Source organism: Onychomys torridus, chromosome 7 (assembly GCF_903995425.1).
Source record: "Onychomys torridus chromosome 7, mOncTor1.1, whole genome shotgun sequence".
Taxonomy (NCBI): domain Eukaryota; kingdom Metazoa; phylum Chordata; class Mammalia; order Rodentia; family Cricetidae; genus Onychomys; species Onychomys torridus.
In genome coordinates, this window is record NC_050449.1 from 81,453,045 (window position 1) to 81,741,402 (window position 288,358).

At 41.2% G+C, this 288,358-nt stretch overlaps 4 protein-coding genes, 1 long non-coding RNA gene and 1 other non-coding gene across 13 annotated transcripts; 2 read left to right on the top strand and 4 right to left on the bottom strand.

Moving 5' to 3' along the window:
* Positions 1–9,136: 9,136 nt before the first annotated feature.
* Nt5e (5'-nucleotidase ecto) lies at positions 9,137–53,655 on the top strand. Its single transcript, XM_036192921.1, has 9 exons — positions 9,137–10,174; positions 31,930–32,152; positions 34,563–34,751; positions 44,821–45,018; positions 46,083–46,237; positions 47,761–47,866; positions 48,629–48,778; positions 50,867–51,067; positions 51,968–53,655. The coding sequence occupies exons 1-9, from the start codon at positions 9,830–9,832 to the stop codon at positions 52,129–52,131; spliced, it is 1,731 nt and encodes a 576-aa protein (XP_036048814.1). The 5' UTR covers positions 9,137–9,829; the 3' UTR covers positions 52,132–53,655.
* A 6,831-nt stretch (positions 53,656–60,486) lies between these two features.
* Positions 60,487–130,478, bottom strand: Snx14 (sorting nexin 14). 3 transcript variants are annotated; one of them, XM_036192480.1, is made up of 29 exons: positions 130,185–130,478; positions 115,997–116,117; positions 114,055–114,131; positions 113,706–113,784; positions 106,519–106,562; positions 103,908–103,995; positions 98,403–98,487; positions 94,317–94,473; positions 92,244–92,319; positions 91,452–91,496; positions 91,265–91,345; positions 90,884–90,998; positions 89,437–89,592; positions 88,168–88,292; positions 87,939–87,997; positions 86,841–86,867; positions 84,419–84,548; positions 76,766–76,967; positions 74,435–74,518; positions 73,960–74,060; positions 71,951–72,062; positions 70,005–70,045; positions 69,775–69,894; positions 66,309–66,432; positions 65,919–66,083; positions 65,659–65,754; positions 64,178–64,269; positions 63,517–63,573; positions 60,487–60,684 (listed from the first exon to the last, which is right to left on the bottom strand). In XM_036192480.1, exons 1-29 carry the CDS (start codon positions 130,403–130,405, stop codon positions 60,646–60,648), a joined length of 2,919 nt encoding a protein of 972 aa, XP_036048373.1. In that variant the 5' UTR covers positions 130,406–130,478; the 3' UTR covers positions 60,487–60,645. The 3 variants fall into 3 exon arrangements, with proteins under 3 accessions (XP_036048373.1, XP_036048372.1, XP_036048374.1); XM_036192479.1 differs by having other exon boundaries at positions 84,419–84,551; positions 130,185–130,477; XM_036192481.1 differs by lacking the exon at positions 86,841–86,867 and having other exon boundaries at positions 84,419–84,551.
* Positions 130,479–144,086: 13,608 nt separating this feature from the next.
* LOC118586892 (synaptotagmin binding cytoplasmic RNA interacting protein) lies at positions 144,087–179,162 on the bottom strand. Of its 5 annotated transcripts, none has more exons than XM_036192344.1 (12): positions 178,820–179,156; positions 177,288–177,447; positions 176,459–176,577; positions 176,225–176,332; positions 174,037–174,150; positions 173,768–173,944; positions 158,834–158,969; positions 156,784–156,989; positions 154,817–154,966; positions 154,418–154,539; positions 150,624–150,990; positions 144,087–148,627 (listed from the first exon to the last, which is right to left on the bottom strand). In XM_036192344.1, the coding sequence occupies exons 2-12, from the start codon at positions 177,433–177,435 to the stop codon at positions 148,589–148,591; spliced, it is 1,686 nt and encodes a 561-aa protein (XP_036048237.1). In that variant the 5' UTR covers positions 177,436–177,447; positions 178,820–179,156; the 3' UTR covers positions 144,087–148,588. The 5 variants fall into 5 exon arrangements, with proteins under 5 accessions (XP_036048237.1, XP_036048236.1, XP_036048238.1 ...); XM_036192343.1 differs by having other exon boundaries at positions 144,087–148,630; XM_036192345.1 differs by lacking the exon at positions 177,288–177,447 and having other exon boundaries at positions 144,087–148,630; positions 178,820–179,162.
* A 53,432-nt stretch (positions 179,163–232,594) lies between these two features.
* LOC118587393 lies at positions 232,595–233,764 on the bottom strand. The gene is made up of 5 exons (XR_004945453.1): positions 233,681–233,764; positions 233,280–233,335; positions 233,096–233,180; positions 232,901–233,001; positions 232,595–232,702 (listed from the first exon to the last, which is right to left on the bottom strand). It is a non-coding gene; the product is annotated as an uncharacterized LOC118587393 (long non-coding RNA).
* LOC118588130 lies at positions 232,777–232,848 on the bottom strand. Its single transcript, XR_004945531.1, has one exon. It is a non-coding gene; the product is annotated as a small nucleolar RNA SNORD50 (small nucleolar RNA).
* Positions 233,765–273,960: 40,196 nt separating the features above from the next.
* LOC118587848 (zinc finger protein OZF-like) lies at positions 273,961–288,138 on the top strand. Of its 2 annotated transcripts, XM_036193955.1 has the most exons (6): positions 273,961–274,205; positions 276,339–276,545; positions 277,338–277,509; positions 283,742–283,868; positions 284,104–284,196; positions 285,979–288,138. In XM_036193955.1, the coding sequence occupies exons 3-6, from the start codon at positions 277,471–277,473 to the stop codon at positions 287,049–287,051; spliced, it is 1,332 nt and encodes a 443-aa protein (XP_036049848.1). In that variant the 5' UTR covers positions 273,961–274,205; positions 276,339–276,545; positions 277,338–277,470; the 3' UTR covers positions 287,052–288,138. The 2 variants fall into 2 exon arrangements, with proteins under 2 accessions (XP_036049848.1, XP_036049847.1); XM_036193954.1 differs by lacking the exon at positions 276,339–276,545.
* The last annotated feature ends 220 nt before the right edge of the window (positions 288,139–288,358 follow it).

The window sequence follows — 288,358 nt, forward strand, 5'->3', positions numbered from 1 at the left end:
GTGAAAAAATTATATATTCCTTTAGTGAACACTATTACAGGCTTCATTATGACATTTTCTTATATACCTTGCTCTTATTCTCCTTACCACAGACAAATGCACGCATGCATGCACAAACACTACCCAACTCTGAAAACAGAGAGAGATATTTTAGCTGTTTTGAAGTTGTGTCTCACTGTAGCTGAGACTTGCTTCAAATTCAAAATCCCCCTGCCTTGGTCTTTGAGTACTGGGATAACAGGTGAATGTCATCATACCAGTTCAATCCTTTTAACTTCTAAATGCTGGAGTTTATGTGTACCTAATAAGGAAAAAACTTAGGAATCTTTTTCAGTTTTAATGTCTAAATAACAATATCTGGTAGACTTTTGAAATGTTCTGGATGTTTTTCAGGTTTTTCTTTCAAAAAAAAAAATCGAGAGAATCTGCATCAAGGGATAAGGTAGAAAAATAATCAAAAAGAATCCTGGCATCAACCCCAGGCCTCTACATGCACTTGCACACTTTTCACATATATACATGAAAAGAAAAAAAACTGACACTATGAAAACCTTCCAAAATACTAAAAAAAAATTAATAATAATAGAAGGAAATCTTCTTAATCTTATAAAGGTAAATACAAGTACCCATATAAAACATTACACTTCACAGTGAAAATAATTAATACTTCCCACCTAATCTTGAGGACAACATAATGAGACCTGCTATCAATCACTTCTAGTCAATGTATTGTAGAAGAAATAATTGCCTATCCTACATTGTTTACAGGACATAAAAAGCATAAAATAAAGAACACTGGTAAACTATGTTGAAAACAACCTGTCTTAGTCAATTGCTATAACAAAATACCAGAGACTGGTTAATTTATAAAGAACAAAATTTTATTTCTCATAATCCTGGAAGATGGAGAACCCACTCAAGGCATTGGCAGGTTTGGTATTGGATAAGGGTGCAGTCTCTGCTTCTAAGATAGTACCTATTACCCTATAGAAGAGAGGAACATACGGAAGAAGAGACTAAAAGACGAGAAGAGGGCAAAACATCCTTCATCATGCTACTTCATTCATGACAGTGGAGTTCACATGACCCGAACAATTCCTCAAGGCCTACATATCAATGCAGTTGTCATTGGCAGTTATATTGGTAACACATGCAGTTGGAGGGACATCTCCCTTCCACCACACTAACCAAAGACCAGTTCGTTGATATTTAGACAAAACATGGCTAGAGTCGAAGTTTAAAGAAAGTGGTGGTGTCTTTTAAGCCCTGGATCACACCTACTAGGTGAGTACTCTACCTCTGAGCTCCACCCACAGCCCAAATGTGGTGTTCCTTGAGAAAAGTCCATCCACATCAACTCTGCAAATCAATCCATTCACAGTACACTGTGCAGATTGCAGTTGTCAACACTTCCCGCCTTGCTGAGGAAGAAGCATCACAAGAACTGGCTAACCAATCTGCCCTGTGTGTGGCCATAGTCTAGCTAACTCATAGTTTAAGGCAAGCATCTGCTGCATTTGCACACTAGCCTTTCCCAAACGAGAATGGCTCACTTTGCCAGTAAGAGAAATGTGTTACTGTTTACACTAACAAAGAATATGTGTCCAATCATGTCATAAATGTATATCACGAGTGTTCAAAATGTTCTAATAATGGAACTTCACTCTACTTTCCTTTGTAATCAGATTCGTTTCACTTTATTCATTTAAAGCAGTATTCTGAAAGAGCTTCCTCAGACTTCATCACACTGCCAAAAGGAACATTTCATGGAAAACCTTCAAAACCTCTGAGCTGGAAGCGAGTATGGGTGCAGAAACCAGCAAAGCCCGACAGCTCACAGTTTGCCTGAGAAGGCACTTAGAACAACTGAGCCTTTGGCCACAGCAGCTGTATGCCCTCCAAAGGTTGCAGCCAGCTCAGGCAATCTCACAAGCTTCTTTGTGCTCTGAGTTTCCCATCGCAGCGTTCAGAAGACTACCTGCTGCTGCTTGTTTTAGTACAAATGACCTAATCTGTAATTAGGCCACGATTCTACCTACACTCTGGTGTTCCTAACAGGGCAAAATCCACCTTTTTTCTTTTTTTAAAATCCTTGTTGTCTTTTCATGGAAATCTGTGATCTGTTATCTAAGTTTGTCGTCTTTGGAGCTGGGGGGATTGCTTAGTGGGTAAAGTGCTTGAACACAAGAATCTGAGATCTGATCACCAGGACCCATGTTAAAGTCATCTGGGGTGACCAGCACATCATGAGGTTTCACTGGCCAGCCTGTCTAGGTTAAACAGTGAGCTCCAAGTTCAGTGAGAGACCCTGCCTCAAAAACGAAGGTAGAGAGTAATAGAAGACAATGAACATTGACCCCTGGCCTCCAGACAGGCATGCACAGGCAAGCACTCACAGGCACACACACAAATTGTATCATCTGTATTAAATTAAAGCTATACTCATTAAATTAAAACCTTTAGTTTTAACATTACATGTGTTATTCCTTAGTATGCAAATGAGACTTTGCTGAATCAGATAATAGTTTTCAAGTACAGAAAGAAGACTCAGGCAGATGCAGGAGAGTGGTAGAGAGCTTGCCTAGTGTGCATGAGGGTCTGTGTTCAATCCCCCAGTGTTAATAATTAAAACATAAATCTAAGAAATAAATCACAGGGCAAAGAGCCAGGATATGTCTATAATAGCAGCTGAGAAGTGGAAGAAAGAGGACCAAGAGTTCAAGGTTATCTTCAGCTATACAGTGAGCCTGAGGCCAACCTGGACTAACAGAACACTTGGACTCAAAAAACAAACAAACAAACAAACAAACAAACAAACAAAAATTCTAGAGCTAAAATTTTTGTGTTATTATCAATGTAATGGTTGTTGATACTATCAATTCATGATTCACTTTATTAACATTCTGTCCATTAGTTGGTTAAGTCTAACTGATCCCAATAAGCAATAAGTCAAGCTATGAGTTGTAGGTTGAGCCACTGGCCATGGAGAAATCAACCGGGAATATTTTGCTTACTTGACGTGGGAAATCTGTGACCTGCAGTCTTTCATGCACATAGCTTAACTCATCTGCAACACTCTCTGCTCTCTGAGGTTCCCTCACAGCCTCTAAAGAATACTACAGGTGAGGGTTGTGATTGTTGTCCTCAATCTGTATGCATGGCTTGGAGGGAAGACAAAGGACATTTTAAAATACTTGGCAAAAGAAAAGACCACATTAAAGTGAAATTGTGGGACCAGTCTGGGAATTTAAAGAAGAGACCGTCACTGCAGTCTGGGCCAGGACATTAATTTCCTGTTGACTTGAAGGAGAGTATAAGGCAGCCTGGGGCTTGACTTGAGGCAGGCAAGAGTAGGTTGGAGAGAAGGAAGGACTCCAGGGAGGTCCATGAAAGGTAAAGCTGGCCGGGTAGGGTGAAACTTTTAAAGGCCGGGTCAGCAAGCTTGAACTTGATATAATAAATAAACAAAGGTCATTTTAGATCTGCATGCAAACACATGGTTTGCGGATGGCATGGTTGCAGACACCTGGTAGCCCCAGGTCAGGAATTTCAGAAAGTATTATGGTGGCCTAGTTTCAAACATATAGGTGGCTGGTGAAATGGTTCATCAGTAGAGTTCTGACCAGGCAAGCATGGAAGATCTGAGTGCAGACCTCCAACATCCACATTTTAAAAGCTGTGCAGTGGTACACCTCTAATCCCAGTACTAGGGGATGGAGACAGGAGGATTCCTGGCTAGTCAGCCAACCAAATCAGCAAGCTTCAGGTTCAGCAAGAGGCTGCTCTGAAAAAATGACATGGAGAGTGACTGAGGAAGACATCTGACCTCAGTCTTTGCCCAACACACACAGGAATGTGCACACACATGGGGGCATCAGTGATGTCACATTAGTGTAATGTACCTCAAGATGTGCTGCAATGAGAAGGCATCTTCTCTTTGTGGCACTCTTGCTGAAACTGTCCTGCTTCAGTCTAATCATGAGGGAACCTTAGAAAAGCCCAAACTGAAGAAAAATATGCAAGTACCAGTACCCTTCAAAAATGTGATTTAGAGCCGGCTACATGGTTTAGTGAGTAAAGGTGCCTGCCACCAAGCCTGATGATCTGGGACCCCTATGGTAAAAAGAAAGAGCCCTCTCCTACAAGTTATCTTCCTCCATACACATACTAACTAAATGTAATTTTTAAGAACTGTTTAATGCTAAAATAACAAAAAAAACAAAGAAAGCTGAGAAAGCATCACAGGTTAGAGGAGACTAGGACATGAGCAAACTGAATTCAATCTTGGATTGCATCCTGGAACAGAACAAGGAAGCTAGAGGAATGACTATGAATCCAAATAGAAGTTAGAAGTAGAGCGTTGCATTCACATTCTACGAGCTGAGGGCTGGGGAGAAGGTTCAACCAGTGATGTTCTTGCTGCTCAGACACGAGGTCCTGAGTTCATCCTCAGTACCCACATAAGAGCCAGACATGACATCAACACACATACACACACACACACACACACACACACACACACACACACACACACACACGACTGCAGGGAGGATGGAAAGCAACTCTTTTGTTAAATGTGGAAGGTTTTGTTTGTTTTTTTTTCCTCTTTTAAAAAACAGTAAAACAAACAAAGCAAACCAAATGACAGAAGTCAGCTTCTAGAAAGTCTGAAAGGAGGGGTACAAAACCTAGCAAGGGCTACACCCCAGGGGCCGTTACAGAACTGGGTGTTTTGTTGTGCCCAGACTTTACTGTTCCTAATCTGCAGTGTCTTTTGGGCACAAGCACTGATGTTCTCTGTGCCTCAAATACCATGCCTTAAAGTAGGGTTGCCAAGGATGTCATTCCAACAAATAGAAACTGGAAAATTAGATATCTATATGCAAAACAATAAACCATGAATTTCTGCCTTGTTTCATGTTAAAAACTAGCTTAATTTTGGGTTTCATATTTAAATGTAAAATGCAAAACAATAGGACATTTAGGAGAAAACGTAAGAGAATAGTCTCCTGGCATCATTTTTGGCAATTTTTTTAAAGATTTATTTGTTTAATTAATTCATGTATTTGTACATGTGTCTGAAGGTATGTATTTACAACACATGTGTGCAGGTGACTAAAGAGGCCAGAATAAATCATCAGATCCCCTGGAAATGGAGCTACAGGTGGTTGTGAGTAACCCAAGGTGGGCACTAGGATCCCAGGTCAGGTGGAAAATCAGCAAGTACTCTTCACTGTTGAACCATCCCTCCAGCCCCTTGGCAATACTTTCTTGGATATGACACCAAAAGTACATGCAGGAATGGGGGTGGGGGTGATAAATCAGACTTCTAAACTGAAACTGTTGGAGCTGAAATGCAGCTCAGTGGTAGAGCACATGTTGAGAATATACAAGGTCCTGAGTTTAATCACCAGCACTAACAAATATAGATAGATAGATAGATAGATAGATAGATGCATGCATGCATGCATGCATTTGTACATCAACACTGTTCTGTTTCAACAATGGAAAAGCAACTTATTTGTATCATCTACAGTGTACCTGTGCCAAGCAGTGTCAGGATAGGTTGTGGAGAAGGAAGAAAATGCCTGGAAGCCATATGTGAGATGTAAAGATTATTGAAACTTTATATGAATTGTTGTGGCTGAACAAAGCAGGTAGGCAGCATCCTGTGACAAGGGGCAAGATAGAAAACTACCCTCAGAGTTCCAGCAGGCTCTATGGGCTGCAAAGTTCCTATGGTGGACAGCTGGCCTAGGGCACACTCTCACAGGCTGCCGACAGTGAGCCAGCCTTATCTTCATAGCTCTTTGATCCACCCAGCTTTCTACAGGGACAAGTGTTTTATAAGCTGGACGACTCATTCAGTGACATCACTGGCTCAGCATGCTGGGTATACATTCCATGTACACTAGCTCAGTATAGCTGACTTAGTGCACCTGCAGGAAGAATGTTCCCTTCTAGATAACACTAGTTTGCCCCAATCGCAGTGCTCATGAAAGGGAGCCAGTGGTCCTCCAGACAGTCCTTATTGAAATGTCCTAGTCTCTCTAAGTCTTATTTCATTGTTTCCTTGATTTGGTAGGAGTCTTGGGAATGAAAGGATGATGTTTCAGGGACATGCTGATGCTCCCCTTTCCTGCAGAATGATACAACAACTGAATTGGCAATAATATCTTCAAATTATGTATCTGCACACACTGCATTCCTGCAGTGCTTACAGCTTAGCTCAGTTGGTAGGGTATGGTGATATTTTATTTGTACTGAAATGTGATTTTATTTGTATGTTAATAAAGTTGCCTTGGGGTCAGAGCAAGCCGTTGCAGAAGCTGGGCGGTAGTGGTGCACACCTTTAATTCCAGCACTTGGGAGGCAGAGCTAGGCAGGATCCCTGTGTGTTCAAGGATACAGCCAGCATGGAGACACAGGCCTTTAATCTCCATACCAACCATAGAAGACCTGGAGGTCTGTACAGACAGGCAGTGTTCAGGAGGTCATGTGGTTGGGTTTACAACCAATGAGAAGGCAGAACAGAAAGTCTATAAAAAGGAAAAACACACAGAAAGTAGGCCTCTTGCGGAGAGGAAAGACAGCAGCAGCAGTGAAGGGTAAGGTTTTCAGCTCTCAGCTATTGCTGTGACCTCTTGGCTGTTAACTCTGTTTGCCTCTGTGTTTCTTATTTAATAAGATAGTTACATCTACAGTATGGTAATTGCCTGGTATACAGGACGTCCTGGGTTCAGTCCCCAGCACTGTGTAAACTGCATGGTGACACATGCTTTTAATTCTAGCACTAGAAAGATGGATGAAGAGGACTAGAGTTCAAGGTCATGAACTTGGCTATATCATGAGCTGGAGATCATCTTGAACTACAAGAAACCTTGTCAAAGAAGAAGAGAAAAAGCCTTACAGTTCAACTAAAACAGACACAAAGGACATGAACAGAATAAGGCCATCAAAACAGTTTTGTGGGCAAAGAAAGACACTTGCAAGCCTCATGACCTGAGTTTGATCACCAAGATTTACATTGTGAAGAGGGTGAATCTACCCTGAAAATTGCCTTCTCACCTCTATATGTGACACACACACACACACACACACACACACACACACACACACACACACTGAATAAATAAGTGTAATTAAAAATAATTTTTTTCAAGACAGGGTTTCTCTGTGTAGCCCTGGCTGTCCTGGAACTCGCTCTGCAGATCAGGCTGACCTTGAACTCATAGAGATCTGCCTGCCTTTGCCTCCCAAGTGCTAGGATTAAAGGTGTGTGCCACCATTGTCTGGCTGATAAATATTTTTAAGGAAATGTCTACAAGAAAGGACACAAATGGCCAAAAGCTCATAAAAAGGTACGCAACATGTAGTTGGAGAGCTTCTCTCCAGGTTCCACCAAGCCCCCGCGGTCCCACAACCCACGTATAAAATAATCATACAGACGCTTATATTATTTAAACTGCTTGGCCATTAGTTCAGGCCTACCATTGTCTAGCTCTTACTCTTATATTTAGCCCATTTCTACTTATCTATAGTTTGCAACATGGCTCCTGGCTTACCAGTGTCTTTACATGTTGCTTCTCATGGCAGTGGCTGGCAGTCTCTCCCCTCCTCAGCCTTCTACCTCCCACAATCCTCTTCTCTGCTTGTCCCGCCTTTACTTCCTGCCTGGCTACTGGCCAATCAGCATTTTATTTATACAGAGTGATATCCTCAGCAGCAACATTCCCAACCAACAGGGAAACGCAAAATAGAAACTACAACAAGATACTACACATGTCTTAAGGTAACTATCATTCAAAACAAACAAAAGAAAACGGAAAGGGTGTTTGTTGGTGAAGACGTGCAGAATCTGTTGGTTGCATATGAGGATGGGCAACATAACTTAGCCTTTTTCTAGTTGCCTGGCCTCAAAGCCATTTCATCAGCCATGGACCCGTGTCTGTTTCTCCTTTCATCTCTTATGAATAAGCTGCTATGAACGTGAGTGTTCAAATACACACCTAGAGTGAAATGTTACTTGGCTTCTGAAAGGGAGGAAAGGCTGACATGCTGCGTCTTGAAGGCATTAGATCAAGTGAAACAAACCAGTCAGAAAAAGAAAAAGGACAAAGGACACCATATAAGGCGCTTAGAATGATCAAATCCAAACAAACCGGTAATAGAATGCTGGTTGTCCAGGGAGGAGGGAGGTGCTGGGAAGAATGAAACGGAGAGTCATTTCTATTTTATTTTATTTTGTTTTATTTTATTTTATTTTACTTTACTCTTATTTTATTTTATTATTTTATTTTTGAGACAGGGCTTCACTAACACAGCCCGAGAACTCCCTATACGGCCCAGACTTCCCAAATACTGTTATTACAGGTGTTAGCCACCTTGTGGGGTGGGAGTCACTGTGTAATGACTTTAGAATACCATCTTGGGAAGATGAAAAAGTTCTGGGAAATGAATGGTGTTAAATTTCCTTAATGCCACTAAAGTGTATGCTTAGGATAGTAAGTGATAATCCATGTCACGTGTATTTATTTATACGATGTATATTTACTGCAACTGAAAAACAACGGAGTTGTGGGTGAGGTAGGGTCTTGCTATGCAGCTCAGGCTGTTCATGTACTCTCAGCTCTCCTGACTTGACCTCCTGAGTGCTAGGATCACAGGCATGTCCCAATGTGAAAGTACGAGACAGGGTTTCTCTGTGTAGCTTTGCGCCTTTCCTGGAACTCACTTTGTAGCCCAGGCTGGCCTCAAACTCAACAGAGATCCACCTGGCTCTGCTGGTTAATCCCAGCATGTACCACCACCACCAGGCTAGATATCGTCTATGTAATGTGCGGAACACACGGGAACCAAACTAATTAATTCTCTTTCCTTTCCCAAAGCCGCTGGCTTATTATTGGTTATACTTCATTCAAACGCAGGAGTTAATCCGTTAGGCGGGGAAATCGTGCAGCGATTTACATTTGATGATGACTATTTGTTAATAACAAATATGGATTCCCACTATTACTGCAAAAAAAAAAGCTTTGCACTGGCACACACACCCACGCGCGCGCACACCACATACTCAGAATCTCAAAAATTAGGACAGAGAGGGAAGAAGGCTGGAAAAGCACGGGGCAGCAGCGCCCCGCGCAGCTCCCAGGGTTTTAAACACTAGAATCCGCGTTAGCTTTCAGAGCCCGCCACGCGCCGCCTGGGTTTTAATCGCTGAGGTTTTCACTGTGGATAAATGAAAAGCTGCATCCGAAAGATTGCTTGACTTCTGAGATTCCTGATCTGAGCAACGTGGAGCGGTTGCCTCCTCAAACCTACGGAGCGTCTGGGCCCTTGCTGTGTCCTGGTCCCTCCGAGGCAACAACGAGGCAACTGCGGAGCGCTCCTCCCGGGTGAGCTCTGGACTCCTCTCTCTCCCACCCCATCTCTCTTCTTTTCTGGCAAGGAGATACAGTGCAACACATGCTGTACACTATTCTAGAGATATTGGTGCCCTCAAGAGGTGAGGATCAGCTAAGAGGCCCCTACAACTGCTACCGCCTCCGGGGACTGCGACACCCAGGCTCCCCGAGGTGCCCGCTCACCGCACGAACAACCTCCTCTCTGTTCCTACGGGCTGTGTGTGCCAGGCCAGCAGCTCCCTGGTGTCTGGGGTGCCAGGGTCGGATCGGGTGACTCCCTGAGTGCCAGCGGGAGGGCCTGGGGCTGGAGGAGGCGCGTCCGGCCCCGCCCCTCCCTATTCCGTCCCGCAACTTACTGGAGGCCTTGGTGGCCGGAGCTCGCCGGCTCCAGGCCAGTCCACCCACTCAACGCGCTCTAGCCAGCCATGGGTCCTGCGGCCTCTCCTGCGCCCAAGTGGCTGCTCCTCTCGCTGAGCGCGCTGCTGTCGCTGTGGCCGGCAACCAGAGCCTGGGAGCTCACGATCCTGCACACCAACGACGTGCACAGCCGGCTGGAGCAGACCAGCGAGGACTCCACCAAGTGCCTCAACGCCAGCCAGTGCGTGGGCGGCGTGGCGCGGCTCTACACCAAGGTGCAGCAGATCCGCAGGGAGGAACCCAACGTGCTGCTGCTGGATGCTGGCGACCAGTACCAGGGCACCATCTGGTTCACCGTTTACAAAGGTCTCGAAGTGGCACACTTCATGAACACCCTGCGCTACGATGCCATGGTAAGAAGAGGGTTCCTGGGGTAGGAGTCCCAGACTCAGAGGGAGGGGCTAGAGAACCCCCTAGTTGCCGGACACAGAAAGCACTCAGAGATGAACAAATGGAACTCAAGCCAGTGTGCCTCGTCGATGCAGACGGGCATCCCTTGGATGGTAGTCTTAAACTGATGTTATTGGAGACCCACAGTGAACTAGGCGTTAAAAGAGGGATCCTGCTCACGGGATGATTTAGCGAGGTGTACGAGCAGTAGACGTTATCGAGGGCTAGAAACCGTTCTGTCTCCTCCACATCTCCTATCAGCTCATTCATTCAAAGAACGTCTAACTCCTACTTTACTGCATGGGAAATAGGGTCAAAAAATGTATTCAGGTCACCAGCCCCCAAGGGGGTGGGGGGGCAGGTGTACACCACACCCAAAAGGCCGTCAAGTCTGAGCACAACAAACCCACTTCCTTAAGTAGATTTCTAGTGCCGCCGCTACTTTTATGCAAGTTATTTATTAGGTCTCAGTGGCCGAATCGTCTATAAAATGGAAAGAAGAATATTTACCTCGAAGCCTTGTGTGCACATAATATAATCTCCATAATTGTTAGTTCTTGCTACTCCCAGTCACTGCCACACGAGTTCGAGGAAAAAGAAATATCAGAGAGAACACAAATACAGAGAAGCTGGGATTTCAAGGGTTCAATAAAACCTGCTTGACGGTAATGATTCTAGAGGGGCCCAACTTGAGGGATTAGGGAGCTGGGGGTGCAGCTAGATTTTTAGAGTGCTTGCTTAGAATTTCATAGGCCCTGGATTGATCCGTAGCATTGCACAAACTAGGTATGTGGGGCAAGCCTAGTGGAGGCCAGGGGATCAGAAGTTCAAGGTCATCCTTGGCTACACAGAGAGGCCAGCATAGATAGAGAACATGAGCTCTGTCTCAAAAGGAAGGAGGAAAGGAGAGAGAAAGATCTTAAAATGTGAAAGTTTAGTCCTCACTTCTCAATACTCCGTTGGAAATGAGCATTGCTTGTTGAGAAGCGGCAAAGAATTAATCAAATAAACATAACTGAGATGTAAAAATCAATCGGCCCACCACTCACGTGCAACCTAGTGTACATGTCTAAAGTAAAAGATTCTACAGATTGAAGGGGAAAAATTGAGAAGAACAAGAACAAAAATATAAGAGATTTGCAAGAGAAATAACAGGGCGGATTCCCAGAACTCTGAAACCGGAGGGTAGGGAAGGGAAAGGAAGGTGCAGGCTCCCAGCTGTGTACAAGAACAGCTCAGAGGTCAGAGAAGGGAGCGTCCCCTCCCAGTTGAATGCTGGCTTACAGGTTCTAAAACAAGGGGGGTTCTAAAGGCCCCTAAACCTCCAGAGTTGATGGAGAAAGGCGGAGAGCAGCAGCAGGTGGGCCCTGGGTCTCTCCGGCCTCTTTTTCCACAGTTAGGCCTCCTTAAGGTTTTATAAGCAGTATGGCAGTGCAAACATTTACATAATTGGATTGTTAACTAGCTCACGTCTCCACTTCCCCCAGAAGGGGAGGATAAACATTGTATGAATTTGTTTTGATTTCATGTATAAACCACAACTTTGCAGCGTTGTGTAAATATTCCTTAGTGAAAATAGGCCTCTCTTTAAGACAGAAACAGCTCACTGTGAAGCTAGATGAGGCCACACCAGTGTACTACAAGTTGGAGCTCATCATCCTTGAATGTTTACAATACTTGTGTGTGGGGGTGGAGGGGGATAGAATTGCTTTTTTACAAATGTCCCTCAAAATACTTGGAGGGGGGGGGGCTAAGGAAGACCAAGCTACACTGACCGGTGTCAAGAATGGGAGGAAAGGGAATGAATGACAGAGTCCACAGCTTTCCGGGGCTGCCATCAGAATTTATCTGTGGGGTGAGCTGTGAGTGGGTTCAATACACGATTTGACCTACCTGCTTGAACCCTGGCTTTCGTAGCATGCAGCATGTGGTGGGGCTCTGCAGTCTTCCTATCTTACAGACGGTTTGCGCTGTTATTTTGCTTATATTATACCAAGCTTTGGGAGTGTATTGCTCTTCTGTTATAAATTTCCCCTGTCTCAGCCACCTGCTATGTCTTGATTCTGAGATGCTTGGAGACCCAGATCTGAGTGAACAGCTGTAGAAGGGTGTCTCCAGTTCCTTGTAAAAGGAACCCAGTTTAACCTCCAAAATTAGAGTAGGAGCCTTGGAGAGGGTTTATAACTCTCTAGACCTGCCACACTCCCAAGAGAAGAGCTTCTCTGATGGCTACAGAAGACCAGAATGAGCTTGAAGATCCCCTCGGGCCCTGCTCCTAGGCGGAAACTGGGAGAGGATGACAGAAGCAGCCAGGTGGTGTGTAGCTCTGTCTTTGTTAGTAGAAGGACTAGTGTCCCCTGAGGTATGAGAAGGAAGACATACCAAACTATTGCATAAAACAGCTCAGAGGTCAGGAAAGCACAGCACTGAATTTCTTTTTTCTTTAGAAACTAGGAGAAAGGAAGGCAGGAAAAGATTACAAGGAGGTTCCGTTGCTTGGGGATTTTCTTCTTTTCTTCCTTTTGGCCTGGTTATTTCTGAGCCTCATGTTCCTTAACTGGGAAAGAGGGGTGCTAACCTCCAGCCTGTGAGCAGCACATGGTACAATGAGAAACTGCTAACCCCTTGCACAATGAGTGTCCACTAAAGCTTAGTTCCCTATACCTTCGGTTTGGAGAACAAGAGAACATGACATCTGTCAGTTTATGGGGGATCTGACAGCCTCCCTCCATCACCTTTTATCAGCACTATTGTCTAGACTGTTTCTTTTAGGATAGTTTTCTTGTTAAGGTCTCACATAGCCTAAACTGGCCTCCAACTTGCTGTGTGGTAGAGGATGTCTCTGAAGCTCTGATCCCCCTGCCTCCACCTCCCAAATGCTGCTTCTGTGGTCTTCCTGCCTTAGTTACTTTTCTATTGTCGTGATGAAACACCATAACCAAGGCAACTTATTAAACAAAGCCTTTAATTGGGCTTACAGTTTCAGAGGGTTAGAACCCACCACGGCAGAGCAAAGAAAGGCATGGCATCAGGAACAACTGAGAACTCACATCTTGGTCCAAAAGTAGGAGGCAGACAGAGAGGGGCACACTGAGAATGATATGTGTTTTTTGAAGCTTCAAATCCCTTCACCAGCGACACACCTCCTCCAACAAGGCCACACCTCCTAATCCTTCCCAAACAGTTCCACCACCTGGGGACCAAGTGTTAAAACATAAGAGCCTATGGGTGCCATTCTTATTCAAACCACCACACTAACCTTGTTTTTATGATTTTCCCACCTCACTCTGTATGTGCAGGGCCCCTGTGTATCACGGTGCATGGTGACCTCTTTACCTCAGTCTCTGGTAGATTTGGAAATGGTCTCTAACCAATCCCCTGCCTCACAAATTCAGTTGTTCCAGATGTCTTCTGCAGGTTCCACTGTGAGGATTTCCATACTCAAGTGCAAAGTTGCTGGTCACAATGTGTGCTTGGTTCTTCCTTTGACAAAAGATTGCCAGTCAACTTCCTGAAGGCTTCATGCCTACTACTTTGCTCCTCGGCCAACATCTGAGCAGGGGATTAATCTCTGTATCTTTCTTTCTTCTTCTTTAAAGAGGTATTTTTATTTTCATATGTATGTGTGTGCAGTCACGTGTGTCCGTGCCTATGGAGGCCAGAGTGGGCACCAGATCCTCTGCAGAGATGGAGTTACTGGAAGTTGTTAGCCCCCTGATGAGAGTGCTGGGTACCAAATTCCTGTCCTCTGCAAGAGTAGCAAGTGCTCTTAACCACTGAGCCATCTCCTCCGGCCCCATCTTTGCCTATTCTTACCTCTGTCCAGCTTGTCAGTAGCTTGTGTTTTTCTAATAATTAGGTAGTTTTTTGATAAGATTGTGAATCTTCTGGGTTTCCTCTTCTCTGATGGTGTGTTTCCAGATTTTTTTCCTTTCTTTCCCATTGGATTTTCTTTGTTTTGAAGCACTCTGACTATTGATCTATGGTTGATTTTAGACATAAATTTGATGATGATGCTATGTTGTTCAACGCTGTACCTCTTAGAACAAAAATCCTTTATTTGGTGTATTTGATAATCAAAAATGCTTATGTGTCTGTCTGTTTGGCCTGTGTCTGTGTCCTTGAAAGCTTATGTAACAGTTTGTCAATTGCAAGCTCAAATCACCAAGACTCTCACTGGAAATGCAGCTGTGGCTGTCTTCCCTGACTTCTGAGATGTCAGCTTGGGAAAGTGACTGCCACTTCCTCTCCAGCCAACAGTTGCAGGAGAGGATGGAACCAGCACCTCCCAGGGGCTCATCTCTAAACATAGGAAGTCTTGAGGAACGGTTTGATGCTGTGAGGTGCTTCTGTTCTGTGAGAGGCACCGGAGCGGAGGCCTGGACCAAAGTGAAACTGAGATAAGACTCTTGAGACAGAGGCTCACAGACCTCTGAGATAAGCTCCTTTGTCATGGAGAAGCAGCTTTCCGTGGGTGTCTGTGGTCCCGTGCTGTTTAAACAGAAGGCGTTTCCAAAGTGGCAGGAAGTGTCTTTTGTTATTCCTAAGGAGCCCCTTTGATAATGGCTGAGGCTAATAGTTTAAGCTAATGGAGTTGCTTTGAAATGGAACTCTAGATAGCCACAGGGTGGAGCCCAGTGCTGAGAAGTAGCTAAAGCTTAGATTAGAGGGTTAGAGAGTTGGAATTTCTAACCTCATCCACTCACCTGCAGAGAGGTGGGGCTGGAGATTAAGCTCTGACAGGCTCCTTCTTAATGAATTTGATGAGCTCTGGGGTTGCTGAGCAAGTGGAAGTTCTGGAGGGTGGGGTGCCTGAAAGGGCAGAGGTCTCCGTTTGTCCCGTGCCCTGTGCCTTGCCCTGGACATTCCCACCATTTGGCTGTTCCAAAGTGTACCCTTCATAATAAACCAGTAATAATAACCTTTGAAGTTCCATGATTTCCTCTGAATAGTTATCCAATGTGAGGATGAGGTCACGGGAACCTCCAGTTTGGAACTGGTCTGTTAGAAGCAGGTGGCCCAAGCCTCTGGACTGGGTGCCAGCATGGGCAGTTTTGTGTGACAGAGACCTGTCACTTGTGAGAAATGGCACCAAGTCAAGGTAGGCAGTGTCAGGATTGAATTGTTGGACCCCTAGTCAGTGTTTTCAGAAAACTGGAGAACTAGTTGATACCAAAAACAAAAACCAGATAGCAATATAAGCCAAAGCTTCAGCTATGGACCTCTAAGGTGACTCGGCCAGTAGAGGTGTGCAAGCCTGGTAACCTGAATTCGGGTTGGGTTAAAAAAAAAAAAAAAAAAGGAAGAAGAAGAACTGATTCAACCCACAGGTACACGGGTGTAGAAGAGCTGATGATGAGAAGCTCTTGGCAATGCTCAACCACGGAGAGGGGTCTTTGCTCATATGCTGTGGGTGGGAATGGCTGAGAAGAGGGTCTTGTCGTAGTAATGGTTTCTGTTGCTATGAAAAACACCATGACCAAACAAAAGAGACTTAGGGGAAAAAGGGTTTATTTCATCTTCCACTTCCTGGTAACAGTCCATCCCTGAGGGATGTCAAGGCAGGAATGCAAGTAGGCCAGGAACCTGGAGGCAAGAACTGAAGCAGAAACCATGAAGACTTCTTACTGGCCTGGTAGTGCTGGCTTGCTAAGACTTTGCCTACAGGCAATCTGAATGGAAGCCTTTCCCAGTAGAGGTTCCTCTTCCCAGATAACTTGAGCTTTGGTCAAGTTGACCAAAAACAAACAATACTACCGAAGCAGGACAGATGTCTAAGAGGGCTCTCAAGTCTGGGGCATCAGGTAGCGGGCAGCTTTTGACACTAATACATGAGGCCATGGGTTCATCTGTTTAAGCTTCCTCCCCGTGTTCTTGCATTCTCTATTACTATTACAAAATAACTGAGATCGGATGCTCTATAAGGAAAAGAGGAAACATTGTCACTCGCGTGTCTGACCTCTGGGAAGTTCAAGATTAGGCTGTTCCACCTTCCTTGCTGGTGGGGACTCACTACAGGGTCCTGAGGCAATGCTAGACCTCACATGGGGAGAGGGACTCATGCAAGACGCACAGTGGTTTTTAACAAAGCCACTCTTGGAATATAAACCAGTAACCCATTCATGACCCAACACCTCCTAAAGGTCCTACTTCTTGATACCTCACAATGAAGATGAAATTTCAATATGAGTTTTGGTGGGAACAATCAAGCCACAGACGCTCTTGACAGCGGAAGCCTGCTAGTTCAAGCCCTAACATGAGACACTGAGCATGCTAGGCAAGCACCCTGCCACGAAGCCACAGCTTCAAACCACCTCCAGGTTTTATGTCACCTGTGTGAGTTTAGAAGTGGGTTCCCCATCTAAAAAGTAGGTTTAGAGGGGGGGGGGGGTCTCTTATGTGTGAGTTCTGAGCACTTCAACTCCTGCCCAGCCCTCTGTCTGTTTCTAATCTGCTGTAACTCAGTGTGTCTTTGAACTTCATTTTACACTCACAGCTAAGTTTGCTTGGTGGCTCTTATCTCTCCCTCACAGATCTCACAGACACTTGGAGATGAGGAGGGATAGCTTGAGCGCCTCCCAGGCACCATCTTTTGGCCCCTGTCTTCAAGTGAAAAAGTGTCCAGAGTGCTCTGTGGAGAGCTACTCTCCTAGCAATAGAAATGATGCTCTGGGGACAGGAGAGTCAGCAGCCTGCTTCCAGACTCGCCTTCAAGTTATTTATTCAGCCCACAGATCTTCACTGAGTGCCAGCTTCGTGCCAAGTATTAAGGGTAATATACAGGCTCTAGGGTGAAACTTGGTGCTTAGAATGTGCTCCGGTGGGCAGTGCCCATTCTGGCTCCTTTTAATCACAGAGCAGGACTGGGTTAGAGCGATTAAAGAGAGAGTAAGGGGCCAGCAAGATGGCTCAGCTGGTAAATCCCCTTGCCAAACAATCTGGGTTCAAGCACCAGGAAGATGAAGAGAACTGATTCCACAAAATGCACACACATGTACACACACACACACACACACACACACACACACACACACACACACCATATATACACGTAATGATGACAGAGAGAGAGCATTTATTTTCAAGGGCTTACTAGGCCTCTCTTATTAAGGACACTCCTAAAATGTTGGGGGGAGGGGTTTGCAAATTAGCAATGTTAGTTTTAAAAGCTTGAAAGAGTTCTAGATGACCCTGTGATCCCTCCCCAAAACTCCCACCTCGTGCTAGGAGCCAAACCTAGATAATTGTTTTATTTTGTTTTAAGAAAAACTAAAAGCAGGCTTGCACGATGGCTCAGTGGGTAGAGGTGCTTGCTCCCAAGTCTAGTGACTTGAGTTTGAGCCCTGGAACCCCAAAGGTAGAAGGACAGAGCTGACTCCTACAAGTTATCCTCTGACTCACACACGGGGTCCCACACACAGATCACAGACACAGTGAATTAAACATTCATACATCTTATTATGTATTTGTTTTGTGGTTTTGAAACAGTGTCTCTCTTGTGTAGCCCTGGCTGCCCTGGAACTCTTCACTTTGTACACCAGGCTGGCCCTGAATTCACAGAGATCCACCTGCCTCTTCCTTCAAAGTTCCGGGGTTAAAGGCTTACACAACCACGACCAGCTAAATTGTAGCCAGTTATTGCTTAGGGCCCAGACTGCAGAAGTTGTAGTAGGGGAGTCCTTGAATTAGAGAATAGGTTCGTAAGTCTCAGGTATGAGAGGAGCCCCAGCTGTGGAAGCTGTGGCCTCAGCCTCTACTTCTTTGGCCCCACTCTAGTCTAGAGTGGGGCCAGGTGTCACTGGCTCTGGGTGGCAGGAGGAGGGAGCAGGGGCAGCCTCTTGGTTCATCTCGCCCTGTCTTGGCATCTAGATTTATTGACTGAGGACTGAACCCAACACACATCCCCTTGGCAGCCTTCTCTACCTCCTCCGTGAATGCAGCTGAGTACCGTTCATGGTTCTTTGGCCTTGTTTTCACTTAGCCCCAGAAGGAGATTTTAAATGTCTCTGGATGAGCTGGAGAGAAAGCTCAGCAGTTAAGAGCATTTGTTGCTCCTGCAGAGGACCCTGGTTCCGTTCTGGGCTCCCCCATGGTGACTCACCGCCACCCATAACTCTAGTTCCAGGGAATCCAATGCTGGTTCCAGACACATGTGTGGCGGACATTAATACGTGAAAGCAAAGCACTCATGTGCATAAAATAAAATCAATTAGTTAATTAACTACAATTTCTCTAGCTGCTTCTTTTCCCTCACATAAATAATTGCTTCTGTATATAATGTGTACATTAGCTGGAGTTCTTGAGAGATAAACCTGCCTGGACCTGTTAACTCTTAGCATGACTGTGCCATGCATATTTTGCCTGTGTAAAGAGTCTGAATGGCTTTCAGATGATGTGGATAGTGTGAAATGCTGTTTGTTCTGCACTTTTTCATCCAATTATCCTTTCAACTGATGTTGACAATACAGAGAAACTGACCACACCCCAGGATCCTTTCTGCCATTCAGTGGGATGTTACCTTCACCCACCAGGGTCAACATTTCCTTGCTTGTAGCTGTGGGAGTGGAGGCTAGGCCAACACTAGACGTGGCCCGTGGTGTCAGGTATGGACCAATAGAACCAAACATGTTTTGAAAGGCTGTTGTTGAGGGTCCCTGAGTGATTGGCAGCTGAGTCCCATTATGTAATAGACCACTATGTCCCTCTAAGCCTTACATTGTAGGGCTTACTGAAGTTGTGCCACTCGCTAAATAGATATGCCTCCAATCTCTGATAAAGAGCCTTTTGACATGATTACGACTGAGTTTAATAGATTACAAAAGAGGTTCTTTTCTTCTGCATCGAGCATATTCTACTGCTCTTAAATCAGCTTTTCTTTCCTTATTTCCCTCTGACATGGTTAGGCCTCTTTTCTTCCCTTTTACAATACCTCTCCTCTTTTTGTTTTCAATTCCCCCATTTGTTTACACCATCGAGGCTATTTGCTAGTGAGCCTTTGCTCCCGAAGGTGAAGCCTGTTCTCTAATATTCTGCAGTTCCTAAGATGCATCATGTACCTGTATCTTCACACATGTGTTTCTCACGTGTTTGATGCATGGGTGGATGCATAGATGGATGGTTCATAGATAGATGGATGGAAGATACTTAGGTAGGCGGGATGACAGGCAAATGGATAGATGAATGGTGTTTGAGTGAGTGGACAGGTAGGTAGATGGATAGATGATGCATGAATGAGTGAATTGATGGATAGGTGGATGGATGGATGGATGGATGGATGGGTGATGCTCAGATGGGTGAATGAAGAGGTGGATAGATAAACATGCTGGTTCTATCCTTGCTTCCAGTCTGCCCTTCAAGCATCCATAGGACAAAGACTGTGATCTTGTTACTTGGCATTCCAGAGCCTTGGTAAAAACTAGCAAGAAGCTGAGTGATGCTCACCTCCTCCATCCGTGCAGATTGGCAGCAGTTAGGCATAGTAAAGGCCCTGCATGGCTGCTCAAGCCTCACTACCATTTCTCAGGTCTCAGCCCTAACTAGTTTTAGGAATTAGTGCTTCAGTTTCCTCTTCTGTGAAAAGAAGAAGTGACAGTACCTGTTTCATAGTACTATCAAGATAAAATGACCTAGTGTGTGAACATGCCTTTTGTGTACAACACAAAAGCATGAACCTGCTTTGTATCACACTTTGTCTTTTTTTTCTTTCTTAAATTATTCCTCATAATTTATATTTATTGATACTTCTGTATTCTTCTATGAACAAAACCAAGGCTATAAGATACCTATTGTCTGATTCATATAAAAGTAGCCTTTGGTGGGGCCAAGGTGGAACACGCCTTTAACCTCAGTACTGGGAGGTAGAGGCAGGTGGATCTCCATGAGTTCAAGGCCAGCCTGCTGGTCTACAGAGCAAGTTCCAGGACAGGCTCCAAAACAACACAGAGTAATCCTGTCTTGGAAAAAAAAAAAAAAAAAAAAAAAAAGTAGCCTTTGATAGACCAAATAGTTTACCTTAGATTTCCAATAAATATAGGCTTTTTTACAAGGTTCCATCTTCTTCTAGATTCCCATTGTGAAACCTAATAGTTTATTGGCTCACACCCCAGACAAACGGAAAACAACTCAACATTTTGCTATTGCTGTTTTGAGATAAGGTGAGCTGTGTAGCCCAACATGGACTCATATTCCAGGTGCTGGGATTACCAGTATGTACCACCATGCCCTGCTTTACATTTCTAAAAAGTATGTTCCATTCATGAACAAATGCCACAATGATATTAGCAAACACAGGAAGGTAACTTGTAAATTAAAACATAGGAAATGAAAACACAAGAACCTGGCAGTTGTCTAGAGAGAAGCTGGGAGGTTAAGCTGGAGGTAGAAAAGCAGTTGGCTGGATATCTCACCAGTTGCCTAGCAACCTGATTTCTCTCGATGTAAAACCAAGGCATCACGTACCTACTATTTACAAAGTTCATTTCACATCCTGCCTTCTGAAAAGTTTTAATGGCTCACACATCATAACAGAGTAAAATGGAGCCCATTTAAATGGAGAGGATAGGTTTTACTCCTCATTCAGTAGACATTGGCATGACTCACCTGGTATCCCTGCGGCTACAAAGACAGCTGATGTGTGAACACACAACCACAATGAGGACAAGTACCAAGAAAGATGAGCGTGAGGTCTTGTGGACATTCTAGAAGAGGGAGGTCTGCAGCGGACATGTCACCGAGGCATCCCAAATGTCTCCATGCACCTGGGGGATTTAGTGTTCCAGGGCACCTGGAAGTTTAGCAGAATGAATTATGCAGCTAAGGACATCACCAGGAGGGCAGGGAGGGTCTGCATGTTATCTGTCTTAGCGTTTCTACTGCTGTGAAGAGATACCATGACCACAGCAACTCTTATAAAGGAAAACATTTCATTGTGAGGGCTCACTTACACTTCAGAGGTTTAGTCCATTATCATCAGGGTGGGAAGCAAGGCAGTATGCAGGCAGACATGGTGCTAGAGAAGGAGCTGAGAGTTCTTACATCTTGACCCACCAGCAACAGGAAGTGGTCTGTCTCACTGGGTGTTGCTTGGGCATATATGAGACCTCAAAGCCCACCTCCACAATGATACTCTTCCTCCAATAAGACCACACCTACTCCAACAAGGCCAGACCTCCTAATAGTGCCACTCCCTTTGAGGGCCATTTTCTTTCAAACTGCCACAGTGTGCAAAGAGGCAGGAATGTTTACTTCCTTAGAAAGTAGGGAGTCTGGGGGTGAATTTAACTCAGACACAAGAGGTAGGTGGGCTATTTGGGGCACAGCTCATTCTTGTGGCCTGCAGTGCATTGATGAAGCCATAGACCTGAGCTGAAGGACTAGTTAGAAGACCCTAAAGTGGGGTCTTCTATGGAGGGTGGGGGACAGCTTGGCACTGCAGCCAGTGAGTGTGGTAGAAGTGTGCTCCAGAGGCAGAGCAGTGGCAGAAGCAGCATCACTTTGGGGCACTGGGATAGAACATGGATGTGATAGCGTGTTGTCTAGAGTCATTAGTCTTCTGGGTGTTTCCCACACTTGGTGCCACGCATGTCCTCTGGAATAGTTCTGTTATAGGGTCAGTGTTCTGCTGGAGGCTGGCAAAGCAGGGACATCCTTGGTCACTGGATAATTGGGAGCAGAGGAGGAGTGGAGGGAGGGAGCATGACCCCTGAAGTACTCCAGCTGACTACATAGTGTCTTGAGAAATAGTCCAAGTGGGGGACAGGCCTCCTCGCCACTCCTTGATCTCCTGCCTGTAATCTACTTTGCAGGACTAAAAGGGAGAAGGAGCCATTTGAACAGTTCATAAAAGTCTAAAAATTCCACCCATGGGGCTAGGGATGTAGCTCAAGCTACAGAGCACTTACGTGGCATGCAGGAAGCCCTGGGGATCCTTCCCAGCACTGCAGAAACCAAGCATGGTCACACCTGTAATCCAGTACTTGGGAGGTAGAGGCTGGAGGATCAGGAGTTCATGGTCATCCCTTATCCTTGGCTACTTGGCAAACGGAAGGACATCCTATGCTACATGAGGCTGTTAAAAAAAAAAAAAAAAAAAAAGGAAAAGGAAAAACAAAAAGTCTCCAGCCAGCAGTCAAGGCAAAGTGACCGACAACCAACAAAGCTGACCAACAGCTCCTAAGAACTGACCACAGCGATCAGACCACCTCAGGGCAGTCTGTGTATGGCTTGGGGGGATTCTTTTAGCTTGGGGGGCTATGCAGCTGCCTTTGCTTTTGCTGCTCCATTTCCTGATGAAATATTCATGTTGGGGCTGTGGCTCATTTCCCAGAGGCTTTCAAAGCAGAACTCTGCTTGGTAGCTGGACTTGGGACTGGGTTTGATGACTGTTTCTCCCCATTATAAAACAGAGAACATGATACAGGCACAGGGTTGGAGATCTCCCAAACAAGGCCACCCTGGGAAACTGAACCAATAATTATAATCTTGGAGTTTGTTTCTTTCTTTGTTTGTTGTTTGTTTGTTCGAGACAGAGTTTTACTAAGTAGCCCTGACCTGGTATGAAGACCAGGCTGGCCTCCATCTCAGACAGATCTGCCTGCTTCTGCCTCTCTAGTGCTGGGATCAAAGGCATGCACTCCCGCACTCAGCCTGGGAATTAATTTATTCATTCTTTCTTTTTCATTTTCCCCATCAGCTGTTTATTTGAGTCCTCATTCTCTAGTAGTAGATGCTCAATGAGCACTTCCTCTCTGTTAGACATATTTCATGGAGTGTGGTTTAACTATTGAATAACAAGGAGATTGCTTTGATCCATCAGTTGCAACTTGGAGATTTAGAAAATAGAAGATTTTGCTAAACTATTTCAGAGTACTGAGAGTCCTTTAATGGATAATCAGGTGACCACTGACCTCTGTGTCTCCTTCAAACTGCAGAACCTAGGCCATGCTCCCTGAGGAACAGTCTCACTGTCTCCTCCACTCGTCCATTTATTCAGTGCCGACTAGAGCGTTTGTATATGAGTGAATCACTGCTGGGCACCCCTCCTGTGGCCGCTGGTGCATGCTCAGAGCCACTGTGGGCAGCATCTGAGCATTGCTACCAACTGTGGTTCAGAGGGAAAAGTCAGAAGGATTCTGTCCTTATTTAAAATTAGGCCTCTAGCATTTGTTGCTGGCTCAAAGTGATTTTACTATTTATAAATAGATCCTATGCTCATAATTACAATCTTAGTGAAGGAATGAAAAATGACATCTCTAGTTGGTTGACAGTTGTTCCCTTCATCGCTGGGAGAGTCGGAGGCTTGGTGAGAATTCATTAGAAAGGGTTGATTCAATCCATTAATGGGCATCTGCCACAGAAAAAGGGAGGGACGTGGCACATCATATTATCTGGTATTTGTTTATACTTCAACTTGAGTAGGTACATGCTACCTCCCATTTTGTCAGTATCCAAAACTTAATAATTGAATATTGCTTGGGATTCTTTCAACATATAGTAAGTATATTGGAGATAAATATGTGAGTAAAGATGTGATAACTTCATAATTAACCTGTAGTTTTTTTTCTGCATGTGAACATTGCTTTTCCTCAGAGGAAAAGTAGTAGCCTTGGCTTATAACAGAATGTGTGAGAATTCCAAGCCAAACTGTAGGCACAAGTTTTCCATCGCCCCTAATTACAGGGTAGTTCTAATAACCAAAACAAGAAACTTGGCAGCAGAAACCTTCAAATAGTTTCATTCCTCTGTTGCTAATTCATAGGACTCTCTGAGCCATACCTACAGTCAACAGCAGCTTCTTCCTCCAAGGCCAAAGGGCTTTTGCAAGCCACCCACAGCCTGTGTAAAAACTTCATGCCTACAGAAAGCAGGAGAAACATGACAGTATTCCTCAGAGTCCATTTAGTGGCCATGGAATCCTGAGTCACAGAGGAGCTGAGTCCTCTGTTCCTAACATTTTCATTTATTTGTGACTTTAAGTGGGTAAAGAGAGCTTTCAGTTGTTGGGATGTCAAACATCCCAGGTGTCTTAGTGTTCTGTTGCTGTAAAGAGATACCATTACCATGACAACTCTTATAAAGGAAAGCATTTAAGAGGGTCTAGCTTATTGTTTCAGAGGTTTACTCCATTATCATGCAGGGAGCACTGTAGCATGCAGGCAGACATGGTGCTGGAGAAGGAGCTGACAGTTCTATATTTAGATCCACAGGCAGCAGGAAGAAGAGAGAGCCACTGGGCCTGGCTTGGGCTCTTGAAACCTCAAAGCCACCCCCCCCCACCCACACACACCCCAAGTGACACACTTCCTCTACCAAAGCCACACCTATTCCAACAAGGCCACACCTAATCTCTAATCTCCCTTCTAATCTCTCTCAAGTAATGCCACTACCTGATGACCAAGCATTCACATACATGAGCCAATGGGGGCCATTCCAGTTCAAACCACCACACCAGGCTAGATGAAGAGTGTGCAAAACGTGTTTCTGTAAGATCGTCGGTTCTTTTCCTTTTAGGTATTTTCCTCAAAAGAAGGTGGGGGAGAGGGAGGAGCTAGGACTGGACCAGTTGCTGATGTCACAACCCAGTGATTTTAGTGTTGGAAATAAAGAAAGTTATTTTGCTAGGCCCATCTCACCTAAGTTACAAAAAAAGTGCATTTGGTAAATGTGCAAAGTTGTCATGGGGCTCAGATTAATTAATGAATAAGATGAATTAATAAATGAAGCTCAATTTGACAGAAGCCTGTGGACTCTTGGACCTTGGCTGACCAGAACACTGTAATTATGGGGTGATGGAAAGTGTGGATCAAGAGCCAAGGTCATCTTGGGCTATCTTTAGTCTCAGTTAATAGCCACTTACTACCAACCTCTCTATTTGGCCATGTATCCTTCTGACTACTAGATATAAGTGTGGGAATTTATCTATTTACAAGTCTGTTCACTGTCTTAAAAAAAAAAAAAAAAAAAAAGAATGTGGTTCCAAATCATGGCAGGTTCTTGCCTAAGACAATGGTTAAACAGTCAATGGCAATGGAGCTGGAGATGTAGCTCAGTTGGTAGAATATTTATCTAACCAAAGGAAGTCCTGGATTATCTCAGCAGAACCCCATAAACTGGGCATGGCCTATAATCCAAGTGCTTCAGAAGTAGGAATCAGATAACAGCTTCAAGGTCAGCTTGTGATATAAGAGACCCTGTCTCAAAAAAAAAAAAAATATATCACATTATTAAGATTAGAATTGTCAAGTTTAGCAAGATGATAAATTCCAAGAGTTCTTATCAAGAGGATGTGAGGTTAAATAGAGAGGTTGATAGTCTGTAGCTATTAGAAGAGACTAAAAATAGCCCAAGAGGACCTTGGCTCCTGATCCACAACATTCCATCACCCCACAATCACAATGTTCTAGTCAGCCAAGGTCAAGTAGTCCACCGGCCCTTCAGTGTAGATGGGTCTTCAGAGAGCTTCCGTTTATAGATGAGAACTTCCAGAAAGGACCAAAACAAGGCAAAGGACCATCAAAGGGAAGTCTCAAATTCATATATTCCACCCAAAGCAGTCCCAAGGTAATTGGAGAAAATAAACTGTGTCCATATTGAATATGCACAGATAATCTCCTTATTAGTATTCCCCAAGCACTACAATCTAACAATGTGCTATGACATTACACAGCAGTTGTGTTGTGCAAGCCAATTTAAACAGGCTAAGGATAATTCAAAATGCATGGGAACATATGTACAAGCCATAGGGAAATGCCCATGCCATTTTCTACCAATGAGGGACTGGTTTGTCAAGGGACCTGGAAATATTTCCCCACATATACTGAGAGGTGGCTGTCGACTCCTTTCTGTCACTCCATCAATTAATGCTCAGTGTTCTTCTCTTGAACACCTCTTTCCTGAGGCATTTTCATGTTGTTACTATAAAAGATAATGATGGGAAAATAAGATCCACCCATTTAGCTCACTCCTGTACTGCCTGCTGCTGTGAGCCAGCAGTGTGGGAAATTTGGTGAGAAGCCAAGAGCTGATCAATTATGAAGTTCTCCTAACTGCAAGAGGAATAAGGCAACAGGAGAAACCCCAAGTGGGGAAGAGGAAATATGAAATATTTACAAAGGGAATTTTCTGCATGAACACTTGTAGGAAAAGTTAACTTTAAAAGGAAGAAAACAGGCACTTGTGATTCTCCTGCTTATCTGTTCACCCAGCAGTGTATCCCGCTGTGGTTCAAGGACCTGTCATCAAAGAGACTGTTCACCCAGAGGGGCAGGGGGAGAGGCCTACTGGGGCTCGTGGAGATGGCCATCTCCCTCAGACAGGGATTCTCAGAGCATCCCTCCTGGGAGAATCATTAGATGTATAAAGTGGAAAAGGGAGCAGCAAGGTCTTGCTGGGTCTGAGTATGCTCTTGCCATTCATTGTCACCAAACACAGAACCACAAGGATTGTGAGAGCCTAGGAGACTACAGACAGTTAAGAATCTATTTCCTGTCCCTCTCCCTCTCCTTCACGTTTTTCAATGTTTGCTGTTGTCCTATGGTCAGCCTAGACACAAAGGTTAGGAGCTTCCAGACCTGGCTCTGCCGCTTACAGATTATGTGACCTCCACGTCCTTTCCCTTGGCCGCATCTCAGCTGTTTTCGTCTATAAAATAAGCACAGTGATAGTAAGTATCACAGCAAAAAACCATGCTTTTTCTTGTTGTTGTTTTAAGTCCTTTTGTCTTCATTTCCTCATTGTGGCAGGCGGCAAGTGTATACAACACATGCTTGCATGTTTTAGTTACTTTCATTTTATTCATTGATTGCACTTTCAGAGGCTGCTATGATGTAGTCATGTGTTCCACATACCTAGTCGTAAACGGCAGAGCCAACCCTGTTTCCTTTCACAGAGTGCAGGGCTGGTGCAGGGAGGCGACAGTACTAGAAGTGAGGCTGAAAGAGACAACCCCAGTACACAAAGAATAGCTTTGGGGCCTGGAAGGTATGGGTGTGGTCCTACAGGCAGCTCGTGCCCCTGTGGCCGTCAAGTGGAGGGTGACACCACCTCACCTGCAGGCCAGACAGTTCACTCTGGCGGGAATACAAAGGATGGTTTAGGGAAGAGAACGGTAATGCCAAAAGCCCGGTTAGGAAGCCATGGTCTGGTCCAGAGAGAAGGACAAGGACTGCTGTAGTGAGTCAATAGCGATGGGACAGAGGGAAATGGAGCACTAAGGGTCAGGGGAGGCTCTGGGAAATGTCACCTGGGAACATGGGGTCCCTTTTAAAACAGACTCAGAAGGAAACACGAGGAAGAAACAACATTGCGGGCAAGCTGGAGATCTCAATAACTGCTGGGAGGTGGGAGCTAGAGGACAAAAACCATGCCTTCTGAGTTAAATGTCGAGAAAGCCGATGGGCATAGCAGTGGAAGACAGCTAGGCAGCTGCATGAGGCAGTGAAGGGGTAGGTAGGTGGGTATTGTCTTCAGAGATAATGAGAACGCCCGGTGTCATGGCAACTGGGTTTGGGATTTTCACTGATGTCCAAAAAATGGAGATGCTGAGTAGGGAAAGGGAGGTAGGAAGAGGGCTTAGAGGGTAAGCCCTTGACACAGATCCTTGCTCTGCAAGCATGGGGGCTGGCCAGGTTTGGTTGCATGTGCCTGTTTCCTCAGTCCTGGAGCCAGAGATAGGCAGACCCTGGGTTCAGTGGCCGACCAGCCTAGCCAAAACACTGAGTTCCTGGCTCAGTGAGAGTCCATCTCTCAAGCCAGTAAGCTGGAGAGCCATAGAGGAAGGCACCTGACCTCACCCTGCTCTGGTCTCCCCATGCATGTGCACAGACGCATGTTTGCACCACATCCCCACACCCCACCCACACACATCCTCATCAACACAGTGGAGTAGAAAGAAGGGAGAAGGGAGGAATGGAAGAAGGAAAAAGTTATACTTTCTGAGTCAGAACCCCATGCTGAGCAGGACTCAAAGGGCCAGGTAGCTTAGGAACACTCAGTCTAGCCAGGGGACAGACAACAAATGACCCCACAGGATAGCCATGGAATGTACTGGTATCACGTGACTGGTTGTCATGTTCAGACCAGGTTTTTTAGCTTTTGGTCCTCTTGTTAAAAACACTGTAATAAAGGCACACATGGGTTGTAAAATAACAAGGAGATATCGTTCAAAATTCTCCCTGAACGTTCACTTTACAGGACACAGTTTGCCTTATCCAGCATATGTCCCAAACTAGCTCAGGCTCACCTCCCAACCCTCATACCTAGATACCCGCATACCTGGAGTATGACTGAATAGAAATTGTGTGTGTTTGGTGGTGGTTAAGGAGAGAAGGAACTCAGTTCCATTGTCTGGAGAGAGGCGTACGTGCAGCTCAATGAAGACAAGGTCCTCGGTTGCTAACGAGTCGCATTGTTTGGAGAGAGGTGTGTGTACATAGTGTGTGCCAAGTGCAGTGTTGGAAGAGGGTGTGTGCACAGCACAAACCAAGTGGAGTCTCATCTCACTAAACTATTTGTTGTACTTCCCTGCCCCACTGGGAAGAGGGAGTGAGGCAAAAGAGAGCGTACCATGGCCCTTGTTAGCTTCAAGGTCACTAGCCCAGTGATTCTCAACCTGAGTCCCGGCCCTTTGACAAAGTTCCATCTCCAAAAATGTTTACATTATGATTTATAACAGTATCAAAATTACAGTTATGAAGTAAAAGCGAAGCTAATTTTGTGGTCGGGGGTCACCACAACATGAGGAACTGTATTAAAGGGTCACAGCATTAGGAAGGTGGAGAACCACAGCCCTAGCCAATGCTTCCAGGCCTTTTCTCAGACAACCCACAGAGTGAAACAGACTGAGGTGGGACTGAGGACCTTAGTACATTTAAGTACTGAGGTAGTAAAATGGCCTTGGACAGTCAAACCAAGTGTGTGACTGCCCAGGTCTGGGTTTATCCAGGAGGCCAAGAGAGTAGGAATATAGGGCTTTCTGGAGGAAGCCACTGTGATGGGGGGGGGGGGGAATATCATACTAATGATGCTTGACATCATCCCTGCTCCATCTGAAACCCTGTACACAGAGTGAATCCAGAACCTGCTGAACGTCACCTCACCAGGAGGTTCTTTCTCAATATAAACTGCTGGGAATGAGTATAAGTATTACAGCTCTGAGGGGAGAGGCTGCCCCGCTAAAGGAAGTGTTACAGCTCTGAGGGGAAAGGCTGCCCCACTAAAGGAAGTGTTACAGCTCTGACGGGAAAGGTATCCTGGCAGCTGAGAGTCACACAGCACAACAGTCTCACATAGGAGATTTACTGGGAGGGAAAAGTTCAGGAGGGTGGCTACCTCTGCTCAGGGGAGAAGCAGCAGAGAACTGAGCAGAAGGCAGGGTTTCTGGTTGGGTGAGGGGGTGAAGAGATTTCCAGGTGGAGATTTCTGTAGCAGGCTTTCTTTTGGGCCACCAACCAGCTCCCAAATCATGACACGGAAACCCATTATTAGTTATGAGTGCTAGGCCTTAGCTTAGCTCTTGTTTTAATCTGTTTGTATTTATCTACATTTTGTCTTGGGTCTTTTTACCAATTTTCTTTCTGTATGTCCTGCTTTCCTGGCTGGCTGGCAGCTGCCTGGCTTCCAGCCCTGGGTGTGACCCTCTCTTTCTCCCTCATTCTCTCCTCTCCTCTCCTCTCCTCTCCTCTCCTCTCCTCTCCTCTCCTCTCCTCTCCTCTCTTCTCTTCTCTCTCTCTCTCTCTCTCTCTCTCTCTCTCTCTCTCTCTCTCCTAGATTTCTCCTCCTACTTAATCTCTCTGCCTGCCAACCATGTCTCTCCCTCTCCTGCCTAGCTATTGGCCATCCAGCTTTTTAATTAGACCAATCAGGTGCCTTAGGCAGGCAAGGTGAAACAAATGCAACACTTCTTTTCATAATTAAACAAATGCAGCATAAACAAAAGTAACACACCTTTACATTGTTAACAAAGGCAGCATAAACAAAAGTAACACACCTTTACATTGTTAACAAAGGCAGCAGAAACAGACGTAACACACATTTGCCTAGTTAAACAAATATTCCACAACAGATTTCCAGGGTGGAAATAGGTGGGTTTTCAAGTCCTGAGCTTGGGCTTTTTACTCTGTAGGGTAGAGCTTAACCACCTGCATCTGGAGGGGCTGGGTCCAGCTCTTGTGGACCTTAGAGTATTCTGTGTATGAATCCTGGTGGTTGGAGATTCTCAGGGACAGGGTCTGACCACTCATGCACCTCAAGGTGTTTAAAACAAGGCTGTCAGTGGCAGTTGCCTATGGCTGTCTGAGAGGTTCCTTTTGGAGACCTTTACTCAAGACAAACCAGTGTGAAACAAGGCTGTAGCATATGAGGTAGAAAGTTCCACATAGATGTAAGCATGGATGTTAATAGAGAGGTGCTTAGGAGGAGAGTATACATCCTTGGTGTGGACTGCTCAAGACAGAGATGCCCTTGCCATTACAACAGCCACACATATTTTTTTTAAAGATTTATTTATTTATTTATTATGTATACAGAAGAGGGCGCCAGATCACATTACAGATGGTTGTGAGCCACCATGTGGTTGCTGGGAATTGAACTCAGGACCTCTGCAAGAGCAGTCAGTGCTCTTAACCTCTGAGCCATCTCTCCAGCCCTACACGTATTGTTTTTGATGGCTTCTGAAATTACAGCTCAAAAGATAGCTAGGGAAACTTTTCTTTTTGGGTGAATGATATCATAGGGTGGTTCTTATATGTATTGGCTAGGATTAGTGCAGACAAGGTAAAACGCTAGGTCACAAGGGCTATAAGGAACCTTAAGCTGTTTTTACTATAAACAAAGTTTTAGTCTTATTTGAGAGATTGCCAGAAAATACTTAAGAAGGGGTAAGAGCCAGCCTTCAGCACGGTTTGTTGATATTTTAACACTGCTATTTGAAGACAAGTTTTTCTCTCTATAAAAGGAATATTGTTCCTCTGTCAGCAACCTTCATGGCCGATGTTAATTGTGCTGAAATTCTTGGTTCTCAGCTGGCAGGTTCTCAGCCGGCTCCAGAGGAAGAGATTCCTTTGTCTTTCCACTTACCTGTAATATTTCCTCACTTTCTAACTTGCTCAGAGTGCAGGGGGAACTGGGGTTAACTACGGCAGGAAGCCAACACCCACTGTAACAGAGACTTCTCCCTGTCAATCCCGATTCCCCAGAAGAATTGGAGAAGTCCTTAAGAAGAGAAACTGAAAACTTGTGTAATAATGCAAGGGAAGCGATGAGGAAAGAGGGTTTGTGGGTGTCAGCATTTTACTCAGATGGTGGTACATTGAACAATTAGGTCTGACATGTGAGCTAATTGCAGAAAACATCAGGAACAAGCTGGGTAGGGCCTGATAAAGGTGGTCTGGGAAGCGGTCTGACCAGAGGATGGTGGGACAGTGGTGTCCAGCTTAATGTTTGCTGGGGGTGTTGCAAATGTGCACATTCACAGCAGCTTCACTGGATGGAGAGCCCTGGGCAGCAATACTGTACCTACCTGTGATCTGAGTGTGTCCCTGGGCCTAGCCCAAGGGCCCCAAGTCATGTTTCTGAAGGTAAGGGGAACATCAGGACATGGTGTCAAGTCTCCCAGAGCCCAACCCATTTCAGGAGCCACTGGGCTAACATGATATGTTTAAAAATATTTTTTATTAGAAAATTCAAGGTACTTAATCCTTTTTTTCTTTTCCATTTTATTTAGGCACTGGGAAACCATGAATTTGATAATGGTGTGGAAGGACTGATTGATCCCCTCCTCAAAAAGGTCAAGTTTCCAATTCTGAGTGCAAACATTAAGGCACAGGGGTCGCTAGCACCCCAGATATCCGGACTGTATTTGCCATATAAAGTTCTTTCTGTCGGTGGTGAGGTTGTTGGGATTGTTGGATATACCTCAAAAGAAACCCCCTTCCTCTCAAATCCAGGTATCTTCTACTTTCACGGTGTTCATGACTTGGAAATAGATCTGGTAAAGCGGAGTTTGGCCATGTTTTGATGGACTGTGGTATACAGAGAATGGTGCTTAGCGTTTTAAACCAAGGTGGTAGATTCTGTGTTGTTCCAAGTTACTTCTGAAGGGTGTCACCATCTCTGCTCAGTGAACTTCTTTGTTGACTGTGTTGACTAAACAGTGTCTTTGCTTAATTCATGTGTTCAAAATTTCAAGTGAAGCCTGGAACAAGCAGATCCCATAGACTTCTGGCCCCTAGTAAAACACAGCTTTTCCAGGTCTAGTGGTTGGAGCATGCACATTGATACCTAGCACATTTAATTTATTTTAGCTAGGTGGTGAAATTGTGTGTGTGCATTCTATATACTTAGTGCCCAGAGCGGAGGCATTTCTTGAAACTATTTTGTTGAACTAACCAAAGGAGAGCGTAGCAGCATTCTTTCCACACTATTTCTCCCTGCCCCCCCTCCTGCTGGGGACCTGTGTTCCTCACACTGTTCTAGGCACTAGAAACACCAACCAAGAAGTCTGTATCCCCCGTGCTCACATATTCGGTGAGAGAATAAATGAATGAGGATGTGTCAGAAAGTAGCGAGGTGAAGAAGACCGAGACCAGAGGGGAGGAGGGCCTATGTGGCGGGAGGAGGGACACACCTTACTGTTTCAGAGGAATGCCAGAGAAGGCAGACAGAAAAGAGGGCAGTGGCAGTCAGTACTAATGGTCAGCTTCATAGGAATCACCTGGGAGACAAGTCCCCGGGCACACTTGTGAAGTATTGCCTTCACTGAGGTGGGAAGATCCACCATAAAGAAGGACGGCACCATTCCCTAGGGTTGAGTCCTAGGCTGCATACAAAGAAAAGGAGGTATCTGGTTGAGCACCAACATTCCTCACTCTGCTTTCTGACTGTGAGTGTCATGACCAGCTGCCACAGCTCCTGCCACCAGGACTTCCCCAAGATGATGAAGATCAATCACTGTGATTGATCTTCCATACTTTGTGCATGTGGAGTTGGCATGTAGTCAGGACTCAAGAGTTGCATCAGGGAAGTGGAAGCCTGAGCATGGCAATGGACAAGGGATGCATCTGTAGTAGTCTGCTGATGTTTGGAAAAACTCTTGATTTTCATACTGGGCTTTGCAGATCTACATTTTGAGTGATTTTTATCAGATTTTTTTTTTTTTTTTGCATTGGGGACATTTTCATTTTAGTGCTGGTTCTTAGAAGTTAGCATGAGGGCATCTAAATCAACTGCAGGGTGCTGGATGTGACTTCAGAACAGCATATTTCTGGTCCCTTTATGACCACTGAAGCTGTAAGACCTAAGGACTTGCTAAGTTTTGGCTACAGACTGAAAGGCCCTGTTCATTTCTCAGCATAGGAATACCCAGGCTGTGCTAGCCAGAGCCTGTGGCACTCATTAGTAGCACTGAGTGGCAGAGTGAGCTCCATGAGGTATGTACCCCAGCCCAGGATGAAGCTTTGATGTAATACAGCACTCAGTTCTACTCTAAGGCTGCTACTCCCTGCCTGCAAGTGAGTAGTTATCTATCATGCTTAAGTTAGTTTTCAAGGGACAGCAAGATGACTCTGTGAGTAAGGACACTTGGCACCACACCTGATGTTCAGTCCTGGGAATCTACAAGGTAGAAGATCACTGATTCCTATAAGTTTTCCACTGATATCCACAGCATGCCATGGCATACACATCCCCAAATAAATAAATGTAAAAAACACTTTTTGAAATTGGCATTCAAAGTCTACTTGTTGACATTTTAGGTTTGAAGACAGAATATTCCAAGTTTCCAAACAAAGCAATGGAATTAAGAACAGTTGTGGACACCATACTTTTGTGCTCACTTTTTGGCATGGTTTTTTGGATGGTCTAGATTTAAAAAAGAGATAGAAGCAAACCATATCTGAGGTATCCTCATAGTATGAGATTGAGTTTATGCAAATATATCATACATGGCCCAATGAGAGCGTTCAATAGATAAAGATGTTCCCCACTTAACCTGATGTCTTGAGTTCATTCCCTAGGAACCACATAGTGAGCGAAGAGAACCAACTCTTGAAAATTGTACTATGACATATATGTGTACACAAAAATAAATGTTTAAAAATGTGTGTGTGTGTGTGTGTGTGTGTGTGTGTGTGTGTATAAAATCTACAACTTTAACCAAGCACAGCAATATTAGGTGAATCCAGCCAATGACATTGATTTAACCTTTCCCTGTTTGTCAAGGCTTTTGTACTAGATGTATTCATACATTTTGCTCTCCATAATTGGAAAGCTTTAATAAGAAATTAATATGCTTAGTGTGTTGGTGTATAAACAGTAGTGAACATTTTTAATATCCATTTTATTCATTTTCTTCCTTAGGGACAAATTTAGTTTTTGAAGATGAAATCACCGCATTGCAACCTGAAGTAGATAAACTAAAAACTCTAAATGTGAACAAAATCATTGCACTTGGACACTCTGGTTTTGAAATGGATAAACTCATTGCTCAGAAAGTGAAAGGCGTGGATATTGTGGTGGGAGGACACTCGAACACCTTTCTTTACACAGGTAATGGTTTCAATTGCATTCTGCAAACTAGGACATTTGAGTCAGTTATTTTCACTCTCTTTACCTTTGTAGCTGTTACTGTTACTATTTAGTGTGTAATATACATTGTATAATGTGTAATATGCCACATAAATGTAATTTGTATTGAATGAGGACAGGTAATCTTACTGGGAGACATTTCAAGAATTCATTCATTTCATGATTACAAGACAGTGCCTCAAGCATATAGCACACATAATAAAAAGAAAAGAATACTGATCTTCAGCCAAAGGTCAGTTATGATAGACTTTTTAAAAGGTATTTTTTTATCTTTTCAGTGATTCTTGGACCTGAACCCAGGGCTTTCTACATTCTAAGCCTCTATATCCTCAGCCTTTGATTTTCAAAGACAGGGTGTCACTATATAGCCCAGATTAGCTCCAATCTTGTGACTCTCATGCCTCTGCTTCTTGGGAGAGTGGTAGGATCATAAGCATGCACTGCTGTATCTGGTTTGGAAGTTATTATCATTGTTATCATTATTACTATTATATTAGTATTTTTAAATGCTGAATGTTATATTTGAAATCAGAAAATGAGATAGAGTACAAATTATAGAAGGAAAAGAAACATGATATTGGGTGGAAAGTCCTCATTCCTAACTCCCTTGAATGACCTTGAACAGTCAGGTCACCTGACCCCCTCTGGATGTGTTGGCTTCCTGATGAGGAGTCTATCACTGTTTTGGAGATGAAAGGCTCAGAACAGACTTACTAGTTTGGCCTCGGGTGAACATCCTCTTGGCTGCATCACAACATGGCAGAGAATCAGGAAGGGAAGTGGATATGAGCAGAAGGGTCAAGTGTGTATGGTGGCCTCCCTTTACAACCACTTCCTGTCACCAAACTAACAGTGGTGTCAAGAGAACTACATTAATCTCTTCTGAGGGTGTTGGCCCCAGTGACCTCATCACCTCACATTAGACACTTCTTGAAGGTTTCACTGTCCCTCAGTGTCACCATTGAGGACTAAGCTGCTCGCACATGAACACAAAGGGGACAAGCCACATCCAAGCCACAGCAGACTCAGGTAGGTCCTCATACTTATTTGCTCTTATTTCAGTTCTGTGCCAGCCTTGTGGATAAGACCCTTTCAGAACCTGGGGGTTTTGCAGCTCTTCTCCAAGGCGGTATCAGAAGTGTATAACTCACAGCAGGCGTAAGCTGGCTCTCCTGTCACTTCATCCTTTGCAGGTTTGGCTGGGAGCCATAGTAAAGCATGACATTTTACAGGGGGATCTAATAGGTATGTGTACAAATTTGTGCGTGCACTCTCGTACAAAGTAAACTGAAATTTCCCCAAGCAGCCGGAATAACCTGCCTCTCTGGTTGTTCCACTGTTTGTTGTTTTGTTTCATTTTATCTTGACACAGGGTCCCACGGCAGCCCTGCTGGCCTTAAACTCACTATATAACTGAAGCTACCCTTCAACTCCTGATGTGCCCAAGTACTAAAATTATAGGATATAGGCATGTCCCACCATACCTAGCTCTTGTCTTCTCTTGCCCTCTCACCCCTCCGTCTCCCTCTCCTGTTCCCTGTCTTCCTCTCCCCCCCCCCACCCCGCATTATGTTGTTTGTTTTGCTTTTATTGAGTCTCACTCATGAGTCTTACTATGTAGTGCTGACTGACACGGAACATGTTGTGTTGACTAGACTAGCCTTGACTTGAAGACTTCCCTTCCAATAGTATGACACCAAGCACTGATGTCACAGGCATGACACCATCTTGATCTATGCTACTTTATGGCTTCTGTGTGGCTGTTGACTGTGGTGCCCTGCTAACCCAAAAAGCTGGGTGGGGGTATCGTACCTATTATCCTTTTGTTCTTATAGCTCAAACTATTACCCTAGACATTGAAGTCCTGCAGCATAGGCTAAGATATCTAAGGATAACCTGTAGCTTGCTTATCTGTAACTCCTGAATAGATTGTTCCAGTCTCTTAGACGCTGACTTGAGTCTCGGTTGTTTATTCCACATTTTGTAATACATTCCCAAGATTAAACCTGCTTTCATGAAAATGTATTTTAGCTCTCTTTTGAGGACAAACTTAGCAACTAAAGGACACAATAGGAGATAAGGCCTACTTACATATTTAAACAAATTTTTTGGCAACCTTAAAAAAACAGATTTTTCAGGCTGACAAAATGACTCAGCAGATAATGGTACTTGCTGCACAAGACTAGAGACCTGAGTTTGATCCCCAGAACCCACATAATGGTGGAAGGAAAGAAACTGACTCCCAAAAGTTGTCCTCTGACCTCATATGTGCCATGGCATCCTCTCTCTCTCTCTCTCTCTCTCTCTCTCTCTCTCTCTCTCTCTCTCTCTCTCTCTCTCTCTCTCTCTCTCTCTCACACACACACACACACACACACACACACACACCACACACACACACACACACACACACACACAAAAGCTTAAGTGATTTTCTGCCAAACCATCCTATGAAGTTACCATGAAGCTAAAATAATAGTATGTTAAATATTATTTAGTAAATATATTTTTACAGCCCATGAAAATTTAGATCCTTCTGTGTTTTGAGACCAGAACTCACTGTAGCCCAGACTGGTCTGGAACTTACTCTGTAGTCCAGGCTAGATTCAAACTCATGGAAGTTCTTCTATGTTAGCCTCCCAAGTGCGGGGATTACAGGTATGAGGCACCATTCCCAGCTCAAAATTTAAAAGTGTGAGAAACTTCTCAGCATACAACACAACACGATCCAAAGGAAAATGTCCCCAGAGCACCTGAATAGCACCCTGATATTTTCTGTTCTTTTATTTAATCATTTTTGCTTGTTATTGCCCATTAAGTTAGTTCCCACCCCACCCCCATGTAGCCCAAATTCTAAAAACCTACCAGTTAAATGAAGCATGACTAACATTGCATAAGTTATCCCCAACCTCAATGGAGAAACTCAGTCCAGGTTCTTTCCACTAACCCTGGCATGGCCTGATGTCACAGTGAAGAAGAGGGGGCTTCCCAGCCAGGCTTGCAAAATGTTAGAGCTATGGGAATGTTGCCCGAGAGGCAGATGCTGTCTCTGGAGGTGTTACATCCTGAAGTCACAAAGTGGTCCATGAAAAAGGTAGGGAAATGGGTTCAAGTTGGAATCTGCAGCAGGCAGGCCAAAGACTATCCTGTCTTTGTGGGGTTTTGTTGTTGCTGTTATTGTTTTGTTTTGTTTTGTTTTGTTTTGTTTTGTTTTGTTTGTTTCGAGACAGGGTTTTCCTGTATAGCCTTGGCTGTCCTGGAACTCATTCTGTAGATCAGGCTGGCCTAGAACTCACAGAGATCCACCTGCCTCTGTCACTGAGTGCTGGTGTGTGCCGCCGCCACCCAGTGTCTTTATGATTCTTCAAGAGACTCCTCAGGAGTCCCTGTCTGCCTCCCAGTAATTGAACTGGACATTTGGTTCTTCAAGTCTGTATGGTCTTGGACAAGTGAAGACATCAGTTTCTCTCTGCAGTTCAGCAAAAAGCTCAGCACTGGGAATGTGTGACCCTCCCCCCTTATGATATACTGTCCCTACAAAGGCAACCATGCAGAGGCTATTTACTGTTCAAGATTTTAGGAAATCTTTTCTTTCTCTTTTCTTTATTATTATTATTATTATTATTATTATTATTATTATTATCATCATCATCATCATTATTATTATTTTGTAGAACTTACAATGTCCGCAGGCTACTATGGTAAACTGTGGGGCTCATACAACCTGCCCCTTCTTATCACTGTACCAATGGCTTCCCAGCACCCTCCCATATCACTGAGTGGTTAGCACCCAATTTCCTATCTCCTTCTCCACACCAGCCCCTGCCTTCATCCTGTGAGGAAGAGTGTCTGTGTGAACAATAGATTCACTACCCCAGGCTCACAGCATCTTGTTCCCATCCCCTGAATGACTGTCACCTCCGTTCCATCTCAACATCTTCACTTCTCAGACAGGCTGAGACTTGGTCATTTGCAGACAGCTTCAGAACTCCACTCTTGGACCCCAATATGCCACTCTTGGACCCCCATGTCCCAGGCTCCTCATTCGTTTGTGTATGTGTGTGTGGGGGGGTTCATTTTTGGTTTTGTTTTGGGTTTTTTGTTTTTGTTTTTGTTTTTTGTTTTTTCTTTTTGTGTTTTGTTTTGTTTTGTTTTGTTTTGTTTTGTTTTGTTTTGTTTTGTTTTGTTTTGTTTTGTTTGAGACAGGGTTTCTCTGTGTAGCTTTGGAGCCTGTCCTGGAATTCACTCTGTAGACCAGGCTGGCTTTGAACTCAGAGATCCACCTGCCTCTGCCTCCTGAGTGCTGGGATTAAAGGCATGCGTCACTGCCCAACATCTCTGTGCTCCTTTTAAAGCCAGCCTTCAGAGGTACAGAAGCCTCCAGTCTCCTGACCAGTCTGGCTGCTTTCCCATTTTTCTCCTGTTAACCTGGTTAAGTGACACGTGAGAGGCAGGGGTCCAGGATTGCTGAATGGATTCTTTTCTTTCTTTCTGTTTTGGTAATGGATTTTTGTTTTGTTTTGAGACAGTGTATCTCTGTGTAGACCAGGCTGGCCTCAAACTCACAGAGATTCACCTGCCTATGCCTCCCATGTGCTGTCATTAAAGGCAACCCAGGGTTGGTACAGCTCTTTTTAAAGATTTGATTGCTCAGGCATTTTTTTTTTTAACCTTATTTTCAGTATGATTGACTCTGGACTTAGGCACACATTCACTGAATATGAAATTCACCTTTTTCCATATATATAAAGAAGAGAAATGTTAAGAATACAGAATTAGGGGTTGGGGATTTAGCTCAGTGGTAGAGCGCTTGCCTAGCAAACGCAAGGCCTTGGGTTTGATCCTCAGCTCCACATACAAAAAAAAAAAAAAAAAAGAATACAGAATTAAAACAAATGGAGTTCACAGAATAATTACAGAACTGCTCTGTGTTCTGGACCTTGGGCAGGGATCAGAATGAGAAGGGCAGATAGAGACCTCTGTTGACAGTCCTTCAGTCAGAATGGTGTGTCCCCCCTTTAAAGATAGGGTCACAAACCTGGCTTAGAACTTGCTAAATAGCCAAGGATGACCTTGAACTTGTGGTCCTCATGCTTCTACCTCCTGAATGCTGGGTTTCCAGGCATGGACCACTATATCCAATTTTATGCAGTGCTTGGAATCAAGCCCAGGGCTTTGTGCATGTTCAGTAGACAATGTGCCAACTGTGTCACAACCCATCCTGGCAGCCACTGTTCATCTCTCCAGTACGTACCTTCAGAGCAAGGCTTTTCTCCACTCATCACCCCTCTTTGCCCAGGGTGTTTTTATGTGGCCCCAGGCATATGAATATATCAAATTGGGCGTATGTTTCAAAACTTCCTGAAAATAAATCAGAAGGAAAATTATTTTATTTTTAAAATGTATTATTGTGTGTATGTATGTGACATGTGCACTTGTGGGTATGAGCATGCATATGCCAGAGCGTATGTGTGGAGGTCAGAGAACAACTGTGGGTTCCAGGATAGAACTCAGGCTTGGAGTCCAAGCATTTTTACCCACTGATTATTTCACCATTGCAAGAAACTTATTTTAAAGTAATTCTTTGGCATGCATATAAGTTTACCATTTACTAAAGACAAAGCAAATTTAAATACTAGTGAGATGGATCTGCTTATTTTATGTAGAGATTTAAATTTTGGCTAAATATTTGATACTTCAGCATCTTCAAGGTTTTTTCAGAGTTGATCAATATTTTGATTTTATAATCATCCATCCTGAAAATGCCACTTTGCATAAATACATAGTACAGAATGGCAGAATTATGTTTAGAGCCTTTTCAGAAATTGTTGGACATTCTGACCTAACCAAGCTTAACTTAATGTTTTCAATGAAACTCAGGCCAGCAATTCAAACAGCATTTTTTTTTAATCAAATATGCTCTGATGCAATAAACTCCAAAGATGAACTAGCTTGTTACTTATGTACTAAGGAATGATGGCAGAGATATATTAAAAGTCTTTTTTTATGACAAAAATCATGTTTTCATAAGAGCAAAAAAATTGTATGTACAGTAGCAACAATGCAGATAATCTTGTCTTTCCAGAGCATCCTTAACATTTGTCCCATGTACAGGACAGAGAAACAGTCTCCAAGGAACTGTTTCCAGGCACTTGATAAGAACTGCTGACATCCAGGGTTTACTATGTGCACTGGAGAACTAGCCAAAGGGCAGCAGTGTGACCAGTGGCCTCAGCCGTGATCTCCCTGGGTATTTTTTAGGTCAGCACAGGGACCTTCCTCATTCCAGTGATCACTCACTCCTGTCCTTTTAGAAAGCCTCTGCCTGGCCCAGCTTTAGCACTTACTTCCTTTTGAGCAAAACCGCAGCATTTTGCAAGCACACAGCAGTGGTCAGTGGTCTCATTCTACGTGAGACTGCTTTTCAAGATGAGTCTCTTGAAAGCCAAGCTTTGGAAAGAATGACTGTGAATAAATGGCAGTCTGGATCCCTGGGCAGGTAGATCTGTTATCCAAGGAGAGTTGGTCAACTCCTGTGAACTCCCAGGCCCAAAGTGCCCTGAGCACTGAGGACTTCACAGGATGGATGCTCGAGCCTCCTTAGCTCTGCTGTTTGGTGGACTGGCATGCAGTCATTTTTTCCTTTCAGTGGAATGTGGATTGGGATTGTGGAATGGGCTCACTCCTCTTACAGGATCCGTTTGCTCCCTGGTTCAGTCAATACTGTCTGGCAATCTTCTTCATCTCATTGAGCCCAAGCTTTCCATAACAGGAAATGATGGTAGTGGAATTGTCATAGGGACTGATCAAGGTAAAATATGAGCAGAAGTGGGCTTAGAAATACAAGTCTAAGAGAAGTACCCCAGTTTTATATTCTGAGAATATGTCCCCTACACTCTTTATATACATGGACATGGTCTGTTTCTCTGGAGAACACTGAATTTTACTTAAAAAAAAAATGATTTCTTCCTAATAGGTACGCTGCCACCGTTCCCCCCCACACACTCCCCATGGCTATTCATAAATATATTTTCTTTAAATTTTCAGAATTTCAAAGATGGAGAATCAATAATTTTATTCTTCTTTTTCCAAATATTCTACAACACTGCTTTTATGTTGTGTAACAAATAAAAAGAACTCAGTGTATTCTGTAAACTTAACCATTAATCTTAAGCTTGAAGTACAATATTATTTTTAAATATGTTTTTACATTCTCCAACTGTATCTGATAGTTGTCCAGACCCCAGTTTGAATCATCCATTCCTTGACTGAGGACAGTACCCTGCTGAAGTCCCTTTGGACACTTCTGAGGTACTGGGAGATGCAGGGTTTACCATGTCCACATGTGTATCCCCAGCACCTCGGCCACTCAGGTGGAGTCCTGTCTTGGTTACTGGAACACAGTCTGTAGACAGTTCTTCTCATGCCAAGATGATAAGCCACATACCTAAGGAGGAAGGCGTGGCTTCATGTGGAGACAATATTTTGGTGTGGAGAGCCTTGGGCTGAAGGACTGGGGGTGTAGAACTGTGGTTGTGTTTATCTATCACACACAGGCCCTGGGTCTGCCCCCCAGTACTGCAAAAAGTCATAAACTTTTTAGGTCTTTGGCTGAATAGCATGAAATGGTGTGGGAAACTTGAAGCCCTGGATTGTTTTCCCTGCCAGTGGTTTCCTGGAGTTGCCAAACGCATGGCAACTCCAGGGGTAAAGAGGGCTCAGCCTTGGCGGAAGCAGGGATTAGCTACCAGCCCCGATATTACCTCAACCACAAAGGAAGCACTTTGCCTTTTCCTGTCCCCCTGTGTGAGATGTCCTTGACAGATCTTTTGTTCTCAGAAAAGGAACATCAAGACTTTTCTGAGCTAGAGAGTAGGTACTCCCTACCAGATGGGGGCTGGTTTTGCAGAGTGCTGCTGAGTTAATGAAGCATTTGACAAGATTGTCAGGTTCCTAACTTTCAACAATCTGTTTAAGCTATTTCCATGGAAGCAAAAAGCAAAAAGCAAGCAAGCAAACAAACAAACAAAAAAACAACGAGGCAAAAAGTCTGGCTTGCCATTCTCTTTAATTTCCAAGAAACCACGAGATGTCTGATTTCTGCAATTTGTTAGTCCCTTTTCCGCTTGGATGGGAGATTCTCTGCCACACTGTGGACATTCGGGAAATTGCAGCTTTCCAAACATTGCTCAGAAGGAAGCCTTGGCAAGGTTAAGAAGAGGCTGTTGTAAATACCTAGTCCCCACCAGTGAAGGGCAGGGTCTATCCTTGCCCAAAGGCCACAGAAGAGGAAGAGAAGGATTAGATTTAGTAGTGTCCCGCCTCCCTGGGTCTCTGCCATGTCTTCGCTCATCTACATGAACAGCGGAATGTTAACACAGGAAGCGGCTACCCCCTGCTTGTGTAATGCTGGTATTTGTAGTGCTTGTGTGTCTTCGAAGTTGACTGGGCAGAAGTAAGTTCTTCATAGCATGCCACCTTGGCTTTTCTTAGGTAAATAGAAGGGCCTGAAAGAGCTTGGAATGCAAAGGCTTTGCATGTAATTTTGTAAGTGGCCTGTGCTTACCAGCTTACCCACTGAGAATAAATAACCCACAGCAGGCTGCTCTCGGTGGAAGAGAGGACAGGTCAGTGTCTCACACCTTTGGTTTTCAGTCAACTCCCTATCACATTCCAGTATGTGCCCTTGGGTATCTGCTATGGTAGTCAGTCTTCTTGTCTGTAAAGTACAGTTAACATGACGTGCTTCATGGGAAGCTTGGAGAACTAAATGTAATTATAGTCAGAGCCTCCTCTCAGAACTGATTCATATGTGAAATAAATCGTGTACTGAAGTTCTCTGCACCTTCTGTAAACGTCTAGTAGGAGAGACTAGTCGTGTGTGTAGTGGGCAACAGAAACAAAATGGGCCAAGGGTATCAATTTCATAATCTAATTCTAAGCAGCCCAAACTATCATATCACTTCCACAGAAATTCGGTATGAATCATGAATCATGTGCTAGGGCATACCTGTAATCCCAACATTTTTGTGGGAGGCTGACACAGGAGGATTATAAAGTCAAAGCCAGATTGGAACTACACATTGCTTTTCAAAAGATGTCTCAAAAGCCAATCGAAGCAAATGAAGCACAGTATACATCAAGGAGAGGTGACGTTAACTTAAACATACAGGTCAATGAGATGGCTTAGCATGTAAAGATGCCTGCTGCCCAGCCTGAGGACCTGAGTTTGATTCCTGGGACCCACACACGTGACCTCCCCTGACAAAAATAAAAGCTTAAAAATAAATTCAATTCCTGGTAAGAAATTAAACATGGCAAGTAATGAGATGCTGGGCATCATACCTCTTCTGTGGCCACTCTGACCCTCAGGCAAACGAGGAGGCCTCTGGGTGATCAAGGCTCCCGAGTTCTTCCTGTGGCCCCCTGTGAGATAAAGGCCTGCAGAACTTTGCTGATGTAAAGGTTAGCTGGAGAGGTGTTTGTTGGTCCCTTACAAGATGAAGGCATTCTCTAGAGTTTACAGTTGTCAATGAGAACAGAGGCAGAGCTGTTCTGCTGCCGAATTCTCAGGTGTGTTTAGGAACAGCCACATTCACTCTATGATAGGTAGTGTAGTGCACACCTGTAATCCTAGCCCTGGGGAAGCAGCGGCAGGAAGGTTTTGCAGAAAAACTGAAGTCCATCCAAATGGCTTGATTAATTCATCCAGCCAGGGGGAACAGACAGAGTCTGCATGGAAGAGGGTTAATCTTAGCAGTATTGTGTTTTTGTATGACCCACATCAGATCACCAGGCACAATGCCCTAGACTTTGAAGCAGCTTAGTAAATGCCCACTGAGTGAAGAATGGCAGGATTTATATGCCAAAGGGCATTTGGAATCAGTGACAAACATCCCACAGGGGCTCTGAAGGACCAGCCATGTAGAGCAGCAGATGGCGAGTCATCAAGTTAAAACTCACTGTCATCCAGCCAGTGGCCTGCCATGTGCCAAGGCTGACTTGATCAGCTTTGCCTCTTTTATTTCAGGAAACCCACCTTCCAAAGAAGTGCCTGCTGGCAAGTACCCATTCATAGTCACCTCTGATGATGGCCGGAAGGTTCCTGTGGTCCAGGCCTATGCTTTTGGCAAATACCTAGGCTATCTGAAGGTTGAGTTTGATGACAAAGGAAATGTCATCACTTCACATGGAAACCCCATTCTTCTGAACAGCAGCATCCCCGAAGGTGAGATCTGGGGAGAGTCTAACAACTGACAAGTTATTCGACTAGGTCCTCTGTCCCCTCCTTCCTTTTGCTTTGCTTCAGGAAATGGCTGTAATACTGGTAGAGAATTTAGCTTCTCCCTTGTGCTTACTCTCTTCATTTGTAAGGAAATTTCAAATTGCCAACGCCCAAATCCTCACTTGCTTTTCCAAGTCTGCTCAGAGCACCACTGCTCCTTCTGCTTTTCAAAAGCTTAATCTGGGGAGGCAAAAGCCACTCAGCTCCTGTCTAGAGAGGAGAAGAAGACTGAACCAAAGCAATTCAAATAGGACAGAGTATTGCTCAAGACCTGGCCCATCTAACAAGAGGCAGGGACAGTGCGCTGTGGGCCTTAGCCTCTTCATTCATGAGACAAGGCATACCTCTTTGTGGTGGTGTTGTTGTTTTGGTTTCGTTCTGAGAAGAGCTTCTCCATATATAGCCCAGGCTAGAGTTATATTGTACACAGCATATCTGTCAAGAAGAACCTCTTGTTTTGAGACTCAGAATGAAAGTATCATTATGCCATCCATTTTCACACTGTATTCGTGAGCATACTGCTGTGATTTTACCAGCCCTTTTCTATTCACTATCTGCTCAGAAGGATGGGCAGGGAGGTCTCACTGTACCCAGGAGAGGCTGTGGTCACACCATAGGCTTTTCAACAGCTAGAGAGGAAACAAGCTGGGAACCAAACCCTCGGTAGATCCTCTGTACTTGCACAGCCTTTCAGTGCTCATGACACCACCATGGTGTCATCCTAGGTGGGCTGGCATGTGCTCATCCAGATGTTGAGTTGATGCTGAGATGCTCAAAAGCATCCTTGAGGTAAGAAACACCCAGGTATTAATTTCAGAAAACAAAATAAATAGTCATAAGGAATATCATAGCCAAAACCAAAACGCACAAATGTACTAATGCATACTCCCAGCAGGGAAGCCTGACAACACTTGACTTCTCTAGCATTTACCCACTAGGAGATCTGCTTTAATGACAGGCCTTTCCTCTCATGTGCACCTTTCTAATGTCCTTCCTTCCTGTCCTAGATCAAACCATCAAAGCAGACATTAACCAGTGGAGGATAAAGTTGGATAATTATTCTACCCAGGAACTGGGGAGAACAATTGTCTACCTGGATGGTTCCACTCAGTCATGCCGCTTCAGAGAATGCAACATGGGCAACCTGATCTGTGATGCTATGGTGAGCCGTCTGCAGGGGCAGAGCACCTGCATCTAGGGAGGGAAGAAAGGAAGATAGAAGATAGATGCAACAAGGACAAAGTGATGGCAGTAAAATTGGGAATTTTGGTACATTTAGTACCCAGACAGAAGCTGGAAGTGTGACTGGTTTCATACTGAACACCTTGGCGAGGAGGCAAGGAGAGACTAGAAGACAGACCATCACCATATTGCTTTACAAGGACTACAACCTTTTAAAATATGTCTTTCTTAGATGTCTAAATCTGGGGTGTTTCTTTCTGTAAGATGATCTGAAGATTGGAACCCACCCAACCCCACTGCCACTGCCAGATGATAACCCAGTCAATCAAGCACATCTGCTTGGGCCTGACTTGACAGGGCAGTTTTTCCCTGATTTGTCCTCTTGGCTCTAAAGAACATGGGCCTCATGTAACTTGCACTTCTTTCCCAAGCACAGAATGACAAGACATAGCTATGGTAAAGTGTCTGGCTAGAGCAAGATCATTCATGAAGAGCATTTTTGCAGGGCTAAATGGCCAAAGTGGCTTCATGGGGCTACGTTGAGCAAAGGTCTCTAGGCTGGACTATTGCTCTCACAGGCTCACCCATGGGGAGCCTGTCAGTGTGAGTATCCTGCTAGTGTCAGTGTCTGTGATACAACCACACTCCACAAACTCTGGCCAAGTGAGTGACAGCATGAACGCCCTCCAAGATGAGGTCCATCCAGGCTGGCTACTGAGCACTGTGGAATCAGTATGAAAACCAACCAAGCAGAAACATCTAGACAAAAATCTAGAAACACCCCAGGGTGCTACCTAACCTTTCTGTCAAAGAGGCTGAGGTAAACATAGCTTTTACTCTTTGCTTGTTTTAGAAAGCACACATTTTGAGGCAGGAGAGTTGGCTCAGAGCTTGAGAGTAAGTGGACCTGGGTTCAATTCCCAGCACCCACACAGTTGCTTACAACCATCTGTAACCCCAGTCCCAGGGGATCTGATGCCCTCTTCTGACCTCCACAGGCACACATGTGGTACACATACATACATGCAGGCAAAACACTCATGCACTTAAAATATAAAATAAACAAACCTAAAAAAATAAAAGGTTTAAGGCCATGTTTGGTGGTGCATGCCTTTAATCCCAACATTCAGGCAGGAGACGGAAGCAGGAGGATTTCTCCAAGTTTGAGGCCAGTCTGGTTTATATAGAACAAGCAAGAGCTATATAGAGAGACTGTGTCTCAAAACAAATAAACAAAAGCACACATTTTTACTTGCTGTAACTGAGTGTGTGCTTTGTAAAATATGCTTGTGCTTTTGACTGGTTGAAGGCTAATAGAAGATAGGCTAATAATCATTTTATGATTAATAATGTATACAATGAGTTTTAGTTACAGTTGGAAAACCTCTGGGAACTTGGGAGTAGGAGATGAAACTTTGTTTTGCTCAGTAGAGGTAACCAGATTCCTAGAACTGATACCAAGAAAGAAGACCCAAAGTAACTAAATGTCTGCTACTATTGTAGATTAACAACAACCTCAGACACCCAGATGAAATGTTCTGGAACCACGTATCCATGTGCATTTTAAATGGAGGTGGCATCCGGTCCCCCATTGATGAGAGGAACAACGGTATGCACCTGGGCCCACTTCCTCAGCTGTCCATGTTGTCTCTTCCCTGACTGTGCCCACAGCACCCTCCACAGCCAGCCACATACCAAACTGCTGGGCCTTTAACCTTATGTTAGCTGTGACTCAAGTGCAGTGCGTCGACAAAAGGACATATATGCCTTCTCATATGTATTCACACAGATGCTAAACCTCAGCTTGGTCTAAATCTCCCACTTGCAAAGCTATTAATTGTTGCTGTTTTATATAATGTATTGAACATTTTTACATCTAGAGAGAGAAAGACCAACTCATCAACCTCCTATGCTGGAAAGGACATCTCAAAGACACACTTTATATATTTGCAGATACACAAGGTCCTATCACACATTAAAACAAATCCACTAGGCAGATGCTTAAGGCTCTGCTGCAGCCCTCGCTGACATACTGTCGAACCCCATTGGTATAAGGCCTCAAGCTCATTTCAGATAATAGAGCAGGTGGCTAGAACACTCTGCCTGTGTAGAACTGAGCAATGTTTAACCAACTACTGAAGATCCAGCCCAAACCAGGAGATCCAAGGCTGAGAAGAGTGGACTTGGTCCTTTGCAGGCTCAACCCCCTTACCCCATGGTGGACAGCAGGGCAGAATCTTTCAGTACACTCCCTCCCCAAGTGTACTTCCCATCCCCACTTTACTCCCTCAGCCCAAGGGAGCCAGTCTCTGGGTAAGCATTTTCTTCAACTTTTTTTTTTCCTCTCCTGATTCATTTTTAACTACCTAAGGCACAATCACCTGGGAGAACCTGGCTGCTGTACTGCCCTTTGGAGGGACATTTGACCTGGTCCAAATAAAAGGTTCCACTCTGAAGAAGGCTTTTGAGCACAGCGTGCATCGCTATGGCCAGTCCACTGGGGAGTTCCTGCAAGTGGGGGGTAAGTGGCACATCCTGTAGAGCACAATGTCCAGTAATATAGGCCTTCCTGGTTGGCTCAGCTCCTTACCTCTGTGGCTGGACTTGGGTTTTCTCCCAGCCAACCCCATCTTTCAATGACTGGACTCCTGGAGTTACTGTGGATAAGTTGAGGTCAGACCCAAGCCCTTGGCAATGAGTAGTATTTGCCAACCCTAATTTGGAAATTGGAAGGGCATCCATGGGAGCTGACCTTCTGAACACTAGTCAGATCAGCTGGCATGAGGCCTTTCTATTGGAATCTTGTGGATGCAGGTTAACATTCTTAAACAAAAGCAAAAGCTCTCTCCATTATTGTTAGCTACCTGGGACTATAATAGGGTTCAAAGGAACAAAAAGTAAAAGCATAGACAGTCTACTCTAATCCTGCTGGGGGAGGGCATGTCACCAACCCCCCAGCTTGCTTTCTCTCTGACTGCAGTGAAGAATGGAAATGAATGTTCCTCAGATTGCTAAAGGCTTCTTCATTGAGGGTGGGTGGGGAGTGCTGGAGAGTAAACGCATGCTGGGCAAACATTTTCTACTTTATTTTGTGCTGTTGGGAATTGAACCTGGGGCCTCATGCATGCTGGGAAAAATGGTTTTTAGCACTGCTATGTCCCAGCTCCTATAAGATTCTGAAATGCTTTTCTTAGGGATCAATTCCACAATCCAGAGTTTTAATCCTTAAAATAGTGACATATTTTACTCCAAAATAATTTTGTGGCCTCATTTTCTCACTTTTTATTAATCTTGCTTTATTCATTTTGAGACAGGATCTTATATAGTCCAGAATGACCTCAAACTCACTATGTAGCCAAAGTTAACCCTTAACTTCTGATCCTCCTGCCTCTATCTTCTCTCAAATACTGGGATTACAGTTATGTCCTGTAGATGAACAGTCTTATTAAATATAAAACACAGAGCCAATTGCAGAGTGAAAAGCCCAAGAGGTCAGAGCAGTAGCTGAGAGCTGAAAATTAAAACTGCCTTTCTTACCCTTTGCTGTCACTGTCGTCCTTCCCCTCAGAAAGAGACCTACTTCCTGTGTGTCTGTCCTTTTTATAGACTTTCTGCCTTCTCATTGGTTGTAAACCCAACCACATGACCTCCTTGTCACTGCCTGTCTACACAGACCTCCAGGTCTCTATGGTTGGTATTGAGATTAAAGGTATGTGTGTCACCATGCTAGCTGTATCCTTGAACACACAGAGATCTGCCTAGCTTTGCCTCCCAAGTGCTGGGGTTAAAGGTGTGTGCCACCACCGCCCAGCTTCTGCTATAGCTTGCTATTAGCTCTGACCCCCAGGCAACTTTATTTATTAATATACAAATAAAACCACATTTCAGTACAAATAAAATTTCACCATAATGTCCCACTGTGCTTGGCTTCATGTTGCCTGTTTTTTGTTTTTATTTTTGACAGAATCTCAACATGTGTACTCCAGGATAGACTCAAACAATGTAGCTCAGCCTGACTTAAAATGTATGGTGATTCTCCTGCCCCTCCACAGGCTGGGAGTTCCAAGCTTCATTTTCATTTTAGTTCATAGAACTGCTTGATGGGGGTTGCTGTCTGAGAGGAGACCCTGGCTTGCTGTGTGAGGAGTAACCCTGACATGCAGCATTTTCCCAGGGCAGAGCCAAGAACCTGTGATGTTCTAGCACAGTGCTGAGTATGAGTATTTGTGAAATTTTCCAAATTAGAATGACTACATTCAGTCTTCAAAGCTGGTGCAAATACTCACTTCCCAACAATGCACAGCTCACTTTCCAAACCCAGTGAGCCATTACTGGACCAATGAGTTCAGGATTATAATCACCCTTTCCTTTCTAAGGGTCAGTTCTCCTTCAGTGGATCTCTCATATACTGGAGGCCTCAAGGATGAAGGTAACTAAGGGTAGCTACACCATTGCCAACATTCCCCTGGTTAAGTTTCACTTACACAGGAACTAAAGTAACACAAGCCTAGATCCCATTTCTATCCCAATTCTAGATTTGGTCAAAATCCCTTTCATAGGCAAAAGTCCCTTTGGGTTCAGCAAAAACATGGACTCATTTCTCTTCTAGGAATCCATGTGGTCTATGATCTTACCCGAAAACCCTGGAACAGAGTGGTACAATTAGATGTTCTTTGCACTAAGTGTCGAGTGCCCACTTATGAGCCTCTGGAAATGGATAAAGTGTATAAAGTGACACTCCCAAGCTACCTCGCCAGTGGTGGAGATGGATTCCAGATGATAAAAGATGAATTATTAAAACATGACTCTGGTAAGCACCAGTGTCTTCCTCTCCTGTTTCCAAAGGTGTTCAGCACAACAGAACTGGGCAGAGGGGGACAAGATAGGAAAGGGACCCCATGCCTTTGTTGCTGGTTCCCTCCTGCTTTGGAGGCTGCTAACAATGGTACAATACTGAGGAGTGCTGTCCCTTCCCCGCCACATGTGTTCACATCTCTCCAGCCCCAGGGAAGGCACGCTGTTTGTTAGAGGCAGGGTCTCTCTATGGAGTCATGGCTGGCCTGGAGCTTGCTATGCTGACCAGGCTGGCTTGGAACTCACAGAGATCTCCCTGCCCAAGGGATGGGATTAAAAGCATGTGCCATCACAATGGCCTGTGATTTTTTTCCTTTACAGTAAACTATTGTGTATTAACAGTGCCAGGTATTAAATACCTTCAATGAACACATCCACATGGAGTAATTTAAATAATTGTAAGACTTTTGGGGGTTGTCATGGGTTGTTATTTCTTCATAATCTTCTTTCATGGGAATGAAAGCTCCAATGTCCCATCATCAAGTATGTGAGGATAATTTTGAGCATGAGAAAGTCGCTTTTACTTCTCAACTAACTCTTGGCCCAGGTCTCCAATGCCTTTGGCTCTGGAATAGATTACAGCTGTGATGCCAGCAACCTCTTAGAAACCTTAGAGCTGAGCCAACTGCTCTCCTCCCAATTACCCAGTGCTGACGTTCACATCCGCAATACGAGAAAGCAATCAGATTCTTTGCACTTAAAATTACCAGAAAACAAAAGTCTTCTGAGGTGCTTTATCCTAGAATGAAAAGGTGTCTTCTCTTTTCAATTTCAAGGACTTTAGAGACCTTATTTCGCTTCCTAGTTCTAATAGATCCTTTTTCGAGAATTAAAATAGTGTATGTGTTTTTTCCAGGTGACCAAGATATCAGCGTGGTTTCTGAATACATCTCAAAAATGCGAGTAGTTTACCCAGCCGTTGAAGGGCGGATCAAGTTCTCTGCAGGAAGTCATTACCAGGGAAGCTTTCCTTTAGTAATTCTTTCATTTTGCACAGTGATCCTTGTTTTGTACCAATAACAGGAAGTCTCCTTGTCCTTGATGTCAAACTACATTTTTCTTCCAGTGAATTCAAATCTGCCTCTGGAGACCTGGCTTTGTAACGGCGCTTACCATCCTCAAGGCTCCTAGCACTCAGAGCACTTCGCAAGGAAGAAACTAACTAGAACATCCTTGGTCAGGGCCAGCAACTCAGTGAGCAGATAGAAAGTCTAGCGTGGGGGAAGAAAACAACTAGATGTAATTTATAAATCCACATAACGGATTTTGTTATCTTTGAGCCACAAAAATCAGTCTTCACTTTCTATTCATTTCTAACCCATCCAACAACTGATGTTTACATAGAACTTTATCATTGCCAGCTGTGGTGGCACATGCCTGTAGTCACAGCACTTGGGAGAGAGAAGAGGATGGCTGCCAAGGTCCTGGCCAGCCTGACCTATATAAAGTTTCAAGCTAGTCAGCTAGACATCAAGACTCTCACAAACAAAAGCCATTATAATTTACAAGGAAATTTCTGTAGCTAAGTGTTGGTTCTTCTGTATCATACATTAGCAGAAAGGGTTGACTTGTTCAAGGCTATACATCCCCAAATGATACATTTAAAACCTGTCTAGGTCTTTTGACCTCAAATCCAATACTCCCTCCTACACCAAGTCTCCTTTCTTCCTGCCAATGGCCCCAGATGACAAATCTCTGGTTTATTTCTGCCCACCACACACCCCTTTCTCTCGGGCTTCTGTTGTCTACCAATTTTGAAAGACTAGATCCTGGACAGGATCCTGTCTTACAATACCATGTGCCTTTGATGAGTCATCGACACACTGGCAGTCAGTCAGGGGACATCGAAGAAAGGGAAGGGAGACTATGCCCAGGACTGGTACATTATAGGAGAGAGGATGGGCATTTAGATGTGTTATATGAACACTTGCAAAAGAGCAGAGCATGATTCCAAAGCAGAACATTGGTTCTTGTTAATTATTGTGGGATTCCAAAAGCCTTGCCTCTCTCTCTCCTTCCTTCTTCCTCACATGGAGGTGTCATGAGAGAGTTGTCTAAAAGAACTGCAATTCTAAACATGCACCTGTCCTGCCCCAGATGCCAACACAGCTCTCAATCTAGTCACACTATGTACATCATGGAAAGATCCAGCATTCTGGAAGGCAAGAGTGATTGCAAGAAGTGGTGTACATAAATGTTTGAAGTCACTGAGACTCAAATCCCAAGCAACCACTGTAAGGCATACTCCAGTCCAGATATGAAAATACCAACAGGACAGTGAGCCCTAAGGGATGCCCAAGAGATACCCAGACTGATGAAATAATCTATGCCCACAGAACACCTGACAAAGGTGGTCCTGTGACCAAGTGAGCATGGTCAGCACTGCATCAATCATCAAGAAGTGGGAGCCTTCACCTTAACCACGAAACAGCAGCTAGATGATTGAACAGGGAACATGATTCCTGCTGTTTACAAATATTAAGTACTCTTGACACAAGACATTTTAAAATTTCTAATCCTAGGCCGGGCGGTGGTGGCACACGTCTTTAACCCCAGCTCTCGGGAGGCAGAGCCAGGCGGATCTCTGTGAGTTCAAGGTCAGCCCAATCTACAGAGCGAGATCCAGGACAGGCACCAAAACTACACAGAGAAACCCTGTCTCAGAAAAAACAAACAAAAAATTCCAATCCTTTTATAAAGTTTGTTGCAGAAAGCAATGCCTTCAGCTCTATGAATGTATAGACTAGTTAGAAATGTCAAAAAGCCCGTGTAAAAAGTAAAGGTGCATTTGAGGTATATTTTTATGCTTGGCCAGTAAATGAGGAGAAATCTTATTACAACATAATTTTTTAAAGAACATTTTGTAATTTTTCTAAATATATGTATATATGTATTGTGCCTCAGTGTTGGGAAATGACCCTGGACTATTTTGTAATTATAAATTCCAAACAATAAAACTGAAGATATACTCCTTTGTCTTTGGTCTTCTCTCAAACCCCCAAGACAATATAGCAAGGACAATTTTTCGTGTGGTAATAAACACTTTGTCATCTGGTAGCCCTTCTCTTCTCTCACTTCAAAATTGAGAAGAAAAAATATATGAAAGTTTTAAGCAGGAGAGAAAAGTCAATTTTTTTTTTTAAGGAAAACTGATGTCTCGACTTTTCTTCACCTAGCCTTGCTTTGCTCCTCAGTGAAAATCTACCAACCTCTAGATAAAACACTAGAGATGGGGTTATATAATCTGAGAATGCAGAATAAAGGTAGTACGGTGACCTCCTTCAGTCACCCGTGCTCTAGGGCGACAGCTTAGGGAACAGAAGCTGCTGATTTTGCTCAGCTCTCTCTTGTCTGTCCTGTTCAGAATCAGCACCAATACAAGGAAGCGAGACCAGCATTCCAGAGCTTACGTGAAAGCCAGTAAGGCATTCTAAATTTTAGTTGGAAAAATCAAACCACACTGGGTGTCGTGAGCCATACCTTTAATCCTAGCACTTGAGAAACAAAGACAGGCAGGTCTCTTTTGTAAATTTGAGGGCAGACTGGTCTAACATAGCAAGTTCCAGGCCAGCCAGTTATAAAATGAGACCCTGCCTCAAAACACGCCCCTCCAGCACACACATACACACCAAAAATTTCAAAACTCAATTCCCCCCCACTTGGTTTTCTGAGACAAGGTTTCTCTATATAACAGCCCTGGCTGTCCTAGAACTTGCTTTGTAGACCAGGCTGGCCTTGAACTCGCAGAGATCTGACTGCCTCCACCTCCCGAGTGCTGGGATTAAAGGTGTGTATGCTAGCACCACACTTGGTTTACAAACTCAATTTTTTAAATTATTTATTAGTTATTTTGTGAATGGGGGGCAGGTGTACCACAGTAAACATGTGGAGGTCAGAGGCAACTTTATGGAGTCTGTTCTCATCTTCCATCTTGTTCTAGTTTCTTTTCTGTTTCTGTGATAAAGCACTCTGACCAAAAGCAACTTAGCGGGGGAGGGGGGAGTTTATTTGGCTTTACATGTCCAGGTAAGTCTTATCATTGAGGAAAGTCAGGGCAGACATTGAAGCAGAAACCAGAGGTCCACTGCTTGCTGGCTTCCCCTCTCAGAGCCATGCTTAGCTTGCTTTCTTGTACAGCCCAGGGAATGGTACTGCCCACAGAGGGCTGGGTCCCCCCTATATCAATTAATAATCAAGTCAACACAAAACACATATACCCATAGGCCAATCTAACCTATGCAATTCCTCAACTGAGGCTCTTCTAATCTACATAATTCCTCAGCTGAGACTCATGTATCAGTTGACTGTGGGCTGTTACCAAGTTAACAAAGCTAACTAGGATACGCATTCAGGTTGCCTTTACCTTTGCTGAGCATGAGTAAGCCTAACTAACCAAGTTCAGTTTCCAAAATCCATAGTAGAAGAAAACTGATTCCTAAAGGCTGTCTTCTGACATTATTGCACACACTGTGGCACACATGTGCCCTTTTATGTGTATGTCACACATCACACAGGCACACAGTAGAAAATGAAAGTTTGGAAAATGAAATATTAGTGACTATAAAACTACCATGAGTCCACATAATTTGCAAAAGACTAGCAAATTTATCTTAAGATCATATGAGAATCTTCAACTTTTAATCAACACAGAAACAAAAAAATATAAAATGACTCTGAGCATTTGGCACAATTAACAAACACCAATGTTTGTTGGGAGTGTGTACATAAGTGTGCAGGTGCATATGTTGTGGCCAAGGAAAGATGGCAAGTATCTTCTGCTGCTCTCCTCATTTTTTGAGACAGGGTCTTTCACTGAACCCAAAGCTTACCATCTTGACTATATTGGCTGGCTATTGAGGTCCCAGGGTCCACTTGTCTCTTCCCCCTTCCCCCAATGCTAGGGATACAGGCATCTCTAGCCATGGCTGGCTTTGTACGTGGGTACTGGGGATTCAAGCTCAGGTCTTCATGTTTACATATCAAGCACTCTTACCCAGTGAGCCATCTCCTCAGTCCCCAATTCTTTCATAATGCCTTATTCTACCCCTGTGGTACTTGCTTTCTAACATTCATTTAAATATACCAGTGTGCAGAGTTGTATCTCGTATATACTTACCCTCTGTACAAAATTTAACCAATTTAATAAATATATTTACACACAGTATATAAAAACAACATCAGTCTGTTTTTAACTTCTTTGGGTTTTGTTTTAATGTATTTGCTGTTCTGCACTGAGCTTTAAGAGGCATCCAAATTTTCTTGCTCAACCTAAAATCATACTTAACATTTTTATTTCAGCTAACAAAATTTGTGTTATTTATGGTGTATAACATGATGGTTCTGAAATGTGTACCAACACTGAAATTTTGGCTGAGTCCAGCTCACCATCAATGCCTTCTCTATGCTTGTTCTTAATTTCTTAATGGCTACATTTCTACAAGAGTCCCTTTCCCTTTCCTCCTGGCATCCCTCTCTGGTATTCTCTTGTTTTCTTGATGTGCCTCTTTATTGAACCTGATTTAGAAATCTAAAAGCATGATCCTGGGCTGAAGAATTAGGCTCAGTGGTTAAGAGTACCTGCTGCTCTTGCAGAGGACCCAGGATCAATTCCCAGTGCCTACATGGTAGCTCAAAACTGTATGTGATGTAAATACCATCTTCTGGCCTCTGTGAGCATTAGGTATGCATGTGATCCACAGACATATATGCAGGCAAAACACCCATAACCATAAAAGCAATAAACAAACAATGATTATGAGTTGACGGCAAGCTAAAGTTGGCTGACATAGTCACCTACCTATAGCGATAGTTCAGTTAGAGACATACACTGTGGTCTACGCTTCTTTCACTTTGGCAGTAACTATACAAAGGGATCACCATGGGCACATTCCTGCCTCCAAATACCTTCCTGTCTACTCTACCTCAACAGCATCTTCCCATATCTTGTATCTAACACATCCTTTGGGCCTGGTACTGCTGGGTTACAAACAAGAAGCACCTGGATGTGTAGGACATAGCTCTGGGCTTAGGCTGTTCATTGCTGAGTAAAGACACAGAAAACTATATTAATTCTAAACACAGAAACTCAACCTTCTATGTGTCTAGCCATTATTCTTCCTGTTCCTAGGAGGCATTCCCACCCTTACTTTGGTAGATACTGTGCCTCTCCTGGCCCACCTACTTATAGATAGGGCAGCTAATTACAACCCCCTAGCCATAGAAGCAAACATCCAACCTACTTCTGACAACTACAGTGCCGTTCATCTTGATTCAAGTTATTGGTCCACAGAGAAGAATGTTACCCAAACCAAGACAGTAAAAGGCCTGGGTTTTTTTTATTATTATTATGTATACAGTGTTCTGCCTACATGTATGCCTGCTTGCCATAAGAGGACACCAGATCTCATTACAGGTGATTGTGAGTCACCATGTGGTTGCTGGGAATTGAACTCAGGACCTCTGGAAGAGCAGCCAGTGCTCTTAACCTCTGAGCCATCTCTCCAGCTCAACATTCTTTACATGTATGTAAATGCAAGACAAGTTTTTCCTGCCGTCCACACAGTGATTCTATAGTTTTTTTTGTAACTGTCTTCCCCCCACATGAAGGTACTTGAACAATAAACAATAGCCAACAGGACTAAAGCTGAGACAAAAACCATGTGGAGACCTTCTATGAGTTAAAGGCTGGAAAACTCACACTTAGGTCAGCTCTACTACTACCCCTCTGGGCCTGAATTACATAAAGATACACTTTGTATTCTCTCTAAACAAGACTGTCAACTTCTGTCATTGCCACTGAGAACCAAAACTGCCTCCCATTAAGAGAGAACATAAGTGGGCTTAGGAGGTAGGAGTCAAACAAGCACTTTCTATGTGAAGTAAAACCTCTCAAAGCCCTCAAGGAAAATTACACAAATTTCGTTCTCGTACTATTAAAATGAATCGTAAAAGCTAGAAGATTAACTAAATTGGTTACACAGTGCTTGGAGCTCATTCCCTTAGAGACGAAATGTCAATGTCTCATTTTGCCAGACTTTTGTGCAACTTTTAAAATCTTGGGCTGCAGAGTTGGACCAGCAGTTAAAAGCAATGACTACTCTTGCAGAGGACTAGGATTCAATTCCCAGTAACAATGTAGCTCACAAGTGCCTGAAACTCCAGTTCCAAGAGATCCAATGTCCTCTCTGCCCTTCCCAGGCACCAGGCATGCACATGGTGCACACATACATAAAATAAATCTAAAAAAAGTATTAACTAAATCTTTTCATATCTATTAGTAGATAAGTACATGAAAATATATTTGACAGTGAAAGTATAAAATCCAATGTGAAGTTCCACAGCTGCTGTTTCCTATGTCTATCCTAACTGTATACAAGTTCACTAAGCTGTTTAGTTTTTGGGTTTGGTTAATTTGGGTATGTAATTTTTTAATTTATAATATTTTTATAATAGTTTATTTAAAGAACATATTTTTTAAATTAAATCTTTTGAAATATGATGGCACATGCCTATTAATCCCAGCATTCAATAGGCTGAGGGAAGAGGATCATGAATTCAAGTCTTGGGCTATGTAGCAAGTTCTAGTCTAGCCTAGACTATATCGTGAAACTCTGTCTCAAAACATAAAATATCCAAATGAAGTCCCTGGCAGCCTCCTCAGTGGTGAGCTGTTGGGACTTGCCACCACATCCAAGCTGATGCACATTTCTGCATGCTGACTTGTGCCATAACATTCATGTTGAGGTCAGAGGAATCCTCAGTTCTCTTCTTCCACCATGTGAGTTCCAGGGATCGAACTCCAGTTGCCAGGCTCATCAGCAAGGGACTTTACCCACAGAGCAATCTTCTCAGGCCCACCTTCACTCTTCATAAGAGCATCAATCCTGTAGAAGTAGGGTCCCACCTAAATGACTCTTTTAACCTAAATTACCTCCTGAAAGGCTCTGTCTCCAAATACAGTCACTATGGGATTTGTGGTTTCAACATAGGAATTTGGGAAAGATATAATTCAGACCATAACAATTGACAGAGCACTACTTACAGAAAACGTGATACTCAAACAAAGTTAAATAAGTCATTCATATTATAAAAGGAGAAAGGAAGCCAGGTAGTGGTGGTGCACGCCTTTAATATCAGCACTCAGATGTAGAGCCAGGCAGTGAGTTCAAAGCCAGCCTAGTCTACAAAGCGAGCTCCAGAACAGATATCAAAACAACACAGAGAAACCCTGTCTCAAAAAACAAAAACAAAAAAAAACCAAACAAACAGACAATACAATTCCTTCAAGGTGTTTTGTATGTAGCATCACATTGCATGTTCATGCTAACTGTGAGTATTGTCTCATGGGTGATAATGTTAGGCCACAGAGAACTATGAAGGTAGAAGTCACACTTGGGTCTCTCTAATCTTTTTTTTTTGAGCTGAGGATCGAACCCTGGGCCTTGCGCTTGCTAGGCAAGAGCTCTACCACTGAGCTAAATCCCCACCCCTCCCCATCTGTTTTTATGTGTGTCTTAATGTATGACCTTCATGGAGAACATGTTTTAAATGTGTTGCTACGAACAGAATTACCAAAGGGAGTTATATGGTTAGAAGAATACAGTGAAGTTAATATTATCTGGGAAACCCTCTGAAAATTATAAAGCACATTATAAGATTGTCTATGAAGTGTTCTAATTTAGATACAGGTAAATCTTCAAACTGTTGAAAGCAGCATTTACTCTATATTGACATGATAAAAATATTCAATTTACAATAAAAATATAAACAGAAGTCTAATATGTCCCAGTGTTGTTAGCAGCCTAATAAATACAAATATTTATGATTTCAGATATAGTTAGTATTAACATAAATGACTGAGTGTGTCTTGCCAATTGCTGTAAAAATGTGCTGTGTTATGTATACATGAACTAGCACTGCTAGACACACAAGGAGAAACCTTGGACCTTGGCCCATGTGCTTCTGTGTCTTCACACTAAATGCAAATGCATTCAAAGCAAAAGAATACAGAGAATGTTGGTCTTACTTGTTTGCCCTCTGCTGTGAGATAATGCTTTTGTACACTGTTTTAATAAAACACTGATTGGCCAGTAGCCAGGCAGGAAGTATAGGTGGAGCCCACAGAAGAGTAGAATTCTGGGAAGAGGAAGGGCTCAGTCAGGAGTCACCAGCCAGACACAGAGGAGGCAAGATGACAAGGCAGAACTGAGGAAAGGTACCAAGCCACACGGCTAAACATAGATCCACACACATATCCAAACACACATGAACACATATGCTAGCACACACATACACACAGACTCAAAAAGCCCCTATCAATAAGTGACTTATGGTCTCATAAAATCAAGATAGTAAATATTAAACAGAAAGCCATAATACTTAATCACTTTTTATTGCTATTAAGTTTGTTAGTCTTTATTAAAACAAAAAAAAATATTATTTCAAACACTAAAGTACATGATATTTATAAAAATATACAAAGTGAAAGAAAAAGTACATTTCTATTATACTGGTATTTTATTCTATACCAAGTGTTTACATCCAGGATGTCATGGAGGTAGCTTCCTTTTGTACCTAAAAGTAAAAATAAATCCATTTAATAGATGCCAGTAGGATAGGATTCATTTTTTAATTATCTAATAGCTCTACTACAGTAATATGAATATGGTGAAGAGCCATCCAAATACTCACAATATCAACCTTCGGCCTACAGATCACTCATACACACACACACACACACACACACACACACACACACACACACACACAGAGAGAGAGTAAACCAAATACTTGCTAGCACACACAACAGATAATAGCAATACATTGTCACAGACCTGATAAAAATCTCAAAGCTAAAAGTTTTCTGGTATTAATTTCAATGTAATTAACATAAAATATCTAATGTTACCACCTTTTAAAAAATACATTTAATACTGCTAAAATTTGAAAATTTATAATCAATACATGAACAATCCAAATCTGGTTTCCCTACTCTACAGAAGTGAGTTTGTTTGTTTTAATCTAACTAAAGGGATTGTCAAAAAGTAAGGGAGCTGGAGAGATGGTTCAGCAGTTAACAACTACTGCTGTGCAATTATGAGAACTAGAGTTCCGATCCCATTAGCCAAGTCACAGGCCAAGCACTGTACTTGTAACCACAGCTCCTAAGACAGAGACAGGAGAACAGCTATGACTTCTTGACTTCCACGTGTGCATACACTCACACAGGCACAGACATACACCCCACACACACATACACACATACATAAATATATACATCTTTAAAGATACGAGATGGTTGTCCACCAGATTATAAGACCCTACTTATAAGGATGCCACACTTTGGCTATAGTACATCGAGAACTCAATCTGGAACTGACTGGGAAACTTCCTCCTTGCTGGCTAGGTTTCAAAGTTCCAAAGGGTCCTAGACAAGCTACTAGGGAAGAGAAATAGCCAACAAGTGCTGGACCTTGCATGCTACAATATGAACCTGCCAGCCAAGACATGCCCTGGGTACAAAAACAGCATGACTGTTATGGGGCTAAAACCTTTTTTCAGATTGGATTTGAGGCTGCTCCACAGCATGGAATTCATGCCTGATACTGTAAATCTGGTCAATAACCAATGGCTGGAAAAGTCATAGGCCCTAGGAGGGAGCAGAGTATTGCTGCTAAAGTCTTGTTATCAAAGCACCTTCTAAACACGTGTATTTACACCCATGGATTAGCGCTGCTCTCAGCCTTAGTCAGAGAAACGGCCTTTTGCCATGGACAGCAGTTAGTGAAGTCTTGTAACTGGTCAAAGTGTGAGGATATGTGACTGGGAGTGTTCAGCCCTAACGAGACACTTATATCAACTCCCATATCCCAACGCAAAGGAAACATCTAGGTAGAAGGAAGGGGAAGATTCCTAGAGCCTGAAGATGGGGAGCAGTGCTGTTTTGAAATGCTGGTACTCTCATGAACTCACAGTAACTGGGGGTTCCTGCACAAGATTAAGACAGTCATACATAAAGCCCTAGGTTCAATCCCTAGCATCTCAAAAAGGAAAAAAAAAAGTGGGGGTTGAACTAGAACAAGACTGCTCAGTAGTAAGAGCACTGCCTCCAAATCTAACAACCGAAATTCAACCTGATAACCCACACAGTGGAAGGAGAACCAGCCCTGAAAGTTGTCCTGTGAACTTCACACTTGCACTGTGTGGTGTGTGTATACATATTACACAGGAGTGTGCACACACACACACACACACACACACACACACACACACACATCAATTAATCAATCTATCAACACATTAAAAAAAAAAGTCAACATTTCAGGATGCATATAGGAGGGGGTGAAGAGCCCTACTCCTGAGTAACCATTGGTCGTTGATGGCTGTTAAGAGGAGTCATCCATGACAATTGTATAGCTTGGTCTGTTTGTGGGACCCCTAGCAGTGGGATTAGGACCTGTCCCTGGTATATGAGCTGGCTTTTTGGAACCTATTCCCCATGCAGGGATGCCTCAGCCCAGCCTTGATGCAGGGGAAGGAGCTTGGCCTTGCCTCAACGTGATATGCCATGCTTTGCTGACTTCCATGGGAGGACTGCCCCTTTATGAACAGAGGAGTAGTAGGTGGGGTGGGATGGAGGTGGAGGAACAGCAAGGAGGTGGGGGGGAGGGAACAGGAAGAGAGGAGGGAGGGGAAACTGTGATCGGTATGTAAAATAAATGATAAAATTTAATAAAAAAGGGGGGGAGTCATCCTTTTAATGAGTGGCCCCTGGGAGGCTGCTCATGCTCCACTGGGTGATGCCCCCACACCATGCACACATGGGCAGCACTAATTGGACTCAGTGGGTTATTTTAAAAGAAATGAAATTGGGAGAGAGATGTGTTGAGAGAGGGTCCAGAGGGAGTTAGGGGGTTAAAGGATAGAAGGCTAAAGACATGGTATATGTGTATGAAATGTTAAAAGAATAAATTTTTAAATTACATTTTTAAAAAGCTTAACATCCTCAAAATTAAATATAGTAATAACACCATGGACTACCTCCAGTTCATTTTGTGTTCTTGGATTCATAGATCCATGTTCAAAAAACAGTCAAGTCTCTGATTTATATGGCAGACGATGTTGCAGGTGATCATCTGAACAGCTAGGCCCATCTGAATTCTGCTGAGAGCACAGTAAGGGGCCCTTACCTGCTTATAACTAGGAAAAGAGGACAGCAAGGCAGAGACTGTTCAGCGTCTGCTACCCCAAATCCACTCCACATTTGGATAAGAACAATACAAAAAGCCACTTGTCTCAGGCTGTCAAATGACTGCAGTCACAATGGCTTCCTTAAAGTCTGTGTCTCTAATTAAATGTCCAAACACCACTCAGAAAAGAAGAAATAAATTACTGCTTTCCAGTTACCTTATTTAGCTCTGGAAACAGCTCCTGTATCACAATGTCCAGCAAAACGTAGGTCAGCTGCAGCGCGAAAACATGGAAGAGAATGTAAGGCGCTGGACAGTGAAAATGGCAGCACAAGATCCAGGGCCGTGGTAATTGCCAAGTGAGAGGGCAGGAGCGCAATGGCCACGTAGAGCACAAAATACACCCAACACCCACCAACAATGTTCTCCCTTAAAAGCATGGGAGAGACTTTTGTGAATAAAAACCTGACATTATTATACTTCTCCCGTATTTATGTACATTGTTTTGAACAAGTTTTAAATAAAGAAGCAGAACACTGAAATTATATTAAAATTTCAATAACATATACAGGGACTATATATATATATAAAGGTTAGCTGGTTATTCTATAACTTAAATTACCAAAATTTAAATGTTTACTTCATGTCTTAAATTTTCTATACATCCAAAATTTTCTACTAAGAAGATATATTAACTTTAACACTACATGTTGCAAAGAAAGACAGCCAGCAAAAACAGTAGACATAGATTTTCCTATCTGAACGCTTAGGTTACATAGACTTGATTTTGTACAGTGACTCATACAGTACAAATAAATAAAAGTACAATAAAGCAGACACCTTGTTGCTCAGCAAACCACACCACGCAGCCTACCTACCTGCTTGTTGAGCACTGGCTGCTGCAAGCCATCAAACAGAAGCCTGATGCTTTCGTACTTGGTTTCTTCACCAATGCACTTAACTATCAGATCTAAACAAGAAAGCCACATGTGAGACAGTTCCTAATGTCATCACTAACTGCCTCTTAAAGTAAAACGCCTCCTCTGTTCACAGGCACCATGTAAAATCTGTCAATCAGTATTTCTCAAACCAGCTTTTGCAAGAAGCTCCTAGAAACAAGTTTTATGGTCATGTCAAAAAAAATGTAGTTGTCATTAATCCTTTTGGAGGTTTACAATGCACAGGTCGTACTGCAGCATATAAATCAACTACCACTAAGTGATAAGAAGAGACTTAAAATTATACGTATTTTGGGGTTGGGGATTTAGCTCAGTGGTAGAGCGCTTGCCTAGCAAGTACAAGGCCCTGGGTTCAGTCCTCAGCTCTGAAAAAAAAATTATACATATTTTATTACACATTAGGGTAAAGCAAACCAATTTTTTTAAGATTTATTTTTATTGTATGTACGGTTTGTGTTTGTGAGATGTGCAAATGAGTGTCAGTGCCCACAAAAGCCAGAAGAGGGCATCAGAGTTTCTGGAACTGGTGTTACAGGATGTTAGTTGTAAACTACTTAATGTTCTCTGCTAGGATAGTATATTACGCCATGACTCCCCACTCCACTCCACCCCCGCCCCTCCTGCACCCTGTATCGCGCCAGGCCCCTCATCCCTGAGACAGTTTCTCTGTGTAATAGCCCTGGCTGAACAGGAACCTACTCTGTGAACCAAGCTGACCTCCAACTCAGAGAGCCACCTGCTTCTGCCTCCCGAGTGCTGGCATTAATAGTGTGAGTATAAAGTGTCCAGCTATACACTAAATTATACTCTTAACTACTGAGCCATCTCTCCAGGCCCCAAGCAAAAGAATTTAAACTGCAATGATGTTGTGCATTTGTGTATACACATACAGAAATACACAGAACAAAGTCTATAACCAGATGTGGACACCTGTAACCTCGTCATTTGGGAAGCAAAGGTAAGAAAATGAATGTAAATGAGGCCAGCCTGCTCTACACAGAAAGTTCCATAGGAAGCCAGCCACGTAACAGACCCTGTTTCAGAAAAACAAAAACCAAACAAACAAACAAAAGACCCTGATTATTGGGTGAGCAGAAATAACCTTGTCTTAAATTTTAGGGGTGAGCCAAATATGGTGGCTTAGATGTATAAATTCTAGCACTCAAAAGACTGTGAAGCAAGAGAACTGTTGTAAGTTAGAAGCCAGCCTGGGCTCCTACTTAAGAGTCTATCTCAAACAAACAAAATACTAGTGATATCAACAAAAGAACAAACTGCATTTATGAATGGGTTAACTATTTCTAAAATAAAAACTCATAATAACTACTAGATTCAATAATCACATTGCAACTTCAAAGGGATGCTGATCTATATGAAATTGAGTTATTTAAGCATTATACCTGGAATGTAATTCATCATTTCTTCAAAAGTCTGTTTTGCTCCTTTTTGCTTATCTTGGAGGGACCGAGGTTCAGTATTTTCACAAAATATAGCATCTAAAAATGAGTACAAGAAAATTATACAATTATTCTCCAATTTACACACAAGTATTTCCTAATAACAGAAATGTTAGTTAAAACAAACAAATCACCCTTCCCTTTTTTAGATCTAACTAAAATCACAAGCACAAAACCCGAAGAAAGGCGGCTCAGATGCAAACCTCGGAGCAGCGTTATGAGAGAAACCAGCCGGTGCTCCTGAAACAGCTGTTGGAGCTTACAGTGCAGGCAGTAGTCAGTGTACATTTCCAGGGTGTTCTTGAAGAGGATTCGAGTGCCCATCAAAAGGTGATGAAGCCAGTCTGGAACTTGAAAAACTACTCGTCCTGAGGAAAAGCAATTGAGAATCAACTGAGATGGTTGTTGCTCAAGATGATAAAAGGACACAAGCAACAGGGTCAGTTTTACTCACAATCACTAGTAACTTGTACATGTTCAAGGCCAATGTATCAAGTCTGTGAAAGGAGTGTCTTTCACAAAGTGGAGGCAGGGCTGTTATGTGCATTATGAGGCAGATTAATGGTGAACAACTCGGAGCATTTAGACCTTACCTACATACATCAGGTAATCATAGACTCCGTCCACAGTCATCACCTCCATGAAGTAGTTCTGATTTTGCTTTCGCTCTGCAGTCTCAGCACGGTTTGCATTATTCTTAAACAGATCATTGAAAAGCTGAGGTAAAAATTGAAATAATAAAGAGATGTATAGTTTATTACACCCACTGATAAGAATCACTAAGGGTAAAAGAACAAAAATGGCATCAAGGAAGTTTAAAATCTGTTTTCACAGTTTCACATTTGTAACCAAAGCTACAATAAAAACATATACTCCCTTCAAACTGTTACATAAGAGTATATTCACTTTTGACATAAGTTAATTCGTTATCCATAAAGAATTTCTTTTCTCTGTCTCTCTCTCTCTCTCTCTCTCTCTCTCTCTCTCTCTCTCTCTCTCTCTCTCTCTCTGTGTGTGTGTGTGTGTGTGTGTGTGTGTGTGTGTGTGTGTGTGTGTTTCCCTTTTTTGGTTGTTTGCTTTGTGGTGCTTGGATGTTCTCAACCTAGAGCTTCAAGCAAGGCAAGTGCTCTACCACTAAGCAATGTCCCTGCCCCCTCGTTTTTATTGTTAATTTTCCAGAGAGATGCAGAGACAGGACAGAGCTATGTAGCCCCAGACTGGCTCCTCCCTCGGCCTCCCAAGAGCTAGGTTTTACAGGGATGCACAACAGCCACCTCCCCTCCCTTCATGTTATGGCTGTTAGTGTTTTGCATTTGGTCTCACTCTTAGCCCGAACTGGCCTGGAATCCAGGATGTAACCCAGGCTGACTCAAACTTTTTTGTTTCGTTCTGTTTTGTTTTTCAAGACAGGGTTTCTCTGTTTAGCCCTGGCTGTCCTGGAACTTGCTCCATAGCCCAGGCTGGCCTCGAACTCACAGAGATCCGCCTTTCTCTGCCTCCCGAGTGCTGGGATTAAAGGTGTGCGCCACTGCCACCCGACTGACCTCAAACTCTTGGCAGTTCTCTTGCCTCGGCCACCTAAGATGCTCTCCTTTGTTTACATACACCCAAAGAAATGAACTAATTTGCAATGGTGTGTAAATATATTACCAACAGCTAATTTTAAACTAGTATGATTTAAAGATCACAAATTACTCATGAATATGCAGTTACAAAAATTCACCTTTATACCAAGTTCATTTGTGCACTATTATTCAAGCCCAAAACAGTTTAATCAATACAGGGGAAAACTGTTCTGAGGATCAACTTAGCTGGACAAGTACTTGTCTAGCATGCACATGTGTGGTGCATGCCTAGACTCCCAGCACTCAGGAGGTAAACGTAGAAGGAGCAGTTCAAGGTCACCTGCTGGCTACCCAGTGAAGGCAAAGCCAGCCTAGACCACATTAGATCCTACTCCAAAAAAGACAAAGCAGTCCTACTGATCAAATCTTATGACAAGCAATGACTCTGTGGGCAGTAACAATCTAATAAATGTTAGGTAATTCATTTTAACAAAGTCATTGTTTTCTTCATTTATGCAACCATCCAGCAAACATTGAGGTCTATGTTCCAGAGATCAGACAAAGAGCAGGAAGTGCAAAAGAGAACAGAAACTTAACATGTACTAGAAACAGATCAAGAAATATGCAAACTAACGTCAGGCCTGGTGGCACACGCCTTAAATGCCAGTACTTGGGAGGCAGAGGCAGTGGGATGTCTGTGAGTTCGATGCCAGCTAGAACTACACAGTGCACCCTCCCCAGGGGTGAGGAGGGATGAAGAAGAGAGAAACAGAGCAGCGGCTACCAGAGAGGAAAGTGTATTTAATTGTACCTGAAGAAGAATCTTCCCTCACCCACCTACATTTTAAGTTGAATTTTTCATTAGAAAATACAGAAAGTCTGAACAGAAAGGGAGAAAACCCAACTCCCTATAATCCTAACTACTATACTTGCTGTATATCCCTGTCTAGTGTCTGAACATATCTATCTGTAATCATTCGGATTCAAGAGAGCATTTCCTGGAGTTGCATACTTAGCTCAGTGGTGGAGTACTTTCCTAGCATGCACATTGCTGTGAGTTTGGTCTCCAGTTTAAAAAAAAAAAATCAGAAAAAAAATAACAAAAAGATAAAAAATGTTTTTTCTACTTTCTTCACTGAATTAGGTATCCATATTGTGCTTTGTGTATTTGCATTAATATAATTTATCTGCTGATAACACTCTTTAAGATAATTAATTAGGCCTATAATGCTAGTATTCATTTCTAAATTTCCCTTCTATAAGAAAAATTTAGCAGGTATCTTTACACATTATATAGGCTTTTCTGTTAATTTACTTTCTTCTATGAGGTCAAAGAGTATCAACACATGACAACCTGTTGTTATATGATACCAAAATTTCTCATCCTAAAGACTGAGCCACCAGTAAAGTAAATTTCCAGTGTGACCACGTGCCTCAACTTTGCAAATGTGCCCTCTATGTACAAAAATTCACACTCCAGTATACTGCCTCTTTCCTTATGCTTCCCCCTGGACAATGCTCTGTGATGGTGCCCATCAGAGAGCTAATATTCCAACACTCACAAGTATGCTAGAATGAAGGCCACCTAAAGGAGACGCTCGGAAAACCTCAGCTGTTTTTGAGTTTCAACATGAAGGTGTATTCCCAATGCAGGAGAGAAGTGGAGATTACCAGGCAGGTGGTATGCACTTGAACCTGTCTGCATCTGTCTCTAGGGAGCCATAACTCTCAGGAAAGGCTGACAACAACTTACAGCATGACTGAGGAGAGGAAAAAAGAGGCTCATGTTTTAATTTCTCCTCTTGAACATGTTTTTCCCTATGGTCTTTAATGGAGTTTCTACGTTCAACACAGGAGAAGATGGGGAGGGGGGGCACGTGTCTCAAGTGTTTTGTCTGAACTGTCTGCAGAAAACAGTGAACCATTATTGAAAACAATAGCAGACTTGCAGGGAACTGTTTTTTAATTCTAAAAGTAAGCAACACAACTCTTTCAAAAGTCTGGATGGCTGGGCGGTGGCGCAGGCCTTTAATCCCAGCACCCGGGAGGCAGAGCCAGGCGGATCTCTGTGAGTTCGAGGCCAGCCTGGTCTACAGAGCGAGTTCCAGGACAGCCTCCAAAACGACAGAGAAACTCTGTCTCAAAAAAACCTAAAAAGTCTGGATGGGTTTAAACAGCAGACAGATGAAAACTAAACAGGCTGCAGATGGATCAGGATAAACAGAGACACAAACAGTGGGAACGAGGGGGACAGAACATGGGAGAGCACTGGACGATGGAAACAGTGAGAATTGCATCCATGCTGAAGGGAGACAGCCAAGGGATGGAATGGCACGGCTGCAGAGAGAACAGCCGAGAATTTTTCAAAACCAGTAAGAACACCAAGACTGAAAAGTCCCAGGCCGGGGCCACCCCTCGAAGCGTCTCCTGCACCGCCCCTCCCCCATGGCTGTCTTCAGCATTACTTACTGCCTCTTTACACAATATGCAGTACCTTCTTGTTGTTTTCAGAAGTGGGGCTGAGAATAGTCAGTTCTGGTCTACTCGGTTTAGGTTTTGGGGATTCACAAGAGTTAATGAAACTCATGATGAATGGTTCCAAATGCTGACCTTTCTGTGGTGACAGAGGAGATAAGCACTTTTAATATCACAGAAGCCACTACAATTCATCAGTAATTAAGTATATCACCATCATTTATAAATATACATAAATTGGTAATTCACCTCTTTCATTAGTTTTCCAGGAACAGACTTTATAATTTTCCCTGTAATTAAAAATAAAATATTAACTTTATGAAAGTATAATATAACTGTTTAATTGTTTACATGAATATTTCACTAGGTAGTTTTAAACAGTAAATAGTCAGATAAAAAGCCTTCTGTATAAACTATTCATAATTCATCATTTCACATTTCAACAGAAATTTATAATAAAGGAGATACCCCAAACTATTTCACAGATACATTGGGATTTAAGGTAAAATTAAGTCATGAAGATGTACTAGAGATCCAAGAAGCTTACTGCTGGTAAATGCTAGTGTACATCAAGGAGATGAGAACATAATCCTCCACTTTGATGTCTACTCGACTTAATGTTCATTCATTTGCTTACTCATTCATTTACTACTTCCCTCCTGTCTCCAGTCCTTTTTGTCTTCGGTGCTGGAACCAAACCTAGAGCCTTTACATGTCAGGCAAATGGTCTACCATTAGCTTCATGCTTTGCCCAGAAAATTTTTATAAAGATGTTTCAACAGGACTGGAGAAATGGCTTAGCGGTTAAGAGAACTTAGTTGCTCTTCTGAGGACCTGAGTTTGGTTCTCAGTCCATGTTGAGCAGCTTACAGCTGCCTTTAACTTCAACTCTAGGGGATCTGATTGCCTCTTCTTGACTCCGTGGGGACCTACACACAGCATGGCATGCATACATACATACACACACACACACACACACACACACACACACACACACCCCACACACACATATACACACAAATTCAAGAAAGTTTTTAAAATGCTTTCAAAACATTTTAAACAATGATGACTATATCATATTTAAACATACACAAAAGCTAGTCAAATATATAAGAACGTTTTGAGATAGGGCTCAAACCAAGGGCCTCATGCATGTAGAACAGGCAAATCCCAATGTCACACTTCTAAGACTCATCCACACTGTTGCAAGTTGCTTCAAGCTACAGGCATTCATTTCTATAGGCTTCAACATTAAGACTCTATAGTTTGGGGCTAGAGAGATGGCTCAATGGTTAAGACCACTGGCTGTTCTTCCAGAGGACACAGGTTCAGTTCCCAACACCCACATGGAGGCTCACAAGTCTCTGTAGCTCCAGTTCCAGAGGATCCAACATCCTCACAAAGAGATACATGTAGGCAAAACACCAATGTGCATGAAATAAAATTAAATAAATTGAATACATATATATATATATATATATTTTTTTTTTTTAAAGACTCTACAGTTTATCTGTCCATTCTTTTGATAATGAACATTCGTGCTGTTTCTAGCTTGAACTATGATCACAATCTGGCTATAAACATTCTCAAACACAGATATAAGATCCTCAATAGTAAATAGATGGAAAAAAATTATATAAGTTAGAGGGCAAAAAGGCCCAGATAAGTCCTTATATCAAACATCAAAAGCTACAATATTTTTAAAGAAATTTTACTAAAGTTACTCATATGAGTGATGACTACATACATTTACATCTGCTGGAAACACTATCATTTATTTTTCTTATATGCATATCTAAGGATGGAGATATATCCTTAGAGATTTGCTGCTAGGTGATTTTGTTGCACAAACTTCAGAGTGCACTTACACAAACTTATGACAGCTATAAGTCACTAGGTGACATAATTTAAAGGCCCATTGTCATTTATGTAATCTGTCATTGAGTAAAGCATTGTAGTACAATACATAACTTTATTTAAATATACAAACAAATGAAATGATATTACTGGCTAATAGTTTTCTATGATAAAACAAGTGATTAGAAGTGACTGGTAAAATAATCAGGATAACACATCTCTAACTTCAAAAGAAGTCCTTTGGAATTCATCACATGGACATACTTTCAAAACCATTTTTCTACACTAGTCTAAAAACATTGTTCTTATATATGCTTTTTTTTTTTCAAATGACTTACCAAGATTTACATCTGGAAGTATCTTATCAAGAAACTGTGTTTCCCCACCATTAGGGGAGAGAAAGTCTGCCAGAAGTTGACTGTTACTCAGTTCCGGATGCTGCAGAAGTTTCTTCAATGAACAGAACAGAGGAGAGAAACAGATCAGAAACACAGAAGCATAATCAAAACTGGTCTAAAATGATTGTAAATGAACAAAAAGCAAGAAACTTTAAGTCACCAAAATGTATTTCCTATTTAACCAAATGACTTGTAAGATGATTATATTATCCACTGAAATAATTTACATTGCTTATGTATATATTTTTGTAAATGATTGCAGTTTTTGTGTAACACAATGTACATATACCGAGAAAAATGGGAAGTCAATTCTGAGTGGTGACTGGTAGGGAGCTGATCCTAGGAAACTAAAAAGCAAAACCTACAAACTGTATAATAAAAAGGACTAAGTAATAAAGTGAAAAGGACAATTCCCAAGCTGAGAAAGTTAAGCATAAAATCAAACAGAGTCCAACATTCTTAGAATACATTTAATTTTTTATACTAAAAGGTTTTCCTGGGTTGGGGATTTAGCTCAGTGGTAGAGTGCTTGCCTAGCAAGTGCAAGGCCCTGGGTTCGATCCTCAGCTCAAATAAACAAACAAACAAATAAATAAATAAATGGTTTTCTTTTTAAGTCTTTCGTATCAAGATCTTAATTAGCATAAAACTAATTAAAGCCCTCTCCAAAAAATAGCTATTATTTTATTGGTCATTAAATAAAATTAAAAAAAAAATACTGAGGATCAGTGGTAGAGTGCTTACCTGGCATGTGCAAGACCCTAAGTTTGATTCCCAGTATCACAAAACAACAATACAAACAGTAAATATATGATTTTTTCCCCGAGTCAGGGTCTCACTATGTAGCACTCTCTCTGGCTGTCCTGAAACTCACTATGTAGACCAGGCTAGCCTCAAACTCACCAAGATCCAACTGCCTCTGCCTCCCAAGTGCTAGCATTAAAGGTGTATACACCACCATGCCCAGCCAAAAGTTCATTTTAAAAAACACATAGAAAAAGGTATGTTGGGCTGGAGAGATGGCTCAGAGGTTAAGAGCACTAGTTACTCTTCTAGAGGTCCTGATTTCAATTCCCAGCAACCACATGGTGCCCTCTTCTGGAGTGCAGGCTGAACACTGTATATATAATATGTAAATCTTTAAAAAAAAAAAAAAAAGGAAGAAAGAGAAAGAAAGAAAGAAAGAAAGAAAGAAAGAAAGAAAGAAAGAAAGAAAGAAAAAGAAAGAGAGAGAGAGAAAGAAAGAGAGAAAGAGAGAGAAAGGAAGGGAGGAAGGAAGGAAGGAAGGAAGGAAGGAAGGAAGGAAAAAGGTATGTTTTAATTCTGTGGACAGGTATTACAGAGCAAAGCATGCATGGTGAACAAGAGACATCTGCATATCCATGTTTACTGTGACACTACTCACAATAGCCAAGTTTCAGAATCAGACCAAGATGCTTACGCATCAACAACAGGTCATGGATAAGCAAAATGTATTATGTATGCACACTACTGTTTTATTCAGTCACAAAGAACAAAGTGATGTAATTTACTAGAAAAATGAATGGAACTGGAATCATCATGTCAAACAACTAAGCAAGTCTCAGAAAGATAAACATTATTTTCTCCCATAAGATTCTAGATTTAAAAAAAGAAGATATAAAAGTGGAAGAGGGCTATTTAGGAAGAAGAAGGTAACCAGCTGGAGGGGGAGGAGGAAAAGAGAACAAAGGGTTAGGAGGGAAGTGAACATGATCTAATACACCACCCACACATGGGGAAACGGCATAATCAAACATTATGTAGTACAATGAATATATGCTAATAAAAACGTGAAGAAATAAATGAGAAATGCAGGGAAAAAGCACATGCCCATAAGAGAAGAGACACAAACCAGAGTTACTGATGTCTCGAATCCAGGCCGAGAGGTGGTGCCGCAGGACAAATGGAGCATGGGAGCTGGTGCTTACCTGCAGGTATTCCTGAAACTCCTCTCTCTTCGACTTTAGGAACTCATAGTTTTTGGGACCAATGATCCTTTTGGATGGAAGCTGTGCATCAGGAAACGTGCCTGAAATTGGTGCATAAAGTTCTTACTATTTTGGCTATTTGAAACTACTATGAAAATTCAGATTCACAACACTGCCTTGTAGAGATAGACATTACGTTTGAATGATCTTCACACAATCAGAGTTAGATAGCACTTTTTCCAATCACAAACAGTTGCTTTTAAACTTTTATCACTAAAAAAAGTTAATATGCACTGTAAAAACTTAAAGATAAGGAAAAAAAGCAGAAAACCAACATTCTTATTTTTTCAACAGAACTACATACAACTGTCAATATCAACTGGTCCACTTACTTAAAGTAAAAAAAATCTGATATAAGTCCTTTCAAGAAGGCCAATCGCAGAATTATAATGTTTTATATAAGAAAGCAACATACCATGAAATTCTGTTAGTTTTGATTCAAGCACATAAAATTCAAGGTATCTTCTATAGACAGACCAATGTTCAGGCTCATGTCCGACTGTAAGTTAAAAACAAGCCACTTTACAACCTGCTACAAAAAGTGGAACATTAATAAAACTAAAATGGGAGTATTACATCATAGTCTTTATTTTAGTTATCACATTATAATATTTCATCCCACATTTTAATTCTAAATTATCCAGAAGAAATTGATAAATTTCATTTTTTATGATATGACAAGCAAACAGACAGTTTTCAATAATAGAATCACAAAGTGGGTAGGAACTTTCAAAAGTATGCAATTACTATTTTTGTTGTTGTTTTTAATTTATTATTTATAGTGTCCTGCCTGCATGTGTCCCTGCAGGCCAGAAGGGGGCACCAGATCTCATTACAGATGGTTGTGAGCCACCATGTGGTTACTGGGAATAGAACTCAGGACCTCTGGAAGCGCAGCCAGTGCTCTTAACCTCTGAACCATCTCTCCAGCCCGCAATTACTATTTTTAAAATTTACAAAATTATTTATTTTTGTATGTTTGTCTGTATACACATGTATGCCATGCCATAGCACACATGTACAAGTCAGAGGACAATTTGTGGGAGTCCCAGAGCAGTAAATCAGGTTGCCTGGCAAGTACCTTCTTTTATCCACTGAGTCATTTCACTTGCCCACAAAACCTGAGAATTGTATTTTCCTGAGCGCACACACACACACACACACACACACACACACACACAATGTAGCAAATGATGAAAATGATATACATTTTTTCCTTCAGAGGCCATGCTTCCTAAGGACACACTGTATGGACAGCAAGGTTCTGTGGTGTTGATGACTATAGTTATTTTTAGATTATGTTTATATTTTACATTTTAATTATTAAGCCAAACTTAAAAATAGAGCACAAAAAATTGAAATGTTTGTTCAAAAAGTCAGTAACAAAAGCATTTGACCAATAAAAATGAGGCCTGAAGGAGATCAGACTCCAGGAAGGGTAATGATTTCACAGTGTACTTCCTCAGTAGGACCAACAGCAACTACCATAGAATCAGCATTGCCTCTGACCCGGATGGAGTAAGTCCTGCCTGCTACACAGTCATTTCAGGAAACATCACTGCCAGCTACTCAGAACATTCTGCTCCTCATTTTATGCTCTGTGTTCCTAAAGTAAGATTAGTTTCTGAAAATACTTTTTGAGAATTCAGTGAGGGAAATGATGAGCACTGGCCTTCACTGCTACTCAGTTAACTAGTCTGAAAACCCCTTAACTAGTCTGTCACTCGCTCACCTCACAGATGGCTCCCCCTTCCTAAGCTTTAAGTTTCTATTTGTCAGTCCCCAAATGTGCAGGACTTTGTGTTCCCTGTAGACTGGATGCCCCACCTGCTCAACAAAGGTGAGTGGTGAGACATCGTTCTGCTGTCAGTGCTGCTCGGTTCCCAGTTACAACCCACACCTGAGACAGCCAAGGAGCGAGACAGCAAAACAAGAGGACATTCGGTAAAGCTGTGTTTGATCATCCAACTCTACTTCACCTTCAACAAAAAGGGTGGGGGGGATTGAGGAAGGGGAAAACATGGTTAAAATATATGAAAAAAAAAATAAAAAATGGTTAAAGTGAAAAAGAAACGGGAAAAGGGAGTGTCGTTTGAAGTGGTATAACACTAGGGCTGGAGGGAGAGCTCAGTGCTACCGAGCTTGACAGCTGGGATCCACATGGTAGAAAGAAAACCAATGTCCACACGTGGCCTCTGTGGTGACATAGTGTACCCTAGTAAAGCCTCACATGCATTAAATTAATGTAGTACGTTGGGGTAATACTTAGTAGAGTGGCACATGCCTTAATGATAGCGAACTGAGCACAGCGCTAACGAGGACAGCAACAAAACCAGTACAAAGAGCACTGGCTGCTCTTCCGGAGGACCCAGGTTTGGTTCCCAGCACTCACCAGGTGGTTCACAAGCACCTCTAACTCCAGTTCCAGAACTCCAGATACCAGGCACATATATATAAAAACATACAGCCAAAACTCTCACACACATAAGGTAAAAATAAATAATCTTAAAAAACAAAACAAAACAGTAGAAGAACATTACATAAGATTCCTTGGGCTGTGAGGTGTAACTCAGTGTTAGCTGAATAAATTAGTTAACTGATAACAAGTAACCTAGGGAACACTAAGCTTTCGTTCGGCTTTCGTTCTGGACACTTACAGTCACACATTCAATAGTTACAAACGGGGACAAGTTTACAGTCAGTAAAGACAGACTCATGGACAATTAGGAAGGCTCAGAAATCTTACCTGCTCGTCTATCATTTCTTTCAACATCAATACAAAACACAGGAATTCTCTCCTTCTTCTCCTTCCTTTCACAGGAGGGGTCCTCAAAGAAGTCAACATACGGAATGCTGATTTTCCAGGCAGCAAGGTTTCGGGGAGTGTGAGGTGTGCTCACAGCTTCCACTGGAGAATCATCTTCTAGTACCACAATACCTTCCTCAATCTGCAGAGAGTTAGCAGGTGAACTTAATGTTCCTAACACATTCCAAACTAGAGCACATGAGATATAACTGTCAAGTCATAATATACTAAGTTTATTTTTTTAACTTAAGAAACTAGGTGATATAGAATTTCCTAAGAAAGTAAACAGTTAAACCTTTTGTTTTGTTTTGTTTTGTTTTTCAAGACAGGGTTTCTCTGTGTGGCCCTGGCTGTCCTGGAACTCACTCTGTAGCCCAGGCAGGCCTCGAATTCACAGAGATCCGCCTGCCTCTGCCTCTTGAGTGCTGGGGTTAAAAATGTGTACCAATGCCCAGCAAAAAGTTAAACTTAACAAATTACTAGCATCAACTCCATGTTTCATGATATCATCTATAGCTCAAAGTATAAAAAAATAGAGACATTTTATATTATGGAAAATAGATTTAAAAAATGAAAATATAGCCGGGCGGTGGTGGTGCACTGTAATCCCAGCACTCAGTAGGCATAGCCAGGTGGATCTCTGTGAGTTCGGTGCCAGCCTGGTCTACAGAGCTAGTCCAGGACAGGCTCCAAAGCTACAGAGAAACCCTGTCTCAAAAAAAAAAAAAAAACCAAAAAACAAAAGAAAGAAAATATAAAGAGATGGCTCAGTGGTTAAGAGAACTGACTGCTCTTCCAGAGGCCCTGGGTTCAATTCCCAGCACCCACATGGCAGCTCACAGCTGTCTATAACTCCAGTTCCAGGCGACCTGACATCCATGGCAAAACAACAATGCACATAAAAAAAATTTTTTTAAGTTCAACTTTGGTGATTAATAAAAATTATTATACTCATATTTTTCATTTTCAGAGTATAAAATGTCATAAATGGCATCACGACCATTGATGTAGTTGACACAGACAAGCTGGATCTGTTACACATGCCTTATATATGTCAACATAATCTTTCTGAACTTGGCAATATATTTCTACAATGAGTCATTAAACAGCTTTGAATAAGTAACTCCATTCCTGAAAACATTCTTACGAAAATATTTACTTCAACTATTTTTTAAACTGAAAAGGTAGTCTAAATATATTCACTGTAACAAAGAATATACAATTCAAAAGAAGATCTAAAAAGGATCTACTTCTACAGAACTAGATTTTTGTTTGTTTGGAGATTGTGTTTTTTCTGTGTGGAGAAACCCTAGCTGTCCTGGAACTGGCCTGTAGACCAGGATGACCTTGAACTCACATAGATGTACCTGACTCTGCCTCCTAAGTGCTGGGATTAAAGGCATGTGCCACCATGCCTGGTATATTTAGATTTCTTACCTCTTTGCTTCTAAAATCATAAACATCTATAATTCATTTAATATGTAAATATAAAATAATTCCTTTAAAAGATGATAGTCTATAAGCATAGTTCTTTTAAATCCTTCTGAGTCTCTGGGCACCTAGACATCTCTTAGTAACATTAAAGGAGACAATTACTATAAATAACATATTCATCTTATTTATGTGTGTTTGCTTTTTGAGACAGGGTCTCTTGCTACATAGCCAGGCTGGCCTTGAACTGAACATCATCCTGCTTCAGCTTCGAAAACTCTGAGATTTCAGGTGGGTACCATACTCAAGCAAATGTTAATAAAGTAAACTACGTAATTTTTGTTTTATTTTCAAAGATTCCCTTAGTAAGGGTGTGGGGGCTGGGCGGTGGTGGCGTATGCCTTTAATCTCAGCATTTGGGAGGCAGAGGCAGGCGGATCTCTGTGAGTTCAAGGCCATCCTGGGCTACCAAGTGAGTTCCAGGAAAGGCACAAAGCTACACAGAGAAACCCTGTCTCAAACCCCCTCCCCCCCAAAAAAGGGTGTGGGGAGTAAGGAAGACAGAAAGAAAAGGCTAGCTGAGGTTCTCTACTTAAGAAATAATAATGTTTCCTATGTTTACCTTTCCTATATGCACTTAACTGTCAACTTATTAATGGGCATATTAGGTTCCAGAAATTTATTTGTAAATTAATCCTGAACTGGAACAGAAGCATATTTTTCAGATAGTTCCAATCGTGTTAGTGTTGCTTTTTGAGACAAGGTCTCACTTCACCTCGGGCTGGCCTTGAACACATAATTCTCCTGCCTCAGACGGTCATAATCTTATATACCAGGTTTTCATCCCTGAGCCAGTTACCACAGTGATGGGACCCTATCTCTTGTATCCATAGAGCTATGAGCCCTGATGGTACTGTGCTATACAGTGTGCAAAGTGCTTCCTATACACCAAGCTTCGTTTCCAGTGCTTCGGGCAGACTGCTTCTTTAACTCTCCTAATTACACCCCATGTACAACAGATAGGATGGTCCCAATTTCACACTGTAAGGGAAAGAAATCACAATAAAATTGGGCAAACTGCCTAAACTCACATAGCAAGTAGGAACCACTGCCAAATATCATTTCAACTTTTCAAATCACACACCAGGGAGATTGGCAATTCCTAGAAAAACAATTCTCAAGTTCCCCCAGCGCCTACCTAGCACAGTATTGTGTATGGGCTGTGATACGCTCAGCAGTACAACCTGCTGGGTGTCTTCTAAACTCCAGTAGCATCGTCCTTAGTTAGCACTTGTGCTTTCTTTAGAAACAAGATGATTATGCTCACTAACAACGACCTCAAAACAACCAGGAGAGAACACTGTTTCCAAAATTAAAAATGCTGCGTGGGAGTTAGATCTACCAACTACCCTGACCTGATCATTATTCACTACATATATGGATCATATATACATATGTATTTTTTATACTCTATATCATATTATACTACATACCATATATAAAATTACCATGTATTATTCAAAATAATAGTAACAGTAACAGTAGCAAGGTCACAAAGCGAGAAAATTTAAAAATAAATAAATAAATATAAAATGAATAAATGAATGAATGAATGAATGAATAAATAAATAAATGAATGGTGAGAAAAGACTCAGGTCTATTGGTAGCTCATGTAAAGGTTAATGGACATCAAGCAGGACTGCATGTGCAAAGGCACAGAAAGGCCCAATAGCATGGTGAGCTACACACACACACACATAAGGTCCAGCATGAGGCCTGAGAGCTTACATAGGGAAGTTCCACAGTCTAATGGGAATTGAGGCGTCTGATAACACAAACACTCCTGAAGCATAGGGTTGGAAAGAGATAATGTCAGGATTGAAACAAAAGCCCAATGAAAAGATGATACAGGGCTGGGAAGATGACTCATTCCATAAACTGCTTGCCTTGCCAACAAAAGGATCAAGTTAAATCCTCAGAACAGACATGGAAAAGCTGTGTGCTGGATGTGGTGGTGTAGGCTTTTAACCCCAGCATTCAGGTGCCTGAGGCAATACCAGCCTGGCTTTACACAGTGATCCTCAGGCAAGCCAGGGCTACATAGTGAGACAGAACCTGATATACTCATCTACTTGTTTGGTTTTGGTTTTGGTTTGAAACAGGATCTCACTATGTACCCTGGAACTCACTATGTAGACTCTGGCGAGCCTCAGACACAGAGATCTGCCAGCCTCTGCTTTGCAAGTACTTGGATTAAAGGTATGTACCACTATTCCCAGCTAACAGATCCTGTTTTAAAAAAAAAAAACAAAAGCTGTGCACAGTAGTGCAGTATTCCCCTAGCAGTTCCCACACCAGGGAGGTAGACACTGGCAGGTGCTGTGGATATGGCTCTGTGTAAATAAAATTCTGATTGGCCAGTGGCCAGGCAGGAAGTATAGGCAGGACAAGAGAGAAGAGAATTCTGGGAAGTAGAAGGCTGGGGAGGGACACCGCCAGCCGCCGCCATGAGAAGCAACATGTAAAGACACTGGTAAGCCACAAGCCATGTGGCAAAGTATAGATAAGCAGAAATGGGTTAATTTAAGATAGAAGAAGTAGATAACAAGAAGCCTGCCACAGCCATACAGTTTCTAAACAATGTAAGTTTCTGTGTGCTTTCTTGGTTGGGTCTGAGTGACTGTGGGACTGGCGGGTAAGAGAGATTTGTCCTGACTGGGCCAGGCAGGAAAACTCTAACTACAAATGGCGCCCAACGTGGGGCAAGAGTTTCTACCTAAAACCTGACAAAAAAGATTCTAAGACGGAGCTAAAAACAGCTTCCTAATTGTCTCTCTCAAGTTAGCGGCAGCCTGCCGGTTTGAGCTACTATGGCGGGTTCCTGGCACGTGCTTCTGACCTGCAGTGTGGTGGGAATGAGGAGTCTACAAGCGACACTTTACTCTGCTGCATGGTGGATTTAGCCTTTGCTAGTTAAAAAAAAAAAAGTTTCTGGGCTATGCGCTGCTTTAATAGAACTGCTTCTGATAGTTGATGGTACACATGGCTCCAGACCCAGAGCTGGTGGTAAACTGTACCACCGCCATGTTGGGAAGCTGAGGTGGGCGGAGCCAGCAGCCACAGCAGCGTTTCAGTCTTACAAAGATGGATATTACACAGAGAATCTGGTTTATGTTGTCTTTGGGATTTTTAACTGCAGAAAAAGATTTGTTCGTAAAAGCTGTTGAGTTAAACAAGTATGTAAATTTTAATGGTACCTTGACTTCAAAATTTGGATATAAGGATATGTTGCTTTGGAAAAGAGTCTCTGCTTTTGTTTCCACAGAAAGCCAGAGGCTGTGGATTTGTTCCAGATTAAGATACATCAGGTTTGATCAGCCAAGACCACCTGAAAGGTCTCAGATGACACCATGGCCCAGATGATCCAACATCCAGAATGGTTTCAAGGCAACTGGCTCAGAGGTTTACCCTCATGGACTACTTCATAATCCTAAAATTTTCTTTATGTCCCCATAAGATACAGCGCCCCCCTCCAGCAGGAAGTAGTAAGAGAAACTACGCCCACATTCCCAAAATTATCAAGTTGGCTTTGGAGATGGAATTGGCTCACTCCTTCTCTAAACCCAGACATATTGCTAAAAGAAAGGGTTAAGAGATTCTTGTGTCCCAAATCAGAAGAGCCCTCTGGTGTGGGACAGAGAAAAACCAATATTTTTCTTTAAAGCAGGTTGATTATAAATGTGATCTCTTTCTAAAAAAGAAAAGGGGATATGATACAGATATAATAGGATGAAAGGATAGATTAAGGAACTTACTTCTAAAGAGCAACAACTTGTTTAAAATGTTTTACATTGGTATAGATTTTAGTCTATTGATACAAACTTAAAGTTAATTTTGTTATACTGTGTGTATATTTCTAATCATGTTTAAGGTATTATGTTTATATAGCTCATTTAAATTGTAATGGATAATTAAAAATAGATTAATAACTGGTCATCTATGATAATCATACTCATAGCCATGTTAGTTAAGTCTTCTAGGTATACACAGAGATATTTCAGATAGACGGATAATCTTCAAACCCTTCAGAGATCTACAGAATATGTCATTTAAAATGTTTTAATAACTTAAAAATTTTTCTTTTTTGCTATGACTATGAGACATGACGGCTCCTGGCAGTACCAATCTACTTCAGAGAAAATATGGGCATTGAAGAAACTGCATATGGAGCTAACTTTCATTGTGACAAAAGTCAGCCACTGGACAACAAAGTATCCTCGAATCAACTGCTGACAAACAGGACAGACAGGACATGAAACCAAGGACTACCAATTCTTGCCAAAACAAATGTGGTTGTGGCTTTAACAAAAGGCATCTTCTGAAGCCAGGACAATATGACACCATCCCTGAAGTGAGTGACCTTTGCAATCTGTAAAAGGTACCGTGCCCTTTTCTTCGAAGGCAGCTAAACAGGGAGTGGGCCAATGGCTTCTGATATACAATGGTACAACAGATGAAACAGTTATTCTTGAAGAATAACTAAGCTCACCTCTCTCAATAGTAGACTGGCGTTTAATAGAGAGATGTGGAGAAGAACAGGATGCCAAGATGAAGCCACATATACACAGCCAAAAAAAATGGACAGCTGAATTGAAAAGACATCAATAATTTCCAGAATTTAAAATCCTGAATCATGACATGACACTAATGGAATTCAGGTGTTTCTGGTACATGGACTGCTCTCACCAAAAGTGAGGTCAAACTGTTGACCTTGTATACATCTTAGTTCACAAAAGAGTCTGTCAGACACGCTAAGCCTGTAGGCTGAAGATGATGCCCCAACACTGTGGAGAAACCTTAGGTGACTGTCCAGGCTGCCAGCTGTCTCTGTCTACTCTTACAAGACTCCCAAAAAATGCTTGCATCCTTCTCCCGGTTCTCAGGTAATATTATATCATTCTGAGGTCTTTGATGTGGTTGAAGACTAGATAGTTATAATTTCCTCAGTTATGATACAAGATAAGTTAGATATAAAACCTTAGACTCACAAATATAAGATAGATAGGATATCTTCTTTAATATTGTAACTGTAATTCTTGCTAGATAATTGTTTTGTTATATGTAATTGTACTATGTAAAAGTTAAAACCTTCCTTAAAAAAAAAAAAAAAGAAAAGGGGAAGTGCTGTGGATATGGCTCTGTGTAAATAAAATTCTGATTGGCCAGTGGCCAGGCAGGAAGTATAGGCAGGACAAGAGAGAAGAGAATTCTGGAAAGTAGAAGGCTGGGGAGGGACACCGCCAGCCGCCGCCATGAGAAGCAACATGTAAAGACACTGGTAAGCCACAAGCCATGTGGCAAAGTATAGATAAGCAGAAATGGGTTAATTTAAGATAGAAGAAGTAGATAACAAGAAGCCTGCCACAGCCATACAGTTTCTAAACAATGTAAGTTTCTGTGTGCTTTCTTGGTTGGGTCTGAGTGACTGTGGGACTGGCGGGTAAGAGAGATTTGTCCTGACTGGGCCAGGCAGGAAAACTCTAACTACAGGCAGGTCCTTGGCTCTCAATGGCATGCTAGCCTAACATACTTGAGCTCCAGGCCAGTGAGAGACGCTGTCTCAATACATAAATAAATAAATAAGGCCAGCAAGATGCCTTAGTAAGTAAAGGTGCTTGCTGCTAAGCCTAGTGACCTAGTTCAATCCCCAGAGCCTACACGGTGGAAGGAGACAACTGACTCCTGCCAAGTTGTCCCCTGAATTTCACATGTACACACATTCTCTCTCAGAAAAGAAAAAAAAAAAAAAAAAAGAGGCACATCATGCCAAATGAATGGCACCTTACTTAGTCCTCTGGCCTCCACATACATGTGCACACACACACACACACAAAAGGTAGTAAACTGTTTGACTAACAGAAATGCCTAGGCTTATTTTCCTTAGTGATAACTCGGGTCTAAGAAAAAAATTGTAATGGGATGAGTACAATGAAACTACAAAACTAATTAAAAAAATTAACATTTATATATAAAGGAAGTCTGAAGGAAGAAAATAAAGAATGGGGAAAATAAGTCAGCACACCCCACACTTAATGCTACGTAAAGCACAAAACTATAGATATAGCAAGTTGAATATTTTTTAATTGAAGAATTTTCACTTACAAAGTCATCTTCACCTTCAGCCAAACCATAATTGGGCAACATGGCTCCCTCCATTGTAGTACTCTTGAACACTCCTTTAATTTTGCTACCTATTCTGCTGATTCCAAATGATTCTCCTCTTTTTTGTGTGCTTCTAAGTATTAAACAAAAATGCATCAGGTACATAGTAAATTATTGACATCTACTATACTATACACAATAGCAAATAAAAAGCAAACTAGCCTTGAAAAGGTAAATTAGAGGAAGATTAACAGTATTTGGAGTTTTCAGTCATTGATTAAGTCTCAAAATCCAGAAGCCAAAATTGTCAGAACATTTAAATTCTTTGTTTGAATGAGACAAAATTTACTAACATTTGAAATGTAGCTAATGCTAACTTCAAAACATTAACTGAACTAAAAGTTTTGAAAGAATGACAGCCCCCTAGTGGTATATAGTTCTCATTGCCACAAGAATTTTGTCAAAACATACACATGTATGAACCTGCTAAACAATTTTTTAAAAACGGTATGGCCATTTAGAATAATGATTCTCAACCTGTGGGTCGTGACCCTTTTGGAGTAGCCTATCAGATGTTTACATTATGATTCATAACAGCAGCAAAATTACACTTATGAAGTAGCAATGGAAACATTTTATGGTTGGGGGGTCACTACAACATAAGAAGTGTATTAAAGGGTTGCAGCATTAGGCAGGTTGAGAACCACTCACTGATTTAGAAGAACTGAATCACTAAAATAAGACTGCAACATAAAAATATAAAGCTATGATCTGATCATTACATTTTTTTAGATGAAACTTAATGAAAAACAATTTACCTCTACGGCAAATGCTCAACTAAATTCAATTGTATACTCAGATTCCAGAAGGAATTAGGTATAAAACAAATGTACTTAACTTCAAAGTAACACAAATAAAAAAAGGCGAGGGCTGAAGAGATGCCTCAGTGCACGGACTGCTTTTCTAGAGGTCCTGAGTTCAGTTCCCAGCAACCACATGGTGGCCCACAGCCATCTATAGTGGGATTTGATGCCCTTTTCTGGCCTGCAGGCAACATGTGGATAGAGCACTCATACCAAAAAAAATTTAAAAAAGAGGGAAAGGCTAGCAATGATGAAAAGAAAAGCAGGCATAGCTCCAGGTAGGAACTAGCTTTGCCGTAAACATGAAATACTAGTTCTACAATATTTTCAAAAGTGAATTTCCAAAAGCAGAAATAGCTAGAAAGAAAAAAGGGGGGGGAACCTAAAAGCAGCAAAAAATTATCCATTAGAGCCAAATGTCCCACGTTTCAGGAAAGCACACTATAAATTTTATCTAACTTAAAACATGCACAGTACCACAAGAGACCCAACTATAAACATGGTTAAATCTGACCATTTGTTTAGAATACTCAACTCAATGGAAGCTATTATTCTTACAAGCACAATGTACCCACTGAAATAACTCAACAATTAGAGATATAAAAGAACAATGATCAAGTTTCAAACATACAAAATGTTTACTGTGACAAGATTATTTCATGCATTGTCTTTGGAACAAACCAAACTTATCTTAAAGCTAGAAAACTATTAGTTAGTAGTGAAGAGTACTAGAAGCAAACTAGACTACTTTTCTCTAAACAAGCGTGCAGTTAAGTGTTGTAAAAAATAACAGTTTTAGGTATTGTGAGCTCGGATGACAGGACTATTGCCATAGGAAAATGTAATTGGCAACTAAAATACTAAAATTTCTAGACCCTAGGCAGGCTGTTCCAGGATCTACAGATTATAAAACAATACAGGTTTTGAACTGTGACATATTTTTAAAGGTCTAATTTGTAATTATGACTAGATCCACAGAAACATCATTATATTTATTTGGGGCAGGAAGAGAAAAAATAAAACCCACAAGTCTTTAAACCCAAATAATTACAAAAATTATTCAGCAAAATCTGCAACCCTCCTTACCCCCAAAGGGAGTCAACAACTTTGAAAAGTAAGACACTGGTAAATAAATAATAAAAGTATCTTAATAAGATTAGGCCATTTTACTTTAAAATTATGTTATTTCAAAAATATTTCTAGAACCAAAGTAGAGATCCACTTTAAAAACTTATCCTAGCCGGGCACTGGTGGTGCACACCTTTAATCCCAGCACTCAGGAGGCAGAGGCAGGCGGATCTTTATGGGTTCGAGGCCAGCCTGGTCTACAAAGCGAGATCCAGGAAAGGCGCAAAGCTACACAGAGAAACCCTGTCTCAAAAAACCAAAGAAAAAGAAAGAAAGAGAAAAACCTTATCCTAAATAATTTATATAAAGGCAGGGACAACACAGTGATTCATGTTTTTCCTTTTTAGATGCACCTAGGTTGCTTGGGGTGAACTTTCTAGATTAAAACAGATAATTTATACTGAAAAAAAAATCACATGCTCAAGACTTACCGGAAATCATCCAAACTTAGGCTACCTCTGCAATATCAGATATGTGAGATTATATGAGGAGGAGAGAGAGAAAGCCCAGATATTAAATAGGTTTCACTTTAGAATATAAAATCAAATTTAAAAAGCTTAAAAGTTATACAAGTGGATAGCATCCACCCTCGCAAAAGGACGAAATCCTATGAATAACACAATGCAGCGGAGAAAGAACAGTGCATGGCTGTTTGCATGTATGTGATCTAGATTACTAATGATCTTGAAAACAATCTGTCAGGAAATAACTCATCATTTTCTTCTCCTTAGGATCCCATTTGACACAGGAGAAAATATGTAAAGACTAAGTAGCAAACGGCAGCTCAGATTCTTTAACACAGAACGGTGTCTATGTTAGATGCACTCATACATGCTTCTTAACATATCTTTATTTAGGCTGAAGTAAAAAAGAGTGCTTTTCCAAGCATGCTGCCTCATACCTACACCTATCACCCTAGCACTGTCACAAGTCTGAGGCTAGCCTAGAATACACAGTGAGCACCTATCTCATATAAACAACAAAATGTCTGGGGGCTAAGGATGTCAGTGCTAATACTGTTGCCCAATAGTCATGATGCCCTGGATTCAATCCCAAACAAATAAACAAAACCCCACAACTTTTTAAAGAATACTTGAAGCTAAAAAGTAAACAAAACATTCCTAGAGTTATGCTTTGAGTACATAATAAAGCAGGTCGGAATTAGCTACATGCACTACAGTTTTGTTTTTAAAATTCAAGTAAACAAACCAAAAAATTAAAGACTACTTTATATACTGTAAGTCATTTAACAGCAACTTATCCAAGCCACTCTAAATTTTCAACTTAAGAATGTTGGCAAACTCTTCTACTGACTCTATTTAGGTAAATGAATCCTTAAGTATCAGAGAAGGAGTCCTCTTAAGTGTGATAGTTAACATTAAAGTCAGGTAAATATAAAGAAAAACATATTTTAAATGGCTATATCAGTATCTGTATTTTCTCGATTTCATTCAGAAAAACAGCTGATAAAGACTATAATGCTACCACAGAAGTAAAAATCAGTAGACCCCAGAGTTAAGTATGCCTACCTGTTGAACTTGGAATTGCGGGTTGGCGATTCTGCGCCTCTTAAAAGTTGCCTGAAATACTTCAGAACAATAAATACAAATTAGGATTAACTAAGCCAGTATTTGACACTGAAATATACCTGTTTACCTTACTTCATTTTGTTTTAATTTTGCTACTTAGTAACTACTTACCTAATGCTATCAGAGTCACTATGAAGTCTGTAAAGTCTCCATTGAAAGCCTGACTTACCTCGTCACTGTGGCAGAACATGGGGGTAAACACACTCTCCAAGAGGGAAAGAACATGCTCATATGCTTCAAAAAGACATCTCATGGTCTGCAGTTTCACAACATCTATGTATGGGCCTTCAGCAACTATTCAAAAACATTAATTGTAGAAATTATTTCTGAATAACAAAAATGTAATATATGCATTTAAAATTCATTAGTGAAACAAATGTACAAATTATGTTTTATAGACACATCACCAGAAGAAATCTTACCAGAATGAGAAATGGGAATAACCCACCTCCGGAGATGACAAACACTAGTTACACAAGTTGTTTTGTTTTATGAATTTTAATGACAGGTTCTACTAGACTAGACTGGAACTTGTAGTACAGGCTGTCCCAGAAGCCATGACCTTCCTGCCCCATCTCCAGCGCTAGGATTACAGACATGCACCTCCAGGCTTGCCTCAGTTATGCGAACAGTCAACACTCCTCAAAGCTTTCATCTTGTTAGTGAAATAAGTATGGAAAAACAGAATTCTTTAAACTAAGAAAGTCAATAAAAGATCTCTAGTATTTAAAGAAAAGCAGCAACTTAAGCTGCCCACGTAGCTTCCACAGCTGTTAGACTAAGTAAAGAATACACAAAGCAGTCAAGAGCACATACTGCTCTTGCACAGGACTGGAGTTCAGTTCCCAGAACCCTTGTTGGGTAGCTCACAACAACCTGTGACTCAAGTGCCAGAGGGAACTGAAGCCTCTGCCCTCCAAGGGCACCTGTGCTCATGCACACACATGTATGCACACGCACACACAACACACACACACACACACACACACACACACACACACACACACATACACACACAAATATTAAAAAGGACCAGGTGTGGTGACCTGGGCTTTTAATCCCAGCACCAGAGAAACAGGCCAACTTGGTCCATAAAGCAAATTCCAGGCTAGCCAGGGATACACAGTGAGAGAAACTTCCCTCAAATAAGTAAATGTATAAATAAATCTCTTTTAAGAATAGAAAAAATGCTGGGTGGTGGTGGCACACACCTTTAATCCCAGCACTTGGGAGGCAGAACCAGGTGGATCTCTCTGAGTTCGAAGCCACCCTGGTCTACAGAGTGAGATCTAGGACAAGCACCAAAACTACACAGAGAAATCCTGTCTCAAAAAAAAACCAACCAACCAACCAACCAAACAAACAAAGAAAAAATACATGAAGAAAACTTAGCAAACTGGAAAGATCTAGAATATCCACTCTGTCATTTTTTACTTACTTCTTTGAATCTCTTCTACAATGAAGGGATCAAATCTAATTTTGTCAATACTTTCATCCAAGCAATATGTTTTATAAATCTTCTGCAATTCCTCATGTAGAGATAGCATTTCATCATTTGATAACTCTGGTCGCAAAATTCTATCATTAAATTCCTCTAACAAATCAAAGAAAGATTAAGAAAAAAGTTACTTTAATATAAACACTTTCATGAAAACTTCATATTTTTATTCTAACTAAAAACAGCAAATGCAATCAAATTAATTAATTTAAGCTTTTAAAAAACACCTGAGAGTAGAATACTCAGATGAAAGACAAACTCAAGATTTTTATATTAATATAAAATATGTCAATGTATAAAAAGCAATACAAATTTGCAACAACAGAATAGTAAATATATTTGTAAGATTTTTCTCTAAAAAAACATTAGATTAGTTTCTTATACCAAAGATCTTTCAATATTTTAAAATCTGATGACTAAATAATAATAAATATAGAGCTTGTTGTAGAATAATCTTTTTGTACTCTATGAAGATGTGTCTTTGCCAAGGCACCTTCTGATTAGTGTAATAAAGAGCTGAGTGGCCAATAGCTAGGTAGGAAGAGGTTAGGCAGGATTTCCAGGCAGAGAGAGAGAAGGAGAGGAGATAAATCGAGGTAAAGGAGAGATGCCAGGGGACACAAAGAGGAAACAGGAGGTGCAAGATGGAACAGAGGTAAAAAGCCATGAGACAAAACATAGATTAATATAATTGGGTTAATTTAAGTCATAAGAGCTAGTGGGGGGCTGGAGAGATGGCTCAGAGGTTAAGAGCACTGCTTGCTCTTCCAAAGGTCCTGAGTTCAATTCCCCGCAACCACATGGTGGCTCACAACCATCTGTAATGAGATCTGGTACCCTCTTCTGGTCATACATGCTGTATACATAATAAATAATCTTTTTTAAAAATTTTAAAAAAAGAATAAATACATAAAATTAAAAAAAGAGCTAGTGGGACAAGCCTAAACTAAAGGCCAAGCTTTCACATAAGAAGAAGTCTCTGTGCCATTTTTTTTTTTTTTTTTTTTTTTTTTGTGAGCTGGGAGCCCAAAGAAAAATTCGTCTACAAGAGCTCATAAAGTTTCTCACAAACCCAGTGAGCTGTGATATTACAGTTTGATGTTCTGAACAGAATGAGAACAAAGCAGTACTGATGTGGCCTGTTAGTGTGATCTCTACACATATCACTATGTTAGATTTTTGGTCATTCTCTTCTGCTATAGGATTTGACCGCAGCCAAAGATAAGATCATGCCCCACCTAGAAAGGAACAGACACCTGAGAGAATTCAGTCACTCTTAGAATATCTAGCAAGTGAAACGTAGGCTGGGGACATCAGATCTGCCCTAAATAACCAGAGCATTAGCAAGCATGAAAAAGACAGCAGTAAAAGGCAAATGAAGCCTCACCAACAGTCAGACAAAACTGCAGGACGTGCACGGCTCCCTCTTGTTTCAGAAAGTTCATAAACCGAAATAAAAGATCTTGTTGTTCTCTGATTTGCTTCAATTCCAACTTCAGCACCTTGCCACAATATGGGAGGAAGAGTAAGTTAAAGATACATAAATATATTTTAAAACTTTTATCTTAAAAATGTTAGTGCTCAGCTGGGCAGTGGTGGTGCACGCCTTTAATCCCAGCACTCGGGAGGCAGAGCCAGGCGGATCTCTGTGAGTTTGAGGCCAGCCTGGGCTACAAAGTGAGTTCCGGGAAAGGCACAAAGCTACACAGAGAAACCCTGTCTCGAAAAACAAAAAAATAAAATAAATGTTAGTGCTGAAAATACTCACAGATGGTTTTTTATTTCTAGGTTCTGCAAATTTCTGCAAGAATGGAACCAAAGGAGAAGCTGGTTCAGTCGCTTTTTCAGGCTTTGAAGAAACAGAATTATCAGCTCAGTAAAATCCACACTGGAGTTGGCACACCACAGTCAAAATTTAATGCAGTTACGAGTGTTGCAATATGTTCAATACTCACAGGACTGTCATCTATGAAGATGATAAGCAAGTGATTGACAGTATCCTAATAAAAAGCAATAAACACAGGTCAAAATAATTACATTGTTGCCGGGCAGTGGTGACGCACACCTTTAATCCCAGCACTCGGGAGGCAGAACCAGGCGGATCTCTGTGAGTTCGAGGCCAGCCTGGGCTACAGAGTGAGATCCAGGAAAGGCGCAAAGCTACACAGAGAAACCCTGTCTCAAAAAACAAAAAAATAAAAAAATAAATAAAATAATTACATTGTCAAGTTCTGCCAAGAATTCTCAGAACTTTCACATTATCAAGTTCACTAGAAAAATAAACAGCACAGGCTAAACTTCTACACATATATATTGCAGAGGAACCCCTAAAGAACTATAATAAGAAATTCTTAACTGTCTAAACATGAGCAAAGAGCAATATGCTTTGCCATTTAAGTTATACCTGTTTTTCAAAAATCAAACTGAGCCTAAGTCAGAATTGTTGAAGTATCCATCAATGAATAAATGAGCAAAATTCGACACATTACATGTAATGGATTATTATTGAGAACTGAAAAAGAAAAGAATTCTAAAACAATTGCCAAGGACTCAAGGGGGAATAAGGAATTATTGTTTGTGGGTATAGAATTTATGGGGTTTTGGTTTTGTTAAGACCAAAGTTTTGGAAAGTGATGTTGACAGCTGCCCTAATAAGCACATATTTCATAACAATGCACTGTACACATAAAATAGTTAAAAAGTAATTCAAGTATATTTATCATTAAAGTAAAAATTTTTAATCTTACTGGATCAGCGAGGAAATCCAAAGAAGGAAGAAATACAGAACCAGATAGAATCTCTCTTATAAGTAATGTCAGGGACCTGGAAATAGAAATAATTCTGTATTTAGTGATTTGCATTAGTTCCTCATCTTCAAGCACCTATGAACTATAACTAAAGACCCTATTAAAGTGGAATTATGGGGTTGGACATGGTGGCCCATGCCTTTCATCCTAGCATTGGGAAGGCAGAGGCAATCAGATCTCTGAGTTCAAACTAGCCCGATCTGTACAGTGACTTCCAGGCTAGCTACAGGGCTATACTGTGAAACCCTGTCTCAAATAAAAGGATGAAGCTAAGAATGTGGAAGGGGGCTTGTCTGACAGGATTCCTCAGTATCCTCCCCCACCCACCAACCAATCAACCAAAAATATCAGATTAAAATTCAAAAGGACAAGAATGGGTCATCAGATTCTGCATTTTCAGCAAGTGCCAGGTGGTGTTTGTGCTGCAGATTTGTTAAAAGTAACTATTATTTAAAAGAAATAAGTACTTTCTTACAAGAAGGACTGGGGAGACATCAGAACACTGTTCCTTCAAGAATCTTTAATATATTTATAAATTCATGTTTACAGGATGGAGACGTAGTTGAGAGCTGACTAGAATGTACAAGGTCCTGGATTTGATCTCCAACAACACACAGCACAAAATTGTTTATGAGCAGTATGTTCAACAGTATGCTCCCTAGGACTGAGAATATTGTTTTTAAAGATTTATTTATTATGTATACAGAAGAGGGCACCAGATCTCATTACAGATGGTTGTGAGCCACCATGTGGTTGCTGGGAATTGAACTCAGGACCTCTGGAAGAGCAGTCGGTGCTCTTAACCTCTGAGCTATCTCTCCAGCCCGAGAATATTTTCATTAGTAATACAAATTAAGACTCAAGATTTCTTTAAGAAGGAGGAGCTTAGTATGATGCACAGCATGCATTTTCAAGTTTGTACCCTCTCCTTCAGCTTCAGGAACCTACAGTGCTGAGATTACAGGGGCTAAAGAAAGCTTAATCAAAGTATTAAAATACTCTACCAACATGTACTTATATACATCATTTAATGAATACATATTTTCAAGTCTACCACTGAGCTGGGCCAGGTGGCATATACCTATAGTCCTAACACTGGGAGGCAAAGCAGGCAAGGAACACTCCATAGTGTGGTTCTGTCTCAATAGATTGAAAGAAACAGAAAGGGGGTGGAACAGAATAGAGGGAAGGAGGGGACGAAAGAATAAGCCACAGTTTTCCCCTCTAAGAACCATCAGGCAGCACTCGAGAGGCAGAGGCAGTCTGATCTCTGTGAGTTCGAGGCCAGCCTGGTCTACAGAGCGAGTTCCAGGACAGCCAGGACAACACAAAGAAACTCTGACTCAAAAAACAAAAACAAAACAAAAAAAGAACTCTCAAGGTAAGGGCAATGAGGTAATTTATGGGGAAAATCTAAATATACTTCTACCAGAAGAGGAGAGAATGGAGGACAGGACACCTAGTTATTCTTTCCAGCCGGACAGCTTAAAACCCAAACTTAGCTGCAGAGTCTGTCAAAGTGCTTCTGACTGTAAGAATCATAGTGTGCATATCTTTTAAAAGAAACATAAAGGGGCTGGGGATTTAGCTCAGTGGCAGAGCACTTGCCTAGCAAGCACAAGGCCCTGGGTTCGGTCCTCAGCTCCAGTTGGGGAAAAAAAAAGAAACATCAAGAAAATAAAGCAGAAGGATTTCAAATAAAATTAATATTACTTGTACTTATCTTTGATTTCTAAAAATCAGTTTTTAATAACAAATTCTAAGGCCACACAACACACTTCAAATACTCAGCACCTAAACTGGCATTTTAAAATTTGACCAATTATTCTCAAGTGAAAAACTATTCATATCATAAATTCATACCAAGTTTTAGTGAAGTCCTATTATAATAAAACATAGCAATATATACATATAACATGTTAATGTATATGTATACATATATATGTGTGTGTGTATACACACACACACACACACACACAAATACTACTATGATATTTTCTAGTGCATTTATACCTGCAGTCAGTTGCTTTAGGAGGCAAAATATAAGGAAAAAGTAACTCAGTAAGTTTTCTTAAATACTGTAATTCATCTCTTCGACTTCTCAAAGCCACATGAAGCTCTGGACCATATTCTTCTAATGCAGCTTGTTGTAAATACTCCGTGTTTTTTACTGTAAATAACAATAAAAACTATTGAATGAGTTAGCATATATTAAATTACTTCATTTCTATTAGCATACAGAACATCTAACCTCGTTCCTCTCCTAGCCCTGCTCTCTGAATAGAAAGGGGAAATTTTTCAGAAATAGGGCATAAAGGGAGATTTTCTCCTCTGCTGTGAACTTACTTACTGTGGTGGTTGAAATAGGAATCCACCCCGACAGGTTCAGTTTCCAAGGCTTGGTCAATAGGGAGTGGCACTACTTGGCAGGGACTAGGAGGAAGTGTGTCACTGGGAGTAGGCTTTGCTCGAATTTCTAAATGGTCTTTTTAATAAAAAAAATCCCAGAGCCAGATATTGGGGCAAATGCTGAGAGATCAGAGAGACAAAGGAGCAAGTCACCTTTCACCTCTAGGACTCCTCAGACTGAACAGCTCCAGCCGAAAGAACTGCTAGCTGAAAGAGACACTTCTGCCGGAAAGGCTTTAGTTCCTGTCTCCTCAGCCTTACATACCTTTCTCCACCCTGCCATCACGTCCTGGGATGAAAGGCGTGTGTGCTTCCCAGTACTGGGATTAAAGGCATGTGCTACCACTGTCTGGCTCTGTTTCTGTCCTAGACTGAATCAATCTCATGTAATTCAGGGTGGCTTTGAACACACAGAGATTCAGACGGATCTCTGCCTCCTGAGTACTAGGATTAAAGGTGTGTGCCACCACTGCCTGGCATCTATGTTTAATCTAGTGGCTTGTTCTGATCTCTGATCTCCAGACAAATTTTATTAGTGTACACAATATATCACCACAGTGGACCTTGTGGTTTCAAATGCTAAAGCCAGGCCCACAGTCTCTTCCTGCGGCCTGCCCATCCAGATGTAAAACTCTCAGTTACCTCCCCAGCACCACGTCTGTCTGTGTGCCACCATGCTTCCTGCCATGACAATAATGGAACTGTAAGCCAGCCCCAATTAAATGCTTTCCTTTATAAGAATTGTATTGCCCAGGTGATGTTGGTGCACGCCTTTAATCCCAACACTCGGGAGGCAGAGACAGGGGATCTCTGTGAGTTCGAGGCCAGCCTGGGCTACAGAGTGAGTTCCAGGAAAGGCACCAAGCTACACAGAGAAACCCTGTCTGGAAGGGAAAAAAAACAAACAAACAAAAACAAAACAAAACAAAACAAAAAACCACTGACTAAGACACTTACTTTGCAATAAATTAATTTTCTGAGTCTATTTCCCTGAACAAATAACAGCTCATGATTTCTACATAATATACTAGCAAGTGACTTAATTGGGGGAAACTGTAGAAAACGTGTTCCAGTACATACAAGAGTTTAATTTTCAACTATCTTGTTCATTTTCTGTGACAAGAAAAATTATCAAATTCAAAATTCTTTGCTGCTTTTATATCAATATCATCCAGATAGCCACTAAGAGTGTGGGAGAAAGTGGCTTCTTCAGGAGGTTTTGAATTTTTAACCAGATCACAGGATATAAGAGGTATAATTGAATAACCAAAAGAAATGAGTTATCACACCTTTGAAAAGACAAAGGAGAGCCTTAACTACTTGTTGCTAATAAAGAAATCAGCCTGACACAGATGTGTGATTCCAACTATATGACACTATCAAAAAGTCAAGCCTAGGTCAGGTGGCCATGGTGCACGCCTTTAATCCCAGCACTTGGGAGGCAGAGCCAGGTGGATCTCTGAGAGTTCGAGACCAGCCTGTTCTACAGAGTGAGATCCAGGACAGCCACCAAAACTACACAGAGAAACCCTGTCTTGAAGAAAAAACAAACAAACAAACAAAAAAGTCAAGCCTATTGATATTTTTTCCTATCCCTCCTCTGACAGTAAAGTTTTTTTTTTTCTTTAAAAAACTGCAACAAAGATGTTCCCACTTGTGTATTTTTTGCCAGTGACAAGCAAGGGTTTTGATGTACTTTTTAAGTCAGGCATGGTGTATCCACAGTACACGGGAGGTAAAGGCAAGAGAATCAGAAGTCAACAGCCTTGGTTACATATCAAGTTCAAAGCCTGAGCTATAGGAGACCCTATCTCAAAATAAACCAACTAAATAAATAAATTAGTAGGTTATATAGATGTAAAATCTTCTACACTCATTTATTTTAAGAATTTTTTTATTTTATTTTATTTTTTTTTTATTTTTTTATTTTTTTTGGGGGGGGGGCTGAGGATCGAACCCAGGGCCTTGCACTTGCTAGGCAAGCACTTGTACCACTGAGCTAAATCCCCAACCTCAAGAATGTTTTAAAGTTAAAATTATTTTTACTTATGTGCCTGGTACCCACAAAGGCCAGAAGAGTGCGCTGAATGCCCTGGGACTGAAGTTATAGATGGCCATGTGTACCATGTGGGTGCTTAGGATTGAACCTGATTTCTCTGGAAGAGCTGCCTATGTTCTTAACCACTGAGCCACCTCTCCTGGTAAAATTCTTTTTAAAAAAAAATTATTTTTATTATTTTTGGTTTTTGAGACAGAGTTTCTCTGTGTAACAGCTCTGGCTGTTCTGGAGTTGGTTTTGTAGACCAGGCTGGCTTCAACTCACAGAGATCCACCTACCTCTGCCTCCCAAGCGCTGGGATTAAAGGCATGCGCCACCACACCTGGCTATTCTGTATGTGTTCATGAATATACACACATGAATGTGGGTGCCTGCAGAGTCCAGAAGAGGACCTTGGAGTCCCTGGGACTAAATTACAGGTGGTAAGCCTCCTGACATGGGTACTGAGAACTTAACTTGGGTCCTCCAAAGAAAAGATAGGTGCTCTTACTTACTCAGCCACCTCTCCAGGCCAAAGGTACAATTCTTTTTGTTGTTGTTTTGAGACAGTGTCTCACTATGTAGCCCTGGCTGCCTATGTAAACCGGACTGGCTTCACACTCACAGAGATTCTCCCTGCCACTACCTTCTGAATGCTAGAATTAAAAGTGTTCACCACCATACATAGCTCCCAACGGTAAAATTCTTACGTGATGTAAAAACACACAACAATTTTAAATAGTAAACTAATAGTTTTATTTAATTTAATCTCAACTCTAATTGCAGCACAATTCCCCAAAATGTGCACTAGCTCTATCAATTGAGATGATGAGGGATGGAAAAATGGCTCCATGTTCAGATAAGGTTGCACTTAAAGCTGTTTCTCCACTGCAGGAGCTCTTGCTTACAGAGAATTTTTACAAGTGAATACAAATAGCAATACCAAAAACTATGACCACAGTATCTGTTTTTATATAGTCACCTATGCAGAATGGCATAATGCCTTTCAGAAAGCACTGACGAAGAATACCAAATATGGAAAAAATTCAGTTTCACACAGAAGCAAACTGTTAAAGGGGACATTTTAAACTTGATTTTAGAGCAAGAAAAGTCCTTACTTAAGATTTCCTTCATTCAATCAGAAGACACTTATTTAACACAGGCTTGGTGTAAACCACATCAGCAAAAGGCCTACAGATGCCAGAGCAGAGTTGCTTTAAAAGGGAGGGGGGGGGGGGGGGGGGCATGGACTGGAAAGATGGCTCAGAGGTTAAGAGCACTGGCTGCTCTTCCAGAGGACCCAGGTTCAATTCCCAGCACCCACATGGCAGCTCATAGCTGTCTATAACTCCGGTCGCAGGGATCTGACACCTTCACACCAATACACATAAAATAAATTAACATATATGGAGAAACAAACATGATACATGGTAGTCATATGTAGGATGAGCTAGAACAGTCTGAAACTGCAAAAGTTACAGACCCAGGAAAGAGACATGAGCAATAAGAGCAGACCATCATTCAAAGTGGGGTTTTTTAGGCCATTCTTAAAGCGTCTGTGAAGAGCGGTAGTAAGGTGCCAGTCTCACATACTTTTAAATGGAAGCTGATGCATAAACAAAATCACTCAAACTACCACAGAGCTGGATTACCTTTCTGTCTCGCTTTAACAATCACTTCTATATGTTTCATTGCCGCTTTTAATAGTTTCTTGGTTATAATAGATGGAATATCCACCTAGAAAAATAAACAAAACAAAATAAAATTTAAAAATAATTACTACGTTGAAATGGCAAGAACACTTTATTTATAATATTAGAACAAAGCTGAAAAGGGCTAGATCTAAGAAGTGTAAAGTGGGATATAATTTATAACAGAGATTGCACATTTCAAAACTGCTCTCACCACAAAAAAAAAAAAAAAGGAAAAGAAAAGTTAAGTATCTGAGATTGTGGACATGTTAAATAGCTATCTTACTTATTCCACACTATACTGACATACCCTAACATCATTAGTATCACAAAATACATATATTTTAAACTTTGTATTTAAAATAAAAATGTAAACACTAGGAGACACAGATTTGAGTGGACATTTCTTCAAAGAAGAGATGCCCAGCATCCCTGGCATCGGGGACATGCAAACCAGTCACAAAGCACCATTCACTCACCCAGGCTAGATAAGCAGAAACAGTGATAAAGAGGGTGTGGTGGACATGCCAGCTATCCCAGCAGGGAGAGGCTAAGAGCTGCAAGTCTAAGGCCAACCTGGAACATCTAGGGAGAACCTGCCTTAAAGAGAGTGCAAACCACAAAAGAGAGTGAGAATGCTTTTGACAAGGCCGTGGAAGGGGCATGTTCACACACAGGCATGGCAATGCAAATGTGCAGCCACTTCGGAAAACAACGGATGAAACAAAGAGCTTCTATCTCATCTCACCAAGCAATTCATTTGACTCTTAAACACAGACTCCAGACAAATGAAAACACAACTACTAAATACAAATCTTCATGAGACTTAAGTTGAAAATAACCCAATATCCAACCATGGAAATGATGAATACATTATGAAACTGAAGTGCAGATATAGGCTACAAAATGACAACACAAATGGATCTAGACAACATCATACCAAGAGAATGAAATCAGTCACAAAAAGCCATGTATCAAATGATTCTATTTTTGCTGGTCAGTTGTGGCACATGCCTTTAACCCCAGCACTTGGGAGGCAGAGCCAGGCAGATCTCTGTGAGTTCGAGGCCAGCCTGGTCTACAGAGTGAGATCCAGGACAGGCTCCAAAACTACACAAAGAAACCCTGTCTCAAAAAAAAAAAAACAAAACAAAACAAAGGTTCTGTTTTCACCAAATATCCATAGAGACATCGAGACAGGGAGCAAAATGACTGCTGGCGAGGTGAGCAGAGGGGAGATTATGGCGAATAGGTACACAGCCTCTTTTCAGATAACAAACTTATTCTGAAATTGATTATATGAGTGACATATGCAGAACTCTGAACAGGCTGTGAAAAGCCACTGAATTCTAAGCTTTAAATGGATGAATTGCATGTTATATATCAATAAAATTGTTATAAAAATAGAGTACAGTGGTTAGTGCACATCTATAATCCCAGCACTACAGAGGCTGAGGCAGGAGGACTAACATACACATCCATTCTACTAACTAATGACTATTAACTAATTCATCTGAAGAACAATTTATTTAAATGATGTATCATCAACCATCTGATCTGTCTACCTCTCTACTTTCCTCCCTCTCTGCAAGTGTGTGTGTGTGTGTGTGTGTGTGTGTGTGTGTGTGTGTGTGTGTACATGTGGAAGCAAGAAGCTCTACCATTTTTGGCTAGGCTGGCTGGCCAATAAAAACAAGGATCTCCTGCCCCACCCAAGCAGTGACCTTACAGGCATATACAACTAGTTTCTATGTGGGTGTCAGAAATTGGAATCCAGGTCCTCATGCTCATGCAGCAAAAATTTTACTCACTGAGCCACCTTCTCAGCCCAATCATCCAGTTTTCTCAATGAATAGTTTTCCACACTTAGTCTATAATGAAACAGTTGCCCCAGAACTAATTTTCAAAACACATGATTAAAATCTATTGACTTTGTTTAATCATTAATATTTTAGACATGATGACTGCATAATCCCAGCACTGGGGAGAATGAGGCAGGAGGATCTCAAATTTAAAACACAAAATAAAGATCACACACAAACACACACACACACACACACACACACACACACACACACACACACACAGAGAGAGAGAAAACTAAGTAGAAAGACCAAAGAAAGCATCCACACACCACTACAACCAGTACTAACAGTGGTGGGATAGTGTTATATCCTTAAACAGGTTTAATTTGTGAGTTTCATCCCCTGCCAATGGAAAATGCCACACATGCTATTTCCCAGCATCTTCCATTTGCTATTTCCACTTGTAAATAAACATTACTCTAGAAAGTGTTTTTTCACGACTGTGTAGTTAGTTGTATTACAGTTACCCAATAATCAATCATTAAATACCAGTTTTTCATTTTTGTTTTCCTTATTTTAAAGCTTACAAATACTCCTTAAACTACAATAAATCTTTTACTGTGAGTTTTATATACATCTTGGCATATGTCATAAACATGCAATTTAGAAGCCAGGCACGGTGGTGCACACCTTTTATCACAGCACTTTGGAGACAGAGGCAAAAGGCTCTCGATGAAGCTGAGGCAAGCCTGGTCTACAAAGCAAGTTCCAGGCCAACCAGACCTACATAGTGAAACTTGCCTCAAAATAAATAAATAAATAAAATTTAATGTGACTATAAAGATATATTTTCCTCCTTTTTATTTTTAAGTTAAGATATAGTTACATTATTTCCTTCTTTAATTCCCTCCCTCTGATCTCTCCTGTGCCTCCGTACCACCCCAGAAACCAGAGTTTCTTTTTTTCTGTTATTGTCACACATATAAAAATGCATATATATATATATATATATATATATATATATATATATACATACATACACACACACACAACCTGCTCAGTCCTATACTGTGTGTCTACAGATATAGATACAGATAGATAAATATGATTTCAGGCTAACCACTTAGTACTGGATAATCATTTAGGGGATCATCCCTGGGGAAGACTATTTATCCTCCCTATCCCTTAATTGCCTGTGTTCTTTGTCTGTGGCTGGGGGCCATGAGATACCCTTCCATCTTAGCATGTCTCTCGGTAGCATACTTCTTCAGGTCTTGTTTCAGCAGCCATCTGGTTGAGTTATCACAGATAAAGCCCCCTTGTCATTTCTAAGAGACATAATCACACAGCACATGCCCTGGTCCCCTGGCTCTACAATCTTTCTGTGCCTTCTTCCACAACGCTCCCTAAGCCTTAGGTGCAGGAGTTGTGTTGTAGATAGATCAATAGTAATATTTTAACTTGCAAATCTAAATGTATGTCTTTTAATTAAACAAAATAGGATATGGTATCACAGGTCTACAACTCCAGCATGCTAGGGTCTGAGTCAGGAGGATTGCTGAAAGATTAAGGCAGGTCTGGGCTACACACTCAAAACCTTGTTTAAAAAACAAAACAGGCCAGGCGATAGTGATGCACACCTTTATTCCCAGCACTAGGGAGGCAGAGGCAGGCCGATCTCTGTGAGTTTGAGGACACTCTCGTCTACAGAGTTAGTTCCATGACAACCAGGGCTACATAGAAAAACCCTGTCTCAAAAAAACAAAACAAAACAAAACAAAACAAAAAATGGTAACAAAAACCCAGACGTCTCAAAAGATTACCCCAGCCAGGCATGGTGGCACATACCTATAATCCTAATATTTGGAAGGCAAAGGCAGAAGGATCTTAAGTCTAAGGCCAACCTGGGTTACATGTAAGTTCAAAGCCAGCCTGAATGCCAGAACAAGACCCTGTCTCAAAAAATAAACGACTGGGGAATAGATCCCCAATGGCAAAGTAAATCTAGCATGAGCAAGGCCTTGTGTTCAATCTCTAGCACTAACAAGTACGTGCATTATTTTAATACTAAACTTCCCTCAAGTAAGGACACATCAATTTGTGCATATGTGGAATTCAACTTTTACTCATTTCTTCTTTTAGTAACTTTACCTATTACCCAGAGTATACAAACAACAAACAAGTGATTTTTCAAAAACATTCTGTCCAACTCTTATCATTTTACTATTCCAAACTTTTCATCAATTCAATATTAACTTTCTTTTGAGAATTTCATACACACATACATACACACACACACACATACATACATACATACATACACTGTATTTGTATCCTTCTCTCCCTCTTCCAACTCCTGATTATCCCCAACTACACCCTCACACTCACAACCCTCTTCTGTATTTACTTGTGAGTGTGTGTGTGTGTGTACACATGCATACACAACCTATGGAGTCTAATTAGTGTTGCCCCTTTTTGCATGTGTTTAGGGATGACCCCTTAGGATTGGTGTCTGGACCCTGAGGAGGAAAAAAAAGAAGGAAAAAGGAGAAGGGGAGGAGGAGAAAGATCAAAGAAGAAGAAGAAGAAGAAGAAGAAGAAGAAGAAGAAGAAGAAGAAGAAGAAGAAGAAGAAGAAGAAGAAGAAGAAGGGGAGGAGGAGGAGGAGGAAGAAGAAGAAAGAAGGAAGAGGAGGAGGAGGAAGAGGAAGGGGAGGAAAAGCAGGAGGAGGAGGAGGAAGAAGAGGAGGAAGAGGAGGATGAGGAAGAAGAGGAGGAGGAGGAGGAAGAGGAGGAGGAAGAGGAGGAAGAGGAGGAGGAGGAGGAGGAAGAGGAGGAGGAGAAAGAGGAGGAGGAGGAGGAGGAAGAGGAAGGGGAGGGGAGGAGGAGCTGGTTCTCCCCCACCTCAGCAGCCACTGACTGTGTATAACTCTTCATCTAGGGGTGGGGCCTTGTGAAATGTTCCGCCATCCATGTTGTCATGGATGTCAATTAGAAGGCATGCCAATTTGAATTTCCACTTGCTTTGCCTATTTCCCCACAATCAGAATTAGTGGATATTGATCTCCTTTTTCATCTTTCCAATTTGGCAGGTAAAAGAACAGTACAGTACCTCATTGTAACTTGTATTTGATGTGTAACAACATATTTTCAATTGTTCGCTAGCCATTTTATATTTTTCTTTTGTAAACTCACTGAATCAAATGGATATAGAAACAATTAACATGGTTAAACTTTATTTTGTTAATTAATAGTATATATTTACATTCTATACACTGTTTCTATGTTTAATCCTAGTGAATTGACAAAGCAGTAGAGAAGTACTGTTTATAGCCAACAAACTATATATACACATATATGCAAAACCTAAATAGACAAAATATCACTCAAAAATATTTTAGAAGGTAGATCATAATCACTGCAATTCACATAAATTTATTTAAATAAAACATAACACTGTTTTCTACAGTTGTCTTTTCATTTTAAATTCCACAAATCAAGAAAACCAAGTATCAAAGGAAGCAAAACCGACCAAGGGACCAATAGTGATTAATCAACTTTTAATCTAAGAAATGAAAAATGAAGAACAAATATGCATACTATAGGAGAAAAAATAAGACTGTCATGATAATATCCCAAATTTCTCATTACAATCATATATACCTTGTGAATTCTTCGTACTAAGACAGATGCAAAAAATCGTAAGGTGATTCTCAGTTCATCAACAAAGGATTCATCATCTGTCACATCCCTTCAATTAAGGAGAAAAGCAAAAATTCAGAAGTTCTGAGAAATACAGTTTCATCTTGTTGAAACCAAGAAAATAATTTTCCTTTTTTAAAAAAACTTATTTATGCTATTTTCTCTTTTTACTTACAAATAATATATTTTGTTGAAGAACAGAGAAAATGGATAAAAAAGAAAACAAATCACTCATGATTTTAGTGCCAAATCCTAATCACTATTAACTATTTCCTAGTATATGTGCATACAAGAGCCTTTTGCAAAGACTAAGACCACTTTCTAAACATCACCAAATAAACTTTAAAGAAAACAAAACTATCAATGATGAAGAAATAATAAGATACAAAATTTTAAGTTAGTTTATATTTATAAAGTAGTGTAATTCTCAAAAAGAGGGCGGTGCTCAAAGAAAACTAAACTGAAAATTCACTTTTAGGCAAAGACTCAACCATTGTGCTACATCCCTACCCTGCAAACATACTTAAACTGAAATGTTTACAAATTTCACAGGAAGAGGTATTTTACATTGTCCTGAAATCTTTTTTTTTTTTTTTCTTTCTCTGAGACAAGATTTCTCTACATAGCCCCTGCTGTCCTGGAACTCACTATATATACCAGGCTGGCCTTGAACTCAGAGATCTCCCTACCTCTGCCTTCCGAGTGCTGTGATTGAAGTCATGCACCACTACACCCAGCTAATTTTCCTGAAATTTTAACATCCTTACAGGAAGTACAGCACATTTTTTAAAAAGATTTATTTATTCATTATGTATACTCTCATTACAGATGGTTGTGAGCCACCATGTGGTTGCTGGGAATTGAACTCAGGACCTCTGGAAGAGCAGTCAGTGCTCTTAACCTCTGAGCCACCTCTCCAGCCCCTTCCTTTTTTAACCAAAGACAAGAAAGACTGATGAGAATAATGGCCAGATCCTGAACTTGAAGATGGAGCTGTGACACTCTAAGCAGACTATGACAGGCAAATGTGTCAACCATGCCTCCTACTGCCAACTCAGAGGAACTATTATAACATTACTATATGTGCTTTAGAAATACAACCAGATTTTATGTTGGAAAAGTCTCAATTTGGCAATGAAAGAAAGGAGATTTAGAAAGTCTTAAGAAAAGATTCAGTTTACAAAAGGTTTCATCAGTACCGCTGTTTAAATGACAAATACTCCACATTAAAAACATAATCAAATATGAAAAAAAAATTATAGAGCTGGTGAGGCCACTCAGTAGGTGAGGATACAAGCCACTGGAGCCCACCTGGGGGGTAGGAAGAGAGAAGCAACCCAGGCAGGCTGTCTTCTGACCTCTACACTGTATGTGGAGCACATACATGAATAAGCAAGTATGAAAAAAATTGCACACATTTTTCAGAAAAAATATAGCATATAAACTGTTGTATTATATTAGTCTTAACACAAACTTATGGATGAACTTAAATAGTAGGATGTTTTTAATTAGAAAATACAAAAAAACTGAATCAATGCAAAAGTAAGGTATATCATTAGACTGTCAGATTCACATGTTCAAATAAAATAAACACACAATGCTTACTTAAAGAAACATGCCTCTATCAAATGACATTAAATTGGATGCTTGACTCTAAATTAAAATCTCATTTTTCTTTTTATAGCACTATAATGTTTTCTATGTCCTGCAAGGAACAGCATTCATGTACCTTGCATGCACTTAAAAACAAAGTTTCTTGGGGTGTGGGGAACACAATTTTTTCAGATAATCTATTAAAATGATCTTTCAATTTGTGTGTGTGTGTGTGTGTGTGTGCGCACACATGTACATAGAGACCAGAGGTCAACCCTGGCCATTCCTCAGGCATCATCCACCTTACTAGGACCTAGAACTCACCAAGCCTAAGCTAGGATGTCTGACAATTAAGTCCCAGTGATCACCAGTGATCCTCTGGTCTCTGCCTGCTCAGCACTGGAATTACCAACATTCATGAACCACACCCAGCTTTTTACCTGTGTACTGGGGATAAAACTCAGGGTCCCATACTTGCATGGCAAGTACTTTACCAACTAAGTTATCTCCCCAGCCCCTGTAAAAATTGTAGAAGAAAATTTTATTGTTGTTTGTTGCACAGAGGATTTCCTTACATAGGCCAAGTGGGCCTCAAACTTGTAATTCTCCTGCCTCCCAAGTTCTATGATTAAAGGCTTGCTTCACTATGCCCAGCTCATCAATGATTCTTAATTGGAGCCAATTAAATCTTCCAGGTATTACTGGGTCATTTCTGAAGAACTTTATGGTAGTCAGATTGAAAGAGAGTGTACTACCAGCATTTAATGGGAAACAGGTCAGGAATAGATCAGAGACACCTCTAACTATCCAACAACACAGTGTAGCTCTCCACAATAAAGATTTGGCCTTAACTGTCACTGCCATATCCTGGCTTACACAGAAAATACATCATTAATATGCTTAGTTCAATGTTATTGGCCATATTAGGGGCAGGGGAGAGGGAGTGGGGGTGGAGCTTTTATGGAAAAAAAAGACATACCTGTACCAAGGATAAACAAAGTTTTCCAACACTAATTCAAGAACCTGCACAAGAAAATTTTAAAGAAAAATAATTAACTATAGGGAAATAAACCTCAATACTAAATGATATATATTAGCAACAACCAATTTTATTATATCAAATATCTCCCCTTTTGGGGGAAGGGAGGAGTTCAAGACAGAGTTTCTTTGCATAGCCTTGGCTGTCCTGGATTTAGCTCTGTATACTAAGCTGGCCTTGAATGCAGATACCCATCTACCTCTGCCTCCTAAGTGCTGGGAGTAAAGGCTTGTGCCACTGCCCAGCTGAGAAAACTTCATGACAATATATTTATGTCAACTTTACATGGTTGTGAGGCTCAATAAGAACTGAAGGGAAAAAAAAAACTTGAAATTACATAATCCAGAGAAGTTTCTATTAGAATGGCACACATATATCGAATATCTCCATAATCAAAAGTGTTTCAACAAGGACCATCAAGATGGCTCAGCAGGTGAAAGTACTTACTTGGGTAAGTATGGTGGCATGAATTTGATTCCTAGAATCCATGAAAAGGTGGAAGGAGAGAACTGATTCCAGAAAATTGTCCTAATATATATACATACACCATGCATGCAAACCCCACACACACACATCATGCACATAATACACACAATAATAAATTTTTAATTTTTTCAATGAATTGTTTCTGACTGGTTTCACTAAACAAAAACCAAAACTGATCAACCAAAAAAAGTAGTACATAAGATTTACACAGAGAATCAAAATCAGGTGTCCCTGATTTTCTCTGAAGGGATAATAGTGACTGAAGGGCATGAAGGGAAATTCTGGGACACTCCTAATGTTTTATTTCTTGCTCTGATGATACTTACATGGATGCACTCACTTTCTGAAAACTTTAGCTGTATACTTAAAACCAGTATATAAGGTAACAGATCAAAAGACCCCTAAGTTCAGTTAAATATTCCATTTCTTGGGTCTGAGTGGTGCTGCATGTTGTAACTTTAACAAGGAGTTGAAGCATTGTGCAGTAACTTACAAAAGCAAGAGAGAAGAGGAGCGATGTATGTTCGCTAGTTTTATGCCAACTAGAAACAGCCTAGAGACATTACGATTGTGGGGGCTGCAGAGTTCAAGGCTAGCCTAGTCTACATAGTGAGTTCCAGGACAGCCAGGGCTACAGAGGATTTCTCTGTGGGCTAGGGCTACACAGAGAAACCCTGTCTCAAAACACTAGGAAAGTGGGGGAGGGAGAGAAGAGAAGGAAAGGAAGGAACAAGAAGAGAGGAGAAGAGAAGAGACGAGACGAGAGGAGACGAGAAAAGAGAGATTGAAAAACAAATGCTTCGATAAGATCAGGCTGCAGACAAGCCTGTAGGGCATTTTCTTAATTAGTGATTGATGAGGAAGGGCCTAGCCCACTGTGGGTGGTGCCATCCCTGGGCGGGTGGGCCTGGGTTCTATAAGAAAGCAGGCTGAGCAAGTTAGGGGCAGCAAGTCAGGAAGCAGCACCCCTTCATGGCCTCGGCATCAGCTCCTGCCTCCAGGTTCCTGCCCTATTTGAGTTCCTGTCCTAACTTCCTTTGGTGATGAATAGTGATATAGAAGTAAGTATAAGCCAAATAAACCTTTCTCCCCAACTTGCTTTTAATCATGTTGTTTCATCACAGCAATAGTAACCCTGACTAAGACACAATGTATCTTTAAAATACATTGCCAGCCAGGAGGTGGTGGCTCACACCTTTAATCACAACACTTGGGAGGCAGAGGCAAGCAGATCTCTATGAATTTGAGGCCAGTCTGGTCTACAGAATGAGTTCTAGGATAGCCAAGGCTTCACAGAGAAACCTTGTTTCAAAGAAAAATATATAGATAAATAAATAGATAAATAGATAAATAGATAAATAAATAAATAAATAAATAAATAAATAAATAAATAAATAGAAGTTTTGCCGTTTCCTTTGCTGGCATCAGTAACCAAAGATGTCCATTTCTAAGCAGTAAGGCTAAAATCATTTGGTTTTTTTTTTTTTTTTCAATTACCCAAACTAAACATTAATTATACTGGGGGGGGGGGCACTAAACTCTCAGCTCTCTTCTATGGCTCCATTGCTTGAATTGTTTCCCAGCAACTGACTCCCAACTAGTCCCTCTGCTTCCAAGCTTGCTACCCTCTAGCCTCCAGATGTACCAGCCATCTAAAACATATTCACCACACACTTCCCTATGAAACCCTCAACAGATTATACCAAACCAAAATACCTGAAAAGCAAAAGGGCTGTGCTAATTCTGGAGAGCCTGCATGCCAGCAACCACAGCCACTTACTTCCTGTTCACTTCCTGCTACACCCTTAGTCACATCTAAAGCTCTAGTCACACAATTTGAAAATCATTAGCTTCCAAATTCAAATAATCTGAAGCCTTCTGATTTCTTTTTCTTGGAGACAGGGTCTCTCTCTATATTCCTGGAACTCACTAAGGAGATCACAGAAATATGTCTGCCCCTGCCTCCCAAGTGCTAGGATTAAAGGTATACACCACCATGCCCAGCATGATTTCCTACAGCTATATAAAAATACTGGATAAGAACTAAACTGGACCTGACTTATTTCTTATGTGTGTGTTGTGGAATATTATTTTAAGATGTGTTATATTTGTTTATGCTGTGGAACATTTGTTTAATAAAATGATTCAAAGATGTGTTTCATTCTTTTATGTTGCATTTGTTTAACTCTGTGAAGCTGTGTTACTTTGCCTGTCTACAACACCTGATTGGTCTAATAAAGAGCTGAACGGCCAACAGCAAGACAGAAGAAAGGATAGGCAGGGCTGGCAGGAAGACAGAATGAATAGAAGAAGAACAAGAGAGACAGGATCGAGGAGCAAGAAAAAGGAAGAGATCATCAGGGGCCAGCCATCCAGCTACACAGCAAGCCATGGAGTGGAAGTAAAGAAAAGTATACTGAATAGAGAAAGATAAAAGTCCAGAGGCAAAGGTAGATGGGATAACTTAAGAAATGCTGGCTTGAAATAAGCCAGGCGAAGGCCGGGCATTCACAAGAAAGTCTAAGCCTCTGTGTGAATATCTGTTTGGAAGCTGGGTGGTGGGCCTTCCAAAGAGCAAAGAGCCAAAGAGTAAAACCACACCAACTACATGTGTGTCTGTGTGCATGGAGGCTAGAGATCATCCTCAGCACCTTCCACTATCAACTCCAACCTCCCTCTCTCTCTCCCTTCTCCTCCTCTCCCCCGCCCCAACTGGTGACTTGTGCATGCCAGGTAAGCACTCCACCATTGAGTGATATGCCCCACCCTCCACCTTATTTTTGGAGTCAGGGTGTCTTACTGAACTTAAGAGTTTGCTGTTCCAGCTAGACTGGTGAGACAACCAGCTCCAAGGGCTGTCTATCTCCACACAAGTACAATGCTGGGGTAACGAGCACTGGTGGGAAGCTTGGGAATTTCAACGCTGATCCTCACACTTACTTGGCAAGCACTTCCCCAACACACCACTCCCACATCTACATTTTTAACCAAGTTTTACTGATAATGAACCTTGAAAATTCTATTAAATCTAACTTCCAATTTACCTTGAAAATATCAATAGTACCCATTCCATAAGCTATGTGTAGATTGCACATACAAAAAAATGTGTGTTCTTAACGAAGAGCCTAATGTAGGATAAGTATATCCATAACTGGCAGCTACTGAAATACGTCTGCACTGCTCCCACCCCTCACATTTTCCCCTCCACCTGTCCAACCTCTTCCTCTCAGGAAGTCCACCTGAAGGAGCCCACCCCGCCTCATCAGCCTGACAACTGTCCTGCCCTCCTCCCACTGCACCTCTACATCTGTGTACTTCCCCTTCTGCACTAGTCCTGCTTTCTACACCCTCTTCTCCCATGACTACTGCGTGCAGGCCACACTTGAATCACCTGTCCATATGTCTACCTCCAACTCTAATCGGAAGTTCTAGCAAAGAAGGACCAATTGCACCTCATTTCTCTTTTCACCCCTAAGGCCTGTTACCCCAGTTCCTGTCTCTATCAAGAGTGTAAGATCATTTTAAACATGGGAGCTAGTACCAATACTGTGAGCCATACTAATACACTTTCTGTTGCTGTGGTAAAACACAGACCAAAACGGACTTGGGGAAGAAGTGCGTTTATTTCATCTTACACTTACAGTTCAACAAGAAGGAAGCCAAGGCAGGAACCTGGAGGCAGGAACTAAAGCAAAGGCCATGAAGAATTCTTGCTTACTGGCTTGCTCTCCATGGTTTGCAAAGTCTGCTTTCTTATACAACCTGGAACCACCTGCCCAGGGGTAGCAGCACATACTGTATGCTGGGCCCTCCTCCCACATCAATCATCAGTCAAGAAAATGACCCACAGGTCAGTCTGATGTAGGTAAATTCTCAAGTGAGGATGACTCTAGTTTCTGTCAAGCTGACAAAACCCCCCAGCACAACAGACATAGGGTTAAGAGCTTTCCCTAATTTTTTTTCATTTTTGTAATGAGTGAAGTGTCTAAATTCTCTAGTAGCCATGTTTTTCAAAATGTAAAAAGAAATAGATGAAAGCAGTTGTAAAAAGCAATAGATAAAATTGTTTTATTTAACCTAATATAGCAAAAACTATTATCATTTTAACATTTAATCAATAGCTGGGCGATGATGGCACACACCTTTAATCCCAGGACTTGGGAGACAGAGGCAGGCATATCTCTGTGAGTTCAAGGCCAGCCTGGTCTACAGAGCTAGTTCCAGGACAGCTAGGGCTGTTACACAGAGAAACCCTGTCTTGGAAAAAAAAAATGTTTTTTAATCCATATAACACACACATTTAACATTTTTTTCTAAGCCTTCAAAATCTAGTATGTGTATACACACACACACACACACACACACACACACACACACGTATATGTGTGTGTGTGTATGTATGCATGTATTTATGTATAGCACATCTTAGATTGTACTAGAACACGTCAGGCATTTACTGATGCTACATGTCGTCATGAATGCCACACTGACAGCACAATAAATATCCCCCCAATGCTAGAGATGGAACCCAGGCTCTTGCACATGGTATACAGGCATACTACCACTGAATTCCATTCCCAGCTCTGGACTGCACAGTTTTAAATCAACAAATCAAAGAAACAGAAAAAGTCTAAGAAGCAACAAAAATGAAAAATGCCAAGTATTTACACTGCATGCAGCTTACATTTAGACAACACATACAAACTGAGATAAAGCAGGGTTCAGCTGCCTGGTGCTATTCTTGAACTAATTAGCATCCAATGTAATTCAGTATATAGCTATCATCTATCGTTGGTCAACTGCCTATGTGACTCCAAATCAGTTGCTGAAAAAGTGAGATACTCCACACTCCCTATCTTTAAGGACTTGCAAAGAAAAGGTACGTCTTTCCAAACAAATAAATAAACATGAAAGAAAAGCAAAGTGAAAACTTTGTGACTAGAATAGGATACAAACTTTCAAGAGAGCACTACACTACAGTGTTGACACTGGGGCCATACTTTATTAAGACACATGCTTAAGAGTTCAGTGTTCCTTTGTGAATGGTTATTTCCCTACCATAAAGACACCCGCTCTTACAGTAGTAGTTTCCTTGACTGAAATGTTTATATAAATTTGATATAAGTGTAATTTGGAATAGCTTAATATTCAAGGTGCTTACTTCATGATCATTATCCAACCAACTCACTAGGTGATATACATTAAGATGTGGTTGTGGTTTTTTGTTTGTTTTCATTGCTATTGGTTATTTTTTTGTTTTTTGTTTGTTTAAGACAGGCTCTGTACTTACTCGGTAGCCCAGGCTGGCCTCAAACTCAATCCCACTGCTTTAATCTCCCAAGTGCTGAAATTATAGGAATGAAACACCATGCCTTTTTCTTTGTTTTGTTTTGTTTTTGTTTTTGTTTTTTGAGACAGGGTTTCTCTCTATAGCCTTGGCTGTCCTGAAACTCCTATAGACCAGGCTGCCTTTGAACTCAGAGATCCACCTGCCTCTGCCTCCCACGTGCTGGGATTAAAGGCGTGTGCCACCACTGCCCAGCAAAAAATTTTTTCACCATGCCTGACTTAATAAGGTGTATCAAGGTTAGATTTTCTGATAAAAGTATCCGGAAACTTTCTCTATTGGTAGTCAATAGTTTTTATTTGGATATATAGTCATGCACCAAATAATATTTCAGCCAACACAGATGGCATATTTAACAGTGGTCTCATAAGACTATAAAAGTTCCCACCTCCTGGGAGTTGGGAGTATCATAGCTGCTACAGCACATGCCTGCTAGTATGTTCATAGCAATTCAGGTATAAACAAAACTACTGTGCTGCCAGTTATAATCTATGGCACATACAATTATGCATAGTATATAACACTTGATAGTAAGCATATTACTGGTTTATGAATTTATTATGTTATTCATACTTTTTAATCTATGGCATAATATACTTTATAGTATATGTTTATATAGTTTTATATTTATATCTGTGCTACTTAATTTTAACTGTCAACTTCACATAACCCAGAATCACTGGAGAGTCTCAAATAGGAATTATTTAGATCAGGTTGGCCTACTGGTATATATATAATGAATGTCTTAATGGTTAACTGGTGTAGGAAGATCCAGGCCACTATGGACAGCACCATTCCCTGGTCAGGGGCTCCTGAATAGTCTAAGAGGAAATAGCTAGGTGGAAGCAAGCGTGCAAGTATCCACATGTCTACATCCTGCCCTGACTTTCTCACAACAATGGACTAGAACATGAAACTGTAAGCCAAATAAACCCTTTCCTCCCCAAGCTGTTTTTGTCATGATGGTTTATCACAGCAACAGAAATTAAATTAGAATAATATTGTACTTTTTATTTTAAAGTTTACTCCTATTTATTAAAATTTTTAAAAAAGAATTTTCTGTAAAACAAGAAATATGCCATGTTAGTCCAGGAGCAGCTTCAAACACCTCATGTTTGCAGAACCCTTGACAGCCTCAAGAAGCCCTGTGCATTGACTGAAGTTACCATCTAAGTTTGTCCAAGCACACTTTGTGATGCTCTCACGGGGACAAAACTGCCTATGATTTTCAGAACACGGTCCCATCCTAAAATAATACATGCTCATATTTGGCCATGTTAATTAAATTACTTACCTCTGAGAGAGATGCATCCACCTTGGAAGAAACTTTCAGGTCTAGCCAGGGTTGGTAGTTTTCAAGTAGCAAGGAAGGTCTGAAGTAAATCAAACAACTAAATCACTTATAATAAAATAATAACTTGTAATAAAAAGATCAACAAATAAAAGCATTTAACTTGGGGGCCAGCAAGGTGGCTCAGCATTAGATAAAAGCACTTTCCCTAGAAGCTCAATTACTTGAGCTTGATTCTCAGAACCCAGATAAAGGTGGAATGAGAAGACCAACCCCACAAATTGTAATCCAACCTTCAAACATACAGCATGCCCCCCCACACACACTACAACTTAAAAAAAGTTTAACTTACCTATGTCGTTTACATTTTACTTTACCACAAACAGCACAGCTATGACCTTGCGGAAATAACTCTTGAAGTCCTAATTGCTAAAAAAGGAAAGAAAAAGAGAAACTGGTCTTTAGTTTCCATAAGATCTCTTTTACGAAGAATCAATTTTCATGAGAGCATTCAAAGGATTTTTTTTGGTTTGGTGCTCCAAAACTAAAGCTATTACTTGTAATAAGTACCTGCTAAATTAACTGCTAGTGGACACAAAATACCTTATGAACTGTTTTACCATTCCTAAGCTGGGCCTGGGGTGTATGAACAACTCAGTGGTTAAACTGTAGAGAATTTTCCAGCATATACAATGGCACAGGTTCAATGCCTATCACCAGAAAGGTAAGAGTGGGAACCAAAAATAAAGGTTCCCTTAGCAGGCATGGTAGTACATGCCTATAATTCAAACTCTCAGGAGACCAAGAACCTAGAATTTAAGGCCCATGAGACCCTGTCTTTAACAATAAATAAACAAACAAATAAGTAAATCTATCTTTGTGTCTTCAATTGCAAAAAAATATAAGAAACTAAACATTATTCTCCATTTCTCCCAAAGCTTGGCTTCAATGAGGGGGAAGACATGTGATAAATCCTAAGGGCCATGACCAAATATGGCCCAGACTTCTGTGTTCCCCCTACATAGAAATACCACAAACCTACAATGAGGGACTGTATCAATTTAAAGAACCATAATCCATGTTCAAAGAGAACCCTCAGGGGCTCGGAGCACAGCTCTGAAGGGCAGCACTTGAATAGTAGGTGCAAAGCCCCATGCTTTCTCTTCATTGGTGAGGGGGAAAAGGACAGAATTTTAAAAGTCAGAATTTTGCTTTACAGAGGACAGAATTAATATACTACTACCACTATTAAATTTCAGAAATACAAATTATTTTGGCTAAGCAAATTGCCTAATTATTTTTTGTTTTCTATTATACACATAATCATTTAAGAGATTTACAGGGTTGGAGGGTTGGGGTGAGCTCAATGCTAGAACATTTGCTTAGGCACAAGGCTCTGAGTTCAATCCTCAGCCTGTGAGAACACACACACACACACACACACAGAGACAGAGACAGAGACAGAAAGAATAAGAATTAATAGGGCTGGATTATTATTGAACCCAAAATTCCTTAAATGTCTGTGCTTCAGAACTATCTGAAAAGCTTTTAACAACACTATTTACAGGGCAGTAGCCTAGAACTTTTTCATCAAAATCTGGGGGAAAGGCCCAACAATCCAGATTGTTAATGATGTCCAAGGAGGGTCTCTTGTACAACCAGCTTTGAAAACCTCTGTTCTAAGCTAATCGGCCTTGTGGTTACCATGTACCCAGGGGACAAACTGACAATGTGAACTGCAACTTTCTGAAGATGGCATTTCTTTTACAGTCGTTATTAGAACTGTAAGCCTTATAACTATGACTAAAGACGCAGCTCAGTGGGGATTACATGAAAGGGCCTGAGTTCAATTTTCAGCTCCAAAAAAATAAAATCAACTTAAAATAAGTATCTATGCATTTATACATGCACATATATATACATAACACTCATTTTAAACATTTTCTATGGACTTCATGTGTTCCATTATAAAATAATAACAGGTAGATTTTTGAAAATCATTGCTTTAAGACTAAACAGCATACAGCTACATAAACTGACTTCTAAAATTAAAAATCACAAGGCTGGAGAAGGGGTTCAGCAGTAAGTACGCCTGCTGTTCTTCCTGAGGACCAGAGTTCAGTTCTCAGCATCCACATTGAGTAACTCACAACTGCTTGTGACTCCAGCTCCAGGGACTCTAACAATCACTTCTGACCTCCAGGAGTACTCACGCTTGTGATATATGCTCACACAGACATACCATGTACCCACATAAATTTTTAAAAATTTAACTTAAAAAAACACAATTTTACCTTAGGTTTGTATTTTATTGTGAAGAATATATTTGGTAAGAGAGAATCGGGTCCTAATGAACAGTAGAATGTCACAACTCCAGCAACAAATGACCAGAAGATCATTAAAATATGAAGATACCTTAGAAATAAATAAAAATGATCAGGACCAAAAAAATGTATAACGTTAAAAGCTATTCCTTTATTGATCTACCATATATTTATTAAGTACCTATTCATCAAAATCAATTTTAAGTTTTCCAATCAGTTGACTTTCTGTAATATATTTGTTAGATATAATATAAAAAATACAATATATATTATCAAATATCCAATTTCATTTAAGTATAGGAGGAGGTTAAGTTCAACATTTCATAGTTTCATTTCTATTTGTTAAGTTTAAGTAGTCTGAATTCATTCTTCCAAAATACCTTCTATTCTCACATTCCACCAAAATTATGATCATTAAAATTAATTTTTCCAAGTGCCTACTTTGTGTTAGACAGTGTTGGGCTCTGGGGATATAACAGAGTGCATCACTACCATAGTCTCTAGTAACACAGAGATCAGTCTGGCAGTGAAAGTTGAATAAATGAGCTTGGTATTATGAAACAGAACTCAAATGCTATAGAAAAACTTAGGAGTAGATAAGGGAAAACCAACAGAGGAAGGTAGGGAAAGGAATGAGGGACTGGGAGAGACAGGGGAATTCAAACTTGACAGCGCAGCATGGCTATGGTCTGCACACAGTTTCCACGAAGTAGAGGTTTAGGACACTTGTTTTTTCATCAGAGGACCCAGGTGCTGTAGGATATCATTCTGTATGCTGTGAATATGTGTTGCTCTGATTAGTTGATAAATAAAACGCTGATTGGCCAGTAGTCCGGCAGGAAGTATAGGCAGGGTAAGCAGACAAGAAAAAGGCTGGGAAGAGGAAGGGAGAGTCAGGAGTCGCCAGACAGACACAGAGGAAGCAAGATGACAAGGCAGAACTGAGAAAAAGTGCCAAGCCACACAGCTAAACATAGATAAGAATTATGGGTTAATTTAAGTATAAGAGCTAGTCAATGATAAGCCTGAGCTAATGGCCAAGCAGTTATAATTGGGGGATGCAAATGGGAAAGATTTTCCCAACTGCTGGCCAGCTAGGACACAGGAAAACTTCCACTACACACAGGTTTGAGTCTAAGCAGCCAAGGGTGGCTTACAACCATCTGTAACTCCAGTTCCAGGGGATCTGATGCCCTCTTCTGGCCTCCACAGGCACCAGACACACAGGTCAAACACTCATATACAAAGAAAAATGAGTAGATCTAAAATAATTTTTTAAATGGCCCTAAGAGGAGCCTGAAGAGGCAAGAAACCAGATTAGTTATTGCGTCACATAATATACCATATTAAGGTGTCTCAAAACAGGCATGCTCAGCATGACCTTGCAGATACCAATCCCCTCACAAAGTTCAAACTTCAGTGACCACAGTGCACTTATTAATTGTAAGTAACTGCATAAATCATAAGCTTTACTGTTAACTCTTCAGTCCAAAAACCATAAAATAAATAACAGATATACAGGTGAGCAATCACATCACTTCTGTTGGTAACTGATTGCTCACATACAACAGCAAAACATGCAGTGTGTTACCTCCTTGTTCCCAATGATAACCTTGTATGACATTTTATAAAAATGGATAATTTCACAAGGAAACTGACTCACAAGCATGAAAGTGGAGTAAGGAAATGAGCAGCAATCGTGCTAGAAGTGAAATTCAGACCAAAGAAAATGCAATTACAAATGAAGTAGGTCCTTGTGGGATTGGATACTGCTCCTGCTAAAGACTCTAGATAAGCAGGACTGAGGATGTGGGTCAGCTGGTAGAGTGCTTGCCTGACATGCAGGAAACCCTGGGTTTGCTCCTAACATAAACCAGGCATGCCTCTGATCCCAACATCTGGGAGATGGAAGTCTGCTTTGGCCAGCCTGGGCTCAAATGGTGACAGGAATATTAGCAACAAAGGGTGAAAACATCTCAAAGTGATTTTGGCAAAAAAAAAAAATCTTTACATTTAATTGGGAAATATTTTATGACAGTGAGTGAAAAACTGAATGAAATCAATCCACATTTAGAAGCTTGGCCATTAGACACAGAGAAGATATCCCATATACTAAATTCAAATTACTCTATTTACATTTTTTGCAAAGAAATAAATAAGAGTGTGAACTATGGGGGCTGGAGAGATGGCTCAGCAGTTAAGAGCACTGGCTGTTCTTCCTGAGGTCCTGAGTTCAATTCCCAGCAACCACGTGGTGGCTCACAACCATCTGTAATGAAATCTGGTGCCCTCTTCTGGCCTGCAGAAAGAACACTGTATACATAATAAATAAATCTTAAAAAAAAAAAAAAAAAAAAAAACCACAGTGGTTGGGGATTTACCTCAGTGGTAGAGTGCTTGCCTAGCAAGCACAAGGCCCTGGGTTCGATCCTCAGATCAAAAAACAAAAACAAAGGAAGGAAAGAAAGAAATTTTTTTTTAAAAAAAGTGTGAACTATGTGAACTAGAAACTAGTACCCTAAAACTAGGGTACAATCAGCTTGGCCATTAGACACAGAGAAGATATTCCATATACTGAATTCAAATTACTGTTACACTTTTTTTTTTTTTTTTGCAAAAAAATAAATAAGAAGGTGAACTAGGGGCTGGAGAGATGATAGCTCAGAGGTTAAGAGGACCGACTGCTCTTCCAGAGGTCCTGAGTTCAATTCCTAGCAACCACATGGTGGCTCACAACCATCTGTAATGAGATCTGGTGCCCTCTTCTGTATACATAATAAATAAATAAATCTTAAAAAAAAAAAGGTGAACTATGTGAGAGAAACTAGTACCCTAAACTAGGGTACAATCAGTTTTCCCCCTCTCAAGCAATGCTCTTATAACTGACAGCTACGTATCTTCAAAAAAAAAAATGGCAGCGAGAGAGAATGAAGTCACATTTCAGGGAGAACCCAAGAGAGTAAACGAAGAGATTTGTTGTTTGGTTTGGTTTGGTTTGTGAACAGGGTTTGACTCTGTAGTGCTGGCTGACCTAGAACTTACTATGTAGACCCTGTCTCCCAAGTACTGAATTAAACATATGCCCCACCACACCTACCACAAGATGGTGTTAGTAGTATATGCTCAATATCGTTCCGTGTTTCTCTGAGGCCTAGTTAAACAGTACTCTGTTATTTAGTATTCTCTTGGCCAAACATAGGACAAACTGGGTTTTTATTAGCTCTTATCAAAAGTCCTAAGTGGCCTGGCAGATTGCTCAGGAGGCAAAGGTGCTTGCTTGCCTCCTAATGGTGTAAGCATGATGACCTAATTTGATCCCTGAAAATCACACAAAGGTGGAAAGAGAGACCCAATTTCACAAAGTTGTCCTCCGACCTCCACACAGGTGCTATGAGCTCCCATACACATCTATATATCTGACACATACACACACACAGAAATAATAAATTAAATCAAAACTACACAGTAAAGATGAAGGGCAACTGCAAATACACGGGACAAGAAAAAAGAAAATATGAGGAGAGCACAAGCAAGTCCTAAGTGACGCTAAGGACGTGATCGACAATCTTATGCAAAGAGGGAAGCAAAGTGACAGCATCACACTGAGCCCACGCTGGCTGCAACACAGAGATCGGCCTTGTCTGGGAACACACTGGCTGATGGGAAAGCCGCTGCAATCATCTAGGAGAGGAGATAAGGACCCTCACCAGAGAACACACAGAGAGAAAAGGAGCTGATTCTTTTGACAAACAGAAGAAAAATGTAAAAGATTCAAGTAGCCGGTTAGGTCTGAACAAAAAGAAAAGCCTTCAAGAAACAAATCAGTCTTTGGACTGGCCAAGTTTCGGGTGTCTTAGCAGGTGCCACAGAAAAATGGCCTACAAATGGCTATATATGGTAACTCTTTACAGAGAATATTAGTTAAAAACAAAGGATTAGAAATTAGAAAAAAAAAACAAACCACTAATGTCACAGGAATATATGATGTGACCCAGTAAGAAAAGGAAGAGTTTAAAAAATACAGAGAGGGGTTGGGGATTTAGCTCAGTGGTAGAGCGCTTGCCTAGCAAGCGCAAGGCCCTGGGTTCAGTCCTCAGCTCTGGAAAAAAAAAATAAATACAGAGAGGAAGCCTTTAAACCCAGCAATTGGGAGGCAGAGGCAGACAGATCTCTGTGAGTTCGAGGCCAGCCTGGTCGACAGAGCGAGTTCCAGGACTAGCTCCAAAACTACACAGAGAAACCCTGTCTTTAAAAAAAGAAAATACAGAGGTGTCTGGAGAGAGGTCTTAGCAGTATACCATCTTTGCAGAGACCCGAGTTCCATTCCCAGCAGCTCACTACCTGGCTCTAATCTGTCTGTAACATCAGCTCCAGGGGATCCAACACCCTCTTCTGGTATCCTTGGCTATGATGTGTGTGATGTACATAAACTCACACAGGCATATAGACATACATGTTAAAATAATACTTTTTAATTTTTAACTAAGTATGGAGAAATAGCTCAGCGTAAGCCAACAAGCTTCCTTCGAGACAGAGTTTCTCTGTGTAGCCCTGGCTGTCCCGGAACTTGTTCTGTAAACCAGTCTGACCTCAAACTCACAGAGCTCAGACTGCCTCTGCCTCCCAAGTTCTGGGATTAAAAGTGTGCACTGGGTTGGGGATTTAGCTCAGTGGCAGAGTGCTTGCCTAGCAAGCGCAAGGCCCTGGGTTCAATCCTCAGCTTAAAAAAAAAAAAAAAAAAGAAGAAGTGTTGCATAGATTGTTGATCATTTCCAATTCCTCCATGGTTTCTGCTTCAAGGTCCGGCTTGAGTTCCTCCCCTGCCGTCCCTCAATAATGGACTGTAAGCTGTAAGCTGAAATAAACCCTTTCCCCCGAGTTTGCGTTTGATTTTTATCACAGCAGTGAGGAGACCAGCACAGCCTCCCTGACTCAAGATTCGGAGTGTGTCAAGTGAAGACTGGAAGCTGCTGAAGCAGACTAGCTGAAGTAGCAGGGAAGACTCCAAACTAAACTGTACAGACAGCAGAAGAGGACAGTGGAGAGGAGTCAGGACACCGGGACTGACTGAATGAGGAACGCACACTAGTCAACAGTACAACTCTTCATTTTACTTATTTATTTAAAAACAGAGTCTTAGTCCAGAGGTGGTGGTGCACACTTTTTTTTTTTTTTTTTTTTTTTGAGCAAGCACTCTGCCACTGAGCTAAATCCCCAACCTGGTGCACACTTTTAATCCCAGAACTTGGAAGGCAGAGGCAGTCTGAGCTCTGTGAGTTTGAGGTCGGACTGATCTACAGAACAAGTTCCAGGACAGCCAGGGCTACACAGAGAAACCCTGTCTCGAAAAACCAAAAAGTCTTGCTACAGAGCCTAGAATGGAAAGCCCAGGCTGGCCTTCAACCTGTAGACCTCCAGCCCCAACCTCCTGAGTGCTACCACCACAAGATAATTGAGTCTAGGAGTACTTTCTAGTGACAGCAAGGTCCACTGTATGGTCATACAAATGGGAGGCTGAAGAGTAGCACTGAGGTCACCTCGTCTGATAGCAGAATTTAAAACAGAAGCCAGTCTTGTATAAATGAGTCCAGCTGTCCTCAAGGAGAAAACAGATGGCAGGTAAGCTCAGAGACTTGTGCTTCCTTGATAGAGTAAGCAGTACCAGCCTTGTCTTCCCATCACAAAGAACCATGAAAGTAGTTGAAAGACATGTGGCAACTATTTCTCAGCACTGCAGGGCTGGGACCCATGAGAGAAGGGACGCATCTTGCTGGGCTTCATGTGCATCCAGATTCTTCCCACATATCTTTCCACTTGCAAAAGTGGAAATTGTGAGGCCCGGAGCTCAGAATTTGAGGGATGCAGCAGCTAAGACGGAAAAAAAAATGTGGAAATGCTAGTATCTTATTTATAGACAACGTCCAAGACCACCTGACTGCCATGCTCTGAATTCTACACCTGAGAAACATCCACTCTGTGCCTATTACTAACAGTGCTCTCGTCCCCTGGTAAAAGGAGCCCGTTGCCAAGCCTGACTACGTGAGTTAGATCTCTGGAACTCACACAGTGAAGGAGAGAACTGTCTCCCAAAAACTATCCTTCCCGTGTGTGTGTGTGTGTGTGTGTGTGTGTGTGTGTGTGTGTGTGTGTGTGTACAGTGTGTACAATAAATGAGTGAAAGTTCTCACTCAGTAATTAAACATCAACACCCACCCCTCAGAAAACCACTATGGCTCCAGTGTTTACAAAATGTCTCTGAAGCCTTTCCAGATCATGCTTCACCTTCCTAAACTGTTTCCTTTATTCAAACTTCCCATGGAACTAAAGAAGTATACTCTACATCTAAACAAAAAAAAAAAAAAATTAAGTAAATCTTACATTTGTAAGTAGCAACTATACCCATTTCCCCAAAATCATTCCAACCATGTATAATCCAAAATTCAGAAATTTAAGATTAATGAATAATTATAGCATTATATATATATATATATATATATATATATATATATATTAGCATTCCCAAGTGATATCGATGAAGTGTTCACATCATATATCAACCTCATTTCTGTAATAAATTATATAAACAGTAAGAAATTAATCACTGAGAAATAAGCACCATTAATAGTCTCATGTCTCTTCAGGTTATCAAATGTAATTTGGTACCTAATTTTAAAAAAAAAGTAATTATTTTAGTGTGCTTTTGAGGGCTGCAGAAATGGCTCAGTGATTAAGAGCACTGGATGCTCTTCCAGAAGACCCAGGGCCCACACGGCAGCTCATAATTGTCTGTAACTCCAGTTCCAAGGTAACCGACACCCTCATGCAGTCAAAACACTAATGCACATAAACAAAAATGAAAAATAGGATGCCTTTGAGTTCTAAATTACAACTTAAGAACTGTAGAACCCACTACTAGTTACATGCCTGTGGTCTTGGTTACCTGGAAGGCTGAGGCAAAAGGAGGAGTTTGGAGCTAGCTTGGAATACAGTAAAAGCCCCGTCTCTTAAAATAAAAAAATTTTAAAAAATCCTGTAGCAGGAAGTTCCCAGCCTGAGCTACATAGAGAGTTCAAGGTCAGTTTGGCCTACCTTGCCTGAGGCCCTGCCAAAAAAAAAAAAAAAAGACAGCCTATACTTAGAATGATAGTAAACTCTACATTCATTAGTACTAGCTATAACTGAAATCAACTAGAACAAAGACATTAAGATGAAACTTTCTAGCCTTAACGTATTAAACCAGAAATGTATAGCTTTAAAAAAAATCAAGCTGGTGCTTCCAACCCAGGGATGATCTGGCTGCCCAGCAGCATCCGGCAGTGTACAGACAATTTCACTGTAGCACCTTCTGAGAAGAACCCGGCACAGCACTATTGTCTTCAAGAAGCTAGAAAAATACCCACGAAGCACAGGAAAGCCCCCAACAACAAGGAATTATCTGACTCAAAACAAGCTAAGCATTCCAAATGCTAGGGGATCAAAAGAAAGTCCAAGTACACAGCAAGGAAACTGGAAAGAACAAGAAACAATAGGAAGGTCAACAACAGCAAGCAAACTTGACAAATACAAGCTGATTCTTAGAAAAAAGAATAAAATAAACCAACCACTAAAGAAGTCTATTTACAATCACTAGAAAATCAGTTTTACTTTTTGTGGTTGTTTTTGAGACACGGTTCTTCTGGGTATCCCTGACTGTCCTGGAACTCACTCTGTAGCCCAGGCAGGCCTCCAACTCAGAGATCCACCTGCCTCTGCCTCCCCAGTGCTGGGACTATGCACCTGCCACCACCACCTGGGAAAAAGTTTTTCTTTTTCAGACTTAATTCACTTTATTTTTCCTGTATAAAAACTCTTTTGTGGTGGCCAGAGCTGGAGCCTGGGTCCTCTGAACAGAGACTCTGGTGTGGGTTTTCACAAGATGGTCAGTAAATTCCTGATAAGGAGACTTAGTGAACACAGTCTCTTTCTAGAGGCTGCAGGTCTTAAAGATGGCATCAAAGGTGGCCTTGGCAAAGTTGCCCAGGGTGGCAGTGAAGCCCCTGGCTGATGTGTAGCAGTCATCAATACCGGCCATCATCAGTAGCTACTTGGGCACAGGAGCAGAGACAATGCCAGTGCCACTGGGGACAGGATGAGACACACCAACACAGAGCCACAGAGGCCCTGTTTTTATTGTAGTTCCTAAGGCTGGAATGTTTGTTTATACACATGGAGGGATGCCAGGGGAGGGTGTCAGGTGTTCTCCTCTATCACATCCTACCTTATTTCCTTTAGACAGGGGCTCTCCCTTAACTTGAAGCTCTCCATTTTGGGGTTTTGGGTTTGGGTTTTTGGTTCTTTTTGGCTAGGCTAGTAGCCCCAGCCATCCTCTTGTGTCAGTTTACCTCAGTGCTAGGGTTATGGGCATGGGACTAAGCCTGGCTTATTAGAGGAGTCAGGCTCTAAACTGATGATCCCCACATATGCATAACGAGCACTCAACCACTGAGTTATCTCTATAGCTTCTCTAGTGCCCTGTTGCATTTTCTTAATCAAAGAATTTCTAGAGATTTAAGTGTGTGCATGCATATGCATGACAACGTGAATGAGGATATGTACACATGTATGTAAAAGTGCCCATAGCGGCCAGAAAAAGATGTCAGATCTCGTGGAGCTAGAATTCCAGGGGTTTGTGAGCTGTCCAGTTTTTGATCCTCATAATAGAGCAGCAAGTGCTACTAACAGCAGAGTCATCTTACCAGCTTTCCTCTACGGTTGAGAGGACTGCCTCATCTGCCACTACTCACAGGTCCTTTCTGCGCCTCATCCAACCTCTCCACCCAGTCAGTTCTTCCACATCCTTCTCCAGGGTCTAGCCTGGTCCTTTCTGCGCCTCATCCAACCTCTCCACCCAGTCAGTTCTTTCACATCCTCTCCAGGGTCTAGCCTGGTCCTTTCTGCACCTCATCCAACCTCTCCACCCAGTCAGTTCTTCCACATCCTTCTCCAGGGTCTAGCCTGTACTTTCTGCACCTCATCCAACCTCTCCACTCAACCAGTTCTTCCACATTCTTCTCTAGGGTCTAGCCTGGTCCTTTCTGAACCTTATCCAACCTCTTCACCCAGCCAGATCTCCCACAACCTTCCCTGGGGTCTAGACCTTTGCATCTGCTGACTCTCCTGATCCATGCATCATCCCCAACCTGCCAGTTCTAGCCCTGGTCATACATCAGTCCTCTGGCCTTGTCTGGTCACCCTTGTAGGCTTGACAACAAAATACTTTTAGCTGAAGAGAGGAATGAGCACAGGAGAGAGACTATAAAAACAAAAAATACAAAGGCACAAAAATTTTAAAATACAAAGTATCACTGAGAACACAAACACCACCACCAAACATAACAGGATGAGTACAGTAACACACACTTTTCCATAATAACTTTAAATATCGATGATTTCCATTACCCAGTAAAAAGACACAGGCTAAGCCGGGCGGTGGTAGCAAACAGCTTTAATCCCAGCACTCGGGAGGCAGAGCCAGGTGGATCTCTGTGAGTTCGAGGCCAGCCTGGGCTACCAAGTGAGTTCCAGGAAAGGTGCAAAGCTACACAGAGAAACCCTGTCTCAAAAAAAAAAAAAAAAAAAAAAAAAGACACAGGCTGATTGAATGGCTCAAGAAACAAAATCTACCTATTGTCTACAAGAAATCCATTTTAGCTTCAACAATAAACACCTCACAGAGTAAAAGAATAGACAACAGTAGCCCAAATCAGAGCAGAAACCAATGAAATATAAACAAAGAAAACAATATAAAGAATCAACAAATCTAAGACCTGGTTCTTTGAGAAAATGAACAAGATTGACAAATTGCCCAAAAGAAAGAATGAGAGGACCCAAGCTGACAGAATCAGAAATAAAAGAGTAAAACATTGTAACAGACACCAAAGAAATTTAGAATATTATAAGGAAATATTTTCAAAATATGTATTCTATTAAGCTGGAAACCCGAAAAGAAATTGAAGAATTTCTAAATTAAGCCAAATCACAAAATTTAAACCAAGACGTCAACAAACCTAAAAAGACCGATAACAAATGATGTGATTACAATAGGAGTAAAAAGCCTTGCAGATTAAAAAATAAATAAATTCCAGAACCAGATGGATTCACAGAATTCTACCAGACTTCCAGAAGCCAGTCCTTCTTAAATTATTCAAAAACAACAAAAACAGAAGGACCACTTCCAAATTCCTTCTACAAAGTCACTAATTACTCTAATACCCAAACCAGGTAAAGACAGAGAAAAAAAACCTGCTCAATAATATGCTTGCAAACAGAATACAGACATACATCAAAAAGATTATACACCATAACCAATTTAGTTTTTTTCCCTGAAATGCCAGTAATGGTTCAACACATGCAAATCAATGAATGAAATAAACCACATAGATGGACAAAAATCACATGATCATCTCAACAGACACAGAAAAAGCCTTTGACAAAATTCAACATGCCTTCACGATAAAAGTCCTGGAAGATGTAGGGCTAGAGGGAACATACCCCAACACAGTAAAAGCTATAAAGGGGAAGCCCATCATCCTAAATGGAGAAAAGCTTCAAGCAAGCCCACTACAGTCAGGAAGAAGACAAGGATGTCATTATCCCTGTACCTTTTCAACAGTGTGTTCAAGTGCTAGCTGCAGCAGGAAGGCAAGAGAAGGAAATTAAAGGGACACCAATAGGGGAAGAAGAAAGACATCAAACTATCCCTATTTGCAATTGACATGATACTACACATTAGAGATCCCTGAGTTTCTACTGAAGGGCTTCTATGAACAAATCCGTCAATGTGGCAGGACACAGAATCAGCTTGCAGAAATCAACAGCTTTTCTGTACACTAAGAAGAAACCTACAAAGAAGATCACAGACACACTCCCATTCACAACAGCCTCAAAATAAAATGCCTAGGAATAAACCTAACTAAGGAAGGGAAGGACCCCTATGATGAAAATTAAACTCTGAAGAAAGAGATAGAGAAAGGCATTAGAAAATGGAAAGAAGGGTTGGGGATTTAGCTCAGTGGTAGAGCACTTGCCTAGCAAGTGCAAGGCCCTGGGTTCGATCCTCAGCTCCAAAAAGAAAAAAAAGAAAGAAAACAAAATGGAAAGATATCCCATGCTCATGGATTGATAAAATTAATATTGTGAAAATGGCCATTCTATCAAAAGTTATTTACAGATCAAATGCAATCTCAATCAAAATCTCCTTCTCATTCTTCACAGAAACAGAAAAAAAAAAAAACTATCCTAAAATTCTTATGGAACCGCAAAAGACAAACCAAAATAATCCTGAGCAAAAAAAAAAAAAAAAAAAAAAAAGAATGTGGGAGGGATTACAGTTACACATCTTAAGTTATCTTACAGTCACAATAACAAAAACAATATGGGACTGGTACAAAGACAGACAAATAGACCAAGAGAACAAATCAAAGACACAAACCTGAGTTCATGCAACTTCAGTCATTTAATATTTTACAAAGATACCAAAAATAAACTGCAGAAAAGAAAGCATTTTCAACAAATGGTGCTGAGAAAACTGGATGTCCAAATGCAGGAGAATAAAATTAGACCTATATCTAGCACCTTCCAAAAAAAATTAATTCCACATGGATAAAGAACTTAAACCTGAAACCCTACAGGATATAGGTATAGAAAAGAACTTTCTCAATAGGTCTTCATTTGCCCAAGAGGTGAAGGCCAACAATTGGTGAGTGGAACTTAAAAACTAAAAAGCTTCTACCCAGCTAAGAAACAATCAGCTGGGTAAGGAAGACGCCCCAAGTGTGGGAGAGAATCTTTGCCAGATATAATCTGACTGGGGATTAATATCCAAAATACATAAAGAACTCACAAAAAATAAACAACCCATCCAAAAATGGACCTGAGACCTGAACAGAGAATTCTCAAAAAAAAAAAAAAAAAAAGGCAAAAATGACTAAGAAATATCACAAAAAAAATGTTCAACATCCTTAGCGATTAGGAAAATGCAAACCCAAACAACTTTGAGATTTCATCTTAACCAGCCAGAATGGCCAAGACCAGCAAAACAGCTGACAACAAATGCTGCTGAGGCTGTGGGGAAAGGGACCTTCATCCATTGCTGGTGGGACTGCAAACTGGTGCAGCCAGGAGAGAGGAGTGTGGAGAAGTCTCAAAAAGCTAGAAGGAAAGGCGGCGGTGGTGCACACCTTTAACCCCAGCACTCAGGAGGCAGAGGCAGGCGGATCTCTGTGAGTTTGAGGCCAGCCTGGTCTACAGAGTGAGTTCTAAGACAGCCAGGGCTACCCAGAGAAAATCTGTCTAAAACAACAACAACAACAAAATCTTAGAGTAAATGAGCCTAGTGGGGCCTATTGGCAGAAGGGACCAGGTTTTCTCATAATGACATTCCAAGGACAACTTAAGCATACATAGCATATATGTTTATGTCTGTCTGTCTGTCTCTCTTTCTCTCTCTCACACACAGCAGTAAACATCTTAAAGAAAATTTATAAAAAAAAGTACATTATTCCCTCTGTTCTGTACCCTCCCTAATACTTTTCCTGAAAGAGGCTCTCTAACCATTTATTTAAAGACAGCATGTGGAGGCTGGAGAAATAGTCTATGGTTAAGTATACAGGCTGCTCTTTCAGAGAATGAGGGGTCCATTCCAATACCCACATTCTCTAGCTTCAGTTCCAGGAGACCCTTTGTGCAAACATAGCTGCAGGTAAAACACCATTTACATAGAATAATAAAATAAACAGACAGCACTGTGATATTTAAAGTTACTTTACTGATTCAACAAAAACAAGTGGGAAAAGAGTATGCAAAAACAATTTCACTCATAAACATAAAATAAAAATATTTGATGAGATAAAAATGTATGTGTACTTTCTCCCTTTGTTACATAATACAAATTCATGGTACAGATCCCATGTCACATACACCACACAGCATTTTATGATTTAGCAACATTTAACATTAGATACGACGATGTCCTAAGTTGATGACCTCAGAATGCTGGTTCAATATGCTCTCAGCTAATGACTGTCCCACCTTTGAGAGGAATGACATTTAAGTTCCTGCTGAAGAAAGTTGAGGACAGAACTTAAATCCTGTGGTTTGCATTTGGTTCACTTAAGCCTGTTAGTCTAGCTTGGAGTGCCTTTCAGTGAATGGCAGGAATTAATTCTTACTGTTTAAACCATCTCACTTCTTCCACAGTCCAACAAACACCTCACCATCACAGCCCAGGCACTTTTTAAAAAAAGACATAGTTAATCACTACTTAAGTCTACTTTCTTGAGCCCCAAATCAACAAGCAAAGCCACCATGAAAACAAAACAAACACTGCTGTCACAGTCGCGGGGAATGGTTAGCCTTGGTGAAAACACTAAGTTAGATCCCTTGTGTATGCTTTCCACTGTTATGCTTGCTGATGAAGTACTTCGAAAACAAAATGGACTGCTCGAAGCATCAGAGGAAACTACATGATGTTCTTAAGTATACATCTTTTCTACTATCCCCTGCACGGATACTACTTCTGGAAACAGCAAAACTAAGGAAATCTACAAGCTTCAGGGGCGGGACCTGACCTCAAAATTTCAATTTAATCATTTTAACTTTTCAGAATATTTCAGCTCTTAAAAAGAGAGAGAGAAACGGGAATATTGTAGATATGTGGTGGGTATTATTTCGCTTTCTGATTTCGGATCAAAAATCTTTAAAACAGACGAAACTGTGGCAACCAAGGTGTGTGCCCGCGAGCGTGTGTATATACTACCGCAAGAGAGAAGGGTTCCGCCTGGGACTGCGGCTGCCACAGGACTTTAAACCCTCCCTCCTCTGGTGACTGACTGAATCGCCTTTTACTCGAACTGGGGTGGCTATACATATTTTGGTTGTGAAAAATAGACGATAAAGGCCCAGCTTTTGAGAACTGGTCAGAAAAGAAAGGTTCAGCGCTAGGTAACCTCGGAGGATGCCCGGCCCACGGGCAGCCGGCCAACCGGCATATCCGGGCGCGACCTCGGCCGTCCCTCCCGAGGCCACTGTGCTGAGTGGGCTCTCGCCCGCTGTCAGCAGCCTGCAGCCCAGCACAGCCCGCGGGCTCCCGAGCGGCCTCCGCGGGGCCAACGGCGGGTACCTGTTGAGGAGCAGCGAGGCGGCGCTGAGGCACAGCAGCAGGAAGCAGAACAGCGGGTACTGGCGGCAGATTTCGCGCCCCACGTCCAGCCGCAGCCGCTGCTTTAGCCTCCCCGCGATCGACCGCATCCAAGACCCCATCTCGGTCCACGCAGCGGAGGACGTGCCGCCCTCAGAGGCCGAGGGGGAGGACACCCCCACCGCCCGGCGGCGGACCCACATAGCCACCCACCACCCAGCTTCGCCTGCAGCCACAGCCGCACCAGGCCCCGCCCCGAGACCCTCGCCGCGCGTGCGCAGCCACCGCCCCCAACACACGCAAGGCCGTAGTAGGTCCACTGCCGCCACCCTGCGGGAGGACTAGGGAGTGCACAGACGGAGACATGCTGGCCCGGACACCCACTGGCTTATCCGGAAGTCCCGGGAAACCTAGACCGTCAAGACTGGCCGGATTACGGAAGAGTGGAGGAAGGTTACCTAGGCACAGCACCCAAGTGCGGCTCCCGAAGCCCTCTGGGAAGTGTAGTCCGTACAGCGTATCCTGCCGCCCCACCCTTTCGATTTTTGTAGCCACGCCTAAGGGAAAGGTGCGAAGGACGCCTTGGAGTACGCTTTTTATAAACTAGGGATTATGACAGTGGAGAGAGAAACAGCCCACCTGGCCGCCACCCACTGTAGAACACCAACGTCTTAGCCATGTCACTACCAAGGTGGACCAGAGTCCCCTCGCCAGGCGGGCTTAGTCACAAAACCGTGTAGGATGGAAGCAGGTTGGCAAACTAGGTACTCCCTTTTAGAATCTCATCCTAAATTTTAATGTTCGTATTCTGTAGTAGCTAAGAATCCAAGCACCGGGTGAAGCATTTAAATTTAACTTATACATTATCCTCATAGCGTAGATGTTCTCGTTTCAACTATGGTATAGCCACACTGCTGGAACAAACAAAATCCTGCTCCGGATCGCTTCAATTTCATGCTATCCTAACACTGGCAAGTGCCATCATGTGACCTGTCATCTCTCATCCCTAGAATATTAACTCTCCAAGGCAGGGAAACAAACTCCTTATACGATTTTTAAGAGTGTGCAGCTTCATCAATATTTCCTCAACATTCTGAAAAGGTGGGTCATCCTTACTAACTTGTTTCCTTTTCAGCAAGCACCATCCTTTCTTCCCATTATTGCTAAGCATTAAAATTTCATTGATATCCTTGTTCTTAAAATTTACACGTTTTCCTATCCTCTTCAGAATTAACTTTGATATGACTTATGGGCCAAAGTTAACATTTGCAGTGATAAAATATGCCTGTCACCATTAACTACTCTTTAAATATTATAAACTCATGCAAACCTTAAAACTTGTTTCAAGGCAATACTTAACATTAATTTCACTTTTTTAACTTTACACTATAACTCCATACAGCATGGTAAATCACTGTAATCCTAGCATTTCAGGCCAGCCTAGAATATATAGCAAACACCCTATCTCAAATCAAAAGACCACACAGTCCAACGGTGGAGTGTTTGCTACCTATGTGAAAGGTCTATTCTCCAGTACTGCAAACTATTCCTCTTTTTTATAGAAACACACTAGGGTTAATACCAAAATAGAAAACCATTTAGAAAGGTTATGTTGAATTAATCTTCATTTATCCTTCAAGTGCTTAATGTGAATCTAAGTAGTTTTAACTGGTTAGTCACTTATCTGGTAAGATCATTGCTGGGAAATATCTGGTAAAAATGTTTGCTTCCAAGGCTTATTCTGAAGTTAACTTTACCAAAAGCCAGAATGTACTTTCAAAATGTTCTGTTTCTGTTCAAATTAGACAACTTACCAACAAATTTTGTCTTTCTAGTTTCTTTGTAGGAGCAATTAGAATGAACTAGGTTATTTTTTCTATATTGGTTTTAAATTAGAAAACAGTGAAATTTCTCCATAAGAGTATTTTTGGCTGTAATAAGGATTGAACTTTGTCTCAAACATGGTTATCAGTGCACAACTAAGCTAAATACCCTACCTGATTCTTTAAAATCCACGAATAAAAACAAGAGGATACAAACTTCATCTAAGAAAATTAACCTTTATTAAATGCTTCTTCAGTCTTAAAAGTGTACTACTATTTTAAATAATGGATTTAATGAAGTGTGAAGATTAAACTGGGTGAAAAGTGCTTATTAAACATCTTTATACATTAATACAAGGAATTTGTTTTGGATTTCAGATCATGAAAATTAAAGCCTAATCCACTGGTCTAGATGAAATCTCTAGAGAAGTTTGCTTCCCTTCCCCCCTCCCCAATCTAGGCAGTCTATTTTGGTGGTCTCTGACCCCATGACTATTGAACACATGAAACATGTACTGTAGGTATAAAATATAAAGCAAAACCAGAACGTTTTTAATCCCAAAATTTAGAGCTTGAATAGTTTGAAAGTTTCTTTTTATTGGGAGAAAATTCCTAATATGTCCTGGACTATTATTACCATAGGCAGTGCAAGGCCACTACAATGTTAAGATTTTTGCAACATTGTCTCACACTGTAGCTTGGCTGGTCTTGAACGCTTGACAATCACCCTGCCTCAGCCTCAAGTGCTAGGATTACATGCTTTAAGCCACAAGGCTCAGCAAATGTGAATTTTTTTTTTTTATAAATAGTGCAACTGTGTACTAGAGGTGTGTTTAGAAACTAAGATAATCCATCTAAAGGCCCATAGACATCAAACTTCAATAGTATGTCCATTATTTTAACGAATATTTATTGAATAGCAAGTAAGTGTAAGGCACTGTGCTAGATGTGGTGGAAGATACAATGAGTTAATAGTTGAGTTTCTGACCTCCAAAGGCTTACAATCTAGTGAGGGAGACAAGTCACACAAAGATGTAATGTATAACACAGGGCAGATTTAAAGGCTATAATAGTTTTTTTCCCCCTAAACAACAGGTAATGGGGCAATTTTTAATGGGTCAGGGTCTGGAAAAGCCTCTGGGAAGATACTTGCACAAACAGCAATTATGTTTATTCTCACTTAAATTTCATAAGTAATTAATCACTAGACAAAGTTAAATGTAATACCTAATGTTTCCACTTAATTTAAACCTGATTTCTCTCATCCTCCCAGTATATCCTATAGTGTATAGGAATCTGAGGTAGTACTAAGTCTCAGTTTACATTATACTTTTTTTTCTTTTCTGGAGCTGAGGATCGAACCCCGGCCTTGCGCTTGCTAGGCAAGCTCTCTACCACTGAGCTAAATCCCCAACCCCAACATGTACTTTTTTAAAGACAGCGTCCAGCCTTGAACACCCAGCAATTTTCCTGCCTCAGCCTCCTAGGGTTGGAATTAGACAAGAGACACAATGTGTACTTAATCCTGATGCTAAATGAAAAACACATTTTAACATAGTTCCACCAGGTGCACAAATTGGGCACATGAGGAAGAGAAGGATAATAGCATACTCTGTCCCTAGAAGCCAGTCCCTCCCATCAGGAGTTACGTTTATTTAAAAGTCCCCTCCCTACTCAGTCTTAAATCATTAAAAGTATTTTTACTCATTCTTTACAATTTAACTTTATTCTCAATATCGTCTTTCTCCCTGAAACCTATCACTAGATATCAACATCTGAATATAAAAAATCTATACAAAAAAATGTACATTTCAAGTCCTTAAAAAAAAACAACTAAAATGAAGATTAATTCACTCATGAGAAATATTTTTTAGAGTTCTGAGGTGTTACTTTCAGGCAGGTGGTGGCGGCACATGTCTTTAATCCCAGCACTTGGGAGGCAGAGGGAAGCAAGAAGATGAGTTCAGGACACGCTGATCACAGGACAGCCAGGGTTACACAGCTAAACTGTCTCAAACCCCACCACCACCAAAAAGTGTTACTTTCATATTCAACATTTTTGTGGTATTGAGGTAAACCTCCACTAGGAAGAAACCAAGAGCTACAACCTTACAGAATCAGTGGCTCAAGTACAGATATTCCCTGGGTAAATTAACCTACCACCACCAAAACTCTATGCCCATCTAGGGTTAGCACCAGAAAAGTTAAATTTTATTTCACATTTGTTGATTTATTTCTACCTTATGACAAGCTAGATTCTAAAATGTTATGCAATTAAGTGTGATTCATAACTTTAGAAAATGTAACTGCCTGGCAATGGAAAACATATCGACTCACCTACTTAAAAAAATACTAGGTTGGAAAAGGCACTTATAATCTATTCTCACTAACTTGTGACAAGACTAACAATGTATATTTGTCTTATTTCTTAAACAATTAAAATACTCTATAGTAACAAGTGTCATAAAAAATGTTTACTGTATTACTTCAGATGCTTAAATGTCTACATAAGCTATCTTTGCAGTTTAAATATTTAACACAAAATATTCCAGAAGTTTTTAACAGTTCTTACCCTATCAGTATTTCATAACTGAAAGCACTTTGAGCCCAGTGTGATGGTACTGTGTAATTCCAGTGTTCAGGAGGCAGAGGACTGCCCCAAGTTTGAGGACTTTGTGGTGTACATAGTGCTTCCTTAGACCAGCTATGACACTGGGCAAACCAACCCAAAGGGGGCAGCAGGAACAAAGCACTTTGACATGGGACTTATAGTCAATCACTCAATTAGGCTTTTGGTACCAAATGTGGTGGTTCACAGCAGGAATCCCAACACTTGGAAGAAGCAAGAGCTTGATGACATCCAGGTTACACAATAAGCTCCAGCCTAAACTGGGCCAGTGTTCTTGACACAAAAACAACAAAAAATGGTGAATTTTTCTAAAATTAGTATTTTAATTATAGTTCTACTAGTAAAAACTTAAATGATTTAAATTTTACCTTTCCTTTAAAAAAAAATGGATGTCTATTATAGTTAGAAGAAATCCAACATAGAATATCCAAACTTAAATTTTGAATAAACTTATTTTGGAAATTTTTGTTGAAAAATATTTACTGGAAAACTTAAAAATGCAGTTACTATTTAGATGTGTGCTTCTTTAAATCACATGCACACAAGACTATGAAGATCCTAATTTTTAGTGTAATCAGTCTCACAGCCCACACTCAAGAAAATTAGCTCTACGGATTTTCCATGTGCTTGGATAACAGATCAGTTACTTCTATTGTAGTTTTGTGCAAGTGCACACACCAAATAAATACATGATCAACTTCTATTTCTTGAGGCTAAATAGCTAAGCTGCCTTAACAATGCATACAGAAACAATGAGGCTATCAGCCATGGAGCCATTCTGTGGGGATTCATTACTTCAACTTGAGAACTGTATTGCCACCATCCCTAACAGACCCTTTCAAACACTAGGTCCTCAAGATGTTGAAACCACAATCGACTTAAACTTATTTAAAATTATTTAAGTGTATGGTCATGGGCAAATTCCAGTTGTTGCCTGTTTTGTTTTGTTTTACTTTCCCTATGTAAAGAAATCATGGAAAACTAGGGAAATTCATGTAATTACCCATGGAACTGCTAGAAATTCATTTTGAAAGGTATCAGTAACAATTTAACTGGTTCTGAAAATTCAGGTAAAATTCTGCCACAAAAATTTTAAAACTATGACTTTCCTCTCAGATACCTTTAGGTTTACAAAGTGTTTCTTTTTCCCCCTCAAAATAGACAGCATACATAACACACATGAAAAACCCACTTAATTGTCCAAGAAAGCAATGGCAGATTCTCAACTTATGTTCACAGTTTTGATATGCTTGTAAGATTTTTGTCTGAAGAAGGTAAGTGTGGCACAACTCTGAAACATGAAAAACATTAATGTAGGGGGCTGGAGAGGTGGTTCAACACTGGCTGCTCTTCCAGAGGACAAAGATTAGATTCCAAACACATGTGGAAACTCAAAACCATCTGTAGCTCCAGTTCTAGAGCATAGGGCATGTCACCCTCTTCGGGCCTCCTCAGACATAGCATGCACATATCGGACAGACATACATGCAGGAAAAACTATAAATACACAAAAAATTTTAATGTTATCCAAAAGCAGATAGTTGATACACTGATGACTAGTAAGCTGGAGTCTACTTAAAAAGTTTGCAGTTTCCATTAAGCGGCCTGCATTTAATATCAAAGTGTTATTTATTGTCTAAAATTGTGTTTTTTTATTCTCCTTAGAAATTTAAATTATGTCACTCCAGCCAAATGTTTAAGAATATTGTATGACTGGGCGTGGTGATATAATAAAAGTACTCTGATATGTAGAAACAACTATGAGCAGATTTACACATAATGCAGAAATCAAACAAGCCTTGAACTAAAATAGGGAAGATAAAATAGGGAAAAGACAATAACAAGTGTGATAAGAGGCTAGAAGACTATTAAGTGCTAGGTGGGTGGGTTTTTATTTTTCTTTTTGGCTTTTTTGAGACAAGGTATCTGTGTAGTTTTGGTGCCTGTCCTGGATCTTGTTCTGTAGACCAGGCTAGCCTCGAACTAAAGAGATCCTCCTGGCTCTGCCCCTCCCACACCACCAGGCTAGGGGATGAGGGGGAGTATGTGGGAGTGGCTCAAGACTGATTTCAGTAACAAGAAAACACTACGAAGGCTAAAAAGCTTTAACAAACACCAAGTTTTGTATAAGGATGAGAACATCCTGTTAATAGCTACTAAAAAAAAAGTGAGAAGAAACCACACTTAAATGTCCATCATTCTAATACTAAAAAACTCAGTAGAAACAGGTATAACTAAAATTATTAAGTATAACTTTCAATAGAAATTGTTTATTCTGTGTGAGGAGTGTAGTTACTGATACTTTGGGGACAGAGCATGTTAACTTGAGTTTTTATTTAACCTATATTTATTAAGAAACATCCTAATTACCAATAAAATAGTTGGTCCAGGTGTGATAGCATATGTATTTAGTCCCAGCAGAAAGGACGTCAAATCTCTAGTGAATTCCAGCACAGCCTGGTCTAAATGGAGGGATCCAGACCAAGCAGGGATAGTGAGACTTGGTCTCAAAGAGAAAATGAAATGAGAGGTTCAGCCTAAATTTTCAGATCAGGCTCAATAAATTATCACCATTGTTTTGTTTGTTTGCTTTTCGAGACAGGGTTTCTCTGTGTAGCTTTGCACCTTTCCTGGAACTCACTTTGTAGACCAGGCTGGCCTCGAACTCAGAGACCCGCCTGCCTCTGCCTCCCAAGTGCTGATACTTGTAATAAACATATCCTAGAAATAAAAATACACAACTTCTACAAGAATATTAGTTGGCATTTACATGACTTAAGTCAACTCGAACTCAAACATTATCACAGCAATTTAGAAAATTTAGGAGTAACAGTAATGCTCTATGGCTTGATCACTTTTCTTTAAAATGGACTCAACATTAGCTTCCTTACTGAAAAACTCTTTCCCTGAAGAGCAACTAAGGAACAGCAAGATAATGTACTTGAAATGTTCATGATGGTTAATGGATAGCCTCACACACGGACAAAAAAGAATAAAGAAAGATCAGGCAGGAATAGTATGATCAAAATGCAAGAAGCTACGTCATAGAACATGGAACAATGCACTATCAATATAACATCATATTGTCTTCAGCAGGCATGAAAACGAGAGTTTGGAAATTAAGCATGTAACTATACATAGCTGCTTCTACCAGTTCCCATGACTAAAAGGTTTTACTGATTTCACCTAAAAATACTAAACTTGGTGGGAATTATTTAATTCATTGGAACCATGACTGTTTAGAAACAGCAAAGTACTTTGCTTTAGCAACCTGTATCTTGTCAGTTTGTGAGAAATGAACATATACAACAAATCAGTTGCCAGAATGAGAATCCCTGTGAATATAAACATACCAGTCCAAGTGTCAGAAATCCAACAGTTTTAATTTGAATGCCTAGGTTTCCTCTTTAGTTTCCTGTTATATGTACACATAGACTGAGCTAATTGAGCTTTGTGGAAGGACGAGAAAGTTCTATTAGCATTGAGAAATAACTGAGATTTTTATATTCAAAAATCTTAATTGAGTAAAATAAAGATCAATATTTAGTATAAGCCTAACTTAATGATCTGGAAGTCCCAAGAATGACCAAAAAAATGTCCATACTTAAAGAAAAAAATAAGGGATTACTCTTTAACCAGTTTAAGAACAGTATAAAGAAATATATTCCAGGGTTGGGGATTTAGCTCAGTGGCAGAGCGCTCGCCTAGCAAGCACAAGGCCCTGGGTTCGATCCTCAGCTCAAAACAAAAAAAAAAAAAAAAAAAAAGAAATATATTCCAGAGAAGACAAAAGAGCACTCATCAAATCCCAGTATCAAATCTGAAAGCAACCTGCAGCAATAAAAAAAAAAAAACTGAATCCTTATTATCTAGTAAAATATGAAAGCTGCAAGATGTAATAGAAAAAACAACTCAGTGGTTTTGTTTTGTTTTTCCGAGACAGGGTTTCTCTATGTAGCTTTGCGCCTTTCCTGGAACTCATTTTGTAGACCAGGCTGGCTCCTCCTGCCTCTGCCTCCTGAGTGCTAGGATTAAAGGTGTGCACCACCACGGCCCAGCCCAGTGGGTTTCTTAAACATTGCGAAACCCTATGCTAAAATGTTGTTAGGAACCTTTGGTCTTATTTCTAGACACTTCAAAATAATCTGCTTTTCTCAGTGAAGCATCAATTTGTGTAATAAAATGTCCTTTCAGATATATTTAAACGTTCTTTTCCATGTACCCCAGGTTAACACTCCTGGTGCAAATCAGGCTGGCCACCCAATCCATCTGCCTCTGCATTCACCACCATGCCCAGTTCTCCCTAGTGCTAACTATAAAGTGATTGTAAGATGTGATATCTTAATAAATCTAGTAATATTTCCCATGATGTACTCTACTAGACATTTCCATTTTTTAATTCAGCGTTTAAACTTAACGACACTGAAAAAGATTTTCTCCTGCAAAAGTTGAAGAACTGAAGCTCCTCCATACTCTGTACTTACTGACAAGGGAGGCAATAGGCAAGGGCTCTTGGCTTGAAAAAGTAGAGAGAAAACTGGGGTGAGAGTTGGAAGACCACTTTTAGGGTCTGACCAATCTCAAAGTGAATACTGTATAAGAAGTGTTCAAGACTCCCACCATTCAATGTTATTCTTGTCTGCTCCTAATGTGAAAATAAAACCTGAATGGTCCTTATTTTTTTTCTCTCAGAGGATTTGCAGTTGGCTATCCCAAACGCATTAACAAACTTTATCAAAATTTCTTTCATAAACACAAATAAGGAACCACCAAAGAAAAGAGAAAACAGAAGCATAAAATTAACCAGGTGGACCCTTTTCAACGTACTGGATATTGTAAGCTCAAAATTCTCCCACTGAATATTAACCAATGGTTGAGTCCAGAAGTCCACAGCTGAGTATACTCTACCAATTACACATCTGTAGAAATTGCAAGGTGGTGACCTCACAAGAGAAGGGACCCACCACAAGTCATGAGTCTTGATCAGTAGTGAATTAGAGCCTGTAAACAGCTACTGTGGTCTGATTTAAGACAGTGAGGCCCTTCTTAAAATTTAAAATATAAGACTGATCTAAGCAGTGCACTTGAAATCCACATCTGCCTCTAGATTACCTTACTTTCAGAATACCTGTGTCTTGATCTTCATGCTTAAAAACTGAATAAAAATATTTTAATAAATTCAAATCTACTATAAAAAATTTTAAAAAATACAATTTAAAAAAATACAGACAAGGCATAGTGGCACTGAATTTTAATTCTAGCAATTAGGAGGGAGACAGGAAGATCTGAGTTTTCAACCAGTCTGGTCTATATATAGTTCTTGACCAGCCTATCTCTCAAAAGTAAATATCTCTGTGTGTAAAAATTCTCAGTAACAAACTCAACACTTGATGTTGAAAACAAAATAAGCCAACTGAGGGAGTCAAGACTATTCCATAAAGAAGAGTAAGTTATGACCTATACAGGAATCCTGAAGGTGGTTGTGGAGTCTGAATGAAACTGCTTAAATAAAATTAAACTTATCAAAGGATCTTTGAAGTTCTGAGAAAGAAATGATTCCCAACTATCAAACAAGAGCAAAGTGTAATAGTTACCTCCCACTATGAATAAATGTTTAAAGGTCATGAAGCATTTTCTCCAAGTACAACCTGAAAACAGATTCAAATGGAACTGAAGCACAAGCTATGGAACTTGGCAATACAGTAAAAAAAAATAAAAACTATAAAAAACAATTGTCACAATGTATTAGGAAAATGAGTAATGAGAAGCCACCAAGGTTATCTTAAAAAAGGTTAACTAGAAACTCAAGAGAAGGGGGAAAAAAATCAAGTCGTATCTCTATAGTAACTGCAATGTCATCTACCTAGACAAATGGTGATACATTAAGGGAATTCATTTTGTTCTCCAAAGGGCCCATTTTGGCATAGAACTATACATTATATACTATACTGTTTTGGCTATCTTCAGTCTACTAACAAGGTAAAACCAAAAAAGTAATTACAAGATGAAGGCAAAGCAAAGGATTCTGTGCTGTTTACTTATTTTAGGCCATAGTTTAGCTTTTGTGTCCCACTATATCCTCCAGGATGGTATCATGTCAATTCAATCCTGTCTCAGCCTGAGTGCTGACATTACAGATGTATAAATTTTAAACTCGGAACAAGTTTTTTCTAGCAATAACGATAACCACATACCTAGCATGAGCCAAATTCTTCAAAAAAGGAAAATACTGCTTAGACATAGTAATTAAAAGATTTAAAAAAATAAAATAAGGGCTGCTTTCTCTTCCAAAGGTCCTGAGTTCAATTCCCAGCAACCACATGGTGGCTCACAACCATCTATAATGAGATCTGGCACCCTCTTCTGGCCGGCAAGGATACGTATAGACAGACACTATACATAATAAATAAATAAATCTTTAAAAAAAATTTTTTTTAAATAAAATAAAGCCAGGCATGGTGATGTACATCTTTAATCCCAGCACGTAGAGGAGACAGAAGCAGGTGGATCTGATTTTTAAGGCCAGCCTGGCCCACAGGTGAGTTCTAGGGCAGACAGAGCTACAGAGAAACTTTGTCCTAAAAACAAAAACAAAGAGGTTAAACGTTACTACTAGAACTGCAGGAGCTCGGAATGCGCTGGAATATAGAATTCCTATCCTGTGCTGCTTAAGTTCTTTCCAATAAGTTTTAAGTTGTTATCAGTGGGAATGGGTGCAGAGTGCAGACTTCATATATGTAAGGTCATGAATTCCACTTTCAGTACCAAAGGAAATAGTACTATTCAAGATAAACTCTTAATTATAAACACAATAAACATGAATACCATCTTTACTCAAAACTAAAGCCTTTTTTTAATGATCTAACTTTTATTTCCTATCACTTGGTAGATTAAAAGGCTATTCATGTAGATGTACCTATTTTCTTACCAAGCTATATTTAAAAGCATAGAAGTGTAGATACTATTAAAATCAGTAATTTCCAAACTTTAATTAGCCTAACGGCTATGTACATGTACTGTGACTAAAAACCGTCATCTCAATCTTTAAGTACCACTACTTCATAAATAAACATGAAGAATTTTCTGTAGCATAATGCACTGAAACTAGACATTATCATGAAGGAAAATTGACAGAATCGACTTTCAGAGGGTCACTGCTAAGGACAACTTTTAAGCATCCTTTTCCCCTCCAATTTCAAATTAGGAAAATATAGTGACTTTCACACAAGTATTTGAAAATCTATAAAAGACATAAAGCATTTAAGTCATACTGCATCTGGTCCTACAACTGAAGGCAAAGCTACTCATAATTTTTGTAGTCATACTGACAATTTAAACATGGAACTTCATAACCTTAATTTCTATCTAGGATGGCAGCATCATGTTAGCATTTAAAAGGATTTTAAGTGAATTAAACAGTACAGCAAATTCCCTGACTATCTACAGAGGGAAAAGCACTCAAGACTGTTTTTGAGCTGCCTGCATAACACTCAGATGTCCTGCCCTCAAGGGGCTTCCATTCTAATAGAAGGCAAAAATAAAATAAAATAAACATGATCATAATAGGCAACTTAAGCAAACTGATGAAAACAGTAAGCCATACAAACTGAACAATCATAATATCTTCTCTCTACAGCCTTTACTTGATGCTCCTAAATTCTAAATGGATTTTCAGAAACCCAATAGGTCCGTTAGAACTTGTATAATTTTATAAAAATAAATGCTGTCAGAAGGCATGGTAAAGTCTAAAGGAATTGCATTTGCCCTTAATAATACTGAAGCATTCTCAAGAAATAATTTTTTACTAACATGTGAGTACTATTTCAAGAAGAAAAAAAGTAAAGTGAACTCTATTACCCAAAACTACACTATACATACACGTTGACTGTAGAAGAGAAGTGCAATATACAAACATATACATGAACTTTCCTGAATTGATTAGCTTTTGTTCTCTTACGTTTTTGTCCCGAGGGACATTCAAAATAAGTGAGAACAAGTCATGTATGCCTTTTTCTAATTCATCATGGCATATTAAATAATTTCAAGCAATTACAGGTGGAGCTCCTACCTCTTCAAGCTTCTCCCTCAATCTCCTGTGTAGCTGGGATTATAAGATGCACTACCAGGTACGGCTGACTATTCTATAGCCAATATAAATTCTGATACTCTCTTTAGGTTTTAAATGATATATATGCCTTCAGGTTTGGCAAACTTGCCCTTCAAATAGTACAATACCAGTATTTCATAAATATCATGACTACTCAAATTTCATCTCATTTTAAAGTTACCACCATCAAATATCCCCAACACAAAGGAATGGAAAAAATTCTGTGAGATGCCATGTAGAATCTAATTTTCCCATAAATCTAATTTTACTGTTAGGAAGTCTTATTTGACTCAGCAATCTGTAGTAACGGCCTGTCTACCCAAATCCTTTTGACTTCTTTCCCTGAAAAAGCAAAATCTGATATAACTTTTCTCCAAGTTGAAATTTCACAATCCTTTCAGAAGAATAGTTTAAGGAAATCACAATACATAAAAATTACATGTAACCTTTGTAATTCTCAAATCAGAAATCAAGTTTAAATTGTAATAATAAACTAAGTCATTTAAGCCTGTAAAAAGCAACTTCTGTAGTGACCCTGTTTTTCTCACAACTAAATTTATTACACCAGAAATACACTTGAAGACAATCTCTAAATGGCTTCCGAAGTGATTTACCAGGACTTCCCCAATCATGTCTTGAAATATTCTCATTAATAAATACCAACTTGGGTAGCTACAGCATTTAAATCAAGTAGCAAAGTTATTAATGTATTTCAAACCACCCCTATCTCCTTCCTAGCCCCCACATCTAACTAGCCTGGAACCGGGAGCCAGGAAACCCGGAATATACTTACAAGTCCTGTACGAGGCCACTGACTTTAATATGCAATGGAGCAGAGTTCATTCACATAAACTCATTTGTAGTAATCTAAATGCAAATTTTATCAAGAGATCATTTTCTTCTTCCCCTCTCCTGAATTATTTGGTACTTCAATCTCATTTTCCAATCTTCAAAGAAATTTTATTTGCCAGAAATAAAACTGGAGAATAGAAGAACACTACATGGTGAAGCATGTTCCCAAAACAAATTATCATGGAGTTCATGAATCTATTGGCATGTATGTGACCAAGTATTTCCAAAATTTAAAATTAAACGAAGACCAGCCCAAATTATTTATTCTATACATCTCCTCCCACTTATGTGGCTTGCAATTAGAGGTATTTAGGGAATTTGTTTCTACCATTTCCTAGTTACTTTGAATGTATGCATGATCAAAAGGCGATAGAGCTCTAAAGATTCCAAGTGTCTACTAAAAAGCTGTTGAGTGAAAAATGATGAAATGGAGAACAATCACAATAACTCTTGGACTCCTGGAGATCCTAAGACATGCTACAAAAATAGGTCTTTATTCTTAGGAAAATATAGTCAGAGCTAGCTTCCTTATGCTATACATAAAATCTTAACATCAGAGGCAGTACAGATAGTACAGATAGTTTTTGAACTGATCTCCAAACAAGCACAAACCCACTACGTTGGGAAAAAAAACAGGTAATTTGAGGTTTTTGGCGAAAGACAGTACTTCACACATCTAATCCAAATCAAAAAGCCTGCAGACAGCTTTCAGTGAGACGAAAAGAATGAAATAAATATAAATTCTATGGATAAATAAATGTAAAAGAATTTAAATAAGCTAAAATCTAATTTTTTAATTAAAATACTCAGGTACAAGCTTTTGTTTCTCAATGTCAGACTTCTAAATGTTTACCAGACTACTGTGAATATTACAAACTTAATCTTTGACCCAGAGTAATACTGATTTGCGTTTGCAAAAAAGGTTGTCCAACTGAATGCTTCTGGTCCTGAAAAACATTTTAGGTACATTATTGAAGGCAGACTGTGGTGTTGTTTTATGTTTTAAGAACTTTTAAAAAGCGATAGACTCCAAAAGTCCATCTATACATTGGCTCAGTTTTTAAAAAATGCCTGTGTGAGCCTTGGTTCATAATTAGCATCTTTAGTGGCATGCCCTATTGAGTGGTAAGATTACTAAGTAAATACTACACAGTAAAAATCATCCCAAGAAGTCTGTTCCATGTATTGTTAAAGTAAGTTGTTTATTTGTTAACTTTATACCCACCGATTTCCTGTTTATGTTATGGGTAAGTGGGGAGAAAACAGTCTTGGAGGGTATTATTGGAGTTTTTAAGAACCTGAGCAATCATTTACTCTCAGATCGGCTACCGTTTTTCATGCATGAAGCCCTTCTGTATTTTAATTAGTGACTACATCATAACATGATGTATTTGCTGTTTCTGACCAAGTAATTTCAAAAAAGCTGTACTAATTTTCCCTTGTGGTTTGATGTTCATCCTAATACTAAATACATCTTTTCAAATATCTTATATACAATTATATAGCCCAGATCTCCCCATCAATCCATTTGTGTCATTCCTAATCTGTCATGAGAAAACGTTTATACTTTTGTTTAGTCAGATTTGCATCAAGTAGTAAAAGTTCTGCAGTAATCCGTAAGTTTCTCATGATGCTGTTAAGTGCCATCGTGAACATATTCCTTTTGTGCAATTCAATTCTCCATTTTTAACATGTGATTCAATTCCAAGGACTAAAAATCTTGCACAAAAAGCATGCTTGGGAAGAATATAATTAATACAACTTTCTCACAAACTAACTTCCTAAAAACTGATAAGCTAAATTTATGAACACTTTTGATTGCCAAGTAGTCTGCAGAAACAAAATCTTGCGTCTGTTTTGGTTAGGTAACTTTTCAACAATCAAAATTCTTTTTTATAAACTTTTTACCTCAAGGAAGGGACTATTAAAACCCTTTCCTTGACAATATATACAAAACTTGCCATCTGTCCATTCTTTGAAGCTGTCAAAGCCAAGAACCCATAAACAAATCACAAACGCAATAACCTACATTAGTTTAACATTCCCCCTTTTTAACATGTTGACATTTTTACTAAAGGATTAGTTATTTTCGCATTTCCATTTCTCATATCCCATTGACATTCCATATAAATTGCATTATTGCTTTATAGGCCACACAACATTCAAAATTATGTTTATATGCATTGCCTGTTTTTTCTTGATTTCTGATAAGAGTTTGTTACTGATTTTACTACAGAAAATTGAAGTTTGAAAATACCACGGTTAGTAATCTTCTCAGAACTTAATTGTTCACATCACTAATCACTACATGCATATTTAGCTCTGATTATATTGCTCAAAAACTGCACCCATTATCAGAACAGTGCAAATGATATTTAATTTTAAAGTAATTATAATGGCTTAAATTCAAAGTCATAAAAATGAACACTGTCAAGTATTTTCACTTGAGTTTGCATTTCATCACCACTGTTTACAATTACCCTTAAGTATAATCATCAATTCTTCACAATTTCTTTTTAATCAGTTTTCCCTCCCATGTCCCCAAACTAAAATAGCCAAGTCTTAGAAATCCATAGAGCTTAATACTCCAATGTTTTCTTAAAGAACACATTTGTGAACCCACAAAAGTGTTCATCTTTCAACTTTGTCAATGCAGTAAAGTCAAACATCCTGTTCTAGCTTCCCAACAAATAAATCCAGGAATTAACTAAAAGACCTTGACAGTGTCCGTTAAAAATGGTATGACAGTTAAGCGCCAATAGGCATGGCAATGACCTCTTAGATGGGATCATTTTACTCCTTGGACCTGGGAAGTGCCAGCACCAAGGATTACACTGAGATTCTATTTTGCTGAAGGCTACATAATATTGACCCACTTTCCACGACCTAGTGTACTTACTATGTTAGAATGAAATGTACATGTTTTGTGTAGCCCTCAAACTTACGATTTGAGAGATGTACTTTTTAAAAAGCACAGGGTAATATATAAAATCAGTGGAAGAAAGTTTCATTAAGCACCAGGAACAAATTTTTGTCACCCCATACTCATTTTGTAGGTAAGTTTCAACAACCGGCAAGGCACATTTACATATATTCCAATGAATACTTATTGACAAATTTTAAATTACACTCTATGCCCCAGCTATCCCAGTAACTGACATACAACATACTAAAATGGTTTATTAAGGTAACAAAAAAATAAAGAAAAAAAAACCAATTAATGGGAAACATACAGGCTATTGGCAACCACTATTCTAGAATTATGTAAGTACAAATGAACATACTGAAATGTGTGCAATTCTAAGTTTTTAAACCAGAAGATTTTGCTATACTAACACACATTTATATTAATGACACATAAAAAAAATAAAAACTTTATTACAAAAATAAGTTACACTCGCCTCCAGCTTACAGTATAAAACAATTTTATTTGCAGGAATGCAAAAATGATTGTTTGCCATGAGCATTTTGAACATATGACATGTCTAATTTTCTTGTTAAATTTGCATTTACTGGGGAACTGGTGTGTATAAAACCTTAATTAGGTATAAGCTCTGATCTTCATCGTGGTGCCTATTGGGTATGTGATATAACTGCAGTATCCCTTTGGGGAAGGGGAGAAGGTATTTCTTACACCAAGTCCTATTTAAACTATCATTTTACTTTTGACTTTAAGCTATCAACTTAGGACTTGGCAAAAAATTTTTTGAGGGTGATTCAATAGAGGATGCTTCACCACTGAACACTCACTGTCATCAAGGTGCTTTAGAAAATTAAAAACATAGCACAAATGATTGTACTCTACTCTACAAGTTATCATGACCTGCATAAGAAATGGAAAGCTGATTCACATTTTTATAGTGATCAGCAGTAACAAATGCACTAATGAAACATACCTTTTACCTAAAAAGCTAAACTACAGCCATATACTAATTTCTATGATTTATGAAAAAACTTCAAAATATCCAAATGTCAGGCTTTGCTGTACAATTGTCAGTTTTAGTCTGACTTTTTATAAAGGGACACTGCAGTATTTAGTACAAGTTCGGATGCACTTTTTTGAACATCTGATGTCTTACAAAAGTAACATCTTGCTAAACTATTATACATCCAAATAACTACAATATCTGAAGAAGCAAGGCTGCTTTTTCAGCCACAAAATACGACAAAAGCAAGGCCTGTTATGATGGTCATGAGGAAGTCTTACAAGCCTCTGAAACTAAAGGCAACTAAGAATGTTACATTTGGTTTATTAAAATCTTACCCTCATATCATATTTAACAAGCCTTGCTTTTATCTACAAAGATTTTCTATGTACAGTACAGACAGGGTATAGTTCAATCCTCTGCTACTGAGGTAGTTAACCAACCCTTTAAAAAAGGTTCTGAAAAGAACCACTATCTGGAATGCCTGACTAACCAGCTCTGATGATTACACCTGAAACTGCATCTGAACACAATTCAAAAGTGATTACTATAAAAAAGATATAGACAATCATGATTAACCTTGGTGAGCAGAAATAAAATTTAAGGGTACCAACAGTGGCATTCATCTATATCACTGCAATAAAATTTAAATGCACAAATTCAAGAGAATATTTCAGAATACCACTGCTGAGATCCTTAATTAAAAAAAGAGGGGAAAAATCTACTTAGAGCAGATTTTTTAAAGAGAAGAACTTTATTCTTTATTAAGATACCATGCTAGAAGTTATGAAGGATTTTTGTTGGAACACATTTGGAAAATAGAGTAGCTTTAGTTTAATAACTTGCACTGCAGAGAAAATTGTTAAAGAAATTCATATCAAAGTCCAAGTATTAGTTCAATGTCCCGTATTTGATTCCATGATCTTCATAGGAAGGTCTTCTGCAATAGAATATGCTCCTATACAGCCGAGATATTTAAGGTTGCTTGATTTTCCTTACCATTACTCCACTGCAAGCTTCTGGTGTAATCCCACATAGCAAGTCAGTCTTCATTGTAACAGGTCAGGACCGGCCTCGACCCCTTTTCCCTGCTAGCCAGGTAACAAAAGGAATCAGTTAGATAAATCATTTTAAATTAATTATGTGTATATACATAATGATAACATTAAAAGTAAGAAAGCTTTATATAATACCCTATCTTATATAATCTCTATCCAACAAGTTAGTGCCTGTAGAATAACTGGATTTCCTTTTGCTTGGTTTTTTCACTTGCTTTCAGTTGAATCTTGAGTTTGCTTTGGGGGACAGGTATTTTGAAAACCCCACTTTTTTTCCACAAACTGATTTTATTTAAAACTAATTTTAAAAATACTAAGGAAAAACCTAACAACTTAACACTTTAAGGGACTTGTCCCAATAAATTTATAAGTATTCCCATTTGAGACATGGAATAATCAAAGAAAACATCTGAGATTTGTTTACCTAGTAATTCAGAATTCATTAGTTTACATTTTTTTTTTAAAAAAAAAGCACACTCCTATGTGTCTGTCTCACTTGGACTGTCAAATATAAATTTCTGAATTTTGGGAGAATTGCAGGTTCACTTTGGACCTTACATCTATCCCCACCACTACACAAAAAAGAAAAAGAAAAAACACTTTAATTTTTCCCATCATTGCTATTATTGACCATGTAATGAGAATAAATCTCAAATACAAATGGCAATAGCCATTAAATTTTTGATATAAACTAATTTGTGAAGTAAATTTAAGCTTTCAATATTGACTAATTAAAATGTCCTTTTCATTTTAATTGGAGGGAAGCACAATGAATTAAAGAAAATTCAACTCATAAACACTCACATTATTCCCAACATCACAATAGTGTTTCTTTGCTGTCCCATGCTGCACAAAAATAATCAAGAGGGGCAATATACTAAATTGAGTTTTACACTATTAGGATAAACTTCAAACAACTAAAGTGTTAAGTGTATCCCACAACTCTTTGAGACTACCTGTAATTGTCCTTGTTATAGTTTATCATAAAGTTAAGAGCTATAAAAATACTTACCAACTTAAACTTACTACACATGCTAATTATAAATTTTGGCTGAGAACATGAGTCTGTTGTGTAACAGCACTTTAAACCAGAAGCAGAGAACTGCAACAAATCAGGGTTGTGTAATATGCAGACATATTCCACACAAGGCTTTACAAGGCACAAACCCCTTTAATTGGCCTTGACATGCTATACAATTTGAACCAAATTTGCAGAAAATTTTGTGAAAAACGAATTGTAAACACAGTTTTAGTAAGTATACATTTAGATGTGAATTTTTTATTGAAATTAACAACAGCATAAAGAATACAAGTAGCCAAATGGTTTTGAAAACCCAATTAGGTCAAAGTTCTAAATTAAAAATAGCAGTTGTGTACCAATTTACCTTATTCTAGCAATTTAAGTTGGTAACATACAAATAGTTGTTCTGATACAAGATATTAAAGACATACTTGGTTTTTAATCAACTACCTTTTCAAGACACCAAATCTAAACGCTACCCAGAAACATTGTATATACTACAGCCAATGAGCCAAATTCTCAAGCAGGAATGCAAACTCATTAACTATTTTCCTCTTATCTAAGAATACCTTTATTGGAAAAAAATTAAAAGTAAAAATGAATCAGTTTGCCAGAAGCAGTTAGAAGTGTGGCTTTGTTCGTGTCCAAGCGGATTGTTAAAATATATACATAAAGGGAAAATCTTGCCAGATGTCTCAAATTATAACGGCACCTGTTCAGATTTAGGGCCAGTTTCTAGTCAATCTATCAGTCTCCAATTTTACAGGTGCCCTATTGTTTCTATTTCCACTGTTGCCCAAAAGTATCCTGATAGAACTCCTGGTTTTCAGCTTTGTAACCATAGTTACCAGAATGATCACCACCTTGGAGCGGTTGCTGAGCAATGGGTTGGGAGCCCCAGTTCTGATTATTGGTCTGGCGCCGCTTGGAATCTGGCTGGTTGTACCCATCAGCTTTGCGCTTTCCTCCTACATTTCCACCGCGGCCACCCCTTGCACCACGTACCCCGCGGCCTCTTTGTTGTTGGGCACCTCCTCTCGCACCTCGAACGCCTCTTGCTGATCCAGGGCCTCCTCTCTGTGAATAACCGGCTCTACCACGGGGAGGAGCAGCCCCACGACCTCTGGATGGAGCAGCACCCCTTGCTCCTCTACCACCCCTTCCTCTAGCTCCAACTTGAAAATCTTCATAACCATAGTATGGATCTTCATATCCACCACGATAGTTATGGTAATCATAGCCATAATAATCATAATAATCTTCATATCCATAATAATCTGGAGGATATCCATAGCCACCTCTACCTCCACGCCCTCGACCTCTTGATGGGGGGGGCATATGAGGTGGACCATAATAGTAGTAATCATCATACCTATTAAAAAGAAAAAAAAAAACACACAAAGATTAGAGTATAAATCAAATTAGTGATTAGTGCAGGCATTTGTAGCAATCAAAGTCAGATTTTGTTTTTGGTGTTTTTTCTGAGACAGGGTTTCTCTGTGTAGCTTTGCGCCTTTCCGGGATCTCGCTCTGTAGACCAGGCTGGCCTCAAACACACAAAGATCCGCCAGCCTCTGCCTCCCGAGTGCTGGGATTAAAAGCATGCGCCATCAACACGGCAAATATTCTTATTCTAGCATAATGATTAGTATTTCTGACTTAAGGAAGAACACACGACAACAAGCTAATGTATGCAATGATTCTCATCAGAAATAATGGTTCCGTTTCAACTCCTACCATTGGGTACATTTGGTAATGTCTAAGGACATTAATGGGTGCTACTGCTATCTAGAAAAGGCTAGGGACGTTGTTAGATGTCTTACATTAAAAAATTAGAAAACCTGCCAGGCGGTGGTGGCGCATGCCTTTAATCCCAGCACTCGGGAGGCAGAGGCAGGTGGATCTCTGTGAGTTCCAGGCCAGCTTGATCTACAAAGCAAGTTCCAGGAAAGTCGCAAAGGTACAGAGAAACCCTGTCTCAAAAAAACAAAAACAAAAAACAAAAAAAAAAAAAACAAGAAAATTAGAAAACCTAAAATGTTACTCACATAAAAGACAGAGAAGCCATAGTGATAGTGTACGTAGTTAAGAATAGAAATTATAATTTATTGTTTTTACTTTATGTACATTGGTGTTGTTTGTAGGCATGTCTCTATGAGGGCATCAGATCCCCTGAAACAGGAGTTACAGACAGCTGTGAGCTGCCATGTGGGTACTGAGAATTAAAACTGGTTCCTCTCTAATAGTAGCCAATGCTCTTAACCATCAAGCCATCTCTCCAGCCCCAAGCATAGAAACTCTGGGGCCAGAAACACTGCCTTAGTTCAATGCCTTCTCTATACTAATTACTGTGTAACTGGTCTTAGGCAAGTTGATATCTGTGCCTCAAGAATTTCCTCAAACTGAGTAAAAGATTCGGATGCAATGTGGATTTTCAAATACATGTTATTGCATTTATCAAGTTACAAATACAACTTCTCTCATCTCAACCTACAATAAATTGTGATACTTATATCTGATATTAATAATCTCTAATGGTCTAAAAGAAATGTGAGCTGGGCGGCTGTAGAGCACGACTTTAATCCCAGCACTCGAGGCAGAGCCAGGCAGATCTCTGTTAGTTCAAGGCCAGCCTGGTTTCCAAAGTGAGTTCCAGGAAAGGCACAAAACTACACAGAGAAACCCTGTCTCAGGGAAAAAAAATGTGAAAAAAATCATTATTTTTATTTCGTACAGAATATCCAATAGTTTGAGTATTAAGACTATGAAAATTTTTCTTCATTTATACTCCCACCATCAAAACTATTCAGTGTACTTCTTTAGTTCTTCAAAAAAAAAAAAAAAATGGATCACAATAACTGTCACATAAGGTATCTGAAAATTTCAATTTGACCACAACTTACTTAGTTGACGTTTGAGATTTAAGGGCCAGAACTTAACATTCTCCAACTGAACATTTAACTATGTAAACTAGAATGTGGTCACTTTTTTGACTATAAAGTAACAGGTTCTTTTGCAACTCACAGAAAATTGTCCTAAAATACAATTAACTAGGGCATGGTGGCGCACACCTTTAATCCCAGCACTCAGGTGGCAGAGGCAGGCAGGGCTCTGTGAGTTCAAGGCCAGTCTGGTCTACAGAGCAAGTTCCAGGACAGCCAGGGTTGTTACACAGAGAAACCCTGTCTCGAATAAATATTGATTTTATGTTAAACAGCAATTACCTGTGTTCCTCCCTAACAATTTGTAAAGTGTTATCTTTCAGTTCTTAGACTCAACAGTTTCCCTGACTTTTGGTTGTGTGTACATCATGGGAGTGCATGATCCAGTGCACATAACAAAACCAGAGGCTAAGGGATGGGGATTTAACTCAGTGGTAGAGTGCTTTCCTAGCAAGCACAAGGCCATGGGTTCGATCCTCAGCTCCAAAACAACAACAAAAACAGAGGCTAACTTCTGGTGCTCTCCTACTACAGACTGTCCTAGAAATTGAACCAAGTCTCCAAGCTTGATGGTTAACAACAGAGCCATCTTCACTAGCACCTCCCACTTTTCCTTCTTCTTTATTTAAAAAAGAAAAAAAAAAGTTTTTGTTTACTGTGGGTTTGTGCATACACAAGCATGAGTACAACTAGGATGGGCTGTTTCCCTCATCATTTGGTTTCAAGAAAATGGAACTCATGTCAACAGGTTTCTTTACCCACTGAACAATTTTGTGGGCCCCTCTATTTCCTTAATATGCACACCTACAGAGAAACCCTTTCTTGGAAAAAAATACACACACACACACACACACACACACACACACACCCCTCCTTGAAAAGCCTCTACAAGTGTCTCCAATTAATACAATTCATCACATCTAAGACTTTCTTTTTTATTTCTGTATATGTGTATATATGCACAAATGTACATGAACACAAGTATCCAGAGAGGCATCAGAATTACCTACAGCTAGAGTTATGGGAAATACCAATTGCTTGTTTTAAGATACCAGATGTGGATGTTAGGAATTCAACTCTGCCCCACTAGCACTGCAGCAAACACCTTTGACTGCTAAGCCATCCCTTCAGCACCCCTAACTTGTTTAATATTTTATTTTACTATCTATACTCAATTCAGAGTCTATTCATCGTCCTATGAAATCTTTGAGTGGTATTTTTTAAAAATGAATCTTCGTATCTCTCTTTGGTGCAAAGGTAACAACCTAATAAAAGACTTAATATTCTATACCTTTCCAAGAAGAAATTCTCAACTAGTTTTGGTGGCACACACCTTTAATCCCAACACTTATGGGAGAAGCAAGTAGAGCTCTCCAAGTTCGAGGCCAGCCAGGCTAGTAAGTGCTACTCTACTCAGTAAGATGTGGCCTCAAAAAAAAAAATCAGGATGGGGAATACCATCCTTTTACAAAAATATTGCCAGGGTTGGGGACTTAGCTCAGTGTTAGAGCACTTGCCTAGCAAGCACAAGGCCCTGGGTTCAATCATCAGCTCCAAAAAAAAAAAAAAAATTTCAGTCATATAGATGACTAATATGCATGGTCCTTTCAAAAAATATTACAGCAACATTAAAGTCTGACTTTCCCTTACTCAAATACAGGATATTAAGAATTATCCCAAATATGGTCAACAGCAAGACCTTAGTAAACAATTAGATCCTTGCCATTTCTGTTATACAAAGTTCTCAATTCAAGTTGTTTTTAAAAGGTAGTTCATAAATTTGATGTTTCACTAACACAAATTATACCAAAATTATATGCATACAATTTTTCTTTAAAGTATTCATCTTTTACTCACATTTGATTCTTTGCTGCTTGCCTCTGAGCTTTTCTTTCTTTCCTTTTCTGATCTGGTGGCTTAGCAAAAACAATTTCAATATTTTCTCCCTCCAAGTCTTTACCATTCATTTCTTCCATAGCCTTTAAAAAGTAATACAACGATCAATATGCAAGAAGGCTTTCAAGTAATTTTACTTTAAAACTTACAAAACATTTACATTAGCTCGGAAAGCCTCAATTAGATAAAACATGGTTGGGCTTTAACTAAAGATCTTACACTTCACTATTTCTACTTAAGAAATTGGGTGAGACCAATAAAGGTTTGCTTGAGTGAATTTCATAACCTGAACTTTGCCTCCAATTTATAAAGCATGCTGATTGCAAGACTAACAACATTGAATTTCTACCACTTGTTTACCTTGACAGCACCATCTCGCTCATCAAAATGAATGAAAGCATAATCTTTTAGCTTCTTCACTCGTTCCAGTTTCCCAAACTGACTAAATGACTTTTCTAAAATTTCTTCCGTTACAGTATTGGCAAGGTTGCGTACAAACAGCACTTTTACCTGAAATAAAAAGGCAAATTCCCTAAATATTTCCAATAAGTTCAATTTCTGAAAGCAATTACCCCACCATATAAAGCTACCTTGAATTACAACAACCAGTAGAATATAAGATATATAGTTTCCAACTTCACTCATAAATACTAAGGAGTGAAATTGCTGGTCAAGTGAAGGGGGAAAACAAACAGCTAATTACCAAAACAAGTTTTACCATGAAAACTGTGCTTATCAGTTATTAGCAAACAAGAAAGCTAGCTGAAGTATAAAACTATACACCTTTAATGCCAGAACTAGGAAAGCAGAGACAGGAGGATCTCTGAGTTCAAGGCCAGACTGGTCTACAAATTGAGTTCCAAGACATCCAGCTGTTACAGAGAAATCGTCTTGCACCAAAAAAAGGAGGAAAAAAAATTCCAGCAAACAAAAACACTACATACATATCCCTTACAAAACTAAACATATATTCTTACTTAATGATCCTGTTATTATTCCTTGCTATTTATCCAAGAGCTCAATTTTTTGTTTGTTTGTTTGTTTGTTTCAGAGATGGTTTCTCTGTAGCTTTGAAGCCTGTCCTGGACTAGCTCTGTAGACCAGGCTGGCACCGAACTCAGAGATCCACCTGCCTCTGCCTCCCGAGTGCTGGGATTACATGCGTGTGCCACCACCGCCCGGCTCAAGAGTTGAAATTTTATGTTCATACAAAAACCCACATCCAGATGCTTCTAACAGCCTTAACTCCCCCAAATAAGAAAGAATCAAGATATCCCTCAGAATACAAATGGACAAACAAAGCAAAATTTTTAGCTATATAAGCCAGGCACTGGTGTGGTACATGTCTTTAATCATAGCACTTAGGAGGCAAAGGCAGGGGACTCTAAGGGAGTCCCAGGATAGCCAGGACTACACAGAGAAACCCTATCACAGAGCCAGGAGTAGATGTTGCTATAGTCATAAAGCCAAAAAAGAGGGCACTTAAAATTGTATCACCACCAAGTGGTGGTGTCAAACGCTATTAATCCCAGCACTTGGGAGGCAGAGGCAGGCAGATCTCTGTGAGTTCAAGGCCAGCCTGGTCTACACAGTGAGATCCAGGACAAGCTCCAAAACTACGAAGAGAAGAAACCCTGTCTCAAAAAACCAAAAAAAGTTACCACCACACTGAGAAGTTTATATCAATCACAACACTCTGAAATGGTGAAAGAGACAAGGGGCTGTCAAGGTTTGAGGGGTAATCAGACAAAGCACAGGATTTTTCAGAGTAGTAATACAATTTCTAGGATACTATAACGGTGACAATATATTGTAATCTGAATCTCTACTCTCCCTCAAAGACCTATGCATTAAATAAAGGCCTGGTCTAAAAACTGTGTGGTGTTTTGGGAAGTTTGTGGAACCTTTAGAAGGTAAGCCTACTGGTGTGCCCATGAAAGTGTAGTAGACTCAAGGGCTGGAGAGATGGGTCAGAGGCTAAAGCATTGGCTGCTCTTCCACGGGTCCTGAGTTCAATCCCCAGGAACCATATGGTGGCTCACAACCATCAATGATGAGATCTGGTGCCCACTTCTGACATGTAGGCATATATGCCGGCAGAAAACTATATACATAATAATTTTTTTAATTAACAAGGTGCTAAGCGTCTATAAAAATTTCCATTTTCACTTTCCATGCACTCCCATTTCTTAGTGTATAACTCTAATCACTTAGTATACTTTTTGCCTTCAAAAACATCATTTAAAAAAAAACGCATGAAATTCATTTAGTACGTTTTCCCTCATCCTATTACCCCAATAAAAATTGTTCTATTTCACTATATTTACCTTTGCCATAACTTCAGGATCAGGATCTTCTATGGGATCAGCCCATTCAACAGTTCCAACGTTTCCCCAGACTTTGACTTTACCACTCATTAACCTACGCCTTGCCTGGGCAGCTGTTTTGTGATCTTCATATTCAAGGAAGCAAAAGCCTCTGTTTTTTTTCTTGTCATCCGGTTGGTGATATAAAATGACATCTGTGAGACCCTCTGAAATTAAGCAAACATTCCAGAAGTCAGTTAACTGGCAAAAATTTTTAGCAGCAAAGCTTTGTCTTACTAAGATAATATTTAAATTTAAAAAATGAGAAATAATCTTATTTTCTAAGCTAGACACTTTTTACAAAGAACAATTATTTTGAAAAGGACCAAAAGTCAGCTGGTAGTGGGACAGGCCTTTAATACCCACGCTCGGAAGGCAGAGGCAGGTGGATCTCTGTGACTTCAAGTCCAGCCTGGACTACAGAGCGTTATCCTGTCTTCAAAAAACAAACAAACCTCTCTCTCAAAGATCCCAATAAATTTCCAATTCAACCCTGCCCTAGTATTCTAAGTCCAGAAAACACAATGAAAGTAAAGTATTTTTTTAACTAGCCCCAAGGACCATTTTGATTCCACTAAATGTATGAGAGGGGGAAAAAAAATCTTCATATTAGAAAAATGCTGTATCACCTTGTCAAAGGTGGTTAGACTAATTCACTGCATTAAACTTCTATTTACAAGGGAGTGGTCACGTGTACAAGAACCCAGGTCTTCAGCCTAGGTAATAGCCCTTACTTTTTGTGTAGTTGAGATAAGGTGTCACTATTTTGCAAGACCTAAAATTCATTTAAATGGCATCTTTTTCTGCTCTCAAATATGCACGGTATTACTTCAAAGGAAAACAGTAATATGCAAATGCTCAACACTTTTCTGTTTATAAAGACTGTAACAGAATAAATTGCTGAACATTACAGGCAGATGAACAATTAAAAAAATTATACCATGTTAACAATTTATCTGCTTATAACCATTTGCTTCTTTAACAAGGGGAAAAAGCCTCATTAATATGTTAAGATTTAAAAACTAACAGCTAGCTGTGCAGTGGCGGTGCACCCCTTTAATCCCAGCACTTGGGAGGCAGAGCCAGGTGAATCTCTGTAAGCCTGGTCTACAGAGCGAGTTCCAGGAATGGCTCCAAAGCTACACAGAGAAACCCCGTCTCAAAAAAGCAAAAAAAAAAAAAAAAAATCAAACAAAAAAAACTAACAGCATAAATATGGAAATAAATACAAGGAAGGGATGTACTGTACACAGACTGAACTCAAATTGCAGCAGTGTTACCATGTTTAGTTTTGTCTTACTGTTTTTAAGGCAAGGTCTCGTGGTGCACAGACTGGCCTCAAGTTCACTATGTTGAACTTCCTCTTTCCTCCTGCCAAGCACTGAAATGACAGGTGTGTTTGTACCACCAACACCAGGCTTTATGTAGTTATAGAAATCAAAGCTAAGGCTTTGTGAATGCTAGGTAAACTCTATCCTCAGCCCTAAATATTCCTAAATTAGCTTAACTGCCAGGAAATTTTCCCTAAACCTCTCTTGTTTTCTTTACATTTATTTATGTGTATGGATGCTTGCATTTGTCTGTGTTTGTTGCCCAGAGGCCAGAAAAGGGTGTCAAGTCACCTAAAACTGATGTTTCAGAACCACCAAGTGTTTGCTGGGAATTTAACTCTGGGCTTCTGAAAGAGCAGCCAATGCTCTTAACTGGCAAGTCATCTATCTCTCCAACTCAATGTTTGCTTATTCCCCCACCACAGACCCAGACACACACATTTCTTTGTATCCCTAACTGTCCTAGAACTCAAGGGATCACCTGCCTTTGCCTCTTGAGTGCTGGCATGATCACCATGCAGCTTATCTTAGTAACAAGGTTACCAAACTCATAAAGCTTAAGCAAAAATTCTTGGTGAACAAATACAGAATTTATCCTGTTTAGAACAATACTTGGCACCCAAGTATTTTCTCTTCATTACTGATAAAGTTGTACCTCCTGCCAATTAAATCCAACTTACCTGTCACTTTACTAAATTCTTCAAGAATCTGTTCCTTGGTTTTACTCTTAGGAATAGAGCCCACAAAAAGCCTATTGTTGGCAACTGAGATGCAGACACCAATGTGCTTTCCGGAACGAATTTCATGATTATTATACTGAAAGAGGAAAAATGTATACAACATTTTAAAATTATTTTTATCATTATAGAATATTTTCAATTGTATGCAAAGGTAAAACTATTTGTTTCCAAAAACTTTAGTACTTTTTATCAAGTGTTTTCAGTTTTTAAAAAAGCTTCCGTTCTTTTATAGGGGGAAAGCATATTTTAAAAAAGTGAATTATTAGGGGTGTAAAGAGAAAAAGACACAAGGTGGAGTGAAAAAAAAAAACCCAGGAGTGGACATGATTAAATTACATTATATGAATATAAGGAGATGACATAATAAAGTTTCTTTTTTCAATTAATATCAATAGTATAAAAATTTTAGCATAATTCCCATTTTAGAAGGAATGACAATCTAAGATTTCACACACATACACCCAAAAAAAAGGCTAACGATTTTAATGTCAATTCATTTTTGAATCCTTTAAGTGAAAAAAAACCTTGAAATTAAGTGACAATTATCTTAATCTCTAAAATCACTCTTCCATCCAGGTGTTCAAAAATCATGGAAATTTCATTCAAGATTATCAAGTTTCCTGCCTCCAAAGTAACCATAACATACATAAATATACTTTTCTCATTCCCACATCCTCCTGCAACAAGTTTCAATAAAGAATATAAAAATGTAATAAAAAATTTTTTCAGGTCCAAAAAAGATCTTTTTATTCTAAATTTAACCTTACTCTTTCCCCTCCATTTCATTCTCGCCAAATATACAATTAAAAAAAAAGGAAAAAGACTAGTTTTTTTTCTTTAAAAAAAAAAAAAGGGCAGATTGCCAACTATAAAACTACAATAAAGAGTAGATGTAATATTCAAGTAACCATATCCTATAGAATGCTGAAATATGGAAGAGCACTTCAAAATACAATCTTATCAAGTGACAATATAGCAATCTCACTATTTACAAAGTTTTGTTTTGTCTTTTTGTTTGTTTGTTTTTTAGGTCAGGGTCTCTCTGTGTATCCCTAGCTATCCTGGAACTCCCTCTGTAGACCATGCTGGCCTCAAACTGCTGAGATTAAAGGCTTGCCCCATCATAGCTGGGCCAAACTTAAATCTTAAAAGTTGTCAGGTAACAAGGAATTTTATGAATTGCAGTTCAAACTTTAAATTCAATTTTTTATGTTAATAACAATGATAAAGACAGGAATTATTCTTGATGAACCAATCCCACCTATACTTGACTCCTGATCTACTTTGTCACAAATGGTATTATAAAAAACCAAGATGAGTTCTAGTCTTGCAAGACAGGTGTTATCTGCTATTTATAGGACATAGATAATTCTGGGAGGTGACTCCTACTCCTCATCACCTTGTTCATCTCCAGATAAAGTTCACATACTTTATCTACAGTTCAGAACAGTTTAATGGCTTCATTTTTGATCAAGCCAATTAAAGATTAATTCTCAATATTCATACCAAACACATGACTTTTAATTTGCAATTTTTGCCTATTTTCATCTCAGAGCTGGAGATATGTCTCAGTATTTCAAAGCACTTGTTACTCTTCAGAGGGCACAGGTTAGATTCCCAGAACCCACACAATGTCTCCCACCCATTTGTAACTCCAGTTCCAGAGACTCCCATGCCCTCTCCTGGACTTTGCAGGTGCCAGTTAACATACATGGCAGACACACATAGTTCAGATAAACAAGTAGGCAAAAACACCCATAAACACACATAAAAACTAGTGTTGAAATTTAAAAGAAAAAAAGAAAAAAAAGAAAGTCTCAGTTTACCATGCCAGTGAGATACATCAAATATATACTAAAACTCCTCACTTATTTTCATTTCTCTCCACAATACCTACATAGCTTCTAAGAAACATAATTTTTGAACCTCTGAGCCTCAGAAATTTTTTCCAGGCAGTAGTGATCCAAACTTCCAGGACAGCCAGAGAAAGCCTATCTCGAGTTTCTAGAGGAAAGGAGGGAAAAAAAGTTTTCCTGAAACTTTCACCAGCTAATAAGCTCATCCAATAAACTGAGCTCATACAAACACTCTTGATCCACAAGACCTATAATGCTCAACAAAAGCACTCTTTCATGATGACATCCCCCTATAGTACTCACTAGAAATAATTCTGGCACCCAGGAGACATCTGATGTTATTGGTTGCCACATAATGAAAGGGACAATTGGGAGGCAGGAATATCACTCTTGGTATAGATGGATAGGAGGTCATACATTCTATTCTAACACAGTATACCCAAATTTATTAGTTAACAAGAGGCTGACAAATCTTATCATATATTTTATTTCTTCATATAGCATTTACATTTTTATCTACATCTTATCCTTTAGACAAAAAAAAAAAAAAAAACAAAAAACTCTCATTTTTGTTTTTTTCCTCTGAGACATAGTTTCTGTGCAACTCTGGCTATCCTGGAACACACTCTGTACAAAAGCCTCCTATAAACTTAAAAACAGGAAAAAAAATGTTTTCTGAAAACAATGATGCAGTGGTTGAATCTATTATTGCAGGGGACTCTGAGTAAGAAGTACATTACAGCATCTAATTTTCCAAATAGATAATCTAAATTGCATTTTACCATGTAGCCTCCTACCCAATATTCACATAATTTAGCATTAAGTAGCCAGCCTTAATATTAACAAATGCTTTCATTTGGTCATTTAGTCTGTTTAACATTAAAGAATTGATCAAAACAAAATACCAGGAATAAAATGAAAATTACAAACTATTTAAACATAGACAGATACAAGTTATGGCAAGGTTAACAGAAACTTTTGATTCATATTCTCATTCATATTTTCTCTCTCCATTTAAATCGTCTAGACAAAAGAAGGTATTTACTTAAAATACTTAGGCCAAATATGATGACATGCCTTTACTTCCAGAACTCCAGAGGCAAGGCAGGTGAACTCTATTTAGTTTTGAGGCCAGTGTGGTCTACATAGTGAGCTCCAGGCCAGCCAGGGCTACATAGTGAGACCCTGTATCAAGAGCAAAGCAAAGAGAAAAAGAACTAACTTTAAAAATATCTTGGCAAAAGTGTCTTGGTTATACCAACAATTACTATTGAAAGCAAACATAATCCTAAGGGGAGGGGGGGGAGGAAACTAGGAAAAGCAAGACAAAAAAAAGAAATTCCATAAAGGCAACAGTAATTAGAAATTCTAAGGACTAGGCATCATGGCACATGTCTAATTCCAGCACTCAAGAAGCAGAACAGGTAGATCTCTCTGAGTTGTGAGTCAGCCTGGTCTACAAAGTAAGTTCCAGGACAGCCAAGGCTATGATTATGTCTCCAAAAGGAAAAAAAACAAAAAAACAAAAAAACTTTAACCTGCCTATCTGTAAAGTAGAAAGCACTTCTTCAGTCACAAATATTACAACACTACTTCTAAGTAGTGAATATTTCTACTAATTATTATCTACAGAAAAACCAGGTCCTCCCTTCTAAACCATCATCATCTGCCTGGATCAACACAGGGTAAAATGAAAGGTTTGAAGTTTAGAGGGATTTAAATAAAATAAATAAAATTGTAACCTTTTCACCAATATTTGAATAAACAAAAAGCTGAGTGCAGTAATGCACACCTGTAATCCTAGCCCTTGGAAGGCTGAGGCCAGACACCAGCATGGGCTATATATATGGACAGACTACAAAGGGAAGAAAGGAGGGGAGGAGACAAGGGGAGAGGTTAGAGAATACCTATCTCATTTCCTGCTGAACTGAGTCAAAGGGAAAGAGTACATACAAACAACCTGATTTTTATGAGAAGTTCTAATTTAATATGATAGGCCCTAACTTTTGAAACATGTCCCTCAGGCAGTTAGGGTTTTTCAGCACAGCATGATGGTATGAAGGATGAACGAAATGTGAAGCATTTCATATTTAGCAAAATGGGTTTACAAAAAGGTTTTAAAAATCCAGCTTTCTGGCCCAATGTCAGTGAGGTGACCAAGAATAAAATATAGATGAAATCTGACCACTAATCAGTGTGAGGAGATGGCTCAGGGGGCAAAGCGCTTGTCATAAGGCCCCATACCATGAGTTCCCATACCCAGAACCCATGTAAAGTCAACACAGTAGCATTGTAATACCGTAATACCAGCACATCCTATAGAGATGGAAGGAAGAGACAGAAGAAGAATCCCCAGAAAATTACTGGCCAGCTAGCAAACAAAGATACCCTGTTCTCAAGGAAGAAGAGGACTAACCAACACCTAAGGTTGTGCTCTGACCACTCTATGAGCACTGTGGCACATGAGCACCTGTGCATGTATACAGACCCATATACTCTCACTCTCTGTCTATAATGAGCCTGTACACACTATTCTCTCACTCATATAATTAAGACAAAGCACTCTAATAACCATTTGCGCATACTCTTTCACTCACACATAAGACAAAACACACACAAATTAGCAATCTCATATTCGAATTGTAATCCAGAAGTGATTACTGTCATAATTCTTCTCAAAGCCACTACATATTATAAGCCTGTTCTTTTATTTTAAAACATTTAAAACCTTTCCTTAAAAATTCTACAGTGAAGCCAGGCGGTGGTAGCACACACCTTTAATCCCAGCACTAGGGAGGCAGAGCCAGGTGGATCTCTGCGAATTCAAGGCCAGTGTGGTCTACAAATTGAGATCCAAGCATCAAAACTACACAGAGAAACCCTGTCTCAAAAAAACCAAAAAATATAAAATTTTTAAAAATTTAAAAAAAAACCTATTTCCTTACTAGAAAGACAACTCTTCATATTCCTACACAAAATGCTCAGGACTTAAGTTGTTCTATCATTCTATTCCAATAATGGCAAGCAAAACTACCTACCTCCAAGAAGCCAGCACTCTCAAGTATCCCTTCAAAGTGTCATCTACAATATAATATTGGTAAATACAGACTGAGATTGAGGAGACTACTAAATAATCCACCCATAGACACATACACCTCTACTACACATACTCCATCTAGCTTATCTGACTGTCACTACACATTACTTTCGTTAGTTACACAAGGATTTGACTATATCTTGTGAACTATGTTTTCTAGACTATCAAATGTTTTAGATCTTGATTTCCTCATCCAATATACAAACTTTTTTCTTCAAAATCTTTGACCTTGCCAGACGGTGGTGGCGCACGCCTTTAATCCCAGCACTCGGGAGGCAGATCTTTGTGAATTCGAGGCCAGCCTGGTCTACAAAGCGAGATCTAGGAAAGGCGCCAAGCTACACAGAGAAACCCTGTCTCAAAAAAAAAAAAAAAAAAAAAAAAGCAAACAAAATTTTTGACCTCCTCCTCATTGTTGTAATCCCTCTTTCTGCCTTTGTTCCTTTCATTCAAACATTTTCCGTTATCAACCACTTATGTCATGCCACCCACTCCAAGGTTCAAAACTATACTATGCAAGAAAGCATCGCCATTTTATAAACAACTACCTTCTGGCAACTGTTTATTTCCATAAAATGTTACAACTAGCAGTATTTTCTTCACTGTGCTACTCTCATCTTTCTCAGGCCTTCTCTACCAACCCCAAGCCAAGTAAATTCTTCCACCTTTCTTCCTTTATCCTTTGCCCCATTTGCTTGCACTTCGATTATAGATAACCTCTCTGTCCATATAAACTCTCCACAATCAACACTTTATCCACCTATAGTAGAAACTGTCACCCTAACATTTCTCTCATAGATAGACTACAGGATTTATAAACATGTGACATGAAGGCAAAGGGGGAATTATGTGAAGGAAGGAAGCAGACCAGTAAAGGAGAAAAACAGGAGACAGAAGGGGAAGCAGTGACAATGAACAAGGGACTGTGCTATGTATGTTAAAATCTAGTAATGAAAATTAGAGACCCAAAAGAATTTTATTAAGTTTACATGTTAAACACATTTAAGTATTTTCTAAATTGCTGGTAAAATATTTCATGGATTTATTTCTTTCACCAGATTCATTTAGTTTAAAATGGTTAAATATACATGATGGTAGTACACACATCTATATGTGTGTATGCATGCACGTTTGTGTTTAAGAAAGGGTCCCATAACATAGTAAAATTAGCTTCAAACTCATGGCAAGAACCTTAGCCTCTTGCATGCTGCATTTATTCACCATCAGATACAAGGTATAAGGTATGTTGTTTGAATGTCAAAAACCCCAGCACTAGAAGCCTAAGGTAAAACCCTCTTGCAAAAAAAATAAAAAATCAATAGTAATAAAACCTCACTGTCAATATACAAGTAGACATCTCATCTATCAGTGTTAACACAGGTACTACTAGGCAGTTTTGTTTTGTTTTGTTTGGTTCGTTTTTTTCAAGACAATATTTGTACTCTGGAGAATTATGGACCCTACAGCCACTATCCACTGAATCCAATTCAGCAGCACAACACACAAGTAAACATGCATACTTGCCTGTCCTGTCCTCTTTTCTGTTGTTTTTGGTTTCTAGGTTTTGCTTTTTTTGTAAGAGAAGGAGTATTTATTTTATGTGTACAAGTGTTTGGGCTATTTATGTGCCTGGTAACCCCAGAAGTCAGAAAAGGGTCTCAGATCTCCTGGAACTGAAGTTATAGCGATGGTGAGCCACTATGTGGGTGTTATAATTGGAACCCAGGTCCTCTGAAGTGCAACAAGTGCTCCTAACAGCTGAGAAATCTCTCCGGTTCCTTGTTTTTGGCTTTTGTTGTGTTTTCTAAAGACAAAGTCTCACATGGTAGACAAGGATGACTTCTAACTTCTATTCCTCCTGCCTTTACTTTCCTAGTTCTAGGACTATAGGTGTGTATCACATACTTGGTTTGTGTGTTATCTAATATCTAAGATCAAATCCAAGCCTTTATGAATTCTAGACAAGCACTCTACCTCCAGAAGTCCATCCCCAATCCCATTTCCTGATTTGTTTGTTTTTTTTGAACAATCCAAAATACTATACTCCTAAGCATCTCAGAAGAAAATATCACCCATTAATCTAGTCTTAAGCCCTACAACTGAACACTGTACCACATTTAAAATTATTTCAAGTGGAGGCTAGAAAATCATCAAGCTACATACAAATTCTGGTGTAAGAAATGACACTAGTTGGGCTATTTACCCAGCAGCTACACACAGTGGCACTGGTTTGTTGTTCTTGTTTGTTTGTTTGTTTTGCTTTTTTTCTGATTGTTTTGGTTTTTTTTTCAAGACAGGGTTTCTCTGTGTAGTTTTGGTGCCTGTCCTGGATCTCGCTCTGTAGACCAGGCTGGCCTCAAACTCACACAAAATCCTGGCTCTGCCTCCCAAGTGCTGGGATTAAAGGCGTAAGCCACTACTGCCTGGCTCAGTGGCACTGTTTTAGCTGAAATAATTTAAAAATGGGCAGAGGCATGCAGTTCCAGGCCAGACAGGACATCATCTCAAAAAAAAAAAAAAAAAAAAGTTTTCTCTATAGACACACATGGTATGTCAGGTGCTGTATACCTATCCATACATACATATATAGATGTATGCAAACGGGTCTTAACATAAAAGTAAACTTTTTTTTATTCTAGAAATAAAAGTTTCTTTGAGCAATGGATGATGGTTCAGGCAGAAACTCACAACTCGACAAAGTGTTAACGATAAATGTCAACTGGTACTCAGTCAAAACTGGAACCTTTATCAAGAAACAAAAGTCAGGGAAGACTAGAGCAAAATGTCTTCTAGATGTGGCAGGACCACTGCACTGATTAATACACAAGCTAGCCAACACTTCAGCATGGAGAAGCAAGAGGTCACTAGCCCCCACTCCTAACTGAGCACATATGGGCAGTTAATGGCTTCTGGGTAAATAAAGGGAGTCAAGTTGTAAGGGTATGTATGGCCCCTACTAGGTTGACCACACTCCCTGGATGGCTCCCACACCCAGAAGCATATGGGCAGCACAAACTGGACTCAAAGGATTATTTTTTAAAATAATAAAAATTTAATGATACTTGTACTTAATTCAATGCTCAGAGGAAGCAGACAGATCTGTGAGTTCCAAGGCCAGCCACGACCACTTAAGACTTTGTCCTTAAAAAAAAAAAAAAAAAAAGAAAATAGAAAAAAGGACATTGGGGAGAGGGACAGAGAGGTAGTAATGGAGCTCGGAATAGTTAAAAGGGAGAAATGTGAATAAGATCAAAATACATTATATGAGTTTTTAAGCAAATAATACATATATACTGGCTTTCAAGACAGGGTTTCTATGTGTAGACCTGGCTATCCTGGAACTCAGAAACCCTGTCTCTTCCTACAAGTGTTGAGATTAAAGGCCTACGTATGCCATTGCGCCCAACAAAAATAATTTTAATACAAACCTGAAGTTGTTTTAACCTCATGACTTCCTTTAGCTATCAACAACTAACCCAGTTTATAGCCAGGAGCTTATAAAGAAAGCCTATTGTAACTGGCAGTGGTGGGGCATGCCTTTAATCCCAGCACTCAGGAGGCAGAGCCAGGTATGGATCTCTGTGAGTTTGAGGCCAGCTTGATCTACAGAGCCAGTTCTGGGACAGACACCAAAACTACAGAGAAACCCTGTCTCACAAAAAAAAAAAAAAAAAAAAAAAAAAAAGGGCAAAACAAAAAACCTGTTTTATAAATAACCCACAAGAAAATGCAAATTTATAATCTGTAATAGTTTGGGGTTTTTTTGTTTGTTTTGAGTCATGGTTTCACTATAGGTCTGTCTGCCTCTCCTCCCAAGCACTATATTGTAAGTGTGAATAAATACACCACTATACATTTTTTAAAATATCTTAAACACCTTAACCTAAAATATTTCTCAAGACACAACATAAAAGGAAAAAGTATCTCATTTTTATCTATGAATAACTCAGAAGCGGCATTTTCTCAATGTTTGGTTGTGTATAACTAGAATAACACTCCAATTACATAAAATTTCACTTTAGTCAGTTATAACTCAAACAGAACCTCAAAATATGACCCAAATCAGGATCATTTCTAAAATATGTTCTATTGAGAAATTATTTAGGAAGCGCATGCTCATATCCAAACATCTAACAGAAAACATCTAAGTCAATTTCAATTTTGTATTTTCATGTTTCAACCACTTCATTCCCTACAAAATCTAGTTATTTTTCATCTTAAAGTACATCTCCTAAATCCCATGCACAATAATGAATCCCTTTTTAAGGGACTAGGGAAATGGCTCCAGTTAAAGAGTGCCAGCTGCTCTTCCAGGACTGAGGGTTCAATTCCCAGCACCCATATGGCAGCTAATCTTTTGACCTCCAAGAGTACTATGTAGTGCCTTTGTTGAACAGAAATACATGCAGACAAAATACCTTAAAGAAATGTTATTTGTAAAGTGGCTGGAAGAACATAGACCAGCAGTTAAGAGTACTAGCTATTCTCTCAGAGGACCCAGATTCCATTCCCAGCACCCACAGGGTGACTCACAACCATCTGTAGTTCCAGTTCTTGAGGATCTGATACCTACTTCTTGCCTTCACCACCCACAACAGGAATACAGAGGGTGCACACACATACATGCAGGCAAAACATTTATATACAGAGCTAACTTTAACAAGAAAGAAAATCTTAAAAATAAATGATACTTCCAAGAGATTCCAGTGGATCTAAATGCTACCAAGAATATCTTTTTTTTTTAAAGATTTATTTTATTGTGTATACAGTATTTTGCCTATATCATGTCTGCATACCAGAAGAGGGCACAAGATCTTATCACAGATGGTTGTGAGCCACCATGTGGGTGCTGGGAATTGAACTCAGGAGCTGGCTCAGAGGTTAAGAATATCTTTTAAAAGGCACCAAACTGCAAAGTCTCCTATTTACCCACAATTAAAATTAATTATGACTGAGCCAGGTGGTGGTGGCGGCAGAGGCAGGTGATCTCTGTGAGTTCGAGGCCAACCTGGTCTACAGAGTGAGTTATAGGACAGGCACCAAAACTACACCAAGAAACCCTGTCTTGAAAAACCAGAAAAAGAAAGAAATATGGAAAGGTTAAGAATGAGAGTTCGTAGATCAATCAAAAAGGCTATATGGTCATCTATGTTGTTTCTGTTATTAGTCAAAATATATACTATTATTAATACATGTATATTAAAACTACACAAGCAAACCATAATAATACAAATTTGGATTCTATTTATTAAACCATGAGAGTTTTCTAAACTAAAACATCTCAGTCTATTTATTGGTACTCAAAAATCATGTTAATGGTGAATTATATGTTGTCACTATTTAATGCTTCTTGAATTCATCTAGAAATGAGATAGCAAAAAAGTAGTCCACAGTTAAGAGCACTGCTGCTTTTGCAGATGACCCAGGTTCGGTTCCCAGGACCCACATGGTGTTTCACAACTATCTGTAACTCCAGTTTCACAAGACCAGATGCCCTCTTCTGACCACCTCTGGTACCAGGCAAACCACACAACCCGCATAAATACATGCAAGCAAAACACTCATACATACAAAATAAATCTAAACTTTCACCTTAATGCCACTTCAAGACTTTTTTCCCCAAAAAGTTGAGTCTAGTATCAACAGATAAAATTCTCTATTAGCTTTTCTTTAGTAAGATGGTTCTTTGTCTTCATCATTTTTATTACTGCTCCAACTTTAAAAGGTTTTTGGCTTCTATTTTTTTAAAGGGGCTAGAAAAAAATGGCTCAGTCGTTAGAGCGCCAACTGCTCTTCTAGATGACCCAAGGTTCGACTCCCAGCACCCACCTGGCAGCTCTCAATCCTCTGTTAACTCCAGTTCCAGGGATCCAACACCCTCTCTTCTGGACTCGACAGGCACCAGGCACACAAGTGGTACAGATTTACATGCAGGAAAAACACCCATACATGTAAAAAAAAAACTTTTTAAGCTACTTTGTTGCTACCTCACATAAATGGTGTTATTTTATACCCCAAGCAAATGACTTTTTAATGTGTTATGTACACATGTATACAGTGGGCATGCAAGCTAGCTGACACTAGGTCTTCCTTTTATCAATTCCCATCTTATTTTTAAATGACTGGGTCTCTCAGTGAACCTGAATGGAGTTCACAGGCAAGATAGCTGGCAAATGAGTTAAGGATTCTTTGTTCCCATCCCCCAGTGCTTAGGTTACACAAGTTTATCACTAAGCCTGTCTTTTACATGAGTGCTGAGGATCTGACCTCGAATCTCAAGCTGGCATAGCAGGCACTAGGTCAATGAGTCATCTCCCCAACCCAAAGGGGATGATTTCTAATAGCACTTCTTGCTGCAGCTTCAAAAAGTCCTTCATTTCGCCTCAACTGATATCAACTTTTGATAGCTCAAAGGTTACCAGGCTACCAGAGAATGGCTCCCTGCAGAGCTATATAATATTCCCTCTGAAAGAGAAGCATTCTTGTAAGAAAAAAGTGAACTATTAAAAAAAAAAATCTAAATTCCTTAATTCTTTAAAGAAATCAAGAAACACACTTTCCTAATGTTAAGCACACATATTCAATTATACTCATCAGCAGAGATTCAAGCAATAGAGAACTGCAAAATACACTTATTCTTTTCCTTAAGGTCTGCCTTAAAATGATGGTGAAAATACCAAATCTGAAAAATGAGAAAGATACAGTATACAAAAGTTTGCTTTCAAGCCAGTCATGGTTAAGATTCAGAAGAATCCTGAATACAAGGCTTTCCTTGGCTACACACAAGTTCATGGCCATCCTTTGGCTACAAACACCCTTTAAAAATAAGGTGGTCAGTCATGGGGCTAGAGATGGCTCAGAGGTTAAGAGCACTGGCTGCTCTTCCAGGGGACTCGGGTTCAATTCCCAACACCCACATGGCAGCTCATAGCTGTCTGTGACTCTTTCAGGGGATCTGATTCCCCCATACTGACATACATGTAGGCAAAACATCTATGTATATAAAATAAAATTTAAAAAAAGATCTATTTTAGCACATTTCAGAATATTGGGTTATGTATGCTATGCCATTATGCCAGCAAATAAAAGACTACATAGTAAGTGAAGTAGTGGCCTAACCAACCACTTTCTAATTGGATATGGTCACCTCCTTGAAAGAGAATACAGGGTGTTGGGGATTTAGCTCAGTAGTAGAGTGCTTGCCTAGCAAGCGCAAGGCCCTGGGTTCAATCCTCAGCTCCACATGGGGGGGGAGGATATATAGGTCCAACACTATAAAACCAGGTGAAAGTTTATGGCTGGGGAGGTCCAGGCAGGCCCAAAGAGGCCAGCATCTGCTGATGTTTTGCTAAGTAGACGTTTAGTTAAACTGTCTTCTAAACATTTGTGAGTCTCTTTTTAAATTTTGTTTTGTTTTGTTTTTTTTGAGACAGGGTTTCTCTGTAGCTTTGTAGACCAGGCTGGCCTCGAACTCAGAGATCCACCTGCTTCTGCCTCCCCAGTGCTGGGATTACAGGCATGTGCCACCACCGCCCCGGCTGGTTTGGTTTTTTTTTCTTTTTTCTTTATTATGTTGATTGCAGGCATCCAAGGAGGCCAGAAGATGATGCTGGATTACCCGATGCTAGAATTACAGGAGACGATGAGCCACCCTATGTGGGTACTGGGAACTAAACTGGAGTCCTCCACAAGAATATATATGTTCTTCATTGCTGAACCAACTCTACAGATCCCCTCAACATTTGTTTATACCCATAAACTAGTGATGCTCTCAGCCTTGGGCACAGAAACACTTATTGCAGAGGATGATGTGCAATGTAGACTCATAACTAGTCAAACTAGTCAAAGTGCTGAGAATAATGGACTACTGATTGCTTGGCCCTAAATGGGTCAACTATATTATTCCCTCCAAGGCTCAGGCAGCAACAGCAGAGTTGGCAGTAGAAAGACTGTCAGAGTTGGAAAATGGGGAAGAAGTACTATGAAGCATGAACTTCTGGACATGGCATACCCTTTGCAATCAGAGATACACAGGAGCTAAGCTACCATTAGGCTCAAGGATTAAAGAGGGCCTCAGGAGGCCCTACCCCTCCCTGGGGAGCACTTCCAAGTTAATAGCTATAGAGGAGGATGAAAGTCATTTTCTTCAGTTGTGTAACCACTACAAAGTAGTCCAGAAAACAGCATCCTGTTCATGCTCATACTAATTGAGAAGAACAGGGTGTCAGCAAGAGAGGGAAGGAATTGTTGAGGGGATATATGATAATATATTGTATACAAGTATGAAATTTTCAAAGTGACTGTAAATATCTCAAAATTTAAAACACAAAAAGCATCAGCAGCATGCCTTTAATCACAGCACTACAGAGGCAGAAGCAGGCAGATCTCTGAGTCCAGAGCTACAGTGAGACCCAATCTCAAAAATAAATGTACATATACATAAGCCTCAGATATCTGAAGGATTTCCAATTCAAATATCCTACTTATCCTCTTTAAGAATTTTTAGCGAAATCAACCTGAAGATTTTAAATTTGTTTAGATTCCACAAAATAGATAAGCCATTTTAACAAGTAGCAGTCATAGCAAGTTGTCCACAGAAATCATAGGCATGTGGAGAAAGGGGTAGAAGATTTCTCAAAGTCTGAAGCCAGCCTGGCCTACAATTTCAAGTTACAAGTAGGCCAAAACTACATAGTGGAAAAGAAATAACACACTCCTTGAGTTTTAACTAACCACTGGCTCTTAAACTTTTTATAATTTTTAGAAGTAAAAATGTAATTACATCATTTCCCCCTCCCCTTCATCCTTGTAACTCCTCCCATGTACATGCACTCCCTTGCTCTCTCCTGAAGCTAATGGCCTTTACTTTAATTATCATTGTTGCAGGTGGTAGTGTGTATACACACTATTGGGTTTCCTGGCTGGCCTCAAACATGGTAATCCTTCTGCATTAAGGCATAAGCCACTACATCTTTCTCATTTTTGATTCATAGAATTTAATAACATCAATCTATTATATATAAGCCATTAGTTCTTAACACTTTTAGAATTAGAAAAACCAATTAGGTCTCACCTGATTTCCAGTGTTTTTAAATCAAGTATTCCCACTCAACAAAATCCTTTATGTTGATATCTAGAAATTTATCATCCTGGTCTCTGATATTTATTCATTTATTTATTGGTTGGTTGGTTGGTTGAGACAGTGTTTCTCAGTGTAGCCTTGGCTGTCCTGGAACTCACTGTAAATTAGGCCTTGAACTCAGAGAACCCCCTGCCTCTGCCTCCTGAGTGCTGGGATTAAAGGCGTGCACCACCACCACCTTCCACCTGAATCTTTTGATTCTGTTTTATTTAAGTGTATGGACATTTGGCCTATATGTATGTTTGTATATATGCCACATGCCTGGTAACACCAGAAGAGGGTATAAGATCCCCAGGAACTAGAGTTACAAATGGTTTTGAGCTGCTCTGTGGGTGCTCAGAGTTGAACCTGGGACCTCTGGAAAAGTAGCCAGTGCTTCTAACAGCTGAGCTATTTCTTCAGCCCTTTTGTGAATTTCTGAAGGGAAAAATATGGCCCAAGTGTGGGAAAAACCTTTGGGAGCTACATCATAAACCTTTTCACGATCCTTTGAACTTAAATATATATATATTTAATATATATATATATATACATATCCAATATATATAGATATATAGATATATCCAAAGACAGACGTTTCTGTAATCAACTAGGAATTCCATACAACCATCTTACAGATCCTGAATCTTATCCACTAATCCCTGCTATAATATTTTCATAGAAAAGTAAAAGGCACATTGACTCATCAGAACTTCAAAAACTGCCCGATAATGGCACATAAGAAAAATCTGACATTAGGATAGAAAATGTAAAATCTAAAAGGAGAAGGGACAACTTACCAGTTTAACAGCCTCTTGTGCTGCTTCTTTTGTACAAAAAGTGACAAACGCATAACCTCTGTTGAGACCAGTAAGTGGGTCCATCATTAAACGAAGATCCCATATAGGTCCAGCTTTCTCAAATAATGGAACAAGCTCATCCTCAAATAGATCTCTGGGGATCTTCCCCACAAATATCTGTAAATTAATATGAATTCACAATCATGGAGAATTCTTTAGGAAATTGGACACCTTTTACTACAAATGGTACAAGTTTTAGGTTTCTTTACCTCAGTGCCAACAGAAGGCTGCTGACCTGAATAAACGGAATCTGGAGGTGGTCCCCCATACTTCCTCTGTCCGGTTGTCACATCAAGTGTGTAGCCTGTTCTTTCCAAGAGTGCCTTGAAAAGTTCAAGTATTATTAATGCTTTATTCACATGATCACATACATAGAATTAAGTCAATCCTGTTCAAATCTATCCAATTATCTCAGCAACATTTCTCCATATAAATGTGTATGGTCTGTGTGAGAATTCTTCCTTTTATGTATACTTATCAAATTACAGGATCCTGAAATTTAAGTGTCCAATTAATTACTGAGCAATAAAAAGTAAAATCATCTATGAACACCTTTCAAGATATATCCACTCTGCTAATAAAAACTGCATTTAAAATGAACGCTTCTGATTACCTCCCAACTCTGGATTTCTTACTCAATAAATTCTTGTAACCCACCCCTAGACACACAATGCTATTTATGGGCATTTTGTCAACTCTGAAGATACCACTCCACTCCTCAAATCAAGCCTATACACTTGGAAAAACTTTATTATCTGGTGCTGAAGTGGCGTGCCACACAGCATGGCTCACTCATAAAAAATAGCCAAAATGACTTTGAATATTGTATGAAACTACAATAATTTTAACTTCTAGATTTATTCCTCTCAACTGTTAAAACACAATTAAGAGTTTCTCTTCATCTCTCATTATAGGTAAAAGTAACAAAAGGATGTATGTAATCCATTAATAAGCTATAAAACTCTATTAAGCCACAAAACCCCAAAAGTACTGTTCTCCATTTTATCAACTACAGAACAGTTTTGTAAGTAACAAAAACGGTGTTAATAACTAGCTGACAATTCAAAATAAAGAGACATGTTAAAACTTATCAAAATGTTAAATGACTAGAGACTGAGTCACCTCAGTACCCCAAAATTTCATCTTTTCTACTCAAATAACATGACCTGTCCAAAAAAAGAAAACAATTACTGATTTATGAAAACATATCAATTTTAAAAGTATTCATATACTTTTTAACAAAGTTTCTTAAACAGCTAAGAATCTTAAACAGTTCTAAGAATCTGTTTCATTACACTCAAATTTTTACTCCTTAAAAGTTTAAAACACTAAGAATATCAATTGAACCAAATAGGCCACCTTTCCTTTCCTTCATATAAAATCCCTGTGCTACAAAAGGTTTTTTAAATGTAACAGTCTTATGTCCCAAATAACACTGTCAATCTGGGGAAATTACTTTATCACCTCTATCAAACATCCTTATAAAAATGTCCAATTTAAGTCCCATTCAAGTTCATTCAACCCACCTCCTTCCGGGAGTTTTAGGAAATGTTCATAAATCCCCAATCACTGGAATAACTGCAATGGAAACAACTATACCCCCTTTTTAATGGAAATCTAAATTATAGTTCAAATTCAATCCACTCACAGCTAGACATGTCCAAACTCATGGTTTCTGATAACAACTCACTTCATATTCCAATCTTTCCATGATCTAAGCTTCCTTTTCCAATATGGGTAAAATAACACATTTATGCTGTTTAGCAACTGGGTTTCTTAAACTATAGCTTTTACCTCAAGAACAGTGGAACAATAGTAAAGAACATCAACTTAAAAACAAATATACTCAACTATACACTCAACAAGACAAACATAAAAACATAGCTGAATATGAGGAAATTTAATCTCCTTTATGACCTTTAAAAAAAAAAAATCAACCAGCAACACCACCAACAAAAAACTTTCACTCCTAACCCAATGTCCTTGCTTACCACACTGAACAGTTTTATTGTCGAAAAAGTTAGTTTTAGAAATAGCTATCCTTAGTAACCCAATTTAAGAGGCAATTATTAAAATTCCAAATTCATCAGGACCCAAGCCTCCCAAGAAAAACAACCAACCATTTGCCCCCAGTTTTGTCAGTAACCTGTAAGTATGAATTTAGACTCAACCATAGATCACACAGCATGGAACATTAGTGGCCAGACAAGATAAAAATGAATTGTTTTGAAAACCAAAATAAAAAATTGGGTAAGTTACTTATCAAAATTTAGTCATTAGAAGACAATAACCTTAGAAATATACTCAAGCCACACACAAGGAATATTTACCAAAGCTAGAAAATAACTCTTTTAAAAAAAAAAACCTTAAAGCTACAGAATGCTTTTAAAGACATACCTTAATCTTTGCCTCATCTGGTCCTTTACTAGAGTCCGCTACTTTGGTCCCTTGTTTCTCTCTCTGCCTGTAAGTCTTCATGACTCCACATAAAAAGGCACTTTTGTTCTGTAAAGAAATTTTCCATTCATATTAACATTACTATTATGTCTGTGTCTAATTAAATTTAAATGAGCAGATCAAAAGTACTCATTTTTTTTTATTCTTTTTACACTGACATTAAATTAACATTACCTGAACATGAGAGAGATCACTGTCTTTAAACTGTTGAAGTACTGCCAATGCGCCGTCTTCATTGAACTCTTTTAAAGCTTCGATAGCTCTTTCATCTAAATCACTATGTGCAACTAGCCCTGGAAAAGAGAAAATTTAGTTAGTTATCACCTTTTAAAATTTCCAAAGTCTTTCTTCCAGAAGTCCTGTATTGGCCAATACAGGTACACGTGTGACAATGATTCTTTCTACTCCCCTTAGCTACATAATGAAGATCATACCTTAGCCATCCTGAACTAAGTCCTCTCAACCACACAGAAAGGAGTCAACATAATTTTATATCCTGTTTTGTGTCCAAGTAGTCCTGAACACTGCAATATTTCTACAGTAAATACATAGGCCTATAAATCCTAAGTCAACCAACAAAACACCAAGCATAACAACTGAACATCTATCTACTCAATGTCAAGTACCACTAGAAAAAGGAACTACCACACCAAGAAAGACAAGAAGTAGCCTACAGTTACCAAGTTATTAAACAAGAATCCTGCTTTAAAAATACCCCAAAAAGTCACATGGGCTGCTCAACATTTAGCAGCTGTTGCTACTATCATATACTTATCCATCAGGCCAGACAGCCTTCCCCTAGGGAGGTCTTTTCCCCCACTTCATCCCTCCCTCTACACTTTGGAAAAACTCTAGATCAAACCTAAATTAACCAACTATCAGAACAAGGCAAAGCTCCAGTTCCCACATTTATTGGAAACCACAAAAAGTTGCTATTTTAGCTCAAAGCCAGAAATCCAATAGAAAAATTTCATAATGTAATTTTGCAAGTGTTAGTTCTTACCTGCAACGTAAATTTCATCTAGTTTTTCAGCAACTTTCTGTGGTAAACCAGCATCAAGCAATGTCTGAAAATTTTCTGAATGGATAACTGCAGAAGTAGTATCCATGGGCTCTTCAGTACCATTTCCATTAACATGTTCTGTAGCCATGTTTCCAGAGATCTGTTCAAACGCAATAAGCAAAATTAAACTAGGATCTTCAAAAAGAATAGAGGACAATGACAGTCCCAATCTTTTACTTTCTCTACCAGTAACTACAACCAGCCAGCCTGCGCCTCCCTTGAAAGAAACCTTAAAGTCACCATCTCCTGACATGCCAGATTTGGAGCCCGGGGTACAGAAGGACCGATTCACTACATTCTTCCTGAGCACCACCCCTGACTTCACCTGCTAACACTCGCTAGGAAAAACCTTACTACAAATGAAGCCCAATCAGCACAGGGACCGGCCCAGCCTGCCACATGCAGCAGTTCCAAAACGGAGAATAAGGTAGGTGTGGGGTGTGTGTGTGTGTGTGTGTGTGTGTGTGTGTGTGTGTCTGTGTGTCGGTGTGTCTGTGTATGTATGCATGTGAAGAAAGCAACGCTGGGCTTGTCTCTCTCCAAGGTAAACCAGAAAGTGCGCTTTTCCCGCCTGCCGCTTATAGATCAGTAACAACAGCCAGCGAAGAACAAAGCGCTCACACAAGCCACCTTCCCACCACCCAATTCCTCCACCCTTCACCCCCACACCCCAAAGCCCGCCCCCGACTCCGCACCCGGAGCGGCAGCCTCACCACTGCGGCCGCCAGGAGCCCATTAGAAACACGTGCTCTGCGCCTTCAAATGTCCTACAACTTCCTTCAACGGAAACCCACCGAGCACCGGGCCAAGGCGGTCGTCACCGCCTCCCAACATCAACCCGCAGTCGCGGTCCGAGCCCCCCGAACGGTGCAGCCGCACAATCTCGCCCCTCAACACCGAGGCCGCGGCGGCGCCAGGCCACGGGCTCTCCCCGCCCCCCAGCGCCGCCGTCTCCGCCGTGACACATGGCTCTCCGCCCCGGGCGCACCCCGATCGCCCGCGACCCCCGGCCCCCCGCACCCCTCGGTGCAGTGGCTGCGGCGCCCGAGGCCGACAGCCCGCGCCGGGAGGGCGTTCCGCCGCCAGGCGCACGCCCGCGGGAGCCGAGCACCGCCCAAGCCCGCCGGCCGGCCGCGGGACAGCACCCGCGCCTCTCCGCCCACTCCCGCGCCGCCGGCCACGACAGCACACCAAGTCCGCCGCCGCTCGCGGTCCGCGCGGGCCACGGGGCTGCCCAGGCGCCTCCTCCCGGAGCGCCGCAGACAAAGCCCGGCCGCGGCAGCACATGGGAGAGGAGGAAGTGGCGGCGCGGCCGCGGCCTACTCCCTGGCAGCCCCGGCCAACGTGCTCCTCTTCCCCCTTTGGAATCCATTTTCCAGAAAAGCCGGTTTCTCCCCGCGCCGCCCTCCCCCAAGCTCCCTCCACAATGTCATGGAGCTCCCCTCCCAGGCCCGGCTGCCGGCGGTCGTTACCTCCCCGCGGGGCTGCGGCCGAGGAATCCTGTCCGACCGGGTCGGGTGGCGGGGAACGCGTGCTCGCTGCTCCCTGTGTCCGGCGCGAGTGGAGCTGTTGTAAAATGGCGGCCGAAGCTCACGCCGCTGGCAGCAAACCCGATCCAGTTCCACTCGCCTCCGAGCGCGCTCCCCGTGCGCGCGCGCGCCCCCGCGTGACCCCCCCCCTCTCCCTCCCCTCCCCTGCCTGGCGCGTCCGCTTCTCTCACTCACTCCCTCAGCCCCTGCCCTCCTCCAGCTCCTCCTTCTCCCCCTGCCACCTCCGCCGGCCGCCGGCCGCCCTGTCCTCTCGGCCTTCCTCCTTTCCCTCCCTGCGCCTCCTCCCCCAGCGTCCCCACTCCCGTCCGCGGCCGCTCAGACACGAGTGGCCGCCCTTCTCCTCCTCCTCCTCCTCCTCCTCCTCCTGCTCCTCGCTGGCACTCTGGCTCACGCCCTCCCTCGCTAGCTCTCTCGGCCCGTCCCCAGTCCCTGCCGAGTCGCTCTTTCTCTCTCCCGCGCTGACGTGACGACGCAGCCGACGCCTCGGGACGCGCGCCCGGGGGCCCCGCCTCCCGCCCCGCCCCTCGCTCCTGGGTGGGTGGGGTGGGGGGACGAGACCCCGCCCTTCCGCCGCGGCGGCGGTGGCGGTGGCGGCGGCGGCGGCGGCGGCGGTGGCGGTGCGGGGCCAAGTGAATGAGAGACCCGCCCTCTCGTGCGGACACTCCCTCGTGCTCCGCGGGCGGGGCGGCCTGCTCGGCGTGTCTCACTCGTTCTTTGTCAGGAGACGAGCATCTCCCCACCCCGCCCTCCCCGCCCCCACAGTCCCCACCGCCGGCCGGGGCTCCGAGGGTGCCCGGCACTGGCCGCCCCGTTCTGCCGGGGCCGCCGCCGCCGCACCGCGCCCTGGGCGCTCGGGAAGCTGCAGGCGCACGTGTCCCCCGGGGCGGGGCGAGGCGAAGCAGACAATGGGGCTGCGGAGGAGGGGAGCCGCACGGGGAGGAGCGGGAGCGGGGGCTGGGGGCGGGTGGCGGAGCTCGGGGCGACCGGGTGGCGGGGCTCGAGTTCGGGAGTCACCCCGGGGAGCCCCGGCTTCCGCCGCTGGACAATGGGGCATCCCGCGGCCCGGCGCGCGCCCTCCTCCGCTCCCACGAACACCCTGGGCGGAGGGAGGAAGGGAGGGAGGGAGGGGCGGGCGCCGCGCCGTGGGTTCGCGAGGAAATCCCAGTGCCTCCCGCCCCGGGGATGACACCGAGGCCAGATTTGGAAGCTTAACCCGCCCGGTGGCGTTGGGTTGTGCAATGTTCCGTTTCTGTCCCTGGCCTTTTAAGCAGTTGAGTGCTCTTCCTGGCACACTTTGAACAACTTGAAGCCGCACAAAGCTTCGTGATTAGGACAACTGTGAGGGAAAATGTCTGTGTTTCTTCTTTTCAAACGTCTTGGCAACTAAACGTTATGTGAAGTGACATTTCCTTTGTAACCGTTTACTAGGTACAAGAAGGACAAGACAAAGGCGTTTGTATCTCAGACGGTATGGATACTAATTTTATCCAGAACAACTGTAATGAAAATTGCATTATCCTTTTTACCAAAAAAAAAAAAAAAAAAAAAAAAAAGAAAAGAAAAGAAAAAACAAAAAAAGCTTATTTTTAGAAAGCTACCGGTTCCCCCCAATGAGCTTTATGCTTTAACAAGCCAGTAGTCCAAAGAAAGTTAGACACTCTTCAAAGTGCCTAGACACATAAAATGGTGCTTTTTTTTTTCCTGTTGGCAGGTGGACCAAATAGGAAATATTTCTGAAGTACTATTTAACCAAGACCTGTTTAATAAGGCTCTGGCTATCTAGAGCCTAAATTCCTTACTATCAAACATATTCCTGCTATGGAATTTTAGTTCATACCCCAAAGGTCTGAATGGTGGTATCAATGAAAAATAACCAAAACGTTAATAGAGGTAATTAAAAAAAGCCTATGGACTAGACAAGGTGGACAAAGACTGAAACTTGGGGTTTTATTTAATGAGGCCTGAATACAAGAGCCTGCTTAAAAAGCGCCGCTCCCTAGGCAATGTCAAGAACTCTCAGACTGAAAGCTCTCCATCTCTGACCTAAATTCCTTTCGTATCTTAGACCTTACTTTTCCTTGCATTTTTTTCAAGATTTAATTATCTGTATGTGTGTGTCGGCATGTGAGTATGTGCTTGTGAGTGCAGGTACCCACAGAGGCAGTGGATCTCACTGGAGCTAGAGTTACAAGCAGTCATGAACTCCTGGACTTGGGTGCTAGGAACCAAACTTGGGTCCTCTACAAGGCAGCAGTAACCATCCTTACCTACTGGCCCATCTCTCCAGCCCCCAAACCTGTTTTTTTGTTTGTTTGTTTGTTTGTTTGTTTAAGGCTCTCTGATATCCTGATGTTTCAAAAGAAACTGAACACCAAATCCTTCCTTTAATCGTTTCCATAATCCCAGCAGGAAGAGGCTAGATACCAAGTCGAGGCCAGCCTGGCACTTTGAGATGCTGAGAAACAAAACAGCAACATCCCCAGAGTCACCACTGACAGGACAGTCATCCATTAGCATCCAGCATCATGCACTGGAAAAGGAGTTATATAGGACACCAGATTCTCTTGCTGAGGTTATCAGTCAAATCCTGTCAGTTACCTCCTCTCCCAGAGTTCCAGATCTGCCTTACAACCGTCCAAAGCCACAACCCTCTACCATGTATACTAAAAATGGATCCTTCTGATTCATCCACTCTTGAAGTTCTGATCCATTCAAGGCTAGCCCGTTTGTGTGCACTCTCATCCCCCTGACCAGCCCAATACTTAAAAGAGCCTATGAAACATTTTAGTTCAGTGCTCAATCCTGCTTGATCTGCAACATCCTCCCCGACCCCTAAGGGAAAACTTACACTTAGGAGAAAATCCTAGACTGTCTGTGTCTACCCCCCACCCTGCACCCCTACAGAGGCTCGTAGCTCAGCTGGCCCAGGATGACCTTGAATTTCTGATGCTCCTAACTCCACCTCCTAAGTGTTGGGCCTGGCTTCGGATAAGCCAGACAAACGCTGTCACCTGAGCTACATCCCAAGCCCAAGACCTCAAATCCTGAAGTCAACAAGGCCCTCCACTACCTAACACTCTTGTCTCCCCATTTGAGCTACTTAGCCAACCTCAGCTGGCTTTTCCTTGATGCTGGCTTTTTTTTTTTTTTTTTTTTTTGGTTTTTCCAGACAGGGTTTCTCTGTGTAGCTTTGTGCCTTTCCTGGAACTCACTTGGTAGTTCAGGCTGGCCTCGAACTCACAGAGATCCGCCTGGCTCTGCCTCCCGAGTGCTGGGATTAAAGGTGTGTACCACCACCGCCCGGCCGATTCTGGCATTTTTAAGGTATCTCAAACTAAAGACTTACTCAGAGAAGTGGCTGGTGTCCTGTACAGAATTAAATGAAAAACTGTGCTCGCTACTACACAACTCTCCCCCTTCTTGTTCTCTCTCTCTCTCTCTCTCTCTCTCTCTCTCTCTCTCTCTCTCTCTCTCTCTCTGAGGCTCAACTTGCCCTCATGCCTCAGTCTCACAAGTAGCAAATAAACTAAAAGTAGAACAGGGCCAGGCATGGTGGTACACACCGTTAACTGCACCACTTGGGAGGCAGAGGCGGGCAGGATCTCCATGAATCTGAGGTCAGCCTTGTCCACATAGCAAGTTTCCGGTCAGGGAAAGCTACATGTTGAGACAGTTATAAAAAGCAAAAATTAAAAATTTATTTAAAAAGCTGGACAGATGATTGGTTTTATGTAGTTTTATGGTATTTTTACATTTGTTTGTTTATAGCACAGGGTTTCTCTATGTAGCCCTGCCCCTCCTGGAACTAGTTCTGTAGACCAGGCTGGCCTTGAACTCAAGAGACTCACCTGCCTCTGCTTTCCCAGTGGAATACTGGGAATAAAGGCATGTGCCACCACCACCTGGCTGGTTTTAGGGTATTTTTTAAAAAGAGGAAAAATTAAACTCACATGCCTTTAATCTCAGCACTCAGGAGGCAGAGTCAGGCAGATCTCCGTGAGTTCCAGGCCAGCCTGGGCTACAGAGTGAGTTCCAGGAAAGGCACAAAGCTACACAGAGAAACCCTGTCTCGAAAAACAAAAACTAATTAATTATTTGTAAGGGTCTAGACAGATGTCTGGGTCAGTGAGTTGCTTGCTATGCAAGTATGAGGGGCTGAGTTCACACCTCAGCACACATGTAAAAAGCCAGGCACAGTGGCACACGCCTGTTATGTCTGCACTAGGGAGACAGACAGAAGGGGCTCAATGTTCATCCAGCCTAGCCTAATCAGGTCCTAGTGAGAAACCCTGTTTCAAAAACAAGGTGGGCAGGCCTGAAAAATGATGCCAGAAACTTACCTCTAACCTCCACGAACATACACACATTCCATACCTGCTTGAGCACCCACAAGCACTCCCACCACCACCACACACACACACACACACACACACACACACACACACACACACAAACACACACACGCACACACACACAGGCTGCTATTCTTTGGTTTGGGAATTTTGGAGATCATTCCCAGCTTGTATGTGGTGAAATCAACACTCACATTCACTGTGCATGACTCACGGTTTGTTTTTGTTTGTTTTTTTTTGTTTGTTTTGTTGTTGTTGTTGTTGTTGTTGTTGTTGTTGTTTTGGAGACAGGGTTTCTCTGTAGCTTTGGAGGCTGTCCTGGAACTCACTTTGTAGACCAGGCTGGCCTCGAACTCAGAGATCCACCTGCCTCTGCCTCCCAAGTGCTGGGATTACAGGCATGTGCCACCACGGCCCGGCTGACTCACGTTTTTTTTTGTATTTTACCCAGACAAGGTCTCTCTCTATGTAGCCCTGGCTGGCCTGGAACTCACTAGTTAGGTCAGGCTGGCCTTGAATTCACAGAGCTCTGTCTGCCACTGCCTCTAAAGTGCTGCAGTTAAAGGCATGCTCCACCATGTCTGGCTGATAATTTGATTTTAATGTTTACAGATACATATAAATGAAATATAAACAATACTTTTAATATGAAACTATGTTAAGTTTTGGACAACCAAGTATACATGCTTATAATCCCAGACTCAGGTGACTGAGGCAGGGGGATCTCTATCTCAAAGATACTGTCTCAGAAACACAAAATTTAGAGCCAGTTCTTTAGTTTCTAAATTTTGTGGACCTTTTCTTCTTGTTGTTGTTGTTGTTTTGTTTTTGGAGACAGAGTTTCTCTGTGTAGCTTTGCACCTGTCCTGGATCTCTCTCTGTAGACCACGCTGGCCTCAAACTCACAAAGATCTGCCTGGCTCTGCCTCCGGAGTTGGGATTAAAGGCGTGTGCCACCACCACCTGGCAATTTTGTGTTTCTGAAACAGTATCTTTGAGATAGAGATCCCCCTGCCTCAGTCACCTGAGTCTGGGATTATAAGCATGTATATACTTGGTAGAACTAACTTGCTGGGCGGTGGTGGTACACGCCTTTAATCCCAGCACTCGGGAGTAGAGCCAGGTGGATCTCTGTGAGTTCAAGGCCAGCCTGGCCTACAGAATGAGATCCAGGATAGGCACCAAAACTACAGAGAAACCCTGTCTCGGAAAAAAAAAAAACAAAAAAACAAAAAAAAAAAAAAAAAGAGAACTGGATGAATTGTTGAGAGCACTTGAGGTTCTTACAGGGGACTTGAGTTCAGATCCCAGTACCCAGGTTTGGCAGCTGTCACCCCTATCTGTAATTTCAGTTTCGGGATATCAGACATTCTCTTCTTGCCTCCATGAGCAACCACTGTCATGTGTGTATAAAGAAATAAATGCAAAAAAAAAAAAAAGAAAGAAATGCATATCCTGACACATAAATAAAAATAAATTGAAAACCAAAATTTTATTATTCATTTGCTTTATTATTCTTTCCAACTATGTGACTTCTGAAATAATGAGAAAGGAAAAATTGTTGAATTGGCAAATAATGAAAGGTAGGCATCTGTGAGGACTGTTTGGGTTCTTATTTAAAACGTTTCCATAACTCAAAACCACTTAAAAAAAAAAATTAAGCCAGGCAGTGGCTTTAAAATGGTGCACACCTTTAATCCCAGCACTCAAGAGGCAGAGGCAAGTAGATTTCTGCATTCAAAGCCAGCTTGGTTTACAGAGTGAGTTCCAGGACAGCCAGGGTGGTTATGCAGAGAGAAACTAAGTCTTAAAAAAAAGGGGGGGGGGGGCAGGGCTAGAGAGATGGCTCAGAGGTTAAGAGCACCGACTGCTCTTTCAAAGGTCCTGAGTTCAATTCCCAGCACCCACAAGGTGGCTCACAACCACCTGTAATGAGATCTGGCACCTTCTTCTGTGTACATAATAAATAAATAAATAAATATTAAATTTTTTAAAAGAAAAAAAGGTGGGTGATGGTGGCAAACGCCTTTAACCCCAGAACTCAGGAGAGAAACCCTGTCTCAAACAAACAAACAAAAACACACAACAGAAACAAAAAATTTTCTTTTCTGCATTTCCTAAATTTTCTGCAATGATTATATATTAGATTTTTCAGGCCAAGAGGGAATCCTCCAACTCCTTCCCCAACTCCGCTAGACAGAGTTTCTGTGTAACAGTCCTATGTAGTGGGTAGCCATCCCAGCCTTGGCCTGGAAGTTCCAACCCCCACTGAGGCTTCGGTAATGGTCACACCTACAAGGGGGGCCCTGAGGGAGGAAGCTGAAGACCCAGGATTGAGAGGAGAGGTCTCTCTTGGTTCTGGAACCCTGGACGCTGGAGGTAGACAGAGCAGAGTTCTCCAGAGAACACCACCAGACTGCGCCATACCTTTGCCAGACCCTACAACCTATCCCTTTATTTGAAAGTTACCCCACAAAATAAACCTCCCTTTTAACTACATGGAGTGGCCTTAATAATTTCACCAATAGTCCTAGCTGTCCTGGAACTCACTTTGTAGACCAGGTTGGCCTCTAACTCACAGAGATCCGCCTGCCTCTGCCTCCCAAGTGCTGGGATTAAAGGTGTGCACCATTGCCACCTGGCCTAAAACAAAATTTCTTGGAGGGGGAAAAACACATTATTTTTTCAGAGAATCTATTGAAATGATCTTTCAATTTGTGTGTGTGTGTGTGTGTGTGTGTGTGTGTGTGTACCTGTCTGTTCATGTATGCAACAGTTTGTGCATGCATGTGTGCACACATGTACATAGAGACCAGAGGTCAACCCTGGCCATTCCTCAGGCATCATCCACCTTACTAGGACCTAGTACTCACCACGCCTAAGCTAGGATGTCTGACAATTAAGTCCCAGTGATCACCAGTGATCCTCTGGTCTCTGCCTGCTCAGCACTGGAATTACCAGCATTCATGAACCACACCCAGCTTTTTACCTGTGTACTGGGGATAAAACTCAGGGTCCCATACTTGCATGGCAAGTACTTTACCAACTAAGTTATCTCCCCAGCCCCTGTAAAAATTGTAGAAGAAAATTTTATTGTTGTTTGTTGTAGAGAGGATTTCCTTACATAGGCCAAGTGGGCCTCAAACTTGTAATTCTCCTGCCTCCCAAGTTCTATGATTAACTATTCCCAGCTCATCAATGATTCTTAATTGGAGCCAATTAAATCTTCCAGGTATTACTGGGTCATTTCTGAGGATCTGTATGGTAGTCAGATTGAAAGAGAGTGTACTACCAGCATTTAATGGGAAACAGGTCAGGAATAGTTCAGAGACACCTCTAACTATCCAACAACACAGTGTAGCTCTCCACAATAAAGATTTGGCCTTAACTCTTACGGACATGTCCTGGTTTACACAGAAAATACATCATTAACATGCTTAGTTTAATGCTATTGACCATATGGGGGGGGCGGGGCAGGAAGGGTAGAGCTCTTATGGGAAAAAAAAAAAAAAAAAAGACATACCTGTACCACAGATAAAGTTTTCCAACACAGGTTTTCAGGAACCTGCACAAGAAAATTTTAAAGAAAAATAATTAACTATAGGGAAATAAACCATCCTACTAAGCTGTATATATAAGCAACAACTGTAGCATGAATCTCAAAAAGTTTTATTAATAAAAATAAAACCAGGAGCCAGGTATTGGGGTAAATTCTGAAAGATCAGAGAGACAGAACCAGCCACAGCTAATCTCACTTCGCCAATTCCTCAGATGATCTCCTTTCCTCAAACTGGAAACCTCTGTGTCCTCATCCGAATGGATCTCAGCTGAACTGCTGCTCAAAAGCCTAAAAGCTTATATACCTTTTTTTTTTTTTCTGCCATCACTTCCTGGGATTAAAGGCATGTGTCACCATGCCTGGCTGTTTCCAGTATGGCTTTGAATTCACAGAGATACAGATGGATCTCTGCCTCCAGAATGCTAGGATTAAGGGTGTGTGCGCCACCATTTTCTAGCCTCTATGTCTATCTAGAGGCTGTTCTGTTCTCTGACCCCAGATAAGTTTATTAAGGTGCACAATATATTGGGAGACACAATATCACCACAAACAGCCAATTTTATTATACCAAATATTGACTATATCTTTTGGGGGAGGAGAGGGGTTCAAAACAGTGTTTCTTTGCATAGCCTTGGTTGTCCTGGATTTAACTCTGTATACTAAGCAGGCCTTGATGCAGATACCCATCTACCTCTCTACCTCTTAGGTGCTGGGAGTAAAGGCATTTCCCCCACTGCTCAGCAGAATTCTCCAATTTATATGGGGGAGGGGGAGAATCCATAACACAACGTCCTTCTTCAGACAGAACTATGAGAATCTACCTTGGAAGAAAAAAAAAAAAAAAGAACCCAATTTGAAAACAGGCCAACCTTCTGGGTGGTGGTGGCACATGCCTTTAATCCCATCAGAGGCAGAGGCAGGCAGATCTCTGAGTTCCAGGCCAGCCTGGTCTACAGAGCAAGTTCCAGGGCAGGCTCCAGACTACACAAAGAAACCCTGTCTCAAACAACAACAACAACAAAAGGTGAACTATCTGAAGAGATATCTAATGAAGAAATACAGGCAAAAAATAAGCATATGAAGTTGTTCTGTTTGAATGAGAAATGTACCCTATAGTCTCAAGCATGTGAATACCTAGTTTATGGTATGGTTAAGGGAGACTTAGGAGGTATGTGTAGTCTTTCTGGAGGAAGTATTTCACTGAAGACAGGCTCTGAGAGTTTACAAACTCAAGCATTGTTGTTTGCCTCCTCTGCTTCATGCTTGCAGTTGAAAGTGAGTTCCTAGTTGTTCCTGCCACCATACATGCTGCTGGCTGCCATGATTTCCTGCCATAATGGACTCGAATCCCCTAGGAACCATAAGCCCAAACAAACTCTTCCTTCTATAAATTGCTTTGGTCATGGTGTTTTAGCACAATTGAAAAATAACTAATACAGAGACCAAGGGATAACAAAGTCAAATCATAGCAAGATGCTATCATTTATATTAGGATGGCCCAAGTCCAGAACACTAAATCACTAGGTGTCGGGAAGGATGTGAAACCAGGAACTGCCATTGCTCCTGGTGATGCAAAATGGTACAGATCCTTTCTATGATGGTTTGGGCAACTTATTGAGGTTAAACAGAGTCTTATCATTCAATCCATGAGTTGCACTCTTTGGTATTTATACTCAAAGGATTTTGAAACATTTGTCTATCAAAAAAACCCTGCAGGTTAGGGATTTAAACAAGTGGTAGAGCGCTTGCCTAGCAAGCGCAAGGCCCTGGGTTCGATCCCCAGGTCAAAACAAAAACAAAAAAACAAAAAACAACCCTGCTCATGGATTTGTTTTTAAATTTATTTTATTTTATTTTATTTTTTTGGTTTTTTGAGACAGGGTTTCTCTGTGTAGCTTTGCACCTTTCCTGGAACTCACTCTGTAGCCCAGGCTGGCCTGGAACTCACAGAGATCTGCCTGGCTCTGCCTCCTGAGTGCTGAGATTAAAGGCGTACACCACCACCACCACCACCACCACCACCACCACCACCACCACCAGCATGGTTTTTTGGTTGTTTTTTTTTTTGTTGTTGTTTTGTTTTGTTTTGTTTTGTTTTTTGTTTTGATGCTCTTTTTTTGTGTATGTGCATGGATCTTTATGGTAGCCTTTCTACAGTTGCCCCAAACTAGAATAAACTAGAAGCATCATACGTGATGACCTTCCATAGATGAACAAATAAACAAGCTGTGAAATGGATAATTTAGAGGCACTGAGAAGGCTGGGGCCAGCCTGGGTTCCATTCCAGCCTAGGCCACAATGTGAGAGCCTGTCTCAAGCAAACAAACAAATGAACAAAATGCTATAAAGCAACAAGTAGACATAGAGAAATGCCAAGTGTGTGTTCTTTAATGAGAAGGGCTCATCTGAAAAGGCTGTCTACTGTGTGCTTCCAACTATGTGATGTTCTGGAGCTAGAGGCAGGCTGGAGAGACAGCTCAGCAGTTAAGAGAGCTCACTAGTGGTTCTTACATAGGTCTCAAGCTCTATTTCTAGCACCCACTTGGTGGCTCATGACAATCTGTAACTCCAGTTCTAGGGTATCCAATGCCCTCTTCTGGCATCTGTGGGCACCAATGACATACATGGTGCTCATATGTTCATCCAGGCAAAATACTCACACACATAAAATTATATATATATTTTTTTAATTAAAAAAAATGACTGGAAGCTCAACATGGAAGCAGGAAGGAGAAAAAAGATCTAAATGAGATACAGCAGGATTTTTAAGGTTCAACTAGTTTTAAGACAACTTGCCACAAGCTAAAGTCATCTTCAGAAGAGGGAGCCTCAACTAAGAAATTCCTTCCAAATGATCTGGCTGTAGGCAAGCCTGGGGGCATTTTCTTAATTAGTGATTTGATGGGCAAGGGGCCATCATCCCATTGTGGGTGGCGCCACCCCTAGGCTGGTGGTCCTGAGCACTGAGCAAACCATGAAGAGCAAGTCAATAGGCAGCACTCCTCCAGTGGCTTCTGCATCTGCTCCTGCCTCCATGTTCCTGCCCTGTTAAGAGTTCCTGCCCTGACTGCCTTTGATGATGAAATAAAACCCATTCCTCCTGGAGTTGTCTTAGGTCATGGGGTCTCATGGCAGCGGTAGTAACCATAAACAAATGGTAAAATTGTACTGTACAAATAGATGTCACTATATATTTTACCTAAACATATAGTGTGTAATACAGCCAGAATGAGCTCTAATGTGAACTATAGACTTTAATAAAATGTATCAATATTAGTTTGCCAATTGTAACAAATGTGTCAACTAATATACTATGCTAATAATAGGAGAAAGATTTGGGGAGGCAGTATGTGGAAACCACACCCTGCTGTTTTCTGTGAAGCTAAAAGTCCTCTTGTTCTAGTTTGTTTCTCTGTTGCTGTGATTAAAACACTATGACCAAAAACAACTTGGAGGAGGAAATGGTTTATTTGGCTTACAAGTAAGAGTCCAGCCAGGCGGTGGTGGCTCACGCCTTTAATCCCAGCACTTGGGAGGCAGAGGCAGGTGGCTCTCTGTGAGTTCCAGGCCAGCCTGGGCTACCAAGTGAGTTCCAGGAAAGGCACAAAGCTACACAGAGAAACCCTGTCTCGAAACCCCCCCCTCCCAAAAAAAAGAGTCCATCACTAAGAACTCAGGGGAGGAAGTGAAGCAGAAAACATGAAGAATGCTGCTCACTGACTTGCTTTCTTTTACAATCCAGGCCCTCCTACTAGGGATAGAACCAGCTATAGTAGTCTGGGCCCTCCCACATCAATCATTAATCAAGAAAATGTCCCACAGACATGCTTACAGGCCGCTCTGACAGAGGTAATTCCTTAACTGACTGTCATGTCTTCCCAAGTGACTCTCGATTGGGTCACATTGACAAAAACTAACCAGCACAGCTCTAAAAATGAAGTTTATTAAAATTTTAAAAAACTAGAACTATAGTTTGATTATAGCCTTTTTGTTTTGTTTTGTTTTTCGAGACAGGGTTTCTCTGTGTAGTTTTGGTGCCTGTCCTGGATCTCACTCTATAGACCAGGCTGTCCTCGAACTCACAGAGATCCGCCTGACTCTGCCTCTCAAGTGCTGGGATTAAAGGCATGCCACTGCCATCCAGCTATAATATTAGCCTTTAAAAAAAATCTAAATTACATTTATTTATATGTGGGTAGGGGCACATGTTTGTGCACCTGTGCATACACACCACTGGGCACATGTGGAGGATAGAAGACATTGTGGCAGAGTCAGTTCTTTCTTCCATTGAGAAGATCCTGGAGATAGAAGTTAGATCATCAAGTTTGGCAGCCAGTGCCTTTACCCACTGAACCATCTGACCAGCTGTCATGGTTATAGCTCTTTATCTCTATATGCAAGATTCATAGCTCAGTCTCATTTTAGTTCCTTGGTTCTAATGTTGGTAGTGGAAAGGTAGATTTAAATTATAAAAAGCCATGCACTGGGTGTGGCGGCACATGCTGTTGATCCCAGCCCTGGAGAGGCAGAGGCAGACAGATCTCTGTGAGTTTGAGGCCAGTCTGGTCTACAGAGTGAGATCCAGGACAGCCAGAGCTGTAATACAAAGAAACCCTGTTTTGAAAACAAACAAATAAAACAAACAAACAAACAAAAACAAAAGAAAAGGAAAAAAGGAGTTTGTAGAAATAACTACACAAAGAACAGGATTATGTAAACATAACTCTTCTCAAAATTGGTTTATAAATGCATTCCCAACTTGCTGACTGGAGTTCAGTATACAAGCAACCTTTGGTTGTTGTGATTTGCAAGATGATTTATTACAAGAAAAAAGAAAGCATAGCAATACTTCTTCCACTGAGAATGCCCATGGCAGGATATTCGAAGCCCTCCTCAAAGGTGACTTTATTCAAACACTACCCGTAAACACACACATACCTGCTAAGGAAGCCACTATGACTATCTCATTGTTTTTATAGCACACTTAGCCTAGGATACATGCTCCATGTCTTGCCTAATTACAAGTAAGGAATGACCAAATGCAAATTACGAGTTGCTTTATCTTTCTCTTTCTGTGTCATTATTTCCAGTATAATGACAGGCCATTAAGGTCTGTAGTCACAGATATTTCTTAAAGTGCCATTGCTTTTTTTTTTTTTTTTCCTGTCTTCAAAGCAAGTTCTGGGCTTTCAGTGAAAAGCCAGACATTTTTGTGTTGCTTTAGATTGAGAACGCTTGCCTTGTACTCATTTTAAGCTTTACCACACTCTGATATGTAGTAAGTCCCCTGGAATCCTGTGCTTAGGAGGTGCCATGGCCACTTTAATGAAATGGAATGGGATGAAATGACAGGCACACATATTGTGTGTATCTCCCCTGCTCACACACATATCCTATTACAGAAGCAGAGTTTCTTGGTCGGATGTGTATTAGAGAGCTGGTTTCAAAAACCCTTGACTGGTTTTGAACTCACTCTGTAGCTGAGGATAATCATCTCCCTGCCTCCTCCTGCTCAACTACAGCAATTACAGTTATACACCGCTACGCTGGGCTCAAAGTACAAGTTTAAGATACAAGTATAACGATTATAATAATGCATACCCTTAATTTCAACACTCAAGAGGCTGAGGAAGTTTCAAAGTTGAAGGCCCTCCTTTATTATATGTGGAGTTCAAGACGAGTCTGAACTAAATAGAAACATTGTCTCCAAAAGAAAAAGAAACTGCCTAGGAATAGTAGATTATTTAGGAACAGAAAAAGAGATGGCACAGAACATTAAGTGACATCAACAGTGCTATAGAAGATGAATCTTGAAAAGAATCTGAGAAGGCAGACAAAGTTATGAAAACACAGAAGAGCCGGAGAGCTGGGCAGTGGCGGCACAGGCCTTTAATCCCAGCACTCGGGAGGCAGAGGCAGGTGGGTCTCTGTAACACGAATTGTTAGAAGATCTTATTAATAAAAATAAACCTGGAGCCAGGTATGGGGTGAACACTGAAAGAGCAGAGAAGCAGAACAAGCCACAGCTACCTCACCTCGCCAATTCCTCAAATGCTCCTGTTTCCTCAGACTGGAAGCCTCTGAGTCCTCATCCAGAATGAATATCAGCTGAACTTTTGTTGCTCAAAAGCCTAAAAGCTTAACCAGCCCTAGTTACTCGTTTTCATGCCTTATATACCTTTCTGCTTTCTGCCATCGCTTCCAGACAAGTTTATGAGGGTGCACAATATATTGGGGAACACATTATCACCACAGGTCTCTGTGAGTTTGAGACTAGCCTGGTCTACAGAGTGAGTTCCAGGACAGCCAGGGCTGTTTCACAAAGAAACCCTGTCTCAAAAATCCAAAAGAAAAGAAAACACAGGGGAAGATGATGTTAGAGACACCAAAAGAAAGATCATTCAGGAAGAAAGAAGTAGTCAGCATGGTTGGCTTATTTAGGGTTTCTATTGCCGTGATGAAACACCACATCTAAAAGCAACTCAAGGAGGAAAAGGATTATTCCACCTACATATCCTGAATTATAAATAGTCCATTGAGGAAAACCAAAGCAGGAACTCAAACCAGGCAGGAACCTGGAGGCAGGAGCTGACACAGAGGCCATTGAGGAGTGTTTGAAGGGATGCTGACCCATGCAAGCATGTGGCTCCGACAGGCCTTGCCCTTCCCCTTCCCTCTACCTTACTAAAAACCTTTAGATTACATCTATAAAGCTAGCTATCAAGGTCTATTCTCTTATTTGGACACTTTCTTTTTCTTTTTTAGAAGCATAAATATTTATTTGTAACAGAGGAGTTTGTGTACATGTTGAAAACCTACAACTTCTTATTAAATTCACATTTACACTTCTCCTTTTTTAAAAAATAACTTATTTATTTTGTGTACATTTGTGTTTTAGTACCCTAGGACTGGAGTTACAGACAGTTGTGAGCTGCCATGTGGGTGTTGGGAATTGAACCCTGGTCCTCTGGAAGAACAGTCAGTGCTCTTCACCGCTGAGCCATCTCCTCTGCCCCCACTTCTCCTTTTTAAACAAACATTTATAATCATTATTTAATGCAGATATAGATATGTAAATACAACAAGTTCAGTGGTCCCTCAGCATTTTTTATTTGGACATTTTCTTATGCCCAATTGATTCTTGAGGATAAATACCAAAATCCAGCAATCAAAAGCCCCCTTTGGTTCACCTAATTAACATGCTCAATCAAAATATACCATCATATCCTAGCCCATTCTATCACAGACTTTCCCTTTTTCTCTTCTTAAAAATCACATCTGTGTCTGGGCAGTGGTGGTGCACACTTTGTACACCTGTACGCCACCTGTCTTAGTTAGGGTTTTTATTGCTGTGAAGAGACACCATGACCACAGCAACTCTTATAAAGGAAAAACATTTAAATGGGATTTTCAGGGGTTCAGTCTATTATCATCATGACAGGAGCATGGTGCCATGCAGGCATACAGTAGCTGGGAGTCCTACATCTTGCAGTCAACAGGAAGTCAACTAAGACACTGGGTGGTAGCCTAAGCATAGGAAACCTCAAAGCCTGCCCCCACAGCGACACACTTCCACCAACAAGGGCATACCCACTCCAACAAAGCTGTGCCTCCTAATAGTGCCACTCCCTATGAAATTATGGGGGCCAATTACATTCAAACTACCACACTACCCCAATTAAATGTTTTCCTTTTGTAAGAGTTGCCATGGTTGGGGCTGGAGAGATGGCTTAGAGGTTAAGAGCACTAGCTACTCTTCAGAGGACCTGAGTTCAATTCCCAGCACCCACATGGCAACTCAAAAGTGTCTGTAACCCCAGTTGTAGGGGATCTGGCTCCCTCACAAGGTTATACCTACAGGCAAAACACCAATGCACATAAAATAATAATAAATAAATAAATAATTTAAAAAAATAATTGCCATGGTCATGGTGTCTCTTCAAAGCAATAGGAACCCTACCTGTAGGCAATTTGCAAGATCATTTGCAGCTGTTTTCTCTACCTGAATCAGAAAGCATCCACTTTAACTTTTCTTCCCCACTTAATAAAGGACTTCTGTGTGAAAACTGGTGTTTGGGTATGGTTTACGCTGATCTGGGGCCTGGGAGAGAGACCCACTCTGCAGGGGTCTCCTTCAGTGCTGCTTATTGGCTTGCTCTGTCTGCTTTATCATAGCACCCAGGACCACCAGCCCAGGAATAGCAGCATCTACAACGGGCTGGCCACTTGCCTGTTAGTCACTAATTCAAAAAAATGCCCTACAGGCTTGTATGCCTACAGCTCAGAGACATTTTCTCAATAGAAGCTTCCTCATCTCAAATAACTCTTAACTTGTGGCAAGTCGACATAAAACTAGCTAGCACAGCAGGGTGGTGGTGGTGGCAGGCACAAACTTTTAGTCCTAGCACTTGGGAGGCAGAGGCAGGCAGATCTCTGTGAGTTGGAGGCCAGCCTGGCCTACAGAAGTTAAGATTCCATTGGATTTGAGGACAATGAAGTTATCTATTTAGAGTAGCAAGAGTAATTGAGTAGAATGGTACAGGTAGGTAGACATGAGAATGCAGTGGGCTAAAAGTAACCAGAAGATGAGCATACAAAGACAAGTTTAGACAACTCTTTCAAGAAATGTAGCAGGGAGTGGGTTGGGGATTTAGCTCAGTGGTAGAGTGCTTGCCTAGCAAGCACAAGGCCCTGGGTTCAGTCCTCAGCTCTGGCAAAAAAAAAAAGAAAAGAAAAGAAAGAAGAAATGTAGCAGGGGCCGGGTGGTGGTGGCACATGCCTTTAATCCCAGCACTTGGGAGGCAAAGGCAGGTGGATCTCTGTGAGTTCAAGGCCAGCCTGGTCTACAAAGTGAGTTCCAGGAAAGGCACAAAGCTACACAGAGAAACCCTGTCTCAAAAAAACAAAAACAAAAACAAAAACAAAAAACAAAAAACAAAAAAAAAAAACAATAACAAAAATGTAGAAGGGCCTGAAAAGATGGTTCAGAGGTTAAGAGCACTGACTACTCTTCCAGAGGACCTGGGTTCAATTTCCAGCACCCACATGGGGGCTCACAACTATCTGTAACTCCAGTTCCAGGGGACTAGACACCCATGGCAAAACACCAAGGCACATAAAATAAAAATAAAAAATAAATAGAAAGAGCTGGGCAGCAGTGGCACACACCTTTAATCTCAGCACTCAGGAGGCAGAGCCAGGAGGATCTCTGTGAGTTCGAGGCCAGCCTGGTCTACAGAGTGAGATCTAGGACAGGCACTAAAACTACACAGAGAAACCCTGTCTTGAAAAACCAAAAAGAAAAAGAAAAGAAATGCATCACAGGGTCCAGAGAGGTGGCTCAGCAGTTAAGAGCACTTCCTGATCTTGCAGAGGACCCTAGTTTGTTTCCCAGCACTGGTATGGTGGCTCAGACCATTCATAACACCAATTCCAGAGAATCCAACAATCCCCTCTGCTGCCCTCTGCAGGCACCAGGTACACACATGATGCTATTGTGTAACAGTTACCTCCAAGATTAAAACAGTCCGACCTACAGTGAAGCTTTTTAACAGGAAGGTAAACACTCAAAGTAGCTCCAGGAAGTCCCTGAAATTGATCAGATTCACTAGGCCTCTCCTTGACAGAGTAAACAATAAAAGCTGAGTGGTCTCTTTCAGGAGAAGAGCTAAGCTGCTAGGAAGACTTGCTGATAATCTTGGCTGCAAAGAAGATCCTGAGACAAGACCAGCTTCCTGGAAGAGGTTTTAGCCAGTCACTTTGAAAGGATACTCTCCAAGCTGTTGAGTTGCAGGCTGTGCATTATGCTACAGGTTTCCCAGTTCTGATGGGTCTTGGTGATGTAGTTGTCTTTGAGTCATTTCTGCTCCTATATGTAGCCCAAATAAAACGCACTCATTCACCAAGTTGGACTTCGGTGGTATCCATACTTTGGTCTGTCATGGATTCCCTCCCTGGGGTGAGTAGATGTGCGTGTTGTATCTCCCCAGGATAAGTTTTGTCATGCAACAGGTGCACATACAAGCATGTGGTAAAACACTACTACACATTGACTTAAATAAATAAGTCTTTTGAAGGGAGGCAAGCGGGGCAGGGAGGGGAGTGACTGAAGTCAGTGGTGAAGAGCATTTGCTACTTTTCCAGAGGACCCAAGCTTGGTTGCTAGCACTCATGTCTGGCAGCTTACAATCTCCTGTAACTCCAGCTCCATGGAATCTGACACTCTCTGGCATGAATGGGTACATATCAATACAAATTTGAAGGAGTGTAGCGCTTAAAAAATGAATGTGGTGCACACCTTTATTCCCAGCACTTGGGAGGCAGAGGCAGGCTGATCCCTGTGGGTTCAAGGCCAGCCTGGTCTACAGAGTGAGACCCAGGAAAGCCACCAAAACACAGAGAAACCCTGTCTCGAAAAACAAAAACAAAACAAAACCAAAAGAATGTGGAATTACCTTTGAGCTAGAATGAAATCCAAATCATGAGATATTTCAATGTTTATATAAAGTGATACTTAGTCTGGTAGTAGTGGTGCACACCTTTAATCCCAAGCACCAAAACTACACAGAGAAACCCTGTCTCGAAAAACCAGAATAACAACCGGGCAGTGGTGGCGCATACTTGTAATCCCAGCACTCAGGAGGCAGAGGCAGGTGGATCTCTGTGAGTTTGAGGCCAGCCTGGTCTACAGAGCTAGTCCAGGACAGGCTCCAAAGCTACAGAGAAACTCTGTCTTGAAAAACAAAAACAAAAACAACAACAAAAAAAAAAAAAAGAAAAGAAAGGAAAGAAAAAAACAGAATTAAGTAAGTAAATAAATTAATTAATTAACTAAATAAAGTGATATTTAAAGTTGAGAGGAGCTGGAAGAGAGGGAAAAATTGAAGACAGAAGTGAAAGAAGGAATTGTCTATCATCTGTGAAGTATCTGGGTTTATAGAAACTAGTGATGTTCCATACACAAGGACAGGGACCTTTGCCTTCTTCCATTTTTGTGTCTAGAACAGTACATTCCTTTCATAGGAACACATGGAAATACCTTAATCTGAATGGCTCAAAATAACAGAAAGGTGTCTAGAGTCAAGGTTGGTAGATTTCTGCTTTCTTTGAAACCTTTGACTCTTTGTCCCTGGAGGTACTTGGGCAATCTTTAGCATTCCTTAGCTTGCAGCTACATAACTCCAGACTTTCATTGTCACATGGTTTTCTTTGTTTTCAATAGCCCCCTGCCTGTAAACATAATAGTCATATCGGGGTAGGAACTTGCATTACTCTAGTATGACCTCATCTTGAGTAATTTCACATGCAACTTGCCTATTTCCAAATGAAGACACATCTTGTGATATTGGAAGTCAAGGTTTGAACATCGTTTTTGAAGGGAGGCATAATTCAGTCCCAAGTAAATTGAGTAAATCCTGAACTATCATTGAATAAGAAGATGAATACGATGAATGTGGTACACAGCACTGGGGGAAGAATTAACTTTACATTCGTTGGACACCATTCCATTTAGTATGCTTTGCATCTTTTTTTTTAAAGGCTTATTTATTTATTTATTTATTTATTTATTTATTTATTTATTTATTTAACACACAGAATAGGGTGTCAGATCTCATTACAGATGGTTGTAAGCCACCATGTGGGTGCTGGGAATTGAACTCAGGACCTTTGGAAGAGCAGTCGGCACTCTTAACCTCTGAGCCATCTCTCCAGCCCATGCTTTGTATCTTTAATGTCCCCTAAACCTCATGCATCAAAGGCTCGGCTTCGCATATAATGGTGCTGTTGAGAGATGGGGGAAGTGAGACACAGTTGTAGGAAACAGGTCATTGAAGTCATCCATTTGGAGGATCTACTGGGTCCCCTCTCTGTTTCTTTCTCCTGTTTTCTGGCCTCCACGCTATGAGCAGTTATCTATGTCCTATGCTACTTTCAATGCACAGCCTTACCACAAATCCCTGAAACAATAAGCCAAATACATCTTGCAGTTCGGAAGATTGAGAACAAGTTTGTGGAAGGAATTTGAAAAATTTTGGAGTTGCTAGCTAGGCAAATCTTGGAATACGGTAGGCAGAACTTGATGGATAATTTTGAAGTGAGACCAGAAGACCAGAGTGCTGACAGAAAGGCGAACAGGAAAGAGCATTCTCATAGGGCTTCAGATGGAAACAGAGACTCTACTGGAAATCACTGTGGCAAGCAACTTGTTGACACTTTCTTCATGCCCAGAGACTTTGTGGGAGGCTGAGCTTTAGAGTGACAGGCTAATTAGACTGACAGAAGGAATTTCAAGGTAGCCCACATTTGTTCTTTGGCATGGATGTTGCTGGATGCTTTTAGCTGTGCTTAGAATTATAATTATGCGATGAAGCCAGAGTAGAAAAACTTGTAGATTCACAAAGAATAGGATGCATTTAAAGTTGAACAAACTGAGCGTGGTGGTGCACGCCAGTCACAGAGGCCAAGTCAGGCAGATGTCTGTGAGTTTGAGAACAGCCTGATCTACACAGAGAACTCAGACCAGCCAGGGTAACATAGTGCTAGTTATCTTTTTTGTTTGTCTGTTTGTTTTGTTTTTCGAGACAGGGTTTCTCTGTGTAGCTTCGCACCTTTCCTGGATCTCGCTCTGTAGACCAGGCTGGCCTGGAACTCACAGAGATCAGCCTGGCTCTGCCTCCCAAGTTCTGGGATTAAAGGCGTGCAACGCCACCACCCCCCCCCCCCCCCTTCCCCCACCCCTCAAGACTCTTTTTAAAGATAGTAATAAAGTGGAAAACAAAAAGAGTGTGGTAGCTAAAGCTATTGGCACCACCAATAGAAGCAAAACAATTTACCTTGGGAGAGATTTTAAAGAAGAATTCAGAACTCAGCCGGGCGGTGGTGGCATGCTTTTAATCCCAGCACTCGGGAGGCAGAGGCAGGCGGATCTCTGTGAGTTCAAGGCTAGCCTGGTCTACAGAGTGAGTTCCAGGAAAGGCACAAAGCTAAACAGAAAAACCCTGTCTCGAAAAACCAACTCAGCAAAACTCCACCCATCATAGACAGAAAGGTGTAAAGTTGTAAACTCATTTGAAAGACATAGCTTTAAGAAGCGCGCTCTAGGGCACCCTATTCTCACAGGGTCATTTGGGGAATTGCTTCCCCATATACTATTGTGCTAGCTAGGTTTTTTGCTTGTTTATTTTATAGACCAGGCTGGCCAGGAACTCAAAGAGATCCTCCTGACTCTGCCTCCTGAGTGCTGGGATTAAAGGCTGTTTGTTTTTTTATCAACAACACAATTAGGATCAGGAACCTATACTGAGAAAATGCCTCCATCAGATTGGCCTGTAGTCAAGTCTGTTGGAACAAATACTTACTTCACTGTGACCAATGCCACCACTGGGCAGGTGATCCTGGGTTGTATAAGAAAATAGGCTTGAGGGCTGTGGGGATGGCTCCACTGTTAAAGGTTAGGTTCACAATCAAAGAAAGCAGGCTAAGCAAGCCATGGAGGGCAAACTCTCTTCAATGATGGACTTTGATAAAGACAGGTAGCCCAAATAAACCCTTTCCTCTCCTAATTGCTTTTGATCATAGTCTTGTGTGTGTGTGTGTGTGTGTGTGTGTGTGTGTTGGGGATCGAACCCAGGGCCTTGTGCTTGCTAGGTAAGCGCTCTACCACTGAGCTAAATCCCCAACACTTGATCATAGTCTTTATCACAGTTGTACAAAGCAAAAACAAGACAAACACCATCTAGGCACTGATAATGTGGTGTTGTGCCCCAGGGAGTACTGGCCAAGATTGGCTGATGCCCAAGCTGGCAGCAGTCTTCCGTCTTTGGTGTTATTCACATGATGGTGGTTTCACAAACATCCGAAAGCTAAGAATTGTGCGTTATGGAGGCTTCCACCCAGATTTCAAGGTAAGCACTGGGAAGCTAGATAAGGTGGAGCAGGATTGGGGTCCCTGTGGGCATCCTCTGACAGGGTATGTTTGAAGCTATGAGAGTAAAGTCCACAGCGCAACAAGGAATTCAGTAAGCTAGAGACATCGGGTGCATGGGAGACATGATGATGAACTTTGCACATAGCCAGGAGACTGAGTCCCAGAAAGAGACCTGTGACTGCAGTGGGAAAGTCCATAGGGATGGAGATGCCCAAACCCTGCATGTTGGACCTGGAACCCTGGTACTTAGTTTTCTGGGGAGAGTTTGAACTTGTACATTTGTTTGTTCGTTTAAGACAGGGTTTCTGTGTGTAACCCTGCCTGTCCTGGAACTCACTGTGTAAACCAGATTGGCCTTGAATTCAGACATCTGCTTGCTTCTGCCTCCAGAGTGCTGGGATTAAAGGCATGCACCACCACTGCCTGGATGAATTTGTAGTTTTGTACAGTTACAGAACTGTTGAACTATCAGAGGGAAGGAATTTCAAATTTTATTGTACACCAAATAGTTATATCATGTTAGGTGCCATTATGAGCTTGTTATCTTTATTTTGGAGCATTTTTAGAAAGTGTGTTTGCATATGGAAAGAAGATGGTTAATCTTTTTTTGTTTGTTTGTTTGCTTGTTTTTTTTTTTTTTTTCGAGACAGGGTTTCTCTGTGTAGTTTTGGAGCCTGTCCTGGATCTCTCTCTGTAGACCAGGCTGGCCTTGAACTCACTGAGATCTAATGGCTCTGCCTCTTGAGTGCTGGGATTAAAGGTGTGTGTTACCACCACCCAGAGATGGTTAATCTTGACTGTAAACATGGAGTGAAGAAAGATTCATAGGAGATTTGTAAATTATAATTCTGGGTGAGGGCTGGGCGGTGGTGGTACACACCTTTAATCCCAGCAGTCAGGAGGCAGAGGCAGGAGGATCTCTGAGACTAGTCTGGTCAACAGAGTGAGTTCCAGACAGTCAAGGATACACATAGAAACTGTCTCAAAAACAAAAACAAAACAAAACCAAAAAACAAAAACAAAAAAACACCTAATAATAATAATAATGATTTTCTGGGTGAGTCTATGAGGAGATTTCCATAGATGATTGGCAGAAATTGACTGGGAGACACAAATGCAGAATGTAGATGATTCTGCCATGAGGCTAGTAGCCTAGAAGGAACACAATTAAGGGAGATACAAAACCTAACAATATAGTCTTTTCTCACCACCTATGGAACTGTGAGGCTAAATATCTAGGAACAGTCACAGCAATGGCTTCACACCTAGTACAGATTTTCTGTGTAGGTCACTTTTTTTTCACTATGACAAAGTACTTGATATGAGCAACAGAAAAGGAAGGAGGGTTTACTTCGGCTCATTGTTTCAGAGATTTCAGCCCATGGTCATTTTTTTTCATTGCTTTTATGCCCATGTTTGGCAGGGAGGGACATCGTGGTGGGGACCATGCTGTAGAGCAAAATAACTCACCTCCTAGGAGAGAGAAGGAAGAGATACTTGTGAGTGAGACTTTACCAGCAAGATTCTTCCTTCTTCTGTTCCATTCAGCTTCCTAGTCTATTAGATAGTGTTTCTAATTTGTGGAAGAGAGTCTAAGAAGTTCATGACTTCTAGAAAGCAGCTCCATTAAAAAAAAAGCTGCTGCTAATGTGATGTAAGGGGCAGAGTTCTTCCCTGTCTGGTAGCTGAACTTGGCAGTGTGGTCCACAAGGATGCTGGCTTAAGAAGCATGGAGAATGCAAGACTGACAGGGTCCTGGATTCTTCCTCCATGGTTTCAGAGGCCATGCAGCACGTGGCAGGGGCGTCCCTGTGTGAAGGCCCTGAGAGAGCAGGAGACCCTGAGAGGCCATCTGTGAAGCTGTAAAAGCAAAGCCTCAGTGGAGACCCCAAGATACTGGAGATGCCAGAGCCATGGGATATCTGTCATGCTGTGTACAGGGAGTGGAATCAGGCCAAGAGGTTGCAGCAGCAAAGGTGGAGGGCAGAGCCATCTAAATCCTTTAGTTCTGGACACGAAGCTGAAGGACTTGGTTTTGCCATGATGAGTTTACATCTTTGGTCCAGTTTTTCCCCATGATGCCATGATTCCTCCCTTTTGGAATGTGACATTATGTTGGAAGTATGTAATTTGCTTCTTGATTTTACACAATTACAACTAAGAGATTACCTTGAGCTAGGCTTTGGTGGTACATGCCTTTAATCCCAGCACTCGGGAGGCAGAGCCAGGCGGATCTCTGTGAGTTCAAGGCCAGTCTGGTCTACAGGGCCAGATCTAGGACAGGGACCAAAACTACACAGAGAAACCCTGTCTCAAAAAACAAAAAGACAAAAACAACAACAAACAAACAAAAAAGATTGCCTTGAGTCTCAGAAGAGAGTTTAGACTTTGAAACAATGGTGAGACTGTAACAGACTATCCAGACATCTCAAGTTGGACTAAGTACATTTTGCATTAGGATACAGCCATGGAACTATGGGGGTCAAGAAGTGGAATGCAGTGTTTTAAATGAGAAAGTCCTCCCAACCCCACCCTATGGACTCAGGTATTTGAATACTGGCAGCAATGTTTAGGGAGGTTTAGTAGTTATAGCCTTGCTGGAGGAAGTATGTCACTGTGGGTAGAATCTTGAGTAAAGTCTCCCACACTTCTAGTTTGTGCTCTCTGTTTCAAGCTTGAGGTAAAAGATGTGAACTCAGGCTGGGGATTTAGCTCAGTGGTAGAGCAAGGCCCTGGGTTCGATCCTCAGCTCCAAAAAAAAAAAAAAAAAAAAAAAAAAAAGCAAACAAACAAGATATTTTGAGTTATTGCTTCGGTATTAAATAGCTTCAAAGTTCAGTGGTAGGAAATATGATTGTCAGATGATGGGCTTTCAAAACTAACTGGATTGTGGTATTCATTGGTGTATTAATCCACAATGGATTCATAATTTGATGGCACTATTAGAAAGCAGTGTAAAGTAGGAGGTGTGGCCTAAATGGAATGGCCGTGCCCTCGATTAGTTTATCTTGTCCATGGCGCCTTCCTTCTCCTTTTCTTCTTGGCTGATATGAGAACGGTAATGCCTGTTGTCTACGTGTTCTACTTTACAACACCCTAGATGCTACAGAGCAAGCTAACCACGGCCTGAAATCTCAGAAACTACAAGCCAGGACAAAAGTTTTCTTCTTTTATATTGCTTCTGGTACTTTGTCACAGTGATGAAGAGTGACTGACTTCTTAGAACATAAAATGGTATGTTTTGGAAGTTGCCATTAAGTTTAGTAATTTGTCCTTTACAAAAAAAAACAAAAAACAAAAAACAAACAAACAAACAAAAAACCACGAGGACAGAGAAACAGTTCAGTAGTTGAGAGTACTTGCTGCCATTGCAGAGGACCTGGTTTGGTAACAGGTACCCTCATGATGGTTTACAACCATCTGTAACTCCAGTTCCAAGGCATCTGATAAGCTCTTCTGACCTCCAGCGGCACCAAGCTTGCACATGTACACATACCAACTAGCAGACAAAATACACACATGAAATAAATTGTTTTAAAGTATGTAATGTTCTCTAAATTTTATAAAATTCTGAAACAGTGGAGATAGTCAATTAATATGAATTTTTAAAATTATATAGCAAAAAGAATAGTATATAGATCTTTAATCAGTTACATTAATGATTTGAAAAGGAGAAGACAGATGTTTATGGCTTCAAGTATCTAATACACTGTCCTTTCATTTTTCAAAATCATACTTGAAATTCTCATAACAAGAAGATAGATATATAGAGAGCTTATTGTATTGGGAGGAGATCATAAAGAAATAGGGCAGAACTAATCAGAAAAGGAATATTAGAATTTTAGCTGCTGGGCGGTGGTGGCACACGCCTTTATTCCCAGCACTCGGGAGGCAGAGCCAGGTAGATCTCTGTGAGTTCGAGGCCAGCCTGGTCTACCAAGTGATTTCCAGGAAAGACACAAAGCTACACAGAGAAACCCTGTCTCGGAAAAAAAAAAAAAAAAAAAAAAAAAAACCCAAAACAAAACAAAAAAGAATATTAGCTGTCTCATGTAATGCATTGTTGTCCCTCAGGCATTCTGTTAGTCAAAATGACTTCCCTGGACAGTGGTGGTGCACGCCTTTAATCCCAGCACTCAGGAGGCAGAGGCAAGTGGATCTCTGTGAGATCAAGGCCAGCCTGGTCCACAGAGTGCATTCTGGGACAGCCAGGGCTACACAGAGAACCCCTGTCTTGAAAAATACAAACAAACAACAACAACAACAAAAAATGACTTTCTTGAGCCAAGAAAATGAGACACAGTATAATTTCTTTTTTCTTTTCTTTTCTTTTCTTTTTTTTTTTTGCCAGAGCTGAGGATCGAACCCAGCGCCCTGTACTTGCTGGGCAAGCACTCTACCACTGAGCTAAATCCCCAACCCGTGTATAATTTCTTGTGAGATACATTTCTCTTACCTACTGAGTACACTATTAATTGTAAGTTTAAATAATCTGACAATTTGACAGTAAATTTAAACACACAGAAGCCAAATTCATCTTCAAAGATAAAACAATTATAATGAGAAGAGACGTTTCCATAGTTATCTGTGTAAAAAGGTGAAGCTGATGGGGCTGGTATCAGATTGATTGCTTACAGAACTGAATGAAAATAATCAACATTTGTTGTGTGGCACTCTGAGATAAAGACCTATCTTGGGAAGAAGCTATTTAAAACACAGGATATTCTCAGGGAGGTGAAACATTCCATATTGCAAAGGCTTCAGGAAGTCCCTGAAACTGATCAGACACACTGGACCTCTCCCTTCACTAGCATATATAAGTAGTAAGGACTGCTGAATGAAACCCAGACCAACTGAAGAGCCCAGAAGAGGCTCTGAGCAGCTGGGCTGTCGCCTGGAAGAGATACTTCCTGACCTGTTGAACCTCCCGCAAGGTGTGCAGTGAGTTCCAGGTTTCCAGCTTGCATGAGTTGTCATCCGTGCTGGGGTGAGATTTTGGTGATTCAGTTACCTGAGTAATTTCTGCTCCTGTAAATAACTCCAATAAATTAATTGCTTCATCAAGTTTGAACTTTGACAGTATCCTTAACCTGTCCTCAGTTTCGGATCTAGGGTGAATAGACATTTGGTCACCTCTTCCTAGGAGTAATGTGGTCACTTTGTAAATTCCCTTCAAATAAGTCACGGAAGGTAGACTAAGAAGCTGAGACAGAGCATGGAGAATAAATGTATTCTAATGTGGTGATATGTTTTTTAAGTTGCAAGACATGTACAAAGCCCTGGGTTTGATTCCTAGCACAATATAGGCTTAGTAGAAACAGTGCCTGTAAACTTGTATTCAGGAGGTAGAAGTAGAAGGATCAGAAGTCCAAGGTCACCTCTCTATTTACATGTGGGAGACTGTTGAAGGGGAAAGGAGGAAGGGAAAAAAGAAACTGGTGAGAAGCTGTATTTAGTTGTTTGTACAGGTGTGTGACAGATCACACACACACACACACACACACACACACACACACACACACACACACACTAGTGCTGGGTTTCTGCCCAGGGTCTTCATACATGCTGTCAAGTGCACTAAAAGATACTTCCAGGCTAACCCATACATAGTTCTAGTTGGAGGAATCTGATGAACTTGTTCAACTATAGTGTCTCAAATACTATTTATTTATTTATTTATTTATGTGAAATAGAAGCACTCAATTTTGTTAACAATTATAGCTAATGCACAGAACACTACATTAGTAATTTTTTTTTTTTGAGACAGGGTTTCTCTGTGTAGTTTTGGTGCCTGTCCTGGATCTCACTCTGTAGACCAGGCTGGCCTCAAACTCACAAAGATCAGCCTGACTCTGCCTCCCAAGTGCTGGGATTAAAGGTGTGCGCCACCACTGCCCAGCTACATTAGACATTTTATACATGTTATTTCATGTAATACATGTGTGATGGTCAATACTATCAACTTGGGTTACAGAATCATAAAAGAGACAAGTCTCTGGGTATGCCTGTTGGGGATTATCTACACTAGGTTAATTAATTAAAGTGGGAAAACATACTCTAAATGTGTGTAGTACCTACCATTGTAGGGGTTGGGATCCCAGACAACAAAAGGGACATTTAGTTGAGCACCAGCATTCTGTGAAGTCATCTTCCTGAGTGCAGACACAAGCTAACAAGCTTCTTCAAGCTCCATCCACCGTGACTTCCCCATGATGAGAGACATCCTGGAACCATGTGTGTCAAAGCCAACCCTCTCTTTCTTACATTGTTTTGGTCAGATACTTTGTCCCCATGGGAGAAGTGACGGACACAGCATGGCCAAGAATCTAGTGCCTCTACTCTGAGCTGCATGTCGTGTGGTCAAATGACTCACCAGAGGTACTCAAAGGAGAAACACAGGTGACAACGGGAAGCTGTCCTGTCATCATAGTGCTTTGAATGCCGTGCAATGAAATGGTGAGGAAACAACGAATCTTTTTAGTTTAGGTTAGTTTTGGTTTGGTTTTAGTGTTTCAAGACAGGGTTTTTCTGTGTAGCCCTGGCTGTCCTGGAATTCACATGTGGGACCTGGAAACTGAACTCAGGCTCTCAGACATGTTTGTTGGCAGCAAGTCCCTTTATCCACTGGACCACCTCGCTGGCCCATTAAAACTTTGTAAAATGTTTAACTTGGTTTTGAAAAGTTGATTTTAGGGTGGCAAGAGGGCTTAGCAAGTAAGAGCACTTGCCACTCAATCTGAGGACCTGAGTTTGATCCCTGGGACCCACTTGTTGGAAAAAGAGAATCAACTACTTATTGCAGGTTGTCCTTTTACCTCTATGAGACCACTATGGTACATTTGTGTCTCTTTAACACCATAAAATAAATAAATAAATATTAAAAAATTTCAAGTTGATTTCATTTTTAAAACTAAAAGATAGTCAGGCGGTGGTAGCACATGCCTTTAATCCTAGCACTTGGGAGGCAGAGGCAGGTTGATCTTAGTAAGTTCGAGGCCAGGTGGTCTACAAAGCAAGTTCCAGGACAGTCAGGACTGTTAAACAGAAAAACCCTATCTTCTGTCTTCAAAAACCAAAAAACAAACAAACAAAAAAGAAATTCCCTGGGCGGTGGTGGTGCACACCTTTAATCCTAGCACTCTGGAGGCAGAGGCAGGCGGATCTCTGTGAGTTCGACGCCAGCCTGGTCTACAGAGTGAGTTCCAGGACAGGCACAAAGCTACACAGAGAAACCCTATCTCGAAAAACCAAAACCAAAAAAAAAAAAAAAGGAGTTGGGGATTTAGCTCAGTGGTAGAGTGCTTGCCTAGCAAGTGCAAGGCCCTGGGTTCCGTCCTCAGCTCCAGAAAAAAAAAAAGAAGAAAAAAAAAAAAGAAATTCCCATGAACTCTTTTTCCAGCTTCCGTATTTGTCCATATAAGACTAATTTTACTTTACTTACTCCAACACTTACTCAGATTTCCATCATTCTATAGCAAATGGTAAACATCACTAGTTTCATCCATAGAGAATTCAGTATGCATTTCTAATAGTAACAAATCAGAAGCAACACCATTATCACACCAAACCAAAGCCCCATTGATGGCACACATCTTTAATCAGAGACTCAGGAGGCAGAGGCAGGCAGTTCTCTGTGAGTTCAAGGCCAGCCTGTCCTACATAACAGGTTCCAGGCCTGTCAGGCCTTCATGGTATACCTGTATACCACTTTGTATACCTGTCTGATTGTCTGCCACACACACACACACACACACACACACACACACACACACACACACACACAAGGCCCCAATGATCTCCTAATTATATGAAATACAAAGTCAATGTTCAAATATCTCATAAATGTCCTAATTTCTTACAATATTGATTCAGAATCCAAGTACAAACATTGGGAACATAGCTGTATCTACCTAGTCTCTGAGTTTATAAGTTACCCATTCATCTCGTTTGTTAGGGTGGTGTTTTGTTTTGCTTTGGTTTTGATTTTTTTGAGACAAGGTTTCTCTGTGTAGCCCTGGCTGTCCTGGAATTCACTCTGTAGACCAGGCTGGTCTCAATCTCATAGAGATCAGCCTGTTTTCTACCTTCTGAGTTCTGGGATGAAAAGTGTGTGCCTGCTGGTAGGGTGGGTTTTTTTGTTTTTGTTTTGTTTTGTTTTTGGTTGTTGCTGGTTTTTAAGCTTGTGATACATATGTTAAATAAAACATTTACTTTCCATAGTTTGTATTTTTATTATAGTTCTGTGTGTTCTCTAAATTAGCAGTTATACCCAGATGCTTTATTTTTTATTTTTTTATTATTTATTTATTAAAAAATTTTCCATTTTACATACCAACCCCAGTTCCCCCTCCCTCCCCTTCTCCCGCCTCCTCACCTCCCTTTCACTCTACCCCCATCCACTCCTCAGAGTGGGTAAGGCCTCCCGTGGTAGTCAACAAAGTCTGGCATACCCAGTTGAAGGAGAGCCTAGCCCCTCCCCATTGTATCAAGGCTGAGCAAGGTATCGCATCACAGGGAATGGGTTCCAAAAAGTCAGTTCATGCACCTGGGATGAGTCCTGGTCCCACTGCCGGGGACCCCACCCCAGAGGCTTTATTAAATTCATATTCAATCTTTGCTCTTTTGAGGCAAGAGTTCTTCATTGTTGTCAGGAACATATACTATCTGGTTAGTTAGTTCTTCATAGACAATGTACATTGTTGTCAGGAACATATACTATCTGGTTAGTTAGTTCTTCATAGACAATGTACATTGTTGTCAGGAACATATACTATCTGGTTAGTTAGTTCTTCATAGACAATGTACATTGTTGTCAGGAACATATACTATCTGGTTAGTTAGTTCTTCATAGACAATGTACATTGTTGTCAGGAACATATACTATCTGGTTAGTTAGTTCTTCATAGACAATGTACATTGTTGTCAGGAACATATACTATCTGGTTAGTTCTTCACAGACAATGTACATTGTTGTCAGGAACATATACTATCTGGTTAGTTCTTCACAGACAATGTACATTGTTGTCAGGAACATATACTATCTGGTTAGTTCTTCATAGACAATGTACATTGTTGTCAGGAACATATACTATCTGGTTAGTTCTTCACAGACAATGTACATTGTTGTCAGGAACATATACTATCTGGTTAGTTCTTCACAGACAATGTACATTGTTGTCAGGAACATATACTATCTGGTTAGTTTTTCATAGACAATGTACATTGTTGTCAGGAACATATACTATCTGGTTAGTTCTTCACAGACAATGTACATTGTTGTCAGGAACATATACTATCTGGTTAGTTCTCTTGTTTGATGTCAACAGGATCAGTGCCTGCATATATTAATAATTAATAAAGTGATGATATTAAACTGGGCAGCAGCGGCACATATCTTCAATCCTAACATTTGAGAGGCAGAGGCAGGTGGATCCCTATGAGTTCAAGACCAGCCTGGTCTACAGAGCCAGTTCTAGGATTGCAAAGGCTACGAAAAGAAACTCTTGTCTCAAAAAACAAATAAACAAACAAAAATGAAAAATGGTGGTGATATTGGGGCTAAAAAGATGACTTGGTGGTTAAAAGAATTTACTGGCCGGGCGGTGGTGGCGCACGCCTTTAATCCCAGCACTCAGGAGGCAGAGGCAGGCAGATCTCTGTGAGTTCGAGGCCAGCCTGGGCTACAGAGTGAGTTCCAGGAAAGGCGCAAAGCTACACAGAGAAACCCTGTCTCGGAAAAAAAAAAAAAAGAATTTACTGTTCTTCCAGAGGACCAGAATTCAGTTTCACCAACAACATGGTGGCTCACAACTGTCTGTCATTGTAGTCCCAGGTGATCTGACACTCTCTTTCAGCCTCTGTGGGCACCAGGCATTCTTGGGGTGCACAGATATACATGCAAGCAAAAAAAAAAAAAAACCCAAAAAACCAAAAAAACCCCACCCATATACATGAAAGAGGAGGAGAAAGTGATAATATTATGATTATGTCAGTATATTTTAATTATTTACTGAACTAAATCAATAAAAAGAAACTTATTCTCACCTTCTATCTGGTTATCCACTGGCCCACTTAGTGTTGAAAAGGGTGTCTCTGGCTCTTTCACCTGCTCTTGGGGCCCTTTTCCTCCTACTGAGCTGCCTTGTCCAGCCCTGATATGAGGGTTTGTGCCTGGTCTTATTGTAACTTATGTCTTGTTTGATTGATGTCCCTGGGAGGCCTGCCCTTTTCTGAAGAGAAATAGAGAAGGAGTAGATCTGGGGGAGAAGGGAGGCAGAGGAGGGCACTAGGAGAAGTGGAGGGAGGGAAAACTGCATTTGGGACATAATGTATGTGAGAAGAATAAATTTTAAACAAGAGAAAGAAATTAATTTTTCACATGAAGTGAGCCTTAAGTCAAATCTAGAGGCTCATGTACTTTCTGTCATGTGATTTAGTCTCTCTTCAAGAGTCTCAAAGGCACAACAGGGTCAACATTGTTTGAAAGTTCTAATCCAGCCAGGCGTGGTGGCCCATGCATTTAATTCCAGCACTGGGAAGTAGAGACAGGAGCTCTCTTGTGAGTTTAAGGCCAGCCTGGGCTACAAATCAAGTTCCAGGAGAACTAGGCTGTTACGTGAAGAAACTCTATCTTGAAAAAAAAAAAAAAAAACAAGTTCAAATCCAACACCTCCTCTGAGACTCTAGTCAGATACTTGTGAAACTCTCACAAAATTATAAAATAAGTTGTGTGCCCCTAAAAACACAATGACAGTGTAGGTAGGTATTCTTGTCCCAAAAGAGAGGAGTGGAGGCATAGAAATCAGGACTGGAATCCAGAATGACAAACATTAAACCCTATAGCCCCATGCATAGCATCTGGGGCACAGGGTAGGATAAGCATTCCAAAAGGTTTAGGAAGTGTCTCCTGTGTGGCCTTGTCATCTCCAGGCCACTCTCGGGCTGGTACTGAGTGATGCCTGCAGACTTCCTAGGCAGACATTCCACGTTCTTGGCATGTTTAACTTCACATGCTCTCTATGCAGTTTTAGCTTTATCCTCAGAACTTCACATATCGTACTTCCAAGAGAAGCCTACAGGAATCTTTACTATGCAATGCATCATCTGGCTTCCCAGGCCTTCCAATGAAATCTAAGTGGACGCCTCAAGGACCCTATAACTTTGTTTCAGTCATTCATTTTGAGGAGGACCAAGGCTCATGTAACTAATGTTAGCCTCAACGCTGCTGTGTAGCTGGCTTTCAGTTCCTCATCCTTCTGCTTTTGCATCCCTAGTGATGGTATTACACTTGTGTGCCACTGTGCCTGGCTGACCCTATAACTCTTCTTTTTGTTTGTTTGTTTTGTTTTTTGAGACAGGATTTCTCTGTGTAGCTTTGGAGAGCCTGTCCTGGAACTCACTCTGTAGCCCAGGCTGGCCTCAAACTCACAGAGATCCGCCTGCCTCTGCCTCCTGAGTGCTGGGATTAAAGACATGTGTGCCACCACCACCAGGCAACCCTATAACTCTTACACTATATATACTTGTAACACCTGCAATGCCACGGTCAGCCAATAGCTAGAGGAGTACCCAGCCACCCTTGGATAATAGCTGCGTGGCCTTTGAGTGACTAGATGGCTAAAAATGGAGACATACTTTCCTAGGTGGCCCAATGCACCTAGGAGCTAAAGGCAGCCAATAATAGCTGTGTGAAAGACAGAATGCTGGAAGCCATCACATTTCCATCACTAACTTAATCGTTAGACACAGCCAACCCCAGAATCTTAAGTCAAGAACATACACAAACTGTTACATTGTGGCAAAAACAAAACAACCTTCCCCCAAAAAAACTTGTCCACATGTTTTCCAGTAGAGTCCTCTTTCTCATTTGAAACCTCATGAGCAGTCTTTTCTGTCCAAATTCTTATCAGCAGTCTGATTTTCAGGACTCTCACTAGACTCCCCATTAAGTTCTGCCTGCCCGCCACATTCTAGAATTTCTCTACTGGCCTGCATATCTAATGTTTTCCAAATTGCTCCCATCAATGATTCCAAAGGCTTCTAAATCACACCCATCAAGAATAAACATGCTGTGTGATACCACTTGGTATAAGATAACAAATTGGGGGACTTTTCCCTGGGGAAGACTATTTCTTCTACTCTTATCTTTCCTGAGTTGACTGGTTTTTTGGTTTTTCGAGACAGGATTTCTCTGTGTAGCTTTACACCTTTCCTGGAACTCACTTTATAAACCAGACTGGCCTCGAACTCACAGAGATCTGCCTGCCTCTGCCTTCCGAGTGCTGGGATTAAAGGCTTGTGTCACCAACACCTGGCTTGTTGACTGGTTTTTTTAATCTAGGGTTGAGGTCTCTTGAGCCTTTCACCTTCCAGGTTAACATGTCTACTGATGTCATACTTGTTCAGGTCTTGTTCAGGTGGTCACCTTGGTGAGACCTCATGGATGTAGCTTCTCTGACCTTTCTAGGAGATGCAATCACAGCAAATTTCCTGTTCCTCTGGCTTTGACAATCCTTCTGCCCCCTCTTTTGCTATGATCCCTGAGCCTTAGCAGGCTTTGTGTTGTAGATATCAGTTGGTGTTGGGCATACTTCTGCATTTTGAATGGTTGAGGCTTTCTATAATGGGCTCCATCTGCTGCAAAGAGAAGTTTCTTTGATGAGTGTTAATATTCTGACCGCTCCTTGAAATCCCACCCCCTGTCACCGCCCTGCATCCTGATATAAAAGCCTCATTCTAAGGAAAATTCCCTCCTCTCTCTCTCTCTCTCTCTCTCTCTCTCTCTCTCTCTCTCTCTCTCTCTTCCCTGTCTCCTGCTTTTCCTTTCACAAGGTGTGCACTGCACCACCCCTCTCTTCTCTTTCTTTCCTATCTTTCTCTTCATCTCTTTATTATAATAAACTCTCCACATGGAAAAAAAAAAGAATAAACATGCTGGTCTGTGGTGGTGCAGGCCTTTAATCCCAGCACTCAGGAGGCAGAGGCAGGTGGATCTCTGTGAGTTCGAGTCCAGCCTGGTCTACAAAGTGAGTTCCAGGACAGCCAGAGCTGTAACACAGAGAAACCTGTCCTGAAAAACAAAACAAAACAAAAGAATAAGTAGATGGTAGGTAGTGGTGGTATACATCTTTAATCCTAGCACTTGGGAGGCAGAAGCAGTCAGATCTCTGTGAGTTCAAGGACAGCCAGGGCTGTTACACAGAAAAACAAAAACAAAACCAAACAAACAAACAAAAAAACCAAACCCTTCAGCCGGGCTGTGGCGGCACACACCTTTCATCCCAGCACTCTGGAGAAAGTGGCCAGCCTGGTCTAGAGAGTGAATTCCAGGACAGCCAAGGATAGCTACACAGTGAAACCATGTCTTGATGACCACCCCCTCTATCCCCCCCCACCCAAAAATGGACCCTACAACCACCCCACATCTCTGGCATCAACTTTTCTAATAGCTTTTTGTTGTTGTTTCTGTAACCAAATACCCAATAAAAACAATTTAAAGAGGAAAGATTTATTTTGTCTCAAGAAGGGTGTGAAGAACAATATTCCAAACCTTGTGGCAGCCTGGAAGCAGAGATACACAATGCCTGAACTTAGTTTCTGTTTTTTCTTGCTTTACTCAATCCTGACCCCCAGCCTGCCGTATTCAGAGTGGGCATTGCTGCCCTAGCTAATCCTCTCTGGAGATGCTCTTTTATTTATTTATTTTCTTGGCTTCTCTGTGTGGCTCTGGAGCCTGTCCTGGAACTTGCTCTGTAGCCCAGTCTGGCCTCGAACTCACAGAGATCCACCTGCTTCTGCCTTCCGAGTGCTGGGATTACAGGCGTGCGCCACCACGGCCCGGCTCTGGAGCTGCTCTTACAGTCCCAGAGGTGTGCTAAGATAGTCTGCTAGGTACTTCTCCACTGCTCAAGTTGAAATGTGTTCCATCTCTTGTCAGTGGGAGACCCTCCAAGCAGACTCGTGAGTTCTTCTAACACAGTCCTGGCAGTTTGGCTCCTTGGAGTCTCCTAGAGAAAGATTCCCCAAGCACATTTCGTACATTCCCTGTTTCAGATCTGTAGTCTGCCTTTCTCCTTTGAGCTCTGATTTCTTGGAACAGTCAAAGGTATTTAGGAGTCACTCTCTGGGCCCTGGGGGGTTCAGGCCTTAAGTGTGCATGAATCATTTTTAGAGTCTGTGTTTTCCTTCGCAGTGCTTCCCATTTCACTGCCGTTTAGGATGACTCATGAGGGTCTGTATAATCTGCATATCCTGTTTCTGCTCTCCCCTTGCCGTGCATACTCCTGCCCCCGAGGCACGGCCATGGAAAAGGCCCTCTCCCAGATGTAAGTGCATGTTCAATCCTTAATACTCTAAAAACTTTTGCTCCATTAATCTCAGCTTCTTAGGGACATCTTTGCTGTCAACCCCATTTAATATTGCAATAGTTTGCAATTGTGTAATAATTTGCTAGTGGTATAACTCAGTGGTAGAACATGTGGTTAGCAAGCATCAGAGTCGGTGTTTAACCAAAGTAACAATAACAAATTACCTCTCCAAACCCACCCAACAGCCCATATGCTATTTTTATATCAGTTTTCATTTGGTAGCACACTTTATACTATTGGTGGTACTCTTCCTTTCCTTCTAAACTATGAGCTCCACAAAGACAGGAATTCTCATCTGTTTGATTCATTGCCATCACAGAACAATACCCGCACATGCTAACCATCGAGTACGTGTTTATTTAATGAATAAATGAGTGCGAACCTTTGTATGTTTCTGAATCATCACACATCTAGCCTATTAAGATTACTCGATACCAAAAACAGCTGATCAGATTTAAAGCAAACCAGATGCTTAAAGAAAGTAAAGCTGGCCATGCTGTGGGATTTTCTGTATGTCAAATGTGTTGCTTTTATTGGTTAAAATAAGTAAAGTGCTGATTGGCCAGTAGCCAGGCAGGAAGGATAGAGTAGGCGGGACAAGGAGGAGGAGAATTCTGGGAAGTGAAGGCTGGGACAGAGAGACACCGCCAGCCGCCGCCATGACAAGGAAGATGTAGGGTAATGGTAAGCCACAAGCCACGTAGCAAAGTATAGATTAATAGAAATGGGTTAATTTAAGATACAAGAAGTAGATAACAAGAAGCCGGCCTCAGCCATACAGTTTGTAAACAATGTAAGTTTCTGTGTGTTTACTTGGTTGGTTCTGAGCGTCTAAGGGCCTGGCGGGTGAGAGAGATTTGTCCTGACTGTGGGCCAGGCAGGAAAACTCTAACAACATGACCATGGTGGCATTCACCTGTCATCCCAGCCCTTGGGAGGTGGAGGTAGGATAATCAGGAGTTCGAGATCAGCCTCAGCTTTGTAAAGAGTTCAGCCAGTATAACATATGAAACTATGTCTCAACACTCCCAAGCTGCCCTCCTCCTACCTCCATCTGCAACTAAAGAGCTATATTCATATATGTTAAGATGAATCTACAAATTTCAAAGCTCTTTTGACATTTTGGAGATATCAAACTCTGAGATATTTTTTAAAAATTTTAAAATTACTCTGTGTGTGTGTGTGTGTTTACATGCAGGTATATATCAGGCCACATGTATGGAGGTCAATAGACAACTTGCAGGAATTAGTTCTTCCCTTTTCCTGTGTCTTAGGAATGGAACTCAGGCTTTTTGGCTTGACAAGTGTCTTTACCAGCTAAGCCATTTTGCCAGTTCTCTGAGAAGTGTTTTTGCATTCATTTAAAATTTTTATTTGCTTGTTTATTTATTGTTTTGTTTGTTGTTTGGGTTTTGGTTTTTTCTTTGCTTTCTTTCTTTCTTTCTTTTTTTTTTTTTTTAACTTTTTGGAGACAGGGTCTCACTATGTAGTCCTGACTGTCTTGGAACTCACTATCTAGACCAGGCTGGCCTTAAAGTCACAAGAGATCCTCCTACCTTGGTTGCTGGGATAAAAGATGTGCACCAAGTTGAGACAGGATCTCTCTACGTAGGCCTGGCTGTGTAGATCAGTCAGACCTCTAACTCACAGAGATCCTCCTGCCTCTGCTTCTTAAGTGTTGGGATTAAAGGTGTGTACCCCCAGACCTTGCTCATTTTTAAATTTTAAATATAAACATATACATATCACACTCATAAGCAAATTAGCCTCTAGTTATTACAACATTATTAAATTATATCAAATACAAATATTACAATATAAATATTAGAAACAATAAAAACATAGGCCAAATACATTACTATTTTTTTTGTTTTGTTTTGTTTTTTGAGACAGGGTTTCTCTGGGTAGTTTTGGTGCCTGTCCTGGACTTTGCTCTGTAGACCAGGCTGGCCTCAAACTCACCACACTGCCTGGCTAAATCTTTTTTAAAAAATAAGATTTGAGTTTGTCACACACCTTTAATCCTACCACTGGGGGTGTAGAGGCAGGTGGATCTTTGCGTTTGAGGCCAGCCTGCCTGTTCTACAGAGTGAGTTCCAGGACAGCAGGAGCCAGAGAAACCCTGTCTCAAAAAACAAAAAAATGAGAAAATTTAAAAAATAAATAAATGAGTACCTCTTGATTCTGGTTTCTGAATTTTATCACAGGTGAAGACTTTCAGTCCATAATGCATTTCTTTTGGAGCATGTTAATTTGAATTTGGAGGGGAATATACACAAACCATCATTAACAGCTTCCAGATTTTCTTATTTCTTTTGTGTTTGTTTCAGAAAATTGAAATCATGCCTAATCAGTGTTCACCTTAAATATACACACTGCATTTCATTCAACTAGGGAAATATTCCGTAGAAGTCATTACCCCCACTCTGTTCATTGACTTTATAGAACACACCGCTGTGACAGTCTCTGTTTTCAAGGAACTCAAGCTTTAGGGCTAGAGAAAGATAAACCAGGAATCCAAAACGATAAGCTGTGGGCTTCTGTGTATCATCGTCAGGGTCTCACTTTACTGAGTTTTCGTCAGTACCTCCCTATGGCACAACTAGTGCTCACTCTTGCTTGGGATAGTTTCCTAGCAGAATCTTTACTGCCCATTTTGGATCCACCAGCCTGGACCTTAAGGTCCATAATTTTAATACTTTTCCTGTGTCCTCAATACCCTTGACAGACCTTGCTCCGATCCTCCCAGGTGATTTTCTCCTAAATTCGATTAAACTGGTTATCTGCTTTCTGCTCTCAAGCTGATAAGCACAGTAGGAGAATAATGAGGAAATATGCAGTTAACCTCATTCAAATAGGTAGTTTCCAGCCTCCACTGCCATTTTAACACTGTGAGACAAACCTATAACTTGTTGAAGGTCAACTCTGTTACCCCAAGTTCCACAATGTCTGATGAAAACCCTTATTACACTTGTTAAATTTCTCATCTCATTCTTTCCTGAAGGTTACTTTATTACTTTGCAAATCCGTCATCCAAAAAAGTCACTCTTTCCATTTTCTTCCCGTGCAGTGCTCTGCATAAAATTCCAAGGTCATTTCAGCATCCCACCCCCTACCCCCGTGGTTATTTGTGTAGTTCTCATCCCTGTTTTTTGTTTGTTTGTTTTTGTTTTTGTTTTTCCTGCTCATTTGGCTTTAGGTCTCCATCATTCCTGATTCCTGTTCCACATGCAGTACCTGAACCTGACAACACAATAATATCTGGAATTTGAACTAAGTGAATCTGAAATGTCCTAATTGTGGAATACCACAGAGCTCAATTTATCCATTACTTCCCTTTCCCATCACTCCCCTGGTTGTCTTATTTAGCTTTGTGGCTTTGTACATGATGTGGTGAGTTCTCTTAGTCCTGGCTATTTTAGTGACATGGGAGATTCACTTGAGCCCATGAATTTGAAACTACCATATGGGGCATATGAAGAACATCTAAAAAATAAAGAGCCAGGAGGTGGTAGCTCATGCCTTTAATCCCAGCACTTGGGAGGCAGTGGCAGGCAGATATCAGTGAATTCAAAGCCAGCCTGCTCTACAAAGTGAATTCCAGGACAGCCAGGGCTGTTACACAGAGAAACCCTGTCTCAAAAAAATCAAAATAAAATAATAATAATAATAATAATAATAATAAAGGAAAAAAATCTCTGGGAGATGTAACTCAGTAGTAGAGCATTTGACCAGCATGTATAAAATCCTAGGTTCATCCCTGATAGTATCAAAAATAAAATAAAATAATCTTGCACCTTTTTTTGTTTGTTTGTTACTGTTTTTTTGAGACAGGGTTTCTCTGTGTAATAGCCCTGGCCATCCTGGAACTTACTCTGTAAACCAGTCTGGCCTCGAACCCACACAGATCTGCCTGCCTCTGCCTACCAAGTTCTGGGTTTAAAGGTGTGCACCCACCACCATTGCCTGTCATAATCTTGTAGCTCTAAATATGCCCTCCATATACCAATGACTCCAAATTTTATTTCTACAGCTTAGATCTCTCCCCAGAAGTCTAAACTTAAATTTTTTACTGTCTACTCAAAGTCTTGTTGGATGCCATCCCTTACTCAAAATAAAGTCCCTGTACTTTTGGACATGATGTATGCACTCATTATCCTAAACGTAGTAATAATGCCATGGTTATATATCTGTGGAAAAATTAATGAAAGCTATATATTTTAAAAATGTATGACTTAATGTATATTAATTATATTTTATATTTAATAAGTTAGAAGGCAAAGGTTAGTTAAAACTTTTCTGACCTCACCTCATACATTGTGTGTGTGCATGTGCATGGGCTACTTTTTTTTTTTTTCTTTTTTTTGCCAGAGCTGAGGACCGAACCCAGGACCTTGCGCTTGCCAACTAGGCAAGCACTCTATCATTGAACTAAATCCCCACACGCTACTTTTATTTGGGGATGATATCTAATGATAGTACATATTTATGTAAGCATGGTGTGACATTTCCATGCATGTATACAAAGATTAGATCAGTATACTAGCTAGTTTTTTTTTTTTTTTTTTTTTCAGACAGGGTTTCTCTGTGTAGTTTTGTACCTTTCCTTCCTGGAACTCACTCTTTAGACCAGGCTGGCCTCGAACTCACAGAGATCCGGCTGCCTCTGCCTCCCAGGTGCTGGGATTAAAGGCGTGTGCCACCACTGCCCGGCACTAACTAGTTTTTATGTCAGCTTGACCCAAACTAGGGTCATTTTGGAAGAGGGAATGTCAAAATAAGGAAATTTTCCCACCAGTTTGGCCTGTGAGCAAGCCTATGGTGCATTCTCTTGATTGATGATTGATGTGGGAGGGCTCAACTCACTGTGGGCAGTGCCACCCTGGACAAGTAGTTCTTGGTGTTATAAGAAAAGCAGGGCTGGAGAGATGGCTCAGGGCTGCTTGCTCTTCCAGAGGTCCTGAGTTTAATTCCCAGCAACCACATGGTGGCTCACAACCACTTTAATGAGATCTGGTCTCTTCTGGCCTGCAGGGACACATGCAGGCAAAATACAGTATACATACAGTATACATAATAAATAAATAAACCTTTAAAAAAAAGAAAAAAGAAAAAAGAAAAGCAACTGGCTTGGTGGTGGTGGTGCACACTTTTAATCCCAGCACTTGGGAGGCAGAGGCAGGAGGATCTCTGAGTTTGAGGCCAGCCTGATCTACAGATCGAGATCCAGGACAGGCACCAAAACTACACAGAGAAACCTTGTCTTGAAAAACCAAAAAAAAAAAAAAAAAAAAAAAAAAAGGGGAGGGGAGGGGAGGGAGAAAGAAAAAGAAAAGCAAACTGAGCAAGCTACCAAGCTATTGAAAGCAAGCCAGTAAGCATGGTCCTTACTCTATGGCTCCTGCTTCTTACCCTTCCTTGAGTTCCTGTCTTGACTACCTTCTGTTTGGTTGGAATCTTCAGCTCACCCCTGCATGATCTAGAAAGCCCATTCCTGTCTCTCTAACTTCAACTGAGTCTCTGAACAAAGAAAAGGCACAAAAGTCCAATTCTGAATTCTTAGTGACTATGGCAACTTTCTCCCCTGTTGCTGCCCAGCAGAAATCCCTACCCAACCACTCAGCTTCTGACAATACTTGGGCACAAACCCAGCTTGTGGCAGACACGTCATTACCTCACACTTAAAACCTATAAAGTCTTCTGCTTTAGTTCAGGGTGCAGCCTCTCTGGCCTCCATCTCTGGGACTAGAGAACTCACCTGGGGATTGCTTTGCTCAAATAAACCTTCAGTTTGATGTGGCTTACTTCAATTACTGGGGAAGTGGGGCAGAAAACCTATTACCTTCCATGATAGACTATGCTGTGGAACTGAAGAAAAAATAAACCCTCTCTTCCCTGAGTTGCTTTTGATTGTGGTGTTTATCACAACAGTAGAAACCCTAAGACAATCAGGGTGATTAGTGTGACTGTCACCTCAGAAAAACCATCATTTCTTTGTGCTGGGAACATTAAGAATCTATTACTATTCTGAAAGTCAGTTAATTGATGTCAACTATGGTTATCCCACTGTGCTATACAGAGCATTAGAAGTTACTCCTCCCACTCCCTGCACCATGTAGACCTCCTTTGATTGTTTCTCTCTTTTGTTATCCTTTGGGCTTAGTAACTACTAGGTCTCAGGCAGTCCATATGTCTGGAAACAAGCTCAAGCTGGATTGTAGAAGGATTTCTGGTGGCTAGATAAAAGCCAGTATTCCTCAGGAACTCGTGAAACAGGTCACTAAAGAGGAGTCATTTCTCTTACCTCTGGCAGAAGGGACTATGGCTCTTTATTGACATGTCCCTATGGTAGTGTATCAAATCCCAAGTTGGCCTTTAGGCTCCTACAGTCCCTATTCACAAGTGCCTGTTACACATTTCAAAGCCCTTCTCACCTCCTCAGGCTTCCCTCCTCCCAGATACCAATTTTTTTTTATCTGTTTATAAAGGGAATACCCCCATCTCTTGCTATCTCCACTATTCCCCGCCCCCACTTCTCTAGCCCTGGCCATGTCCCTAGTTTACTTCTTTTTCTCTCTGTTCTAGACTCTTCCAGATGACTCCAGGTATTTTCTCTTTCTTATAATGAATAATATAATAAATTTGCTACAATAAAATCCTTTCCCTTAATGGTGTGGCCATTTCAGCAGTTTCTTTATTGAGCCCCCATGCATACAGCAACTATTACTATACTCCCAATTTCCATGAGAATGAAACACAGGGACTTGACATTTAACTCAGAGGTGAAGCATGTACCTACCACATACAAAGCATTGGGTTAGTTCATGATCACAAAATGGAAAAAAAAAAGCTAAACAACAGGACAGTATTTGCCAGAGACTAGCTGGCTCTTTTCACTTACAATACACTGATCCAATGCCATCATGAATGTTCTATCAAATGTAAGAGTTTCAAACATTTTTGTTTTCTTGAGACAGGATTTCATTTAGCTCAGGCTAGCCTTAAATTCATTATGAATCTCAGCAAGGGGATGACCTTTGAACTCCTGATCCTCTTGCCTCTACTTACAAGCTCTAGGATTACAGGCATGAACTTTTTGACATTTTTATAATATGTTGTATATGTGGATCACATTTATCAATGGATATGCAATATGATTTCATCATACCTGTTTTTTTTTTTTGTTTGTTTGTTTGAAGACAGGGTTTCTCTGTGTAGCTTTATGCCTTTCCTGGAACTCATTCTGTAGCCCAGGCTGGCCTCGAACTCACAGAGATCTGCCTGCCTCAGTCTCCCGAGTGCTGGGATTAAAGGCATGTGACACCACCTCCTGGCCCCATCAAAGCTATTTTTTAATCTTGCAATAAACACACTATTTCAAATGTTTCTTTCAGCTACATCACATAGAAATTCCATCTCTAGGTTGCCGAAGAACCTTCACACTTTACACAATGACTGTACTAGCGCACAGCCCCACCAGCAACATCTGAGAATACTCCTTTCTCATTCTTGCTAGCATTTTACTGGTTTTGTATTTTTGATAACAGCCGATCTGATTTGGGTGAGATATCCTTTTTTTTTTTTTTTTTTTTTTTTTTTTTGGTTTTTCGAGACAGGGTTTCTCTGTAGCTTTGGAGGCTGTCCTGGAACTCGCTTTGTAGACCAGGCTGGCCTTGAACTCACAGAGAGCCACCTGCCTCTGCCTCCTCAGTGCTGGGATTACAGGTGTGGGCCACCACTGCCTGGCCAGATATCCTTTGTTTTTGCATTCAATTTACATGTTAATTAGTAATTACCTAACTTAGTAATGTTAAAGTTCTTTTTCATATGCTTGCATGCAGTCTGTGTATTTTCTTTTGAGAAGTATCTAATTTTTATGTATTTATTTTTTTACTAGCACATGCTAATGGTACAAATGAAATGGTTTTGAGTATTCCTCACTTGGAGTCCCTCCTTTTCTTGGTTGTTCTTTCTCACTTTTTCCTAATAAATTTACATTCACTCCATTCACTCCTTGTTGAACTGGGGTAGCATTGGTGGCTGTTGATTTCTTTCCCAGAACCTTAGCCCCTTCAATTAAGCCCACCAAAAGCCAAGAAAGGGTTCGTTGCACTGGAGGAACCATATCATTTGGAGGTCTTACCTAACCTGTGCCTGAATCCAGCTGAACCCAGCAAACTGCATCCATGGAGGTGGAGGCAGACCTAACTCATTTGCTCTAAACTGTACTTTCTTTCTCTGTTACACTCACTTTCTGCTCTAAACTGTTTCCTTCCTTGGAACTCCTCCAACTCCCAGGAATTCTTTCAGTTTTCCTGTATAAATCTGTTCTTGCTTAAATTGGGTTTTCATACAGGGTATATATATCACACATTGTTCGTATGCATCCACCCTTCTCCCTTCTCTCCCCTTCATTGTTCCAATTCATTGCTGTTTTTATTTTTGTGCTTTGAGGCAAGGTGTCATGCAACACAAACTGGCCCTAAACTTTCAAGTTTTATTTTATTTTTGAGCTGAGAATCGAACCCAGGGCCTTGCGCTTGCTAGGCAAGCACTCTACCACTGAGCTAAATCCCCAACCCTATTTTTTGTTTTTTGAGACAGGGTTTCTCTGTAGCTTTTAGAGCCTGTCCTGGAACTCCTCTGTAGACTGGGCTGGCCTCGAACTCACAGAGATTCACCTGCCTCTGCCTCCCGAGTGCTGGGATCCAAGGCGTGCATTGCCTGGTGCAAATTTTATTTTTATCGTGCATGCATGAATTCATGAGTGTGGGCATGAATATAGAGGTCAGAGGACAACTTTCAGGAGTTGTTCTCTCTATGGTATCTAAGGATCAAATTCAGGTGCTCACGTTCGTGTGGCAAATGCCTTTACTGGTTTCCATTTCAAGAAATTAGAACTGGGTAATGGTGGCTCACGTCTTTAATCCCAGCACTCAGGAGGTAGAGGCAGATGGATCTCAGTTTGAGGCCAGCCTGGTCTACACATCGAGTTCCAGGACAGTCAGAGCTACACAGAGAAGTCCTGTCTCGAAAAACAAAACAAAACAAAGCAGAGAGAGCGTGGGGATCATATCAGGGTTTGCTACTGAGTTGGAGTTTCTTATATATTCTGTATATTGCCAGATGTAAAATTAACAAATCTATTTTCCCAGCTGTAAGGGGTTTCCCCTTTTTTGTGGTATTGAGGATTCAAGCCTGGACTTTACACATACTAGATGGGCTCACTACCTCTCAGCTTTATCCTCCTCTCTCCCCTTCTATCCTCCTTTCTTCCTTAATTTGGAAAAAAAAAGTTCTGTTCTTCTCTTTCATTACATCTATTTATTTTGTGTGTGTGTGTGTGTGTGTGTGTGTGTGTGTGTGTGTGTGTGTGTGTGTTTTGAGGTGTGCTATGTCATGTATGTGGAGGTCAGAGGACAAGCTGGTTTCCCGGCTTGACAGCAAGTCTCTCTCTCTCTCTTTAGAGTAATTAATTTATTTTTCTATTATCAGGTTGATACAATATAAATTCTTACCTTAATAGTGTAATGTTTCATTGAGGGTTGCTCAGTAATTGAGTAAAACCAAATCTTATTATAAGCAACAGTCATCCTAGGGTCCCCCATGCCATATATAAAGCCTTATGGTTCTGTGGGTTGCAGCTTTATGTCTAGAATCCACTTATGAGTGAGTACATACCATGTTTGTCCTTCTGGGTTTGGGTTACCTCACTCTGGATGATTTTTTCTAGTTCCATCCATTTGCCTGCGAATTTCATGATGTCATTGTTTTTCTCTGCTGAGTAGTACTCCATTGTGTATATGTACCACATTTTCTTAATCCATTCTTCAGCTGATGGGCATCTAGGTTGTTTCCAGGTTCTGGCTATTACAAATAATGCTGCTATGAACATAGTTGAGCATGCATCTTTGTGATATGGTTGAGCATTCCTTGGGTATACACCCAAGAGTGGTATGGCTGGGTCTTGAGGAAGACTTATTCCCATTTTTCTGAGAAACCGCCATACTGATTTCCACAGTGGTTGTACAAGTTTGCATTCCCACCAACAGTGGAGGAGTGTTCCCTTTGCTCCACATCCTCTCCAACATTGACTGTCATTAGTGTTTTTTGATCATAGCCATTCTGACAGGTGTAAGGTGGTATCTCAGAGTCATTTTGATTTGCATTTCCCTGATGATTAAGGATGTTGAGCATTTCTTTAAATGTCTTTCTGCCATTTGTGATTCTTGTTTTGTGAATTCTCTATTTAGCTCTTTAGCCCATTTTTTAATTGGATTGTTCGGTATTTTGATGTCTAATTTCTTGAGTTCTTTATATACTGTGGAGATCAGTCCTCACAAGCATCACTTTATTGGCTGAACTGTTCCTACTTTGAGGCAGGCACTCACTAAGTTATCCAGTTTGTTTTATTCTTTTTAAGATTTTGCTTGTATGTGTATGTGTGTCTGTGTTCTTGAAAACCTGTGTGAATCCAAGTACCCACAGAAGTCAGAGGTGTGGGATCCCTCCTTGGAGCTGGAAGGTTGTGCCTCACCTGACAGTAGGTGCTGGGATTTGAACTCCAGCCTTCTGGAACACTCTCCCAAGCACCGAGTCATCTCCCCAGCCCTTCAGTTTGTGATCAGCCTCTCAGCACACTGTCACTGTGCCTAGCTCTAAGCATTCTCTTTACCTCGCTCTATCCATTGCTATGCAGCCTTTTAGTTCCGTGAGTAGCTTCCTATTCCCAAGTCTTACACTTAAGCCTTTGATTCATTTTGAGTTTTTATTATTCAACCTGAGATACAGGGATCTTCCGCCAGCCCCCTGCCCCCCAGTGCTCTGTACATGATAGGCACATGCTTCACCACTGTTAAATGCCAAGTCCCCATGTCTCATTTACATGGGGAACCTAAAAAGCTTACTTCATAGAAATTGGAAGTATAGTAATAGTTACTGTATGCATGGGGGCTCAGTAAAGTGCTGACTTTCATCAACGTATATTTCTGCTGCCTTTGTTGAAAATCAGTTCGCTATAAATATGCAGAGTTCTTTCTGGGCTTTTTATTCTGTCCCATTGGTCTATGTGTTTGTTTCATGCGAGTATTATGCCATTTGGTTGATAGCTTTGAAGCATGCTTTCAAGTCAGATATTTTAATGCATCCATCCTTGTTCTTTTTACTAATGATGCCTGATTACTCGGGGTCTCTTACGGTTCCTTACAAATTTTAGGAGTGTTTTTCTAGTTCTGTAAAAAATATCATTGGTATTTTGGCAAGAATTTCTAACATTTTGTTTGTTTTTGTCTTTCAAGACAGGGTTTCTGTGTGTACCTCTGGCTGTCCTTGAACTAAGAGACTTGCCTTCCTCGGCCTCCTGAGTGCCAGGATCAAAGGGGTGTACCACCACTACCTGGTAAGCATGCACATTTTAATAATGTTGATTTTTCTTCTCTTCCTTTTTTTAAAAAAATTTTATGTGCATTTCATTTGTGTTTTGCCTGCATATATGTCTGTATGAAGGTGCCAGATTCCCTGGAACTGGAGTTACAGACAGTTGTGAGCTGCCATGTGCATGTTAGGAACTGAACCAAGGTCCTCTGGGAGAGCAGCCAGTGCTCTTAACCCCTGAATTATCTCATCAGCCCCTCTCTTCCTTTTTTAAAAATTATTATTATTATTATTATTATTTTTTTTTTTGAGACAGGATCTCACTATGTAGCCCTTGCTGTCCTGGGATTTACTCGTAGACCAGGCTGGCCTCAATCTGACAAAGATCTACCTGCCTTTCGGGTGCTGGGATTACACACGTGCCACCATTCCTGGCTCAACTCTGCATTAAATAACAGTTGTGAAACTGGAAATTCTTTTTTTGTTTTCAATTGTCAAGGAAACATTTGCTCCTTTCCTTATTCAGGACAATACTGTTATAGATGTGTTTGAGATGGTGTTTCTTGAATAGTTTGTTTGTTTATTTATCTATTTATCTATTTATCTATTTATCTATTTATTTATTTATTCATTTATTTATTCATTTATTTATTCATTTATTCATTTATTTATTTATTTATTTATTCATTTATTTATTCATTTATTCATTTATTTATTTATTTATTTATTTATTTATTTATTTATTTATTTATTTATTTATGTCAGATAGGGTTTCTCTGTGTAACCTTGGCTATCCCTGAACTCAAATCCATCTGCCTCTGCCTCCCCTGTGCTGGGATTAATGGCATGTACCACTACTGCCCAGCAATGTTTTCCTCATTTTTGTAATATTTTTTCATATAGTGATGCTGAGTTTACCCAGTATTTTTTTCTGTACCTGTTGAGATAATCATAGTGTTTACCCTTCGTTCTGTTGATGTGATCTATTTCAAATTTTGTCTCATGCACTGAATCATCCTTATACCATGAGGCAACATCCTATTTCCTTATAATCTTTATGTACTCTATAGGTTCAGGAAACAGAGATAATTCCCAAACATAGTCTTTCTTTTTGTATTTTATGTTTATTTGTATATGCACATGCATGAATGCTGAATGCCATGGTTTGAATTTGAGGATTAGAGGCCAAGTATGGTTGGGAGAGTGGGTTCTTAGGATCAAGTTCAGGTCATCAGGTTTGGTGGCAAGTGCTTTTTCCTATTGAGCCATCTTGCCAGACCCTGAATATAGTCTTAATGTTAAGATGTTCAAATAATTACTTAAAACATTTTTAGGGAGGAGTTTGTTTTAGTTAATCGTTTCTGTCTTAGTTAGGGTTCCTATTGCTGTGATAAAACACCGTGACAAACTTGGGGAGGAAAGGGTTTGTTTCAGTTTATAACTCTCAGGCCATACTCAGTCACTGAGGGAAGTCAGGGCAGAACTCAAGGCAGAAACTGAATTGTTCGCTTGTTTTGAGAAAGGATTTCTGTGTGCAGATCTGGCTGTCCTGGAACTTGATCTGTGGACCAGGTGGGCCTTGAACTCAGAGATCTCTGGACCACTGGGATTAAATGCTTGGCAACAACCACCACCCAGCTCAGTTTGTTTTTCTTGTACTATCCAGCCCCTACCTCCATTGGTGGTACTGTTCCAATGAGCTGGACCCTCCTATGTCAACCATTAATCAAAAAAATGCCCCATAGACATACCTATAGGTGAATCCTAAGGGGACATTTTCTCAGTTAAGATTCCCTCTAGAGGGGTTGTAGAGATGGCTCAGTGGTTAAGAGCACTGGCTGTTCTTCCAGAGGACCCAGGTTCAATTCCCAGCACCCACATAGTAGCTCACAACTGTCTGTAACTCCAATTCCAGGAGATGTGACACCCTCACACCAACGCACATGAAATAAAATTTAAAAAAAAAAAAAAAAAGATTCCCTCTAGAACAAGAATGGTGGCTCATGCTTATAAAATCCCAATACTTAGAAACTTGAGTTAGGTTTGAGGCCAACTTGGGTTGCACAGTGAGACTGTCTTTAAAAAAAAAAAAAAAAGAAACAAAATCCAGGAGGTAAGGGCTCTAATCCCCACTGGGCAATTGGAGAAAAAAGTCATGAAAACAGCCAGAAGCTCATATACTGCAAGCAGCAAGCTGTGAAGGCCTTAGTCAGTTCAGAGAGCACTTGACTGGAAACCAAACACTGTGCAGATTAGGTTTCTTCTGGCAATAGAAATAATTTTAGAAAGCAACAAATGGTAATTTGTACTTACTATATTTTAAGATTATCTGGAAGCCTGACACAAGGCAGGGGCAACTGAATTCCAGTTGGCTAAAGTTATTGAAGCCAGATATGTAAATTCTGCCCTCAACCTGCAAAATCAGTCAGTCTGAAACAAGCAAATACATTTCACGTTATTGTAGTGAGGTCCTGTTAAAGTTGTTTTGTTGGTTTTTTGAGACAGGGTTTCTCTGTGTAGCTTTGTGCCTTTCCTGAACTACTCGCTTTGTAGACCAGACTGGCCTCGAACTCACAGAGATCTGCCTGCCTCTGCCTCCCAAGTGCTGGGATTAAAGGAGTGCGCCGCCACCTGGCCCGTTAATTTTGTTCTGTTCTTTTAGACTTGAGTCTCTAGTGAGCTCTCAGGTAGTTCCTTAACAACTCTAGACCCCTGATAATGACTAGTATTAGCCTTTTGCTAACAAAAAGAATTACTCAGTCAACATCCATAAAGTAGAAGGCTAATCTTTCATGCTTAGTGAAAAAAATGCCATCCAGTGTGTATCAAAAGGTTTGAGTTACTAAGTTTGATGAAAACTAATTTTAACTATTAAATGTAGAGCTTTCAAATTCAGTTCCACTAAAATGATGCCTTTTTAGACTTGTTTCTTATTCAGGTATAACTTCTTCAGTCATTGATCTATTCTATTCCTTTCATTCAAGTCATGCCAACATCCCCACCAACTTATCACAAGCAGGTTCTAAAGCATACTTTATGCATGCATAGTGTTCCTTAGGCCTAACTGTATTTTATAGTGATATTTTTATTTGTACTGAAATGTGATTTTATTTGTATATTAATAAAGTTGCCTTGGGGTCAGAACAAGCCATAGCAGAAGCTGGGTGGTGGTGGTGCATGCCTTTAATCCCAGCACTTGGGAGGCAGAGCTAGGCAGGATCTCTGTGTGTTCAAGGATATAACCAGCATGGTGACACACACCTTTAATCTCAATACCAACCATAGAAAACCTGGAGGTCTGTACAGACAGACAGTGACAAGGTCATGTGGTTGGGTTTACAACTGAGAAGGCAGAACAGAAAGTCTATAAAAAAGAAAAAACATATAGAAGTAGCTCTTTTTCGGAGAGGAAAGACAGAGCAGCAGTGAAGGGTAAGGTTTTACAGCTCTCAGCTATTGCTCTGACCTCTTGGCTATTAACTCTGCAATTGGCTCTGTGTTTCTTATTTAACAAGACGGTTACATCTACAGTATTTTACCTATTCTTGAACTGGTTTTGACTCAATCTGTTTAATCCTGATAGAAAAAAAACTCTCCTGCTGTGCATGGTGGCACATGACTGTAATTCCTACACTTGAGAAGCAGGATTGCCATAAATTCAAGGCCAGCTTGGTCTGAGTGAGTTCCAAGCTAGCCAGGTTTACATAGTGAAGCCCTCTTCCAAACTGATCAATCAATATTTCTCTTCTATTCCTTTAAGATTTTTTTTCTTTTTCTTTTTTTTAAACACAGGGTTTTCCTATATAGCCTTGGCTGTTCTGTAACTCCCTCTGTAGACAAGGCTGGCCTAGAACTCAAGAGATCCGACTGCTTCTGCCTGTTGGGATTAAAAGCCATGAGGAACCACCACCTCCTCCTGTCTTGTTTTTGGTTTATCTTGGCATGTTGTACCACTGTTGACAAGGGGAATAGAGAAACTGTTTATCTTTGAGTTCCTTGGCAGACTAATACTCTGTAATAAATAAAGAGCATGCACAGTAATTCAGATCAACTGAATATGCTATATTAAAAGACAAGGAAATAAACAGAAGGAACTGCAGAAAGAGGTCAAAGGGCTTCAAAACAAACCATTTCACAACCTTGCCTTGCTCTTAACTGTTTGCCAGCTTGGATAAAGTGCAATGTGCCTTAAATTTCTTAAGTCCCTATCCCCCGACAGGGTTTCTCTGGAGAGCCCTGGCTGTCCTGGAGCCCTGTAGATAAGCTGGATTTGGAACTCAAAGAGATCCACCTGCCTCTGCTGTGATTAAAGGCATGTGCCACACCATTTTTTAAAAAATGTAACCTGTATGATACAGCGAAAGCAGTGCTAGAGAGGGAAATTTATAGCCATCAACGTGGCCTTTAGTCCCAGCACTCAGGAGGCAGAGGGCAGTCTGGTTCTACATACAGTTCCACAGCCAGGACTACATAGATACCATCTCAAAACAAATCCAAAGCAACAAAGCCAAGAGTATCAAATGAAAAACTTTTTAAAAGTACTACAGAAAAATCAGCCAGTTAGTGGAAGATATAAACATCAGAAGTAAAAATATATAAAATATGAGAAACCTTAGGATGTCTTTAAACATAAGGTCCCCTCTTTCCCCCGTTTAACTCAGTACTGTGTCTTACAGCAACCAGGCAAGAGGGCATCTAAATTGGAAAAGTTGCCGTTGTCAGCAGATCTTATATACCAAAAGCCTACTCCAAAGTTGCAATTCAGTGAGTTCTGTAAAGGTCTATAGGATGGAAATTTAACATAGCTGTATTAAAATGTGGATGTAGCTGGGCAGTGGTGGCGCACGCCTATAATCCCAGCAATTGGGAGGCAGAGGCAGGTGGACCTGAGTTCGAGGTCAGCCTGGTCTACAGAGTGAGATCTAGGACAGGCTCCAACTACAGAGAAACCCTGTCTTGGAAAAAAAAAAATGTGCACGGAACCAGAAGAATCCCTGATTGTCAGAGCTAAAAATTATCAAAGCTGGGTACTAGAAAAACATGCTTCAAGGGTTGGCGCTTGCCTAGCAAGTGCAAGGCCCTGCCTGGGTTCCATCCTCAGCTTAAAAACAAACCACATGCTTCAACTATATCCAAACAGCACACAGGCCAATGGGGCAGAAGACCTCATAAAGAACTCAATACCCACAGCCATTTCATTTTCCCAACAAAGGCAAGATTTACTTTAGAAATCTGAAGGCCAATGGTACCAGGAAACTTCTATAGGGGAGGGAAAAGACTAGATTCTGCTCATTAGTTAAAAAGAAAAATTCTAGTATTGGGCTGGGAAAAGCCATCTGGATTAAACCCTTCAAAGTAGGAGTCAATCAAATGTGTTTCTATCAAACTAAAAAGGGATAGCACACTAGAACATTTACCTAAAACTAGGCACAATGCCACTACTTTACAAAGGCAACTTTAGACCTAAAATCTGGGGTAGAGGCAGCTGGATCTGAGCCAAGGCCAGCTGTCTATACTGTGAACACCAGGACAGTGGTAGAGACCGTCTCTACAAACCATAAGTTCAACCCTTGGCACTTACTACAAAAGGAGAACTGGAGTTAAGTTAGCAGGGCAAGATGGGCACTGTAGGCCACCATTAATCTCAGCACTTGAGAGGCAGGTGGATGTGCTCAAGCCCAGTGTGGCCTGTAGGGAAACTATTTCCAAAGACCAAAAGAGGACAAAACACTACCAATGTGTTGTGTAGCTTGTTAATGCCAGCCCACCAACCTTGAAGACTCAATTACCACAAATAGAAACACAAAGGGCAGTCATGTTATATTGGTGCAATTGAACGTTTATTGCAGCGTTCACACTAAGCCCTGCTGGGTAAGGAAATGTAGCCTGTAACAAATTTTACAGTCACATGAAATCACTGCAAGCACAGCTTTAATTCCATCCACATCTTAAATCCAATAAAATTAAAGAATGAATACTTTCATTGCATGAGGTTCAACAACCCTTTTTAAGAAGCCGTGATCCCACATTCCATCAATAAAAATTAGTATTGGCACAAAATCCCCAGCACTTGGGAGGCAAGATGGTTGAGTTTGAGGCCAGGGCTATGTAAAAACCTCATCTCAAAACCCCCTAATCAATACTGTACATTTTCTTCTTTTGTCTGCTTTTTCTGGATATTCATAACATCCAATTCTTATACGCCAGCAAAGCCTTGTGCCACTGTCCCTAGAAAAAGAAACACAGGCATTACAACACCACCAACACTAAAATATAACACAACAGTGCCTTTGTAATGGTCTATCTCAGAAGCCAGATCCGTAATTTTAGTTTTTCAACAGGAATTCAGGTTCGGGATAGGATCATCATAGACTAGACCGAAGACACTGTTCCTCAAAAACAAAACAAACCAGAAATGTCACTCACACTCATTATCCAAGCAGCTCTAGGAACTTTACAGGCAGCCGGTATCTCTACACGTTGGCAGTCACTGCTGATAGACTACAAAATGGAGTAGCTGGTCAGCACTGTTTCAGAATTAAAATTATGGAAGCTGTTAGCGCACATCTTACACTATGTTCTGCATGGGATAAAAATTAAAAATCTAGGCTCGATACACACCTTCTGAAAGCTGAAAGAGTCAGGTCTTTAGAAAGTTACTTCCTGTTATGAATTCCCTCGGATGGTTTGGGCCTCTCCCTTCCATCTAATAAAAAGAAAAAAAAATTTAAGCACCACACCATTTCCTAATGCCAAGGCAACAGTCTACTCTTTCAATTAGAAAACTAAGCTGCATCGCCCTTACCTGGGCATCTCTTTGCAACCGCTCTGAAGGCCCAGAAAACGACGGCGTCATTGTCCCTGTGAAAGGGTTGTGTAATCAGTCGACTCTGGACGATACCAGAACCCCCGGAACAGCACATACCTCATAAAATCTTCCTCCACAAATCCCGATGTGTCCGAACCCACCCATGCTGGGGTTGAGGAACCAAAGGCCGGCAGCCATCAAGCTAGGCCGCCCAGCTACTCTCTTTGGGCCTATGCTCCAATCCTGCAGTCTCCCACCGCAGGTGCACATGTTTCCGAATAAGTTCGCAACAGCAAGTTAACCTCAAGCCTCCGAGAGTGTCCCACAAAACCGAAGCCTCCACTTTCACCCTGCGCCATCGTATTCCGCTTGGTCATCCACGCACACCGCTCACTCACCTACAGACGCAGACAAAGCCTTCGGCTCCCGACGGAAAAGAACGAGACCCGCGGCCCGCGGCTCCCTTTATAGCCTCCGTGGCGTGAGACCGAGGCTGCCCCTCCCTCTCGCACCGATTGGCCGCGACGCCGTGTGGGGGCGTGGCCTTTCCCTGCGGCCCCCGCGCGGGAGCGCGCGCGCCGCGGCTCTTTTCTTCCGGGCCATGCTGGGGCGTGGCGCGCGCCGCCCGCGTGCCGCGTGCTCGTTCGTTTCTGCGCGCGTTCCCGCCGGCACGCTGCCACCCGTCTCTTCCGAGTCTGTCGGGCCGCTTGCTCGGCTCTACGTGGCGTGGGAGTGGCGCCAGAATTCAAACGAACAGCCGCAGTTGGAAGCGAGGTCACCGCCTGCTTCGAGCCAAGTCGGCTAGCACGGTCGGCGGCGGGGAGCGGCCTTGGCTTCGCCGCGCAGGCGGCCTTTGCGCGCGGCCGCTGGAGGAGCCTGGCCGGCCCGGTGGCCGGTGCTGCGCGTGGTAACGAACGGACCCTGGGCGGACAGATCCGCGCGAGTGAAAATCGGAGAAAGCCCTGCGTTTATCCTTCGTGCACCCTGCCGGTACCGCAGGTCTGCAGAAGGCCACGCTGTCGCGTGCACGCCACCCAAAAGCCTGCTTAGGCGCCCAGCCCGGTCCGGGTCCCCCACCCCCACCTCTACCCCTACCCCGGTTACCAGCCACTAGTGACAGTTAATTCTGTGGCAATCCTGAGAAGTTAAGCTCTCCGTTTCACAGGGAGGAAGCAGGTCAAAAGCCGCCAGTTGGCCTAAGGTCACACAGCTCTCCTTGGCTATTTTTAAGTTTCGTCCTACAAAATTATAAATTTAAAAAGGAAAGAGAATAAGTCAAACTTAAAATTCAAAAACAATGCTTCAGTAATTGGCATGTAAGAATGAATGTATGGGTGCACATGCTACATTTGAAGTTTTGAGCATTTGGAAACTCGGGTCTTTATTTTGTAGCGTTTTTTCACTAATTAAAATCACAGGGACATTTGCTTGCCGTCCCTTCCCGTGACAATGCATGAGGAGCACCTCTGGTTTTGTGCATTTTTCTTTATGTAGCTTAGAGCAGAGCCTCTGGTGAAGTCGGTGTCAGTAATTGTTCAATGAGTGAATGAATATATGTGGTGGCTTTCAGAAGACTCGAATGATTGAACTCCAGCAGAAGATAATAGCAAAGATGAAATTTCTCCTCGATGGCAAAATAATTACCAGCTTTATGGTTTGTTTCCCCCAATATTGGCTACCGTACAACATAAACTTACGTATTCCTCACTTTGCTTTTAAAACACCTTCGGTACATAAGGATATGGAGACAAGTAAATGTCCTCATGTCTCTGGCAGTCTTCTTCCCAGTACTACTCCCAAGTAGTAACCACTATTAGCAATTTTTTGAAATTTCATTGCATATACAAATATATGTGCAAATTTTTCATAGGTGTGCGATGTATATGTGCTCTGGTGCCCCCAACTTCCTTTTCACGAATATACTGAACATCTTTCCATATCACTACATATAGATGACATTTTTATAGCCAGTATGATATTTAGTGTTCAGTCAGATGTATCAGTTTATTTAATCGAGTTCCAATTTTTTACTATTGACAACAGCACACAATAATAATAATAAAACTAAAATTCAGCTGGGCAGTGGTGGTACGTGCCTTTAATCCCAGTGCTCAGGAGGCAGAGACAGGGATCTCTGTGAGTTCAGGCGAGCCTGGTCTATGGAGTGAGTTCCAGGATAGCCAAGGTGGTTAAACAGAGAAATCCTGTCTCAAAAAATCCACAATAAATTAATTAAATTAAAAAAAAAAAACAAAAACCAGAAGGGCTGGGTGGTGGTGGCACACTCCTTTAGTCCCAGCACTTGGGAGGCAGAGGCAGGTAGATCTCTGTGAGTTTGAGGCCAGCCTGGGCTACAGAGTGAGTTCCAGGAAAGGCGCAAAGCTACACAGAGAAACCCTGTCTCGAAAAACCAAAATAAAAAAATAAAAATACAAATATAAATAGATGAATGAATGAATGAATGAATAAATAAATAACAGAAGGAAATCTAGAAAGATGAACTGAGGGAAGCCATTGTCCTCACACTTAAAATAGTCAAAGCAGGGAGCTGGAGAGATGGCTGAGAGGTTAAGAGCACTGACTCTTCTTCCAGTGGTCCTGAGTTCAATTCCCAGCAACCACATGGTAGCTCACAAACCATCCGTAATGAGATCTGGCGCTCTCTTCTGGCACGCAGGAATACATGCAGATAGAAGACTGTAAACATAATAAATAAATCTTTTAAAAAAAATAGTCAAAGCAATTTACTACCAAGTATTTGAAGTGACTTAATCAAATGATGGTAAGAATTGAAACTAAGTGTCCTTGAAGAGTTCATTATGCTGAAAGCTCATTTCTTGTTGTAAACTTTCAACTAAGATCTTTGTTGTGATAATTATTTCAATAAATATTCATTAAGTTGTGGTGTGTGTGTGTGTGTGTAGTGTGCTTCAAACCTGGTATGAAAACCCTGAAGCCAGGCTGGAGAAATGGCACATTGGTTAACAGCTGCTATCCAAACTCTTTTCCCAGCATCCATGTCAGGACTCCAGCTCCAGTGGATCAAACATCCTCTTGTGGCCTTTGAGGGCACTAGCACACACATACCATATACATAAATCAAAATTAAAAATAAATGTAGAGTTAAAACACTGAAGTCTTTGACCTTCTCAAAGGAATGGTTTAGTAAGAATTTTTCATTCAGCTTTGAACAAACTGTTTGTTTTTTCCAGACAGAGTTTCTCTTTGTAGTTTTGGTGCCTGTCCTGGGTCTCCTCTGTAGATCAGGCTGGCCTTGAACTCACAGAGATCCGCCTGGCTCTGCCTCTGGAGTGCTGGGATTAAAGGCATGCGCCACCACTGCCTGGCTGAACAAACAGTTTAAGAATTAGTGTAACCAGGGCTGTCAAGATGGCTTGGTGAATAAAAGTCTTGCCAGGAAAGCCAGGTGATTTCAATTTGATCCCTGAAACCCATGTAGACGTGGAAGGTGAGAACAAACTCCAAAAATTTGTCCTCTGACTACTATACATACACTGTGGCATGCATGCCCACCCACCCACACATGCAATAGTAATGATAATACATGTAATGAATAATTAATTATTAGATAATTAATGCAATCATTTGGATAAGATATTGTGAGGGACATCACAATGATGTTAGCCATAGAAAGAAGGAAACCTCTGTCACTGCTCACCCAGTAACATCTATCCTCAGTCCTTAGATGTGCATTTGGGTGTCTTCCTGCCTTTTCCAACACATTCTGAACACTATGAGGACCCCAGCGGTGGTGTGAATGAGAATGGCCTCCAAAGGCTTACACATTTGAATACTTGTTCCCCAGGTGGAACTGTTTGGGAAGGATTAGGAGGTGTGACCTTGTTGGACTAAGTGTGTCACTCTGGGTGAAATTTCAAATTTCAAAGCACACACCATTCACACTTAGCTCTCTATGACTTGTAGTTGTTTCTCAAGATATAAGCTCTCAGCAAAAGAAAAAAAAAAAAGAAAAAAAAAAAGGAAACCAATTCACATATGGTAAGAACTTGTTATAGCATCTTGTGTTAGCTTTAAGTGCCTTGTCTCTGGACTACATTTCCAGCCTGTGGTGTTAGTTTTGTGTTTTTAAATATATGTGCTCAGATGTGCACATGAAAGTGGAGGCCTTAGGTGTTATCTCCATGAATACCACCCATTTCCTTTGAGAGGGGTCTCGTATTTGCCTGGAGCTCACAAATTAGATTGGTTGAGATATGAGTCCTAGGGAGCCTCCTGTTTCCACCTCCCAGTGCTGAAATTAGAAGTATGTGCTACAACTAGCATTGTTTTTATGTGGTTCTGGGGATCAAACTCGGGTCTTGGGCTCACAAAGCAAATGCTCTCTACCTGTCGACTATCTTCACAGCTCTGGTATTATGTTCTTAGATCATTAGCTCAATGTAATCTTCAAAAGGATTGTAGTATGTTTTTGTTTGTTTGTTTTGGTTTTTCAAGACAGAGTTTCTTTGTGTAACAGCTCTAGCTGTTCTGGAACTGGCTTTGTAAACCATGCTGGCCTGGGACTCACAGAGATCTACTTGCCTCTGCCTCCCAAGTGCTGGGATTCAAGGTGTGCACCACCACTGCCCCGCACCTTTGGGTGTATTTGTGAGGATGTTTCCAGAGAAGTTGAACTGAGGAAAGATCACCCTGAATGTGGATGGCATCATCCCATGGTGGCGGGGGTGGGTGTGGGGAGGCAGACAGAATAAAAAGTGAGAAAAGAGAAAGTGAGCTGGGTGCCAGCATTCATCCCTGACTGTGGAGGCTTGTCACCCGTTCTTCACACTTCTGCTGCAACAGCTTGAGCCGTTTTTGCCATCACTCTTTCTCCTACATGGTGGAATGTGCCCTCAAAACATGAGCCAAAATAAATGGTACTCTGTCATAGTAATGGAAAAGTACAACCACTGAATAACATGGCTGTGTGAAGAATAAATAAGAACAAGTGGCCAGTGCTTAAAAGGATGGGTGGATTGCCAGGTGGAGTGGCAGAAGCCTTTAAGCTCAGCACTTAGGAGGTAGAGGTGGGAAGATCTCAGTGAGTCTGAGGCCAGCCTGGTCTACATAGTGAGAGTATGTGTCAAAAGTAAAATAAATAAATTCCTGTCAAAAAAAAAAAAAGTACAACCACTTTCCAGTACTGCCAACGTGGGGACCAAGCCTCTAACGCATGGGGTTTTAGAAGAAACTCAAGATCCAAGCTATCATGTCTTGCTTTAAAAATGAGGAAAAAGATGCACAGAGATCTGAGGTAACTCGTATTTCCAAATGATTGTGATTCCAGACTCACAATCTTGTCAGCCAAGCATGCTATTGCTGAGGAAATGGTCGGAAGTGATGATGGACTGTAGGAGCAGAAAGGAGGCAGAGTGGACCCCAGTAGTGAGGAGAATGGCAGCCCCAGTGACTCATGGGAATTTGAGATCAAGGACAAGAGGATGATGCAATTTTGCTTTTGTTAAATTAAAAAAAAAATCATTTATTTGGATGTGTATGGGTGTTTGATTGCTTCTATGTCTTTGTGCCATGTGTGTGCAGTACCTACAGAGGCCATATCCTCTGCAGTGTCAGATCCCCTGGGACTATTGTAGTTACAGGTGGTTGTGAGCCACCACATGGGTGCTGGAAATTGAATCCAGGTCCACTGGAAGAGCAGCCAGTGCTCTTAACTGCTGAGCAACCTTCCCAGGTCCTTTTTTAAATTAAATTTTAGATTGAATGTTTGGCTACTTTTGTCCAATGAGCCATCACAATTGTAAAACTGAACTCCAAGAGAAAAGTTGGGACCACAGAAAGGCTAGTGGACAAATGCTGATTAGGATCTCTGGCTAAGGCTAATATAATAGCAGCAGCCTGGGATTGGCACCACAGTGTATGCAGACATCTTACTGTAGCCAGCCTTGGAAAACACAGCACCTATAATATAAGATTGTTATGTAATAGAAGATAAATAAGCCGGGTAGTGGTGGCGCACGCCTTTAGTCCCAGCACTTGGGAGGCAGAGGCAGGTGGATCTCTGTGAGTTCAAGGCCAGCCTGGGCTACCAAGTGAGTTCCAGGAAAAGTACAAAGCTACACAGGGAAACCGTGTCTCGAAAAACCAAAACCAAAACAAAACAAAAAAACAACAAACAAACAAACAAAAAAAGCAAGGATTTTTGCCAGGCGGTGGTGGCACACGCCTTTAATCCCAGTACTCCGGAGGCAGAGCCAGGCAGATCTCTGTGAGTTCAAGGCCAGCCTGGGCTACCCAGTGAGTTCCAGGAAAGGCACAAAGCTACACAGAGAAACCCTGTCTCGAAAAAAAAAACAAAAAAAAAAAAAAAAAAAAAAAAAACAAAACAAAACAAAAGCACTATTGCAGCTTTCAGTTAGATCACAGGAAAGTGTGTCCACCAAGCTAAGTATGATAAGCACAATTCATTTATTTCAAAGCAGAAAAATAACTTTAAAAATTCCAGAATCCCATCTTGTCAGTGTAGTGATCCCCTTCACCTCTGGTCTGAACTACCCAGCAAAGGCTAGGTTGTACAGCAAGACAGACAATTGGCAATCTTATGAAAATTAAAATCCAACAAAATGAAAAAACAATGAAGTCAATGAACTCAAGGAAAGAAACTGTCTCATATTTGTGGAAACATTAAGGAGGCAGTTGGATACATGAGCCTGAAGTTCAGAGGCAAGGTTGGGGCTTGAGTGTCACTGGCATAAGAAAGTAATATAAAACATGACAGGCGTGAGATCATCGGGGAAAGAATATAAATAAAGAACACGAGAAAGCCCAGTCCAAGGGTCTGGAACACTGGAAACCTGAGAGTTCCAGTGGAGGATGAAAAGCTAGCCAAGGAGACCCCTAGAGGGGAAAGTTGGAGAATGTGATTTTCCAGAATTGAAGAGTTTCAGTGAGAAGTGGGTCAAACGGGTTGAATGCTTCTAAAACATTAAGTTTGATAATAGAAACAATCATTGGGGTTGGCAACATAAAGCCCGCTGGCATCCCATGGTCTCAGTGGCACAGCAGTGATGGTTGTTTATTTGAAGAGGGCTGTGGTGAGGTGAAGGTGAGAAGGCAGATGTGGTGAGTCAGCAGGTAGAGGAATGTAAGGCTGAAGGACTGCTTTTATAAGTGGGCGACACTAGACATGGACATCGTGTGGCCTTATGATGCAGGAAAGTGTAGTGGGTAGCCATTCCAGCTTTGACCTGGAAGTTCCAACCCCCGTTGAGGCTTCGGTAACTGTCACACCTACAAGGCGGGGCGAGAGAGGACCCTGAAGAGCCTGATGCACCAGCGCTCTTGGTTCCTGGATCCTGGATGCTAGAGGTAGACCAAGCAGAGTTTTCCAGAGAACACTGCTGGACGGCGCCACACCTTTCCCAGACCCTGTTACCTATCCCTTCACTTGTAAGTTACCACACAAAATAAACCTTCCTTTTAACTACATGGAGTGGCCTTAATAATTTCACCAATAGGAAAGTGTTAAGATTTCAGGACATAACAGGAACTCCTTCTCAGAATAGCAGTGAAGTCTTTGATTGGAGCAAGAACACTTCATCTGTTAAAACAGAAGAGGGGGCAGGTGCTGGCAGGGGAAGTCCCGTGCAGCCTGCCCACCATCCCATGGCTATGTAAGAGTGTGCTTTGGCTGAGCGTAGCACATTTTCTTTTTTACACAGAGTCGCGAAGTCCTCACAGGCTGTGCTGGAATATCACTGTGTTTGGCAATAACTTGCCCTGCTCCAGGGTGTGTGTGTACTTCTCTTCTCTGTTCTGCTTCAAGAATGTGCATCCTCCAGAGACCCACAGCCAAACATCAGGAGGAGCCCCAGGAACCCCAAGGAAGAGGGCGGGGAAGGATTGTAAGAGCCAGAGGGGTCAAGGAGAACACAGCTCACACAATAGGCTTCTAGAGGCTCAGAGACTGAAGTGGCAATCCTGGAGCCTGCATGGGTCTGTGCTAGGCCCTCTGCATATCTGTTATGGTTGTGTAGCTTGGTGTTCTTGTGGGACTCCTAACAGTGGCAGTGGGGGTGTTTCTGACTCTTTTGCCTACCCTTAGAACCTTTTCCCTCCTACCGGATTGCTTCATCCATCCTTGAAATGAGGGTATGTGTCTAGTCTTACAGTAACTTATGCTGTGTTTGGTTGATATTCCTGGGAGGCCTGCTCTTTTCTTTTTTTTTCTGGTTTTTCGAGACAGGGTTTCTCTATGTAGCTTTGCGCCTTTCCTGGATCTCACTCTGTGGACCAGGCTGGCCTCGAACTCACAAAGATCCACCTGCCTCTGTCTCCCGAGTGCTGGGACTAAAGGCGTGTGCCTCCACCGCCCGGTCGGCCTGCTCTCTTCTTAAGGGAAACAGAGGAGAAATGGATCTGGGGGAGAGGGGAGGTGTTTGTGGGGAACTGGAAGAAGTGGAGGGAGGGGTAACTGCAGTTGGGATTCAATGTATGAGATAACATAAATAATAATAATAATAATAATAATAATAATAAAAAATAATGTGCATCTTCTAGCGCATAGTCAATCCCACTGCTGTATCTGTCCCTGGTCAGGAGAAACCAGCTCATTTGGCCACAATCCAAGAGCAATACATGTAGACCATCACTCTAAGGCTGCTATATGGTAAGACCTGCTGGCCATTGGGGGACAATACTCACTGTTAACTAATCTCTATCTCCCTCATGTGGGGAAAGCAATGTTCCATGTGAGCCATCACTTTCTTGGTGAACTTGACATCTATAATTTTTAGAGTGCATCACCTAACAGGTCTGCTACTCCTGTTGCTAGTTGATGAACAGTTTGGCACAGAAACAGAATCACCACAACACAGAGGACACACAGGTCTTATCATTCTAGAAAGCTCAGGGTAGTGCCAGTTCCCTGAGAAGGTTCAGGCTGACCCAGTTGTACTGGGTAAATGGGGTATAGACCACCTCTCTGTCAACAAGGGAAGAGAATGAAAATTCAAGAGGTGGCCTGGGCCTGGTGGTACATGTCTTTAATTCCAGCTCTTGGGAAGGAGAGGCAGGCAGATCTCAGTGAGGTCAAAGCTAGCCTGGTTTACATAGAGAGTTCCAGGACAGCCATGTCTACAGAGTGAGAAAAACCTGTCTCATAAAACAAAACAAACACCCCAAACACAACTATGACAAATGTAGTCTAGGCCTTAATCCTGATAAGGTCCAGGGACCTGTTCCAGTATGTGGAATAATTTTTTTTTACACTGTGTGAATATATGTCACTATGATTGGTTTAATAAATGAGCTGACTGGCCAATAGCTGAACAGGATAAGGTTGGGCAGGACAGCCAAACTGAGAATGCTGGGAGGAAGAAAGGTGAAGTCAAGAGTTGCTAGCAGACACAGAGAGAAGCAAGATGGGCATGTTGTACTGAGAAAAAGTACTAATCCGGGGCTGGAGAGATGGCTCAGAGGTTAAGAGCACTGACTGCTCTTCCAGAGGTCCTGAGTTCAAAAACCACATGGTGGTTCACAACCATCTGTAATAAGGTCTGGTGCCCTCTTCTGGTTGGTCATACATGCCGTATATATAATAAATAAATAAATATAAAACAACAACAACAACAACAACAAAAACCAACCAACCAAACAAACAAACAAAAAACCCAAAAAACCACTTACTGCTTGTCCATAGGGATGGACATCCCTTCATGTCCCTCAGCAATAGCAGACGACTCATAACTGACTCTAAGTCCAGTTCCAGGAGATCAGACAACCTCTTCTGGCCTCTGTACATGTACACACACACACACATTAAAAAAAATTTAAAAAAGTACCAATCCACATGGCAAAGCATAGATAAAAATATGGGTTAGTTGAAAATTTAAGAGATAGCTAGTAACAAGCCTGAGCTATTGGCCAAACATTTATAATTAGTATTAAGACCCTGAGTGTTTATTCCAGAGTGGCTGCCAGCACAGGAAAACTCCACCTACACCAGTAGTCAGAGGAATATTGATAAAAATGAAACAAAAATTGCTGTCCTTGGAAGTATCTATAAGTAAGAAAGAAGATCCCTGATTACTGAGTCAGTTTGGGTAGTGCAGATAGCATGTGTTTTATCTTGGGTATTCTTTTGGCTCCATTAGTCAATATTGCCAAAAACATGACTACCTTTACAAGTGCCAAAGGTCATAAAACATGGAACAATACAGGCTTTGCTAATGGAGACTGCAGATTGATGCCAAATATGGTACACTTGGGAGGCTAAGACAAGAGGATTGCAAGTTCTGGGCATAGTGGCACACAGCTTTAATCCCAGCACTCAAAAAACAGAGATAGGAGGATCGTTGTGAATTACAGCCCAGCCTGGTCTACATATCAAGCTCCAGGACAGCCAGGAGAGACACTGTCTCAAAAACAAAACAAAACAAAACAAATAAATGAAGAAACAACAACAAAAAATAGGATTGCAAGTTCAAAGTTGTCTTGGTATATATAATGAGGGTTTGAATATGCAATGTCTCTCCACAATCTTGTGTGTTGAGGTTCTGGCCCTCAGCTGTTGGTGCTATTGAGATGTGGAAACACTAAGCTCACCAATGGGTATTCTACTTAGAGCTGAATGGACTTTGAGGAGGAGGAAGAAACTAGTCATAGGAAGGAGGTCCTGGCATTGTACCTTTGAAGGACAGATATATCTTGTTCCTGCAAACATATTCCCTCTCTCTCTCTCTCTCTCTCTCTCTCTCTCTCTCTCTCTCTCTCCTGGCTGCCTTGAGGTGAGTATCTTCTTCTACCATATGATCCACTGTGTGGATACTGTCCAGTTTAGGCTCAAGGCAATTAAGCCAACTGACCATGGACCAGATCATCTGAAATCATGAGCCCAAACAAATATTTCCTCCTCTTAAGTTGGATTTCTCAGTTATATTGCCACAGCAACTTTTACTCAAATGAATTTGAGCTGATAATAAGAGACTACTTCATCAATACATCTGTACACAATACATTAATATGCTGGGGAGGGTAGTGGTGATAGTGGTGGTGGTGCACACCTTTAATCCCAGTACTCAGGAAGCAGAGGCAGGAGGATCTCTGTGAGTTTGAGGCCTTCCTGGTCTACAAAGTGAGTTCTAGGACAGCCAGGGTTACACAAAGAAACCCTGTCTTGAAAAACAAAATAAAAAACTGTGGTGATATTGTGTTACCCAAAATATTGTGCACCCTAATAAATTTATCTGGGGTCAGAGAATGGAACAGTCACTAGACAGACATAGAGGCCAGAAAATGGGGGCACTCACACCTTTCATCCTAGCATTCCAGAGGCAGAAATCCATCTGTTCAAGGATACCGCCAAGCGTGGTGACTCGTGCCTTTAATTCCAGGGAGTGATGGTAGAAAACAGAAAGGTATATAAAGCGTGAGGACCAGAAACTAGAAGCATTTGGCTGGTTAAGCTTTTAGGCTTTTGAGCAGCAGTTCAGATGAGACCCATTCTGATGAGGACACAGAAGCTTCCAGTCTGAGGAAACAGGATCAGCTGAGGAACTCGAAAGATAAGGTAGATGTTACTTGTTCTGCTTCTCTGATCTTCCAGCATTCACCCCAATACCTGGCACCAGGTTTGTTCTTATAAGACCATTTAAGATTCATGCTACAAAAAACCAAAACTAAAAAAAAAAAAAAAAAGAAAAATCTGGGCTGGAGAGATGGCTCAGAGGTTAAGAGCACTGGCTGCCCTTCCAAAGGTTCTGAGTTCAGTTCCCAGAAACCAACCACACAGTGGCTCATAACCATCCATAATGAGATTTGGTGCCCTCTTCTGGACTGCAGGCATACATGCAGGCAGAATACTGTATACATAATAAATAAATAAATCTTTAAAAAAAATCCACCAAAAATCATTAATACATAAATGACTTGAGGTGAACAACCTTCAGATGGCAACTTTGCTTGCTATTGAGCCTTTTGAAAATAGAACACTCAACCATTGTGACCTTAAAGATCTAGAACACTCAACCATTGTGACCTTAAAGATCTATATAATGTTAAATCCAATGCTACTAATTAGTATATGGGCACTTATTCATTCTGTTAATAAAACAATATTAGCAAAACTATGTCATTAAATAAAATTCTACTTCCAAACTGGGCGGTGGTGGTGCATGCCTTTAGTCCCAGCACTTGGGAGGCAGAGGCAGGCAGATCTTTGTGAGTTCGAGGCCAGCCTGGTCTACAGAGTGAGATCCAGGAAAGCCGCAAAGCTACACAGGGAAACCCTGTCTTGAAAAACAAACAAACAAAACAAAACAAAACAAACAAACAAACAAACAAAAAAATTCTGCTTCCAAGATATAGCCCAACTGGGATCCCAAGAAATTAATCAATTCTATTAGCTGTCTTGCTGAAGGGGGACTACCAACCTGCAAGGGACTCTTCTTTTTCTTTGGCTAAATGGAACTCACGATTCAAAGATGTTTTAGCTGATGATATGGCTTGGTTCACAGATACATCTTCAAATCTCAAGGGTAAAGGAGTTTAAAGATCTATCTTTCCTAAGTGAGCTGGTTAGTTTTATGTCAACTTGAACCAAGCTTTAGTCATCTGGAAGGAGGGAACCCTAATTGAGAAAATGCATCCACAATATCCGTTTGTAGGCAAGTCTGTAAGACATTTTCTTAACTAGTTATTGATGAGGAGGGTCCAGCTCATTGTGGATGGAACCACCCCTGGGCTTGTGATCCTGGGTTCTAGAAGAAAGCAGACTGGGAAAGTCATGAGGAGTCAGTCAGTAAACAGCACTCCTCCATGGCCTCTGCATCAGTGCCTTCCTCCAGCCCTGATTTCTATCAATGATAAACAGTGATGTGGAGTTGTAAGCTAAATAAACCTTTTCCTCTCCAAGTTGCTTTTGTCATGGTGTTTCATCACAGGAACACCAACCTAATTAAGATACTAAGCATGGCCAACTTCTGACTGAAACCAGTCTAGTACATTCTTCCTCATGGTCCAAATGCTATATAACAATAGCAACTCCTAGTAGATATTTTGTAGATATGAGCCTTACATATGTGCTAGTCATGTGGTTGATGTTTAAGATTAATAAATAGACCATGAACCAAAACCTGTGGTAATACCTTGAAAACTGAAAATATACTCATTTGTCCTTCATGTTGCAGTCCAGGACAAAGGATCATTCAAAAGGAAACATAAAATGAAACTCACATACTGAGTTAGCAGGTGCTCAGATGGTCACAATTGCCAGTTCAGTTCTCCATAGCACATGACATAAAAACCCACCCCACGCACAAAAGTAGACAAAATCATGAGGACTTAATAAGATATAACAGACATATGATTCCTGTTAGTAAGTCCCAGGCATGTGACATAGTAAAACCCAGAATGTAATTACTGGGACATAGGCCTTATGTGAATGTGGCAATTGAACCCAGGAGCCTGACAAGTTACAGTCAAAGATTTCAGTGGTGCTTCACGGACAAGCATAGACATTCCAGATATGGAACTGTCATTCCAGTGCACCACGTTGATATGGAAACCTCTAGTATTGCATCAAAAATCACTTCTGTCTTGCATTCAAATACCTAGCAGAATTCCAGTCAAGACCTGCGTGCTCTTCACAGGGTTACATCCTATGGGCATGTTAGTGGGGCATTAGATGGTGTTCCATTTTGCTTTCTGTTGCTGAAATGAACACCACAACCTAAAGAAATTTGGAAAGAAAAAATTTATTTGTCTCACACTTCCATGTAAAAATCCATCACTGGTGGAAGCCAGGGCAGAAACTCAAACAGAAACTATGAAAGAACTCTGTTTACTGGCTTACTGTCCGGCTTGTGTTCAACCCCCTGCCCCTTTCTATATTTGTTTTCCTTCCCTTCCCTTCCCTTTCCTTTCCTTTCCTTTCCTTTCCTTTCCTTTCCTTTCCTTTCCTTTCCTTTCCTTTCCTTTCCTTTCCTTCCCTTCCCTTCCCTTCCCTTTCCTTTTTCCCTTCCTTTCCTTTTCCTTCCCTTCCCTTCCCTCCCTCCCTTCCTTCCTTTCCTTCTTTCCTTCCTTCCTTCTTCCTCCCTCCCTCCCTCCCTTCTTTCTTTCTTTTTTTGAGACAGGGTTTCTCTGTGTAACAGCTGTCCTGGGACTCGCTCTGTAGACCAGGCTGGCCTTGAACTCAGAGATTTGTCTGTCTCTGCCTTCCAAGTGCTGGGACAAAAGGTGTGTAGCACCGTGGCCCAGTCCCACTTTCTCTAGTTGATCAATCCCTCATTAAAACTCTCTTCCCAGGTAATTCTAGGCTGTGTCAAGTTGACAGTTAAAACTAACCATCACCCTATCTAAAATCTGAGAGTCAGAGGAAAGGAACAGCTTACTTCACCAAGACGGCCCCTAATTGATACTTGGCAGCTGTCCACTGACATTCCCTTCTGCATATTGAGCAGTGCAATCTCAGCTGAGTTCTCAGTAGTAAGGGCCTTGAAATTGGGCAAAATTCTGTCATACTAAAAAAATACTATGCCAGCTGAGTAAGGTAGCACATAGCTGTAATTCCCAGCACTTTGGAGGTAGAGGCAGAAACATCAGGAATTCAAGGCCAGTCTGTAGTGAGTCAAATGAACTACATATAACAAAAAACATCTCAAGCAAAACTAAAGAGGATACAGTTCAGTTGGTGGAGTCCTTACCTAGCACCACATAAAATCCGACATGTTGTAACCCTGTAATCCTAACACTTGGGAGGTGGAGGCAGAAGGATCTGAAGTCAGGTCAAGGTTGCTTACATAACAAAACGTGTATGGATGTTTTGCCTGCATGTATGCATATGTACCATGTGCATGCCTGGTACTTTCAGAGACCAGAAGAGGATGTCAGATTCCCTGAAACTGGAGTAACAGATGGTTTGAGCCACCATGTGGGTGCTGAGAACCGAACTCATGTCCTCTGGAAGAGCAGCCAGTGCTCTTAACCACTGAACCAACTTTCCACCCCTTGCCACATGTAAGATACTTGGAGGAAACATCAGCATCTGGCTTCCCTGAACTAGAGAATTATAGCATACACTATTGTTCTTGACCTTTTCACTGCAGATTCTGCATTTGCTCAAAAAGATTTATGGTTATGGTTTGTACGTATTGAAATCTTTTTATCTTATTTATATGGTATCCCTTTATAGTTAGCCTTAGTTGCATAGTAAGTAAACTTCTGTGTGGTGGTATTGTGTTCCCCACAATATTGTGCACCCTAATAAATTTATCTGGGGTCAGAGAACAGTCAGCCACTAGAACAAAGCCAAAAATGGCTAGAAAATGGGTCAGAGCAAGCCATAGCAGAAGTTGGACGGTGGTGGTGTACGCCTTTAATCCCAGCACTTGGGAGGCAGAGCCAGGCAGATCTCTGTGTGTTCAAGGACACTTTAGAAACAGCTAGGCATGATGACTCATGCCTTTAATCCCAGAAACCCAGCCTTTAGTCCCAGGGAGTGATGCAGAAAGTAGAAAGATATATAAGGCCTGAAAACCAGGCACCAAGGTTAGTTAAGCATTTTGGCTGGATAAGCTTTTAGGCTTTGGAGCAGCACAGTTCAGCTGAGACCCATTCTGGATGAGGACTCAGAAGCTTGCAGTCTGAGGAAACAAGACCAGCTGAGGAACTGGTGAGGTGAGGTAGCTGTGGTCTGTTCTGCTCCTCTGATCTTCCAGCGTTCACCCCAATAATTGGCCTCAGGTTTGATTTTATTAACAAGTACCTGTTAAGATTCATGCTACACTTCTGAATGATAGTCCCTTACAAAAACTAATCTCTGTCTCATGCCACAGAAACCCATTGTTTTGCCACCCAGGACTGCTGTGGTGGACTGTCTGTACTAGAAATACAGACTTCTGTCTTTCTGCTATACTGCCCTGGCATGTGGCTTGCATGATCTGGGCTGCATGTTGAGTCTGTGTGTTCCTGTAGCTCTGGTCATTGTGTTCATCTTCCAGACAGCAAGAGAATGTAGAAAAACACTGCAGCATACATAAAAGGTCAGTACTTCTCTTTTAAGAGGCATTCCCTAAAATCTTGCTCCAAAAGCTCTATTTAAATATCTCTAGCTGTAACTTAACCAAGAGGTCATGCTAAGATTCAAGGGAAGGAGAAAATGTCTTTTGTGGGGTACTTTCATGCCCAACCTATCCTGAGGGCAGGGAGTATCTACCCCATCCTTTGACAATGTCCTGATCTGCTTTCTGTTGCTGTGATAAACATCATGACCAAAAGCAACTTGGGGAGGGAAGGCATTTTTCAACTTACAGTTTTTTTTTTTTTTTTTTTTTTTTTTTTGGTTTTTTAAGACAGGGTTTCTCTGTGTAGCTTTGCACCTTTCCTGGATCTCACTCTGTAGACCAGGCTGGTCTTGAACTCATGAAGATCCACCTGCCTCTGCCTCCCAAATGCTGGGATTAAAGGCATGTGCTACCACCGCCCAACCAACTTAACAGTTATATTTTATTTTATTTTTTTGAGACAGGGTTTCTCTGTAGCTTTGGAGGCTGTCCTGGAACTCGCTTTGTAGAGCAGGCTGGCCTCGAACTCACAGAGATCCACCTGCCTCTGCCTCCTGAGTGCTGGGATTAAAGGCGTGTGCCACCACCGCCTGGCCAACTTACAGTTTTATAGTCCACCATGAAGGGATGTTAGGGCAGGAACTCAAGGCAGAAACTGGAGGCAGGAATTGATCAGAGACCATGGAGAAATAGCTGCCTCTTTCTTTCTTTCTGTGTGTGTGTGTGTGTGTGTGTGTAACCCAGGTCAACATGCCTACGGCCCACAGTGGGTTTAGATCTCCTACATTAATCAGTAATCAAGAAGGCCACACAGACTTGCCAATGGACCAACCTGAGGGAAGCATTTTCTCAGTCAAGGCTCCTCTTCCTAAATGACTTCAGCTTGTGTCAAATTGATTTAAAACAAACAAACAAACAAAAAACAAAACAAACAAACAAACAAACAAAACTAACCAGGATAGACAACTTCTGGAATCTGCCAAGCCCCAGGGTCTGTCTGAAAGGCTTGGATGGGTGAATAGTTGGCTCTGGGGTTTCCCTGGGCCTGGGAGAGTGACCACCCCTAAGGGTGGCTGGCTGGTGTCTGGAAAAGTGTGTGAAGCATGACAGCGCCGCATGGTTATCCAAGCTACTTCCCTGCTTGTCGCCCCCTGTTGAACAGCCATGCCTCACTCTAAGACGAGGTGTGGCGGATCAAACTGTGTTTGTTTTTCCTCAGCAGCCTAATGGTCCCTGTGATGCCTCTTAAGGTCTCATAGTCTTCGGTGGTCAGAGAGATCATTGATGTTCTGGTGTCCCCTTGTCTAGTTCTGGCAGAATTCTTCACCCAGAGCCTAGGTTGGGTTAAAGTCTGGTGGGTGGGTTGGGTGCCTTCATGGCTGCCAAATAGTCTCACCAGGTAGGACACTCTGGCATTGGCTTTGTAGCTGCTGTGGCAATGGTGCTGAAGATGGAGGGTCCACATCCCATTGACTGCTAGTGTCTCTGGGTTTTCATGATGCCAGTGGTCTGGGAGTGACAGTGGTTGTGCCTTGCCTACCAGGCCTAGTCTCCATGGCTCCTTCCTGCAGAGAGCTTTGCAAGCACGTTATTCAATCCTCTTCACAGCCCTGTGAGGTTGCTTTGATTAAACCATTTATGGATCACAAATGGAGGGTCCAAAAGTGAAATCACACGCATAAGTGACTCCTGTTCAGTTGGCCATCTTGGCTTAAGAGGACTCTCTGTGTCTCTTTCCCCCTAGGTCTTTACTCCTGACAGGCGCCCCCTGATGCAGCCACGGTTGTAATCTGCATCCCAGGTCAAGACCCCAGCATCCTGCAGTGACCTTCCATGTCAGAGCACAGGGCCTTAGCTGTGCCATGGCATCCCATAAACAGCAACTCCAGCAGTGACTCTTCATTTTTATCAGTCTTTCAGAGTCTGGTAGATGTCCTGTACTACACTCCTTCTCTAATGCTAAGTACTGAAAAAGAAACTTTTACCATCATGATTTGTAGTGCTGAGAATCATCTACATTTAAAACAAAACCAGAGCCACATTACCTTATTTCTAAGGAATGGCAAAGTTTTCATTAAGAAATTAAAAGCCAATAGCTAGCTATGTGTGGCCCTCCTTTCCTTCTACAGGAAACCAAGTGTCCATTATCTTCTTCTTGAAAACAAGATGGCACACACCTTTAATCCCAGCACTTAGGAGGCAGAGGCAGGTGGGCCACTGTAAGTTTGAGGCCAGTTTGGTCTACAGAATGAATTCTAGGACAATCAGAGCTACATAGTGAAATCCTGTCTCAAAAACAAACAAAAGGGTTAGAGAGATGGCTTAGAGGTTAAGAGCACTTGCTCTTCCAGAGGTCCTGAGTTCAATTCCCAGCACCCACATGGTGGCTCACAACCATCTGTAATGAGATCTGGTGCCCTCTTCTGGCCTGCAGACATACATGCAGGCAGAACACTATATACATAATAAATAAATCTTAAAAAAAAAAAAAAACAACCCCAAAACACAAAACAACAAACAAACAAAAAACCCAACCCACTCAAAATAAACTAACAAAACAAGAAACCAAGCTGTTGCCCCAGTTTCCTTTTTTCCCAGTCAAGTTGGCTTGGTTATTGTGATTGATTGATTGATTGATTGATTGATTTAGTGTGTGTGTGTGTGTGTGTGTGTGTGTGTGTGTGTGTGTGTGTGTGGTTACTCAAACCCAGGCCTTCACAGCACACTTGATAACCAACCTTCTTGAAGTAGCCACCCACATTCATAGGCTTCAGTTTCTCACTTCTTCAATCCCTGGCCTGTTCTAGGTTGGTTTCTACTTTATGCCTTCGTAGAAGCTGTGTTTATCAAACTAACTTCCTGGTTGGATTCATATTCCCTATTGCCTACTTTGACTTTCCTAGAACAGTTCTTAGTTCTACTAAATGTTATTTGAAAATTGCCTAAGCATTTTTTTTTAAAACCAGAAATGTTCTTTTCTTCTCAGAAAGAAGGTGTCAATTACATAAAGTAATTTCATCCTGGACCAGGCTTGGAAAAAATTTATTTTGCAAAGGCAGCTGATTTTAAAAATTGAGGGATGATATAGGCCAAAACAAAAGAAATAATGACTGAAAGCCAAAGCAGACATCTGGAAAGAGAGTATGGCCTGGTGGGATGGAGTCCAGGGGGAAGAATGGACAGTGAGTGGGAAGGACCATGATGAACTATGACTAAATGCTTGCAGCCCCAGGAGAAGACTTGTTGCTTATGAAAGTGGGTGAAAGCCAGCACAAGTCTGAATAATGACCTTTTGATCTTTCCATGTATTATTAGGGAGTTGTAACTGAAAAATTATTTTATTTTAAAAGTTTTATTTTTTCAGCTCTATTTATTTTTTAGTACATTTTAAATTAAAATATAATCAAATCACTTTCCCCTCTCCCTTTCTTCCCTCCAGCCCCACTCATGTTCCTGCCTTACAACCTCTCCCATGCCCTCCATCTTGCTCTCAAATGGATAGCCTCTTTTTCTTTGATTATTATTGTTCCACACACGTATTTATAGATGCACAATATGCAAATGCAGTCTACTGTTTTTGCTGTATGTGTATAGTTTCAGGGATGACCACTTTGCAGTAGATAACCAGTCTGGCCTCACTCCCGGGATAGATGAATTCTCTCTCTCTAAGCAGTTATTAGTTGTCTGTAGTTGTTTCTCTCGGGGTGGGATCCTGTGAGGTTTCCTTGCTTTGGTATGAGTGTGTCTACCACTGTTCTACTGCTGTGGAGAGACACCATGACCGAGGCAACTCTTCTCAAAAAAAGAAAAAAACAATACAAGGAAGAAAGAAAAGAAAAAAAGCATTTAGCTGGCCATGGTGGCACACGCCTTTAACCCCAGCACTCGGGAGGCAGAGGCAGGCGGATCTCTGTGAGTTCGAGGCCAGCCTGGTCTAAAGAGTGAGTTCCAGGAAAGGTACAAAACTACACAGAGAAACCCTGTCTCGAAAAACCAAAGAAAAAAAGCATTTACTTGGTGACTTGCTTACAGTTTCAAAGGGTTAGTTCATTGTCATGGCAGCAGCTTATGTGGTGCTGGAGCAGTAGCTGAGAGCTTTATATGCTAATCCACAGGCAGCAAGTAGAGGGGGAGGGGATATTGTGCGTGGCATGGGCTTTTGAAAGTGTCAAAGCCCACCCTTAGTGACACACATCCTTCAATAAGGCCACACCTCCTTGTCCTTTCCTCACAGCTCATCAACTGGGAGACCAAGCATGCAAATGTATGAGCCTATGGGGATCAATTTCATTCAAACCACTACAATGTCTGTTGACACTGTCACTGTCCAGGTCTTGTTTATGCAGCCATTTCTAGGAGAGCGGCCTTATAGCAGATTTCCTGGTGTTCTGACTCTTAGAATCTGAAAGATGATTTTAGCTGAATAGGGTGGCACACCTCTGCAGTCCCAGTACTAGGAAAGCTGAGGAAAAAGGACTGTGTCAAGGCCACCTGGGCCACACAGTGAAGCTCTGTCTCAAAACTTCCCCCAAACTAATTATCTTAATCTCACTTTTATCCACATGCATCTGAAGGAAAAAGTTTTGTTTTTTGAGACAGGGTTTCTCTGTGTAGCTTTGGTGCCTGTCCTGGATCTTGCTCTATAGACTAGTTTGGCCTTGAACTCATAGAGATCCACCTGGCTCTGCCTCAGTGCTGGGATTAAGGGCGTTCCCCACCACCAGCCCATCTGAAGAAAAAAAAAAAAAAGATTAGTGCTTTTACCACTTAGGAAATTTCTTCCGAGTAACTGTGCATCTTGCTTTTGCAATTCTGTGACCTACCAGGATCTGGTGTCTGAAATCAAAATGCAGCAACGAGTGATTTATAGTCTGGAAGCTACACTGTCAAGCTGAACTAAATGTAGCAAAGATTGAATTTCTCCATTTGAATATGAAATGGTGGAATTTTCACTATTTAAAAACCTTGTTTTAGTTATCACCCTGGTGAGGCCTGCAGACTAGCTTTACTTTTCCCTCATGATTCCTTACTAGGGCATCTTTCTTCTTCTTCTCTCCTTCCCACCTCTTTTTTTTTTTTTTTTTTGAGCAGAGTGAACGTAGATTTATTAAGTAAAAGTGAGATTAACTTCTGAGTGTAGGAAGGGTCCCAAAGGAAGAATACCCACCTCATGTTTTTATCATGAGACAGTGGATGTTCGTGGACAATCTTTTACATCTTAGGCAATCTCCGAAACATTAACGTTATCAGTGGTGGCTCACACTTGCAATCTCAGTAAGGAGGTGGGGGCTGGGGAGTGGAAAACAGGACTGGCTGAGAATTAGTTCAAGGGCAGCTACAAGGTGAATTATAGGTCAACCTGGAATGCTTAGCAAGATCTTGTCTCAAAAACAAACAAACAAACAACACAAAACACAAAACAAAAACAAAAAAGGCAAAGAACTGCCCCAAACAACAAAAACTCTGAACTATCTAATGATTTACCTCATGTGTAATCTTAGCAAGTTCTTGGCTTTATTTAAGAAAGATGTTGGTGCCGGGCAGTGGTGGCACACGCCTTCAATCCCAGCACTCGGGAGGCAGAGCCAGGTGGATCTCTGCGAGTTGGAGGCCAGCTCGGTCTCCAAAGTGAGTTCCAGGAAAGGCGCAAAGCTACACAGAGAAACCCTGTCTCGGGGAAAAAAAAAAGAAAGAAAGAAAGATGTTGGCAATCTCTAATAATAAGAATGGTAAAGTGACCTCACTTATCAGCAGAGTGACAATACTTATGACCAGAGCAGGGCATATGTACTAAGCAGCCTGTGGCATGGGCTCCAGGCAGCCTGTGGCATGGGCTCCAGGCAGCCTGTGGCATGGGCTCCAGGCAGCCTGTGGCATGGGCTCCAGGCAGCCTGTGGCATGGGCTCCAGGCAGCCTGTGGCATGGGCTCCAGGCAGCCTGTGGCATGGGCTCCAGGCAGCCTGTGGCATGGGCTCCAGGCAGCCTGTGGCATGGGCTCCAGGCAGCCTGTGGCATGGGCTCTGGAGCCCATAAAACAAGGCTTATTTGTCTAATCTGAGTAAAATGGGATAAAGAGAAAGCCAGAAGAGGCTTTCCCTTTTCCTGGTTTGCCCAGTCGTGTGGGAGCCCACAGAGACTCTCTAGTGAGACTTTATTCAGGGTCAGAGAATCTGAGCTTGCTTTACCCAGCAGGGCTGCATAATGGGTGATTTGACCACCCGTGGGGTTACCAGGTGTTTGGAAGGGTCTGCATTTGGCTGTATGGTGTGCTTTGATCTTGCAAGGGGGAGGTCTTTTGGGTGAGGCTGTTGGGTATTGACCCAGGCCCTCCCAAAGCTATCTTGTGTTTCTGTCTTTCTAGGTCTCCTTTCTTTTCTTTTCTTTCTTTCTTTCTTTTTTTTTTTTTCTGAGACAGGGTTTCTCTGTGTAGCTTTGGTGCCTGTCCTGGATCTCGCTCTGTAGACTAGGCTGGCCTCAAACTCAGAGATCTGTCTGGCTCTGCTTCCCGAGTGCTGGGATTAAAGGTGTGCGCCACCGCCGCCTGGCCTAGATCTCCTTTTTGTTTGATATTTTCTTATCCCTCTCTCCTCCACCTAAGAACCCTTCGAAAGGTGGGAGCTGGACTCCCACACAGATGTTAGCTAACAGCCTTATGCTCCTATTGGCATGGTCAAAATTTCTCTTGTTTCCATGTTTTTCCTAATCACAAATGGACTGTATCCTCAAAATTATCAGTCAAAGTAAACTTCCCTTCACTTAAAAACTGGGAGGGAAAACAGGGGATCAGAAGAAAAGAAAAAGACTGTCCAATAACAAACAAAAGAACAAACAACCCGAGATAAATGTATGAAGGGGGAAAAGTCATGAAAGTTTAAAAAAAAAAAGCTAATTAAGTAAAAATACCCCTAAAATTATAGTAAAAAAAAAAAAAAAGATGAACAAAGGGAATATACAAGGGGTGGGGAGAAAAACAGAAAAAATATGAAATGTGGAACTGTTCTCTTTCTGGGAGCTGGGGAGGGTAGACTGAATCTGTTTACTTTGGTCTTTCTGGGTCTGAGCCTGTACAGGACAAGCATATGGTATCTGCCAGAAGTGCCTTCCCTTCATAATTTTCCTTTTTTGCATACCACAGTTCTCTGTTGAATGCTCTTAGTTTTTACAGCTTGAGTTAAACTGATTCTCCCTCCCTTTAGAGTTGCCACAGTTCTTGCCCTTGGGGTGGCTAATAGTCTACTTGGGAGGTTGGGAGGTGTCTCCTCGACTCATTGGGAGCGAGGAGAGCAACCACAGCACTGAGATCTGACCACTAAGCATCAATCACTTTGTTGAAGCAGTGAACAGCTTTGACTGTTAAGTATTCCTCTGGAGCCTCAGAATTCCTGGACTCTGTAACAGCGAACCTCAGGCAGAATGCTGGCTCCAGCATTTGATCCACCCACTGACCTCATTCTTTGGAGTTATTCTGTTGATGAGGTCAGTTCCCGGCCACTGAGGGTAGGTCTGTCTTTCCTGATAGACTTCGCTGCCAGAGCTGAGTTTCCTGCTGCATGCAATTTGTGCTTGTCAATGTCTAGCTTTCCCAATTCCTATACATGTCTCCCAGGCTGTCTCTTACCCAGGGGGCTGGGGCAGTTTAATTTAGGTGTACTGACTTGTGATTATTCTCTGATTTCAGGCCTTTAAGTAAGTCAGTTTTAAACAATAAATTTGTTGTGAGGATGGTACTTGGTCACTGCCCTGTAAGTTATATAGAGTAACTGAGAATTCTCTTTACTGATGATTCATCTGGCTGGATGAATCACTGACTCACCAAAACCTGTGACAGGATTTAAACTTGTGGGGACTGGAGGCTTTTCCTGAAAGTAACACTTCCAGTCTTTTACTGGGAACATCTGGTCTACCTTCTGATGGGGCTTCTGCTTCTTAGCATCCTGGGAGCTGCATGGCTGGAGCTGAGGGCTTGACTTTTTTCTTGGAGCTGTGATTCTGTCTCCAAACTTTTTAGCTGTTCAGTCACCGCTTTTGTGAATTTGGAAGCCCTTCCTCTCTTTCTCTTTTGGAAGTAGAGTTAGTCTTTCTAATGCTAACACTTTTCACCAGGCCACACAGAGGCAGTTTCTGCTCTGCCATTTGACCAGAAGCCTTCTTCCCCCTTTCTTCCTTCCTTCTTCCTTTCTTTCTTTCTTTCTTTCTTTCTTTCTTTCTTTCTTTCTTTCTTTCCTTCCTCCTTCCTTCCTTCCTTCCTCCATCCTTCCTTCCTTCCTTTCTTTCTTTCTTTCTTTCTTTCTTTTTTCTTTCCTTCCTCCTTCCTTCCTTCCTTCCTTCCTTCCTTCCTTCCTTCCTTCCTTCCTTCTTCCTTCCTTCCTTCCTTTCTTCCTTCCTTCCTTCCTTCCTTCCTTCCTTCCTTCCTTCCTTCCTTTCTTTCTTTCTTTCTTTCTTTCTTTCTTTCTTTCTTTCTTTCTTTCTTTTCTCTTTTGGTTTTTTGAGACAGGGTTTCTCTGTGTAGCTTTGCACCTTTCCTGGAATTTGCTTTGTAGACCAGGCTGGCCTCAAACTCACAGAGATCCACCTGGCTCTGCCTCCCGAGTGCTGGGATTAAAGGCATGCGCCACCACCGCCTGGCTTTTCCCCTATTTCTGAGATAAGATCCCTTGGTATAGCTCAGGTTGACCTTGAATTCCTGATTGCCCTCTGCCTCAGCCAAGGATTAGCAGAGTGTTTCATCACATCTGCTGTTTTTGTTTTATTTCTTTTGTTGTTTTATTTTGATATGTTGGCTCTTAGCTCCTCAGAAACATTTGTCATACTGCTTTAATCGTGGTAGATAATAAATTAAATATCTAATGTTGATGATAGGTGCTGCCTCATATGAAGAGGTCAAAATCTTTAAACATAATTATCTAACATTAATGCTGTATAGTCAGTAAGGCATATGATATTTCCATTTTTAAAAAATGCAAAAAGGGACACAGAGAAGGCATGAGATTTATTTACCCAAGAAATTAGCAGGGGAGCAGTCTTCCAGTTCCTCTGGAAGTATTCTCCAACTCTGTTTTAAAAGACTTTATCATTCATTCATGTAAAGTGACTTCAATAGTTTTGCCTTGGTCAATCTATGGCACAGCTATGCAGAGGGCTAGAACACTGGACAGACAGTTTCCAGGATGAAAAATGCCATGAAATAAGATTTAAAGATATGTAGTTGTGCCAGGCAGTGGTGGAGCATACCTTTAATCCCAGCACTTGGGAGGCAGAGCCAGGTGGATCTCTGTGAGTTCAAGACCAGCCTGGTCTACAGAGTGAGATCGAGGACAAGCACCAAAACTACACAGAGAAAGCCTGTCTCGAAAAACAAACAAACAAATAAACAAACAAAAAGGTATGTAGTTGAACTTGAATTAGCTGAATTTGAACTTGATAAATAATAGTTACTCATTTATTTAGAAGCATGACAGATGAAAGTGGAGAAATACTTTATTTGGGCTCCTCTGTTTCTCTTTTCCATGCTTGTTAAATACTTTGTTATTATATTAACACATTATTTAGAGCTAGGTGGAAATTGCAGTTGGTGTTGCTTATATTTTTTAAATACAAGATGCTGTTGTAACTTATGCAAAAAATCACATTGATTAATAATTTTAGGGCAGAAGTGTGTTATTTTATATATTTTGGATTCGTGAGATGGAGTCTCACTGTGTTGCCCAGGCTTTCTTGAAACTTACTATGTAGCTTAGGCTGGCCTGTGATTTATGATCCTCCTGCCTCAGCCTCTATAGTACTGAAATTATATATGACAGCCACCATGCCTAGCTTAGATATATGATTTTCTTTTAAAAAAAAGATTTATATATTTATTATGTATACAGCATGTATGACTGCAGGCCAGAAGAAGGCACCAGATATTATTACATGTGGTTGTTAGCCACTCTGTGGTTGCTGGGAATTGAACTTAGGACCTCTGGAAGAGCAGTCAGTGCTCTTAACCTCTGAGCCATCTCCCCAGCCCCCAGATATATGCTTTTTATAAAACAAAATGCAGAAGGAAGCATATTTCATATCTGTGTAGAAATTCAGTGGCCATAATAATCTGTTACAGTACAAATAGTTACTTAAGTCTAAACTTATTTCTTCTGCTCTTGTTAGCAGCTTCCTTTCTGTTAAAATTCCCAAGATGGGGCCATGAAATTAGCTCAGTTGGTGTGCCAGCTTGACAACTTGAGTTCAATCACCAGAAACTCCATAAAGGTGGAAAGGAAGAACTGAAGACACAAAGCTCTCCTCTGACCTCCATACATGAGCCATGGTATGTGTGTGTGTCAGTACATATGTGTATTGTTCACACACACATTCTCATGATATTAATAAAGTGAAAAAAAACCCAAGTTTCGCAAGGTGCTCTCATAAATTTTGTATCTTGATTGAACACTTTAAAACAGAGAACTAACATTTGAAGACTCTCAGTCACATTTATGGGAAACAATTCTTTGCAGTACAAATTTCCTTTCTCATTTCCACGCAGAAAATGACATGGCTTACTGTTAGTGCTGATTTTGGCCTACCTGCTGGCACAGTCTTCCTAACTACTGCCTTAACTGATGGACTTCACAATAAGAACTCACACTTGTTTCGAGATATTTGATTGTCCTGTACAAAGATGTGCCACTGTGATCAGTTTAATAAAAAAGCTAAACCGCCAATAGCTAGGCAGGGGGAATAGGTGGGATTTCTGGACAAAGAGAGGAAGGGGATGAATCTAGGCACATAGAGGAGACTCCAGGAGATGCAGAACAAGTTGGAGGTACAGAGTGAAAGACAGGTAAAAAGCCATGTGGTAGAATGTAGATTAAAAAATATGGATTAATTTAAGACATAAGAACTAGTTAGGGGGTTGGGGATTTAGCTCAGTGGTAGAGTGCTTGCCTAGCAAGCGCAGGACCCTGGGTAAGTCTCCTTGTCATTATCTGGGAGCTGGCTGGTAGGACAGAGAAAGGCTCGTTATACACACTAGAGGTTGGGAGGAGGAACATGGGTACATGTGTTGACTCCGTATTCTGTGTCATCTTCACTGGCCCTCACGGCTCCTCTCAACTCTCCCAACCATCTGATTCAGCATTAAAATTATGACCACCCCACATGCATAGAAGTAGACATTTTTTTGAGACAGTCTCATATGTTCCAAGCTAGCCCTGAGCTAACTATCTAGCTGAGACATGTATGTGTGTATTGTGCATGTATGTGTATTGCATGTTTGCAAGTGTGTTGGAATATGTGTGTGTGTGCCCATGCAGGCCCAAGATTGACACTAAGAGTCTTCCTTGACTATTCTTTAACCATCTAAGAAGCTGTCTCTGCTTCTGAGTGCTTACACACACACACACACACACACACACACACACACACACACACACACACGCTGATGAGTCTGTTTAATGTTTGTATCTGTGTTTTTTCATGGTTGACCTGTTAGATAACCAAGTCAGGGCTCATCCCTGGAGAAGACTAATTCTTTCTCTCAGCAGTTGTTAATTGCCTGTAGCCCTTTGTCTAGGGGTGGTTTCTGGGGAGACTTCCTCCTTCCATGCTGCCTGTCAATTGGTGGTGTCATTATACAGGGTTTGTTTAGACAGCCGTATTGTTGAAGTTTCAGGAATGTGGTTTCACTGTCATTTCTGGGAGACACAATCTCACAGTAGACTTCCTGGTCTTCTGGTTCTTACAGTTTTTCCACTTTCTCTTCTGCAATGTTCTGAAAGCCTTGGATGTGGGGGTTGTGTTATACATGTATCAGTTGGGGCTGGGCACACAGTGTTAGTTGTTCTCTACATTTTGGCTAGTTGTGGCTTTTTGTATTAGTCTCTATCAGCTGCAAAGAGATGTTTCTTTTATGAGGGGTGAGAGCTGTACTTATCTGAGTATAAGAATAAGTCTTTAGCTGGGCAGTGGTGGCACATACCTTTAATCCCAGCATTTGGGAGGCAGAGCCAGGCAGATCTCCATGAGTTTGAGGCCAGTTTGGTCCACAGAGTGAGATCCAGGACAGACAGGCACCAAAGCTGAAAACCTGTCTTGAAAAATCAAAATAAGTCTTTAGAATACAGTTAGGAATTATATTTACTTAATAAATTGGCAGTAGTAGGAACTCCTCTAAGATCCTTGACTTCACTAACCACAAGTAGTTGAATATGTTTTCAATACCAGGCTTTAGATCATGATTTTCTTCCCATTGAGTGGGGCTTAAATCAATTAGAGAGCTGTTACTGCTAAGATATGAGTACCACTATTGCTGGTTACTTTTGTGATTCATAGGCATCGCAGCTGAGTAGAACTATTGATTACTTCCTTCCTTGGTGGCTTGTAGAGTACCTTCTGGTACTTTGAAAGCTAGTTTTCCTAAGTCCTGCACCTAAAGTACATGGTGTCTTCAGCAATGGTGACTTGCCTTCAACATCTAGGAGGTAACCAAGGGCAAGAGCAATAGCCTATATATTTTCAAATTCTCTTGGATTCTTCTCCTAGATACGAATGTTTTTGTTTTTCGTTTTTTGAGACAGGGCTTCTCTGTGTATTAGCCCTGGCTGTCCTGGAACTTGCTCTGTAGATCAGATTGGCTTCAAGCTCATAGAGATCTGCCTGCTTCTGTCTCCTGTGTGTCACCACTGCTCGGCTGACATGAATTTTTAAGTGCATAAATTTTGGTAAAAGTTAATGTTGAATTGTCCAAGCTGTTATATAGCTGTAAGTAAGACAATATCAGTGACAAATCTAGATAGCTTTAATGTTTGTAGAATACATGCCAGTACCAAAAGTTTTGAATTTGGAAGGCTAGAGGCAAAAAACAGATGATTCTAGAGCCTGGTACTATTATTTACTATTATTTCCTCCTTCCTTCCTTCCTTCCTTTCTTCTTTCCTTCCTTCCTTCCTTCCCTCCCCTCCTTCTTCCCTCCCCTCCCTCCCTCCCTCCCTCCCTCCCTCCCTCCCTCCCTCCCTCTCTTCTTTCTTTCTATTTTTCTTTTATTGGCTTTTTTTTCATACAATATATTCTGATTATGGGTTCCCATCCCCAACCTCCTCCAGGATCCTCCCCATCTCTTCTCCCATCCATCTTCTACATTTGTTCTGTCTCTCATTAGAAAACAAACAGGCAACTAAAGAATAAACTAGGTAGTGGTGCACATGCCTTTAGTCCCAGCACTTGGGAAACAGAGGCAGATGATACCAGCCTGGTCTACAGAGTGAGTACAGCCAGAGCTGTTATATAGAGAATCCTTGTATCAAAAAACAAGACAAAACAAAACAAAACAAAAGGCAAAACAAATGGACAAATAGAAGAAAGGGGCCAAAGAAAAGGCACAAGAGGCAGGGCAGTGGTGGCTCATGCCTTTAATCCCAGCACTTGGGAGACAGAGCTGGTGGATCTCTGTGATTTCGGGCCAGCCTGGTCTACAGAGTGAGATCCAGGACAGGCACCAAAACTACGCAGAGAAACCCTGTCTCGAAAAACAAAAACAAAAAACAAACAAACAAACAACAAAAAAAAAGTAGAAAAAGCACAAGGAACGCTTATAGAGACATATGTTCTCACACACAGAAATCCCACAAATGCACAAAACTGGAAGCCATAATGCATATGCAAAGGCCCTGTAAGGTTAAAAAAAAATTCCCTGACACAAAGAACCTCCAAAGATTTGAATTCATTTTGTGTTGGCCATCTAGTGCTGGGCATGGGCTTTCCCTTAAGAGCGGTTTGTATCAGCCGGGCGGTGGTGGCAGATCTCTGTGAGTTCAAGGCCAGCCTGGTCTACAAAGCAAGTTCCAGAACAGCCTCCAAAGCTACAGAGAAACCTTGTCTTGAAAAACCACACACACACACACACACACACACACACACACACACACACACACACAAAAGAGTGGTTTGTATCATCGGTGAGGCTCCTCTGGAGAAAGCTAACTTTTTTATTTGTGAGTGGCTATTAATTGGAAATAGCTTCTAGATTAGGGACTGGGGCATGTGTTCACTTCTCTCAGTGCTGGGACCCCATCTGGCTTGGGCCCTTGCAGACCCTGTGCATGCTGCCACAGTCTGTGAGTTAATATACTACATGTCAGTCATGTTATGTTTAGAAGGCCTTATTTCCTTGATGTCCTCCATCCCCTATGGCTCTTACAATCTTGCCACCTCTTCTCCCACAGGGTTCCTTGAGCCCTGAGGGAAGGCATTTGATAGAGACAGGCCATTTTAGATAGAGTGTCCAAGGTCTTTCACTGTCTGCACATTGTCTGACTGTATTTGTTCCCATCTATTGAAGCAGGAAGCTTCTGTGATGAGGGCTGAGCAAGGCACTGATCTATGAGTATTGCAGAATGATAATTAGGAGTCATTTTATTGCTATGTTCCTTTAGCAGATCAGTGATATTTGGTTTTACCGTAGCTTCCAGGCCTATCTGGTCTCAGGTTCTTAGCCACTGACTAGTGTTGGGGATGGGTTCCATCTCATGAAATAGACCTTTAATCCAATCAGATAGTGGTTGGTTGCTCCCACAAACTTTGTGCCACTATTGCACTAGTGTATCTTGTGGACAGGTCATCATTGTAGACAGAAGGGTCTGTAGCTTTGATAGCATGCCGAATCCTATCTAGTACTATGATACTATATCATAGGAATAAAGGCTCTTGGTAGGCACCAGTTCAACTTCTCCATGTTCAATGAGTTGTATAGGTGTTGTCTTCAGCAACAGGGCCTTACCATCAGTTTGTAGAGAGCAACCCACAGCCTTGGCAATAGCCTGGGTTGTTTGGGGGTGCCCATGGGGACCTCTTTGGACAACAACTGGTTAGATGTATCCCGTTTCTGGTACTGGAAACGTCATTTGGTTATAAGACTTACCTAGTTGGAGCTCTGTGTCCCCTGTTATTTGGTGATTTCATTTAGATTGCCTTTATACATGTGTATATTTTAGGAAGCGTCTCCTGTGTTAGGTTCTAATACAACAACTGAAATGGCCCTTAGCTTTGCTGTACTGCCTCATATTCCCTCTCTCACTCTCTTCATTCCTTCCCCTTCCCATCTGATGCTCCTGTTCCAGGACTTTCCCTATACATCCATAACTACCTCTTCTATCTCACCTTTCTATGGTGATCCTTCCTCCCTCCCTTCTAATCCCTTACTGTATACATAACTTATGTGGTTATACAGGTTATAGCTTGCTTATCAAAGACCTAACAGCTGATATCCTCATATAAGTAAAAACATAAAATATTTGTCTTTTGGGGTCTGAGTTACCTCACTCAGGATGATCCACTTATTTATGCATTTCATAAATATTATTGTAAATATTAAAATATTAAATATTAAAACATTTACTGTTAATTACATGATTTCATTTTTTTTTTTTTTGGTTTTTCGGGACAGGGTTTCTCTGTGTAGCTCAAAACAAAAAAAACATTGAGCTGAAAGCTATAATATACATGCAAAGGACTTGGTGCAGATCGATGTAGGCCTGTGTTTGCTGCTCCAGTCCGTGAATGGTTTTTGTTTGTTTGTTTTTTGTTTTGTTTTGTTTTTCTGACACAGGGTTTCTCTATGTAGTTTTGGTGCCTGTCCTGGATCTCACTCTTTGTGCCACCACCACCCAGCTAGATTTTTTTTTCTTTTAAAGACTGGTAGTGTTTGGTTGTGGATATTGCTCTGTATAAATAAAACACTGATTGGCCAGTAGCCAGGCAGGAAGTATAGGTGGGACAAGTAGAGAAGAGAATTCTGAGAAGGAGAAGGCTGGGGAGGAGAGAGACCTGCCAGCAGCCTCCAGGACAAGGAAGATGTAAGGTACCAGAAAGCCACAAACCACATGACAAAGTATAGATGAATAAAAATGGGCTAAATATAAGAGTAAGAGCTAGACAGTGATAGGCCTGAGCTAATGGCCAAACAGTTTAAATAATATAAGCATCTGTATGTTTATTTTATAAGTGGGCTACCAGACTGCTGGGGCTTGGTGAGGGCAGGAGAGAAGGTCTCCAGCTACATTTGGTTTTACTCTAAGTCTCTGGGCTATTTAGTCTCTGTTGTGCTGCCTAGGTGAGGAGCAGGCCCATTTTCTGAGTGTTGCCGCTGGTAAGGAGGAGGGTCAACTATCTGTTCTGTTGCAGGAGGTAGGAGGCAAGGGGTAAAGGGGGTAATCTCTCCCCTCCTGCATTGACCCATGACAGACAGAGTAGTGGAGACAGCTCTCCCATGCTTACAACTTCTGAGCTGGCTTACCCACACCTCCACCAACAAGGTTGGCTATATTTTGTTACTCAGTGAGGTGCAGGGCCTGCTCTCCCAAGTGTTGTAGCTGGTGGGAGTCAGGGACAGCTTTCCAGCTCTGGTGACCTTAGGGCCAGTTCTCACACCTGCCAAGGACATTTTATGATTAGAAATGGTTACTGCTGTTTCTGTACCTGTACCTCTTTCCTCACTCTTCTTCCTGGCTTACTTTACCTCCTTTGTGTTCTGACCTAACTATTACTTTCTCAGTGTGGATTTCTTTGAACAGCTCACTCAAAACTACAGTTCTGATCCAATAGTTCCCACTCGCCTCTCTCATTTTCTATCTGTGGACTTTTTTTTTTTTTTTAAAAAGTTGCTCTTTCCCAGTGGATGCCCACACACCCCAGAAGAGAATTTGACATTGCTGCTGCCCTTGTTGCTGTTATAGCAGTGGTGGCCACTGCTGCTACTCTTTCTGGGATTGCCATTTCAGAATTGGTTACTACAGCTAACACAGAGGAGACCCTGGCAGTAAAAGTAGCTACCACAGTTAGTTAATCTTTCATTCTATTGGGCATAATAAATTTAATTCAACAGTTATATACATTTTGATTGGCTTTGAAAGTTATAAATTTATAAACTCAAGTTCCATTTGCTTTTGGGATACCATCTTACAAGGACTCCAATTTGCAGTAAGGCTCGTTAAGGAAGGGAATGGCTCAGTTGCCGTTAGCCTAATGGCTATGGGTGGGTTAGGACTTCTGTTAGTCTTTTCTGTGTTGAACATACAGATTGCAAGCTCAGCGCCACTTAGAGATCTTCAGCAACAGTTAACTCTGCAGCTCACGCATGATTGAGCCTGTATGATAATGAGTATTCAGAGACGGGTAATTCCTGGGGGGTGATCACCAACCTAAGACAGAGTGCCTGTGTGGCCTGGACAGGTGTCTCCTTGATGGGTAAAGTGACTTGCTGACGTTCCACGTAACCTAAGTCAGCAGCTCATTTTTTAGTAAAAGGGGGGACCTGTAGGGTCCTGGCCCCTGTTTGGGGTAACTGTTGCCTTGCTTGCTGACCTTGACCTTGATATCCTCCCTATGCTAATTCCCTGGCAGGTTCCACCCTCCTGAATGCTTAAGGGAAGTTCCTTGTCCATGTATCCTGCATATTGGACGTTAAGAGCTTAGATGCAAGATTGTAAAACATTGGTAGCAAACTTCTGTCCTCCAGGGTTCTCCCATTGTGCTGTAAGCCTGTATTTAAGACCTCCTCCCTCCTTCAATAAACAGCATTCAGCATTCAAAAAAAAGTTGCCCTTTCCTCGAGACCAGGAACTATACTTGTTTTATTCATGGTTTGGCTAGCAGGAGATCCCTAATAATTATTACCAAATGATGTCTGGATACACATGTTTTGGTAGTTTAGTAATTTACAGTGTCTCATGGAATCCAAAGGGTAGTTACACATAAAAATCTGCTAATTAATGTGATGATTTCTGAGGCTCCTATATAAATTTCTAGGGGAAACCAGAAAAGAATATTGTGAGTGTTAAAAACTTGAAATGTAGCTGGGCATGGTGGCATGCACCTTTAAACTCAGCAGTTGGGAGGCAGAGGCAGGAGGATCTCTGTGAATTCCAGGTCAGCTTGATCTACAAATCAAGTTCCAGGAGAGCTAGGGTCATTACACAGAGAAACCCCATCTCCAAAAAAACCAAAAAACAAAACCAAAACAAACAAACAACCCCCAAAACCAAACCAAACCAAACCAAACCAAAAAACTTGAAATGCTGTAATTCAGAGAAATGTTGGCCACTTACACTCATTTGGACTCATGATAGGTCAAAATTCCCCAGTAATAGTTAAAAAGCTATATAAAAAATGCAGTAGAGGGTTCCTTACCTTGTTGACATGAAAATCAATACTCAGTCTTGCAGTGCAGGCATTTGGATTTATTTAAAATGGTTGTGGAGTGCCCTCTTTTGGTAAGGACTCCAGGGAGTCACCTTTGAGGATGTTTTATTGAGATCAGCAATATCACAGCAGTGCAGCTGGGGACTGTAGCTCTGTGGTAGAGAGCTTGACTTACATGCATGGTCCTAGGTCCAATTCTCAGTAGTGGCAAAAGAAGAATAATGTACTTTTAGTTATCAAGTGTTCATACAGGGCCAGTGAGATGATGGGCAAGGGGACCCAAGCTTGATAACCTTGAGGCCACACTACTCCAGGTGTGTGCCTCCCCCATAATACATTTTAAAAAATTCAAATATTTCCAAGTGACAAGATGCTAGTGACAAGATGCTACAGTTTGACTTTTAGTGAGAGTCAAACTTTTGGGTCACATGGACCCAAATTAATTTTAGAATCTGTACATAGTCACCATTCATGCATATTTTAATCTCTCTATTAACCTTTCAGTGTTAGTGAATCAAAAGTTGGTCAGAGAAGAAAATCAAGAGATAATGTGTCTAAATGATTTCATTTTAGTGTAGTATATAAACATAAGTGGATATTTTATGACTCTTTTCACTTTGTTGAATGCTTTTATTAAAATTCTGAGTCTGCTGGAGTTAGCCTTTGAATGTAGAGTTCTTCCAGGGTTTTCTCCCTCCCTCCTTCTCCTCCCTCCCTTCCCCACTCCTTTCTCTCTTTTCTCAGGATCTTGTTATGCAGCCCAGGCTGACTTCACACACACACTTCTTCTGCCTTAGCTTTCAATGCTGAGATTACAGGTATACACTGACACACCTGGAAATTTCTCTATTTTTTAATGTCTTTCTTATACATGTTCATTTTCGAAAAAGTTTATTCCCCATCAAGTATCTTTTCTGAAGGCACTTCAATGTGTCCAGCATAGTCCTCTTTTACCTACACCAATTTTTCTTTTAGTAATAAATGCTTTACATATCACTCATTATTCAATTTTTCTGTTTTGTTTGTCAAGACAGGGTTTCCCTGTGTAGCCTTGGCTGTCCTGGAACTCCCTCTTTGTACTAGGCTGGCCTCCAACTTGGAGATCTGCCTGTCTCTGCCTCTCAAGTGTTGGGCTTAAAGGTGTGCACCACCACTGCCTGGCTTTATTTTAAAATGTGTAGATGTGTTTCTTCTATTAATTTAATTTAATGTGTGTAAGTGTTTTGCCTGCATGTATATTTTTGTATTATGTACATGTAATGCCTGTAGAAGTCAGAAGATGGCACTGGATCCCCTGGGACTGGAGTTAAGGATGGTTGTGAGCCACCACGTGTGTTCTGGGGATTGAACCCCAGTTCTATAAGAGAAGTCAGTGCTCTTAATCACTAAGTCTTCTCTCCTGCCCCAATTTTTAATTGTTTAACATAATGGAACCAATTGATCTTTGAAAAGCAGACATCTCATCCAGTGAGAACTTCAGAGAGGAAACATATCTCAGATGACTTCTTTGGTGTAAGACTTTCTGTTATCCTGGGACTCTGCATTTCAAGGTCAGAGAGGGGTATCTTTGCTCCTCATTTAAGTGGTGATCAGCCTTTGTTCCACTAAGATTTTGTTTGAGCTATCAGAATCATTTAAGGAAGAACATTTTAGTGTTATTTATTCATATTGTCTGTTAACATTATCAAGTCTTCTGAGACTGTGACCTTTATTTATTTAAAAGTACAAATTGGTTTAGTAATGCAGAGCATTTTTATGTTTGTGAAATGATTTGATTTCAACTGTTTTCATATGCTACTGAAAAGTATGTACAGACAAATGTATACACCTAGCCTGTCACTAGAGGGCACTCATGCCCCATTTTTTAAAGTGAATGCTGCTCTGGGTAGTGAATGGGAAAAAAAAGTAAAGGGAAGGACATGACTGCTCCTAGTTATGATGGAGGAGAAAGTTTATTGTAGATAAAAGGGAAAGTGTAGGTAGAGGAATGGACAGGGAGAGTCCAAAAGAAGTGGGTAACAAAAATGTCTGGATTATACAGGAAAGATCCTCTGGGGGAAGGGTGGCCCAGTCCCTGGGCTGGAGGGCAGGAGGTGGGGTATGCCAGCCATGCCCTGTAACAGGTAAGGACTGAGGGATGCTGGGAGAACCTGGTGGCCAAATCTGCTTTGATATGTTAAGTAGGCACTTCAGCCATGTGTTCCGGGTTTGAAACTTAACAGGTATTAATTCTAGAGGAATGATCAAAGAAATGCAGTTTGGATCAGCAGAGTGAATTTGGAGTTCAGTAGACAGTTATTACCGGACAGCACTGGGAGTCTGTTCCTGCAAATTTATTAATTTCATAAAAGGATAGTTATTTATTTAGGATTTTGGAAACAGGATTTCTCTTCATAGCCCTGTGTAGTCCTGGAACTGACTCTGTAGATCAGGCTGTCTTGAACCCAGAGATATGCCTGCCATGCCTTGTTACAAGAGAGTTTTTAATAATTATACAAATGCAAATTCCTTTTTTGATGTGTTGTTCAAGAGCTCCTTTAATTTAAAGTTCTATTACCTGCAGAGCATGGTGGCACACGACTTTAATCCTGGCACTCAGGAGGTAGAGGTAGGCAGATCTCTGAGTTTGAAACCAGCTTGGTCAACATGCATTCCAGGATAGCCAGGGTAGCTATGTAGAGAGAGAGACCTTGTGTCAAATAAACAAATAAAAATAAAATTCAATTACCATTTCATTGATCATGTAATTATTGAAATGAAGTTATTAACTGTTTATCATAATAACTAACAAACATTACTAGACATCTATTCTTTGAACAAGAGAATTTACTTATTTTACATATTGTATACATTCATTTAAAATAATTTTTTTCTGTGTATGTGTGTATGCATGTGGGTATATGTGTCCACATATGGTGCCAGTGCTCATGCATATGGGTATGGAGGCCAGAAGTTGATGTCAGATGTCTTCCTTGTCTGTTAGGTCAGAAGTGGCCCCTTAAAATGGCAGTGCTGGTGACAATATCCTAATCAGAAAGGTAAACTGAGGACTGTTGTTGGATAAACAGAGGTCTAAGGACCTGGTTTCTGTTTACCCAGGAACTTCCCTTAGTCCTGTCCTCAAAACTTAACTACCTTCAGCAAGGGCAGCTAATTCCCCATCAATCCAATCAGCCAGTGTTAGCTCAAAGATCCCACCCTGCTGACTGTCATCTAAAATCCACTTGCTTTTCCACCATTTTTCTCTTCAATAGCTGTGGCAGTTTGATTCCCAATAATCTTTTTCTTTTCTACCCATGGAGTGGTTCAGTTTGGTGGTTTCACTGCACCTCGATTACACTCTCCACTTTATTTAAGGCAGGGGTTCTTGCTGAACCTGGCCAATTGTGGATCCCCAGTCTCAATCTCTTGAGTGCTGGGATTAAGGGTGGTTATCATGAGCTGGCTGGTGGTGACATACGCCTTTAATCATGGCATTCAGGAGGCAGAGACAGGAGGATCTCTGAGTTTGAGGCAAAAAGGTCTATAGAGAGAGTTCCTGGACAGCTAGGGCTACACAGAGAAGCCCTCTCAAAAAACAAACAAAAAACAAACAAACATCCCCTAAACAAAACAAAATGAAACAAAAAACAGTGACCATTGTATCTACCTGGTTTTATGGTTCTGGGGATCCAAACTCTGGTTCTAACTCTTATGTCGTAAGGGCTTCATCCATGAGCCTTCTCTTCAAGGCCCAGACGGTGGCTTTAATAGTTGTTGGTTTTATATATCTATCTACTTTTTTTTTTTTTGGTTTTTTTTCGAGACAGGGTTTCTCTGTGTAGCTTTGCACCTCCCCTGGAACTCGCTTTGTAGACCAGGCTGGCCTCGAACTCACAGAGATCCGCCTGCCTCTGCCTCCCGAGTGCTGGGATTAAAGGCGTGCGCCACTTGTTGTCATTTTTTGAGACATGGTTTTACCATGAAGTCTTAGCTGGTCTGGAACTTGACATATAGATCATGCTTGCCTTGAACTCACAGAAATCCTCCTGCCTCTGCCTTCCAAGTACTGGGATTAAAGGATTGAACTACCACGCCTGGCTGTGTACTACCTATTATTGTTGCTTAACGGTTTTCTGAAGTTTAGTGACTTAAAATCTCAGTAATTTATTATAATTTCTGGGATCTAGAAACTATAAGTTTATTAAGGTGCTTTTGGCTCTAAGTCAAACTTTTATTCAGTGTACAGTCATCAAAAACTCCATGATCCAGGGTATGGTCATCGCAAGCTCCATTTGAGAATTGTCTTCTAAGATCAATCACTCACATGGACCTCTCAACAGCACAGCCTGGCAAATGACATTTGGCTTCCTTCAGGCCAAATGGTGTAAGAGGAAGAAAGAATGTGTGAATGGAGGCTACAATTGCTTTACAAGATAATCCTCAGGATGATGCTTCATTACTTTGTTAGGAATAAGTTATTAAGGGCCAGACCTGGTGGCGCACACCTTTAATCTCAGCACCTGAGAGGCAGAGACAGGTGAATCCCTGTAAGTGTAAGGCCACTTTACAAACAGAAACACTTCCATAGGAACTTTATTATTATTATTATTATTATTATTATTATTATTATTATTATTATGGTTTTTTTTTAAGACAGGGCTTCTCTGTGTAGAGCTTTGGAGTCTGTCTTGGAACTTGATTTGTAGACCAGGCCTGCCTCTGCCTCCCAAGCTTCTGCTGGGATTAAAGGTGTGTGCCATCATACCCCGGCTGCAGGAACCTTATTAAGATTATAGTGAGGGGGCTGGAGAGATGGCTCAGTGGTTAAGAGCACTGGCTGCTCTTCTAGAGGAACAGGGTACAATTTCCAGCACCCACATGGCAGCTGCCTATAACTCTAGTTCCAAGGGATCTAACACCTTCATACACAGACACACATGTAGGCAAAACATCAGTGCACATAAAAAAAAGTTATAGTGAATGTTTAGATTATGTTGAAAAAAATCATCTTAATAATGTGGAATCTATCAACTCAACTCTGAGCAAGGAGTGTTTTTATTTATTTAGATTTTGTTTGACTCAATTCACCTGTTTGTCTGGTTTACTGAGTTCTCCATCTTCTCCTTCTCCTTCTCCTTCTTCTTCTTTCTCCTCCTCCTCTTCCTCCTCCTCCTTTTTGAGACAGGTCTTTCTCTGTGTAGTCTCCGCTGTTGTGGAACTTGCTCTGTAGACCAGGATGGTCTAGAACTCAGAGATCTGCTTGCCTCTGCTTCCCTTAATCACTCTGCTGGGATTAAAGATGTGTGACCCCCCCAGCTTCTAGTAGTTCATTTTTGAAGATTTCTTGAAAATGATTTCAATTTTAGTAACTTTTTGGTTTTTCAAAATATGGTTTCTCTGTGTAGCTCTGGCCATCCTGGAATTCCCTCTGTAGATCAGGTTGGCCTTGAACTCAGAGACCTGCCTGCCTCTGCCTCCGGAGTGCTGGGATTAAAGTTATGCATTACCACTGTCCAGGAGGAAGTGATTTTTTCCATTTCAAATTCCAATTATTCCTATACATTATTGGCAATGTGCAGGAAATACCTTGACTTTTGTCTTTTGTCCATCTACATAGTTTCTAGTTATAACTTTCTGTCACAAGATCCAAAATGGTGGTTCTATTTCAACATGGATTTTGAAAATTACTATATGGTATAACCAGAATGCTGAATTTGACAGTTCACTACTGATGTTGGAAGTGGTTCATAGGCTAAGCATTCAATTTCCTGGGGTGCTCTGGAGAGCCAACAGAAGGTATTGTAACAGGACACCAGACCTTAGTAGGCTCTAAGACCACAGCACAACTGGCTCCATGATGGAAGTACCATTCAGGCTGTAAAACTCAGCACCTAGACAATACGACCTGCCAAAACTACAACAAAGGCCTAATCTATCAAAGCCCATAGTCCTGGGAAAGTCTTTAAATGTACTAACCTTGCTTTTTGGCTTCTGTAGTTCTCCTTCTGGTCAACTGTTCTTGATAACTAAAGTATGTCAACCCAGGACGTGGTTTTTGTGCTTAAAAGCTCACCCTGAGAAATGCTTGGGGTTTCACTGGGATCCCGAACACCCAGGGTAGTCGCCAGCCCGCTAATAAAGACTTTCTGTTGGTTTAAATCCATAGAAAGCAGTCTTCCCTGGTGAATATTCCACAACAGGTATCATACCGATTTTCTGACTCAGTGTCTCCCACAGAGATATTTGCTTTGCTTCTAGAATGAATACACTGGCGCTTCCTTCTCACATTCTATACTGCTTTGGGACACCTGCGGTTCGACTGAGAGAAAGGTGAAGGAATTTCATATCACCGTTATGAAGTGGGTATCTGTCTGAACCGTGAAATCCACTACTCCTGGGAATTCGAGTGTGGACCTGTGGGAAAATGTCCCTTTATACTTGCCATAGTTATTCAGAGGCTCATGGGTAATGTAGTCCCTCACCTACGGAGCCACCACACAGGATCAGGTAAACAGCTTCCGCAAGTCGGCCGTGGACGCCTCTGTCCAGCACTCTCCTGGAAACCATGGTTTAGAAAGTCGAGACCTGGCGTTGTGCTGACGCCATCGCTCGGGATGAGAGTTTGGTGCGGGGGTCCTGGAGGCGGATGCGAAGAAGAGAGAGGAGAGTGACCTCACGATCCTCGGAAGCGGGACCCGAACCCTTTCGCTCGGTGGAGGCAGAAACATAGGTGGGTCTTGATGGTGGGGCTGAGACTCGGTGCGAGGGCAGACCGGAGCGGGTCTGGGAGGAGACTGCAAGATCCACCATTCCCAGTTGGAACAGACGACCTGGACAGTGCATTCCTGGTTGCTGTGCCAGAAGACGGTGCTAGGAGGTGTCTGGGTCTGTGATTCCAACTGTCCACGGGCTTTACAGAAGCTCTGCCAAGGAGGTGGGAGCCCAAGATGGCGACTTGGGGATGGGGGCGGTGCGTGTCTTTAGATTGCCCTGGCCAGCAGGCCTGCGGTGTGAGCTCATTTTCTAGCCCTTGCGGGTGAAGAATCCTGTTGAGACCAGACTACAGAACCGGGAATTTTTCACTAGCATGAACCCAGAAATCCCAAACCGCGAACCTGGGAAAGTGTAAGTGCTGGAGCCTGAAGGGGGCCTGTGACCCACGCGTCCCTACGAAAGAGGATGTTTGTTATCCTAATGAATTGACCCGAAATTCCTAGGGAAATTCTCACTTACTGACTTTAGACCCTGCCAGGCATTGGCGATTCTATTCGTTAAATTTCCTGTCTCCTCACGTTTTTTGGCTTCCTATGCACCGCGTAGCCAGCTTGACAGTGGCCAGCTTGGCACTCCAGGTTTGAGCTCTTAGCGATTCTCAACCTATGGGAAGGGTCGCATATTAGACATCCTGCATATTAGATATTTACATTACGATTCATAACAGTAGCAAAATTACAGCGATGAAGTAGCAACGAAGATAATTTTATGGCGCGCGCGCGAGCGCGAGGGTGGGGTGGGGTGGTGGTGTTTCCGGTAACTGTATTAAAGGGTCACAGCATTGGGAAGGCTGAGAACCACTGTCTTAGAAGGTTTTGTTTCGTTTTTGCAAATATCAAGTCACCAGAGACGAGAAGTCCTCTCAGGAGATTCTAGTATTGAAACAGGAACATTTTCTTGGGAACAAAGTAGGGGGTTTCAAGTTCTGAAGGAGAGGGTGTTTCATCAGTAGGAATTCCATCACCCTAGTATGGAGGACGACCTTAATAAGAGACCAGGAATCGCTGAGTCCTGGTAGGGAATTAGCTCTGGGTCCAAGCCTTAGAATGCTGCCACCCCAATAACTGGCCTCAGGTTTGTTTTCATTAATAAGAACTTTTAAGATTCCTGCTACAATGGGTGATAGTCAGGGCCTTGATCCTCTTTAGATGGTTGAGGTTAGCTCTCTTCTACCAGCTTAGTTGAAAAAGACAAGCAAGGCCCCGGGGGATATGTATTGGATCTGGAAGTTGTGATACAGTGTGGAGAGGTGCCCTGTCACACCTGACTGAATCAGTGGTTGGTGGGTTTGCTTTTCCTCTGACTGAATCAGTGGTTGGTGGGTTTGCTTTTCCTCTTCCATCACTGTTCCCAGTGTGTGAGCTCTTTTAATTATTTTGTATGTTTGAGTATATTGTCCACATGTATGTCTGTTTACCATGTGTAGTTGACAAAAAACAATGTTTGTGTATTTTCTAATACTGATTTCTAGTTACCATGTAAATGCCTTAGATTTGTGTGTTTCTATTTTTGGTGTGGAAATCCAATGTCCAAGTGTGAACTGCAAATGCTTTACCACAGAACAAGGTGCCTGGTTTTCAAATACTTTCCAAATACCTTTTGCTAAGCTTCCTACCCCTGTTATCAATAATACATTCTGTACATTATGTAACCTTAAAGATTAAACAAAGAAGTGTTTACTTAATGCTAGCATTCTGTAAACCAAAATTCATAAGAATGAACATAATAGGAATCAGTATGAGTTTTGTAAAATGAAGACATTAGATCACATTAAACGTATGCTCTAAACCTATGCATGCAAATACTACAGAATGCCACATTCACATGAACCTAACAGCTTCTCTGTTTGAAAGGTTAGACCCTCTTGTGCCAGACAGTGCTGGTTTGAATAATGTGATGTCACCTATTCTTACTGTGGTTTTCAAACCTTCGACATCTGGTTACAGAGTACTGTGTTTGTCGTGCTTGGAAACTGGTTCCCACTATATGTTAAAATAATTGAATTCTAAATTATTAGATGTGTCAGGCTTTCTTGTACAACAACAAAAATATTACTTTAAAAAACAATTTGATTTTCACATTCCTATAGGTCAGTGTCTGGACTGGTCTCAGCTGGGAAATTGCTGTCTTTTGCAGCAGCCTTCAGTGACAAATGAGGTTTGAGTCATCAGTGCTTTGAGGCTCTCTCATTCTGGGTGTTCCGTCTCATATCTAGGGGTTCCTACAGAGTCTCTTCAAGGCTCTGTTTTCATCAAGCTGCCACCAAGGTTCTTCACAACACAACTGTGTCTAGTAGGTGAGCACCAGTCAGGAAATACTTTTCAAGCTTCGGTTGTCTTCACATTTGCTGAGTTCTCTAGGTAAAAAGGCTCGTTATTATTCATGGGAAGGAAATCAGGGTGTGGATACATAGAGATGCCCCATTTGGAAACATTACTGTAGCAATCAATGTCCTATAAGAAATGTGCATTTTTAAATTTTTTTTTTCCTGTATAAGTATGGGCAAAAAAAAAAAAAAAAAAAAAAAAAAATCTTGCAGTGTGCATATTTTCCATGAAAATGAGCTGTACAAAGGAAGAAGTATGAGAAAGTGCTCCTATGGAGCCCATTTGGTGGATTAATAAAATATTTCATGTAACAGGTGCATTTCTGTGTTAATGGTAAGGGCAAACGTAACAACTTCTGGTTTCCTTTTAAAAGGGAATGTTAATTATTACTAATGTGTTCATTACTTGCTGATGTTTGTACTCATTAGCTCAGCCATCACTTTCATGTGTAATGGCTCTGAATGCACTTGTGAGTCCATTGCCAATGCTATCTTTGTTGCACTTTCTTGCAGATGGGACTATTTTCTTCTTTAAAAAGATTTATTTTTGTGTATATTGGTGTTTTGCCGGCATGTATATCTGTGTGAGGGTGCCAGTTGTCCTGGAAATGGAGTAACAGACAGTTGTGAGCTGCCCTGTGGGTGCTGGGAATTGAACCTGGGTCTTCTGGAAGAGCAGCCAGTGCTCTTAACCACTGAGCCATCTCTCCAGCCCCTAGGAACTATCTTCTTGCGAATTTATCTCTTCTTCTTCCTTCTCAGCTAATTGTGTAGTGTTTTGAGTGGAGACTCTTGGACCAAGCCATGAATATCCTCTCACTCTCGTGACTCTACCCTAGTATCCTTCTCTCAGCTGTATCTCCAGCATCATCTGTGTGTTTCCAAGGGCAAAACCATGGACAAGCAACTTACAAACATCATGAATGAATATGTGGTGAGTTGTTTGGTCCCCACTTGATTACATATTGTTATTTTATTCATATTCTGTTGTTGCCCTGTGTCACAGAGATCCTACAACTTTGGATCTGAAGGACTGGCCCCTTTATATTCTCCAGGAGATCATAGATGGGGTGGGTATTGGTATAAGATGAATTGCTAAATGGTCTTATAATAAAAAACCCAGAGCCAGATATTGGGGTGAAAACTGAGAGATCAGAGGAATAGGACAAGCCACAGCCAACCTCCTTACCGACTCCTCAGCCTTCCTGTATGCCCACATCTATATGCCTTTCTGATCTGCCATCTCACTTCCTCTCTCCGCCCAGCTATATCACTTCCTGTTTGTCTGTACAGACCTCCAGACTTCTATGGTTAGTGCTGGGATTAAAGACATGTGCCACCATGCCTGGCTCTGTTCCCAGTGTGACCTTGAACTCACAGAGATCTGGATAGATCTTTGCCTCCTGAATGCTAGGATTAAAGGCATGTGCTACCATTGCCCGACTTTTATGTTTACTGTAGTGTCTGGTTTTCCCTTTGATCCTCAGATAAGCTTTATTGGGGTACACAGATAAAATATCACCATGTGTTGGGGTGGGCCAACTCGTTGCCCTGGTTCTGGGTCTGGATGGTTGCTGGATTGGTCAGCCTGCCAGCTCTCCCTCATCCTCACTACTAGTGTGAACTCTCTAGCACTGCTCTGGGTAGCTCATCCTATGCAGCAAGCAGCAAGGGGTGGGGGCTGGTTCTCCTGCTCTCATACCCCTGGGGATGGCTCACCCAAACCTACAGCATAGGGTCAACTCTACTGTGTTGCCCAGGTGAGGAGCAGGGGCCACTTTCTCAAGTGCTGGAGCTGGTGAGGGGCAGGGCCAGCTCTCCTACCCTCATGACTTCAAGGTTAGCTCTCTTACCTGCCACAGGCAGCAAGAGGTGAGGGGGAGGGCATCTCTCCCCATATGACAGATGAGGGAGGCAGGATCAGCTATCCCACTCTCATGTTCTCAGGGCTGACTTACCTGCACTCTGCCAACAGGGTCAGCTCTACTGTGCTGCCCAGGTGAGATGCAGGACCTGCTCTCCAGAGTGCTGAAGCTGGTGAGGGGCAGGACCAGTTCTCCCTAGTGTTGCAGCCAGTGAGGGGCAGGGCCAACTCTGTGCAGCCTAATCCTTGGCCTTTGGTGGTCACAGGAACCACAGACATCAACAGAGACTGTGGCTGCAGCAGGGCCACTGACCCAGACATGGGCCCTGGCAGCAGCCCAGGCCCAGGCATCACCATAGCCCCAGGTGGCAAGCAGGCCACCTTCCTCAGCCTGCTGCTCACCATTTTCACTTCTTCAGATCTGCCTTTCTCCACAGGACATGAACCATTCTGTCTTTCTCCCATACCACACCATATATTTGTTCACCATATAGTGCCCAATGCTGGGTGCCTTCTGGCTTGGGTGGGCCCAAGTTTTCTCCTCTCTGACGAGGGCAGGCAGCCCCAGGCAAGCATATGGGTCTCCTCCTGCCCAGTCTTATTTTTTTCAGAGATAGGGTTTCTCTGTGTAACAGTGCTAGCTGACCTGGAACTCACTCTGTAGATCAGGCTGGTTTCAATCTCAGGGATCCACTAGTCCCTGCCTCCTAAATTCTGGTATTATAGGTGTGAGCTACCATCCGCTGTCCCACTCAGTCTTAATGACACTCTTGCTTTCTTTTTTTCTGACTATGGCCTCTTAGTACAGGAAATGAAACCAAAGTAAATTCTTTAAAAAGTATGTACTTAGAATTCACCAAAATTGGTTACACAGAAGCCACCCACATTAGCAACCTTGTTTCATTGTGTCTAACTAGATCAATCCTGCTTCCCTCAGAAAGGAGAACATCTTTGGGATTTTGTATCTTTTACTAAAACATTGGGTTGAATCCTTCCAGTGAAGCTGTATATTCCCATCTCAGTAAATCCTACCTATTTACTTTCCCTAAATACTTGAAATTTTAGCATCCTTTATTAGTTTTATCTTTCTACTCTCATTTTTTTTTTCAAAGGTAGAGATAGGAAACTAGGTAGTACTTTGTTTATTTCCCCAGGAATTTGCTTAGACAGACCCATGAGATTCTCATTTGCGCTTACCATTTTGCGTGTCCTGTTAGGTAAGAATTTTGCTCATATCCTGGTTTACTTCTTCCATATTTTTCACCTGACAACACATTTATGATTACCCTTCACACCCTCATCAAGTGTCCTTCTAGCTTGAATTTAGGGTAACATTTAGACCTCACCTTACTTGCAATGATAGGGTCATGGTTTATAACTTTTTATTAAGACAAAATCCCATTTCTACATAACAGATTATATTTTATTTAGGTAGCTATTCTTCTTGAATTAGGCTTTTTGTTGTTCTTGTAGCATGATAACTAGAGAGCAACAACCTGTTGGAAAGGACTTTTTGTTGTTGTTGCTCATAGCAATTGAAGGTTGAGTCTATGGTGTCCTGGTCTCATGTCCTTGAACAGAACATCATGCTGGTAGGTATGAGTGGCTTTGAAGCTTATTCTTCTGGTGGTAGAAAGCAATCAAAGAGGTCGGAGAATATAATGTACAAGGACATGACCCCAGTGATCTAGTTCTTCTAGCTGGCCCCAACTTCCTGAAGTTTTCTTCACTTCTAAAAATAATGTCACTAGTTTATGACCAAGCATCTGGTGCATGAATCTGAGGAGGATCTTTCACATTCAAACCTTGGATCAAAAACCATCCTAAAAATGTGACAACTTAGAATAGTTTATGGCTGCTGTTTCTGAGATTGAGAAAAATGGCAGCAGCAATCATATAAAGGCACAGCAGTAGCAAGAGACATTTTGGGGCTGAAGCTCTTGGGGCCTTTCCTATCCAAGATTTACCCGTCACAGCTTTGCTTCCTGGTGGGCTGATTTCTCTAACTTCAGTTGCCACCTGCTGCTCTTCTCTGACATGGACTTACCATTGAAATCAGTCTAGATATAGCTAGCTGGGTAGTGGTGGCACATACCTTTAATCCCAGCAGAGGTAGTTGGATCCATGTGGGTTTGAGGCTAGCCTGGTTTACAAAGCCAGTTCCAGGACTGCCAGGACTGTTACACAGAGAAACCCTCTCCTCCAATAGTTGCCAGGCTGTGGTGGCCCATGCCTTTAGTCCCAGCACTCAGGAGGCAGAGGCAGATGAATCTCTGAGTTCTAAACCATCTTGGGCTATATAGTAAGTTCCAGGACAATCAGAGCTTCACAGGGAAACCTTGTCTTGAAAAACCAAAACCAAACCAAACCAAAACAAAAAACAAACAACCCCCTTTGCCCCCCTCAAGAAAAAGAAAAAGAAAAAACAAAGGAATTAGTCTAGATATGTAAATACAGAATCTTACACTCCACAATCAGCCCTTCAATTTTATGTTCTCCTGTTGTCACAATGCAGGGAGGTTCATTCACCTGTATATGATACTATGTATAGGACTATTACTCTGGTGTGTGGTTGCTTGTATGATTGAGATAGGGTGCTGAAGGAGAGTTTCAGCCATGCCAGGTGAAGCAAAGGTTATACTTTCAAAGGTTTCTGAGGAAGGGGAGGTCTTGCAGGAAGCAGGTTTGGTTAACATATTACTTATGCTGCATGACTTAGTGACAAGGGTGCTGTGGATATTGCTCTATGTAAATAAAATTCTGATTGGCCAATGGCCAGACAAGAAGTATAGGCGGGACAAGAGAAAAAAAAATTCTGGGAAGTAGAAGGCTGGGGAGAGACACTGCCGCCACTGCCATGAGAAGTAACATATAAAGACACCGGTAAGCCACAGGCCATGTGACAAAATATAGACTAACAGAAACGGGTTAATTTAAGATAGAAGAAATAGATGACAAGAAGCCTGCCACAGCCATACAGTTTGTAAACAATGTAAATTTCTATGTGCTTTCTTGGTTGGATCTGAGCGACTATGGGACTGGCGGGTAAGAGAGATTTGTCCTGACTGGGCCAGGCAGAAAAACTCTAACTACAAATGGCGCCCAACGTGGGGCAAGAATTTCCACCTAAAACCTAAAAAAAAAGATTCTAAATGGAGCTAAAAACAGCTTCCTAGTTGTCTTTCTCAAGTTAATGACAGCCTGCCGGTTTGAGCTACTATGGCGGGTTCCTGGCATGTGCGTCTGACCTGCAATGTGGCGGGAATGAGGAGTCTACAAGCGGCACTTTACTCTGCTATATGGTAGATTTAGCCTTTGCTAGTTAAAAACAACAACAACAAAAGGTTTCTGGGCTATGAACTGCTTTGATAAAACTGCTTCTAATAATTGATGATATACATGACTCCAGACCCAGAGCTGGCAGTAAACTGTACCACCGCCATGTTGGGAAGCTAAGGTGGGCGGAGCCAACAGCCATAACGGTGTTTCAGTCTTACAAAGATAGATATTACACAGAAAATCTGGTTTATGTTGTCTTTGGGATTTTTAACTACAAAAAAAAGATTTGATTGTAAAAACTATTGAGTTAAACAAATATGTAAATTTTAAAGTTACCTTGACTTCAAAATTTAGATATAAGGATATGTTGCTTTAAAAAAGAGTCTCTGCTTTTGTTTCCACAGAAAGCCAGAGGCTATAGATTTGTTCCAGATTAAAATACATCAGGTTTGATCAGCCAAGACCACCTAAAAGGTCTCCGATAACACCATGGCCCAGATGATCCAACATCCAAAATGGTTTTAAGGCAACTGGCTCAGAGGTTTACCCTCACGGACTACTCCATAATCCTAAAATTTTCTTTGTGTCCCCATAAGATACAGCGCCCCCCTTCAGCAGGAAGTAGTAAAAAAAACTACGCCCACATTCCCAAAATTATCAAGCTGGCTTTAGAGATGGAATTGGCTCACTCCTTCTCTAAACCCAGACATATTGCTAAAAAAAAATGTTAAGAGATTCTTATGTCATAAATCAGAAGAGCCCTCTGATGTGGGACAGAGAAAAACCAATATTTTTATTTAAAACAGTTTGATTATAAATGAGATCTCTTTCTAAAAAAAAAAAAGGGGATATGATACAGATATAATAGGATAAAAGGATAGATTAAGAAACTTACTTCTAAAGAACAACAACTTGTTTAAAATGTTTTACATTGGTATAGATTTTAATCTATTGATACAAATTTAAAGTTAATTTTGTTATACTGTATATATATTTCTAATCATGTTTAAGGTATTATATTTGTATAGCTCATTTTAAATTAAAATGGATAATTAAAAATAGATTAATGATTAGTCATCTATAATAATCATACTCATAGCCATGTTAGTTAAGTCTTCTAGATATACATAGACATATTTCAGATAGATAGGATATCTTCTTTAATATTGTAACTGTAATTCTTGCTTGATAATTGTTTTGTTATATATAATTGTACTATGTAAAAGTTAAAACCTTCCTTAAAAAAAAAAAGAAAAGGGGAAGTGCTGTGGATATCGCTCTATGTAAATAAAATTCTGATTGGCCAATGGCCAGACAAGAAGTATAGGCGGGACAAGGGAAAAAAAAAATTCTGGGAAGTAGAAGGCTGGGGAGAGACACTGCCGCCACTGCCATGAGAAGTAACATATAAAGACACCGGTAAGCCACAGGCCATGTAACAAAATATAGACTAACAGAAACGGGTTAATTTAAGATAAAAGAAATAGATGACAAAAAGCCTGCCACGGCCATACAGTTTGTAAACAATATAAATTTCTATATGCTTTCTTGGTTGGGTCTGAGCGACTATGGGACTGGCGGGTAAGAGAGATTTGTCCTGACTGGGCCAGGCAAAAAAACTCTAACTACACAAGGGTCACTCTTTCTTTGGGAGTGGGGATTATTATTGCATGACCCATACAACATGACAGTAGTGAGGCTGCCTCCAACCCCTAAGAGGCAAAGTGAGGCCTGGATATTCACGCCTCACATGCAGCCTATGTGATAAAAGGCCTAGTTAACCTGAATGACCTTGGTTCTCTTACACCAACAGTGAAGGTTTTAATCTATAAGGTAATCATTGTAGTCCATTAGTAAGTCAATAATATCAGAATAGTTCTTTGATGTTTCTTTTTCTCCACTATATAAGCAAGGCAAATTATAATGTAAAATATACATGAGAGCCTTCCTTAAGAGAAGTTGGGTCTTCAGGTTCCTGTTTATAAGCATAGGTAATTGATTGAGGTTAAATGTGCTGTTACAGGATTTGGTGTCATTTGAAGATGTCACTGTGAACTTCACCTGGGAGGAGTGGCAGAATCTCGATGATACTCAGAGGGTGTTGTACAGGAATGTGATGCTGGAGACATACAGCAGCCTGGTGTCACTGGGTAAGTAGTCTCAGGAGCAAGCACTTCAGTGTAGTAAATATATGAACAAATGTGAGATCTAGAGCTGTTTAGGGGTAAGGTTCAAGGCCACACATTATGGTTGTTCAGTGCTCTCTAGTGAAAGGTCCACATTTGCACTTTGGTTGCACAGATCTTAAAACCTGTGTTTGTCTTTCTTCAAAGAACCTTATTAGCAGAATTTTTCTCTAAGTCCTACATTATTTCTTATTAACAGGACAATGTATTCCTAAACCTGAGTTGATCTTCAAATTGGAACAGGGGGCAGAGCCATGGATAGCAGACGAATCTGCAAACCAGAGTCTGCCAGGTTAGTCGTACTCACGGATGGGGAGATCACGTCTAGCATAGGTTGGCCATTTTATCAATTTATCCGAAGTTCCATATCTGAGAGTGCAAACTTGTTCATTATGTACTCTACAGGGAGAATTCTTTCCAATATGTTCCTACCTTTCATCTGAAGAAAATTTTCTAAGATTTACCCCCAAAGTTTAATCTTTGATGTCTGTTTTTTTTTTTTTTTTTTTTAATATGTATTTTCCTCTGGTACTTCTTTTTTCATAGTTTCAGTTGCCTCTTACACTCCTATCTCATGGGATTTTGTTTTCAGACATTTTTTCGTGTGTTTCTTTTTGTTTTAGCACATTTTAATGAAGCAAATTTCAAGTGCTGGTCATTTTATATTTGCACATCAATAAAAATGTAAGACTGATGTCCTTACTTCATGGAATTAAAATTTTGGTAAAGGACAGATAAGTTGATTTACATTAAGGAGTCACAAACAACTCTATGTAATGTTGAACCAGAGTATAGTGAGTAACAGATGGTGTTTAAAGTTATTGAGTATTCACTTAGATAGTTGATAAGGAAACAGAGAAAGAGATCTAGAAGTTAGACTTGTGAGGCATGACCTAAGAAATTAGAAGGAGGACCCAACATAGGAAGAGGTGTTCCTACTTAAGAATCAAGGAGAAGTGAAATAAGTTTTCATGTTGAAGAACTCAGGCTTCTTTTTTTTTTTTTTTTTAAATGGGGACTATAGTCTGAGTGCAGCACTCCCCTCTGTTTTCTTTCATTCTAAAACAACAAAAATAATGAGAAACGGCAGAAGATTGCACTTTTTATGAAACTAAAAAAGCAATGTCTCTGTAAACATGATAACATCCTTGAGAAGCTATGGATTATCAGACACAGGAGTATGTATCAGCAATTTGGAGGTGAATGTCAAAGCTCATGAGATCACAAGTAGCTAGACATTTTAGAGATGATATACAACATATATATTTCTCCAGGGTGGTGGTGGATGGATGTTTCCTTGTATTTATTCTGGTTTTGAAAAGAACAGCACATATTGTTCAGTTAAGACCTCAATTACTGGTATCTGTTTTGTATGGAAGTGGAAAGGAAGAAATTTCATGTTTGAAAAACTCACAATCCGTGACCACTCCTGAAGTAATAATTCTAAACAAACTAAGATGCAAATTCATAGCCATAAGGGAAGCTTCAGGTTAGGAAGCATAATCTGCAAAGAAGATGTTCTAGAAATTATTGCCCATTTTAGACCAGAATAAAGAAAATGCCAGATAGAAAAGGTCATAATTGTCATCTATCAAAGTATATATGAGAATAGAATGCTGTAAAAAAAAATGTATCCATTATCTGAGTGGAAAAGTATGCCTAGCAATTAATGAATATTTTATTTATTTATTTATTTATTTTTTGGGTTTTTTGAGACAGGGTTTCTCTGTGTAGCTTTGGAGCCTGTCCTGAAATTGGCTTTGTAGACTGGGATGGCCTTGAACTCACAGAGATCCTCCTGCCTCTGCCTCCCAAGTGCTTGGATTAAAGACATGTGCCACCACTACCCAGCTTGATATTTTAACAAAATAAAATAAAGTGAGAAAAAAATGTTAACCTACTAGTGTGTTTCAGTATGTTATATCTAAAGTTTATAAATTAATACTTAATATGATCTTAAAACACTATGCTAGTAAGATAGGAAAAATTCCTTAACATGAACGCGGGAATTCCATTAGAAAACCTAAAGTGTAATTCACAGAAATGATTTTTTTTTTTCTTTTGGTCCTTTTAGGCTTCTACAATGTGAATGGCAACCTCACTGAACACCAAGAAACATACTCAGGGAGCAAATCTTGTAAATGCCTTGAAAGTGAAAAAACCTTTACTAGCAAATTAGACCTTACAGTTCATCAGAGGACATATAACCAGAGAAAAACCCATGTATGTATCCAGTGTGAGAAACTCTTTAGCACCAAATCTTCCCTTACTAGTCATCAGAGAATTCACACAGGAGAAAAGCCCTATGGATGTAGTAAATGTGATAAAACCTTTAGGCAAAAGTCAGCCCTCATTGTACATGAGAGAACTCATACTGGTGAGAAACCCTTTGAATGTTACGAGTGTGGTAAAGCCTTCCAACATAACTGGTATCTCAAAATGCACCAGAGAACTCACACGGGTGAGAAACCATATGAATGTAAAGAATGTGGAAGAGCATTTCTAAAGAAGTCATACCTCAAAATGCATCAGGGAACTCATAAGAGTGAGAAACCATATGAATGTGAAGAATGTGGAAAAACCTTCCATAACAGGTCATACTTCAACATGCACCATAGAACTCACACTGGTGAGAAACCCTATGCATGCAACGAGTGTGGGAAAGCCTTTTACCAAAAGTCAGACCTCAGGAGGCATCAGAGAATTCACAACAGTGAGAAATTACATGTATGTAAAGAATGTGGAAAAGCCTTTCAAAATAAGTCATACCTCAAAACTCATCATAAAGTTCACACAGGTGAGAAACCATATGAATGTAAAGAATGTGGAAAAGCCTTTCAAAACAAGTCATATCTCAACAAACATCAGATAATTCATACAGGTGAGAAACCCTATGAATGTAATAAGTGTGGGAAAACATTTCAGTGGAAGTTAGTCCTTAGTAAGCATTATAGAATTCACACAGGTGAAAAGCTCTACGAATGCATTCAGTGTGGGAAAATGTTTGGCTACAAATCATCTCTCATTGTACATGAGTTGATTCATTATGGAGAGAAACCCTATGAATGTAATATATGTAGAAAAACATTTTCACAGAAATCAAACCTAAGTAGGCATCAGAGAACTCACAGACATGGGGAAGTATGATGATGATGGGTATAGAAAGACATTTATTTAAGCCTTAGAATGCTTCAGATACTCCAACAAAGAATTCACGTGTGTGTGTGTGTGTGTGTGTGTGTGTGTGTGTGTGTAGTGTAGGTGTTCTTTCTGTAAAACAACTCTCAGTTAACATGAGAGAACCCTCACAGGGTTGAGAAACATTAGGTATGTATTGAATGTGAAGGAAAGTTTCACCAGAACTTGCCCTTAAAATTTTATGAGAAAACTCACATAAGAGGAAATTTTTATAAATGTAATACATGTGGGAAAGTGTCCCACACTACATGTCTAAACTTGGAATGCATCTAAATATTTACATGGGAGGAAACATGAATGTAAAAGAATATAGAAGTTTTAAACATGTTTTAAATATATCTAATTCATATTGGAGAAAAACTCAATGAAAGTCATGAATGTGGAAAATACTTTTTATAACTGAGAAAATTCTATGAATATAATTAAAGTTGAAAATCATTTTGGCATTAGCACCATTCATGCCTTAATATGCATGAGAAAGTCTATACTGGCAAAAGACTCTTCTAGAAATGTAATCATTAGAAAACTATCTGGAAGTCACTCCTTGTTAAGTATAAAATAATCCTGTGAGGAAAATCTTTGTGAATGGAGTAACTATGGAAACTGTCCACCACAGCATGCATCAGATAACTCACTTGAGAAAGGAATGCCTATAATGTTGAAAGCCCATTCTTTAACCATACATCACACCTAAGCAAGTATCAAACAGCACAATCTAAGGGAAGTCTTATAGTATTGAAGAACATCAAGAACATTTAGAAATCAAGCATTGGCATATATCACAAAATGTGTACAAAGGAATTATACTGGGTAGCAGAGTGGCTACATGTCCCCTAGAGACTATTTTCTTATCTCTGGACCTAGCCTGCAATTCTCAGCCTCTACTATGGCCATTACAAGTTAAGTGAGCTTTGCTGGGAGACTATGAACTCAGCTGATATGCAATATTTCTAGACTTGGCAACCCAAAAAACAGCAGGCAATTTTTTCCAGTTTATGTCAAAGTGAAGTGAAGGTGACCCTTTTTTTTTTTTTTTTTGAGGCAGTGTTTCTCTGTGTAGCTTTGCGCCTTTCCTGGAACTCACTCTGTAGCCCAGGCTGGCCTCGAACTCACAGAGATCTGCCTGCTTCTGCCTCCTGAGTCCTGGGATTAAAGGCGTGCACCACCACGGCCTGGCCCTGAGGACATTCTTGCAAACATTGGTGGGGAAAATTTATTGGGATTGAAGAATTGGTTGAAGAAAACAGAGATCTTTC

Coding starts and splice junctions, on each gene's coding strand:
- Nt5e (XM_036192921.1), top strand. CDS start 9,830: ATGGGTCCTGCGGCCTCTCCTGCGCCCAAGTGGCTGCTCCTCTCGCTG. Junction 45,019..46,082: donor GAACAGCAGCATCCCCGAAG/GTGAGATCTGGG, acceptor TTCCTGTCCTAG/ATCAAACCATCAAAGCAGAC. Junction 48,779..50,866: donor GGAGTTCCTGCAAGTGGGGG/GTAAGTGGCACA, acceptor TTTCTCTTCTAG/GAATCCATGTGGTCTATGAT.
- Snx14 (XM_036192479.1), bottom strand. CDS start 130,405: ATGTGGGTCCGCCGCCGGGCGGTGGGGGTGTCCTCCCCCTCGGCCTCT. Junction 113,785..114,054: donor GTAAAATGTAAACGACATAG/GTAAGTTAAACT, acceptor GATTTACTTCAG/ACCTTCCTTGCTACTTGAAA. Junction 94,474..98,402: donor TGTTAAAGCGAGACAGAAAG/GTAATCCAGCTC, acceptor TGTTATTTACAG/TAAAAAACACGGAGTATTTA.
- LOC118586892 (XM_036192342.1), bottom strand. CDS start 177,435: ATGGCTACAGAACATGTTAATGGAAATGGTACTGAAGAGCCCATGGAT. Junction 158,970..173,767: donor CACAAGAGGCTGTTAAACTG/GTAAGTTGTCCC, acceptor TTCCTCTTTCAG/TATAATAATCATGAAATTCG. Junction 150,991..154,417: donor CAAGCAGCAAAGAATCAAAT/GTGAGTAAAAGA, acceptor TCTTTTTAATAG/GTATGATGATTACTACTATT.
- LOC118587848 (XM_036193955.1), top strand. CDS start 277,471: ATGGACAAGCAACTTACAAACATCATGAATGAATATGTG. Junction 277,510..283,741: donor ACATCATGAATGAATATGTG/GTGAGTTGTTTG, acceptor GTGCTGTTACAG/GATTTGGTGTCATTTGAAGA. Junction 283,869..284,103: donor CAGCAGCCTGGTGTCACTGG/GTAAGTAGTCTC, acceptor TCTTATTAACAG/GACAATGTATTCCTAAACCT.